Raw genomic sequence first — 288,358 nt, 5'->3', positions numbered from 1 at the left:
TGTCTCTGGACAACAGGAGTGCCATCAGCCAGGGCCCTGCTGTCACACTGCTGCCCCTGGGTGAAGCTAAGCATGGGCTTGGAGAAAACACCAGGGGTCCTTGCAATGGGGAGAAATAGCAGAAAAGTTAAGAAAGGCAGAGGAACAGCTCTCTGCACCATCCCATGTTCCTTGGCTGATAGCCACAGCCAGTGCAAGGAAGTTTAAAAACTCCTGGGTCATCCATTAATGACATTTCTTCATTAAAACAAGCATGTAAAAAATAGCATGTGAAATGTTGCTTATGTGTAAGCTTTGTTTTGTTTTTCCCCTGTCTCCTGTTACCTACCATTTTCCAGTCACACGCTGTGGGCCAGGCGTGTGTAATAACTGGGAGCTCTTTCCTCAGAAAGAAACGCTCAGTCACGGATATTTTTAAACTATGTTTTTCCCATCCTTTTGCAAGTGCTGCAACCAAATGAATGTCTTTGGTTTCCTTTGGTCTCACTTCAGTCTGAAGCATTTCTGTTGCCAGAGATCCCTTCCTACCTGCAGCTATTGACCAGTTGGTGCTGCAGAAACCCACCCCGAGCCTCCCAGACAGGACATGCCCTGTTTGCAGCCCCCAGTGTCTGAGGTGCACGCGATGGTGAACAGAAGCTGCTGCCACACGCTTCGCTCCTAAGTGTGCTCAGCAGACCTGTTGCTGTGGTAACTCCTGGAAGCCTGTAACCTCCTCTTTGCATTGCAGCAGATGGCTGAAACATCACCGAGTGGCATTTTCTGTCCCTTTTATTACTGTCCAATCTTTCCTCTAAGTGCTGTGATTTAATTTGCAGCAATTTACGCACAGATCATTCGGACACGACACACTAATACACAATATAAAGCTCTTTCGGATAATACACAGTCACTTCAATAAATTCCTCCATCACCTGCGTGACACCAGAACTGTTTTTATCTTATGCCTCGCTGTTTAAGCTGTTGCAATTTTATGAATAATGCTAAACTTGGAAAAACCCTAAGCTTGAATTTTAATACAGTTTTAACAGCAGTAACTATATAGCACATGGTTACTGTAGCACATTTCTTGCAGAGGGAAGTGAGAGCACTTTTCCAGTTCATTGCTCTGCTACAAGCATTTCTGCACAGGCAGCACAGTAACAGTGGAAGCATATATCAGGATTAAGCAGGAGCATTTAATAAAAAAAGCCGTTGTATCTCTATTTGCTGGTTCTTTGTTTTTATAACTGGCTTCTTTTCTCAGGATGACAGATTTCCTTCCACCTACCTCAACTATTTACTCTATCAAGAGTTTTAGCCTCATTGTTATAGGTGCTGTTGTAACACACTAAAAAAACCTACAGACCCACAGACTTTACAAGCCAATGACAATAAATATGTCCTGTGATACCTTTTAGAGTTATGAAAAGAAGTATGCAGCCACAGGTTACTATACATTAAAACAAGGAAGATTACAACATTTACAAAAATCAAGCAACAGACTGATGCTTTTTTTTTTTTTTTTTTTTTTTTTTTTTGTAAACCCAATCATCCAGAAAAGAAACAACCTTTTTGAATGGGTTCTAAGCTGTGTGGTTAAGTGCTAAGTCCGATAGGTTTCTGGACCGCAAGGGTTACTGCAACCTGGTGGCACGCTGGCTTCCTCTGTCCCCACGACACTGGCTAAGCAGTTGTGATCACTGATGTCACTTCTGCAATGGAAAAATGATGTACTTTCTGTGGTGCATGAGTAAGCTCAGCATCTAAGCCTGCCTTTGTGCCTACAATGACATGGTACGCACAGCTGCAGCCATTTACATAGATTTATCTTCCGTGGCATAACTGGATAAAGGAGCTTCACCCAGGGTTTCTCGTCTCTGTATCATTTGAACGTTTGCTGAGCCCAGCAGGTGGGATCTTTACTTCTTATCAGAATATTGCACTTGCCACCCTCTGTCTTTGTTACGGATGAAACTACCTTTAGTGTGGGAGAAGTATTCTCATCTCTCCACTCCAGTCCGCTGACCATATAAAACGAAATCCCAGTATTGCTGATACTTTATGCTCCTTAGATCTGTGTAACATCGTTTGAATTTACTGGCCTATGGTGTAGGTATGATCCTAGGGGCTTGCAGGGTTTTCCAATGTTACACAGGGTTGGCTTTTCTCTATTTGAGAAGATTTTTGCCCAATAACTAAATGAAAGTGGAATCCTTTAAGTTTAGTGGAATGCCTTTAACAGCTAGAGGTTTAGAATTCTGACTTAGCAGCAGGCAGGTCATTTTTTTCCTGTATAACCCAAATACATCTGATTTTTATGTGCTCTGAATCAGTGCTCCACCAGAGAGAACAAGACTAAGATGGTGGCTTGAAATGTCAGAAAGGAATACCAACAAAAGGGATTTCTTGGCTGTTAGTAGCCTTTCACAAAAATCTATCATGGTACATTTTCATATAGAACTGAAACACTTGGATGATCTTTTTTGTCGTCTGCATTAAGCCAACTTCTCTCCTTCCAAACTGCTGAGAGAACTAGTTCCACCAGTTGTACGTCTGTGTGTTCTGCTCCCTGACTTGCAGAGGAAAGTATTTTAGAAATCAGGAGTCAAATAGATTAGTGCTGAGGATTTGGGGTACTAGTTCTGCTGAATAGGCTTTGTTCTCCAACTGAGGAGGTGTTTAAAGAACAAAAATAAACTGTAACAAGCTATACATTGCTCTGTTTGGGTTTTGGTCTCTCTCTTTTCACAGATAAAACAGAACAAATGTTCTTTGAATTTCTCTTCTGTAAAGATGTATTCTGCGCTCCTTCAATATTGTACCCCATTTAATCTTTTACAAGAGAATAAACATTTGTTTTGTATACCCACAAATTCTGCTGTCGTGTTATTAAAGATGATGAGCAAATAATCAATAAATAATCATTACGGCTTTGTCCAAATTATGATAATTTTGTATTTTCTGTTTGCGCAGCAGTTCCACTCAAAGGTTTCCAAGATGCAGCTGTAACTAAATGCTCTCTGCATTTCATTTATGAGGTAATTGAATTTCCATGAGGTTACAAGTTTTATCCAAAGCCGAGCCACAAGCTCATGGCAGAACGACACACATACACCACATACTCTCCTGCCTGCCCAGGCCATGCTCTAACCGCTCATCCTTGGTGCTTTACATAGTTCGTGACAGCTTACACAGAAAGGAAGCATCAAGGACTTCTGCGTAGCCAGTATTTAATCATTCAGTAGACAGTCTAATAATTCTTAGGTAGATTATACTCAGCCATAATCATCTCTGGTGTAATTAGGAGAATAGACTTAGTCATCTAAGTGAGCATAATATGGGTAATGGAAGTGGTGTGTCGCAGGATATAATTTAAAACTCCTTTTAAACTGCACCTGTTCTTTTCATCAGCTATCTTTCTGATTCTGCAAAGCAAGCTATGACACAGTTCATCCTTCATGTAATTCCAGAGCAAGGAATTTGGGTCGTTATGTTTAACTGAAGTTGTTACAATTAAATTGGTATAAACTCCTCAGTTTTACAGTATTGATTAAAGTGATTCAAACCACCTCTCAGTCAGATATTTTAAGGAGGAGATATCCAGACTTTTTTCTATTGCACAACAACTGTAATTCTGATGGCAGAAAGCTGATAGCACAGGGAATCAAAGGTCTTGTCTAAAATACATAGTGGAAGATCTTGGAGTACCAAGGGCTCCATGAGGCTACTGATCAGCCTTTTTTTTTTTTTTTTTTTTTTTAATAAAAAGCGTTGAGCCTAAGTAATTCTAAATTAGTGCCTGTTCAGGTTACTGATATAGCCCCAAAAGGTGTAGATGTCAGAATATTTTACGTTCACTGAGATTTAAACTAGGAAAGGCAAATTAATTTTTTTGATTACCTAATGAAGTTACTACTTCTCGTCTGCATGTTTGACAGCAACAGTGTCCAAAGATGATCCATCATTTCTGAGCCCATGCAGACCCATGGATCCTCCTGTTCCTGTAGGTGATGAGATGAAATTATTTTCTCTGTAGATGGTTCCAGGGTTTTTCCTTCTAAATTCTCTTTTAATGTAAGGTCCCGTATGTAGATTCTGCCTGCCCTTTTGTCTTTCCTTTGTTAGATTATTAAACTGGATCTACTGATCTGCTGAGCAAAGTGATGATTCAAATGTCTTGATTCCTACCTGGTAGGAACGAGTGACTTGCACTAACTGAAATTCAGAGTGACCATCATCATCACTCGTGTTTTTTGTGGTGACTGACTCTGCAGACATCTTAGCTTGGCTCGGACCATGTTAATGGATCAGGCTGCTGAAGAGAAATAGGAAGACAAGCAAATGTCCTGAGAAACCCAACCGGACCACAGAGTTGTGCAGCAGGAGGGAGCCCCTGAGGACAGGGAGCTTACAGGTAATTAGTTCTGCCGGCCACAAGCACAAAAACCCATGACAGGAGGCAATAGCGTGGAGAACAAACACCTGAACATGGACATAAAGCTCTCTTATAGCTTAGCTGTGCCGAGTGGGGCTGGAGGCGACATCCGTGGAGCAAGCAGAGAGCTCCTTGAGGACAGGGACAAAAACCTGAGGGTGGTCCCTCACCCACTGGGGCCAGCAGAGCCCCCTCAGCTCCCCAAAACTCAGGGAGCGGGGCGCGGGGGCCGCTCCCTCTCCCCGGGCGCCATTTTCCGGAGCCCCCCGGCGCGGGGCCGGCTGTGAGGGGAGAGGCGGCGGCGCCGCGGCCGCTGCGGGACCGGGAGGAGCGGCTCGGGCGGCGGCTGCGCAAGACGGGGAGGGGGAGAAGGGAGCGGGGAGGGTCGAGCCTGCTCCCACCGACCGGCAGGGGCCGCCGCCGCCGCCGCCGCCGCCTCCAGGCTGAGGGGAGCGGAGCGGAGCTCGAGGTGCGTAACGGGGCCGCTACCGCCGCGGGCAGGGCGGCGGCTTCCAGCTCCCCGCGCCGCTACCGCACCGCTCGGTGAGGCGATGGGGCGATGGGGGGTGCGGGAGGTGAAGGGAGGGATGGAGGGGAAGGTGTCCGCCGCCTCGCCTCGCCTCGCCTCTCCTCTCCTCTCCTCTCAGCCCGGCGGCCGCGGGTGGCGGAGGGGAGGAGGGCGGCGATGGCCCCCGGAGGCTCCGCGCACCTGCAGCGGGGCGGGGGCTGCGCAACATGGCGGGCAACGGCGGGGGGGGGGGGGGGGAGCGGCATCTCCGGTGTCCCTCGGAGCCCCTCAGTGTCCCTCGCCCTCCCGTGCCCGTCTTCTGTCCGCTAACTGCTTTCCCTTCGGGTTTTTAGCACCCTGTCCGCCTCCCCTCCCCCTTTATTTTTGTTTTGAAGGTGCCTTTTGGTGTAGTCACCTTGAGATCTTGATGCCGTCGCGCGTGTGTGTGTGTGTGTCAGGTAGGTGCGTGGCGGGCTCCTTCACCCGAGCAGCAAAACTCAGCTCTGTATTGACGCCGCCGTCATAATCCTAAAAGATATTGGTAGCCTGCCTTAAAAAAAAGATGTTTTTACCAGTACTGATAACTAGAGAGGGGGGGGAAAAGGTCTCATTACCCCAGCATCTCGAGTAAAGAGCAGCGTTATTTGGGCCCTGAGCCGATGGGTGCTCATGTGTATAGATCTATCACTACGTACAAATTTCTTTAAACTGTGAGTGAAGCCATCCCTACCTGTAAAACGTGAAACTTTCAAGGTAACGGTCTTGGAGAAGAGGTTGTGTTGCAGTGGGTTTGGTAAATTCTGTGACGCAAGGGAGCTGGGTGTGTTAAATTTACTCAGTGGTTCAGAAAGCAAATGCATGAGCTCGTGGGAAGTGGGCTCAGTTGTAGACTGTTGGTCTAAAAGCTGGTTTGGATTTATGAATTTAAATCTAAGCATGCGACTTTGTTCATAACATGCACCCCAAACCCTCCCCCCAACCAAGCAGAAACCTCAAAACAAACCCTTAACCGTACATATTTATCTGATCTCTGTGAACACAGGACTTCTGATTTGGGATGAATCAAGGCTGAAGTTAAGCCATTCATAGCGCTATCAACTTTTGCAAGGAGTTTAGTTTCCAGAATTTATGTAGACAGTCAGAAAACACAGATGTAATATGGAGGCAAAGTGTGGTAGATGGAAATCCTTATTGTTATGAGTAGGTTTTGTGCTACCCAAAAGAGTATTTCCGATGCTTGGAATTTGAGATTTTTTATGGTGGCTTCCTTTTAATTTTTTTTTTTGGGGGGGGACGACATTTGTCACTTTTTTTCCCTGATAGAGTAGGACATGACTTGAGCTCCATTTGCTTACTCCTGCTGAGTTTGGTGTTTTTGCTAAAAGGTACTGACTTTGGCTATCTGCCCTCCCCTTCAGAAGTCATCAACTGTGTGTGCTTTACACAGCTTGCATGCAGGAAACTTGTGCTAGCTTATGCTAGGAGCTTCCAATAAGAATTTCTTTGTCCATTATGGACTTGAAGATTAGTGAAACAGGACATCGTCCCTGTAGTGCACTGGCCTTCTCTTTCTGTAAATTCGGTAGATAGGGAAATTGCATGGAATTGGCATCAGTAAGGTACCCAGGTAGCTGGTTTCTGCCACAATGTATCTTATTACATGGTACATTTACAAACTCTGTTGCTAGTCTTGCAACATTTGCTGTTGTTTTGGGTTATATTCCAAACAATGAGGAGACTTCCAGCCAGGTGCTTTGTATTTTACCCCTTGTTAATAGACCAGTGTTGCTAATTTCAAAGGACTGCCGGTCAGTGCTCATAGCCAGTTATGTGTGTAGGTGGACAGTCTTCCTGTGATGGGATCAGGACCTCACTGAACAGCAAAACTGGCTTGACCTGGCTCTTTACAAAAAGGGAAAACTACTTTGCTAATCACTGTGCAGCAGCAAAGGATGTCTCATTAAGAAGCTGTGTGCTGTACAAAGATACTGGGGATGCCAGCAGGTCCTGACCAGGGTCTCAGCCTTAGTACAGAAGCAAAGAGCTTCTGCAGGAAAACGGGTCCTTCTCCACAAAATTGAGGATGTTACAAGTAAGACCTTAGACTGCAGGCTGAATAGCAGCTACAAAAGGGATATAGTTCTGATACTGCTTGAAGACTTAATTAATTGCATTGACATCCGCTCAGTGAAAAGTTTGTATAAATAATGAATTTTCCCTGTATGCACAGCCTATGATGGAAATGGGGTTGAAATCTATTGTCTTCTGGATGAATGACCCTCATTTGTTTTTAAATAGAATGAGTTTTCATCAACATAATTTGAATTACTAGAGGCAAAAACTAACATCCTATCTTCTGAAAGATGCCTATGTTGAAAGGATGGGTGAAGGTATATTAGACAATGAAAGTAGAACCGGTTGGTCAGGGGACTTTAAACTTTCCTAACAGCTGAAATCTTATCGTTTGTGGAGAATCTAAATGCTGAAGAGTTTTGCCAGTATCTAATTCGCTAGGCAGATTTAAGAAATCTGACAGCTGTTGCCAGGACTATCTCAAATTTTCTCCACAGACAGCAAGAGAAATATTTTCAATTCCTTCCAGGCCTGTTATGCATTTGTTCAGTAAAATGACTGAAGGGGGTGTACTGTTTGGGAAAGCTTTGAATTGCAGCTAGTCTTTATGCTTGCGTAGGGAATTGCTACTTCTTGTAAGTCAAAAATAAAAGTGAAGCTACTGGAGAAAATGGCCATCCCAAATCTCTGACTAGAAATTTGAGGTTTTCCTCATATTCTCCAAAATGCAGTAGTTCGTTTTGGCGTGGTTAATGAGGCATTTTCAGTGTGTAGTTAATGTGCAAGGGGAGCTAGTGACTTTAAAGAAAAGTAGAGAAGTTGAGCTCGGCTTGCTCAGTTTCAGCTGCTGATAACTCCCCTTGGATATCTTCTGAGACAGACAGTCAAAGCTGAGCTGCATTTCTGTAGGATGTGGCACCTTTAACTGGTAAGCTGGCATCACCAGTCTTGTGTGGTGAGGAAACAGTCAAACAGTCTGACTGATAATGAAACGTCCAAACCATAGGAATGCACAGATCTGGCACAGTTTTGTGCTTTATATTCAGGAACAATCTCTGCTTTTCTAATTTCTTGACAAATGCAACCTTCCTCTCTCCTGGTAAGTCAGTCTTTAAAACTGTCCAATTTGTCAATTTAAAAAATAACCTTTCAGTGCCTCCCAAGATGGGAACAATATTATTATTGTGCCTTTCAGATTGTTGTCTTTGTTCTCTGCCTGCAGCTGAATGAATTTTGCTTTTCATTTCTGTTTCTGGAAACATTGCTTTTCTGCAGGATGCAGAGATCACATGTCGCTGCATAAGACACTAGGCTTGATTTGGAAATGGAAATACCAGCTTGTCTCCGGCACAGGAAGCGTTTTGATTTGGAGGTTAAAGTACTGGTTTGAAACCAACAGCTGAACTGTCAACAGTTCTCACAACCGAGACTGACCTTTCTCCTGCCACCCCATTAAAAGCATGGAAGAGTTAAGAGGGTATAATGTGGGGCCCATTTGATATATTCTTTCCTTCCTCATGAGAGAGTCGTCATCCAAATTTGAGGAACCTTGTGCAGGTGCTGCCTCCAAGTTTGACATTGTAAAAGTGTGCTGCGGATTAGGTGACTTGTCCTTCCTGGTAGCAATGAAAACAGATTTATTGGATTCTTTAAACATTACTGAAATAGTTCAGAAGTATTAGCACAGCTGGGCTTCTCTTCTATAAAAGCCCAAAATGCAGCGAGGAAAAGTCCTGCTTTTATACCACAGAAACAAATTGTATGCCTTTGTAAAAGGCTTAATATGCTCTCTGGAGTTTAGAAGCAGCTCAGGTCCCTTTTGCAATATATATATATAAAAAAAAAAAAAAAAAAAGTTGTAATCACCAGAAAGCAGTCAGAGCTTATCAGCAAGAGTTTAGCAGCCCTATCAGGTAAGTAGGAGCTCTAGACATAGGACTGGCTACTTCAGAGGGTTTTCTTTTGGTGTTTCCATTGTTTAGGATGTTCTCATAACCAAAAAAATCCCAGCTAATGTGCTTTCCATTTCAGAAAACCCAGCTAACCCAGCTTGTATTAAACCCAAGGGGTTTAATATGTGATTCTAGGGGTATCTTTTTTTTTGTTGTTGGGATAAAGCTGTAGGGCATTGCTAGCAGCAATTAAAAAAGCATGAGGAGGAGGAAATACCTGTTTAGTTCAGTAAGCACAAATTAAGTTTCAAGACAGACCCTTTTTTTGACCCTGCTTTATCTCCCTGATCCTTTTCATTGCCCGCTGCTTCCCATTAAGTGCTGCACTTTCATTATCAGCTATTGTCTTGTTTTCCAATTGAAAGGAAAAGCAGAGAAAAGAACTTGCTGTTGGCAAAAGCAATTTTACTGTTTTAGAAATAAGCTCCAGAATTGCTTGAACAATAACTTATTAGAAGGGCTTCAAAAACTAATAGCTCATAATATTGAGTGTTTATTTTTGGTAATTCTTTTGTAAATAAATAAGATGTAGCATCTCAAACTGTTGGCAGGCCAGTTTTCACATAGTTTGTAACTGTGAAACCGGTAATTATTTCGTACTTAATGTCTTCAGGGGTTTTTGGCAGTAAAGGAAAGTTTGGCTTGAAAAGAGTTGATACCTACTCGATATAGGAGGAAGATATTTTTCTGAGAAGTAATTTTATTGTAGCAGTCGACTTCTTGAACTTTGTAAAGATGACTTCAGTCTCAAATTGCAGCTTTCAGAGCAGCAGTGCGAGGTATGGAAGCCTTCCTTCCTCCAGTTTGGACTCCACTGGTGTGCAGGCTCATCTGAGGCATGCTGATGTGCAGCACAGGTTTACCTCTGTCTGTGTCAACGCTTGTCTGAGGTATGTGCTGAGAACAGCAGGCCTGTGTGGTGAAGAATGCCACAGTGACTATGTCCTTGTGGCTGTGACAGTGTTCTTTGAGATTATTTGCAGTCATTCCTTGTGATTTCTGAGGTTTTCAGGATTGCCTTTCCTTGGAGGAGCAAATAATCTGTGGAAAAAGAGGAGCATTCATGGGATCAACAGTAGGTAGCTTTGTAAATGAACCTGATTTATGGTGGGTTCTGTGAAGGAGGAGTGTTCTGTTCCTCCTGTGTATGAAAGATGCTTGTGTGGTATTGAGAAGGTTTTGGTGAGGTGGCAAAAATGGCAGGAGATTGCCCAACAAAGGGCCACCAAGGTGATGGAGGGGCTGGAGCTCCTCTCCTACGAGGAAAGGCTGAGAGAGCTGGGATTGCTCAGCCTGGGGAAGAGGAGGCTTGGGGAAAATCTTGCCAATGTACATAAACACCTGCAGGGAGGGTGCAAGAGTCTCAGGCTCTTCTCAGTGGTGCCCAGCACCGGGACAAGAGGCAATGGGCACAAACTGGAACACGGGGGGTTCCATCTAAACATCTCCTGTTTGGACAGGTAGCTGCTAACAAACTGCTTCAGGTACACGATCAAGGAAGATGAAGATCAGTGGTGTTCAGAACAAACTCAGGCTGTGGGTGTTTGAGAAACTGATGTCCTTGTCTGATTTAAAATTAACTAAATGAGGCTCTAGGAAACACTGCTACCCAATAAACTGAGTAGATTTACATTGTAGCAGACTGCTGGCTAGCTTCCCTGTTTGTAGATGCAATTTAAGATCCCAGCGCTAACTCTGATGATTGTAATGATCACGGTCTTTACTCTTAAGATCAGGTTTTCAGTGTAGTGTTGTAACATTCAGCTTGAGGTGTTCAAATGTTATAATGCACCACCTCCCCTCTGCCCCAAGTATACTGTGTGGTATGGAGAGCTACAGAGGAGCTTACCAATACTTTCATACCTAAAGTATTACCAAAATGGTATTTTTTTTTTTTTTCCCTGTAAGTGTTGGTATATTTAGAGGAATCAACTAAAAAATGAAGATATAAAAATGACCTCATTTTATGCTAAGGAGGACATGAGGAATCTGTATAACATTATATACCTACTTTTTTGCCTTATCTACTCCATCTGGAGGTATGTAAAAGCCTGCCTTGCATACCTTCTGATTTATTCAGTATCATAGTGCTTAAACATTCCTTCCCTTCTCTTTAAGCCCACCTGGCAATAATTCAGTATATAAGTAGTACATTTGGTAAGCAAGCAGAAGAACTGAATCTAATAAAATTAGTGCTGTATATCGCTTCAGACATCCAACAGCCTAGAAAGAAAGGTCAGTGTCTTTTAGCTGCCTCATGTATTTCAAATAAATCCTCTTAGTTTGTGTTTAGAATAAAGAAAAATTATTTCGCTTTCTGGTATCTACAATAAGCCTGTGAGTTATTCGAGATTTTGGCTGGTCCGGCAAGACGACAGAAGATAAATTTAGAGCACTGAATGTTGCTGTACCTGAATGTAGATGTGAACTCTTAGGGGGTATTGGAAAGCAGTTTCGTTGATGTTGCCAACAAAGCAAAATAAACCTGCATACTCCTAATAATTCATGCTTTGCATACATTAAAATACTATACGGTTTCATTAGTGATGGAGTTTGGGTAAAGCTCTGTATCTGCAGTTCAGTCACGATGCTTTGACTCATAAGTGGTGAGAATGGCAATTAAAGTGGGGCTTTGTCTTCATGTGTGTCCACAGGACACCCATCTACAACCGGTAGTATGCTGGACTTAGTGGCACAACGTATAAGCCTGTAGGTAGGTGTCCTCCCGCAGGTGTATTTTCATCAGCAGAAGTCATTACAATTTATTGCTGCTTGTTCCTCCTCACTGGTCAAAATTTTGCCTGCAAAAAGGGGTTTGTGAGTGTTACCTAAAGTATTTTCAACTCAGAGCTCTTCTGTAAAAATCTTGCCTAAATTAAAAGGTTGTGTGAATTCCCTACACAGTTCATCACCTCCCATTGGGTTGGCGGGGAACACCTTTAACACAATGACATCTCTTGGTGATTTTTTTTTTTTTTCAAGGCTGAGCATGTGTATAACCTGTTAGTAGTCAATAGGTGAACTCTTAAGTGTTTTCTTCACAAACAATTGCTGCTCTGTGTGTTATAGCCTTTATCCAAACTCATTCTTTCTTTGGTTTAACATTGGAAGCCCGCTGTTCTGTCTGAAAAACGTCTCAAATGGTACTTTTTTTTTTTATACATAAAAAAAAAAAAACACCAACAAACACTAAAATGCCAGGTTTGAATAGCATACAAGTTAATGATCAAAACCAGCTTTGTGCATCCCCTTCCCCCCATGCACGTAACATTCTTTCAAACAAATTAGCAGCTGTTTGGGGGAAGTTTGATTGTGTAGGTTGTTTCTAAGGAGTCCAAATGTGTGGGTATGTTTTCACTTGTTCAGGATATCAGGGAGGGAGAGGAGGAACATATTTGTTCATTTTGAACAAGGTGTACTTCTGATGCAATGATAAGGTCTGAGACATGTGTGTTGAGTGATATTTTAACAAGCACTAAACACCCCACCTTTTTCTTGTGTAGGCATGTGCCAGAAGGTTCCCTGAATGCAGAAAAAAGCCATATATAGCAATGTACACAAGACAAGCTACAGTAGTGTCATAGTCCTGAAACCATTCACATTTTTAATTAATATTTGTCATTATAAACACCTATAATGTGTGTGCTGCCAAACGAGCATTTTAAAGAACATTCACATTAACCCGCATAAACAACTAAACTGCAATCAATTAACTTTAGGTAAAACAGCAACGCAGAGAAACCACAGAGGAAATAAAATGCAGTTAGTGCTTCAGTCTCTCTGCAATGTGAGTAGATAAAATGACAGACAGGTTTTGCTATAATTGTGCTATGTCTTTGTTCTGTTTCCAGTTACATCATTGTTCTCCCTCAGGAATCCCTCAGACATGTTTTCTTTTTCCTTTTTAAAAATTTTAAACTGCATTGGAACAGTGAGAGTAATTTAAAATTCTTCTGTGTCTCTGCACTTGTCTGAGTCAGCAGAATACATCTAGGTCATATGTTCCCAAACAGCTCTGGTGCAGAATATCTTCTTTCCTTCCATGGGGACTGGGTAGATTCATTAAGATACAGTCATCTTGTCTTTCTCTCTTCGTCTTTACAAGGCCTGAGTGAGAAATGTCTGCAAGTCACAACTATTGTTTTTATTAAACCTCCTCTGTGCTGGCATCTTCTTCCACTATCACTGAATGATCAACTGACAAATAAAAGGAATGTCTTGTCTCTTGGCTGCAACAAATCATGGAAGAATGAATAATTTTCTATTATATGAAATTATGAATTGGGCAAATGCTAATTTTTACTTCTCCTTTCATTTTTTTAGGATGGCTGCAGCTCCTCCAAGTTACTGTTTTGTCGCCTTTCCCCCGTGTTCTAAAGACGGGCTGGTGGTGTTTGGGAAGAACTCTGCACGGCCTAGGGATGAAGTACAGGAGGTGGTCTACTTTGCTGCTGCAACTCATGATCCAGGAAGTAAAGTTGAGGTAAGGGTGAACATTCACACAGTGTGAAATGACTGTTACCAGAAGAAATGACTGATGCTTTTTTCCTTGCCAGTTTGTTCAATCCTTTTTCCCTTCGCTAAGCAGGGAGGAGACAAGATTTTTGAAAGTCTTGGAAGTGAAACTTGGAATGTAACTTTTTAGTTTAATTGAGGAAAAGTACACAACCTGTACTTTCTGCAGCAGACAGGCGGAACTGATCTCAGAGAGCTGCACTGTGTAGCCTACATGACAGGAGAATTGTAAGGATAAGCAGATTTGGAAGGGTAAAGAAAGAGGACAAATCAAACAAGACGGGAAGAGGGGTAAGTGTTTGGTGCAGGTGCAATGAAGAGACTGAGGCAGCAGAAGGAAAGAGAAGGATTGGAGGGGGTAGCTGCTTGAGCACAGGACCTGCATTCAACCTCTTCTCATCCCTGTGGCTGTGCAGAAGGCTGAGGACACTAGGCAGTCTGCGCCAGGCTGGTGTCTCCCCTCCCTGCCAGTCCTTTATGGATATCAGAGTTGTAAATTCCCTGAAAGAGATCCCAAGGCTAGTGCCATTTTCATCCTGCCTTCGAAGTGGGGCCACTTCCAGATTTCAGAGGACCTGGTGCTGTTCTGTTCGTCTTTGGAACAGCTAATGTTCCCCGGATTTGTTCTGCTACTAACATGTACTGCAATTTGTGCATTATTAAATGGTTTAATCTCAGATACAAAGAAAACCACCCCCCTCTACAAAAGCACCAACTGCTGTTACTGCAGTGCCGTAGAGGTAGCACTGCAGTAGACCTGTGCTAGCATACAGAACATAAGCATGACGGTAAGACAAGAAAACTTTCAGAGTAGATTTTTGAAGTTTCTCTTCAGAGAACTGGAAATAGATTAAAAAAAAAAAAAAAGTTAATGTGGAGAAAGAACTTCTAAAAGCAGCTCCGGAGTCTTTGTCACCTCAAAGGAGAATAATTTTCAAGAGCTTAATGTTAGAGTACTTGATTATTTTGGACTCTGCCCCGTATCTCATTCTTTGATGAGATCGTCATAATTTCATGTAAGATGTAATTGAGCCATATACAATGTATTAATGTATTGTGATTCCCATTAGCATCCCATGATTAACCAGTTTAATGCCTTTTGTAGTTGCCTTTTGGAAACAGGGAATACAATCGCTTTGCCTAGCACACCACATATTATAGTTATTCTGCTAAGCAGTGTCTGCAAGCCTCCTTAAATTACACAATCTTTATTTATAATGAAGTTAAAGTTTGTTGTGGAGTTAAAATGGAGTTATAATGGAGTTAAAGTTTGTTGAAGATACAATGTTAGACGGGGGACTTGAGTGGGCTAATGCCTTTTTTTTTTTTTTTTTTTTTTTAAAAAAAAGTAGAGGCTTAAGTCCTAAATAGATGGTTACTTTGGCCTCTGCAAGTCTATGCTATTATATAATTCTACATTAGCTATCCTAAAGTTTTGCAAGTACACTGATTTCCAAAAACATACAAGCTCCAGTAGCTTTGCACAGTCCTTCAGCAGTTTTCCCTCAGACAGACCTAACCATGGACTTACTTGGTAGTTTTTCTTTAAAAGTCATGATTTTTTTTTTGCACATGTATATTAAGTTAAACAAACAAGTCTAGCAACTATCAATATTGGTGAGTAATTATCTTTAGAAATTGCCTTTTATATTTTTCTGTTTTCTTTTGAGCTAGTCACTTAAGGACTTTCAAAAAGTACAATAATCCTTTTGTAGAAATTTTGAACGATCAAGCTCATCATTAAAAGTTCTACAGTCTACATTTTGGGCTGCCAGATTTGATTCTAGGTTTTGCAGCCATTTAAACTTACGGATGCTGATTAATGAGAAGATTGCAACTTCTAGTGTGGTAACTCTTCATGACAGCAGAACTGAAATAAGATCTTCAGTTTTTGCTAATTATCCAAAACATGTATTTCTCCTGTTATGGGAACATGTCTAACACACTGCTCTTGTCTCATGATAAATGCATGCTTGACTGTCTGCAGAGCTTGGGCAAAAGCTGTTAATTTCCTGTGTGCTGTTAGCTCTGCCCCTAAAAGTTGAGAAGAGCTTCACAGGACTTCATCTGCTTCATGTTTTTTAAGTAGCAACCATGGATAGAGTCTATCCACCTTTCCAGCAAACTTACTGAGCTGTCAGACATAATTAGCTAATATAGAAGGTGAAGAGGAATATCAAAGCTTCTAGATGTAGCCTCTGACATGTACAGAATTATTATTTTTTTCTTCAAAACCTTTGAAAACTGTGAACGATTCATCTACTGGTGTTTTGGTGGTGGTGGTGTTTTTGTTTTTTTTTTTTTTTTGCTACAGCTTTTCTTCTTTTATAAAATTAACTAGACAGGTTGAGGAAATTAAAGGTATGATATTTTACTAATAGAAAAATGTGATTGATTACTGCATGCTACTTTTTTTTTTTTTGACCAATAATCCTTTATGGTTCTGAATAAACTTTCCTTTTCCTCCATTCTTTTTTTTTTTTTCCCTCCAAGTGAACAGATTTCTTTCCAGTTCATACTGTACTTCTTGTACTGTTGTATTGGCTTCTTATGCTAGATATATATTCTTTAAATTCACTTGGTGATGATGGCCAACTTGCTTTACGTTATATTCTGTTCTTTGCAGGTAATGTCTATCCCTCTTTCAGTACTCTTCCAAGACTGTCAGTCATTCTGAGCTTCTTTAAAGAGCTGGTTTTGAACACACGTAGAGCATCAGTAGTTTGTAAGGCGCTCTCAGGAAGTCTGCATCCCATTTGTCCTGTGCTGCTCGTGTTTGCAGCCATGATAATGCACAGTGTATCCACACATGGCACAGTACTTCAGCCAGATTGTTGCTGTAAGGGAATGTAGCAGGCTCTGCTCTGTAGCTCTCACCCAGTGTGTGGCAGCGCCCTAAACAAGGAAAGATCAGTATTCAGTTAATACTGGGAGTTGTTTGAAATTTGGTCTTTGTGGCACAATCTACCAGACAGTAACCCGGCAGCTAACTCATCAGCATAATTCCTTTCCTGCGTGTCAGCAGGTTCCCAAGGCCCTGTACAATAGGGCTTTTCACTAAGGTCTGTTCTGTGTGTGTGTGTGTGACAACTTTCTCAAAACTTTGCTCTTGTTTTGCATTGTTACTTTGCAGTTGCAAATGCTGATCATCACTCTTGCTTGTTGTAGTGGTCAGCCTAGGAAATATGTGTGTGCAGGTGAAATGTTGCTCCCTTACACGTAAATAGGGACCTTTTTGGAATCTCTCTACTAAAAGTAAGTATTTTTTTTTTTTCTCCAGATGTGGATTTTCTCGTGTATTGGTTAGAATTTGTGTTGTGTCAGTGTTAAGATACAGGGCCCTCTGTCTTATTTTTAAGGTAGATTTTTCCTGACTAGATTTCTCTCGTTCTCTGATAATCTGTTACTTGCTATGGTTTTCTTTCTCCTGAAGAATTCTTGGGCTTTTGGGGGAGCTTTTTTTCCTTTTAGATCAACCATCCTTCATTCTAACCTGGCCCTTTATCCACGATTTGGCAATTGTCATGGTTGCTTGCTAGAGCATAGAGCTGTAAAAACTTTTCTGCCTTGATAGTGTGCAGCTTTTTATGGAGGAATGGAGTGGGGAAAGGGAAAAGAACGGTCTACAGCCAAGTCTATCGCATTGTGGAAAATGCAGTTTTCTAATGGTATTGAGTATTGGTATTGAGCACTCTTCTGGGCTTAAAGCCAGCCCTCTGTGGGGTATGAGGAATTTTGTGTTCTCTAAAACTTCATGGCACAGTTATTCCTTAAAGGATTTTTTGTTTTATTTTCTTTTTTTTTAGTAGTTTTTATTTACTTACTATTTTTAAGGATACAGTCCTTGTTCCCCTTTCTCTGAATTTTCAGAGGAGCAGTATGCTTTTGCTGTGCATTACGCTGAGTACTGCAGACATAAAAATTCACCTGAAGTTAACTGAGAGGTCTCCATTTGATGTTGCAAGATAGATACAAAACTTGGAAAGTAGATGCTGGCTGCATTAAAGTTGGCTTCGCATTACCTGGATGTATTTTACTCTGGTATTTGTAACATAATCACCAGGCATCATGCCAGTGCTGCAGTTTAGTTCTGCTATACTTTGATTCCCTCTTACGCTAGCTGTTTGGTTTGTCTGCATTATACCTGGGAGTAAGGTGTTCAGAATCTGGCAATAGAAGCCAAGCAGCGGCTGAATCTGCTGCGAACTTGCTCTTTGGGAAGCCTCCAAACCAGAAGGACAGTGCAGCACTTAAGAATCATGTCACTGCAGCTGGGAACTTGAACCTGGGCATCCTGGCTCACACCTCCATGAGTAAGTGCTGGCCAGCTGGAAACCTTAAACAAACATGGCATTGTTTGTGATAAATGATAAAACTTTTCATTTACTCTATGTAGATGCAAAAAGTTGTAGTCTAAAGGCTTACAGTTTGGAGATGGTTCAGGAAGCTGCTTTTTCTTGTTTCTCAGCTGAGCCCCAGTGTCTGTCTGTGTAAGCAGCCCATCATGACAGGCAGACAGCTTAGCTCAGCCCACCTTGTTTAAGCTAACCTTTCCAGAGGGGAGGCACTGTGCAGGCAGACATCAACTAATAAAAGAGACAAAGTGGTTGCTGCCTTCTGCAGGGTCTGTTGCTTGGCTAATGTGAGCTTTTTCTCTGTTCTGCTTCATTGCATGCAGCTGGCCTTTAAACTAATGTGCTTGACTTTGCTTTGTAGCACGACGCACAAGCCGGCAGCAGTTCAGAGGTAGAAGCCATAATCTCTTGGATGCTTCTGCCTTCTCAAAGCCTCCTTTTATTTATTTATTTATTTATTTATTGTAGGAGTGCTGTTGCTTTGCTCCCTCTTGCTACCAAAGCAAAACTGGTTAGCTTTAGCTATGCTTTTTTTTTTTTTTTTTTTTTTTTTTTTTTTTTTTTTTTTTTTTTTTAAATAACTGGAACAGAGAGGAAGAGAGGGGAGAGTGCTGGAACCATGTTTGAGAGGCAGTAAAAACCATCTGTCCTGTCTTGACTCAAAGCGTTTACAGGTGGCAAAAAAATGTACGAGTTTCAAAGTGGTCAGCCAAAGGAATCAATAGTAGGATATCAGAGAATTCCTAGGATATCTCTGTGATGGGCTTTTTGTGGCTTCATTAAAATCTGTTTTTTACCAGTTTTAAAAAATAAAATTAATAATCTTTGTCCTGATTTCAGTTTTATTTTTACTCAGAACCCAGGAGACTGCTGGATTTGTAACTTACAAAAACAAGAGATGAATTCTTGACTGCCAAATCAGCTCTGACAGCTGATGTCTCCAGAGTGCTCTGAGCCTTGGGTGCCTTGCTGCACTCAGTGGTATTTTGTATGTTTAACAACTTTTATATTTCTTTTTGTTGTGCTCATTTCCATAGCGTGGCTCAGTGCCTGAGGCTCCTTGATGGGCTCTGCAGAGTAGGTCAGAGTGTGCGTACTTCTACTCTTTGGAAGGAGAACAGTTCAACTTGTTCTAGCTTCCCTAAATCTTTTCTAGAATAAAATCTCTCATCCATAGTCTTCAAGTTTTAGTGTTTTATTTTTATTTTTTTAAGACACTGCTAGAGGTGAGAGGCATGCAGATGATGCAACTTTTACAGTTATTGGTTGTAATGAATAGAAAAAGCAAGGAACACTATGCAAATACTGAAGTCTATGTCAAGCGTATTAGTATCTTAAGAACAGTTTTTCCCTTTTATTAGAGGGAGGTAAGAGGTACTCTTCTGTGGCAGAAATTTTTGTTCTGTATGTGTACACCTAGCAAATGCTGCTGCTTTTTTTTTTTTTAACCTGGCTACAACACGAGGTTGCAACTACTAGCAGAGAGTGTTTTTGAGGATGGATAGCTGAGGATTCATCGTGCCACCTGAGAGACTTATGGTCACAGTTCTGTTCTGACAGTGCAGCTGCTAGAGCTGACTACATCAGTTGTGCCCACGCTAGATTTATCCCAGTGTACGCTGTCCCCTCCTCTCTGTGTGGGTGGGAAGGGACAGAGAATGGCAGCAAACTATGGGGGTGTCTAAGGGGTGGTGTAAAGTTCTCCGTGTGTCTTCCCTTATATGCTTACGGTGCTGCTCAGTGTGTAAGTGCAGGTGGTGGTAACAGTGTTAGCTAGCCACATTTTTTGTCTTTTGTGCTATTCCTTGCATACTTATCTTTTCAGAGGGTTGTTACTGCCACCCCTTTAGCTCTATTGAGTTTGTTCTTGTAAATAAGCAGCAAAAGAATTACGTGTAAAACACACTGCTAGGTACATCCACAGGAGCTGCTCTGAGGGGCTTTCTGGACCAACCATGTTCTAGCTTTCCAGTCCTCCTCTTTTGCTGTTTTTGCTATACCCCTCTAGGAGAGGTTGAAAAGCAGGAGAGGTGTAACTGCAACTTCTCTAGTTTCTGCAACAGCACAGAGATCGTGCTTCCTTTCAAATATGTGCCATGGTACAGCAGTGCTTGAAGCAGTTAAGCAAAGAGTTAACTCCAAGTTAGAGCCTGGATCTGATGCGGGGGTGGTGTGGGGGAGCCTTTCTGTAATTCTTAACCTAGAATCTTAGGGCCTTTCTTCAAAGATCAATCTTCTAAAGCGTTCACTCACTATTGCCTTTGTTACCCAGGGCTGAAGCCTATGTGATTTCCCTGATGCTTTGTAATGACCTGGCTGACAGGGCTAGGAATCAGGCTCCTGCAGCCCGAGTGCAGTAAAAGCTGCACAATAGTTTCTTTTCATTAATGAAAGGAGAAATCTCTTGTGCCTATGACTGTCATGTTTGCGTTTGGAATACCTCCAACATCTCTGGATGCCCTAGCTAGGGTGGGAGGCACATTTGTGCCTTGTGCTATGTTTAGAACTGCCTTGATACGATTCTTCTCCTGATACTGTGAAATAAAGGAAATGTCATTAGTATCCAGCCTGCTCAGCTCTTCTTAAAGGCGTTGGCTGCATCTCTTGCACATGAAGCCTGTTCCTTACTTCCTTATTTCCCAGTGGGAATCTCCTGTCACAGAGCACAGTGGCAGTTCTGCTGCTTTCAAGGCTGGAGCTCGAGCAGATCAGTGGAGCCTGACACCACTAACCAGCAGCCGTGGCCACCAAAAGTAGCAGTGGTACTCCCCCAATTTTTAGCATGCTCTAAGAAAATTGTTAGCATCAGGAAATCCTGAGGTTGGTTGCTTCGGGAATTTTAAAGAGCGGATTGGCAGCAGGCAGAATCACAGCAGTGCCTTATGTCTGTTTGATTTGTCATTGCCTAGTTTGGCACAGCTCGTGTTTTAACAGGCTGCTACACCACTGTGCGGAGAGATGTGCCAGATCGGTGGGGTGCAGGAGAGAGGCTAGGGAGGCTGTGGTTTGGGCTTGTTTTTTGAAATCTCTTCACCTAAGCTCCCAGTTCTGAAGATTTAGTGGCCACTGTTTTGTTTTGTTTTGTGAATAATGTTCTTTTCCCTGCTATTTTTTTTCCATGTCTGAGCTGTTAAAAGCAAACACTCTGATTTCTGTGAAACCGAATGGTTGTCGCACTGCAAATCCAGCAACCGGTTTCAGTTGACCTACCTTTGTGATTGATGTGTCTCGGATCCAGGTGGATAGCCTGGCTCCTCTGTTTCCTGCACCTTATTTCTAGCGTGAAGGTATTCCTTCATCCAGAAAATAGTTTTCTGATATTACTTTAGGAGGGAAATGGAGTTATGATGGGTGAGTTCTTAAGTGTAAAATAAACAATCTATTGTCATATTTGGAACCTATATATTTTTAAAAAATCCATAAAATTCATACTGATATTAACAAATATGAACCAAGCTCCTGCATTTATACATCTGTCCTATTGACTGCCTACTTCTCTGCTTACTGGAATAAATAACTCTAAATGGAAGGTAAAATATCATCAGGGACGTTTCATTCCTGTCCATAGCTATGGCAAAGGACAGTTGAACACGTGTCACATGAATGTTAGTTTTACAAGGCTGTCATCTACTGTCAGATTGGTATAACTCTATGACTTTTAGGTCTTCTAAGACAATTTATGTAAGGCCGTAAACATTTGTACATGTGTTGTTGTACAGAAGCTGAAAATAACATGGCCTGTGTTTGCTGGCTGTGGGGCGGGAGATGTGAAGAGTCAATATAGGAGGTGACAGCAGCATCCTGTTGGTTTGCTGTTGCATTCGCACTCAGCTGCACTCAGCCAGTTGCCTTCATTACAGACTGAGATGTTTCTAAATGAAAGAGGCGCCTGGAGAGGCCTCTGGATATTTTCTGTCCTGATTACATAGTTGCAAAGCAAAAGCACTTCTTTCTTCCAGCAGGAGCAAAGAACTTCCTCTTTCCTGTTCATTGACTGCTGCTGTTGATAATAAAATCTTTATGGCAAATAGCTTCTTTGGAAATGCTGGGCTTCGGGATGAAGCCCCAGGTAATAAGTGTTTGATGAGCAGGTATAGCTGGAATAGGATGATTTGCAAAGAAAATCTTTCATCGTTTGTTTTCATCATTTTTCCTTCTAGAAAAATCAAAGCCACAGTATGCGAAGTTGTATAATAGGACTGTTCAGCCAGAGAATGCTACGCAAGGGTGGTTTATGGAGTATTGAAGTCTCCTTCACATCGCCTCCAGGTTTTTTCTTTCTTCTCTAGAGCTAAGGTTCATGTCCTGTATGGCTCTGCAGGATGGCTCCAACGTGCTGCCCACATATGAGATGCAGGAATCCAGAACTTGAGCTGTGTGGGGGTGGAGGTCTCCCTGCCTGCAGACCTGTCTCCTGATATCTGGTCCTGTCATGTCTTCGTGTGTAATCTGGAAAGGTGCTTGGCTCAGCCCCTTTTCCTGCTGCTGCAGCTCTGTGTCTTCCTTTGCACATCCAAAAAATACTGTTGCTCTCTGCTCACTTGTGCGTGTGTGAAGTGCATTTCCAAACAGCAGTGACCTCTAGCTTTGGAAAAAAAAAAAAAAAAAGCAAAGAATGTCAAAAATTAGATTTACTTGCTGACAGCTCAAATGGAGAAGGGGGAGTTTTGATAAGAAATGACTGCTCTCTGACACAGCTTGGCTGGAAAACAAAGGGTGAACTGACCACAATGTTTTTATTACATGGATCTTAGTACCTGGCCAGTGCCAGATGTTGTTACACTTCTATAGATTATGATTCTGCATCTACAAAAACATAGTGCATTACTATATAAACAATTTGCATCCTAGCTTGATCAAACATAGGGGATTTTCTCCAAAAATACAGCAGAAAAGTCCCTGTTAGGGTCTTATTGCCTAAGCCAAAAATAAAAATTAAGTATATGGGAAAAAGGGAGCGTGTCCCTAATCTATTTTTAATTCTTAAGAATGGAAAAGTTTCCCTTTCTTTTGAGATATATATCCTTCATAAGAAATCATCCTATTATTTCACCTATAATTTTCCCGGTTATGGGGAATGCCAGCAGCTTGATTTGTTAGCACCCAATTCCTAATGAAGGCAGCAAGCTGATTGCTGGTGTCCTTGCATGGTCATAAAGTTAAAGGACTGTAAAAAAAAAGTATCGTCTTTGATCAAAAATGGTCTGTTATACATTTTAGTTGCATGCTAGACTACTGCTATTCAAGTCATTGTTCAAGATGGGAGGCCGGAGATGATTGTGCTGCGTAATCCTTAGAGGGGAAAGCCAGGTTAGAGAAAAATAGCTTCTCACTGTTAGTAATTTTGGGCAAATTCCTTTGACTTTAGGTTTTGATGTAGACACAGTATGTATTTTCATGGCAAGCAACTTCCAGTTCACAAGTTCATTCTGCTCATCCTTCTCACTTTGCTAAGTCTGGTCAAATATTCCTGCAAAATGGTACAAATTACTTCCTGCGAGGATGATGTTACGCCAGGAATGCTAGACACTAGGAGCTGTCTCATAAATATGACAGACGGCTTCAGTTTCCTCGAATGAAAAATCTGTGGTCCTTGAAGAACTTGGTGTGACCTCAGGAGTAAAAATTTAAAGCCCATTTCTTTGGCTTGATCTAATGATGGATCAAGCTCTCTTCCATGCTGCCTGGGAAAACAGTGCTTGTTTTTATGTCCTAGAGCAAGAGAAAAGTTGTTATATGTGAAAGATAATGAATGATTTCTTTCTTCCTTGCAGTTTCAATGACTTCTGTGCAGCCTTCCTCTGTATCTTTGACTTATCAGAATATATCCATAGACATCTGATTACAGTAGACCATTTAAAATAGCAGAGACATCAGTTTTAAGCAAAAACAATGCCTGCGTTTTTCTTCCTGTGACTGTTTATCCACTGAACACTTTCAAGGCTTGATCTTTTTCTACCAGCACTCTTAGACCAGAGCAGCTGCAGGGAAAGCAGCAAGGGAGAGGGGGAAGCCTTCTAGTGTACTTTGTCCAGTTGCTGTCTTTACATCATATACCTAATAAACTACAGGAGATCGTATTTAGGTGAGATGATGGTTTAATGCTGTTGTGCACAAAACATGGTCTGCTTCTCTATGGTAACAGCACAGTCCATCTAGTGCAGCTTTCCACACATTCTAGGACTTGGATTCTGCATGACTGTCTGAAACCCACAGCTAGCTATCAAAATAGTATTCTCCCAGTCTTTTGCAGTATCAAGAAGTAAAGGTTCAAACATGACAAATGCTGTTTTAAAAAAGTCTACCTCTTGAGTATAAGCAGGGGATTCTTTTTAAGGATGTGTATCCTGTCTCTGTATTAAATCTTGTGTTACTTTAGTCATAATATTAAATGAAGTGCTTGCAAATGTTTTGCTTTTTCTCTTCCTACTCTCTTCCCCAATGCAGTGCACGTATATTGAGATTGAACAGGTGCCGAAGACCCATGCTGTGGTGCTGAGCAGGCCCTCCTGGCTTTGGGGGGCAGAAATGGGAGCTAATGAGCATGGGGTCTGTGTAGCTAATGAAGCCGTTGTGACCAGAGAACCAGCTTCTGAATCGGAAGCCTTGCTCGGAATGGATCTTGTCAGGTGGGTGGCTTGCCGAACTGTGACTGTCATTTGAAGTGCCAGAGGTTTAGGTGATGATGATAACGGGTAATGGCTTTGTGGTGTTGGCGTTAGGAGATTTTAAAACAAAAGACATCAGCTGAGTTAACACTTCAAAGCACTTGGGGTCTGAAGTTGGCTACCAAGTATGTGCTACTTCATTCTAACGTGAGTTCACTAAACATACCTCATCTACCTACTCTGCTGCCCAGCAGTGGCTATTTTGACAGGATAAGGGAAACAATTACATTGTTAGTTAGAAACTGCTAACTGATTTGTAGCATCAGACTGCTGATGCACCCTTCATTCTCCCTCGCTTTAAAACAGCCTACTCTGACCTAAAAAGCTTATCCTGGGCTTGTAGCCAACTGTAGTCATAAACAAACTACTATGCGTCGCTTCAGCCCATGCATTCCAATGCAAACCATTGCCCTTATTTAAATGCTGGCAAACAAAACTCCATGGAAGTCTGTTCACTGAAGGCTGTCTGCCTGAAACACTTGTGCTGCGTTGTAAGTTTCAGCCTGCATGCTGATGCTGCAGTAAAGAGAATTTAAAGAAGGGTTAGATGGGGGAAGAAAGCTGAAAATGGAAGAACAAGAGAAAATAGCACAAGCTTATCACAAAGGAAGAGGGAAAAATGTCAATCAATTTCAGACTCAGTGGTCCTGCTGAAATTTGCCATAGGACATCTAACGAGCAGGCTGAACCACTTTCAAAAGTATTGTCATTTTTCTTGGTTTAGTGAAAGATGGGAAAGGTTCTGAAAACTGGAAAAGATTAAATGTTGTGGCTATACCTAAAAGTGTTGAAAAGAGCTGTGGTTTAGACCAGCTTAACCTCAGTTCCTGAAGGGGAAAAAAGCCACTTAAATATCAAGGAGATGACATATGTCCGATACTGACTGTTAGTCATGAAAAACCCTGTCAAACCTTTCTACTTTACCCCTGTAACGGGGTAACAAATTTTATGGATAAAGGCTAGGAAATAGATGGTTTGACTTTTAAGAGGCCATTAAAACCTCAGAAGGTATTCTCATACGTAAGCTTGGAATCATGACTTAGCTGAAATTGCTGCTAGGTGTATAGCTGCCTGAAACTGTAAATGTAAATGTTCTAACTCTAATGATGTCTCTGCAGAAATACAGTATCGGGTTCCAGCTACCATAAATCAAGAGGAATGTGAGCCAGTCGGAGAGAATGCAATGAAAATGGGAAATATGATCAGAGATCTAGAGAATCTGATCAATAGGAAGATCATGAGGGAATTGGGGTTATGTTTTTCTTTGTTATTTTTTTCTAAATTCTATGTTACTCAAGGAATCTACAGAGAAGCTGTATGTAAGAGGACTAGTGAGTTTAATTGCATCAAGGGAGACTGAACAGACTGGGGAGCTTTTTAAGAAAATGTAGGAAAGCTTTTGACGAGAGAAGGGATATGTTAGGTGATTTTCTAAGCTCCACCTTAATTTCTCTTCTTCTACCATTCTCTTGCAATTTTAACAAACCATTGTTTTAGGTGCAGAGTTCTGCTTATTTTGGTTACACTTACTGCAGTCTCAGAGTACTGTTTAATGCTAGAGTGTATATGTGATTCAGCAGCTCTAGGTTTACCCACGCTAATAAATTAGGATACATTAAAATAAGGAGAAGCAACATAAACAACCAGTGATTCTCACCTGTAGATACTCCCCTCCCTCTCTTCCTTCTTATTTGCAGAAGAAATTGTTCATAGCTTAGAAGCAGAGAGTGCTTGAGGCAAGGAGAACTAGAGATGTTGCGGACTACCATCTGTCTCGTGCTGCAGCCAGAATGGTTCTTCCTCTTGCTGCAAAGACTTGGCCAGTGGCATTTAGCTTATTTGTTTTGGATGACCTCATAGAATAAAGAGAGCCATCAAGTACAAAATCAATCATGTAGGCTGCAATGAAGCAGCTGGCACCAGCTCTGTCTCTTTTTACCCATCTGCAGAAATGGTGAGCTCTGTCACACAGGACTTATTGGAATGAAAATTAACTGGGGAGTTTACTAAGTAAGGAATGCACATGTCTGCTGGCTCAGCTTTTTTCACACCTGTGTATGTGTTGGACTTTGGCATCTATGTCAGATCTTAACCGAAGGATGAAGACTAACACAGTGTGTGCATGCATGGCTTTAAATGCTTGCAAAAGAAACTAAGAACCTTACATTTTGAAACATGTTCTTCAGAGCAGGCATAAGAGTTGTCAACCCAGGAATGTCATTCAAGTAGTAGAATCAAATTTTTCTTGAATGCTAAGGCTCCCCTAAGACTTAGCTTCTGCATTCTCTTAAAGCAATTATTCTTTTCTGTAGGAAAGACATCCTTTCTCTTTGAACTTGTATGGAATTGTCACTTTCCAATTAGGATTTAAAATCCATCCAACATTGGCAAAGGCCGAATCCATCCAACAAAGGCAAAGAGTGTTGTGAGAGCAGATGAGGTTAAATAGGCCAGAGGCATCTCGTAGTGTGCTCGTATAGTTCTGAAGTACGAATGGTTGTTTAAATTGGAAGTTGAAATTTTATCCTAAAACCTCATAGATGAAGCATTTTTTTTTTTTTTCCAAATGGAAATATGTATTCTACAAAGTTCTTAGCTTGTTTAGTAACTGGCTACTGACTTAATGACTAACAACAGTGTTACCTAGTATACTGCTGTATGTGAGGATTAAGACAGATCTCTGTGGATCTCTAGCTTGATAGCGTCACAGCACAGCATGTCAGAACATAACGGTGATTCTGAAGAAATGGATGAAGTTTGTGTGAGTGACTTGAGGGGTAGAAGTTGGTCCTACTACACACAAGCTTGTCCCTATCCCAGTTTATCTAAGTGGAAAAGGTGAAGCTAGTCACAACAGATGGAAATATTGAAAGAAAATCGGTTCCCAGTACAAATTCCGAAGAGACACACTGTAAATAGACATGTAAAATTGAAAAGCCTATGATAATTTTTTGACAGCCTTAAAATATGCTGGGGTAGGTTATTGAAGGCACCGAGACACTAGATTGTTCTAAATCACTTACATTTCCTTAATGAATAATTCAAGCTATCCAATCTGGGTGTGAAACATCCTAAAACTTCTTTATGGTGTCTCCTTGAAGGATTTTAAATTAAATTTGAAAACAAACAAACCAAACCAATCATGATACTGAGAATAAAGAAACTACAGTAGAAAATAAAAGCAGCACTGATCTGGTTCTAAAATGAATAACTTAAAGACCTCAGTGTTACATGTCTGTTTGAATCTGTTTTACCCTTTTCATGTAGACTTGGCCTAGAAAGAGGTGCAACTGCTAGAGAAGCATTGGATGTAATAGTTGCTCTGTTGGAAGAGCATGGACAAGGAGGGAATTACTATGAAGATGGGAGTTCGTGCCATGCTTTCCAAAGTGCATTTTTGATTGTGGACAGAAACGAAGCCTGGATACTGGAGACTTCTGGAAAGTACTGGGCAGCAGAAAAAATCACAGGTCAGTTCATCACACAGCAAGCCTCTTTTATAATTAGTAGCTGTAATTATAAAGAATTTTATTGGAAAAATTGGTCTCATAGTAATGTCTTCAAGTAACTTATTTACGCAAGTGTTCGATTAAACCATCAGTTTCAATCTTCTTTTATGTTTGTACTACTTCTAGCTTTTAAGTGCTTATTTGCATTGGTTAATGTAGCCAGGTTCTGTGAAGTTGAAGAGTATGTTACCTGTACACAGCGTAAGTTATATAATAATATTATGTTTAACCTTGTATCTTTAGTAAGTGTTATATTTTCCCAGATTAATTAGTTTACTGTTTGGAATATGTCAAGAATCTTTTCAGTGGAGTTAATGCATAAATTATTAGTTACAAATCTAAAATATGAAGAGGCTAGGATAAGCACTGATAGCTTTGAGAAAAGGACTTAGATGTAGGTCTTAAATTGAATGGTCTGCTCTCAGTTGCTTCACTGCACTATCCGCTCATATCCACTTTTTTTATCTAATACTGCAAAATGATAGTTTTCTGCTCTGTATTATGTAGTTTCTTTTTCTGTATGCATAAAGCCAGAGCTCCAAATATTCCTGGCTTGGTGGCTGGACTTGCTTTAAAACTTTGTGAGAACACGTGCTCTGCCTTAATATACTATGTTTATCTAAGGCATATATTTATGGTAACATGGGTTGTTGTTTTCAGTTTTGAAGGAAATTTTATTTTCATAAGAGTAGAGCTTAAACCTTGCACACGTTTGAATGAGTTAAAAGATTCAAATAGTAAGAGGATTTTTACCATCTCTGCTTTGAGATTCATTTAATTCTCTTTTTATTACTCCTTCATTGAAAGTAGGAGGTAACAGATATGGGAGGGAGGGAAGGAGGCTTAATTTTTTGAGTGTACCAAAGCAAGAGGTAACACCGGGCTGTGTAATGTTGTGTGATGGCCTGTTGTCAGTTCGTACAATCAAGTACAAATTGGCTTACCTTTGCAGGGATGATGGTTTTGCCAAGCAAAGCTTACATTTTAAGGACACCTATAAAATGGAGGAAGTCTTCTAGCACAAATGCATTCCAAACCTAAAGCAGGGGAGATTGATAATGCTGTCCTGATGAAATCCAGATTTTTGAAAACAGTCAGCTCCTGGAGTTTCTAGGGTTATGGGATGGCAGGCTTTCCTCTTCTGTTGACCTACCTGGCCACTATCTGAAGTGTTTTTTACTTAGTCTTTTTAACTGCATCAGCAATATATAACCTTCATGTGCTTCTTCTCAGCAAATAAACTGTTGACATCATCTGCAGCTTGCAGCTTTTTGAAATGATATTGTAGCTCTGTTCTCATTTCTACCAGCACTTTTCTCTTCTGGAGGCCCCTGTAAGCAACAGATTCAACTGACTGATTTCCATCTCCTGCAGCCTGCTGAGGCTGCCAGGAGGAAAGAGGATGGTGCTGTCTGTGTAAGAACTTTGCATTTCATACGTTGTTCAGGAGGTTCTGTGTTTCAACCATAAGCATGCCTCTTAAGCTTTCACATGAATGCATAAAAGTTAAAACAGGGAAACTATGTTGTTTCCCAGCAGTGTAAAGCAGTTTTTTTTTTTCCTGATTCTCATGAGAATTTTTCTTTTCCTAATATTACTGCAGTAGTTCTGTAAAGCTTCTAGTGAATGCCTATCAAGCAACTTTTTGACAGTAATTTAAGGATAAACACTTTTAAAATCAGTCCTATTAAAGGCTGAACAGAGAGTAATTCGCATGATAAACTTGTCTTTTTTTTTCAGTGGGGATCAAAACCATGCAATACTATTTCACACAAGTTTTTAAATGTAATAATTAAAGGGCTTCTAATGAGCAGTTTGGCTAGCTTGATATGAACATAAATATTCCTATCTCTCGAGTCAAGAAAATCCTCTGTAAGGTATGCTGTTTGAAAATGTGAATCAGAATAAACTGTCAGTGAGCCTGTAATGTAAATCAGAACAGAGGGACAGCAATTTTCCTTCAGACTGATGCACAGAACTTCCTACTGTAAGTTCTTCCTCATTAGTTAAGTAGCATGCATGGGACGTTAGCAGGGCAAGCTTTCGTGGAAGGCAGTATTAATAATTTTCAGAAATACTTCTTTGGCTTCTGTTTAAGAAAAACCTTGTGCCAAATTCCATAATCTGGTTTTATTTTAGTTTACAGATTTACTTTATCAGCCCTTTCCCTGGCTTCCAATGCATTTACTTTATGCTCTCTGAGGAATAGCTGCAGCAGCCACTGTTTGTTAGTCATGCTGTAGATGTATGGATATAAACACTGCAGTGTTTTTGAGAAAAGCTAATTAAAAAAAATAAAAAGCAACAAATGCTTTAATATCCTTTGAAGGTTGCTTGCACTTTCCTTTTACTTCATGCCATTTTAAAATTTAAGGTTAAAAATGAACTTCTTTAGCTTAAGTCTATCTTTTGCTGCTTACAATAAAATTGTTTTTCAATTGGGAGGCTTAAAGTGATCAGTAAGCTTTTTAAAACATTTTCCAAATTAAATTATTGGTTTTGGGGGCAAGGAGGATTCATTAATCTAAATGCAACCAGGCAGAAATATGTTTTGAAATCAAATTAAACTTCAAATCTTGTTGCGGCAGTGGAATACACCACTGGTGAATATATAAGGCTGGCATCTTCTCAGTGTTTTGTCTATCTTCTGGAATTGGGAGACCTCTTACTTCAGAATGTGCGAGGTACAGAGGAATTGTGAACCTGTAATCTTACTAAATAACACTACTGATCACATGGTAGTGTAACTACCTACATAGGGTACAGAGAACCAAGCTCTGCAACGTGAATGGTGACTGTGTATGTGTAGTTAGGTGGTTGTGTTAAATGTACATCCTAACTGATGGTTTAATTTGTTTCCTAATTGCAATTACTTTGTCCTTCTAGCTTGTCCCATAAGAACTGTATTAACACTTTCTTCTAATTTGTGGCTCTTATAATAGAGGGAGTGAAATGCATTTGCAATCAGCTTTCATTAACTACAAAAATTGATGCTGAACATCCTGAACTGAGGAATTATGTGAGAAGTCAAGGCTGGTGGAATGACGACACAGACTTCAATTTTTCTGAAGTGTTCTCTCTTGCTGATGACCATTTAGCCTGCTGTTCTGGCAGGGAGAGCCTGGAAAAGCAAGGTGGTAAGTGTGAACCATTTTTCTGCATGTGCAGCAGGATTTGTAGTCACTATTACCTCCTTTCCACCATTCTGTCCAGAACTACAAGTGGCTGGGGAGAATACCTGCTTCTACTTGAAAACCATGTGGAAAGGAAGGCCAGAACTTAAAACTGTTCCTAAACTTACCACAATTTAGGATGAAAATGTTAATGTCACTCACAAGTTTGTTTCAAATCATGATGCTAGTTAAAAAATAACTTTGCTGTTATTCTAGTGCGCATGATGTGCCACGATATTTGTTCTTTGGTGCAAGTATAATGGCCCTGCCTAATACTGTAAATGTAGGATTAAAAAAATGGCCTACTGTACAAAAGCTTGATCTCAGTGGATGTTATGTTTTGGAAGGTTTGGTTAGGCTTTTGAGGAAGGAATTCAGGTGATAGTTTAAGAAGAGAAATGCTATTCAGTTGCAAACTGAAGTCCTTTTTTCATTGTTGAGCAGAACAAAGTTACCAGAACAGACAATGTGCCAACTGCCTTCAGTCATAGGAAGGGTTTATTTCCACACCAAAATTAATGACTGTAGCTGGCTAAAATAGCTGGAATATGACAAGCCTGCAGGAGTGCTTTTCTTCATGAGAAATGGTACAAATTATCTTTATAAAAAGCCATGTACTAGAAATGTGAATTTGTTTTATTTATTAGCGTTTTCATGTATTGGCAAACATCAAGAATAGTGTAGAGATGAAATGCTTATTGCAATGTTCTTGCTAACATTATAGAATTACTTAGAGCATAGTTGGTATGTAAGAGGCAGATAAAAACGAGTGAGAAGGGCCATAAGTGAAAGGCCTTAATAAACCTGGATTTTAGCACTGGAAGGCCTGAGGATCTTGACGGACAGATGGCTATGGCTGCAAATTGCAGACCTGCTGGGTCATTCCATGTCTCCGGGTGGACTGAGGCACTCATGCATGGAAGGGTGAGGTTTAGGAAGCTGCTGTGGAAAGAAGCCCTACCTACCAGGGAATAGCACAAGGTAATGTGGAGGTGCCATGGGGAGACCGTTGTGATAAGACACGTGCAGGAAATACCATGAGAATAGGGGATTTTTGCAGATTATGGTTTGGGTAAAGATCTCAGTGTCTAGATCTGCTGCTGTAAGATGCAAGGAGTGTGAGATGATGGTTCAGAGTTTTGACTGAGAGCTGATGGAAATAGAGGAGAAGTAGAAGATCAGGGTGCTACCGTTGTGCCTGGACTTGCAGGAAAAGGGGTATTTTCTGTAAGTAGTCTGTTCGCAGTGATTGCTGAAGCAATATTACAGACATAACGGCCTTCTTCCTGAAAGATACCTTTTTAATGAGATTTCTCCCTATCTAGTAATTGTAACACCTAATTAAAGCTCCCTACTGTTCTCTTTTACTAGTAGGACTAGTAGGCAACTTCGTTCTCGTTTACGTTGTTAAAATAGAAACCGTTAACTGGAATTTGCTCATGCTAAATGTCGCTGGTCATATTATGTCAAAGCCCATTCAGGCTAAAATCCTTCCCTGGGGTTCAAGCCACCAAACACTCAGGAATTTTCTTCCCCTTCGTATAGGTGACGTTTCTGCACAAACTATGATTGATGTGCTGCGTGACAAGGATAGTGGTGTCTGTGTGGACTCTGAATCTTTCCTTACTACAGCTAGCATAGTGTCTGTTCTGCCTCAGGACCCTAGTTTTCCCTGTGTTCATTACTTCACTGGCACGCCGGACCCTTCAAGGTAAGCTACAGCACTGGGGGTCCCCTGGGTGCAGAGTAGATGGTGGGCTGAAAGATATTAAACAAGTCCTGTTATCAGAATTGGAATTGAATAAAGAAGCATCTATATGCCATCCTGTCCTGTTTCCCAGAGGCCTTCTGAGCCATACCAACAAGATTCTCAAAATAGAAAGCTGAGGGAAACCATAGGGTTGTGCTGAACCCTAGAAAAATCCTGAATTACGGTGACACAAAGGCACCTTGAGAAATAATTATTGTCACTTTTTAGTAGCTAATAGGAAGGTCCACTTTACTGCACTTCCTTTCCTATGAAATTCAACGTAGAATTAATCCCTTCATTTACAGAATAGACAAGACGTGTGTGGTCTGTTTTGTATTAAAAGAGCTCTCAATGACTGAAGCAATTTCTTTCTGCCGAAAGGGCTCTTTGCTGCCTCCTCTACAAGTCATCTTAGGTTGAGAGAGGAAGGAAAGTGTTAGAGGGGCACCAGGTCAAGAGAAGATGTGGCTATGACTGGGACACCACTGTGCCTGTCTAACAGAGAGGCTCGTTAATGCAGCTTCAGGCTAGGCAGGAAGGATGGGAAAGATGAGTACTACCATCAGTAGGTGGTGGTGTGCAGTCTGACAGGCCTGGGTCACTGAATTGCACCTGGCTGCAAGTCTGAATGGACACCACTGGGTTGAATGGCCAGATCTGGAATCTTGCCTGAATTCAGAGCTTCTAGAATAAGCACAATTTAGGGAGGACCCAGAAAGTACTGCTCCAAAGTGATTGCTTGGCAGCTGGATTCTTGCTGAGACAGTAAGTTCTTGGACCATTTCAGTCATCTCTCTTGAATAGGTGGGTATAAAATTGCAACAAATAAAGTGCCTAGTTAGCAAAGAGGGGTGTGTGCCTTGGGTAGCCTTGTATGGCATCAAAAAAAGTTAACAGAGCAGAACTACTGCAACCCTCAGTTACCCCAAATATCTTTTATTGGAGGGACAATTTCCATTTCTTTAATGATGTCTTCTCTAGTTGAAAGCATCTGAGAACATGAGGGAACTCATGGGCCAGATCATCAGAGAACTAATGAATTATCTTGTGTTTTAAACAGAATCCACCTGGGATTCACAGAAATTAAACTAAACCACTTGCAGTTATTCAGGAGATCTGCCACTTGCATTGAGGTAAAGCAGTTATGGGGAGGAGAAAATGGTGCCCTTGAACAGCTGACAGTCGTTCCTGTAGGATTGGTAGTTAGCATCAGGTGCTAGCGAGTGCTACAGAAGTCATCCAAACCCAAAGGACTTCTCACCACCTTGCATTATGCAACTCAGACACTTAGGATTAAGAAAGAAGTTTAAGTTTGCTTTCCAGAACTTTTCTTTTACTTGATACAAATCATTTGGGATAAAATGGAGCAAAGTTTCAAATTGTTTTGGTGGGATTTCTTTCCTTTTAAAAGAATGAAAGTCTGTCTGTAAAAGTAACTTTAGAGACCTTTCTTGTTTTTATTTTATACTTGTATTAAAAAAAAAAATAAAACACTATTTTAACTGCAGGTAGAGAGTCATACTAATTCGTAGTCGACAAGGCTTCATGACAGTGATGGATCGGGTAGCAGTAATGAACCCGCTGACTGTATGCAGGCAGCAGTTATTAGCATATTTTTGCAGAAGTCTTGCACTTCTGGCAGCTTCTCTGTGGAATGCAGGGTACAGGTTTGATGTGCATCTAAAAGGGAAGGCAGTTTCTCTGTGCATTTGAGAATACCTCCTCCTCTCAGATTCTCAGGAATTAAGATCCTGGGTAGTTGGTTTTATTTATTTCTCCCCTCTCTCTGGAGTTCAGATCCAAATTTAATACTGGAGTTGCTAGTGATGTGTCACAATATTAGTAGCTGTGTCTTTTTTTTTCCCACCTAACATAAAATTCTTAAGTGTTGCTGGTTGTATGCCAAATCCTCTCATACTGAGCGAGCTGTGTGATCGTCCCTGCTCCACACAAATGTGTATGTGTGATTTTAATGGAAATTATGTCTGGGGGAGAATGAGAGATGGCTAGGTGAACAGAGGAGAAAAAGCTGAAGTGAGGTCAAATGCTGAGGTATGTTCAACAAAAAATTGGAGAGGAAAATACAGTGCTAATGTAGCAGAACTGGTGTGAAGGAGACCAAAGAAATCTATAGCTAAAATGGGATAATGAAGTTTTACAATAATTGGCAAACCTACATTTCTTTTTAACGCATGGAGATTGATTTTGCTTCTGGGCAGTACCAACTCCCTAAATGAGTTTGTGGATGGTGTAGAGGGATTACCTATGCTTTCTAATATCTGTTTTAAAATAGGCTGGAGAACATTTGAATCATGTATATAAAATGTGTCTGATTACTACCAGCAGTAATTCTCATTTCTTTCAGGTCCATATTTAAACCCTTTATTTTTGTTGATGACGTAAAATTAGTACCAAAAGTCCAGTCCCCTTCTTTTGGTGATGATGATCCTGCTAAAAAGATACCTCGATTCCAGGAGAAACCTGATCGCAGGCATGAATTGTACAAGGCACACGAATGGGCCCGGTCTCTCCTTGAGAGCGATCAGGTAAGAACTGTGGAACCTGGGAATTTTATAATCTTGTAGAGAGTTCCTTAAACCTATCTGCTGATAATGGCTTCGTTTGAGATAGGGCATCACAAAGGTTTTACACTCCACTCCCATTTCTTAAAACAGTTCTGATGTGAATTTAAAATACCAGCTATCTTTGCATTGTATAATGGTGTCTGGATATATGGGGAGGAGGAAGTAAAACAGAGTATTTCAGGCAAGTTGTGGAAGACCCACATAGTCATGCTGTATGTTCCTTCACAGAGGACTTGTTTTTCTGCAGCAGGGTCAACTTTGCATATTTACATAGGTCAGGGTCTTGCTAAATCATAACAGCGTTCATTCAAACCTGTTCATTAAGGATTAAGGAAACAGGAAACATACTCTGAGAGTATGATCTTTTGTTTTTATGTAGTTTTGGCTAGATGTAGTTTAAATCTCTTGTAATGGTTCAGTTTAAGCTCTGTGGCCTCTGTGGTAATGCTGACTCGCTATTACAGCTGTCTTCCATAGCTTTCAGTTAAGTCTGCTATGTGAGATGCTGATTTAGGGAAGATCTAGAGAGGAGTATATTAGTATCCAGTGAACTCTTCCATATTAAAGCGTGGCACCAAAAATTGTGTTAAAAAGGAAATGTGCTTTCAGTGAAGTTTCATGCTATGATAACTGAATATGTGAGAGCCTAAAGCTTACCTGAGGTGCCCTGGTCTTTCTGCACAAATGGCAGTATAAATCCTGGAAGGCTCTGAACCATCACTCATTCTAAACAGCTTTTGTTTCTGGAATTCAATTTTGAAAGCTGCAGGCAAAACAAACAGCATGTCTCTATAAAATTAAGAAAACAAAGTTGGGGGGGGGGCTTGAAGTAACATCTGGATAACACAAAATGACACCTTCTTCAGGAGTGTATTTCCTGCCCATCAACATGAAGAGAAGTAAGCTAGGATGATAGATGAAGCCTTCCCTGCTCTCTGGATTCTTACTGCTGTTGTATTATGCATCATTTCAGATCTAATAATCATCTTGTAGGTGATGATCTGAGGGATACACATGTGCACACCATGATCTGTACAATCATCAGGGCTTCTAGTCATATAAGCTTCTTCTCACATAGATTTGTTCACTGGTTTGCAGGCTTAAGAATTTGCTTTACTTCTTTCTCATGTGTATAACCTTTCCCTCTGTCCATCTTTCACCTCATCTTCCTTCTATGCTTTAAACTTAGCAACTGCTTCTTGTTGTTTGTAATGCATGAAGTATCCAGCACTGTTCCTTTTAGCCTTTGACCATTCAAAAAGGTATTAACAGAAATTGTTTTTATTTAAAAAGACATTTATTTTTAAAATACTTGAAAAGCTCTTTGCAACGGAAGAGATCAGTAAATACTTTAATGAGCTGGTTTACTGGTTAATTCAGTTTGATTATTTCATACATTTAGGATAAGGGCCAGAAACTGATGAGGATTATGTTAGACCTCGAAAAACAAGGCTTAGAAGCAATGGAAGATATCCTTACTCGTACAGAGATTCTGGATCCTGCTGAAGTAGTGGATCTTTTCTATGACTGTGTTGACACAGAACTAAAGTTCTTCAAATGAAGTAAGCAAACATCTTAATTCTTTAGATGCTGAGTTTCTGGTGCCAGGTGTCAGTGAACACGTAATGTTGTATCGAATTCTGATCATCCTCTTCCTCTTTTAGACAAAGTTAAGGGTGTTCAGAATTACGTCCAAAGCCACCTCCCCACTTCAGTGCATCTGACTGAATTGCCTCAAGACCCTTTCCCCTATATTACATTGCAGACATTTATATATATTTTTTTTTTCAATTTCACTGTTGCTTGGAGTGGATTTTAAACCAATTTTATCTCGTTTCAGCTACAGTGGCTACTGTTAGCCTTTTCACAGGAAGACTGCAAAGTTCTTCAAGCCTTGAAAGAAAGTCTTCACACTTGTGAATTTGCAGGAAAAACATTTCTAGAGGAAAAAATGTTACTTGCTAGCTATATCTGGTTAACAAATTGCTTTCCTTTGTCCAATCTTGTGGCGTTCCTGTTTGTGTATGTATATAGTGAAAGGAGAAAATCACTGACTGGTCCAATTACTGTGTGCATGCTGGCTAATTTAGTACAGAATGTTTAAATATGTATGTTGGGCAACCAATTAAAGCAAAGATTAACTTCATCAGGATAACTACCATATTGTCATTGAAAGCAATCTTGTTTTTTTCCCTCTGCTGCTCAGGTCTAGGCTTGCAGCAAAGCCGACTTGCATTTTTCTCTTCTTGCTAATTCATACAAAGAATGGTAGAGTTGAAATCCCAGTTTTGAGGGGAGGCAGGAAGGTAAGTCCTGCTTCTTGACCTTGCTGTACTGGTGTATCTGGTAACAGTGGCTCAGCATCTGACATTGGGCCTGTACAAATGACCAGAATTGGGTTCCCCAGGATAATTTTTGCCTTTGCCTGCTCCCAGCTTCAGAAACTTTGTGTGTTTGTAATGTACCTGGCTACTGCCCTGGTGCCAAGTACTGCAATACAGAGCCAGGCTGAACGCCTAAGACATTTACACATAACCTATTGGCTCTAATTACACTGTTAATAAGATGCTGTATTTATATACAAACTATATGTTTATTTTCTTCCCCTCAAAATATTCTAATCAAAACCTCTCTGTTCTCCCTCTTTCTGCCTTTGTACTGAGGTACAGCTACAGGTGATCTCAGTGATGAGCATACACAGCTGATGAATCCATTAAGTACCCCTGGCTTACTGATGGGCCTGGTTAATCTTAGAAATGGGCATGTTTATGTTTCCTTCTGTAACATGCAGTTCTGCAGCATGCTTGAGGCTTAGCAGTCTTACAGACAGACCTACTTTTTGTGTATTTTCTTCTTCTAGAAGTGAGATGGGGCAAATACTTCAAGAATTAAACCAGTAACCACTGTTTCCTGTGTCATATTAAGACCGTTGATTTAACAGCAGTGACAGAAAAGTCCATATTTTTAATAATATAGAAAAATAGAGGTTAGCATATAGGGTTAAAGTTCTTCACTGTTCAGGGAAGGGGACAATGATGAACCAGACATTTGTATTAAAAAAAAACAAACACAAAAGCCCCTCAGGATGCAGAAACATCTCAGGTTGAAACTGCAATTAAGGACATTGTAATATTGACACAGTAGCTTCTGTGAATTATTTTTTAAAATTGTTCTACTCATTACCTTAGTATTGCCTTATATGACAGCTGATAGAGAAGAAAACAGTGGGCCTTTTCACTTACATAAAACAAATGTGAAGGCATTTTCTCTTATGGCCCCTGTAATTATCTTTCCATTCATGCTGTAATCCTCCCAGGCTCTATTATAGGACTGGCTCTACCTGGCCAGGTCTTTCTCCCTCATTTCAGCTCCTGGGCCTAGGTATTATAAAACTTGAGACAAGGGAAGGAGAAAATAGGCAAGTAAACCTAAAACTTGTCTCTTCCTGGATAGAGCAGAGACTGCAAGGAGCACAATTAATTTCAGTGAGTATTACAGTGGATGAAGAACATGAAAGAACAACATGCTGACAACTCAAGTAAATGGATTTCCCATGAAATCCACTTGTGGGTGCTTTGAATGAAGATATTCCTAATCAAAGTACCCTTAACACACCTGCCAAGCTGAACTTCAAAGCTGCTTCTGTCACTGGTGCTTGCTGAATGCTTTGTGTCATAAAAGGAGTAGCTGAATGTTTGTGAACAAAGGGACAATGAATAAAATACTTCTCTCAGCTAGAGGGCAGAGATTAAGATACACCATTTCACACAGCTCTTTTTGCAGCTCAGTTCTCTGGAAGTTTAGAGGTGGGAGGGAGGCAAAATAGAAAAAGACTGTGTTCCTGCTAGAACTGTAATATTTGCCCACTTGAAGAATCAGATCTGCAATTATCTTGTGGGAGTTTGTCCTTATTGGGGAGAGTTTTTACAACAGAAAAAATTGTTTTGAGCACAGTGATCCAGACAGTGTTTTTAAGAGCTGAAGCAGAAGCAAGCTACTAGGTAGTAAATTTAAAAACAAAACAAAACAAAAACAAAACACAAAAACAAAACCAGAAAACAACCAACTGTGCTACAGCAACATGCTTAGGGGCAGTCACTAGTCCTACAAGTCTGAGAAAATGAGAGCATCCTCATGGCCTGAAAGTTCCAGTGGTGTTGAGCGCAGCTGTGGGACTAGCTCATGTCATTCTCTGTACATCCAAGTACTGGGAACTTCTGAAGCTTCAATGGATCTTGAACAACAAGGATTTAATATGCATGAAATAACATTACACCAACACTTACAAATATGCACAGGCTTTGTAGTTTAATCTCTAAAAGATGTTTCTTTCTAAAACACCCTAATCAAAATAAAAACAGAAATAAATTTTGTTTTGTTAGATATCTTCTGGCATGTGGTCTGACCATTAAATAGTTTAAAAATCCTTAGAAGGTACTTATTACAGAGGTATACACAAGTTGCAGAACAGATGAGAACTAGCCATACATCAACCTTTAATAACAATATAACAAAATATTCTTTAAAGCAGTATTAAACTTTCCCACTTTTTTGAGAAGCAATATATATGCTGACCCCTGTTTATTACTGAACTCATGCATACTTATCAAGTAACTATAATACTGGTGGCAGTAAGTACTGGTCAAAGCATCACTATTTTGTTTTTCTTTTCACATGAAGAACAACAAGGTATCATAATAGGCTAGTAAAAGACTAATGGTGCTTCTTTGGAGCCTTCTAGGCAAGAGTTTCAAATGCTTCTTACCCTTACACCATCACCACACCATAAGAATGCATGTGGGGCAGGGAGTAGGAGTCTCAACATAACCAAGCTGTCGCAAGAACTAAGCAGAGCTATGCAGGGATGTAGTTACCTTTCTTTTCCTAATACTGTTGCACAAAGGCAATGCCATGAGGAAGGATCTTCACCTACCATCTATACAAAAACACTTTGACAGCTGCAGATGAGAGGAATTATGGTACTTATATAAATAAATATTACAGTAACTATAAATAGCCTGGCTGTTAGGGCGGAATAGCAGTGCAATTATTCAAGCTGCTGAACCCAATTAAACTGTAAGATGGGGAAATTACAGAATGGGTGAAGATGGAACAGACCTCAGGAGGTCATCTGGTCCACCCCCAGCCCTGCTCAAGCAAGGCCACCTTCAACAGGTTGCCCAGGCCACGTGGAGCCATTCCAATAGCTCCAAGGAGGGAGACTCCACAACCTCTCTGGGCAACCTGTGCCAGTGCTCAGTCACCTGCACAATAAAAAGGTGTTTCATTATGTTCAGTCAGAACCTCCTGTGTTCCAGGTTGTGTGCATTGCCTCTGGTCCTAGCACTGGGTACCACTGAAGAGAACCTGGCTCTGTCCTCTCTGCACCCTTCTTTCAGATATTTGTGTACAATGATGAGATCCTGGCAGAGCAGTCCCAGCTCTCTCAGCCTTTCCTCAAAGGAGAGGTGCTGCAGTCCCTTCATCATCTTACTGGCCCTTTGCTGAGCTTTCCCATCCCAGAAGCTACTGGCAACATTCTTCCTAATGCACTGAAATGTTGCATTTGTATAATTCTTCCTGGAAGCAGACATCTGATGGTCTGAACATCAGTGATCCAAACACCTCACTACAGCTTCACATTAAAAGTAGAATCTCAAGTCTCTTCCCTGGCTGGTTTACTTTTTTCAACCAACTGAACTCAAGGGAACCACCACTTTAGGGACTCCTTATTCTATATAGTGTTTTCTGGACAATGCATCCTTACTGCTGCTATGGGTGAAAAATCAAAGCTCTTCTTGCCTATTTACAATGTATGCAACTTTAAACGATCTCAAGGCCTCCTAATTGCTGGGTACAGAGAATCTGTCACACAAATGGTTAATAATATCCACTTTGCCAGCTTGAAAACATAGGACACGTGCCCATATGTATACACTTGACAGCATGTGCATTCACATCCACCATTTTTTTGCTTACAGTAGAACAACTTTGTCTTTGTCCAGTTTGGAGAAGTTGTCTTTGTCAGGTCCATAGGCACCCTACCCATCTGGGCTTCTTCAGACATGTTCGCTATCCTATAAGGATCTGTAATCAGTAGAGGTAGGCTCAAGAGCAGCCACAACCCATTATCATCTCCTTCCTCTTCATGCCTGATGAGAAGAGGATTGTGGACCTGCCTGTTCATGAAAGTGCCATTCTGCTCAATCTGAGGATAGGCAGAATACAAGAAGTGAAGAAACATAAGAAGGGACTAAAAGAGTCACATTATTTTCAGACAGTTCATTGAAAAATATCTGAATAATAACTGGAGCATTTCAAAAATACTTAAAGATGGAAGGGGAAGATGAATTACAAGTACATCATGCAAAAAAGTATTCTTTGAGGTAATAACTGTCAGCATGATAAGAATTGTTTGAACTATATAAAGAATTTAAATTTTATGCTTCTTTGCTTAAAAAATATCCACATATATACAATATTTAAAAGCCTGTGCTAACATTCTTGTGGTATGTAGGCCACGAAGTACTTCAGAAAGTATCATTTACATCTCTCTTCCAGTTTATAAAAAGTGTTAACATTGCAGCACTTGTGATTCAAATATAATCTCTGCCACTGTAATGGGACCCCTTCTGTTTTCATATCTTATCCTGATGTTCTCCATTTTTAATACCAATCCAGAAAGCATCAGAACGACTCTTCTCATCTCACGTGTGTTCTTAATGGTGGATTTTTAGAGGGATCTGCAAATATGAAGGACAGGTTCATTCAGAGGAGATAGATACATATGTTAGGAATGAATTTGTGATGTAGTTCTACGGCAGTTTAAATAACCTAACTCAGGGACGTTATGTTTATCACCTACCCTTGGCTGATGATATATATATTGCTCATGCTCTGTAACTCTTCAGTAAAAAAAGTCAGATCATATAGCAGATAATTTGGACTGACTTAAGCTGCTATGAAGTGTCATGCAAAGTACATTAGCATGGAAACAAAAATAATGACAACCTGGAGATAAATAGCCGAGCTAATAACGCATGAAACCCAGTATTTTCTAAAAAGCAGAACAGGGGCATTAGATCTTTCAGCAACTTCAACTACCAGTTTTCAAAGCTGGATAGGTGAACTCCTGCTCTTACGGAGACCTGACACCAAGATTCTAACTTAAGCTAAAAACAAAGCAAGGTTCAGTCAGTCACTACTTTCCTGCTAAGGTTCAGGTACAAAGTCTTAGTTATTCAGGTGTGTTAAAACACCTTGCAAAGGATTTAAATTGAGACAATGATGGAAGACATGATGAAGTCACCTTTCTTTTGTGATTTCACAAGTTCATAAACAGATAAAACAACTCAGTAGCAGGCTAAGTCTGTCTATGGGATCATTGATTTCAACTTCAGGGCTCCACAAATTCAACAATCTAAAGAACACAAACTGTATGTCAAGCCAAAATTTTATTTTTTGCTACTAAGACTTTGTAGTAACAAAGTGCTTTTCATTGCATCTTTGGTTTCCATTACCACTGTAACAAATCTCAGTCTATGCCTATGCTTGCAGCCCAGCTTTTCATGTTTTATTGCTGGTTTCTGTTCTTTATTTTCTCTCCTCATTTTAAATGCTATTTGATAACTATCTGACATTCTCATATTTATACACTTACCTCTAGCTATCTTGCTGGGATATATTTTCTGAAATGGCTTGAATTCCTCAGGTGGGGGGAAGTCCTCCACAGAATGGAAAGTAAATTTAGATTCAAAGTCATCTGGGAAGTTTCAGGGAAACAAGTATTAGTCGCTCTTAGAGAGAGATTAAAAAAATAAAATTGCCACAACTAATTTCAATGAAAACTGCTGACTCACTTTCCCTTGGAATTGATATCTGAGTGGCTTACTCCAGATAAACAACCTTGAGCTATCCAGCTTGTAAGCCATCCAAGTTTTCAGGCTTAATTACAAACACTGCCTGGTACTAACTGAAGTCAAGCTTCTGGCTGCTGTTCCAGTTTTCTTCATTGATGATGTTGTGGTAATAGATGTATTCCTAGGTGGTTTTCAAGCAATTTAGCAAGAATGAACGGCCAATTCATTAGACCACAGAAGTAGTTCATAGCAGACTTTGCTGTATAGAGTTGAAGCCACAAAATGTCTGTGAACTGTTTTAAAGAATAGCAGTGTAAGCACAGTACAGCAACTTTTCACAACATTAAATAATTTTGCAGGTGGGACATGCAATTTCTTGTCTATTGAATGGTTCAAAACCTTTCTGAATAAGCCTCTATGAGAGAAATCTCATTGGAGAGATTGTAAAAAAAATAAAAAAAATATTGTATTGGTCTAACTATACTACCATGTTGCCATGAGAAAGACTTGCATGAGTTTTTAATGTCTGAGACACAAAGGCTTTTGTACCAAAATCTTTAACTAAGGTTAATTTAGATGACATTACCAATGATATGCATATTTCCATTCTTAAGTGGTGGGTAGGGGTCATGAACTGCCCAGGCTGAGATTCCAGACTTGCTCGTAAGTTCAGTTGTTGGTGATCTGGCTGGTGGCTGTGGAGGAACAGCTAGCTTCCCAGCACCAGGTCCTGGAAAAGAGGAAGCAGACCAGCACATGAAGATCATCATGAATTAACAAAACTGACAGTAAGCTCTGCACAAAAGTGGAGGGACTATAAAAAGGAATGCAGTATTTGGGGCAGACATATCCGGGTATTGTAGGTGACTTCACAGCTGCAGTTTGCCAAGTCTAATCATGGATTTATAACATCGAGTTTTAAATGTAAGTCACTACTTGAGCTTTCTATTGGAGCTTCCTATTTTTAGTTCTTATAGTTCTAGGGAAAATAAGACAGTCTAAAGTATGCTTTAGTCCCATTCTAGAGGGGAAGGCCATTCTTCCACCTTCAAAGGAGCTAGAAGTTTCTTTACGAAAAATATCACTAGATGGTATCTCTAAAGCAAAATCTTTTCCTGACATTTTGGCAGCCATGCAGTGGAATTCACTTCATTCTTGTGCTTTTTACAGAGTGCCTTCAAAGTTCATATCTTCTAGGCAGATCTACCACAGGAACTGTATAAGGGGGAGGGAGCCTGAGGCCTCCAAGTTTGCTTCTCAAACTGCATCTCTCCCTAGATAACCAAAATGGAAACCTCTAAAGTTGAATCACCAGGAGAAGCAGGCATCTTGATAAAATAGTGGTTCATCAGGCAATTCTGAAGCATCATTAATCACCACCACAAAGCAGCTGATCTGCTGCATTTAGATGGCCTTTCACATGGCTGTCAAAGGGAACACCAGTAATCTTTCTCTCCACACGCGGCTGCTAAGATACAGGGTACAGAACATTCTCTCCAAACGTTCCTTATTAAGTAGCTGTCTGCATTTCTCAAACCCACACAGACCTAGACTCATTTCTTTTTTTTTTTTTTTAAATTATCCTCATTATATCAGATCTGAGGAAAGTTCCTCCTATCATCTGCTAAAGGAAACACAAGCCAACATGCCCACTTCCTGAGCAGTTGGAGAAGCCTTTGGCTTTACCACATTGATTATAGGGGGCACTCTGTTGTGGCTGTAGCTACCCCATCTTAATTTTATTATCTCCTGTAAAGTTTCCCAGCCAGTTACAGCGGAAGAGGGATGTTATGGGTGGGCTGGAGTTTGAGGAGCTGCACACCTGGCAGATGTTTCAATCATGGTGCTGTATGCTCTGCTGCCCTACCTTAGATTGATTTTGACTGAGTGGAAACAGCTGCTGAGCTCAGTCAGCATGCTGCTGGAGACACACCAGCACCAACACAAAAGCAAGAAACCCAGCAGTTCCAAGATATTCCTTCACTGATCGGCATGCTGCTTCCAAGAATCACAGATTAGACTATACGGGACGTATGTCCAGCGGTAAGAAGAGCCTGAGATCTGGCATGCCCATTACACACTGTGCTAATTACATTCTTCTCACACAGTGGACTTCATCTTCTTGCTACACGTACACTTTGTACCCCTCGAAGCTCTCCCCATCAGTGCAATTTCCCCCAGCAGCCCAAAGGAGTGGGAGGCCTCATTTCCACCACCGCTGCTCTCACCTCCGCCTCGACCTGCTCTCTTCTTCCTGGTCTCCACCACTGCCGCTGGCTGAGGAAGGGGTGGGGTGGGAGGAAGAGGGAGCGACTGAATTGCGGGCTTGTGCAAATGGGACAGCAAGTGCGGGGACTTGGGGGGCAGTGGCGGGGGCACGTCACCGCTGCTGGCAGTGCCGCTGAAGGCTGGGGCAGGCGGAAAGGAGAGCCTGTTCAAGGCAGGGGGCAGCGCGGGGAGAGGAGGAGGAGGAGGTGGTAGAGGCGGTGTGGGAGGTGGATGATCCCTTCCTTCAGATGGAGAGGGAGCAGCAGGAGGGAAATCGCTTGTCCTGGCTGGAAATCCACAGGGGGGTAGGGGAGGAGGAGGAGGAGGTGGGGGCGGGTATGAAGCGCCTCCTTGGAACTTGGGTTTGTCAGCCTGAGGAGGAGGGAGCGGGGGCAGAGGAGCCGAGCTGGGGGGTGCCCCCTTGGAAGGCCTGTCTGCCGGAGGGGGGAGAGGCGGAGGAGGAGGGAAGGTGAGGGAAGGTTTGCTGGAAGCTGGAGGTGGTGGAGGAGGAGCAGGCAGGCTGGGTCGCGCAGCGCCGGCTCGTGGGGTGCTTGGAGGCTCTGGCAGGACGGCTGCCCGTGGCCCTTCGGGTGGGCTCAGGGGGCTACTGCCCGCCTTCGCAGTGCTGTTCGGTGGGGCTACGGTCTTCGGAGCCACTGCTCGGACTCCAGGAAGCTGCCCAGGCCTCCCAGCTGAAAAAGAGATATCACACGTTATACACCAGGATTTTGTTCTGAGTCATCTGACAAAAAAAGCACAAAAAGCAACTCTTCAACTTCCCCTCCCCAGTTGTCTCTCTGAGTGATTAAACCACTTAACCCAGAACATCTCATACCAACAGGTTGTCTCTGCTGTAAGGGCCTGGGAGGTGATGTGTTCCAGTGGGCACCAGGGGCTCTGCTTAGTTAGATGACGACCTGCCAAGAGACCCTGCTCTATTTCTTGGTTGCTGCAACACACAACACTTCAAGGAGAAGTTGCTTTTCTGTGAAGCCCCGTGGTACTTCATATTGGCCTTATCTTAGTAGCACACCCACCTGGACACGAACGAGTGGTTGCTTGGAGGTGTCAAGAGGCCTACTGAGAAGGCCTCAAAGAACACGAGTGGATTGACACACATACGCTAACATCCTTACAGTTAAGGATTTAAGTTTAAGATTAAGAGGTTCACACAAGCATTATATAAATCTCAATCCCCTAGATTTTTAAATGTAGTGCCTTGAAGGCTTTCCAGAAGGCGCAGGTTCAGATGTTTTCTTTTCAACAGCAAGTGCCCAAAGACTCTTGACCTTACAGAATGTATTTGCCTAATTAAACGTCAAGGATTTTTCTGAAAGCAAGATGTCGAAAAGGTATCTTATCCTATATTCACGTATTCTGACAAGCATGGTCCTAGTTTAAGGATAACTCAAAGAAGCTACTGCAGTCTTGTGAGGAAGCCCAACCATAAGCAGTGCTGAGCACCTTCAGCTTGTCTTCCAGAAAACACAAATGCATGTAGAGCCTGGTTCTTCCTTTCCCAGCAAGAGCCTGAGCAGGCACCAGCTGCCCAACAGCCCCAGAGGTCATTGATGCCACCCAGAAAGAGTTTCCCCTCATTGAGGCCTGCATTTCTTGAAGTGAAAGCAGCAGAATGGCTCCCAGACATGCCTTGCTGGATCAGAACTGTACTTTTATACCAGAAGGCAGATGTCTTTAATATTAAACTCTATAGTAACATAACAAGCCTGTAATACCAGAGAAATACACACTAATGGAGGGAAAGAAATGTGACTTTTTTGCCATTTGTGCTGAAGTTGTTAAATGCAGTATTGAAATCTGAGCTTATTTGAGGCACAATTACAAGTTTACATTAAGCTAATATAAAAAATCTCTGTGTAAAACTGCAGAGTCCACTAAATCTCTTTCTTATCCAGTGTACAGGTATTTTATTATTTACACCTTAAGGAATAAGGTACTCGAGATCTAGAAAGATGATTTCAAGCACATTATTAATTCAGCCTTTCATGGTCAGAAGATGAATTAACGGTTCAAAAAAGAAAAAAAGTGTCACTAAAGCTATCCCCAAAGTACTTTTATTCCAAATCACAGTTCACCCCAGGTATTCTTTCATACAAACGAAGCCCTTACCTGGCAGGTCTCTCTGGCCTGCTGGTCTGAGAACGGGAAAGCCACCAGCAAATAAGCCCCCCAGAGGGGGCTGAGAACCACCTTTATTAATGGCTGGACTAGCTCCATCTCTGTTAGCTCCTTTGGGTTCTGTTACAGAAAAAAGAAAAAAAAAAGTATAGCACAAAGCCATTTCATCGTTACTCTTAGACTGCTAGGATTAGCACCAACAAACACAGCCAAGACTAGATTTTTCCTCTTTAAATTGACTCAAAGAAACTTACTGTTAGTACAGTAAATTGCCATTATTCTCTGACCAATATCTTGAAGCACAGCACCCTCTGGTGCTTTTCAATCTCAAGTCAATCATGGCACCAGCAAGAAGTTGTGTTAGACTACATTTGAAGTTATAGATTTGAAGATACTTGTTGAAAAATCTCCCTTACTGATTGCAAAGCAATGGGATGCAGTGTCCCCAGTGGAAATTTATAGGAAGACACTGAAGAAAACACCTGTCAGGAGTGATGTAGGGTTTAGTTATCATGTCAAGCTCTTTCTAACTCTATCCTTCTGTTACTTACTCTGTTTACATGTGAATCAGTTGTATATTACAAAATACACTCCTGCCTATTCACCCACTGTCCCCAAGATACTTTCTTTTAGCATATAATGCTAAGGAAGAGAAGAAAATTAAATAAAGAAAAATAAAAATCAATACCAGTGATCTGCCATTACCCAGATGTGTGGAAAAGGATTCAGGCTAGAGAAAACACTGAAAAGAAAAGGCTCTAGGAACTATTATCTTTTAAAAGTTAATCTTCTCCCTGATTTTAAATGATGATCAGACATGCATTCACAGCTAAAGGAGACTTGAGAGGGTAAACACTCCTGTCTCAAAGGAATCAAATGTATGCCTCCAGAATTTTTTGGCATATTTTGTTCTTTTTATCTATTAAAGAAAAACTCTTCTGCCAGAGCCAACAATTCCCGCTTAAACAGTTACTTTAATAAGATATTTACATGGGTTTCATCATTCAGTTTTTTTTTTTTTTTGGACACGGAATGTCTGTTAAGGTCCAGTTACAGACTTTTTATGAAGTGTTAGTAGCTGCTGATCTCAAAACAGGATGTAAGTTTAGAAAGTGAGACTCTCCCCTCTTCACATCCATATTAAGCCATATTAAGATGTTGTCCCTTGATGAACTTCAAACCTGCCCTTCCATTTGAAGGGCTTTCCAGCTGACCTCCACAACCTCTAAATAGCTCTGAGGAATGGCTTCTGTAGAGCTCACCCAGGGACCTTCCTCGGGAGCCCGTACTTACTTTCAATCTGCGGTGCACTTCGGTCATTGATTTGAGTCACTTTCCTCAAGCGAGTTCCCTGCTGGATATCAGCCAACAGTGCATTTCGTGCTTTTTGGTCTTCCTTTCGCAATTTCGGTAGTTCTGAACTTGCCTGTTGACAATATGAGCATAAGACAGCAGGTACAGATAAAAATACATGCTTAGAAAGGGCACAAACAAACTTTGGAGAGAGAATTTGAAGTTACTCATCCCTGGCAGCTGTCATTTCAAAGCTTTTGGGTTCAGTCAGCCAGAACAGCATTCAGTTGTACAGAAGACATGAAACCTGGAAGTTTAAAGATAATACAAATCTAGTACTAGGGGTGTTAACATTGTTGAAAGGAAATTAGAGGGCATGCTTAAATGGTGTGTGACCTCTTGCTAGGCCGTTTATGGTCTCTGCCCCACAAATACAACCCTGACTGTCTCTCTCCTTAGCTCTTTTCATTCTATTTACAATGCTTTATAACTAAGATTTTATTTGCCACCTTAGAACAAACATCCTTCTGTTTTACACATTTTGCCCTAGGGAAAAAACTCATTAATCGCATATTGAACTTACATTTGAATGTGAACATTAACTAATTTAGGTTTTCTCTCTGTATCAAAGAATTAAACCAGTTTGAGCAGACTGTCTTTACAACAATGCAGTTATATTTCAGTAAATTTTCTAGCCTATCCAAGGTCCATAAAAAGTCAGGTTGTAGTTTAAAGTTTTGTAATAAAAACAAAAAACAATATTTATTCTTTCTTCTTATTTCATCAAGTTTCCTGTTATAAAAAGTCAGAAGCACATTCTAGTTTAAAAAGTTTGGAAGTTTTGCTTTGTTGAAGCATATAAAAAGTGTCAGAGCTGCTATTTCCAAACCTCTCATGTGGTTAACAGAGGGGTATCTTCACATCATAGCAGCAATGTGCTGCTCCATGTTTCCACATCTACTGCAAATTCTCAGGGGTTACCAAGCTTCCTAAAGAGAATGAAATGTTTCTATAACTCCTAATTTTAGCATTATAGTCATAATAATGCAAAACAGTACTGTCATATTAAAAAAATAAATAAAAAACAGCAACTTGGTTAGAGCATTACAAAAGCAAAACAGAAGCCTGAAAAAAAAAAAAAAACAAACAACAAAAACAAAAACACAAAACTTATCCAGCTGCTTGAATTAATAAAACTTATAACTTTCTAATCCTAAATGGAAAAATTATTCTGTTATGCCATTACTTATGACTATTTTACTAGCTTAAAATCTCTCTATATTTATAGATTCGCACAGGTCCACTAGATGGCACTCCAGATTACTGCAAATGCCAGCTGCATTCCTGACACCTGATGTAAAAACTCTGAATTATACAATCTTGTGACTGATACCGTATCTATGTATTATTTAAAAATATTAGAAAAAAACACTGTTACACAGTTTCCCAAAGTGAAACAGTGCTACCTGCCCCTGTGTTTTAGGGACAGTGAGTCTCATTCCCGTTACAACCACCCTAAATGCTGCATGTATACAAAAAGCTGCGCTATACTATGTACAAGCCAGAAGCAATTTCCACTCACATTTGCTTTGACAGTACTTACTGTGAAAAATGGAAATACCATAACTGGAGCAAGGGTGCCTTCCCTTCTCATAAAAGCTTTTTACCGGTACCTTGAACTTCACGCCTCTCTACTGCAGCACAACAATTAGGATCTAGAGGGATCTGATCGAGACCTATGTTTAAAATTAGCTCCAGCAGCTGTGTTTTCGTTTCCAGGTTCAAGTGTCCGTATGCTCTGCCAGCTGTCCGCTTCATCTCCCCAGTCTACTTTTTCTGAGCAGGTAGACTGCTGGCATATGAAAAGTCTTAATATCCAAACAGCTAGTAGACTAAAACACCCTGCTTGTGGCAGCTTATATTCAACAGTGACCTGTGACTCGATACCACCTGTAGGGAGAGAAGGTTTTAATTTGTTCACCATTTCTAACACAAAAAAAGAAGAAATGCTCTAAGCTGCAGGCCCAGAAGGCAGTGTAATAAGCTGCCATTGTCTTAAGACAGATCCCCTCACTTATCCCCTCACTTCAGTACAACACCATCCATACCCCAGCTTTCTTCCTCCTCAAGAAAGAGGCAGCATCTTCCACATCCAGCCCGGTGGGCTCAGGTGATTGATTAGCTGCTGAGTAGCTCAATATGGATTCTTTTTCCATTACAAAGTCAGGACGGTCTGGGGTGTAATGTTGCCTGGCCGCACAGCAGTCAGAGCTCCTTTGGATTTGTTGCTTGCTGCCTGCACTTCCCAGGCCTGTGACAATTCCTGTCCAGAAATGTTTCACCAGGTATCTCACCCACTCATCTACTGGTGTCCTGGCCCTGCAAATTTGTAGTTTACCACGTTGCTTTTTGATACACAGTCAGGACGGGACCTTCCTTCCTCTGATCAATTAACAGTGTAGACTGAGTAATAAATTAATCAGGAATTCACACTGATGCTATGCCTGCAATCCACAGCACATGAACAGGTATTAAACGTGTATGTTGTCTATCAAGAGAAAAACAAAAAGAGAAACTCATGGGTTTTAAATCTCAACCCTGATCACATGAAATAGAAATACTGAGGTAGGAAGACAAATATATATATTTTCAGTCACTGAGGAAAAACAGCTGCAAGACAAAGGATGTAGTTCTCAGGCTGCATTTTTTCTCCTCTTGTCCGAAGGGCAGTCTCATTTATTTACAGAAACATTTCAATCTTTCAACAAAAGTCAAAAGGGAAGCAGAGGAGAATGCAAAGATCATTTATTTTATCAGATGCCAGAGCTGCCTTAGGTAACACAGACCAAAATTAAATCCCTTACTTTATTTACACAGATCAGTACAGGAATGGTGGGATTTCATTACCCTAGTAACCATTAGGTTATTCTGCTTCCATTTCAAACATCAGGAATGGCACCAACAATACGTAGTTTGAAACAGAACAGAACAAAACACACAGGTAAATAGCTAGAACATAAGAGAAATACTTCTTTTCATCTCACCAAACTCCACTACTTTTGTCTTCAGTGTCCTAAATCACACTCAGCTATGCCATTCAGTACGGCAAAGGATCAATGTTTGGGCTACATGACAGCTCTCTAAAGTACTTGTAAACAGGAAAATACCATCAAATCACAGTATTTAGAGCAATGTTCCGGGCTATAAATCAGCAGTGATAGAAATAAACACGCTGCTCCACCACAGGAGTGGCAGGGAAGATGCACACTATAGAAATGCCAATGCAGTGAGCCCCATTTCAAGGTGCATTCCTGCTGCATGTGGTATTAGCGTCACTTTCAGAAAGTCACTTTACATCTTGCAAGACGGATGGGAGCATTGACCTACCCTCTGGGCTCCTATGATACTTCAAATATTTAAGAGGTATACGTGCTCAGATAGTAAAACGGTGTAAAGGCACCAGGCATTTGAAAAGTTCATAGTAGTCTTAATTATAGGGACATGCTAATTATTACCTTTCAGATGTTAAAGAGCACCCCTGCACACAGAAAAGGGGAATTCCTCTGGACTCCAACCAGGTAGATCAGGTCATAATGGATGCCGAAATTGTCCCATAAATGGGTTATATTTATTCTGATGTTTAAATGTGTTATGTTTTTGAATTCATGAAATAATTCAGGGCATTGTAGATCTTTATAAACATGAGAGCTGAACCAAAAATGTACCTCCAACCTTCTGGACAATCCATCAGGCAGGCAGTCATGGACCCTTGTTTCAGAATAAACCCATCACCTGATGGGGAAAAAAGGATCCCATACTCCATGGGATTAGGCAGGAGCCATTAGTAAGATAAAATAAAGCACTGTTTCATCCAGAGACGCTGCATTCTCTTTCATTTCAGAAAACTTGTAAGGTTTAGCATCCATACTCCTAACATGCAATGAATCGTATCATCACAGTGGATTCCGTTTTCTGGTCACTTTTTATAAGAAATACACTAAATAGAGCTGTGTAGAAAATGGATTTGTTGGCCTGAACTAGATTTAAGAAGATTCAAAATATATTTAGCCTAATCTTAACAATATCTATTTGGTGAGATGTATAACTACAAAATTAAAAATAAATAAATCAATTTGACATGTGGTATTTTATTACAGGCAGAAAGACAGCTCTCATTTACTGACAATTTCATTTCTTCCTGTGAATCTGGTGTCAGTCCTCCTTTCTCTCTCCCATGCCCCATTTTTCCCTAGACAAAACAGGATTTGCTGCAGAGATCAAACACAGACACTGGCAGGAGGCAAACACTGTATCTTTTAGTAAACAAGGAGTTTGAGGACAGCCCTTATCAAATCCTTCCTATTATTTTCTACACTATTCTCAGTAAAACCTGCCCAGATACTGGCTGAGGCAAGGAATCTTCCTCAGTGCAGCATGCAACACCTCTGTTTTGTGTTGTACGGACAGGGACAGACATCACAGCAAGATGTGAAAAGATGAACAGAAAGCTTTAGGGTAGGGGATGGTTGATCACCAAGACACATACTCATGAAAACTTTCCTGGACCAGCCCTCAAACACACAAATAATATTTCTGTATTCACAATGACTGGCATAGACAACGTGGACTGCTCAGGAAGGGCGACAAAGGCAAAATTATCTGTGGAACACTGTCTGTACATAATGTCACGGATGGCCATGAACACTGGGAGGATAACAGCCTGTTTGGGCTTCGTTAATCACTCTGAGGAAGGACGATCAGTGTTCTCGCTGCCCATATGGCACAACAAGGCTCTCCAAGGAGGAAAGCGTAGAGGGAGATGAGATGACTGCGTTCCTATCTGGATATAAAGCTCCTGCTCGCCTGAAGGACAGCCAGGCACAGGGCAGGTGCTCACAACAGCCTCAAAGGGCAGAGACACGAAGTAAGGGGCCACTTTATGGTAGGGTGCAACATCCTGCTGGAACACCCTCCTTGGAACAGCAGTGATGAAAAAGATCAGAACAAGAATAAGGGGGACCTGCTTGTGAGCAACTTACTCTGTCTGCAGCTTCCTTCCCCTCAACCACAAGCTGCTGACCACTGAGTATTTAATAGTGTCCCACAGGAAGATCTCCGTAAGGATCAAGACTAAGGGATTTAAATGAATTCAGCTTTTAAAAGACCGTATCCTTTTCAAAAACAGAATCAAGAAAAAATATTCACTGTAAGAGGCCACAATATTAGAACAAACTGCAATCTCATAATATTCATTGAAAGAATGAGGATGTTTTGGAACAAGATGCAAAATTGAAGATGCCCAGAAACATCAGTGTGAGCCAGCATGTCTTGCGTGACATAGCACAGGATTATAAATCATCTATACTTTAGTAGCCAACCTGAAACACCAGATGAACTCGTTTCCCTCGAGATCAATCCACTATTACCAGATTTGAATTATGCCAAGAATTCACGATGTTGAATTTGTAGCAGGAGCAGTTTGCCCAGCAGGCAAGAGCACTGCTTTTTACAGAGCCTTCTCAAGCTGGCAGCTGACGTCTCCCCGGGGAACATGCTGGGAAATGCAATTGCAGCAAAACCCAGGAGCTTAGAAAAATAATAAAATAAACCCAGTTTCCAACAAGCCACAGAGATAAACATTGTCATTCTTCTGGCGTTTGCTTTAAGTGTGCGTCAGGTGTGGTTTTACTCATGCACTGTCAAGTGTTAAATAATCAAAACAAAGCCCTTCTCCAGTTTGAGGGAAAAATCCAGCAAGTCTCAACAACATAGCATATCACTTCCTTCTTGTATTTTAAGTTTTCTGAAGTGTTAGCTTATGAAGAAGCTTGCGAGATTTAGCTTGTGTTAGTTGTGGTTCATGTATTCACAACCGGGTCCTGACCTCTGATTTAAAGCCTTTCACTTATGGGGAAACCTCCCCGCGGTGCAAGACTCCACCTGTAGAGTCAATCGCAAGAGCAGAGCTGCTTCTGGTACTTGTGCTCCACAGGATGAGACTAATTATTTCTTGGCAGTCGGCCTACCTGCGTGAACACGGCTATCTCAGGGACTTCTAGCAAGCTGAGCTCCCAGCACACATAGCATGAGGGGTCACGATCCAGCCAGCGTTTCTTCTGAGGGAGCCCACACGAGGGGACCTGCCAAATAGCTTCCTGGCAGCTAATTAAGTCATTGTTTCAAGCGAATGACAGGAGCGGGCTTTCACGATTCCAGCTACACCCAGCTAAATAATCATTAGCCGTGATCTCAGCGTTCGCCGCACCGAGTTCTGCAGCCTGAAGCTGCTGGGTTGAAAAGGTCATCGAGCAGTGTGTGTACTCAGATAGGCTGTATCCACACCAGGCCTCGCTCCTCAAAGCCAAGCAAGGGAAGTGCTGTACTCAACTTGTCAAGAGGCCTGTTCCCGGCCTCATAGCTGCTGCTTAATCCTGGCATTAGCAGGCCTAAATAATGAGGTGTTTCAGTGGGAGCATGCTACCTGATTGGTGCATGCCTCTAGATGCAAATGTACCATCAGACACAAAGGCAGGGAACAAAAGATTAAAAAATAGCTTAGCAGGAGCCCCTCTCTCCTACATCTCTATTCCAGTGTTCGTTTCAATCACCACCTCACCACATACGGGCCCTCCTCGCTTCACATCGGCACCGCTCAGCCAGACAATGCAGCAGCTCGTGTACTTACAGGTTACATCGACCCTGCCAAAAACGGAGCCCTGGGCTCATTAGCAAGGGGGTACTTAAAGAATTCCCGGGTGGGCTGCTTAATTTCGGTGCGTGAATGCAAAAATGCGGCAGAATTAATGCGATGATTTATACCTGCTGAGCCACTTAGCTTTCATGTGAGTATTTAACTTGCTGACACCCACATGTGGAACACAAATTCTGGCTGTTCTTTCACTAAAATAAAAGATGCAGTAACCTAAGCCGCCAAAACGGAGGCACTGCACTGCAAAATGAAAAACTACCATAGGGGTGTTTTCCCAGCATTTCAGAAAGATCACAAGTCACATACCAGAAATACCCTTGGACTGGCTTCAAAAAATCAATTTGAATTTCACCTTCTGATTTCTATATTTTGGGGATTTAAGTTCTCAAGTTTTTCTCAGCATCAATTAAAAAACAACATGAAAATTCACGTGTGAACCTGAGGTCCCGGCATTACAATGAAGGTACCAGAGAGCACAAGGCTGAAAACACTGCAGAGGGATCTGGTGACACTACCTGTTTATGCTCTCCATCTACTACAGCAGGGTCCCCAAAATGACAAGGGTTATTATGAGTAGCAATAACAAAATATTCAGCAACATGTGCCAAGCCACAGAAATCACCATTTAATCTTATTCTGCTCTAAGAATGCTATGCCATTTATCCTACCCAATTACCTGTGTAGATGGTACTGATAGCTCAGAAATGCCTTTTAGCATCAAAGCAAAATTATGGTTGGCCCAAGATGGGAACATATTGAGAAACTAAAAATTTCTTGCAATGTCACATTCCAATGATGTAAAGAGGTCCAACACAAGTATTGCTATAAGTCTGGGTTCTATTTTAATTAAAAGGCTACAAGTCTAATATTAATCGACAGATGGAATTTAGTATATAGCCTTTGCACACAACACAGATGGACTAGTGATTTTTCAGGGCTATAATACCTTGTGAGAAGGATGGTAGATTAACCCATTAGCTCTCCACAGCTTCTAGTACCTGGGCTTGATCATTTACAGGTATTTATGCTACCTCTGTGACAATTTCCATAGTTTTAACCTTCAAATGCAGTAAAGTGATGCGCAAATCGTACAGGTGAGAAACGGACAGGCAAAGGAAGAGAAATAAATGTAAATGCTTTCCATTCCATGAAGACATGTATGACATATGGCATTATGAGAAAAAAAACAAACCTACAAAACAAAACTCACTGCTTAAATACATTAGAAGTAGTGCCTGAAAAGATCTCAAGCAAAGCATTCAAGAAAATCAGTACACATGAATATACACAGTACATGCCCCTGTACCTTTCCAGATGAAATACAAGGAGCAATGCCAACCTAGAACTTCTGTTTTCTTTATGTTTTCTCCACCTTTCATAGTCCCTACTTATCCTTTCTGTACTTGTTTACAAGTGCAGAAGGCTACAGTGGCAACACTTAGAGATGCCATAACTTATGCAATCCTACATTTTCCACTACCTGAAAATGAAGTCAAATAAATCACACAAAAACACCTTTTTTTTTTTTTTTTTTCCCCTATATAATTGCCCCTCGCTTCTTTATGAAAAGAGACTGGTGTGTGATGTGATACATAATTAAAACATTATAAATCAGTTTCCTTTATTTTGGCTGGAACAAAGCACCATCAAAAATTTCAGCTATACCTTGTGCAACCCATGGCACAGTCTGTGTGATGCCAGTCATCAGCAAGATTACCAAACCTGGGCTCCCTCTAGCTCTGCTGTTTTCACCTAGTAGCAATAAACATCATGATTTAATATCTCTTGAACTAGGGACTTCATGACAAAGTAGCAAGTATTGTCTTACTCATGGCTTGCATAAAATTTTAATAAACATGTTGATAAATATTTTCGAAATGGCACTATGCATGACTCTGCTAAGCTCTCAGAGTTCTGTTTGCACATCTAGGAGTTTGAATGAAAACTTTATTTTCATGGGAAGTGACCTTGATTTTTACAATCAATAATTAGCAAGCATGCACATACATTTATGCATACCGATACATATACATGCACATTCTCTTTCTCGTTATATTATATTTAGTAGGCCCAGATCAGAACTCTATAAGTCATCAACCAAGCTGTTTTACATACATACATTGTTTTTCTCTTTCCAAAGAACAGTAGTACTAAATGTTACAGGAGCAAAACCAACTCCTACACAATTTCAAACAAGCACTGTGGTTCTCCGAATTTCTTGGAAAGGTTGGAGTAAACAGCTCAACAAGGTTTGCACTTTGACAATTGCATAAAAGAGGAAAAAAAAGCATCCCCACAAGGAATACCATAAGCTGATATTCTCCTTAACACTGGAATCCTACCTCTAGGATGAATAGTGTAAATAATGCATTTATCGACATTATACCATATAGAATTGTTCTTCTGAAATTTTATTACAAGAATAGAAAGTATGGTCAGAATAACAAACTTGGTAAACTGACAGATGTTCATCTACAACAGAAGTTCTATTAAAAAAAAAAAAAAAAAAAAAACACAAAACAACAACTAAATGAGAATGCAGTAATCACTGAGATTAATCTACATGCCAGGTTAATGTTCAGCATTTTTTCAGCTTTCATGTTTTAATCCCTGAGGTAAGCATATTCCTTTCTTCTTCTGCACTCCTAGTTTTTAGGAGGCCATTAGGGCAAATAAACTACTGGTGCTACTTTACTGGGTTTAATCATTTGATCCATTGTGTTTTTTGGGGTTAAGTTCTAAGCTAAGGTTTTGATAACAACAATTCTAAAGAGAACAGAAGTATTTTCTTAAACTCCACAAGCATATGAATCATTAAACAAACATCTTCTCTGAATAGCACTCAACCCAGCAAGCCTGCTACACACTTCCTTCAATATTAACATTTTAATAAGTGATGACTGAACATATCTTCAGGAATTTATATGTACAGACAAAGGCAACACAGCACTGCACATAAAAAGTGAACACGGTTTATCAAAGCAAAATTTGCTCTAGATCCTCTCATGGGAGCCTTACCTGAGATTTTTTTTTTTTTTAATCAGCCTCAGTACTTTTGGAAATTTAACAACCTAAATGAACCAGAATGCTCCATACAACTAAAAGACAGAAGGAAAAAAAAGAGAAATAGACGAAGGAAAAAGGGAGAGCGAAAAAGTTCAGACTTCTGCAAGTCAGGGCCAGAAAATACATTGGGGCAGCTTTATTCTGCCTATTCATAACTCTCATCTTTATCTATGACCCCCAGAAGACATTAAGCATTTGAAGACATGCTTAATTAATCAAATTAACTGTATTGACATTTTGACTCAGCCACCTACATCTGCTATTGCAGATACTATAGCATTGAAAAAAAATCCCCTTGGTTTTCATTTAAGTATGCCCTGACAGCCAGTAGCTTTCAGCTGTTGGGCACAGGTGGCTCCTAGCATGACTTAAATACCATCTTCAAATCATTTTAGTATTGCCTTGCAACAGCTTCTGTAAGTGAGAATTCAGTACAAATACTTCAGAGTATCTGCAAATTCAAAGCTTTGAAAATTGTAGGGAAGAACCTATCTTTTCTTCTGCCTTAAAAGGGAGTTAATAGTATAAAAAAGTCAAGTGCCAACAGTACTTAGGTTTTCAGTGAAGGGCTGCAAAATCATTTGGGACCATGGCTCATTATATTCACTAAGAAAACGTGCAGAAAGAAGAATGTAATATAGTGATTATTTCTGCTAAAAATCTCTTAATAGTGAAAGCAAGAGGAAAGTACAGCTATTATCCATACAATTAGGAAAGCAAGACAAGTGTGTAGTACCCATGCAATGGTACCAAGCAAATGACAGGATTCTAAAGCCTCAGCCTACACCCGGACATTTCTCCTTTAACATAAAACAAGCAAGTAAAACTTGTGGATCAATACAGTGGTTAAACCCTAACTTTTATTTGCCAACATTTAAGTATTACTCGGGTTTAATTATGTCAATATAAAAGAATAAAAATCACAGTGCTGTTTACTTTGGAATGTTTCCAGGTGTTGCCCAAGTAAAACTTGTTTGTTTTGAAGGTTTGCTTAAAGCTATGTGCCTATGAGAATTTTTATTCCTCTTTTCCTCCAATTCTGGATTTAGCAGCTGTATCAACAGCTGGGCACTTTAGCAGCTGTAAAAGGCAGATGCCAAGTTCTAGGAAGCAGCTTCCTAGTAAAAGAAAATAGGGCCCGTAGCAAATTTTCATGGATTCCCCAATTAGAAGGGGAATCTGCAACTTAACACCAGCTAGAGATTTGACTCTTTCTTAGACTGTGCTTTTGCTGAACTCAGACTACGGATCCTCGCAAAGTTGTCCCCCTCTGATTTTGACTGGGAAAAATCCTTTCACTGTAAGAGAAAAACAGTGTTCTGTCACACAATTATACTAATTCTTAATGGTGGCTCATGTGCTCTTTTCAGTGTCAACACTTTCATCAAAAGGAAGGCTTTAATATCAGAAATTAATTATAAATGCATTTGGTTTGTGTCAATCACTGAGATGAAACTGACTGTAAATTCTGTACATCTTACCCACAGAAGATCATTTTAGTAAAAGAATGATCTAAATAAAGTATGGAAACACAGTATAAGCCTTCTTATATCAAAACTCTTTCATAGTAGTGGTTTTGGTCATCAGGAAAGAAAGGGAACAAAAAAACCCTGAACTTGTTTATACTGGTTCTTAGGAGTCCTCTCAGCTTTCCCAAGTCATTTGCAATTTGGAATATGTTAGAAGAATCTAAAAACATCTCTAGATATTTACTGAGCTAAATTTATTAGGATAAGAACACTTGCAGCTTTGTTGACTTTGATTGCATTTGTGGGCATTAAGTTGCTCACAAAAATCAGCCCACTTATTTCAGTATCTAACTATAGGTTGTGTATCAACTCTGAAGAGCTGCTAACTGAAAACACTGCTGATGGTGCCCAAAATTAAAACAGAATGACAATAGGAATCAAGCACTGCTGATTTAATTTACTGTCTCAGTCCTCCTCCTCTTCATCTCCACAATTCCTGGAGAGTTTTACAAAATTGTTCAGCCTGCAAAGCAGCAAAGAGAAACATGCAAAAAAAACCCTCCTCCTGGATGAAGATAACATAAAAACTAGTTATTAAACTAAATCAACAGACCTTCATGGGAACAAAACAGTAGAGATACCAGAGAATGAAAGGCAGAAATAAAGTTCTGAAAAAAAAAAAATCAACAACCCCCCTGTTCCCTCCCCCCCAAAAAACAAAACCAGAACAAAAACATTTTGAAGTATATTCAAAGCACGAAGAAATGCTGTTTGCTACAGGGACTAACAAACCCTGGAAATAATTACAGCAGTGACAGAAAAATAATGAAAATTAAGGAGAGATTTTATGTCTTGAACATAAACATGCCAGGTTTCACTATTTCAGAAATGGTCTAGGAATTTCAGTGCAGAACCAGAGTATGAATAACTGGTTACAGTATACAAGGAACAACTTAAACTTGTTTTATCATAGGTACAATAATTGTGAAGGTATGAAAATGTAATACCACGCAGAACATCCTCCCCTTACTGCAAACATGCTGGCAGGGTGCATGTTCTACTTCATGGCTTACAGAGTAATGATCTGTTACAAGCAGTAATTGTTCCTGCACACGTATAAAAGCATATTGTGCTGTATCCCCAGGAAGGTGGCATGTGCTAGAGAGAGAAACACCTACAGCTGAACACTGTGAGTCTTAACAGAAGCTTATGAAAGAAGATGAAGAAATTAAGACTTACCACCTGCAAGTCACCAAGACAAAAATGAGTTTCCTGTGACTGGAGAAGTATTTAGAAATGCTAAATTCTCACCACATGCACTTTAACACAGGGGTCTTCAAACTTTTCATGATCACACAGCCCTATCAGTAAAACATTTTTGAGTGTGCACCCCCAACAGACGTTTGTTTATTTATTTATAAACTACACACATGCACCTCTGAAGTTCTAATATTTTTTCCTGCATCCCACTTTGGAGACCACTACTGCAATGCACGGAAGAACAAAAGCTGGCAAAACAGGCACCCACCCCAGATATTTGCTATGAACATGCACGGCAAAATTCTGGCAGCTCTGAGCTGGCTACCATACCTAAGTTCTTGCTAATAGAAATAAAAAGTCGATCTTACCAGAGGTGGTGGTGGAGGGGGCCCTCCAGAAGGCGGTGGAGGCGGTGGAGGAGGCGGCGGTGGCGGCGGCGGCACAGGCATCCGTTAGATTTCTAGCTTCACAGTTATGAAAAATATAGCCAAAGTCTATGTCCTTGAGGGGAAGGAAGGGAGGAGAAAGAAAACTGGAAAAAAAAAAAAAGAAGAACGTGTTTATGCACTGTACGCTGAAGATCAGCCAAATTTCTAGCTCTCAGCAGACTGAAGACTTTTGCACTGCACCGCTTCCAAAACTACAGTATGAACAGCCTCATTATAGTTATCTGATGACAACACTCATCCAAAGAGCAAGCTCCCATATTTGGACAAGTGCCACGAATACCAAATGCATAGATGCCAACCTGTCCAGCTTTAATTACTGTGCCTTCTCCTAATCTCGCCCATAGCCCTGAAATGCAATTCTGCAGAGAACAAATCAGAGTCAACCAAACGTAGATACTCCTGCTGGGACAAAAGCTCTGTTGACTTTAAACCAGGGTTTTGCTGCTCGAAACACACAGCAAGGAACTTTGAAGCAAGTCCAGTGACCCTTACAATGGAAAAAAAAAAAAAAAGACATGACTAATAACACATAAAGAAATAATTATACAGTTTCATTAAATATAGTTCTATTACTAATTAGCACCATGTAAGGATCAGACAGCTCAAGTACTAAAGTCAAATGTATGGCGTTTCCTGACATTTTAAAATGTTATTTTTTAACAATTTTTTTAGAAACACTGAGTAAAAGGACAAACATCTTCCAACAGAATGGTGAAGGTGCTAATTTACAAATAGGGGCTGTGGTTATCAATATGCAAAGCTCATGCTAATGTACCTAAAACAGTACTGATAGATAAATCATTAACAAGTTGCAGAGTTTGGGTTAAGGACTAAGATTTTGGTTGACCACATTTCACTTTTGACACAAGGCTCTCATGAACTGTATTTAAGCAACATCACGGATGTTGAGCCAAACATTTCTTCCTACAACCTATTAACCTGACTGGCTTCTAGGTGACTAACTGGATGGCACTGTTTCAGGAAAGATTCAATTTTATTCTGTTTTAGCATTATTTTTAGAGTTAAGATGATTACAGAGGCTTTAAGTACCTGGACATACTTAAATATGCCTGAAAGACTTATTCAAGCTATCACATAGCAAAGACATCATTCAAGACTCCTACTGTCCACACAACACTGAAAGTTACATGATTACTAGAAGAAAATAAGTACTATTTGTAATACTTTTAAATGGTACCTGAAGAATTGATGAGATACTAACACATGCTTATTTATTTATTTATTTTTCCTTCAGTAAGAAGGGCATGGAATATTCCACAACGTCTTTGCAAGACCTGAGAGCTTAATGAACAACCTCACTGGTTCGGTTTCCTCCAGGTGAGAGCCAGGGAGCAGCACCCCATACTCCAGCAGGGGAAGGGGACTCCTTCCAGCAGCAAGCCAAAGGAAAATTTACAATGCTAGTGTGAGCTGAGGAAATGAAACAGGCAGTCAGGTTGGACTTTGATGGAAATGCATTAGCTAGCAGTTGTGTAAGCTGTAGAACATCAGTCAGGCTCAAGGAACAGGGATGGAAAAGTGTAAACAAGGATGCATGTGGCCAGGATCTGAACAGCCACAGCCAAATCCCATAAAATATGGCGGAACGGGCTTCAGAAAGGTATCTGTCAGCTGCACCTGGGGCATTACTGACTGTGCTTGTCCAACCTCTTCTCCATATCCCACTGCGAAGGAGATAGCATGATCGAGACCACCTACTCCAAGCATCCCAACTGTTGGAAAAGCCTTCTGTTAGCTGAACACGAATCTCTTACTCCCTCTGGACAAAGAAAAGAATAGGACATAGAACAGGTTGTCTCCTCTCTGTGCAGACTGTCACATATTTAAAGGCTTATGCCTCCCCCTTGAGTCATCTCTTCTCTATGCCAAATGCCCTATTTTTAAAAACCTGGATTGGTAGGCAGTGTTTTCCCAACCCCATGTCATTCCTGTGGTCCTCCTTGGCAATTCCAGCTGCCCTTCTTGAGATGAGAGAGCTCGAGATTGGGAGACACAATGATGTTAACAGGCAAGTACAGCTTTGCATTTTTACAAGATTCAAGATCTTATAAAACCATTTACGGGAGATCAATTACAAATTAAGCATGCAGAGCATCTGCAACAGTTGCTTTCACCCTCAGAGGATGCTATGCAAAGGACTAGTAAGTATATCAAAGCACTCCGGATCTGTAAGACAGGTGGTTACAGTCACTTTAATAATGCCTTAATGAAGTTTTCCAAGAAAGTCAGCATCACTGGCATCCACTATTCCGCCCTCATTGTTGTCCTGTGCAAAAAGCTATTATCAAAAGATACCTCTTTTCTTCAATTAAGTCATTCAAAAACATGGACATAAGGAGAATGAGTCTTCCCTGCTAATAATATGTTGCGGGTTATTATCTTTCCACCCTGCAATACAGGCCTTTAGTCTTCGTTAAGGATTTAGATTGGGAAATATGCTCTTAGTCAAATGAGAAAAAAAAATACAGCCCACGCTCCTGTGGCAGACCATGTGCAAGGCAGCAGGAGGCAAAGCACACTGGAGGCGAGCAGCAGTGGGAGAAAGGAAATGGGAATCAGATCTTGGTATTTAGAAGTCAGAATGTGAAACGCAATCAGATGAGTTTTCTGGCTGCCTGTCTCACCAGCCCCAGTACCAGCCCCAATCTGTACAGCCGTCTACAACCCAAAATTCAGCGCGCAGGAGGTGTTACTAGTCACCACATACCCCATTCACCTATCCTGAGTCCTCTTTTCCAGTGATATAGGAGAAGAACGCATTCTGGGGGGCTATAACCTGTGACCCTTGAATAAAATATTGGAGATGCCCTATAGCTTTCCTCCCACGCTGTTCCAGATGCTCTCCAAATGAGCTGTCCCTTCTTTCAGAAAATTCTGCATCTGTGCTTTCCTTTGCCTCTTATCACAAATTCAGTCATGATACCCTGCCCTCGTGTGCACACAAACTCACACTCTTTTTGCACCGTACTGTTACACTGTGAAGGTGAACACATCTAATACCTGCACAATGAAAAAACATTGCTATTTGTTCAAGCAGGACTTGGAAGGAGTGCTGTCATTCACACAAGCAGGTGGTGATAGTAAAGAAAAGACCACAGGTAGATAAAGGGAGGCATCTCAGAACAAATTTACATCAAAAACCCCAGGCTCTTGAAGTTCAGCCACAACCTCATGATCTTAACACGTAGGCCTGTTGTATAATTGAACCTCTTCTGCATTCCCATGCCTATCTCACTTACATGCAATTTGTCTTTGAAGGAAATTATGTAGGAGACTGCAACACTTTCCATGCATCAAAACACATTTGGAGGCCCTTATTCCCTGGTTAAAGGCTGTATTTCATTTGCCTCTTCCCCTCCCCATCAAGTTGCTAGTTAAAATATGGTTGGCAACCTCAGACAATAGCTTCAGAACATGCCTGGGTTACAGATTTGCATATTATGAGCTAAGTAAATTCTGAATTAAAAATTAAAAAATAACAGTGTAGCACGATCAGTTCTACAGTCTGTTGAGTCCAACAAGAGGGAAATGCTGCTAAGTGTCCTTACGGCACATGTGTCCTTTCTCCTCTTAACTCCATGCTGCTTCTATTTGTGTCTCTGTTTCAATAGCATTAGTTTGCATTTGTAAAACCCTGTTTTCCCTGTCAAAAAAAATAAAAAATAAAATAAAAAATAAAATAAAAATAATCAGATTAAGGTAAACATTCTGGATGAACAAATCCCCCTCCTTATTACCACATTGCTACTCAAATTGCAAGTGTTGGGAAAGCCAACTTTAAATATATTTATTTATAATCAGAAGGGTGGGGTGTGATCCATCCCTGAGGGACAGAAATAAAAAGATAAAGGTTTTGAGTTTAGAATGTTGGCAATAGGTGGAGGGGAGAAGCTGTGAGTGATGAGCCTCAGTTTTCTCCTGCCAAAAGTAATGTAAATCTTTCCTTGACTTCCACTTTGCTGAAGAGGATCAGACCCCCAAATTGCAAAATTTATTGAAAAAAAAAAAAAGGAAAATCCCCAAATATGCCTTTCTAGTCCACCTCCCTACCAAAGCAGGGTTGTAGATTATTTTAGTGCTTTCTGAAGTCTAATTTTAGGTGTCCCAAATAATGTGGCTTGTATTATTTCCCTTGGGGAGCTCTTTCACAGTCAAATAACTCTCATAGTTCCGATTGCCTGACACTCAGCCTAATTTCTCCTTCTCTTAATTTGATCCCATTTGCACTCCACTGCAGATGACTCTACCTTGTACCACACAAAATCATTTCTCCTGCCCCTCAATATAGTTTTGTGAAATATTAGAATCATTTGCTGGGACTAGTTATGTTTTTAAGCTGCTTTACTTCTCACAAGTCATCCCATCAGTCATTGAACAGTATTACTCTTCTCTGATCTATAAACACTTGTTCTTTTTTGTCCTCTTGGTAATGTTAGCACTAAAGCTGGTAATTTCAGGTGTCACAGACCATTCCCTGCTTCTACTCACAGTGCTTGCTTGAGTAGCAGCTGGGTTTAAGAACAGAAGCACAGTCCTCAACTCACAGCTCAAGCACCAAAGTTTTGAAGTCCCAAAATCTTCATCCAGCCTTTCATTTTGAAATGGCAGATTGCAGATCTTTTCCCTTCAGTAACTGCTCTCTCAGTCCTGTTAGATTCACCTGCAGACAACTCAGCATAGCTGCCTATGCTTTTATATAGATCTGGTCTCACCCTGCCCAGCTGCCAGGCATACACAAGCCCTGATCCAAAAGCTTTCCATAGGTTCAGGTTGGAAATGAGGAGACATTGGAATGGGTTGCCCAGGGAAGCGGTGGATTCACTATTACTGGATTTGAGATCGTTGGTAATTCAGCTTTAGGGAAATGTACAAATTTTTGCTTCATAAGAAGGCTGGGGTGAATATTTCACAGCTGTGCAGGAAAACTTCTCTAAAATATTGGCCTTACCTTGTAGATCAAAAACTGAAGAATAAAAGTGGACCACAAATTAACTTTTAGTCAGCTTTTATATAATCATATACATCTCCATTAATCATGCTGTTCTGAATTCTACCTTTTATTTTAACAGTCCTTATATTTCAACAGAAATCTAGAAAATTGCAAAGTTACACAAGCAGCATTAATAAGCAGCTGTTCAACTCTCGGGATCTGAAAAGCAGACAATGAGATTAATTGTGCCCACACTTGTTCCTGTCAACCATCACTGAAGAACAGCTGAAATCACTGGTACAAGCACACCACAAATGTTTTAATGCCAGTGTAACATACATAGAGGCAGAAAAGAGAAGACAGGGAGCAGAGTATATGTGTGTTAGACAGACAGATTATTTTTTTCTGCTGTCACTACCACGCAACTGGAAATGATGCAGAAAAAGAGCCTGTTTGGAATGAACCATTTTAGTTTTTAACTATCACAGAAATCAAAACATGTAATTTTTAAGCATCATATACTACACTTCCTTCTACTGTGGGAATGATTTAATGTGTTTAGAGAACAAAACAAAAAAGAATCGAAGAGCCTCTGAGTATCCTTGCAGTCTCTATCCTCTGCAAAAACAATGCTGTTCACAAAATACTTGATGGCCTCTGCTGTATTTGAGAGACTCAAGAGCAGTGGGAAAGCATGAAACTCTTACTACCTTCTTGTGTAGCTCACCAGCAATATAAAGTTTCATACACAACCCATCTTACTATATATATTTTAAGACATTCACAGGTAAACTCCCAGAACTGACTAATAAAACTAAAGTCTTTCACCATTTCCTAACAGCCTGTACCTTGGATTGTACACAATTTATGAGAAATTTCTGCTCTCAGCCCCCATTTACATCAGCGCAACTGAAAGGAGAATCTGGCTTTTCCATTTCCATTGAAATGTACAAACCACGGGGACTCTTCCTCCATTTAATATCCAATGAAACATTCTTAGGAAGCATTTGCCTACACAGGGTTTGTGCAATTGTCTCACAGCACGTTAACAGTATTCTGCATTTAAGCCAAGTAATGTAAATTCTCCTCAGCTTGGAATATTTCCACCAGGCTTGATCCAGCTGAGGGCTGCATCCCATTTCTGCCTGTAAAAAAAAGCCCACAATGCAGTGCAGCTCTTGTTCTGTCAGGAGCCTGATAACACTACAGCTAACCAGCCAAGGCTGACCTAGTGCCGATTACAGGAACTTGAAGACGCCTTGCTTCCATGTGTGCCGTGGGCAGATATCTCTGCTGGGTTCCCCATGGTGCTGAGGCTACAAATTAAAGTGCTGTGTCTTGACAAACCTTCCTTCAGAGGCAAAGCTGTGCAGATGACTTCATATTCCCTATACATGACTATTTCAGGGTGGAGCTTCCTGTGCTCTGCAGGGATCTACCATAGAGGAATAATTGCTGGAACGCTGCAGAATAAGAAAATTGTCATCCTCTCTTAAATCAGGACTAAGGGAACAGAACTACACATAAGAAGAAATATATTATGCCTACAGTATTGCTAACCTCAAGCTAAAGAATCCAAAGACAACTGAGGTAGATTGGAAGCAATTAGGATGTTTACAAAGATGCATCTTTGCAAAGGAAACAATTTTACAAAGGGTTTCCTTTAAATATACTGTATCATCCACACAAAGAGAGACAGGGCCAACTTCACAGCCATATACATAAACAATGGTGAATTTGATATACAGTCATTAGCAAAGTTAATCATTGGCCTAAGCTAAATAAAGAAAGTGTAGCTCAGCTGACGTTCAAGGTCACTGCCACAGTCTGAAGACGACCATTTGCTTTTATACTCTTCAAGTGTTTCAGTGTGGACAACACTTGAGCTCTTTCAGTAGAGGCAATCTCATGTTCCAAGTTACACTTTAAAGTTTGCAGTCTCTGCAAAGAACCAAGTAGTACGTTTTCATGTAGTTTTTAATAATAACATATATTTATTTACATTATAGTCATTCATATGCTACTGAGAGATTTTAAAAGTATACCTGTACATAGAATGATTTCCACCAAAGAAATTCCTACAGCTGTTAATCAATTCTCCTACAAGAAGAAAGCTTTTCCTTCCAATTAAGTTGCTAGCATTAAAAGGCAGTATTCGTAATCTTGCTTTTTCATATCTGTTACTCAGCTCAACAGACGTCTGTTTTTAAATGCCAATCAAGTGAAAAGAATTTGCAAAATTGGGTGCTAGAAGACTCCAAGACTCATGAAAGCCATGTCTCAAATCTTTCTAAAATTTTCACTTTCAACCACATGATGCTTCATTAAAGATCCATTAAAGATCCTTTAAACCTTCTCAACTTTCCATCTCGCAAATATGAGTTCACAGAAAACACCATGGATGACATATCAGGCCAATCTCTACAATTTCTAGTACTCACAAAGCAAGGAAAATGAGTCTGGCACTGCAACGTGAGTCATCCTTCCCTACAAGACAGTATCAATATTGTGCCTCAGGACGGGGTGGTGGTCGCCGCGTGCTGGAAGGGTAATTGGGTAATTGTCTTTCATAAGGGATGGAAAATGCGATGGTCTCACCACCTGTGGGAATAAGTTTCCAGGGAAATCAGCACCTCAAAGAGAGAACTGCAAGTTTTGCTCCAGGTTTTCAGTGAAGCTGTGATTACCTCATTCCCCTTCCAAATGTATTTCCAGTGGTAAAAATGCTTGCACTAATGTCCTGACAAGCTAAACTGCAAATTCTGAATGTGCTTACACAATCTTACTTTCCTGCTCTTATCTGTCAATCCTGTTGAAACTCCTGCTTCATTTCAATGTCATAATTGATGATTTTACCTTAGATGTTCTTTACAGCAGGGTAAGGGTTGTATACTTGCAGTTAAAAGGTATATAAACCCCTAGGTTACTAAGGGAGCCTAGCTACATTACCATAATGTTGCATTTTTAGTACTTTAAGTAATTCAGTGTTCTGAAATAAATAAAATACAAAGTGTTTTTACTGCTCCTAAGTGTCATAGGCAATAAATGTATAAAACTTACTATGTGCACACAAATGTAAATATTCTTTCTTGTACAGAAAATTATCATTTAAGTCAATAGACAAAATATCTAGCTCCATTTACATCCATTTACTCAGGACAATGGTTTCACTTTATACAAAGAATAACAGATTGCAAAGTCATTTGTAACTGGTAATTCCCTAAAAAGTCGAAGACAAAAGGTGCTTTGATCTGCTGACCCGGTTCTGAATTCACAGGAAAACAAAGTTCTCAGAGGAAGCGATCTGAGTTTTATTAAATTGGAGATTCAGACCTTCAATTTATTAAAGGACTTGAGCTGTAATTCTTTGTGCAAGTCACCATACTCAGAGTGGACAATGTGATGGATATCTACACATACACACGGAATAAGCAACCAACACCAGACATCCAAAAATAGCCAACTTCCTTTGTTGCCTGCTGAAGAAGGAAAGTAATTCAAAGGGATTAAATGACAGTAGAAGATTGTTTGAAGTGACATCATCATAGACACAAAGAAGCAAAGCGGTTTCCCACATTTTTCCTTCTCTGAACAACTAGATTAGTTAATATAGCAATAGCTTGATGCCACAATGAGCTCCCAAGACTATTTCCATTGTAGCCAGTATCTCCTCCCATCAGACCAAGCAGGGGAAAGAGGAGGACTCATTTAAACTGACTCTGGAACCAAGTTTTATGGTGGTTTTGGACTCAGCGTTCACTTCTACCAGTTTGGATTTGGTACTTTTCTTTTTTTCTGTGTTAATCTCTCTCCTTTTCTAGTGGTTTACTGGTCTCTCTGTTCCCACTCCCTTTTGTCCTTTGCTCCTTTCACCGTTCACCTCACCTGTCACCTGCTGCTGATGCCTGCAAGACAAACTGAGACTGTTCACTTCAAAGGTTGAGCTGTCAAAAGAAACCCTGCACATGGTGCACAAGTAGATAACTGCATGGTGATACCAGAGCTTCAGCACAGGTTGCCAATACTGAGAGAAATGGAAGAAATGCAGGATTAGGCTGACCTAGCTGTGAAAAGGAAATGTGATTTCCAGTCAGGAGCTATATCCTGACTAAAGTAGATAAGTTATAATGCCAGTGTACAAAGCCTCACCTGATGGTCTTGTACAAGACTGAATATTGGGAAAACAAAACAAAACAAAACAACAACAACAACAAAAGCAAAACAAACAAAAAATACAAAAACAAACAAACCAAACCAAACCAAACCAAACAAAACAAAATGAAAAGAACAGGTAAAATCCAGTCTGGGCAGAGGAAAGCAGCAAAGCAACTACAGCATACACATTCTGCTGCTGTGCTAAGCTAGCTCAGGTACCCTTGCATAGCACTGCACTATTTATCCTACTGCTAAGTCAATGTAGACTCATGATCACTTGATCCAAGAACACTTTCCACAATCTGCTTTTGCATAATTTCCTTGCTTCTTAGTCATTTCAAGGCTAAAAAAGACTTTCATTCTGCTTAAATGCCCTGTTGGGCCCCACTCCTGTCACTCACACAGTACACGACAGTCTCCACCCCCTCTGACAATTTACTAATTTAGGGACCAATCCATCTCTCATTATTTCTCATGCTAAATTTTCCATTGTTTTCAGTAGAACCGTTCCCAGTTTCTTAGGTTTAATTCTGAAAACTTAAGCAATTAGCAAGCTGACGTAGTACAAGCAAGTAACATCCCTAACGTGTGCTAAGCTATTTGGGCTTGCACAACTGATCAATCGAAGAATATTTCTGACCAAATCCTAGACAGAATTTGGCAGATACTTTTGCAGTGATTCATCCATCGCCAAGAGGAGCAAACATTCCTTCTGAAAACAAGCTGCTAAAAAAATGTGCTGTTTGCCTGGTATGCAAGCCTTGCTTGCCTTCTCTGCTCCTTTTGATTTTCTTTACATCTATTCAACTAATACAGCAGATCTATAGATTTTGGACAGATACAACGCTTTTCAAATTTCTTCTTTAGCACACGACAAAAGCGTGACTGACTTGGACAAAAGCCCCCGATCTGCCAGGGGTATTGTACACGCAGTCAGCAGCGCTGCTCTGTTACAATTTTCACTGCACAAAGCGATGCCAGCTAGGAAAGCAATAACATAATAACTTCAAACACGAGGATAAAAAGGAGGATCAAAAGGAGGACCCAAGACCTCCATTGTAAGCAGATGCCATACTCTGCTCTCCTTCTTCTTCTTTTTTTTTATTTATTTTTTGTTATTTATAATGAAGAGAGTGCATGATAGACTAACTAGTTTTCACAGGCATTTGTAAGAGCAGTATCAAAACTGAGCAAATGCTTTCATGCTGAACATTCTGTTCTTATAACCCCAGTGAATTTTATCTTGGAACCTTCAGTCCAGTTTTCCTCTGTTTTTCACTTTGTGTTATCACTTGTAGTGTAGCTATAGCATAGCTGTTTTGGTGCTCTTGTCTGCCCAGCCGGGCTACAGGACGATACCACGCTGGTCAAACAGGGGACCTGCTCTTATCAGCAGGCAGTGACGACACGGGGTCAACCCAACAAAGAATCAGGCTTCTCTTCTGTGACCTTATCCGAGAGAGAGTTATTTCTGGTAGTCCAGAGGAAATCCATCTCAGCTGTTGTCTGAATTACCAAGGCACGAAAGCATGCTTTTCACACCTTATGAAAATTCTTTAGTTGTTTCACATACTTTCAGAGCGATCCAAAGGTGTCGTATGTAATACTGAATGAAGCCACTTGAAGATTCTCAGAAGTCAACTTCAGGTAGGCACATTCAAAAGCACACAATTTGGTCTAAAGATACACTATTTCTCTCTCAGATTTTGAAGCCCTAAGGACATCTTTTCAGTTTGCAAACAGCACAATTCACACCATTGGTCATCCTGCCTACAAAGCCTCTGGATCACCTTGATGCAGAGTGACCAGAGATTAGTAAGCAAATCTGAAGTGCCAGTAAGGGTTTGCTACCATCAGCCCATTTTCAGAAAGCTTCAGTCTTTCAAAAAGAGTAACTATTTCATGGGAGAGGACAGAAAAATTGCGGAAAATCTCAAACTGTAAAGGTGTTCCAGAAACTTTACCTCAAAGCTGCATAGCGGTCACTGGTAGCTCAGTGTTAGGTGTGTACTGAAGACTTTTAGCCTGAAGGATTTATTGGATATTACATTTTACTTAGATATATTTAGATATTAATTTTACATATACTCTGTAGAAGCCAGCAATCTGTATTGTGGCACAACAGAGCCCATTATCATTTTCCCAGAGCAGTCATCTGCTTCAGCTTTTCATCGGTGGTCTGATGTATTAAACCTAAAAATGAATGTCGTAAAATACCCACATAATAATGTGTCTGATGCTCACATACATCCAGGACAACTCAACTATGCAAGTCCAAGACCAGTCTGACCTAGACCAGTCTTCTCACTTACTTTTGATAACTAAACAGAGCTCGTCCCAGTTGCTGAGCAGAGGAGAAGAAAAACTTCCACAGAAAAATCATGTATTTCTGACTAACAAAACATACAAAGTTTGATGCCAATCTTTTCACTGCTCTAGTTCACTTCACAGCTGGAATGTGTTTAAAATACTAAACATTTGATGGATATTTTAGTATCATTATCATTTATTTTATAGTTAATTTAAAATACTAAATCGTATGCTATTCAGCTTTGAAGCTTTCAACATTTATCTCTTAAAATGTGCAAATACTCTTCTATTTGTTATGACTAAGGGACTGTTTTCAGTTCAAGGTCTTCTTTTCAGATGACAATTAATTTCCCAAAATACTGACCTCATCAAACAATAAATGACCTTTTTGAAGTACAAAAAGCATCTATTAGCATATATACTGTGCTGCTAAGATGAGATATTCAGCAAGCACTGCTGACTCTTATGGTATAATTAGTGAGATGAAATACCACTATGTTTTGATTTACTGTTTAAAATTTTTCAAATACTTCCTGAAAATTCAAGTTTAATAGTCATCATACAGGGATTCCTAGCATGGCCCTTCCTGATGTATTGTGGCAACTGAAACTGAGACGCTACAGTATCTTTACACTTTCGTTTATTTATATTTCCTTTTGGAGGAGCCACTGGAGATGGAGAGAGAAAAAGAAAAAAGAAGGCAGTCACTTTGTATTATACCATATAATTTGATAAATACAGCATATGTTGCTCTTTTCAGCTCAGAATCAGAATCTCAGACGCATCTGAATCTTCTTCAGGAATAGAACCAAACTACAAATGATCTGCGCATTGCACTTAATGAATCCAGCTCTGCACCTGCCCCTACATGACCAAAGCCTGTATGCAAAGCTGATCAAACTGTTTCTACACCCTGTCTCCATACAATGCATACCCTTGATTTTTTTTTAAAAATCAAGTTTTGTACTTACATTGCAAGCTGGCACAGGCACCATACATTTGTGCAGTTTTACATACCACTTAGCATACTGGAGCCTGAATCTTTACAAGATGTTGTAGACAAAAATGTTTAGTAACAACGACACCGTAACATCAAGAGGGGCTGTATGTCTGTTGCTAAGCCCCATCCCCTTCCAGGATCTCCTACAGGAGGAATCAACTCCCACAGAATTTTTTTCTGCCTATGAGTCTAACTCACATTCTGGCATCATCTCCTAAAGCAAAACATCCAGAACACTGTCACTGAAACAAAACACACTTACACAGTCCTCTGCAGGGATCCCACACTGAGCTTCTTGTACTTTAGTTTGTACATGGAAGCTGGTAGTTGACGGCACAGCAGATTGAATCTCTCCACCTTGCACTGGGCAAAGTCCCTCACCAGCTGTGGGCGGCAGCAGTGACCGTGCCGCCCGCACATTCCAGCCGGGACACTGCTTGGGGTCACGGGGCCACGCAGCGAAGGGAACCGTCTGCATGCACACGTACCTAACAGGCAGCCCAGAGCAAACTGCCATCACAGAATTAACTTGTATTCATTTCCTTGGTCGTCTCCCCTGTGGCTTGTTTTTCAGTGCAAAGGACATGAACTGAAGGCTGTAACGATGATTACACAAACGCTCGCACATCGTAAAATAAACCTGAGTTTGTGCTGCATATAGAGGCGGAACTTAAAACACTGACTGTGTCAGGGGGAGTTCAACATTTCTAATCGTGCAGCATACGTGATCACAAATACCACTGTTACCACAATTTCAGCAACATCACACTGTCTGAAGCAGCAGAAGCACTCCAAAATTTTAGCCCCTAAATCCAGGCTGTCCTGTGACAGTTCTGTGTTGAAACCATCAACCTCTAATTGTAAACCTTGTTGTCTCTTCTTCTAAGTCATACTTTGAGACCCCTCACTTCACACCGCCCTCCCAAAGCGGCACCTGGCCTGGCTGTGTCCCTCCTTCCTCCACCTCGTCCCGGCTGGTTTGTGCTGCTCCCATCACCCCATCGCCCCGCGTTTCTGCAAACTGACCGGTGCAGGAACAACCAGATTTCACTCATGGTTTGAAGCATGCTGATTTATTATTAATAAATAATAAATAAAAGCTTCTTGGGGATGCTTCTCCAGCAACCCCCTCCCGTGACAGCTACACAGGCATCTACGCACCGCAGCGCTTATGGTTATCCAACCCTCCTTCCCTCAGCGGTCCTATTCCAGCACAACTACTTTAAAGAATAACTTTAAAGATAACAAGAAAATAAAAAGTTCTTCGCATCCGATGCTGTGCAAAAACAGCCCCTTTGGGGGAAAAAAAAAAAAAAAAAAAAAAAACACAAACAGAGCAGCACCACACCAGCCCTGCCACTAGTGCAGCCCCACTCCCTCCACAGCAATAACCGCACCCCGCAGGCGGGGGCACCCCAGCCCTCCCCGGCCCCGCAGGAGAGCTCCAAGTTTCACAGACCCCCAAACCCCCAAACCCCAAGACCCCAAAACCTCATCCCGCCGCAGCCCCCCGGTCCCCCCGGCGGCCGCCTCGCCCCGGGGCCGGCCCCCGCCGCCGGCGCCTCCCCGCCGCGCTGACACCGGGCGAGGCGGGACGGGGACACCGGGCACCCCTCGCCCCCCTCCGGGCCCACCTGCTCGGCGACCCGGTGCCGGTGCCGGTGCCGGTGCCGGTGTCGGTGTCGGTGGTGTCGGGGCCGGGGCGGCGCGGTGCGCTCCTCCCCGGGCAGAGGGCGCCAGGTAGGGCGGCCGCCCGCCTCCCCTCGGGGGAGGTGGGGGCTGGCCGGGAGGCGGGGGAAGGAGGTGTGTTTGCGTGCTTCTGGGGGGAATCTTAAATCTTGAGGGGGTAAAAAGCAGCCCGTCCCGGTCCTCGGGGGAGTAAAAATTAAAGAGTGTTTTAAAAAAGTAGGCAAAAGGAGCCAACGGCCCCGCAGCGCCGGCTGCTGCTGCCTGAGGATGGCACCAGGGTAGCAGCGTGGGTCTCGGCCACGGGTGTGTGGCCATGGACACCATCCCCGTCCCCATCCTTGAAGCATCCTGCTGTGGCATGGTGCCCTGCCGCACAAACAACACCTTGGCTTCTATTTTCAACAGCCCACGGGGAAGCCAAAGCGTTGCCCAACAGCACAGAGAAAGATGCCACTACCCTATCCCGCTACCAAAGGCCATCCGCCTGTTGAACCACGTCTGCCCTTGCAGCAAAGGCCTGTGCTCGGAGCCGGCTACGTGCCCTCGTTTCACACCCTCGCGTCCCAGATTGTGTGCTCAAAATAAAAATAAGTGAAAAATTTCGGTTTGTTCCGGATTTTTTCTTCCAGGCGGTTTCCAGATGGAAATGTTATGGTCTCATCCCAGAGAGGTCTTCCTTGTTTCTGCCGACAAGAGGGAGTTAGTTGCTGCCAAGCGGCCTCCCAGCCTGCTGGAGGAATTGGGCACCCACGTTTTGGCATGCAACAAGTGCTTCATGTTCTCTGGAAGAGAACATGAAAAAAAATGGTTTATTTTTCCTGTTCCTACAACTTTGCTGTCCAGTTCCCAAATCCTTTCACTTCCCACCTAGGTCCAAGATGTAACAACAGAGTTTGTATCATGCAACAGTGACCATCCCAGTCTGTGCAGCCGCATTCAGCTGGTACTGAGATTGTGTACAGGTCTAGTCTGAAACAGTCAACTTTACTCCCAGGACACAGTTCACATGCGTTTAATACAGTGAAGTACACAATACCTGCCACTTGGCTAGTAGGAGCTAGTTTCAGAAACCTGTGGCACATTAAACTTTATTAGAAGAGACCTGCAGGGTTGCATGCCAAGGAATTATAAAAGTCTTCTCTTTCTGTTTCATTTTGAGGTGAAAAGGGAAGAAGCACTCACTTCCTGATGCTGTAGGCACTTCTGGAGTGAACAGTGGTAGTAGAAGAGGCCAAAGTCTTCTATCCGAGATGTTTTGTGAAGGCTTATGCAGTGAAATTCAGTAGAAAACCTCTTTGTAGAAATGCAGTGAAATTCCAGTGAAATCCAATAGAAGACTCCTCCTGTTTTTAAATTGTTCAATACTAAATTATAATTATTTTCAGCAAATATATGATCATTTTTGTTTTTGTTTTTTAAAAAAACAACTTGCTACACTAAGAATATATCTTCCAATCTCCCTTATAATTCCATGGAAGAAAAAGCAAAATCTGAAAGATATTGAACAGTTTAAGATGAGATACAGAGAGTTCCAAGCAGAAGAAGAAGAACTGAATCTTCTATTTGGCATGCTGTTTCTGATTTCGATTACAAAGATTTGGGATACTTTGCTGATGTGTCTCAATGTAGGTACTTGTGAAAGAAAGCACTCACGAAAATATTTTCACATTTTTTTTTTTTCACCTGTAAAAATAGAGAGTTTTGTTGGATTTGTTATTTGGATAATTTTCCAGATTACTGGATCTTTAATTTGTTGATAAGATCCTAGCTATTAAAAGCTTTATAGTATCTCTGAAAGTGAGAGTGCTGTTCATACAGATATCCTCAATCTTGCTTCAAATTTGACCACCATATAGACCACCAGATTGCTCTGTGGCTGCAATTTAGGTCTACACAGGCCAAAAAACCTTCTGAGAACTCCAAACAAGCAGGCAGGTACCTTGCCTAAGCTGAGTTTTGTGCTGAGTTGGATCTGCTGCTAGCTGTAACCAGCCTAGGTGACCTAAAACAAACTTACATGTATTTCTCCAGCAATACTTGATCCTGAGAAGATAGGTTCATGAGAAGATCTGATATTCCAGCTCTAGCTCAATGTTTTACCACATGGGCAAGGTTTTGGGGCTGTTTTTGTTGCTGGTTGGCTGTTAGAAACTGTAAAATGAGGCTTGATGCCTTCTGTGAAACCCTCAGTTAAACCTCAGTTAAAAATGTATTTCCACATTTTCTTGGCCATAAACTTGTACATCATCTAAAAGTCAGTGGGGAAATGTATACGAAGGACATATGGTATATAGACAGAGAAAATGCAGTTTCTACTGGTCTCGTCTTTTGTTGTGTCATTTTAATTGCCTTAAGGAGCTACTACATAAATTTGTTCTTCTTTAATTAATTTAAATATTTAACTAAAGTAGTTAAAATGCAAATGTATCTGGGAGTTGCTGTACAATATTTAGTATTCCTTCAGTTTTGTTTATGTGGCTTAGTGTTGTACTTGATCACATCAATGATATGTACCAATGGTAATATTGTACCCTAAATCTAGGAAAAAATCAATACATTTGACAAATTAAAATATGTTTTAAGACATAACAAAACTACAGATAGGTGAAGGCATTTGTGTGTAATCTAAAAAATAGTTTTGCATTGAAATGCATGAAAACTGAAAGCTTCTATTGCAGAAACAAGTGTTTATTCTTTTTAGCCTGCCATTTGATTATACTTCAAAATACCTTCCAACACCTGAAAGTTGTGTTTCAGTAACAGATTGAGCCATTGTGCTTGATGACTTTATTAGCTCTGGTTCCATGATTAGAAGAGATGCTCCCTTGCGTTAACAGAGATATTCACCTGTATTTGTCTCCAAGTGTTGATCCTTTCTTTTTTATCTGTACAAATTCTGTACTTCCCATTCCATAGAGAGTTAATAATAACTCAAAACCATATTTTTGCTGTAATGCATTTTTCATACGGAATTCCTAAATGTGACTAGGTTGTTTGCTAGAGAACAATGGAACCATGTTTACAAAGGCAGTTTAGACTGCAATACTGAGGAAGTCTGTAGACAAATAATTAGCAGAGATGATTTCCCTAGAGGGGAATATTAGTGTTTACTTATTTTTTTTTTCTTTCTGTGTTTTTAATCTAAATCCTAAAGCCTTACTCCTGATCTTGTTGAACAAGCTGTTTGCTGAGTTCATTGGTAACGTTGTCTAAGTATATTCAGGCTCATAGTAAATAATTAGTACTTACTGTCAGTTGCTTCCATTAATTGTATTTCTTTAGCTTATTTCTGTTTGTGCTGTGGGGTGTCTTAAAAAGTATCTCTTAGCAATAAAGCTCTGCATTTTCTTCAGTGCTTGGTTCTGCCATTCATTTTCTGCATGACCTCTGCGAAAGTACTTAATCGTTCTTAATAGCATGAGTGGAACAAGAACTCATTCATTAATATTTGTGAGGCTGCCAGACGCTATGCTGCTGCAAGCATTTACAGTACTTTACAAAAATTATAATTGCACTACCCAGCTGGTTAATGTTTATCCAGTTATGGAGCGGTTAAACAAAAAGCAGAGAGGCCGACCTACTGTTTTCCCTCGATCAGTATTGAATTTTAAAGAAATTTTTCCATGTTAAAGCCATAGAATTAAGCAGTGGATGAAATACCATTAGCGGGCCTCTGTAGAGAATAATGAGCTGAAAGCATGCCTGGTGCTAGGCTGCAATTAGGGTGAGAAGTGAAATACGGAGAGAATCAGAATACCATTTGCAAATCTCACCTTTCAGAGCATAACCTTTTCATCCCCACCAGGGGGAGCGTACTCGAAGATAACAATTAGCAGGCACAAATACTGGGTTTGAACACGATGGTTTCCTTGTCTATTTCTTGAAATAGAAAGGTACTTTGCGATCTTTGCATGCAAGCAATTTATTTTTTATTTTTTATTTTTTTTTTCCCCCTGAAATTCCTTTTGCTTCAGCTACCACATCGTGGCAAAGAAGCAGCATGAGCGTTTTTCTATATCCTGGGCTTTGAACATATTTTGAACACTTTTTTTTTTCTTCTTTCATTTTTTTTTTTCTTTTTTTCTTAAAACACTAATGTCAAGTACAAGATTTAGCTCAGAGTTTACATAGAGCAGAATGTCAAATTGCAAAGAAAAGTCTCCTACATAATGGCATACACAGCTATTAATGTTGCACATGGAGCTTAGATATTAACATAGTTTAAATGTAGTGTGAGTATGTATCTGTTCATCCTGGGTACAGGTGCCCTGGTAGATCCTACTGCTCCTGATGGTAACTCAGACATAGCTCACTATTCTCAGCAAATTATTGTATTTTGCTTATACTCTGCCTCTGGACTGCCTTTCTTCTCTGTACAGTTCACCACCAGTAAAACCAAAACACTGTTCAACTACACAACCCTTAAAGTCATGCTGATATAGAGGCATTAGTCTACACTGAAGGAGAGTAGGTGATAGGCAGGGAGCAGATCTCACGACTTTTTTGCGTAAGCAAATTTTCATCTTCTCCATGTGGGTATCTTATTGTAAATACTTCAGTTTTTCTTTGAAATAATTGGCTCTTTTTGTCTAAAGAAAGATACAGCTTCATTTGAAACCAAGATTTAAGCATACTGTTAGTAAATACCCATCCAGTTTTTCAATACTTCGCAAGAAAATCTGAGATATTTTACAGTCTGCTGCATGAGAAAATATTCTTATAAGTCTTATTGGAAAAAATGGACCCACATATACTTACCAGTGATGCTATCAACATTTCTATAGGCGTTTAAAGGATTTTTTCACTTTGAAATGTATCATTGAAACACAGAATGGTTTGGGTTGGAAGGGACCTTAAGGATCATCCAGTTCCAATGTCCCTGCCTGTGGCAGGGACACCTCCCACCAGACCAGGTTGCCCAAAGCCCCATCCAGCCTGGCCTTGAACTCTTTGGGGAAGGGGCATCCACAGCTTCTCTGGGCAACCTGTGCCAGTGCCTCACCACCCTCTGAGTAAAGAATTTCTTCCTTATAAAAAATTTATTGGTTTAGATTCTAAGCTAAATCTACCGTCTGAATCTACACTAAGGTCTCCCTGGGCCCAGCCTGTATTTGTGCTTGGGATTTCACTGACCCTGTTGTAGGACTTTGCATTCAGCCTTGTTGAACTTCATGAGGTTCACATGGGTCCCCTTCTCAAGCCTATCCAGGTCCCTCTGGATGGCATCCCTTCCCTCCAGTGTGTTGATTGTACCAGCCCAGGGTAGCGAGCTTGCTTTGTGCCCTCCTTGCTGCCCTCAGGATCCATTTCATGGTCCCTGAAGCCAAGGCTGCCCATGAGCTCCATATTCCCCACCAGCCCCTCCTTGTTGGTGAGAACAAAGTCCATTGTAGTACCTCTCCTTGCTGCTCCTCTATCACTTGGAGAAAGAATTTGTCACCAACACATCCCAGGAACCTTCTGGATTGCTTAAGCCCTGCAGTGCTGTCCCTCCAATGGATATGGGGGTGGCTGAAGTCCCCTGTGAGGACCAGGGCTTATGAACACGAGGCTGCTTCCATCTGTCAGTAGAGGGCCTCATCTGCCTGGCCTTCCTGATCAAGCAGCCTGCAGCATATTCCTGCTATAATGTCCCCTGTCCCTGCCCTCAAGTAATCCCAACCCTAAACTCTGTCAGCTCCTCACACACCCCCAGGCAGAGCTCCAGGCCCTCCAGCTGCTCACTGACACAGAGGGTGACGCTCCCTCCTCACCTCCCCTGCCTGTCCTTCCTAAAGAGCCAACTCCTCCTTTATTGCCCATGCTACGTGGTGTAGCTGATATCTCTCCCGGCCCCTGAGAGCACTTAAAGCACTTCAGGCTCATTGTGGGGATCTGAAGAAGGGAGTGCCCTCTGCTGCACTGTATGCAGATAGGATTTTTAATCAAATTGTTGGAGGAGAAAGACTACACTTGAACAACTATCATCACATTCACTGTCAATATTCTCAGCAGCAGTTACTGATATTATCTCCCTCTGGTTTTGTCCCAAATCACATTACTATTTTCAGTCATTCATTGAGATGAAATTCAATAATAATTTATTATCATGGAGTACTTCTAAGCAAAGAGTTTCTTCTCAGAACAAATATGAAGTAAACGATACAGCTTGTGGCGTGACATTCAGATACTATTACCAGCTACCATAAGGCAGGGCTGAAGAAGATTATAATGGATAATTTCAGAGGAATGGCTGTTGAGGAGGAAATAAATAAGAATAATTGAGAGTAGAACACAGGTCTTGCAAGTGGAAAAATAGGAGTCACAAACTGTGAGCAAGAGAGAATTTTACAGCTGCAAACACAGCGCCAAGATGCTATTACAGCTGGCCTGGGCAGCTCTTTGGAAAGGTACTTCAGCAAAAGGGAATGTGTCGTGGTGAAGGGCAGGAGAAATGAGTCCACTGAGCGTCAGAGCACTGAAATGCTGTTGGGCTGGACCCTCAGATGGATAGGACATCTTTAGATATTCTTGGAAGGAACACGAGAATTTTCTCTTACATTTATGTGGTTGCTGAAGAGACCATACCAGAGGCAGCTGGGAAAAAGGTTGTTGGAAGAGGGAGGCAATTAGATAAGCAGATGGAGGGAAATAATAGCTTCTGTTGGTCATATCCACTGCTTACATTTCTTGCTCTGTAGTTGTATGCCTTTCAGACTGGACTTTCACAATACAGAGCTAGAAAAAAAATGGAAATTAGGAAATATAGCAAATATGTATGGACAAAGGTATTTCTACCTCCTACACCAATCTTGTGTTCAATTGTGCTGGACAAAGCACAGGAAGCAGGGAAATCAGTATAGAACAGTGTGCTGCATGTTTACCTTCCTCTCCCCCCCCCCCCCCCATAAAACCCTGTAGAAGTTCTTCACAAAAGGTGTTCAAGGCCTCAAATCTGTAGCAGGAACTGTGTCTATTTTACTGAAATTTTTATCTCACTACATGGAAACACATTATTTTTTTTTTCAAAACAGAACTTGACAAGGTATTGGCAATAAGCGTCAAAAGAAGAAGACTGGATTCTCCTCTTCATTCTCTTCTGTGTTTTTTTTTTTTTTTTTTTTTTTTCTTTCTCTTTTCTCTCTCTCTCTCTCTCTTTTTTTTTTTTTTTTCTTAAGATATTTTTTTTCTATTTATGGCAATCTGACACGATAATTTCTGGGAGTTGGTGGCGTTCCCATAGAAACAGCCTTGATTTGATGATATCACTGCAAGTTGCTGCAGTTATTCTGCTATGTTCTAATTAAAATAAAATCTTCCTAGATGAATTACATTTAAATTTTCAGACATTTTTCTAGGTGATTGGACACGTAAAATCTCCATTTTTCTTTTGACCATGTCTGTCTAGGAGCCAAAAGATTTGTGGTGATCAAGACGCCATTCTTTTCAAAGCAATCTTTTTGTCTCAGTTCTCCAGCGTTCATAAAACCCAAGTGGGCTTTTATAGCTAATAATAGTAGTTATAAGTGGCTCTAAGTGATTTGTGGAATAAGAGCTGGAACTATTACGTGCCACCGAGGAGCTGCTTCTTTTACTCACCGTTTAATACTTTGCAATAACAACTGTTTTTGTTTCAGAATCTCAATGCACTTTCTGTTGTTGTGACTTAGAGTGCTAATGAATTCTGTATTAAAAGCCAGATGTTGAAGTGTCTGGGATGAAATTCTCCAGAGAATGAGTTCAATTGCCATGCAGTAACTGTCCTGAAAGTGTTGTAAAGGGCACGATGTGTCAAAAACACTCTCTTTTTCATTTTGCTTGCATCCATTTTCCCTGGAGGGCATAGAAAAGGCTTAATTGCCAACTCATCTTTTTCCAGATACTGTGATGAAAATAAAATTGTGGGCTTTTTCTCATTGTGAAATGCCTGAAGTTAGAGGATGGAAGGACAAACAGAAAGTGGTATTGAAACAGATGGATTCCTCTGAGTTTGTGCAAGCTCGAGAGAGACCCACTGTGGTTTTTACTGATGCAGAAAAAGATGCCTCATCTCTGGCAAGAAAAAAATGCTGTTGTGAAATTTGCTACCATCCTGTTTAAGGAGACAAAACACAAAGCAAATAACCCAGCTCTCAGTCTAGATTTCTCCACCTGTGGCAAGCTGCCCCACAGGGCCACAACCATTAGAAAATCTCAATAAAAAGCAGCATGATTAACACCACAACTTTCATGTCTCTCTAAGAAAATTAAGATAAAAACATATTTTTCAGAGACAGTAATTTTTTAAAATGTGAAACTCCCACAGGTGGAGAACCTAAGAACAAAATTTGGGGCAATATCTTATTTTCCACTTCTCAATTACAAATTTATTTTTCCCATTAAACTTCTCCCATCGAATTCCTTTTCCCATCAAACTTGTCATCAAATTCCCTTTCATTTAGTGCTATTATTTCGCTTTGTCATTGGTTTTGATCATACAATTAGCAAGTCAAAATGCTCGTCCTCAGATAAACTCTGGTAAATAAAGGAACTTTACATGAACATGAAGTAAAGTGTGTCAAAAAGACGAATACATTCTTAGAGGATTCTGCAATAGTAGATGTGTTGGGGCTGAGCTCACCTCTTTTTTCTGAGGCTGGAGTGTTTTTTGTAGTGGGATCAGGGAAAGTTGTCTGAGAATCCTAGATGTTGCTGCATTTAAAAAAAAATAATATTAAAAAACAGGAATATTTTTTTTCCTTAGAATGTGCTGCAGTATCCAGAGCCATCCAATCATCTCATTTCATAAGCACGACACGCACTTCAACTAAAAAGCTAAATGAATAAATAAACAAAACAAGCACAGATTAAATCATTTCTAATTGAGTTTCCAAGGTTAGCAAAAACACACTGCTCAGAGGAACAGCTCAGCACTAATCTGACTAATTATGCCAGCGTTTAGTATGAGGGGGCTGCAGAACAGGAAGGTCCTCCCAAGAAGACACCCTGGTAGCCTGTGGTTTCCTTTCTCTCTAGAAACTTCTGCAGCAGGGTGGGTGCCAGGCTCTGTGGGTGCTCTGCAGAAACCCAGAGCTGCCCGTTTCACCAGCTGAAGCAGCCCTAGCACAGTGGGCCGCACAACCCTGGAGAAAAAGAGCAGCTGGTGCGTTGCTAGCCATCAGCCAACACCTCTGGTCTGCGATGGCTGCCAAGCCCATGGCCAACTGGAAAGTCATTAAGAAAACACACTTTGAGAGTTTCCAGGAAACAAGGTCACCACCTCTTCACAGGTTATGACATTTCTTCTTACCCAGCAGGCAGCTATTTTGTCTTAACAGCTAATTTCTGTCTTTTCTATTCCCTCTAGTGCTCTCCATCATGTTGAATACTGCCCTCTTCTCCAGCTGGAGGCAAGTTTTGGAGTCCCCGCTAAAAAAGAGAGGGATTTGGATGTAGAATTCACCAAAATCAGGAGTTTCACACAAAGTGGCTTCTACCACAGCTAACGCTTTTAATGTAGTCAATGCTCTGTGTTTCACAGATCTTCCTCGACACGTCTTTGAGGTCAGGTATGCTTATTTTTCATTCTGCTCTGTTACAGACTGCACACTTATTTCACTTCTTCCAAAGATTTCTGGGCTTTTAATTTGGTATTTGTAGCAAAGACAGAAAAAATTACTTTGGGGTTGACTAGAAAACTTAATTTTTTAAAATAACAGTTCACAAATACGCTCTAAACTAAACACAACTTCATTATTTTGGAGGGTGGTTCATTTCCTTGTGAGATTTAATAAAAGTAAAAACAGTTTGGAATGAAATGAGAATATTAGGCAAAGCATTGTGCTTACACCACAGTCAGCTCACGGCATCTTAGCAGTGTAAACAGAAATGAATTTTGCTATCCATAGAAGAGGATTGGGGTCTTCCTACCACAGGAGTGAGGGAGAGGAAGGACAGACCTGTGATGAAGACCTGAGAGGACAGTTCAGGACTTGCTACTGCCAGAGGAATAGGAGAGAATAATGTCCTGAAATAGCTCATTCCCTTTCCTAACCAACCATTCTGATACAGTTTTCAGTCTGGCTTTGACAAAGTGAGAAGCAAGTGCATGGATGTCTGCTGGCTGTGTAGCTCTCATAGTCCGTGCTGCTTATCATGGATCTAGAATCATAGAATCGTTTAAGTTGGAAAAGAACTTCAACATCACCAAATCCAACCATCAGCCTGACTTACTGAATCCCATCACTAAACTATGTTCCTAAGTGCCATGTCCACACATATCTTAAATACATCCAGGGATGGGGACTACCATTTCCCTGGGCAGCCTCTTGCAAAGCTTGACCACCCTGTTCATGAAGAAATTCTTCCTAAGATCCAAGCTAGACTTCCCCTGGCACAACTTGAGACCTAAGTACATATCCAGCTTTCAGTTGGGGTACAGGAAGCCTGTGTTCAGGCTTAAACTTTATTTAACTCCAGTTACTGGAGCTGGGACTGGAAGTCACAGAGGAGTGCCTTGAACAGCACTGTTGCTCATGCTCTGGCCCAAAGAACATCTGAACCGTAAGAAGGACTTGTGTGGGAAGGGCTGTGAGAAAAGTCTTGTTGCCTTGGTCTTTGGCATTAAACCTGGATGTTATTCTTCATTCCCAAAGCATGGCATTATTCTTGATTCTCACAAAAAATCCAATTTTTTCATTCTGCTTTTCCCCTCATTCACCACACAACTGAGATTTATATTGAATATATTGATATGCTTTTATGTCATCTGTTCCCACCCTTATTGAAGCATTTCCCTGCAGCAGATGCATAAATTTGAACTAAACCTTCAAAAGACAGAAGAAAGTGGTTTTCTTTTGTCTTCTGAATAAAATTATGATTTCTTTTCCTAGTTTTTAAAGTTCTGTATGTTTTTATGGAGCTCTGCCAATCTGATCCATCTATTCAGTGTCTATTTCTGCAACCTTAGGACTTACACACACGACTGAGCATAAGTTACTGCACATGAGTCAAGCCATGGCAACTGCCCTGTGTTCAGGCTTAGCCCACAGCAAATGCAATGGAATGTGAGTTATCTTAAACCTCTTTCATGATGGGCTTATCTTTCCTCTGTACTTTCCTGGGATGCTGCTGGGTATCATTATTTCTGTTGCAGTGATTTCTCTATTTCTCTATACCCCCCATCCTGTTAGTAAATAAATCACCTCCTGCTATACAGTTAAACTTTAAAATCTTTCCTTTTTTATTTTGTTTTAATTGACAGCCTCTGCAAATACCTTACCATCCTTTTATGTGGATGTCTGTTGTAAACATTATAGTCTGGTTAGAAGAAGCTTTTCAGTGCAGGAAAAAGAAAGAAGAGTGAATGCCAACCAGTCTGTACATAGAGGCAGAGGATCGCTTTCTAAATGAGCACCAGCTGTATAACAGACCTCTCATCTTACCTGAATGCTGATGTGTCAGACTGCAAAGGTTTGATAAAAATGATCGACGAAGAGGGGCGTACAATGGGGGCACCCAAGAGCAGGAGGTCACCTGATAGATGTGAGACCAAGACTCCTGCTGCTTTGGGGTGGCCTCGATGTAGCCCTTCTTTGGTTATGGGGTGGCTGTTAGAGGCACAGTCAGGGCCGCAGGCTGCGAGTCAGGTGCATTTGTATTGCAAATGTTAGAGGTGCAGGCTCCGCAGGGAGGAATAGGTTAATGTAATGCAAAAAGGGTCTGGAAAACAGCAAGTCTAATTATTACAGTTGTGCAACTGAAGTAAAGAGAGGAGTGTGACTATGAAGGGCTCGGATACCAGATGAATGAGCAGAATGTCTGTAGTCCATCCAGGTACTAAGAATGGCCTACAAAAGATACATGTAGTATCACATTTGTAGATTGGGACAAGTCCAGCTACAGCATGGAAAGATAATGGCCTGTCCTGTGTACCCACTTATTGCTAAGACCCGGAGCTTGTGTGCAACCTTACACAAGCTTAAGTGTGTTAAGTATTTTACCATTTAGAAAGCACACCATAAGGGAAAATACCCAGTAATACGACACAAGGCATAAGGAAATAAATAGATGTATACAAAAGGGACTTTCAGCTTAAGGGTTATGGGATTCAGGTAGCTGGACAGCAGGCCACTGCCTGATTGACAGTAAACCATTGCTGTTTGTTATCCTGTCTTAATAAGGTAAGCCCAGTGATAAATCTGGTGTCAAGTTGAGCTCTGTGGCAGAGCAAGGCTGTGAGTGAATTTGGTTCCTGGGAAAAAATAGGATTTGAAATCAATTTAGGAGCATCCAATTGTGGCTCAGCAGCTGCACCCTGGAGAGCCAGGCGCAGGCGGGAGGTGTGCCTTGGGGGAGCAGCCAGTGCAGAGGGCTGTGGGAGGAAATCAGGCGAGAAAGCATTGTTCTCATGGCATGAAACACGACAGGTCTGAAACAAATCACCTGGAGTGTTTTAAACCAATGTCTTCTCATCCATGTTTTTAGCCTATGGGGCCTTGGCTTATCCTGCTAACACACAGAGATGGAGCTAAAGCAATTCCAACATCCAGGCCCTCTCTACAATCCCAACTCAACCTTCTTTCCAAAAATGAGCTATATATGGAAGAAACATGGATCAGATTTTTGCATCTCAGGGTCTTCCCTGCTGTTTACTCTAGGTATATTCTTCCCTCACTGTTTGTGTAACGAAATGCAGCAGTTGTTTAGTAGCCTACTGTGAAATGAAGAATGAGACCACCTGTCAATGGCTGGTGGAGCTGGGTGCAGCAAAATCCTCCTGCCAAGTCACCAGGAGGCTGCCACATGTTCAGAAGAGGTTAGTGCAATCATGGGACACCAAAAATCTGCCCTGAATCTGCAGTCAGGTGATTACTTTCTGTAAGTGTTTTTATTTCTTTGACAGATTGTTCATTGCAGCACTGGGTCTGTGAACAGTTGGCCTGCTTGACTGCTTTGTTACTTTAACATTAATGAAATAGTATAAACACATTATAATCAAGGAATTTGCACAGATTAAATGGAAGTAATCAAACACTGCCTTAGACCCATGAGCGGATCTTTATATTCAGAGACAGTTGCCAAAATTGTGACTATTTTCATCATACTCTCCTACACAGAGAAATAAAATCTGTGCTTTACATGTAAAATTTCCATGAATGTAAATGCATATGTAAAAAGGAAAATGATTTGGTTTGACATAAATGTGGTTGTCATTACTGTAGCAGAGTATACACACACACAAACACAAGAGGATGCTGGTAAAAGAAAAAAAAATCCTCATTTTCTACTTCAGTCTCTCAACATGGCTCAAGCTGACAAAAGGATTAACAATCTAGTCACATCACAGAGGTTAGATGTCACAAATGGACACAGCTTCTATTGCAATTACCGTAGAAATAAGAATAAAGGCAAAGAGACGAAGAGATCATTTTGATAGTGTTGTTCATAGCTCTTTATTCATTGAACCACTAGAAGTCTAAGCGCACCAATTCATTGTTCAATCCCTTGGCCAAATTTCATCTGCTTGAAGTAGCCAAGTCTGGCTGAACTGAAGTGCAAAGCCCCACGCGGTATGTGCTATAGATCCCATCTGTGCTGATTCACAGAGGCATATTACAGCTTGCAGCTGCGATGTGGTAACTCTTCAGCTCATACTGCAGCAGCACATAGATCCTCAAGGTTTGTTTCCCCCGAGGTCCCTGATTCACTCTGCAGTGTATCAGTCAAGACAGAAGGCTGCACACAAGCTTCCATTGAAAAAAAAAATTAAAAAATTAAAAAAATTGCATGCAAGACCTTGATATGATTGAGGATTGGTAAGATAGCCTAGTAAATATGATTAGACAGCACCACATCCTCGACAGCCTGCATCAGCAGGTTTTGATGTCCATGTAGTGGACTGGGGCATTAACTTTGGACAGCATTTCCACTAAGCAAAACTTTACACTAATCAAGGAATCACAATTGTGTGATCAAATTGCAAGCACAATTTTTACAACAAGGTGCGCAAATCAGGCAGTTTAATCCACCAACAGCTACATGAGCAGAGGGCAGATAATACACTGAGACTGAGGTGCTTTGCATCATTGTTCCCTCCTGCTGCCCACTTTACCTCTAGATTTTGTACCACATAACCTATATCAGCAAATACAGTTAAGCCAATACGTGCTAACCATCATCTGGATAAAATAAGGTAGATCTAATGCCCTGAATTTAGAATTTCTTCCCAACCAGTGTTCATTTGCACCAAGGCTTCTGTCATAATCCAGTATAATCCTCACCAATTTGTATGACCCCATGAGTGCTGGAGTCTTACATCTCCCACACTCTTTGTGACTGCACCCTGCTCATTACACTACAAATCGTCGGCTACACCCTGTTCCTTGAAGCAACAGGAAGCGTTAAGCTCTGGCATTCCTCCCAGGCCTTAAACAAACACGTACCTGGGAACACGGTTTCATGAACATATTCCAACTATGAGTAACGTTTGTATAACTACACGCGTGATAAATCATCGGGGTATTTTAGTTTTGTCACCATAACTTCAGGACACAAAGTGTTCATGCTGTGCAACTGTGGCACTGGAGCAGCCACATCTGGGACACTGCTGTGATACCTATGCTGTGATTGCAGCTGGAGCTTGCTTTGAGATTGAACTTCCTCTGGAACTAGATGAAGTTGGACCTAAGTGTGAGATCTGTCTTCAAAGATCAAGTTTCCACTGCCATCTTAGTGTAAAATTTCCTTCAGGCCTGCTCCGGTGAGGCCTTGCAGTGGCCCTCAAGAGGAGGCCTGTTCCTATCAGCAGTGTGCTGAATGCCCTTTGCTGACACATAAACCAAAGTAGCCTGCGTTGGGACATTCACTCAAAACAGGGTTCAATACAGTTACAAGAAGCTCTTTTTTTTTCAGAGACTGAGGGAAAAACCATCTTGTGTGTGTGTGTTTCCACTTTTGCAGCTGATTGCATTGGGTGATATATGCGGTTGGTCACATCACAATGAATTACCTACAGGAACATTTCATGATGATAAGGTTCATGGTTCACTGGAGACATAAAAGACTTTCTTTGTTTAAGTGCCCAGAAAGAAGTTGCTCTTTGGCATTTTTATTTTTCTTTGAATAAATCATGTGAAACTAGAGACTTGTCCCCCACCTCGTGTGTGACATTTTAAAAAACTGGGATAAACAGGAGAGGATTAATGATTATGTAAGCACTGCATTTCACAAAGGGCAGGATCCCAACCACCCTCACTTTTGTTAGGTGGCAGATCTCAGCCTGCAGAAATTCTGGATGAAATTACTTCTCACAAAGTCCAGCGTCAGGGGAGGGATGGGCCAGGAGCTGGCCACCTCTGATGGTGTAGCTGCTCCTAAATCCAAATTTTCTGAGGACCATGTTTTCCTTAGTTATAGCTAACTTTAATGATCAGTCAATAATGTGATACCAGAGAAGGACTGGTGATTGCAGAGCCCTCCAATCATACTGAGGAACACAGAATCAAATTGATCAAAAATAAATAAATAAATAAATAAATAAATAAATAAAAAAATTAAGGATGACTTTAAAGGATTTGCTAGTGGTAACCCCAAGCATTAAGATAATCTAAAAGAGTTACAAATATCTGTCAGCTACGTAGAAGAACTAATTATACTAATTTCATGGGTGTAGTTGGAAAGAGCCATTGGAGGCCATCTGGTCCAGCCTGACTGCTCAGGAAGGGACATGTAGAGCAGTCTGTCCAGGACCACATGGGGACATCTTTTGAGTATCTGTGAGCCTCAGGACCCCACAACCTCTCTGGGCAACCTGTTCCACTGCTCAATGATCTACACAGTAAAGAAGCATTTCCTCATGTTCAGGTAGGAACTCCCATGTTTCAGTTTGTGCCTTTTGCCTCATCTTATCGCTGAGCATCACTGAAAAGAACCTGTCTCCTTCTTCTTTCAATCTTCCCTTCAGATATTTATACACAATGATGAGATTACCCCGAGTCTTCTCCGGCCTGAGTAGTCCCAGCTCTTTTGGACTTTATTCATATGCTCAGTCAACTTTGTGGCCTTTCACTGGACTCTCTCCAGTACATCCATGTCTTCTGTACTGGGCAGCCCAGAACTGGGCACAGTGCTCCAGGTGTGGCCTCACCAGTGCAGAGCAGATGGGGAGGATCACCTCCCTTGACCTGCTGGCAGCACTCTTACTAATGCCATAAAGGTTCATCTTCAACTTGGTGTCCACCAGGACCCTCTATAAGTAATCCTGTTTCCACAGCTTACTAGTAACATGAATCCACTTTAAAAATAATATTAAAAATACATTTTCCTTACTATTTGCTTTACATATATTATTATAGAGATATTTTGACTGCACAACCATTTCTAAACATTGCTACGCACACTGCTTCTGTCTATGGGAGCTGAAAAATGGCATTAATTCTCTTTTGCCACAGGGTGGCGATCTCTTAAAATTTATGAAGGCTCAAAGTTACCTTGAGCTTTTTATTTCTGTGTTAAGTAAAGGAAAACTCAGAAATAAGACTTTAATACTTCTGATAATACTTCTGGCTAAATTGAAAACAATAGCACAATTTTATAATATCAGCTATGTTAGAGGATTGCTGTGCTGCACAGTTCATTCTGATTGCACAGAAGAAGGAAAGGGCTTTCTGCATATCCAGATGTAACTTGCAGTCTTGGAGAAATGTTTAGGTGTAAATCCTCTCTGACTGACATCCATTTAGAAGTGAATCATACCTGCTTTTTGATCACTGGGTGTGATTTTGTTGACCCGGACACATTTATACACAAACAAAACTTTCCTACGTGCACCCTGGAGGGACTTTGTCATGTCAAAAAGTCCCAATGGTGCATATATTTATTATAAGGATTAAGGAAGATGTAGACACACCTAAATTAAATCAAGCTTTCTAGGTGCACAACTTCACACTAGCTAATCTGTCTTTGAATTTGTCTTCCCTTTTATAGAGTTTTGCAAATTTTATTAAAATGAAAGCAAACTGTGACTGTCTTCTCACAAAACAGTGCTGCTTCATAAAGCCAAAGCCTTTATCATTTTGGCCATACTTTCAGTACATATAATGCTGCTGTACCTGTTATTTACCCTCCCACTCTACATTCAAGAGTCACAGTGGAGTATCCAGTTAAAAGAAATGTTTCCTCACATTCTTTGATTATTGCCCAGGTTAGGAAGCCACCAGGAAGGCTTTGCCTTCTGTGATGGCATACCAAGTGCAGCTCTGCAGATGCACTCATTCCTTTATTGTGTCCTCAACTATGAAAATGGAGGAGGCAAGGTGAGCAACAAGGCAGACAAAAATAGAGGAACTGTTTAGAGAAACACAGTAATTAGGAGTTTTGATATAGAGAGTGTATGCATTGTCCATAGACATCATTTCTAAATAGGTTTATCCTAGAGCCTTAAAATGCCACTGTCAGCACAGAAGCACTGCTGAACACTCCAAGTTCTTTTAACTAACTGGACTAACAGGAGTTTCAAATAAGAATTAGGTACAGGTTAGGTACAAAATTAGCAGCCAGCCTTGCATCTATAGGCAAGAAACCTGCCATATATGAGAAGGCTTACAAAAGTGATACCTCAAGGATGTATGCATTATTGTACAGCATCTATTTGAAGAGGTTTTTGAAGTTTAAGGATAATTCTGATGAATATTAAAATAGAGTTGAAGAATACTTTTATAGTTACACTTCTGTTAAAGCTTTTAAAGACACCTCAAAATTCCCTGCAATAACCAGCTCCACATTCAACCTGCTTGGAAGTCCTGCGGGCAAAATTATTTTTAATATGACATGACCACTAGATTTTCCTAACCCAATCAGGGGCCACAAGATGTGCCCATTTCCTTCCGAGGAGAACTAAATATAGAGATATGGTTTTCAGTGAATATAATAAATAGGTTGAGCCTGGACTCTGACAAGTGCAAACAAAAGCACATGAGCAAAGGTTGGCACCACACCCAGCTACACTTGGCGCTTTTATTTTCTCTAAGTCAGCTTAGTTACAGCTGAACAGCTTGTGATATGCCTTTCTGCAGGCACAGGATGTGCTGAATAGGTTAACAGAACCAAGTGGACAAGGGTCTTTGGATCTCCACAATCTTTCTTCTGTTGCTTATCTTAATGAGATAAGAAAACAAGTGTCATATTTTATTTGGATTTTATGCAAAGCTGTTCATAGCATGAAACAATAAAAGCATTATTGTGGAAGGGGAGAAAAATCCCCTAGCACATCTACAAGGCCTGCAGCTCTCCTACTGTTTCCAAAACGTTTGTCCTTATGCACCACATTATTACAGGAGTAGTCACTACTGCCACATCTCAGACTTTCTTCTTCCTTGCTGGCTTTTGGGTTTCAGCAGGAAACTTAACCCTCTAGATTCTGTGGAAATGCATAGTCACCTTTCTGAGCAATCGTTTGGCTTGCATCCAAGGCATCCTTGCCTTTGCTTCATAAAACAGAAAGAAATTATGACCACAATAAAGTGTTCAGCTTACTAATTGCTATTTAATTGCCGCTCAGCATTTCCAATGCATTAACCAGCAATGGCAGCGTTACATAAACACTTGACAGCATGATCTGAATCTTTAGGACACAGGGAAAAGGCCCCGTGAGCATGCATGTGTGCATGCAGGTCCACGTGCGTGTCTGGAGGCAAGACAAGAAAAGGTTTCTCTTCCCCACTCTGCACATGTCGCCATGAAACATGTGGATGTCCCCACAGGAGGAATAGCCACTGATTCTCCCCTACAGACTTGATATTCCCGGAGGACATATATATGTTCTGATACCAGCTGTACAGGAGCTCTCTGACAATGGCCTTCACTTTTCAGATGAAACTCCTGTGTTTTTTTTTTGGCTTTCCCACACAGAAACACACCTCTCAAAATGCTTTGCTTCATTAGACATGCAGTCTGAGAACAAAGGCTGGAAAAAAAAAGAAAAGAAAACAACAACAAAAGCAGAGAAGAATCATTGAAAATTGCTCAATTTTCCTTGCCTGGCGAGGGTGCAAACCCTTACTGGGCACCCAGCCCCTTTGTCCCCCTCCCCTTTCAGCGTCCCCTTGATGCTGTGAGCAGTGCACACAGACAGAGCTGGGGGATATGGTTGGGACTGGGACCACGAGGCACCCTCCAGCGTGCAACCAAACCTAAGACACCATCAGGCAGGTGCAATGACTCCCCACAAACAGAGCACTGTGGTGGTTACAGTGAGCTGAGACTTGGTTTCTATGTTTCATAGCAAGGCAAATCCTAAAAGCATCCTCAGCTTTGTGCCCATGGAGCATGGCCTGCATTCTCCACACGCCCTGCTCCATGTCTGCTCAGTGACTCTGGGTTTGACTGCTGCAGTGGTACTTATCCCCCTTATCACTCAGTCTCTGAGCTTAAATGGACTGCATGTAGACATTGTGCTTCCTCAGCAGAGTTCATTCTCCGTAAGGAAGGAGCCCATATTTCTGCTGACATTGGCAGGTTAATAGATGATTCACACAATGTGAATCTTGTTTTATTGTCCTCTGCAGGCTCAAATAAAAGAAAGAACACCGATCCAGAAATCTCATCAGCATTGTCCCAGAGCAGCTGTAGAGATGCCTGCCCTGTGAGCTCTGTGCCCATGCCAGTATTCCTCACCACTCCTCCATCACCATATTCCGGCTCAAGGAGTGAGACACCAGCACGAGGACACCACAAAGATCTCAAGGAGAGCACACACTCTGAATGCACATCACATCAGCAGATGTCTCAGTGGGATGTGGGCAAGATTTTCTTTATGATAGCACTAAGGACTATGCACATTCAAATCCATTTTCTGCCACAAGCTTCCCATCTGATCTCAGTCAAATCACTTAATCTGCAAAATAGGGCATAAAGTAATTTTGTCTAGAAAGCCTTTGGGGCAGAGACTTTCATTTTAAGACATAGCTGTGTGGTATTGACTACAAAGAACTGTGGATGTTGTTTACAGTCTCCTGACATGCTTGTAACATATAATGAAATAATAATGCAATAGTCATGGGAAATCTTCTTAGTAACCCATGGATTACCTGGTTTGAAGGATTACTTCAGTTATCAAATCTGACTCCATGAATTAGGAGGTTTCCATGAACAAATTCTTGCTTGAACTACAGCCTCTTTTCTACAAGTAATTCTATTACTAGTTCAAAATTGCAATGAGTTTATAAAAATTACATCTTATTTATAATCCGAGTTTGCTGCCATCCTGTCCCAGATCTTGTTACATCTTTGTCTGCTAGATCAAGGAGCATGAGATCAAAGTTTTGTCATGCTGTGGCTCCTTTGTTAAGCTAAATAGATTGAACTCCTCTTGTCTTACACTATGAAGTATATTTTCCAGTCCTTTAATCATTCTTGTATGATCTTGTATGATCATTCTTCTCTCTAATCATTCCCAGATAAATGAACTAGATGTTATACTTAAATATTATTAGAAATGGCTACACCAGTGGAAAGATGGAGGTAATATGCCTTCTCCACTTATTCTCACACATCAAGGTTTATATTAAATCGGCCACTGCAAGCTCACAAAGAGGGCTTGCCCTTCATCCTTGGTTGCCCTACGATCTCTCTCAAAGAGTTTGTTTTCATTTGTACACATTGCTTGATGTGATCAGAAGATCCTGACTGGTCTCTATCCACGACCTGTTTTCCTTATTTTGTACCCACTACCTCCAATCTTAGAGTCAGCTGAGGATTTCAGTGATCATTAAGACTGGCAATTACTGTTTCTCCATGTCACTGATAAAAAAATGTTACATTACATGAAAATAAGAGCCAATTCATGTGAGACTTCTTGGCAATATGAGCACTCTTATTTCCCACTGACAATGATAATCTGGGCCTGTCAAGTTGTAGCTATTGAAAATGTAGCATTATTATACATTATTATTTTGCATTCTTTTGATTCTTCATCAGAAACCAACTCTTTCCTTGAGGCAGAGGTGTAGGGTGTAGCTCAGCAAAGGACAGGGCTCAAATCCTTCTGTGTAGCAGGAAGCTTGGACCACCTCCCCATCAGCAACAGTGAGGGCAGCCAGGAGAGGGCTCTTGTTGAGGTTTGCTCCCAATGGATTGCCCATCTGTACCTAGATCTCCTTGCTCTTCTCAGAGGGGTGGGCATTTCTGCAGTCTCCCTTGACAGTTTTGGCTTGTTTCTGGGCTCTCATGAATGCTGCAAACAGCTCCTCTCCCTCATATTTTGAAGTCTTCTTTGAAGGCGCTGGTATTTCAGTATTTGGACAGAACACAGATTTGCCCAGGCAATTTTCAACCTGTTCTCCTTTTCCCACAAAAAAGTGAGGAGTCTGTGAAACCTGTTTGCAAGTACACAGTGAGAGCCTCTCACCGTCGCTCTGTCGGGAGACTCAGCCATACCAGGTGAAGAGATGAACTTCCCGCAGAACCAGAGGTGGCCAGCAAACACCAGTTCTTGCTGCGTGCTCCAAAACTTCTCAGCCAAAGCCTTTCGCTGCTATTTAATCGTTGAATTTTTTATCACTAATCCTTGATCTGAGTTGGCAGACTTACTGCTGCGAGGCTGAGCTCGCTGCTGACAGATGTGAGCGTGGATATTTGCTCTGTCTGCTTGGGTTTGTGCAGCCCCAGAGTAGGCACCGTGTTCCTGCTGTGTCAAGGAAACAGCCAGGGACTGCTGCAAGGGGCCGAGCTGTGGCATTCTCTCATGTTGGTTCACCCTACTTTTATGGTTTTCCAGCTGCAGACCAAGCTACCTGAATAGCAATTCTGCTTGGTTGAGAAATGATTGGCTTCAGCTCGGGCTGAAAAAGGTAAATGTTTGTGGGTATAACATGAGAGGTGGTGGAAAAGTAAAGCACATGCACGGGGGTTAAATTTGGAATCCTCCTGCTCCAGTTTGCTCTGGACCCTGGAAAACCTGCACTGACCAGCTCTTATGGAGCATTTGTTTACTGCCTTTTTATCAGAGCAGGCTCTTCCTTTTACCATGCACTGTGCAGAAATAATCTACAGCTTCATCTTCCCCCGAGCCAGGTGGCTGCTCGCCTGAGTCATTCTGGAAGGGGCCAGGGTTTGGCATATACAGACCCTTGCAAATCTTAGTGCTGAGAAAGAGCCAAGGTCATCCCTAGTAAGAGGCTTTTCTCTGTATTACCGTACCTCCCCACAGTACATGACAGATACTGCAAAGGTGTTTACGGTCTTTGCTGATACCAAAATTATCACGGGTCCGTACGGGGCCTTTAATCATTCAGCATGTTTACCAGGACCAAGCAAATGTTTTCAGCAAGGATCAGTTTATTATAAATTTATTTCCACAGCTCCTTCTGTGCTGCCTTCTGGCCACCAGAGACAGCCAACCATTATTTCTCCCATGCTTTCCGAGCTTCTGCTCATGCATATGAAGCATCTCCCATAGATTCTCTTTGCTTATTCTCCCTCATTCTTAATGCCTGAAGGATTCAAACCTGAATGTGTGCTCCAATTGCAATCTCATCAATGCAGAACAGATTTGAAGCAGTGCTTCCCAAGCCATGCTACAGCTGATTCAACACATTTTCTGCAAAATGACAATGGCATTTTTGATATGTAAAAAATGAGCTGCAGTGTTTGGGGGACTTCAACTATCAACATGGCATTCCTGGTTGCAGGGGTCAAAATTCAGCTTCAGGAAGAAAAGGACTCAAAGGACTGGACACATAAGACATAACAATTAATTTTTGACTTTTTTATTATTATTACTTTTAATTTTGTTGTTCTGCTTTGAAAGAGAATTCCTGCTGTTTCTGCAATATACTGGAGAACAGTACATCAGATGCATTGTCAGTAAAATTATAGGGATCTTATGCTCATTAAGGATATAGACTCTTTGGTAAATTGCTGTCATTTTTCACTTTCATTGAGTTACTTCTGTGATGCTGTTTATTCAGACTGCAGCAGTTCTTGCTGTCCTAGTTGTTCTGCTGCTGCAGCCTGGCATTTGTATGCAGCACCTGCACTACTTTCCTGGTAAGCTCCATAGTAAAGTGAAATTCTTCCCAATAGCAATATTTCCACAGTTCTGGATGGCAATTTTCCTCCAAACCAGCAACTGTCCTGCTGCCTGTGTTCCTTCACCTCCTTAAGATCAACAGGCTGCTTAGGAGAGCTGGAGGGGTTAGGGAACTAGAAAGGAAATTTCAGGAATGGCAAGGGGAATTTCACACCCTCTTTCCCTCTCAAAAACAGCAGAAATTGTGTGTCTAAAATGTATATGATTTTTCAAAAAACTGTAGAAGAATTTTGTAAAGCTCAGTCATGAGCAATAGAAGCACTATTTGGCCTCTGAAATAAGTGAAAGATTTTAACCTAAGTGGTCACTTGTTACTTGCAGAAGGTTTTTAATCCTAAAGGGTGCTGTTTGTAACTCCCTGAAAAGACTGTGATTCATTTCTGAACATTCTGGCTACTCGCACGAGTAATTCCACAATTCATTTTATGGAGAACATAAAGCAGTCACACAGTGAAAGGGGAAGGATTTTAAAGAGAGATGAGTTCACATTTTGTTCTGTCTCCAAGAGAGTTTTTTTTTTTTTTTTTCTGTTACTTTTCTTCATTTAAATGTTTTTCATTTAAAATACAAGCTATTGAAACATATCTTGCTGCTCTGTGAAAAATAAACCCCACACAGTTCCAAGACATTTAAACAGACGTACCGACATGGGCTGGTCACTCGCCAATGCAAGAAGCTCCTTCTGGAGAGGAGCAGCAAAAGAGAGAAAAAGCAAGTTACAACAGGAGCTAGAGAATGCTAATTTTAGTCAGTGTAAATAGCAATAATTGGCAGGATGTGTTTCCCAGATGTGTTTAGATCTACTGGAAATCCACAACTAAGACTGTATGTCCAAAAAACAAGGTGCACTTTGATCTCGTGTGGCCCATAGTAGCACATGGGCATCACCGTGTAGCTGGGACAAGAAATGACTCAGAGAGGGAAGGAGATGGTGCCTATACCTACCCTGAAAAGGATTGTCATTCTTTTTATTTTTTTCTTTTTATTTTTTTTTCTTTTACCATCTGGTGATTCATGATTTGGGCACTCAGGTTGAAAACTGTTTTAAAGGGACTGAATTTTCATGGGGCAGCTCATCTATTCCTGAAAGCCAGAACTGACAGGAGAGAGGCAGGATTTAGTATTTCTGCCTGCTCTGCCAGTTCTCTGCCTCTCAACGTTAAGTTCAGGATTATTTTCTACTGCCTTTTAATTTCCCTTGGAAATATCCCATCCATTTACTGTGAAGCTGTGTTTCCTACCTACCCTGCAAAACTCAGCAGACCACAGGTGACACTCTGAGTCTGCACAGGAACAGCTTTATCTCTGTGTTCTCCTCCAGCTCTCCCTCTTCACTCACCCTCCTTTTACACTCAGTATTTACATTATGAAGCCATTTTGTAGGGGCACGGCCTGCTTCTGTGGAAAGTTTGGTCACATGGCATTCTTTCTTTCTTTCTTTCTTTCTTTCTTTCCTTTTTTTTTTTTTTTTTTTTTGAAAGTGCAGTGCTTCATTGTCTCCAACCCCAAAGCCTGCCTGCTAAACCTGCTCCAGTTTTTGACACTGCAGGTGAACCAAAACATGCATTTTCAGTAGCTCGTAGCAAAGTGGCGGCAGCAGCAGCCACGGTCTTTGCTCCATGGTAATTGGCAGCTTCCAGCTTCCCAAACATACCGTCCTCTCCCTACCCTTTCAAGAAGTTGGTCAATGAATAATGGCTTTGCTATGGCAGGTGTGTGAATTTAATCCCCAGGGAATATTCTGCTTAAAGGAACAATTTCAAAACTAGCTCTTACGATTTCAGGTGGTGGCACTGCCGTGAGTCACAAACTGATTGGAAATTCAGTTGCAGAGGTGGAGCTTGGAAACAGGGACAGGGTTTTAAAGAGGAAAGTTCAGCTGGACTCAGCCATGGCTACAAAACTGTCTATTTTCCTACAAAATGAAGTACTTTCTACCTGGCAGCCAGATATTCCATTAGTAAACACTTGGTATTTTCTTAATTCAAAGCACAACAAGTTAAAATAATGTCAAAATTTATTGCAGCAGAGACATGGATGGTAGAGAAAACCATATTCACAAAATCCACTTTTTCTTTGCCTGTTGCCAGGGAAAATTTCTTTAACCATTTACACTTTCAGCAGTGAAGTCTCATTCTAAACAAAAGGTAGTACAGTGTTTGCTACTTTGTAGCTCTTGGCAAATTCATGTTTATAAAGCAGCACTTTGAGTTCTTCAGATAATGAATGGTATTACATGGATGGGAAAATGTGATTGATCTTTATTTAGTTTGGATTTCTCTATAATCATAGGGAAAAAAACTTTTCTCAGGCCTCTTGAACACACAGGCTTAGAATATTAATTCATTTAGGTTTACAATATCTTGTAAACTCTTAGTTCTTTGAAGTCATGTTTTATTCTCAGAGATTCATCTAAGACTGTGAACTCTAATGTGTCTCAGCCCCACAGTTAAGTTTAAGCATATTTTATTTTTTAAGACGGTGCATATTAATTTATTGTTAAACCAGACTGATGGGTAGCAAGACCTTGATCTCAAAGTAACCATTTGACTTTCATAGAGATATAACCTCTTAAACTATCACAAGTTCTGGCGCCAAGATTCTGCCGTGACCTGTGTTATGAAAATAATATAGTCTGTGGCAATATAACTGTACTGAGTTACTACTGATAGTCTGATAGAGCGTAGATAACAAGCACATCATGTCATTATAGCTCCCCAGCAATATATTAGCAATAGTATTATAGACTGCTTGTATACTTTTTATGGGAATCCCATAAGATAGAGCATATCTTCCAGCACTGTCTGATGCATGAACTTCATTTCTGTGTATTTGCCTGTCAAGCAATCAGATTTATGGTGCCCAGCAGGGAATCAGAGCAATCACACTGGATCTGAGCAAAGGTCCATCCAGGCCAGTAGCTGGCCTCTGGTGGCAGTCAGTAACAGGCATTTAGGAAGGGAGTGTAAGAATGAAGCAAGTGCACAGTCAAATATGTACCATTTTAAAATGTATACAGTGGTTGCTGCACATCAACTTAGAGTATTGGTTTGACCACAGTTGTATGGTCCAGTGGTGCCATAATCTGAGAAGCACAATAAAGCACTCCACATGTCTGCTGATAATCGTCCGTTTTCCAGAAGTAGCAAGAAATCTAGATTTTTCTGCATATAAAAAGCTGGAAGACCTCACAGTTCGACCATGGTTGAGGTCAGCAGGAGCTACTGGTATACTCACTGAATATCAGATATCAATATTACAATCAAGAAACCTTTTCTGTCCTTAGCAGCTTTTCTCAGTGGAGAAATTAAATGTCCTTTCATGTACCCGCCAAGGATCAGGATCATCTTTAGTGCACTATTACTTAACACCCCAATAAAGGATTTGTTAACAAGCTCTGAGTCATGCTCATAAGGCATATAACAATAAAACAGAGGATGAGTGCCAGCCCTGCCCGTGGTTCGTTACGGGGCTATTTTCCCTGGCTGTACCAAACCAGGCTGCTTGCCCATCCATGAGCATACAGCGTGCATAAGTATTTACACCCCAAACTGCTTTATAATGGATGCCACTTCTGAAGACATATTGTCATGTCTTTTTCTTTGTGGGAAGGTTACCCTGCTGTGTTTTTAAAGATCCCAGAGCATGGTATGTCCTACTCCTCAGCTCCTTCAGTTTCCACTCTCCGAACCTTTTAGCCCTGGCAGCACTTGTAGTTCAAACCCATCAGCAATAACGGCAAGTGCATGAAGAAGGAGCTCTGGGTGGGGGGAAAGGGAATTTTCCCTGCAGATTTCTGGCTCCCACCTTCAGGTGCCATTTCCCAAAGCAGACTGTCAAGCGGGTATTCACTGTGTGCAGCATGTCATCACTTTCTGCAGAGCTGGCAGCGTGCGTGAATACTGTGTGGGACACATTTCCCAGATTTTCTAAGCCAGCAAAAAGCAGATCTACTTAGCAAATAAAAGTCAACTCCTCTCACATGTGAAGATGGGAAAGAGAAAAGCCTTATAGAAAATGCAGGATTTGGAGAGAATGAGAGTGAAGTACCTTTCACCCCAGCCTGACAAGCTCCATAAAGCTGAACAGAGGACAGCAGCAACCACGTGATGGGAATGAAGTTATGAGGGAAGGCGACTGAGCAGAGATTAAAAACTGTTTTGGTGCCCACTGAGATTGCTCCGGGACCAAGACAAAACAAGGCTGATATATTGAACTGGAGAGAGGACTATGTGCTACTTCTTAACACTCTCACTCCTTCACTTTGGCAAGGTGAAATGTTCATTTTAATGCCTCAAGCACTCAGACATACTTTTGCAGAAGATCAGATTAACTCTGTCTCCCTGGAATCTAACAAAATCATAGACCTGGCTTACTCATGATTTAGTTATACACAGTACTCTTAAATTTAAGCTAAATTAACTTATTCGTACAATATGCTATTAGTTGTCGATAATATGTAGGAGATAACTGTAGAAAACTTGTGAAACCTTTGGACTTTGTCAGGCTGCCAGTGTCAAGAGGAAGGCCTGCAAACAGAAAAATTGACAGCTACACTTCCGCTCCTAATGATTAAAACATTCTATCTAATGTAATTAAAAGTCTGATTAAAAACTCTTGGGATACCATCATTGTGCTTCCTTTCACAGTACCAATATATAGTTTCAGCATGTCCTTCCAAACCTTGAAGGGAAAGGGAAAGTCATAACTGATGTATCAAAGAGCAGAACCTTCAAGTGTTAAGGAAATCTTAAATCCTCTGAACAAGATCACTCATGGCAGGACTGGAATCAATAACGGTGGCTATTGTCAGTGGCCAACAAATACAGCTTGTAAAATGCCTGTTTTCAAACTGGTATTAGGATGAGAAAAAACTTCTGTGAGCAGTACATTGAGCCTGGGATTCGCAATTCATAGAAGTTAAAACCTCAGCAGCTCCTTGACCTCCTTGCTGTCAGTTGGTCGTGCAGCTATTGCAAATAGCTGCTGCTCTAGAGGAAGTTGTAGGTCCCCAAATCTTGGAAATACTCTTTCCTCTCTCCCTGTTTTTCTTCCTAAGAAGCTATTGTTCCATCTCAGAAAATTATCAATGTCAAGGAATTTTATATATATAAACAAAGAACTACAAAATGGTCAGCTTTCCACAGTCAGAGTTGTAGAGGTAATATTCCACTCTTCCCACAGATTAGACTTTTACTAAGACACACTAGATCATTTTAACATTACGCCTTAAGTGGTATAAAAATACTTCCACCAGTTGGTAAATTTAAAATCTGGAATCATTAAAAACAGTCCAGGAGTGGTAAAAGCTGTCACCTACTGCAAAAGAAAAGCCCCTGGAGCTGAAGGGGAATCTCCTTTAGGAAGGAGGCTGAGGATGCAAGCTCCTCCCAAAGGATGTGGGTGAAAAGCTGTGCACAGCAGCCCCTCCCATCAGCAGGTAGGCCATTTTCTATTGCTCTGTAATTGTGAATATTTTATTGTTTGAACATTGGACAGTTTAACTGCTATAAAACCAGAGTGTTATGTCACCCTGCGTGCATGTAGAGATGGCTTTTTTTTTTTTTTTTTGAGTATGGCAAGACATTTTAAAGATACCTTACGCTCTGCTACAGGCACAGGAGCTCCTGCCAAGCACTTGTTCACCCCTAGGCACAGAAAGCCATCCCTTCTGCTCCTGCAGCTCCCATGCAGAGGAATTCCAAAGCATTTGGCGAATATTTTCTGCGTAGAAATGAGAACATGACGTGAAAAGTACAGCCACAGTTAGATAAGAGATAGCAAAAAGACAGCTCATTGTAGCAATTGCAAAAGGTGCCTCCTGGGTCTGAACTGCAGAGAAATCAGCACTGACGAATGCAGACAAATGGGTGACATTGGGCTTTTGTGTAAAGGGTCCTTGCTCTGGTGTGGATGAAATGCATGACTTTTGGCCTGCTAGAAAAGCCCAGATTCACTAAGGACCTTTGGTGTTTGGACTCCGTTCTGGGCTGTGGACTCCTCAAAGCTCAGCTCCTGAGCTCTGGTAGAAGTCTTGATTTTTACAGGGTGACACCAAATGTTCATTTAGGCTTGTATCCCTGTCAGTAACTGATAGCAAATTCTTCTTCTGGATTATTCTTCTGAACAGGACAGACACAGGACACTTCCTCTGTTATGCTCTTCTGACAAGAGGTCAAAGCTTTTTGGATGAGAAATTCCTATCTGGAGGGTTGCATCTTTGTGTTAATAGCTCTTGATGGACTTTTCTCATTGGAATTTGCCTTATTGTTTTTGAGGCCCTTCAACAGCATCAATATACCTAGCCTGGGATATAAAGCACTTACCAAGGAAGGTGGCTACCTCAATCCAGTTTCCCTCATGCCTGAGCAGGCTCACCTTCAGGGCAGTTACCTGAGGGTGCAAATCTTCCCGGTCTGTTAGATGGGCAGGTTTCTCCAACTGCCTGATAAAGCAAAGCATCTTCATCCTCAGGCATATTTTTAATAGCCTCTGGACAGAGACACAGCAAAGATGAAGTGGTGAGGCACTGGAACAGGTTGCCCAGAGAAGCTGTGGATGCCCCATCCCTGGAGGTGTTCAAGGCCAGGTTGGATGGAGCTTTGGCCAACCTGATCTAGTGGGTGGCATCCCTGCCCATGGCAGGGGGTTGGAGTTGGATGGTCTTTAAGGTTTCTTCCAACCTGAGCCATTCTATGATTCTATGATCCCCCTCCATAAATTTAACTAGGTAATGTAGAAGCTTTATTTTACCACATTAAAATGGCTCTCCTTCAAGTTCTTACCTGAGTCCAGCCTTCAGTGAACCACACCCCTTCTCAAATCTGTTAAACCTGTCCAGATGATAACATTACTGCACAGCTCAAACGCAGATGAAAGCAGCTGGGGGAGCCGTCACAGCAAGAGGCAGCAGCGATGCTGCTCCCATAAGCCAAAGCTCAAATAGCTTTGATTTGGCAAAGAAGATTTACGAAGATGTGCTCCTCCAGCACCCCTGTGACATTAACTCCTCGGGTAGTAGCTTTTCTTTCCATTGTGCTGTTTGAGCAAGCCCTGTTTCTTCCTGAGGGCTCTAGGAGAGGTGTGACAGAATTAGTCTTCTCACGTTGAAGGCCACACGACCTGTACAGAGGCTCTCCAGCCAATGCTACAACCCCCAAGCAAGATGGGAAAGGTGACATTTTCAAAATGCTTCCTGCATGTAACAGTGCGTGTTGATTTGCACAGGTCCACGCCTAAATGCAAATCCTTCGCACATTCCTGTAGGTAACATCTTACACACTGATACCAAAGGCATGTATGGATGCCAAACATGTTCTGAAAACACCACGTTTGCTAGGGTACACTGGGCATTCATTGCGCAAAAGTGCCCAGTCTAGAGAAGTTCAATTCGTAGTTAATTCCCCCTAAATGGCTGACACTTCCTGATAGCGCTTCTAGAAATTGTTATGGAGCATGTAAATGTCAGAAAGAACCAGCAAAGCCATGGCAAGCGACCTTTTCCCCAGCCCTGGGAGCAAGCTGTGGGTATTTGGGTATTTGCAGTGACAGTTCAGACCTACAAGCGAGTTAAAATTGTTTTGCTCTTTTCTGCTCTGGATGGGCAGCTTTGGAAAGGTGTTGTATGACTGCTGCTTGACATGGGCATTTGTTGAAGCAAACTTTTTTTTTTTTTTTTTCAAAAGATCTTGAATAGCTCTTAATTAAATGGGTTTTGTATTGTGCTAGGTGAGGGTGTGCCCCATCCTGGCTGGCAAAGCTGAACAGGGAAAGGCCAAAGCAGTAACCGACACCGAAACACAGGGAGGGAGCAGGGGCTCTGCACACCTCAGGACTTAAAACCGTCCTCAAACTTTGGTCTTGTCCTCAGCACACACAAAAAGTGAGAAGGGGGATTTCAAAGGGATTTATAAAGAAGCTGTTTAGAAGTAAAAGCTGATCTAGAGGATAAGAACAAAAGAACAATGGCCACGCCGAAATGTTATACTGGTCTGAACTGGAGCCATTTCACTGAGAGATTCTGTAAGGAATAATTTTGAGTCAAGACTGGAAAAGATCAAATAGCAGCTGGAAAGCACGAATATACTGGGGAGGAGGAGAGAAAGGAGCTATATTGCTTCAGCACAAACAGCTGAAAATATAAGTAAAAAGTGCTTTTGATATTACACAGCCCTTTTTTATCATTAACTCTGTTTACCCATGTAAATAAAGCAGAAATTTACCTTTTAAAATTCTTATCTTTGTACAATTTCGATAGTTTTGTGTAACTACGCTCCTTTCTCTAAGAGGTTTCCCAGAAGTGTAGATCCACAGAGGTATCGAGACACCATTGAAGCAGGTGGAATTGGACACCTCAATGCTTTTGTCAATATGACCTTTTGGCCACGCTGGAAATCTGCAGCTAGGTGAGGGAAGATACACCCTAACACAACTACACTGGTTTAAATACACAGCTTAGGTTATAGGGAAATTATTTTTCCCATTGTGTACTGGAATGTCGATGCCACAAATACAACTTTAATTCCTTGAAACTTCTGCCTGTCTCTTCAGTTCTGTTTAACATCCCAGGCATGGTTTACAATGCACAACTTCAGCAACTGTCCTCAAGGTAGCTGCTTTGTAATGACGTGTAAGTTTATTTAAGTGTTTATTTAAACTCCCATGTGTCTGGAGGTTCCTCTGAGGGATGCAAATCTTTAGCCCATTTGAACCTCTTGCTACCACTTAACACAGCTTGGTTCTCTGAGGAAGTCTTCACAAGGTCTAATTTCTGGTCTCAGAGCAGATTCTTCATTCAGTTCACATGGTTAGTCACAAGCTTTACTTCAGCCCTATATCCTGAATTCCCTACCCTTAAAGAAGAAATGATGCATGCTTATTTTCAGGTATGTGAAAGGATCAGTTTTCAGCATTGAGCTCACATCTCCAGAACTCGCCTCAACTGCAAAGTATTGTTACTAACTTGAGGTTAGGTTTAGGCAGAGAAGGGTCACAAGAATATCTTCAGACTTTTTGTAAATGTTTTGCAGGGGACACAGGCACATTTCTATTTCGGCATAATAAGAATAAAAAACAAAACAAAACAAAAAACAACTAGAGAGGTAATACATGGTAAGCAAGTCATTAGAAAGATAACTATGGTAAATTATTATAGCAGGAAAATAAAAACGTGAACTAAGGAAGAATAACTGTGCAAAAGAATAAAAGATTGTACTTCAAATGCTGCAACTGATCATTTAAAATCTGACCTCAGCTTTTCAGAGCTTATGCGATCTCAATCGTGGTCAATGTCTGTTATTCTAATGTGATTCCCCACTTTCTCACTGCTTTCCATTTCAGAATCAATTCAGCAGATGCTAATTAACACCTGCGATGGCTAATGTATTGCCTGGAGACATATTCATATATATCACTAGCCAGTTGAGAACTGAGCCAGGAACAAACCATAGCTTTCTGACCTTGCAGGAAGAATTAAACCATCTTTAAAAGCTCAGTGTAATGTCTAGGTGTTGGCTTGTCTCTCCCTAAAAGAGAGTACCAGTGCAAAATGCTGTCCTAGTGTATTCTGTACTTGTGCTGATTTCGTAAATTCTACTTCTCTAGCTGCTTTAGGAGCAAGCAAGGACATTGCCATAGTGTTTGTATGCCAAGAAAAGAATCCCAAAAAAGAGAAACCAGAAAATATGGCTCCTGTAGGTTTTTCTCCTCCTCCTCCTCTTTGCAGTGGTCTGCAGCATTTTGAGGAAGCAATGTTGGAAAGATTCCCCTTCTACACTTATGCCATGTTGCCAGTCCTGTACCTAAGGATGCTAAACAGGCAAACCAAGACTGATTTTTGGAAACTTCTATCACTACAGATGCACATGCAGATAAATTCAACCAAGGATGTGCAGACTGTGTTTCTCAGTTAGCTGTGTTTCCAGAATCAATACCAAGGCTCAGTTCTGCTTTTGATCATAAAGCTGAGTGGGAAGGTGCCCAGAAGCACATGCAGAAATGGATCTACTATATATTTTCTTTTTCCCTTGGCTGCTGAACTGCTGCCCACTCTTCTGTCACCAAGCAGCACTTGTGGGCTCAGTTTTGTTTATCTGTTTTAGAAGTTACAGGCTGAGTATGAAACAAAGACCTGGAAAATAAAACGCACTGAAGCCAGCAGGGCAAAGAAAAAATGTAAGCCACTGAAGTACAAGGGTGCACAGTACCTCTAATTTTTCATTTCAACAGACAAACATAGGTGTGGTTCTCGTTCACAGTAACACAGAAGATCATGCATTTAACCTCCTTAGTGTAGAAGGATAATAACATCAATAACCACAATAAACAGCAATTTTGCACGAGGGGAATGGCCTGAGGCATTGCAAAGAGGCAGCAGAAGGTTCCCGGCACAGAGGCTTGCACCTGAGAATCAGTGTGTCTCCTCGCCTTCCAAAGCATACGATAGTCTGGTAACTAATACCCTGAAAAACATTCTAATTCATTTACTCATATGAAACATGACATTTAGCTCTGACGAAGATTACTCACTGGAGTAAATTTTTCATTTAAAATCAGGCCTCGCAGCTATTATAGAAAGTCGTTTGCTATCCCCCAAACACATGTTATCTGATGTTATATGGCTTTATCTAGATCAAATGAGCATTAAATCAAATTCTTAAGCTGCAGCTGCTAATCAATATGCTTTAGGTGAAGACTACATCCAAATATTTTTTCTTGGAGCTATTTGTAAATTTCAGATGTCTTTAAGGCTAAAATAGACAAACTACTTCACTACTTCTGGTATGTATTAAACAGCAACTTTATTCCTTCTGTTTTATTCTGAAAAGAAAAATCAAAGCCAGCAGGTCTTCCATCCTATTTACAATAAATTAGCAATGAAGGGGAAACGTTTGTTTTTCAAAATAGTGTAATTATATGGTCTCAAATATCATCCTATAGTTCACTCTCTCCCACCCCAGTTTTAAAAAGACACCTTAGAAAATACCAGGCTTGGGCTTTTTTTGTTTAGCCCTACCAAATATGATCCCAAAAGGCTACAAAATGAGCTTTCAGTTTGTACCCGGACTTGAAGCAGCTTTTCTCCCAATTAGGTATCAGATGTTTGTGCTAAAGTACACACGGGCTTTGAAGTGAAACATCCAGATGTACCGTCCAGGCCAAGGCTGTGAGTTCTGTCCTTCAGATCTTAGCCCTCATGTGAGGTTATTTTAACAGACAAGAGGTTTTATATCTCAAATATAATATTAATCATGGTTTACACTGCAGTGAAGACAAAACTTTTATAAATAAGTCAGTAAAGACCTCACATAGACTTCTCCATTCTTTCAGTTCAGTTTAAGTCCTTGCCTGACCTAACATCTGAGGTTGAAGCTCTTGAGGCTTTCAAAGCATTTATTCCAGCATTTAATCCAGCATTTCCAATTTAGGATCATTTTCTGCAGGTGCTGCAGCAGGCTTCCTGCTCCCTATAATCTTCGTTGAGTACCAGACTGACCAGCCTACAATAGCAAGGAATGATTCACCAGGCAGCTAGTCAAAGCTTTATTTTTAGTTTTGGCAAGAGCAAGAATAAGTAGGTATATGCTTTGCAAGTTTATTTGAAAAGTTCACTCTCATTATGAAATATTTAGTTTTGCCCCAAAACTGCAACCCTTAGCAATATTTGGAATAATATTAAGAAAATTGCACTACAACTGACATAGATTGAACCTCATCTGCTTATTTGTCTTTATTTTGTAAATATGCTAATCTTTGGTTTTAGAAACAAACAGCAGCTACTTTCTCAGTTGCCCCATTTCCTAAACCTACTTTCTGATGCATTATCTTTATAAAGAAGATGAGGAAAATACCTATGTTGAGGATGCCAGATGAAGAAAATAACTGTATGAAGAATGCCAACAGCCTTTTAATAATTCAGTGCATAGAACTGCACTATTGTTATAACTGAACAAGTATTCTCCAATAAAAAAGAAAGCTCAACCTTTCTTTACTTCAAGGATTAAAAAAATAATTCAGATGCTCCACAAAATGGACTATTTCTCTGCACCAGCTTAATTCATTTACATGTGTATACATTGCTTAAAGTTTCACCTGAGGCTCAGGCTGAGAAACAAAAGGACTATTTCTGCCAAACAAGTAGGTCGTGGCCAACGGGGCTTCTCATGCCTAGCTGGCGAACACGGGTCAGCACTGACCCAAAGATATTGCTGCATGGCCATTGCACAGAGGGCGTGGAAAGTGAGACAAGGCAGTCAGCCAGTTTTCTCATGGATCTAGTTTTTCAGTAGCTGCTATCAAATTCATTGAAGCAAGGATTTGACTGAGCAGGAAGATAGAGTTACTTCTCCTTCCCACAGCTCAAGGTCATGATAAAGATGGAGGATGCCTGCTACCAAATCATTTTATCTGTATTTATTCACTTCATATTCTGACCAAATTTCCAAGCTTTAAGTACCAATCATTAGGCTTTAAGATATGACTAATATTTAGTCACATATTAACCTGCATTGATATTGAATCTTAACAGCAACCATTGAACATCATACCAGAGTTCTCCTCAAATAATACCATAATTTGTAGATAGCTTGTGCCTAGATAAAGACTTTCAACCAGTGAACCTGGGAACCTTTTTCCAAGAGACAAACAGAGTTCACTGTAGAAACAGGTAGCTTAGAGTTACAGAGGAATGGATACACTATATTTTCACAGCAGCGTAGGGATTAAAAACTCTGGAAAACATCTGCATGAATTTTACAAAACACTGATCTGTTAACCCCCCTGGGCTAACTGATCCTGAAGTAAGTTTTTTTTATTGTCAGTCTCTCAGTTCCCAGCTTTTAAACTTTCCTTCATTTCTCTCACATCCCTTCACACGTGATGGGGCTTGTTCCACTTGCTTCTTCTTCACAGAAGGCTTTCAGGTGCCCCTTTACTGAAGAGGTTCCAGGCAAGAAAAGCGTCTCTGAGGAGAAACAGCAGTGGTCTTCAAGAGCTCCCCCACTCATTGCTCTCTGCTTTGTCAGCACGTAGTCAGGAACACAAAAGGCAGTCCAAAACCAATCAGTGCTTTGTAGCTTGACTAAATGAAAGGGAAAAGCGCAGGTCTGCACATTGGGTGGAAAAAAAAAAAAAAGAAGCTTTTACAGAAATACATTTATGATGATACAATCCCTTCGTCCTTGGATTTAGGTGTCTGAAGAAGTAGCTGAGTGAAGGATTGTTAACTAAGGCAGCTAGGTTATCTCAGTTTATTGCACAGGAGCTTTCATTACATACTATTATACACCGCGAACCACAGGACACTCGCCCTCTATCTGCTACATCATCTCGTTGACTGTCAGTGACTATTTTAACCCATGTTTTCGGTCAGAATTCATCTCTTTTTTTTCCTTTCGGGTCACTTTTTATTATGAACTGACCTTAAATAATTAATTACAGCCAAACAAAATCATAACCACATCATACTTGATACCTAGGAAATGATTTTCAGTCCCTGCCATTATGTAATATCTTGTATCACATTCAAAAAAGGCTAAAACCATTTCAACAATATCAAGTATATTGCAAATTCATTTAAAAATAAATAAGGCAGTTGTAGCTACATCTTCTACTGTCAAGAAATGTGTAATTGCTCAGTATTTTTAGCTGAGTTTGCTCTGTAAGGCACAACACCAGTGCAAATCTGGCTGATAGTTTACTGTGTCCAAAACCCCAGGAGCTGCAGGAAGGGGCAGCTAGCTGCCCAAGTTAAAGTTTGTGATCTTGCTAGCAAAAAATAAATCTTGGGAATCTTTAACCTTGCTTCAGGAGCCTTGATCATAGTAAACATTAAAGAACACTTCCAGCGGTGCCAAAGCCTGTTTCCACGTTTGGAGCACAACCCTGCCCATGCTCTCTCTCCAGAGCTGGTCTTGTCTCCCAGGAGAGTATTTGCATCTTATCACCCGTTTTCTTCATCGTTGTTTCACTACGCCAGTTATCACCAATTATACAAAAACCATGCATTCCCTGGGTACACAGCGGGAATTGTTAGACAATAACCAGCCTCTCTCTGTAACAGAACTACGGGAGATTAACCTCTGAAACACCTGCTTATCATTAAGAGAGGAAAACATGGTAGAATCCTGCCTTTTGCATATTAAAATGCAATGTGTGGCATGGGAGAACCCAGGCACCTGTGGCTCCCAGCGCCTCTCTGATGAGTCCCACAGCACAAGGAGGGCTCCTTCGCCGGCGTGCCTGCTTCCAGCAGGGCAGAAGCACGACTGCTACAGAGCTGTGGCACCGCTGGAAGGTTCTCGGCCCCGAAACGAAGTCCTTCCTTCGAAAGGCAGCGTGTGAAGAGTCTCTCGGACGGAGAGCGGGGAGAAGCTGGCCCGCAGGCGTGAGCAGGGAAGCGTTGGCTCACGGAGGGGCCCGGGGAAGGCACAGAGACCCCAGGATAGCACCTTTTGAGCCTGCCCACCACAGTACCCGCAGCGGGGCGTTCATCATCACCATGAAGACAATCACATCGTCCCTCGATGCCGAGGCTTGCTCCTCGCGGCGGTCGTGCGGCTCCTCTCGCTGTCCGGGGCCCCCCCGCAGCCTCCGCTGGGCGCCGAGGAGCCCCCGCGAGGGGGGCGAGGAGCGGGGCGAAGCGGCGGGGCGAGCCCCCCGCCGTGGCTACTGGCCCCCGGGGGCGGCGCGGCCGGGCTCGCCGCCGTTGAAGACCTGGGGGCTGTCGGCCAGCAGCGAGGTGCGAGCCTTGCGCGTCTCCTTGAAGCGCCCCGAGTGCGAGACGCGGAGGCTCCGCCGGGCTCCGCCGCCAGCCCCGGCCCCGGCCGCAGCCCCCGGGGGCTCCCCGCTGCCGAAGGGGGGCGTCGCTCCCTCCCGAGGGCCGGGGGCGGCGGAGGGAGGCTGCGGGGAGGGGGCGGCCGCCGCTTCCTTGTGCTTCTTCTTGCCGCCGGTCAGCGACTTCCACCAGTGCCCCGCCGAGCTGCCGCCCTTAGCGGCGGGGGCGGCGGCGGTGGCCGCGGCGCTGTCCGCCATCTCGGCGCTGCCTCTGCGGAGGGAGGGCGAGCGTCAGGGCGCTAAGTGGGATGCCCCAATTTTGCCTTTTCCCCTATTCCCGTCCCTTAACCCGGCCCGGACGGGGTCGGGGGTCTCCCTGCTGCCGCCCCCTCGCCCTCGCAGGGGGTCCCGGGGGGCGAGCGAGGGCGGCGACACTGACCTGCGGCAGCGCTGTGCTCGTCCCCGGGGAAGCGCGGCCGCCCCTGCCGCCGCACGCCCCTAGGGCTCCATGGCAGGCGGCTCTGCGGCGTGGCGACAGGCGGCGACAGGCGGCGGCCGGCCCGGGGCTGGCCCCGGTGGGCGGGCGGGCAGGTGTGGGAGGAGCGGCGGCACCGGCGGCCGCGCTCACCTGGACGGCTGCTGAGGCCCAGCCCGCGGGCGGGGGGCAGCCCTCGGGTTTTTAGGAAAACAAAACGCCTTTTTTTTTATTCCCGTTCAGCCGCAGAGAAGGAGTGAGATGTGCCTGCACCGCGCTGAAAGCGGCGATTTGTTTGGAGAAGCAAAACTCCTAAAATTCATGCGGTTCCTAGCACCCACCAGCTGCGCGCTCCGTTATTCGAGGCTGCCTGTGGTGGAGTTGGTGGGAGCAGAGGTGTTTCGGCCTCCTCCCCTTTGCAGTTCACCTCCTGCTGCTTGTTGCTTCCCTGAAAGCCCGTAAAGGTAAGCCTTGGGTAAGGAAGCATGCACGCACACACACTTCACAGAATCACAGAATCACAGAATTTTCTAGGTTGGAAGAGACCTCAAGGTCATCGAGTCCAACCTCCAACCTAACGCTAACAGCCCTCCACTAAACCATATCCCTAAGCTCTACATCTAAGCGTCTTTTGAAGACTTCCAGGGATGGTGACTCCTCTAAACTGTCCTGCTCGCTGATTTCAACAGCAAAAAAAATCCCTACTCTGGAAGAAACCAGTAACTTCCAGCAAGAAAAGAGAGCCTTTACATTGCCTCCAAACAAGCAAGTGACTAACATTTTCCAAGACTGCTAGCATCAAGGCATCAGGCTCTGAGACCATGGGGCTGTTTCCCCCAGTGAGTATAACCTGCTGCTGTGCTACACATTTGTGTCTACGGAGCAAGAAACAGCAGCATTTCTCCTCATCTTGTGTCCCCCAAAACTGCCTGGGCGTTTGTGGAGAAATAAGCACAAATTTAAGTCCTTGTCACAGAATATTATTGGTTAACATTCATAGCTTCCACTCTTCTTACAGGCTTATACAAAACATTTGCCAGTGTATTACTTGTTTATTTTAATTTGATTACCATAGGCCTGACCTCTTAGCTGATATAACACCAAACTTTCACCAGATCGGTGCATTTCTCTGTTCAGTCTAAGAAACTTGCAATGAAGGAAATTTGTCCCTTTTGGCACTTTCCTGAAAATAGGGTCTCCTGAAAGGAGACAGGCAGTTCGGAAAGCTTTATAAGGGATGTTGTGAGTGGGAGAGTGTATGCGGCTGCACAGGAGAACAGCAAAACCTGCTCTGCATCTGAAAGTCACTGCTATGAATCAGTCACAACACAGTTACACAAGATTGTCACTGAGGTTAATGTTTATATAAAAACAGCTCTGGCAGTGAAAAATGTATGTTCTGCCCCTTTCTTACTGCAACAGTAAACAGTTGTTGTGTTCTTTCAGTGTGCACATATTTACAGAATTGATATAAAAAGAAAGCAAAACAATCAGTTACATAGTTCTTTCAATGTGTGGAAGTTAAATACTATATTTATTTTAAGACTGCTGCACTTAAATTCTGCCCTTTCTTTGCAGAACGAGAGAATAAAATTAACGTGATTTTGTATTCCCAACTGGGTAAATGTGTGGGATTCTAGCAGACACCCCAATACATTATAAAAGGAGTCTGTCTCTTCCTTATTGTAACATGCTCCTTTTTTGCAGGATTGGATCATACTGACATCGGGTCACTTCATAACTCAGCAAGTTGTCCAAAATTCAGAACTAAGATTCTCAAGATTTAGGTTCTCAAAGACTAACTTCATTTCAAAAACTAAGAGTAAAACAAAGCATAACATAACTTTAGCCCCAGTATTAAATGCAGATACAATTATATGAAAGGGGTCCAACGATGTTTGAGCCTCCTCTAAAGAAGAACATACGGTGTTGGCACCTACAGAGGGCAGAGCTCTTCGTAAGTCCATGTTCCCAGCGACATTCAACAGCACACTTGATTCTGCAAGTTAAGACTCTAACTCTGACCTGACATACCACTGAGCAACTGGCCCTTAGAAAGAAACTTTGCAATGCTGTTGGCACAAGTGGGCCTTTCAGCATTCTGCATTAAGATCAGTTCTTGAAACTCTTAGATCACACACCCTAGATGTCATCTTAATTATAACCAAGGGTGCCATAGGTACAGGAAAAAAACACATGAACAATTGGCTCCCATCCACGTCAGACTGTCTGCTATGAAGAAGCCAGTGATAATTTCAGTTTGTTAAGCTTTAGATTTCAAAGTGCTAGCAGCATCTCAAACCTCAGTCTTTGCCTTAACTATGGTGAAGGACTCCAACCCTTTTGCAGAGAGGAACATTTTCCCTGTTGAGACCACACTGCTGCTAAATGCTGTGGGACTGCAGTATCTGATAAGAACTGCAGCATTTCATACCCAGCCTATGTCTGTACTGCCGAAAAAATAGAGCCAGGGAGTGAATTTGAACCTTGTACCTCATCAATCAGTCATATTGTCAGTGGTGACACCCTGGCATGATTTTGGCCTAATGTTATTTAATACCCACTGTTCAGGCATGGTTTGGAGGCCGTAAGAGCAAGGGATTATTCTCCTAGACAGAATGGACAGAATTACACCAGTTTGTCTCCCTCCACAGTCCTCCAGTTTTATAATAATTTATACTCTATTTATTTATTGTGTACTTTGTAAAATCTATTTATTGTAATAAAATTTATTGATATTTATTGTAACAGGTTTTGCGCCCTCAAATATTTCAATACACAACCACTCCTCATGCTATATGCATTACACCATCTTGGCCTCAGGGAATAAAAATACCAGTCTGATGGGCTGCAACATGGCCTTTGCATTGTTATGGACACTAAATCACAATGTTTTGATTCAGTGCTTCTAGAAAAAAATATTCTCAAAGGCCACAGGTGATAGCTACCAAGGGCCCTGAGAAGACCTCAGTGAAGATACTTTGGACAGGGCAAGTTGGTGCTTGGCATGGGAGAGGTCCTTGGCCCCATTTTATTGAGTGACACAGATGTAGTCTTAACTCTCCTAATCTTACTTCCAACAGTAGCCTGAACAATATTGTTACTTACACAAGCCCTAACAGTAGCTCTATGAAAGGAGCTAGTCCTGTAGAGGAATGTCAGGTGTTAACTTGCGTTAATGCTGATCATCTTTGTTCAATGGAAAGTTTGGCTTCAAGAAGAAATTTGGCTCAGAGCACAATAGATTATGAAGCTTTACCTTAACAATATCCATGCCTAAAATGAAGGGTTGAAGCTTCATCAAAAAAGACAGTAAAGCACTGGTGCCTATCAATGCAGTGTAAGAGTTACTCCACATGTATCAGCACTGACCCCAATTCTGTTCTTAGGCTTTAGATTTCCAAAGTCTAACGCTAATTCCTACCTTAATTATAACCATTAGACTCATGCCCAGAACTCCCCTCACCCTCATACCTCCCACGCCCAAACCCCCTCCCTTGTTGACCTCAGCCCTGTTCCTAATACTGAGGGCTGTGCAGCAGCCTGAGGAAAAATACAGGTTCCTGAGTATCTGGATTCTTAACCGACCCTTAACAGTTTGGTTATAAACACCAATGGACCCCAGGTTCCCTTCTGATCTTCTTGGTCAACAGCATATGGTAAATTGCCTCTTCATATGCATTGGTCATACACATACCTGCCCTATAGCAGAACAGAAAATAAGGTGTCTTCAAATTTGTGTTCTTCAGGATCTCTAGATCCAAACCCTAAAGTTAACCCTAATCCTCATTCTAACCTTCATCTTCATAGTGACAAGCGACTCATACTTTTAGGAAAGAGAACACTTTCACTCTTCTCAGCTTCAGCCTCCCCACCTCATGAGGTCCTGCAGAACCACACAGTGAATGCAGGTTCCAGCTTCCAGTGGTAAGCTTGGTTCATGACACCCCCAAGGATAACGTAAACTGAACCCTGACAGATTATAACCCTTTGCTCATTTCTATCACAGCTTATAAGGTTCAAGCCTCATCTGACACATGCTTTCTTCTTCTCTGCAGTCCAAACACCATCCTGCAATAGTCCAGGTCCTTCAGGCTTTGAACTCCCAATCCTGGCTTTAGCCATAGCATCAGCATAGTTATAACCAGAAGACCATGCCTTTAAAGAGAATGTAAGATACGGGTTCCAGTAAGACCCACCGATGTGGTAAATATGCAAGCCCTACGGCATTCAGCAACAATCAGTTTCTTAAGGTTCAGATTTCTGAATCTTAACCATGATTGTTGCTTTAATCAAGGAATGAATCTCTACGAGCTAAGGAACATAAAACGTATTGATGCTCTTACTCTTATCTCTATGAGCCCTATAGTCTCTTCATTGTCTTTAGATAGCTTTAGGGGATACGGCAATATAATTCTGCTTTGAGGATCCAGTTAGATGGCATTCTTCTCCTTGTGTAAGTGTTTGTCAATTACCTTCCTGCTCAGAGTTTTCAGTGGTTCCTGCTTATCGGTGCTGGGGTCTGTTGGCACTCAAATCTTCTTCCCCCCTTTTCTGCAGACAAAGAAGTAAGAAGGATGCCAGGCAGGTCCTTGCTGCATGTGCCTAATGAGCAGGGTTTGGGGAAATCGCAGCATGGAGGGAAAACATCAGCCTCTCCAGCTGCTGCTCCTTCGGGGAGCTTGAACTGCTGGAGAAGTGCCCACTCATGAAGACATTGGTAAGCCTTCGACCCACCACCGTCTCCTTTCCTGCCCTCTCTGACCTCTCAGCAGGGCAGCAGCTCTGTCCTGCCATGGACTTGGCTGTGTGGGCTGTGAGGGGAGTGACACTGGCAGCACTGACATGGCTGTGGGCTGTCTTCATCTTGAGGTGGGATGGAGGCAGAGGGACAGCAGCAGCCAAGATGGATTTGGAAAGTGTTCTCCCTCTGGATGTGTGAGTCCAGGTGGGGCCCTGTGCAAACACGGTTAGTCAGCTCTTGGTGCCTTGTTTGCACAGATCAGCATCGTGCAGCATGAGTTTATTGCAAAAGACACAGTGCTCCACGTGCTCTGCAAACTGCTCTCAGTACCTGTGCTCACTTTCACCTCTTTGGTGATGGGACTTCAAGTCTTCCTTCAGCCGAGCTGACTTACCACAGGCACTCCTGGCACATCTCAGGTCTTAAAAACACCAGTGATTTGCCCAATACTACACCCACATTCCCTCCCCACTCCTGTATCTTAAATTTGACAGTCACACACTGCTCAGGTCTTTCCTTAAGCACCTTGTCTCATAAGAGATCCCAAACCTGATGCAGATCTTCCCAAAACCTAAGGTCATGCATCTCTGCAGATTTGTCTCCTTCATTAATCACAAACCCTGTGTGAGCTTTCAGACTGCTAAGTGTTTAGGAAACTGCAGTCTTACCTTTTGTTTAGAAATAAAATGAACGTGATGCTGATTCACTTGTTCTGTGTCTTAAGCTATCTGCTTGCAGAGCAGTGGAGTTGAGAGCAAAGCTGTGTCCTTTCTAACTTTATTTATAAGAAGTTTTACCATAGAAACAATGTATTGCCCATAGGCTCTTTGTTTCTCTTTTTGCAAATTTGTCTTCTTCATTGGTAACCTTTGAATCCAATTGTCCAATTTCAATGATATTTGACAGTAGGAGAGAGATCATAAAGTTGCATGACAACTGGTTTCTGGGTGGAGGAGCCCCAGACAAATGAAGAAACCCTTCAGCACCTCCCCGTACAGTCTTGCCTGCCAGCTGCCTTTTCAGCACACTCATTGCTTGGAGCCAGGCTCAGCATGTGCAGCCCCTTCTCCAGCTTGGGATGCATGGGGTGTACAGCAGGGGACTCAGGGGAGGCTAAAGGATGCAGGTGGGGAAACTAAATCCTGTGGGCATAAAGGAGAGAGCATGACTGGGATGTGCAGTGTGTAGGATACAGGCTGTAAATATCAGACTATACTGTTCTCATGAGACAATTCCTTCATTGAGTTGTCCCAGCAGGTTCAGAATAGTTAAACCTGACTGCAGTGAGTCTTGCGAAGACCAAACTAGGAAGAAGAGCCTTCAGCTGCTCCACAGCACGTACGAAAGTGACTGTGTTATAAATCATTAACTCCATGCAATGTTTTACTAAGCACGGCTAAGACAATTCTGCGTTATAGGAGGTGAGCTGTCTCACCATGGTAGCTCCAAGGACTGGTTGTATCAGGGTACAGACAGCACCCATCACACCAGAAGATGGGGCTAGCAGAATGGCTTTTGGGGAGCGTGCATGGATGATGATGACTGCTGCCCCCCCCAGCAGGCCACCAAGGCCCTTCTCCAGGAGCTGGAGAACAACAAGGCTCCTGCCTAACATTCAGCTGCAGTGAAATGCAGCTATCTCACCTGCTTCCCAGGACGCACAGCTGCCTTAGGTGACATGACCTCGCAGGGAAGTTACACCAGCACAACCAGAACCTCCTGGAGCTCCTTTCAAATGACCCTGACTGCTGTCTTGTAGTGCCTGGTGTGAGATCGATATCACACTCTGATGAATGCTTTGAAGCAAAAGGAAGGAGTTGATGTAACCCAGTCAGACACAACATTTTTTCTGTGTAGTGGAGTACAGGTTTGCATTGACAGTCAGCTTTATGGAGACAACTCTGCTGGCTTTTCATTTATGGTGAGTCTGGAGCAGAGATATCAGACCTCTGAGGTGCTGCTCAGACCCAGGTACAGCTGTGGTGGCCACAGCAAGTCTGCCACAAGAGACCACGTGTGTGCAGTACAAGACAGCACTAACAGGGTATGGAGGGGACAGGATCCTTCTACCTCCGCAGCAAGCATGTACCTGAGGATGGTGGCTACGCATTAGCCAAGACACACATGGAAGCTTCATTAGGTATTTTGGTTTTGAGATGCAGAATCATATTTTTCCCCCGACTGAGCAGAAGAGAAACTGTTGCCCCTCCAAAGACACTGTGCATGGGTATTTCTAAACATACTGCTTTGAATCCCTAGGCTGGTATATGTGGCAAAGATCCCAGACTGTAAGACATGTGAAGACTACCAGTGTGCTAATGGTAGAAGGAACGGGAGAAACAGAAGCAGAATGGCTTGTGTTCCTGCAAAAATAATGTACTAAAATATATATATTTTTTGCCTTTAAAATATAACACTTAACTGAATGGACTAGAAAAAATAAATAAAATCATTGCTATTCAAATGTCTGCATTCAAGGGATCAGAAAATTGCTATGATTATATCGATTTTTGGAAAGCATAGAATTGATGGGATTGGTATTTTTGATTCTTTGCTTGCTTGAAGCTTTACACAGAGGTGGTTCAGAGTAATGATAGTAAATACATGTGCACAGAGGTTTGGTAGTATGGGCACCTGAGTACCACTGAAACTGCTGGCATTAATAAAACTACTCCAAGTTTTCCAAGTATTTTCCAGCCATGTCAGGATGATAGTTGGAGACTGATTTTCATTCAGCGGTTTGCCATATGGACAGTGACAGACACCAGAACTCCTTAACACATTTAATGGGATTTTCCTTCCATTTACACTATCATAAATTACAAAGCATATTTCACTTCACAAAATAAAACCATTTCCAGATCATTTTTATGACAGTATTAAGTAGTACGTAACCTACAACAAATAGTCCTGTACAAGTCAGGAGGATCTATAGAAGTATTGGGAACTCAGACTATTTAGCTTTTGCTCTGCAATCTGGGTTAATCTATCTAGCCCTTAGTTATTTCTCTAGAAGACAACAAATTTACAGTAATACCCTCCACTTCCGTTCATTATCATAGTTACACATATTTTTCAATTTGAATAGAAACATGTGCTCCCTGAAATAATTCAGGAAACTGAGTTACCAAGCATATGATACAAATGATCAAGATGAGGAATTATTATAGTTCTTTTGTATTGAAAATTGAGTGTGGTAGTAAAGTATGCTGATTTTCTATGCTTGCAGAAACATCTCATGCTGAGAAACAGTTTTAACATTAAGAATAAGTTGCAGTTAGACTATGAACTTTGTAGGTCAATGTTTGTGAGGGGAGAAAAATATTAAAATTTGGTAATAATTAAATTTACCAACTTCCACATTTCCTACATATTCTTTTTTTTTTTTTTTTGTCTTTTTTGTCTTTTTTGTCTTTTTTTTTTTTAACAAACCATCAGGAAACACATTCAAGAGAAATACCTACATTTTCAGCAGATTTACTGTACGTTTATAAATACAGAAACATGACAAAACATAGCTTGATTTTTACAGAAAGAAAAACAAATCCTTCATATTTAACCCAAAAAGTGCTAACTTTTCAACAAGGCCAGAAAATATCCAGTGTCCCAGCATCACTTAACTTACATATTAATGTGATCAAAAAAAAAATAATAAATCTGGCATGTGAAACTGATATTACCACCAGGACTTTCAAAAATTCTCAATACCATATTTTATATGGGAGTAGAAAAAAAAAAAAGAGAAAATACTATGTTTCAGGAAATATGAAACGGTTAGAAGTGTACTATACAATCTTAGAATGCTAGTGCCTAAATGCAAAGAAACCTAAGGAAAGTTGGAATACACACAAGATTCTCCTTTAAAACATTTGCCATGAAAGAGGTATGTCAGGATAATACTGCATTAGTGGTAATGGTTTTCAATATATCATAGCAAAAATGCAGGAAAGAATTACATGGAAAATAATCAATGCACCGCATTGATGTATAGTTTGCTAAAATAAAATGTCATTCTTTCAGCTAGGTAAAGTAAAAATATCTTTATAATATAGGTTCTGTTTCACAATTGACATATATAATTATGTCTTATGGAGAGGGAAATGTATAGCTGTATACAAGCAACACTGATTAAGTACCTTTTTGCTTCTCTAGCCATATTAAAATATGTTTTGTGTTTCTTAATAAGTTAACAATAAAATTGTTTGCAACTTCTCAAAACAAATATACATCTGAGGCAAGGCAAAAGATACAAGGTGAGAGGATTTTTTCTGACCTTCTTTTTTCCCTTCTACAAAGAGGCATATGTCTATGAGACATAGGCTTTCCCTAAACATTTTGGCATCCATCTGCAACTTTGCAGAAATTGAAGTGCAGCCAAGGAACTCTTCCTTCATTTTTTAAAAAATTAAAGAAATGTTGTTTTCCCTTCAAACTAATTATTTTTAAACAAATGGCTTTGAAGATGCACCTACGTTTGTCTAAAAGAGAACATCCTCATTTTCTATTAGAATTTGCACAATTAGCTTCTGGTACCGCATGTCATTCAGAGTAGCCAGGGTACTGTCCTCTGGAGGTCTCATTAAAGTAGGCCCAAACACTATTCCCAGGTTTTCAGCATTCATAAAATTCTCCTTTTCATGCAAAGTAACCCTAAAATAGAAGAAAATAAATAACAAGGTAAGTAGTTCACTTCCCAGAAGAAAAGTACATATTGTATCTTAACCTGCAGTCCTGATTCACATTAAGCATTGCCAGATACGGACAATTTTTGGTAACAATTTTTACTTTCACTCAGTGTAGCACCTATTTCCACAGTAACTATTTCCATTGGAAGTACAATGCAGTTATGGTGGGGCTGTGTACTCCAGTGCCTTTAAACACCCCTCCTGTAACTCTGGAGTGATTATTCTACATGGCTACCCATTAAGGTATAATAAATTAGTGGCAATTTCTTTTTTGAAAAACAGAATCCTGGTTGAAATTATGATGTATGGGCAAGTCCCCTACTCTACAGTAATTAAATTTCTCTGTCATGTTGTGCTTGGTGTGCGTCACACCAGGTATGGATGCTGACCATGAACCCAGAATTTCTTTTGATGACCAATGGCCCATTGCTCACAGACATGCTTCCAGCCTTCAGCAGCCAACCTGATCACACATTTCTGGCTTGCTGGCTATCTCAGGCCAACCAACAGATGAGTCATTTTGCTTATTCTTTATATTGAGGAGTAGGCTGAAACCTGGAGCAGTCCAGAAAGGCAGCTTGCTCTGTGTGTTTTGTTCTGTTCAGGCAGGCTCCATGCAGCTAGAAGCTGGATAGCTACAAATGCCATCCATCTTTCACAGAGACCAGAGGCACCTCTAGGAAGGAGCCCAGGCTGTTTTGTTCCCTGACATGGTTCAGGGATGTAAATTCTAGAGAAGATAGGCTCCATGTGGCTAGAGAAAACACTGGCAGCGGAGAAGTTGGCCCTTAGGCCTACTGGAAAATACAAAGTCTGCTTCCACTGGTACAAACTACTACTACTACATCAGTGTTGTCCCAGCAACCCTTTGGAATTTGAGTTTAGTCCTGAGAGGGCTCTCGCACTGCTGTTTAGAGACAGCCACGGTCTCTCATGGACCAGACACTTGATGTTACTAAGTAGAGCCCGTGTGAAGTTGGACAACTCTTCCACACATAAATCCTCTGCAAGGGTGGAGCACATTTAGTTTAGGAGCCAGCTCAGCTGAGACCGCTCTGTCCATAGCAATGCCCAGCTGGCAGCAGCTGGGCAGTGGATGCCACCAGGGGACCACAAAGAGGCTGAAACCTGATGGGACATTTAGTCTTTTCATTGTCAAGGTGCATAAAAGACCAGGCTTTGCTTCTGCTCTCACACTACCTCTCTGCAAAGAGTGGCTATGCCAAGGAAAATCACCTTTTCTTTTTTCTTTCAGGTCAGGAATCCATTAGTGCCCCTACTCACAGCTGTGTCACCACCTTGTATCATATCTAACACAGATACATTAGCTGTTGCTTTGCAAGGAGGAAAGGCAAACCAAGGCTGCCTAGCTCTAGCTGCTATTGTGCAAGTCTATATGGCCAGCACTGCTTTCTATCTGTGCCTGTACACAGCAGGGGTGTTGAACTGCTATGCAATGACACATACATCTTACTATACATCTTACTGGCACCTCTGTGCAGGTGTATGGGGCTTGTTGACAGCATAGCCTGGGGTGAGCACAGGAGGTTCAGCTTGACTGAAACTCCAGCATGGTTGGAGTTTCACCACAGGGGGGACTGCTCATTCTACTCTATTTCCTCCATTTCTGAGTAAAATATTATCAGAAAGAAAATTCCTATTTGATTGAAGAAAACAATTAATTAATTGACTGACAAATCCATTCTTCATTGCTGACATCCTCTACAGGATTTTCTTGACTATGCTAGGGTATTCTTTCAAGGGAGGAGAGAGAAAGGCAATAAACAGATACTAGGAAGGTAGTTCTACTATTTTCAAAAGCAACACAAAACATACTGAACTTTGGCTGAGCTCAATTTTGTGTCCCTTTCATTTGATAAAGGAATATGAAGTGCTTCTAACAACTCAATGCTTTTTCTTTTCCGTTAACAATGAGTGCTGGTATAGAGGCTATGGCCCTGCAGTCTTTACATAAAAGACTCCTTGACATCAGCACGTTTTCTTCATGCAGGAAGGACTCTATGGAGCTGGAGTTGGGACACTATGTCTAACCTACAGAACAGCATAACCTGAACCTAGAGGAACCTTCCCTCTTTCTCTTTGAGATCTCACTGTCAAATTGTCCATAGGAACTGGCACATGCTTGATTGCAGTGCAGATGCTGAAAGCTACAATTTGGAAAAGGAGAGCAAATGTATTGCATGGCATGCAAGTATTTCAGAGAATGGGATCAATCAGCTGTTTGATTTTTTTTTTTTTAGTCTCATCAGTAGCTCAGTTCATGAAAAAGAATGAAGGCAAGTAAATTGTCTTTTTGGCTATTAAAAATCTGCTGCCAGGACATGAAAGCACTGCTCTTGTATGTAGGTCCCTGGCTTGTCTGCACCCTCCACAGGCCTTCTTAAAAGCTAATGTGGGTTGTCTTGAATCGTCCAGGCAGATGTGCTGACAAGGTTGGGTGTTTACACATGTCATTTCTGCAAAGTCCAAAGGAGCTCCCACATACCTAGGTAATGTCTCATCAAAAGGAAGAATTACTCAGTGTAATGACCTGAGACAATTGAAAATGAAGAAAAGTCTCTGCATAATGAAAACTGAATTAAGCATGAAATGCACATCACAGGAGCCCTCTGATGCAATTTTTTTTGTGAGTTGAGGTATCTTCCTTTTCATGTTGGCATTAATACTGCAGAATAGTGCAGATAAAAAACAGAAAATTCTTACAAGGTGAGTAGTTGAACTCCTCCCTTATCCCCTTTTTTGTTGTTTCCAAATAGCACCACAAACTAACAGAAAAGGGATATCTCAGGCAATATATTCTTAAATGAAGGCATGTTTTGAGATGTCAGTCTTTACTCAGCTTCAGTTTTTAAAAAACTTACAAACAAGGCTTTCTGTGGCATGTGATGTAGAGTTAGCATGTATTTGAAAAAAAAAATTTTGCTTTAAATTAATGAGAGTGAGACATCCTATGCCTTTTCAGAGCACTTCCTAATTTTCCTAAGTATCTAGATAAAAAATCTGAAAACCTGGGAGTACATCCTCAAGTCACAAAATGAAATTTAGGGACTTTTGAAAATTTTGCATTCCTTCTGAGAAAAGAAGTTTTGGAAAATGAATGAGCCAGTGTGTGTTTAAAACCAGAAGAGAAATGAAATAACTGGAAAGTGCCTGTATTGCTTTTACTTGTAGTATAAAAATAGGCCCTTCCTGATTCTTGGTTTCATGATGATGTGAGCAAACAACTAGTACGAGACAGCTCCTTCCTTTTAGGGTTATAGTGCAGGAAGACAAAGCAGGAGGTAAGGGGAGGTAGAAGCAATGACTTGCCACAGAACATCTAACACATCTCTAAAGTACCTACCATTCCAGTATTTTTTCAGGTATTATCTGCCTCAGAGAAATGTGACAAATCTTAATTAACTCTTCAAAGGCTTGCAATAATCTGCCAGCAAAAGAATCTATGCTATATATGTGCATAGTTTATAGTCATTTATACAAATATAGCTTGTCTGTTTATTTGTAATGTTGCTGTTTTAGTGGTAGTGCCTTAATGGAAGCTTTATTAGGGTTTTCTGTAACATAGCTCTTTTAAAGCAGAAAATTGTTATGCTTTTCAAGAATTATCCTACGTGCCAATTAACTTACTTTTTGAGATGAATCATTAGGTATCTAAGTGTCTCATAGTGAGCAGCAGGAAGTAACATCAACACTTCATGTATTGCTTCTAGTCGTTCATCAGGATTGGAGATTTCTGTAAAAACACCAAACAGGATTAATGTTAATAAAGCCTTTCGTTTGTAAACAGCAGTAATTCAGGAAGATGTTATTATTATGGAGTCCTTTACAAGCCATTGACTGTGCTTGCAGGGATAAACACTAAACTCCTAAGCAAGAAGCTTATCAGCAACTTCTGCAACCTCAAAAGAATGGCTGTACAAAGGAATCAGCAAAAAAGACCACCCAGTAGTCATCTCCATGGTCTGCAGCTCTAGCTACAGGTCGGTATAGGTACAGTACCTGAGCTTTGTTAAGTACCTCTTCATACACTGCCTGGAACCGACTTTTTAATAAAATCTCATGAACGATTACTTCTGTTAGCTGGCCAAACAAGATGGGACCATGGATAAAGCATATGCTTTAGAGACTGTTCTTGTTGCACACTGGACTATGCTAAATTTGGGTAGAGAGACTAACGTGACATGGAATTACATAAACAAAGTGAGATTGCTGAACATATTTAAGTATGTAGGTATCAGTGATGTGTGAGTATTCAGTGCTTACTCAAGACTTTTTGGCAATCTCTTTAAAAATATGAGTGAGATTTACATGTGTTTTACATGAAAAAAAACAGATTCTTAAGGTGTGATCTAAGTCAGAATTATATGTCTCCCAAGACTTTTCATAAAAATAACACCAGGAGCTTGAAATTTTAGAAAAGTAAGAATCTTTATGTCCTGCTTTTAAGGGATTTTTGTATTTTGTGATTTTGTATTTGTGATTTTGCTTCCCCTAAGCATGTTTTTTGTAAGACGAGTGGCAAGCAAGATTAAGTTTTCTGACTAAGGAGAAAGCTAAGAGTGCAAGAGAGAGGTGCCTGTGGCTGCCAGGGCAGCACAAGGCTGGTGGAGCTAGAAGTGGGGGAAACCAGCATGGTGATGCAGATGTCCTGCTTATTGGTATACTGTGTGCCATTTCAAAATCACGAAGGATATTTTTTAAAGAAGAAAGTGTGCTACTTTTTAGTTACCTCAGATCTTTACTTTTTTCACTAACCAGTCAGTATTTTTATACTCTTAGGTTTATTTTTTTTACCTGCATGAAGTTCCTTCTCCATTGACAATCAGGCAAAAGTTTCATGTAAAAGAAGCACGTGTCTGAGAAGCAACATACAGAACAATGCCCTTCTTTCCAATTTGTTGTCTGTCTTTTCCTTCAATGTGAACAGCGTTATGGATGGGAAATGCGATTAAAGAACAGTACCAATTACTATGCAATACTTACTTGCTGCCTCTATGAATTTGGAATAGGTGTCATAGGTGATCACGGGAATCGGTAAGTCTCTGAAATATAGCTTCAGCGCTCCAGTAATAATGTTTATGTCTGGATAAATACTGGCAGAAATATCAGCCTTGTCACCATCTAGAAGAGGAAGAAGAAATCTTTTTGAAAACAGTCTCATTCTGACTGAAGCAAGACAAGGTTTCTAATTCAGATTTACCATGTCCAACCTGACAAGAAAAAAAACAACCTGAAAGCATTTGGAAGGCTTAAATGAGAATATATTGCTTATATTGCTACCAACTTCACAGTGGATGAATGAGAAATGGTGGTTTCCATATCATTTTCTAAATAATTTATTTGCTGACATCTTTTGGTGAGGCTGGTGGTTGCAATGACAATATCTGCAGCATAGCATCTCACATATGATGTTTAATGTTGGATAAAAAAGGCATGTTAATAATACATTTGTTGAATTTGGCCAATTTGTTAATTGTTGAAATTAAGCTATAATAGCTTATCTCGCTGTTGCATTTTGTATCCACAGAACAATGCACAGGAGTATAAATCCCTATTTTTATTTGCATTTGGGGAAACAGAGGCACGGAGAAATAACATAAATTTCCCATGTCCCCAGGAGACTAGTAGCAAAAATCAGAGCAAACATCCAAATCTTTTCAGTCTTGCACCAATCTATCTATGCTGATTACCTAGTCAGAAAGCCTTCTTATTTTCTGGATGCCTTCTAATGTCTTTGTACTTGAATTATTTATTTGTAGCAAAGATTTGAATTTAAATAGACATGCTATGGCATTTAGCTACACGATTTATTCTCAAACGTGGATTGCAATTTGTTAAATGAATATGGATAGTTGTAACGGATGAACAACTAAATAGATGAATTATGCAACTTTAATGACGTACTCCCCCCCCCCCCAATACATTGTAACAGCTACCCAAAACTCCATTATGGACCTCTTTTAATCACAAGTTTAAAATTTCCAATTGCTGCTGGTCAGCAAAATGAGCAACACATGGCTCGCAATGACTGAAATTACAAGAACTACCAGCAAGGATGAATCAATATTATTTTCAAGTTCAAATGACTATGTCTGTTCTGTACTATCTAGTACCTTAACACCCATGTGCTTCCCCACTCTGAGAAATTTGGGTATCCTTCCCTCCCTGGAGGACGTGTGTCCATTCCCTTCTCTGGGCCTCTTCCTTGGTGGTCTTAAGCAGAAAGACGGGATAGGGTGGTGGTCAAGCAGGGACTGATGCTGTCTGTATTTAATCCCTAATTTCAGCTCAGGCTACTTCGAGATAAGTTAAACCTTTTAGCCTTTCAAGTGAGGATAACAGCACTTCCCTCACAGAAGGCAGTGAAGATAAAGCCAGTAAAAACTTGGGACCACACGATGACTGGGGCCATGCAAGGTTAGGCTTGCTTGAGCAGTGGAAGTGAGTTCGCTTGTGTCTGCCAGGAGGTGCAAGAACAAGCTTGGACTGTTTACCACCGAGGCGCTGACACACTGAAAATCCATTGCCTTTCTTGTCCCACAGTAGCTGGTGCTTGTAGACATACCCTGATGTAGACAGATGAGGGGTTGTGCTTGATACACTGCTTCTAAGATGGTGATAAAGGCTTTCACAGCAGAATAAAGCAGTTTATATTGATTGTAGACATTTTATACAAACCTATGGCATTAATCTTGAAGGAACATGTCCTGTCCAATGTATGCACATAATTCTCATTAAGACTAATAGCCCTACATGTTCTCATCAAGAGGAGATTATATGCTTAAGTGTTTAAAACAAGCAGCCTTTCTTGATGCGGCTGAGCAGTCTGAATACATCCATCAGCATTTAATTTAATACAGCATCAATAACCCCTAGGAGAATGTTTACACTGCCCCAATCTTTTGTTTAATCCACACGCTTCAGGCCCGGTAGCATTAGTCCTATAAAGCTTTGTGTGGAGAGTCCTTTTTAACTGATGGACACCGAGCACTCAAAATGCTCCACTGGAAACAGATACTTTCAAGGAGATAGCAGCTGCATCTGGACAGATATAGCAAAGCAGAGGGTTGCATCTATTATCCAGGTCGCCGGTAGACTAAATGAAAGTGTTATTTATTTAGTACTTTTGCAAAGCAGCCCAGCATGCTTCCTTAAAGGGGCACTTCAGCTAGAGGTACTTCAAACCACAACATACTTCAAGCACACCTCTTATTTACCTGTTGCTCCAGGAAAAATGCGTTAATTCCTGAGTCAAAGATTTTTCTCTTCACTTCAAAGACAAACGTACATCCATTGGAAATGCACTGAAGATTTTTTTTTGAGATTTTTGCTAAGCATAACAATATGTCTGTTACAATAAACCTACACTTCTGCAGTGGGTATTTAGGGGAAGATGTATTTTCCTTTCCTTTAATAGATTTTGGATTGTCTTTCATTTTCAGCCACTGAAGGCCCGTTGGCAGGCTTATTTCTTATATTCACCAATTTCCTGGATTTGTATTTTTATTTAAAAATACTTAAAATTCAAAGCACTACAAAAAGAAAATTCATCCATTTCAGGTAAAGTCATAACACCTATTTTACAGGAGTTCATCTACACCAACACGTTGTATGAACTACATGTATTTTATATGCATTATATGCACCTTCTGCATTACCACAGTTGTCTTTTTAACTCTTCAATACAGTAAATTTCCTCAGATTGTATTTAGCACTTTCAGCATCACTGCAAAGACACTGCACATGATTGAATATATTAATACTATTTTTTTTTTTTTTTTAAAATTAAATATAGGATTACAATCATCCAGTTCATTTAAGCTTAATATACCTAATCATACCCAAAACCCATCATCCCCCTTTCCTTGTTACTTTGACTCTCAACATATTCTGCAGCATGGTGTTGAAGTCTGAACATTTCAAGACTTTTTTTTTTCTGTTCTTCTGAGGTTTCAGTTGACTTTGGATGCACAGAAATACATCATTAGTTTATTAAAGAAGGAAATGGAGTGAGTATTACATTCTCAAAGTCTCAGCTATGTCCTCTGAATACAGAACTACATTTCTAATTAAGTTTCTTTTTTTTTTTTTTGATTTGGAATTTGACAGGTTTTCAGACACAGTAGCAAAGGAGTGTGAATATGAGTTAGGATCCCTTTGAGTACTCATGTAATATTTAACAGCATAATATTTTTAGCAAGTGTATTGTACCAGCCAGTCATACAAACAAGTGGAAGGACAGAATGCATTTATGACAATGGCAGCTCTGTGGTAAAGCACACAATGAGTGTTTTATTGCTGTCAGAGTGCCACAGCTCAACAATGCTCACAGAGAGCAACTGTTGTTATACAGCACCAACATTCACAAGAATAAATCCACATTATTCCCCTCCCTCATTCTCATTATGAAAATCACTGAAATGGAACATTGTCGGTGCCTCGGAGAGCCCAACTCTCCCTTACAGCAGGGGTATTTACACCACTTTGGCTCTGTAAGGCAGCCTTTGCTTAGACAAGATAAGGACCAACTTTTCCCAGTTTTAAAAATAACTCTCACAGCTTTACAGCCAAAAATAATATTCCATGGAACGCCATTCTCTTCCTGAGACGTTAACTTTCAAGCCTGACTTTGCTCTTCTGTTCTCACTGTAATTCTTTGGAAGCAACAAGCCAGTGTTTCTTTGACAAGGCTGGAACAATCAGTCATGGGGAGGACTGACTTATGTCTATTGTGCCCCCTCAGCTGCAAATGAAATCAACAGGAGAGGTGCCCTATGGCCGAGTCAGCCCTGTGTGCCCAGTCCATACATCATCCTGTCTTCCCTACCCCATGGCTTGATGAAGAAAAGTTGTGAAAACAGAGAGCTTCACGGCATTATTTGAACTATGCATCCCACATACTCAAATAGCAGGATTTCATTTTTTTTTCTTTCAAAACCACTTATTAAGAGCTGTATTTCCAGAGACGCAATAGCATACTAGAGCATTCAAGCTGGGTGCCCAGGGAGTGGCTCAGATACGAAGGAGAGGGGGAGGTCGGTGATCACAGTGTGCCACTCTGCAACAGCAGGCACCACGCAGTGCCATCCTTCCCATAAATTGCTCAACTTCCATTTTCAAGCTAGCTAAGATGTTTAGCCCTACTTTTATTAGAAGTTTCTTTCAGAGCCTTGCTTTCCGATGGTTAGAAAGTGGCCTCTAAATTGTCAAGCTAAATTTATTCATGGCCAGTGTGTAGCCCCTAGTATCGTGCCTGGATTATCAGTTAGATTAAACTGCTTTCTTCTTTGGTTCATACCTCTGCTCTCAACTTCTGCTTTGACAGCTAGCTATTCCACGCTCTTTTAAAACACATTTACTTTCTGCTATGCAATAAGCTCCAGGACAGGATGTCTGACATAGTGACATGGCCACAGGTACAGCTGCTCCTGTTGCAACACTTATCTTAAGTGCACTTATTAAGCAGAACTGACCAGGAATTTTCCATTTCCCATTTCAGACAAAAAAAATCCTTTTTTTTTTTTTTTTTTTTTTTTTTTGCTACATGGGTGTTAATTTCTTGTAGTGAATGTGGAAACAACAGTTTTGTAAAACTCCCACAAATTTCACTTTCTGGATAGAAAATTAATTTTGAACAAAAACCTCCCAGGCACTCCTGGATGTGGGACTATCACAGCCTGCACCTGGCTCTCAGCTCCCTTCCCTCCCTGCTCTGACACATGCATAAGAGATTTGGGATATTCCATGCCCCTTGGATACTGCATTTCTCGCTGCTCTGGCTCTTAGGGTGACACAGGGGAAGAGGTGCAGAAGAAAGGCTAGGGTCTCATTCTCTCTAAACCTGGATCTGACAGGGAAAACAGCCCTGAGCTGTCAGGTTGAAAATCCTTTGCCAATTTAACTTTCTGTCAGCTGACAACACCTTCTAGCTGTGCAGCCCGCAAGTCAGTTAAAAAATCTATTTTTGTTTTCTTTTAATCCCTTTCTGAAAACAAACAAACAAACAAAAAACAACCCCAAAAATCAACAATAAAAATCCTTCTGCTTTCCATCTAATTTCAAGGAGAAAACATTATCAGAAGTGGAAGGGGAAGTTTTCAGCATCTGGTCTCAGCAACACTGTAGTCATGCATTATCATAGCAAGCATTTGTGCGCTGTTCCACTGCTTTTAGCATTATTCATGGCAACATGACAATTCTCTTCTTTCTTATCCCTCTTCCTTTGTGAGATTGTTAATAGATAATGAAGACATAGTTTTTTATTAATTTATGGCCAGTGGTCTTCTCCACAGCTTGTGTATGCAAACTCAGTTCTTGCTTTCTCTGCTTCCATGTTTATCCATACTTTTTTCCTTTGGAAATCTGATACTGCCAGTGACTTTATTCTTCCTGTTTGTAGATGCTGCCTTTTCCAGTAAATCACACTTTCTTCCTTGCTGCGGGTCAAAATCAAGTGCGGATTGCCACCAGATTATGACAGGAACATCAGCAACAATAACAGGATACTCCGTAAAACTGAGCTGACTCCCATGGTTAGAGCATTTACAAAGGAACTACATCAGCTGCAGTATGCAAGTCATCCTCAGACATAAATTTCTGTCTGCTTTCTTTAAACTCTTCCCTCCTTAACATGTACTTCTCTTCTCAAGCATCCAACACATTTTTGTATTGCTTTCTTAAAGGATGTTTGAGAATAACATGACAACAGTCACTGGAAATTCCCACTTACATAGCTGGACTTTTTGCCAGTGAAGTCTGCATGACAAACTGTCCCCAGACAAAGAAGTATTCAGGCACAGTAAGTGTGGTATGTGCCAGGCCCTGAGGTCACCCAGAGACCTTGTTGGCCCTGACCAGTCTCACCTGAAGCCTTCTCCTACGTCTCCCGCCCATCTCAGGCCCTGCCTGAGCAACAACATTCCTGTCCCCAGCTGCATCACGGCTTGTGTCTGGCCATGCACCCTGATGAATCATGGACTGACTTCCTAGCCTGTGCCTGGACCTACCATGCCACCAGGCATGTGCCCAGTGAGGTGGACGTGGGGCGAAGCCTCTCACGGGCTGTGCAGGCACAGAAATGGCAATCACATGCACAGTGGTTGGGGTGCTTTCTGCAAGGCTGCATGAGGAATGAGCGCTCAGTTGCAGTTCCTGGTTCTTAAACCCATAAATGTTATCATGTTATAAAGCACCGAGTATGCTAAAGATAGGATCAAGAACTTTCCCCGGCACTACCTAGGCTCATGCTTGAACTTGGAGCCCAGGCTGTTCTGCTGGGTTGAGCAATCATCCAATCCCCTGAGCACTTAGCCTTCTGCCTACCTTTACTTACTGACTGTTCAGTTATTCTTTCCAACTATGAAATATAATTTCTTCTTATGAAGAGTACAACAGATTAATATAAGAAATCAGAAAAGACAGGCTGCTTTCCATACTTCTGCTTTTATACGTCTCATTACCATGATACCCATATAAGTACAAAAGAACTGAAGAGTCCTAGATTTGAAAGGTTAGATAAAAATTGTACAGAATTTTAAAATGTACCTCGATCAAAGGCCATTTTCACATCTTCAATGTGCTCAGTGAAGCCTGACACTCTATAGAGGCCCTCAGATTTCAATCCTGAAACAAAAAGTTCTTGGTTAACTTTGCTTCAATAACTAACAGGTTAAAAAGCAACAGGCTCATAAGCAACAAAGCAAGAACAATGGTATGTTGGATAAATGCAGCAAACTATTGTTATAACATGAAACTCTGGAGCATTTAAGGAATATTCAAGGTAATTTTAAATTGTTTTTACAGGATTAAAGATGAGTTTATATTTTCTGATTTTGTTGCACTCAGAAAATAACAGTAGATACACAGTAGGTAATATTGGAAGAAAATATTGCCATTTGTTAATGGTGAAGTATGTGCTATTATAATGATTTACATATTTTATGTGGGTGATTTTCCTGGATTTGTCTCTAATTAATAAAGCCTTAGAGGTTGTCTTTACTATTACTAGTTGCTTAATGATAAATAGCATTGTAAATAAGAGACTGCCTTTCCCTATGAGCACATTTGTTCCCAATGTTGCTGTCAGCCTTTACTTAGATATACATGTAGCTCATACAGGTGATGGATGCTGTTCTCCATGTTGGTACATCCCTTCTGCAGTTCTTTCAGCACAAGAGACCTGCTTTATGCTCTCCCACCCTTACTCTAAGCCAACATAAAACAAAGAGCAGCCCAGCAGAGCAGGCACAGCTAACCACACAGAGTTACACTGATGTTATTTATTTTAATCCCAGAGCTTCTTATTGTGACAATGCAAAGTGCTAACCTACCTACGAGACCCGGTGTGCATTGTCTACTTAAGAATAAAATCAGCGTCTTAGTAGAAAAATTAAGCCCTACAGCAATTAGAGAGAGAAATTTAAACATGTTGAAAAAACAGAGAGTGGGCAGCAGATTTTCTCTTAATCAATAAATGTACAAGTAAGTGATTATATCTCAAATGCAATGTAGCTGACTGCTGTATCATCTCAGTAAAGCTCTTCTGTCTTAGTCCAAGCTATTGTTTGTGTTTGTCCCTGCAATGATGATATAATCCTGGTAGAGCTTTACAGAGCAGTGCAGGGGATTTACTTGTAAATCTTTGATTCATTTCAGGAGATGATGCGTGGCTTTGAAATCCCTTTGGCTACTATCAATGTGTTGCCATGCAGATTACTGTGATGCCATGAACTCAACATTATGAGATTTCTGTGCTAAACCTATGACTAACAAGGAAATTTGGCTTATTGGTCAGCACAATGCACACATTTGTTATCCAAAGCAAAAATATGTGATCATTACTGTCTGGCAGATGTGTTGGAGTAGAGATGGTACTTCTTCAATCTGGCATACCTCTCCATGTAGCAAAAGCCTGTCACAAACTGGAGTTTTGGCTGTGGCAGGCTATCTGAGCCGCAGCATCCCTCAGTCAGTAGGTGAGTGTCATGCAAACGTTCCTACCCTGGGCAGTTTGCAAAACACCACAAAACGCCACAGTCTGTGACCTTGTTTGTCTGAGTCATTTCCAGCCACTTATGTGCTCTTGCCCACAATGTCCTCAAAGGTTATTAATAATGGGCCTGATTTAAACTGATTACTCTGAAATTAGAAGTGTCTGTAGGTATGTTAAAAGAAAATAATGAAAAAAGACACTTAAACATGAACTTAAAGTTCATTTTAAAGTTCACCCCTTTCAAAAGTGTAACATAATACCTGTTTTGACATGTTTTCAGAAAGCATTTCAGTAAATTGCATTATGAAATGTCACGATTTAATTTTACTAGCTGATGCAAAGCAATGTTATCACCTATGCTAAAAAAATCCTTCTCTCATCCTGTCCACAGTGTACACAAACATAATATTCTGTTCTATCTCAACATGTAAATTCAAGTCATCTTCATTTTATCGTGCCTGCTCCGTCCTGAAGCATACAAACCTCTTGCTTCAATCTCTCGGATGCATGAATCCACCACCATTGGCCTCTGGGTATTATGGGCTTTCACCAGTGTGGTCAGATCACAGCAGTAGACTCGCTTTATCCTCTTGAGGTCGGGCTGGCAGTCATTGGGCACATACTTGGAGCACTGCTTATGGACGTTCAGCCCACAGTCTGGAAACAAAGTTGGCCAGGATCATTACTTAATGATAATGCTAAGAGCTTTTGTCTATCAATTAGGTTTCTTAGCACAAGTAAGGGGCATAACTTTCCCATCAGCTGGCAATAGAAAATATCAGATGTTTCCATGCCACCCTCTGCTGACTTTGCTGGCCTCTTGATGTACAACAGTGACAGGACTTGGTGCTGCAGAATTACCAAAGACAAGAAGGCTGAGTACAGAAATACCCTGTAAAAATCTTTTGGTGGGCAAACTGAACTCCAGCAGGGTTGCTAAAAAAGCCGTAAAAGCTCCGAGTGTTCCTCACACCCTGACCTGTTAGGGACAGCCCCTGCCAAGTCTGGGTCAGGTCGCTGCTGGACACTCGGCTCTAGGTGTTGCAGTTGAAAGTGTGGGACTTTAACTTCTTTGTGTTTCAGTTTTGCCTTTTATAAAATTAGCACATTAATGACAGTGTCCTGCTGGCCAGCTTGTGGCTTAGCTACAGACTTAAGGCACAGCACTAAAACTCTGCAGCTCTGTGGGTGAGTGTGCCTCACCTCCTGTTCTGAATCCCTGCAGTTCTGCATTTTGGCTCGTTCTGCTCATCAGTTACAGCCAAACCACCATGGTCTTGTCACTTTGCTGGTGACTAAAGTGACCCCTCTGTTTAGTCTGTGCAACAGTTTGAGCATATAAAATGCTGTGAAAGGCATGGTGTAAACGAGAGTGATTCATATTGTTCTTGGTGTCTTATTCCAGAGTCAACAACTGGTTGCACTGGTGGGTTTCCATTAACTTAAGCATCTCTGCTTGATTTCCACAAATTGAATTTTCCAAATAGGTACAAATGTTCAGACAAATGAATTTATAAGCCTCAATAAAGCAAACACCGCCACCGTGAGTTACATTATCTCACAGAAATGTGGTTCCTGTTTCAATGCTTTTGCAGTCATGCCTATCACCCAGTACCTTTTGGACTAACTCAAAATGCATAGCATCATCACTAGTGAGTTGATTACTGTTTTTTTTTGTTGATTTACTGCCCAAGCTGTTCAAAATGTAAACGTGTTCCTACTACTTGCAACACATTTTAGTATTATTCTCAATAAAATATTAATCGGTCAAAATCAGATCATCACTGCAAACATACCTACACATTTAATGTATCTGAGTTTTTGTGTCTTTCTTCATACCGTTGTTACTGCATATAATACATTATTGTGCAAAATCCAAACGAATGTGAGCAGCTGCACCCAGGACCCTCCTTGTACTGTTCTCAGTGCTGTTCTCCAGGCATGTCAAGTTAAGTCCAAACACATCTGTCTACTTAGAGTTAAATGCTGATAATTTAATGAGGGAGAGTATTATGTTTCATACTGGATAAATAACCCTTTTCATAAGTTTAATATTTTATGCATGTGAACAAACGGCTCTATGTGTTAGTGATGGTCAGTTTTTGGACACTTGTGTTTATGATCAAACAGCATGAAAAGCAAACTGCTATTCATTTTCTTTCCTTTTAAAATGCCCATTCATATTCTTTCTGTTACCATCATTCATCTACAGGCAGAAAAGATATAGCAGGCACTGAAGACACACTTACTAAAACTTAGCATTTCTGAAAGGTATTTTGACCCTTCAAGCCACTTTGTAAATTTTGTGTAACAACCACTTCCTCCAACCTTGAAAGGCAAAGGTCAAGGCAAGTTTGTTTGGTGCCAGTTTGAGTTCAGGAACACCCAGGGGTCAGAGCAGGGAGAGGTAAGGCAGAAACATATTATCGAATTGTTTGGGTTGGAAGGGACCTTAAAGATCACATTCACTTGAGATGTGGAAGGAATTGAAGGTTTGTAGAAAGAAACCCCATTTGCTATACAACAAATATAATTTAACTTGCTGAATTCAAAAGATCATGATGCAATTATTATTGCATTTTTGTGATATGATTATTTTTCATAAGAGAACAGATCTAAAATAATTTAGATGTTATTAAAATGCTAATGCAGTTATAGAGGTTTCAAAAAACAAATCCTCCTGGGAAAATGAAGGTCATGTTTTTTGCTTTCCGTTGAGGTGGGCTTTTTAAAGCTTACAGCAACACATGGTGTTTTTATAGGAAACAAGTGACAGTCTTTTTGCAGACAAGGGTACTTTTTGACAATTGGTGGCAAAAAAAAAGATAAGCTATGAAGTCTGGGTCCTGGCTGGCTCTGCCACTTTCAGTGCTTGTTTCTTAAGACATAAAAACATTCAGGTGAAAACTTAATGACACCATAAAGAACAATTCTTAATGTATGCACCAATGCACATGAATTACCAAGGCACTACTGAATGGATGTCAACTTCAGCAAAGAAGGGCTGATGGATTCATTTCCAAACCAGCCAATGTGGTAAATCACACAGGGCAAAACTTCTAAATGCGGTGTTTCAAAAGCTAGGGTTAATCTTCCAAAGCACATGTAGGCTTTCTTCCAAGTACATTTCACATATTTGTGTAAAATCAGGCTGTCTGGTATACTAAGTGGGAGAGCTGTTGTCCCATTTCTGATAGTTCAGAAGGTGAGATGCTCTTTACCCACCCTATCAAAGACATGCCTTTTCTAACAAAAGATCTGGACTGTGGATGCTACATACATATTATTTCTGTTTAAAACCTGGTGCCTGTACTAGTCTGTGCTTTGTGGGACAAAGAATATGACAGGCAATGACACTGCTGTAATTGGCAACACAGGACTTCTTGGCACATTTTGCAAAGTGACCCCTACTCCTCCCTCTCGCAGGGCATGCAGTCTGGGGTGGGGTGGGATGGATGCCTGAGCACTTCATGAAAAAGACCAGAAGTGTTTGAGGGCTACCTGAACACCTCACTCCCTGAGCGATGAGACCCCACATGAAGTTGGCACAGTATTCACACCAGTGTGGACCTCGAAACGTGTGGACCTGCAATACAAACAAAGGGGGGAAAAAAGAAATGGGGTCATTGGGAGGCAGATGGTCTGACAGATGGAACAACTAAACTGGATAAACAACAGAAGACTCAGTAGGAGTAAATCGTTAGCACACAGTGCCCACATCTTTCCCAAGTCTAGATGAAATAAACCATGGGAACAGAAATTTGCTTTGATCTCAAAGTTTATCTTTCAATAGGCTTAACATAACAGAGAACTGGGCTGCGTACGACATTAAAAACAAATAATTTTTGCTAGCTGACATTTTAGTTCTAGTAGAGGGAAAGAAACCAGGTTCACTAGTCAGAGGAGAAAAAAAGTAAAACTAATAATGAACTGTATAGTCAATGCTTCTATTTGACTAGGTCAAACCAAACAGGCACTTTTCTGAGATTCAAACATTCTTCAAGAGATTATTTGAAAGAAAGGGAAATGAAGTGACAGAAAATCCCTATAAATGTGCCCAATTTTGATTTCCCACAAAGCTGTGTACCCACAGATCTAGTGCAAAACCGATGCACTCAATTATTAAGCACACTGATGATGCCGTTACCTGTGCATCCGTGTGCAACAACACTGACCACAACTCAAGGTGACTGTTACAAACTTGCATTGGAGATGATAAGGAATGACTTGTGCACTCATTCCAGGTGGTAGTTCAGTAAAGATCTGATTTTGCCCATCTAAGTCCATTGGTAATGTAAGCAAACTATACCCTTCCCCGCTGTAGTATGTAAATTGGACTCACATAGGCAAAAGATGGGACAGGGCCCTTTCTTGGTACATTAAATGTCATTTTGCTGCAGTCTGCACATCAGTAAATAAGAAGAAATAAAGTGACCTGGATACTGAGAGAACACACTGGCTCCTAAGCCATGTTTTACACACAACTGCTGCTTCCTCAACCTCATTTACAAAGGCTACAATGGAAAAGCTTTTTGTTTAAGATGTGTGCTCTGGTAAAGTAAGCATTTCACTTTCATTGAAAAGAAGAATAAATAGTGAGGCCTATGCCTGTGTGAATGGACATGGTACGAGCCAGTTCTGGCCAGAGACTTAATTGAGGTTAGCAAAACATAAATCATGCACGCTCAGGCTGCTGATGCTTCCTTTTCCTTCTGACGTGTTGGTGTTTACCGATGGGGCAGATTGCTGACAGGCCGCTTCCGCCCTTTGGGATGGGGAAAGTTGCTCTTGACTTTACTTCGTAGAGTAAGAAATAGCTGTTGTCCTTTTCAAATAAACTCTGTAAACTTTTAAGGCAAGCGTTTAGCTCACTAATGTTTTAGCCCCATTTGGCTGCAGGATCACATGTAAACAAGTCTGTACTCTTGAGAGGGAAGATTAAGTACTGTGATTTTAGCATGGACCCCTCTTTCTCATTTAGTGATAAAAATGTGACATTTTTACTTTAAAGAGCCACAAATTACTTCTGACCAATTACCCACAGTCAATTCTTCCTTCCTTTTGATAGGTCTGAAGGGTCTCAGCTAGAAAATCTGACTGGGTCAAATTTTCTAAAATATTGTTTCACCTCTCAGTAAAATGTTTATCTCTGGGAAACAATGCCTTGCAATAGAGTTTAAGATTTATCATATATACACATACACTTCTTGCTCGTTTAATATTTTATTTTAAATGGGAATACCATAAAATTTCAGGCAAGGCAGCACTTAACACCAGCTGATGCCCTGAGTTTCAGGCGTATGTTTTGTGTGACCTTCAGTTTATACAAAACTACAGACGAAATGAATTATGCCTCCATCTTTACCATTTTTAGACTGATAACCACATAATTAGTAGGTCTGCACCTGCATTTAATTGTGGGTGAGAATTGTCTGCTATGGGAAGACAGCTATCTGCCTCTTCTGCTTTGTGGTGGTTTACAAAGGCTAACCTTGCGAGAAGTGGCTGTAAAAGCTCACTCGCTATTTTAAAAACTGCACCATTTCCATTCTGCATGAAGTACATCTCAGTTGCTAGGATATTTGGGGCCTACTTGCTCACTTTACATAAAGCTTATTTCAGCTGATCTCGCTGTAGCGTATTTAGAAAAATGGTAGCTGATTATTCCTTGATCTCTCCAGTCATTAATGGGAAATAGTCCTCAGTGCTCACTCAGAAGCACCTATCACTCCATCTGAGAAGTGCTGACCATGCACCCGGCCCTTGTTTTCTTCAGATTGGTGGTCCTCAAAGGGCTAGCTCTAATTTATGCATTCACTTTAATTTTTCACGGCTCTGCATTTTTGCTCAAATGTGAAGTTCCCAACTGAAACACCCTGAGAAGAAACTAGTCCTGCTGATTTCTGGTCAGGCCAAAACAGGGAAATACTTGCTTCCTCCAACTGAAGAAAGGAGACCTTGAGAAGTTTCTAGATGAAGGTGCAAAAATCTCCTAAGATACAAGGAACTTTTTGAAGTCTTTTATTGTCTTGTTGTTAATTTTTACCAAAATAGTGAAGGAAGTCTGCCCTTCCGAACACAACACTTGAACTCAGCTCAAAGCATACAGCACTTTCAAGTGGTAAATGGGAATTTTGCCTGCAAGACTGATCTGATCTCTGTTTTAAACAAGGAGAGGTAAGAGCAGGTCTCAGAGTTTTCAGATGGGTTTTTAGGTTTTGCTCCATCCTTTGTAATTGCATCATTACAAATCTACTGGGCTTAGATTTTTGAAAAAATGATCAAGATTTATTTATTGTCCCCATCCCGTTCTGCCCAGAGTTCTCTGTGTATATATGACATAGCTTTGGGCTCATTTTGTTATAGTCTACAAACAATTCCAACTGATAACAATAATTTACAGGGAAGTATTTATTCATATAAGCCAAATGTGGGACATTTCAGACTATACACCATACTTGTATTGTTCCATCTTTTTATTTATTTTCTTTCCACGTTGACTAACTCCTTCTAACTTCTTCACTCTGTTTCATTTCCACCTCAATGCCATTCAACAAAAAGTTGTTTCTTACATTCACCCTCTTTTCTCTGCTGGCCACCCTTGGGTTGTCAACCAGTATTCCCCTGTGTGTCAGTTACTATTGCCTTCCTCTGCTCCCACTTTCATCCTTCAGTCCTCTGGTGTCCCTGTTTCCAAATGGAAGAGCTCCCCCCATGGGCACAATCTATGTCAGTACGTCTGAGTCTGTGCCTGGAGTTTTACATGAGCTGTCTTCACAGAGGGAGAAACTAAGACCAAAGTGAAGGAGTTCCAGTGTAGTGACAAGACAAAATGATCCCTTCAGAAATATTACACAAACAAACTAAAAATCGCCTTGGGTTGAAATGCATGTTTTAATAGGAATTATATGGTGCTGCTTCTGAGATTACTTAGTTGTTTAATTGACCGTGCTTGATGACTTTTCTATTTGCGGCCAAAGAAAATGAGAGATTTCCTCAGACTTTCACCTGAGTACATGTGGATTTGTATTTTCCTGCGGACTCCTGCTGATCCAGGGCTGCTTGCAGGGAAGACAAGCTGGCTCCACTGTTATTTTTGTTCAAATACACACACAATCTTCATGATGCCTGTAAAAATGCCTCCCACAAACGCTTTTGTGTCCCAGAAGCAGTGTTTGTCTGCAGTGATTAATGCAAGGGGAAATGTATCCCAGAGCCTCCTTTCTCCCAGCAGAGCTTCTGACTTGCAAGTAATCAGCTGCCTTTACTCTCCAGTAGCAAATCCTGTTGTGGGGTTTGCCCAAGCTATTGTGGCAAACAGGAGCAATATTTGGGTAAAAGCATATTATTCGGTTATATTTGTTCACTTAAAGCAGCACCAAGGCCCTGTCACGAACTCCTAACCTAGAACAAAACAGGTTGAGCATCTCCACACTCCATGCTGCTGCCCTTGGGCACGAGCCTGACACTGTCACGAACTGGTGGGTAAAGCACAAGCCAAAGTCTGCTGGATCCAAATCCTGCCGAAATGCAAGATGACTTTGCAATTCAGCTAGGCTGAAACCCACGTAGTTACAGAAATACCTCTGTGTTTTTCTGAACAGGGCTTCAGAGATTTATTCTCCTTCCTGAATTACGGTATGTCTACACTGGCTTATGCAAAGTTGTCCCGCCAGACAGACGCCAGCTCCAAATCTAAACCCATGTGACTGTGTTGTGTGCTCAGGATGAACCTAGGTTAACAAATCAGACTCAATCTTAAATCTTTTTTTGTGTGTTTGTTTTCCCTGAAATTTGGAAGAGAGTCTGAATAAGGACGCAGGGATGCTTTGGCATAACTTGGTGCCCTCACTCTCCAAACTCCAGTGGTCCTTTTTTAAATTTCTATATTGATTTGGAAAGGCTGGAGGGAGATCCTAGTTGATCTTTTAAGAACTTTGCTGGCAGATGAACAAAAGTCTCATCAGTTTCACTACAATTGTGCCCATCTTTAAGATTTTTCAGGAAGAGAACTAAAAAGCTTCTGTTTGTTCATGAAGAACAGTCTATGACAAGATTCTGATGAACACTGTGACATGTCACCTTTGTCCCTATGAACTGAATGATACAATGCATGTCAGTATTCACCTAAAAACCCAGAAGACAACTCTTTGAATGTCTGAAAAATAGCATTCTCCTACTGAAAAATCCCAGACTGTCATAGCTTGAATGCTGTCAGAAGCCATTAAGAATTTTGCTCCAAAACCCATAAAGCCATTCTTTCTCTTTTAAATAATTTCTTAACATATTTCATAATTAATTTCAGACTGTACTAAAGATAGACTTGAATTTAGCTGTTGTTTAAATCCAAATATTCTACTCTAAGCATTCTATCCACTTTTGTTGAGCAGCTAGACATGTTTTAATATGCTCCTTTAGAAAACTAACTACATTTTCATAGTGAAGATATTTGTTCATTAAGTAAATGTTACACTTTTGACTAACCTTTCCTTATGGACAACATAGTTTTTTAATATTTCTTTCATAAGTATTTTATTTCCTTTACTAGAATAAAACGATTTTCTGCTGTCAGGCTTTTAAATAGATACATATTTTAATCATGTGATTTTCCAGTTAAAACTATGACTCTTTTGAAACAGAAAGGAACAGAGGCTGTACAACAGCTAGATTGTGCAAACGCAAAGTTAACTGGGCACATTTCCAATTATAAATCAAAGCCAAAACAAGGGGAATTTTGAAGAGGAAAGAATGCATGGGTCAAAGTGGAAAAAAGTCTCAGTCATGAGAAAATATTTTCTTGTTAAACTAAAATAGTTTTGATATTAAAATGATAATGAGGGCAAAACCCAGAAAGAATGAAAGATGTTTTAATCAAGCAAGAAAACACAGCATACTTCCCCTATATCCTTCAGTGCTGATCAGTGAGATAAATATTGATTGTTCTGCACACAGGGTCAAGGAGGAGGAATGAGAAGAGGGATGCTATTATTTGCTTTGCTCACTAATATTAAATTATTGATCTACCAACTGCAGCAGAAGCATTGTAGAGGAGAGCAATGCCTTCATGGAAGAATATATAGAAAAAACAGAAGTAAACCTTTTTTTACTAAACCACAAAATCAGTGAAATCATTTTCATCAGTGCTTCTCCTTTTTTTTCACACGCCAGAGATGAATATCAGAAAATTCTCTGCTAATGAGCTGAAATACTCTGACAGTGACCCAGATCAGCATCTTCAAGGAGTATTAAGCAAACTGAGTTTTCAAAGCTGAGATGCTTTCCTTTCTTGTCATGTTACTGCCTCTTATTCCCTCTGTATCCACCCTGATAACCATCAAATCGCAAATTGACAAGATTAGGTACGGTAACTGGCTGGCAAACTCTGGAACGAGCACTGTCCTTTTGGCAACACATTTAAGCCCAAGGTGCCTGAAAGGTCTATTTCCAAAGCTGAGTCACTTCCCTTATTCAGCATGCCAGACACAGCACTTGGAAAAAAAAACTAAAAATCTGATTTTGCATGCATAAGACAGCAATAAAATGATCCAGTTAAACATCCCTGGGCTTGTCCAGCTATTTGCTTTAGTTTGACAAGCAAGTACAAGCTTAGGTCCTATGGCTCGGGGGGGCTCTTAAGAGCATTTCTATAGCATATGGTGCTGGAACAAAAGCTAGGAGACAAAACTACCACTGCACTCTGCCGTATTGTTGGTGAGCACCAGAGCGCTCTCAACTTCTTGAAAGCAGAAAGGGTACAAAATGTTTGCTGTGGCTATGCTGGTGCTAGTGGCTTCTGATAATAGCTGGATTTTGAAAAGGGGCCTTTTTATCGAGTAAAAATGGATACACTTTAAGGTAAAGACAATTACTGCAGAGTACCTTGTTTTTTCTGAACAACAACAAAAAAGAACTGAATCTGGGCAAAAAGAACTAAAATACCAATTAAGTAGTCTAGCAAGTAGCAAAAACATTATTTGGATTAAGTATTTATGTGGAGACATATTAGGAATGCAGTCAGTGGAACTTAAAGTAGAAACAATTTTTTTTTTCAACAGTTATTCTCAGAACTAGTACGAATGGGTGCCTGCAAATCCACAGTTGCAGCAAAAAATAAAACACAAGGCATTGAAACATAACTTTTCAGCCGAAAATAATAGGAAGTCACGCTTACCTTAAAATTGTGTGCTTTTTCATAGTTGAAATGGTTGTCATTTTGAGTTAAGGCTGCTCTCCTGACCAAGGAGGTGATCTGCGAATAGGCAAAGAGTTTCAGAGGTTGCCACAGAAGTGCCCCCTTGACTCCCACCTTCACCCCCAGGGCCACAGCCAGGAGCTCTTGGCGCTTCCTTCCTCGCTTCGACTTGTGAACAACGGCACAGCTTTTCTCATTTTCCAGCCACAGATCCTCCGAGAACATCGTGCTCGGGTCCCAGATCTTTTCCCTGTCTTCCCTGGTGCCTGGCAGGCTCGCTGCCGTCAGTACAGCACAGTTTGTCCAACTGCTTCTGATGTTAGACAGCAGATTTGAAGCAGCTGCAGCCCATTCTGCCGAGACCTCTGGCATGTGACTCGAATGGGCCGGCTTGTGGGACGGAAGGAGCTTCTGCATCTGAATAAGTAACGGCCTGTGCCGTGCTATTTCTGAAGGCAGATGTGCGTCTGAAACAATAGCTCGAATTCATGCACCGAGCCCCCCCTTCCCTCCCTCCCTCCTCAGGCAGTGGGATCCAGAGAGGTGCTGCCGAAATACCGGCCGGGGGCACGGCTTTATGGCTTCACGCCCAAACGCCTTCCAAGGGGAAGATCGCTGCTGCTCTGCAGCCTGTTGGAAATGAACAAACAAACAAAAAAGCCCCGGAGAAGCCCACACAACTGAATCCGATGCTGCATCCAATTACACTCGGAGATTTATAAGCCAGCAGCCTGCATGCCAGCAGATTAAGCCCTTAAAACCATGATGATTGTTTAATCTTACGGGGCTAAAAATCTCTTCTTTCTTTCATATCCTCTACAAGGGGGAAATCCAGCACTTTGATGTCATGTTTTAAATCAGAATATTTTGTGAGAGCGTGCTTAGTAGTATGGAGCGATCTCACTGTCAGAGAAAGTTGGAAATTCAGCTGGGGGGGATACAGGCTAGGAAACCCTGAAACCTCATGCGGTGTTTAAGTGTGGACAGGCAAATTCAGGCAGCTGTAGGAAGTCCATGGACACAACCCTGTTTGCAGAACAGTACCTGCAAGGTAGAAAGAGCTGTTGTCCTTCACTCTGCTTGCATACATATATAGACTGGGGAGGGGAAGGGACTTTACAGCTCTGTGACAGCAGAGATCTGAAGCCTAACCAGCCTGTACTACAGTTTGCAGTGCTACTTTAGGCACCTTAGTTCTTTACAGGTAGGTACATCCCCTCCCCAGGACACAGAAGACATGTGACATCAAGCATCCCCTGGGCAGCAATTTCAGCCCTTCCTTTCCCTCCCTCCATCTCCTCTCTCCTGCTCCTTTAGTGAACATGCCCACCCTCCAACCATGAGAGAAGGACAACATTTAAGGGAAGATGTAATTCTCTGAGGTGTGTCTAATGTTTGATATGCTGAGGCAGAGCAAACCAGGGTTTGCCAGTGCTCCTGGGAAAACTGCTTCCCTGAGCTAGAGACACTAAAGACCACATCAACCTTTTACAGTCTGCCTCACTTCAACCTACCCAGAATACACGTGAAATTAAAGTGTTTAATTTACTCATGTTAACTTGTGAAGTTGAACTTGCGTCTTTTTTTTTTTTTTTTCTTTTTTCTTTTTTTTCAGTCTGCTTTTACCTCAGGCTGAAAAGTCGGAAGGTTCATCTAATTCACTAAAACCTCCACACTATAGATTGCCTGCTCTTAGAAAGGATGCTTTCTTGATTTGAAAGCCCATGGGGACAGATGGTCGGCTGTTGGTAACATCAGGCTGTGCAATTTCATATAGTGCCCTACTTAGGGTTTTCAAGAAGTTCTGCAACCAGCAAAATCAGATTTTCAGCTACAAAATGATGCACCTATTTCTATGTACAACATAATTCCTTTCTTTGCTGGGTAACTTAAAGCACTCCTTTTTATGAGCTATCATATTGCAAAGCTTCTGCTGCCCTATAGGCAGGATTTCCAGACAGCCTTGCTACTCCTGGAGCAGTTGCTGCTTGCCCAGCCTTTCCCCAGCACATGGCACTGTTATCTGACCACCAGCGACAAGCGGCAGTGATGTATGTATTAATATTGCTCTGCCTGGAGGAAATCCCTGCTGCTCTTCCATATGTCCTCCCGCTAGTAAGTCCTGATTTCTGCCAGCTCAGGACCTTTATCTGCTTTCTAGCAGATGAAGACAGACTATTCTCCCCCAGATCCCTTTCAGTGTACTTCCAGACATGAAGAGCTCTGGTTTGAGGGACATCCTGACAACCCCTCGTACCCAGAGGTAATGGCTTCAATAAGGGTTATCAGGAAAGAAACTTCAGAGCAGCTTGAAGTTCTCATCACACCACTGTTGCTGTTCTCAGTACCATTTTAAATGTGTTTATGTTCATCTGTAAAAAAGAAAAGCCAACTAGCTCTGAGTTTCCAGACACCTCTGGAGCTACAGCACCTAAATCCCCAAAAATATATTAGTGACTTTTGCTCTGACTTCCAGGATAACAGATCCAAAGTCACAGAGAGGTCAGTTGCCTAATGATGCTCTAATATTTGTATTTATGTCACTGGACTGATAAAAATCCCATTATATAACCAATATTTTTTACATAACATTGCAGATTGGATACTCAAGCATCAGGCTTACGATGATACGTCTTAGAATTACACTATTTTTGGAATATCAGAGTGTCATCTTAGGATCAAACACGCAGTACTGTATTTAATGGAAACTCTGACTGTTTGCATAGAAGCATTAAACTTAATTGACTTGGAGGCGGAAAACAGCCAAACTAGTTCACATGACTAAGGCAGATGAGTATTTACTGTTTATCACGTGTGATTTTTTTTATTTTTTTTTTATCCACTAGGTTACTTTATCTGCCCTGTTTGGGCCCTGTTTCGATGGTTTAATGGGATCCCTTGCAAACACAGGATGTGTACAGAAGGCCGACCATGAGTGCATCCTCTTAAGAAGCTTAGTCATACAAAGCCCGACCAGGTTGGGTGTCTAAAATGGTGCTGTGAAACTGAGATGAGCTGGAATGCAATACAACCCCTTCCTCTCTAAATCAAAATCAAACTGCAGTAACACCAAATTCTCACCAGCAACCAGTTCTAAGGCACTGATACCCTAGGCCAGCCCCAGTAACTGAACCGGTTTCTTTTATCAATTTTTTTTTCTTAATACAAAATTTACTGCACAGAACATGGTGTCAGCTCATTTAAAGAGTATCTCTTGATCAAGTTAACAAGTCAGCCTGCAGCTAAGGAAGAGAATGCCAGTGGCTAAAAATATTATTGCTGGTTGTGACCAAATGTCTGAACTAGTAAAGACTGAAAGGCAAATACAGCCTGTCTGCATTTTCAAACCAAAGGATTTCTGCGTAACATATGATTTCAGTTTGTCACTCTCTCTGTAAAACACAAGTATTATATAGCAAATTGAGCATTTACAGCAAAATAAATGTCACTGAACTAGAATAATAAAATTAAAAGTGGGGGGAGAGTGCAACTCAGCTGCTGTGACATTTCCAGCACGCCTCTGTAGAATGAGCTGAACTGTACAATTGTCTCTTCCCTAAAACACTGCCATCTTGTTTGCTAACAAAGGCCTTGGGGGCAATAAAGAATAAATTTTAGCTTTGAAAGCTTTCATTTTTGTACATGTTGCGTGATTTCAGTTTTAATCCTGTGGGCAGCACTGAGGACTGGCTGAAAGATGAGTCTCATCCTTCAGTGCGTGCGGGGGAGAAAATGGAAGCCTACTCCTCAGCAGGCCTCCCAACGCACATGGGAAAGGTGAGGTGGAGAGCCATGGTTTGTCTTCTCCGGCTGCTGCCACCCACATGCATGTGTCTGGTGGGGATGAGGCAATGACACAACTACAATGAGCAGAGGAGCAGCTTAGCACATTTTCCTGGACAAGACCAGCATCAAAAGGAAGCCTGCTGCGTGATGCGGAGTTGTGACAAACCAGTGGCTGATCCCTAACTAAATACATCTAACGCCACACATAAATACAGTCATAGGTCAAAGGGAGGTCTGTTTCCTCACAGGCACGGCACACTGAGTAATCTGCCAGACAGATTGCGCTTGCTCAATTGCAAGCACAACATGGAGATGATACATGATGCAAGAATCTTGCAGCTATTGACTTTTTCCTGGTTTTCTCCCACCAAGCTCTTCTCACGGTGCACACAGGAGGCAACTCCAAAGAAGCCAGTGAGTAATGTTGCAGTCTAAGTGCACCCTTAGCAAAACACAAGGCATAGGATGGATATGGCCATGGGGGTCGATCAGAGAAAGGCCTTTGTGTGACAGCACTGTGGCCAGCCTGTGCCGCCCTTTGCCACAGCAGCAGGAGCTGACACCAAAAGGCTTCTCTACTGTTGAAACAGTGGGAGGAAATAAGATCTCCGTGGAAGATGTATTAAACAAAAAGCAGAGCACAATGATTGCAGAGCAGCATTTGTGAACCTGCTCTTGCAAAACACACTTTCCTAAGAAATTAACCCCTCTCATGGCAAGTTTCTTGATGTGTATCAGGTGAATACAGATGACAAAAGCGTGCAGGACCGTGAAGCTCTGCAACACACACCTCACCATTAAGGAAGGAACCAGACCACACAGAAATGGGTCTGATGCTGCTCTCAGTTTTGCTTTTGAGGGGAACACAGTCCACACGCTCTCAGGAAATGAACACACACAAAATAATTGACATTAGATGTCTGCTACTTTCTGTTCCACGCAGCTGCAGCTGCAAGAGCGACAGCTTCCCCTGAACACAGGTCCATCGAGGAAGTAGTTTTACCAATAAAAACCCAAGTCTCTTGTCTCCACCACCGACTTCCTTTCATGTGAGCCACAGCTCAGTAAACTGAACTTTGTCAAGGTCTGGCCCCATTAAAAAATACAATACAAAACAAAACAACAAACAATATAGTTTTTTTTAATTATTATTTTTTAAGGGGATCAAGATATATCTATCGTTTTGCTTTTTATTCCTCAGAGTTGCAACTTTTTTTTTTTTTTTAATGACAACCAGTTCCTCTGCACATCCTAAGTTTGAAGAACTGTCAACAATGTTCTGTAGATGTTTATGGCAGCAGATTATTGATATTGGGGTACTATTCTGGATGCACTTCCATCACCACCAAATCCCACCAGGTAGCATTGTACTAACTAGGTTTATATGTGCTCCTCACCACCGAAGAGAGAAGAGACTCGTGGATAGATATTTGGAAGGTCTCTTGAGGACCTGCAAGTCCAAGCAGCCCCAAGAATCCTTGACATGAACTAAAGACAAGAAAAGAGCAATTCCCTGCTGGTGCCATTTTCTTTGGTGAGCCTAAAGTCACTATACTGGAGAGAGTGCCCCCACTGACAGCCTTTTCTTTTGAAGACAACATGGTTCAGAGCAAAGAGAAGTTGTCATTTACAAGGATTACTGCAGTAAATGCTCTGAAGTTCTGAACTGAAATCTTTACACCTCTCCTAAAATAATGTGATTGTTTATTAGCATCACAGTGACCAATTGTCATTTATATCCACCTTTTTCTGACAGGGTACTCAATCCCTTCCCCTGCAGATAAAGGAGATAAAAGACATAATTTACCTACAGCAAATGGAAATATAATCTCTCTTAAACTTCAGATCCCCCTTATAAATCCTTCTCAACCAGATTTTTCTGTACACATCATGATTATTTTTCTCAAAACAATGTAGTAAACCAGAGGTGAAATGCTGTAGATTCAGCAAGGCAACAGAGACTGTTACTAAAAATAATAGTTGATGAAAGCCTCTTATGGAGTATTAATATACTAAACTATTGTCTGTTTTGGAACAACAACTGGAGGTTACATTAAGTGGCATGCAATTACATATTCATCTCCAATTAAAAATAATGGGTGGGCTAAAACCTTTTATTGTATGCAGCCCACTGTATCACAATGTGCTAAGCTGTGCATTCCATGCCCGCCATTATACCTAATGTGTCTAAAATAGTTCTTATGTTTCTTATTTTTGTAAACTATTATAAATATGTACTGTATTTTAAGTTGATAGTAGGTATCAAGGAAGAAATAAGTCCAGAAATAAAGAAAGGATCTAGGTATAGGATGAGCTAATTCAGTTGTTCCCCCAAATAACCCTGTAGAGATTATCATGGTAACAGCAGGTCTGGCCTATTTATTGCAGCGACTTCCTTTCCTCCTACTCTCTCCTTTATCCTTTACAATCCATCTCCATACTTGTCAAGGTTATTAATGACGTTTTCCTCGCCAAGTTCATGAGCCTCTCCTCTGTGCTTAGTATTCATGACCCAAATGGTAGTAAAGGGATGAAAGGGCAGGGGGTGAAGGCTAAGTGAGGCAAATGAGAGGAGAACCAGACACCGATGCCACTGCTGTCACCACGGAGGAAGAAGAGCACCAAGGCACCCACAGTGGGGCTGGCAGGAACCACTTCATTTGCAAAGAGGGCTTTCTAAGGAAAACTGCACTGATTTTATATTTGAATTACTTCTTGTTCTCTTTGTGGATGCAACACATATGATTGACTGCAATGTATGTGAATAAGTACTGTTATCACACTTATAAATGATAAAGAGTATCTATGATAAGATCCAGTCTGTAGTCAGACCAAAATTAAACATAATATTTATCCCAATCTTTGTCAAAAATCTGCAGTGATCTTGTTATTCTATCAATAATGTTCTTCAGATAACAAAACTAACACAGTATTTTTCTAAAGAACAGACATTTAAGGATGGACTGGAGGGATGGATGGCAGGAATCTAATCTAAAACAGTTATCTGGGCTCTCTCCATAATCAAAGGAGAAAAACAGAAACCTCCAGACAATGATTCATCCTCTTCTAAGACGGACCAAGTTTCAAATGGTTGTGCTTGCAGCTCTTTTATGGATGATATAAGGAAATTAGATGACTGAGATAGAAAGACAGCTTACTTTAAGCTACCTAAAATTACATAAGATTAATCTCTCTTTGAGCTCTTTTCTATTTCTATTTTTTCTACCATCTATTCAATTTTAGAATAAATTGAATAAGGTACCCTTTTTTTATTGGCCTGAACTATATCTATGAGTAATTATAGAACAGTAACTGAACTTTGTTTTGGATATTAATACTTGCCATGCTTTAGAGATAGCTAAGACGCTCTGAATCCAGGGACTACCCAGTTTACTGTATTATTTGTTACTCAGCTACATATGTAAATTCATCTGGACTCATTGGATGAAGTTTTTTTCAGAAAGTATAACTGTAGAGGAGTTGGTACACAATTAATACAAATTTCTAATGCTGACTATACAGGTAGCCAGCATTTTAACATTTCACCCACAGAGGAAATAGCCTAGCAACATAATGAACTTAATATGATATAAAATGGCCTCTCTGAATTACGAGGGAAGTGACTCATGCTGTCTGCAAGATATGGGGCTATTAGTCAAGAGACAGATTTAAAAAAATATCGTAAACATCATAGTTTTTATCCAGACCCTCAGTGGATACTGGCTTCAGAGCATATAAGTTATACACGTATTTGACCTGTCCATATTTTTATGTTTTCACTGTGAAGCTCTTCCTTTCTGAAGAAATAGCACTTTGTTTAGGAAAGCCAGCTTGCCATCGATTAAAACAGTCATTTCCCTGCAAGGAGACTGCAGAGCTTGAACAAAAGCCAAGCATGCTGAGCTACCATAATGAAGTGGAGAAGTTAACACGTCTACTTCCCAGTCTAGATGGAAAGGAAAGCAAGAATGTCCCCCCTGAGTAAGGCAATGTATGTGAGTGTGCCGCAGTGCCCATGGAAGGACAGGAACAAGGATGGAGTTGCCGAGAGCACAGATACCCTGTCCTTGGGGCCCTGGTCTTGCTCCAGTGCAGTTGTTGAGCATAGCTGCTGATGCACTGCAGGAGCTGGTTGCCAAATCACAGGGTTAACCAAGAGCCATGCTTTGTGAGATGGTGTTAAGTCTGTTTAATGTCAGGACATTAAATGAGTGAACTTGACAGAAAATGCCAGTGCTGTATCACTACTGTCTTTTAGAGCCAGTGGGCATAAGGCCTGTATGTTTGACCATATGCCCCACCACACACCCAAACATGTAGATAGCATGATAAAAACATGCCTACCTACTCACTTTTAGGTTAATTCTCATTTCTGTGTCTCAAACAGTACTATGCCCTATAAACAGGTGCTATCCTAAAGCAATACAGTAACAAGCTATCTGCTCCAAATACATTGAAACCAAACATACGAAAATAAATAAAATTCAAAAAATAAAATACAGAAATTGCTTCTGTTTCTCACTTGGAGTTTGGATACTGTATGATGTTGTGAGTAAACTTTTTTTAGAGGGCTACCTAGCTGCATGTGCTCTGGGCTGAATCCTAAGGACCACAGTCAGAGGTTCTGTTCATATAGAGGAGCAAAACTCTAGTCCCCTGGGATCATGACAAAACAAAGAGCAAAATAGTTTTCAGGAAAGTTTCCCAGAAATCACAGAATCAGACAGAAATGGCATTTATGTTCTGAGCCACTAACCACTCGGCAGAGCCAGCTGATCTCTGGAGGGACTCAGAGCAATGCTGAGAGAGCTGCCAGAATGTAAAGTATGCTGTGGCAGTCTCAGGAGCTAGCAGCATCACCACGAGCTTTGCCCTAGCTTAAGACAGCTTAAAACAAGAGACTTTAATGCATACTGAAGAGATGTGCGTAAGTGAAATGGAACAAATAATTCGTGAATCAGTGATTTGTGAACCAGTGATCATCTTGTCTAACAAACTGGCAATCTGTAAAACATAATTGTTCCTGGAAAGTAACAGTTCGGGACTTGATCCTCGACAGTGTGATGCTCTGTTCGTTCAGAGCTCACAGGGAGATGGAGATGATAGGCAATTTGCAGGGAAGACAGTACCAATATCAACAATAAGCAGCAAACAGGATTCTTCTCTAGTTTTGACAGTTCCTGGGTGTTGTGAAGGAACTCTAAAGCTTCAGTCTCAAACTTACAAAGAGCATGACAGAGCTATAATTCTGCTCAGCAGTCACGACACTGTCAGGTAAAATATGTAGTGCAGTGAACTAGAAATGGACTAATGTGTTTTTAAATCATCACTAATATTTCTGCCCTGTTTTACTGCCATATCTTGTGACTTCTTCCTGTAATAACACATAAACTAGGCAGGCAATGTAAGGTGAAAATAATGTTTTATGCCATTTAGGACACAAAGAAGGCAATTAGCAAATAAGAGAACAGTATGTAAAGTATGTACAGAAAAAGAACCAAAAACAAACAACACAAACAAACAGAATGTAAAGTACACAATGTTGTGCTTTATGACTGCAAGCTTGTATTCCAGTATCCTTTGTGGATGGCATGAAGAAAAAAAAAAAAAAAAAAAAAAGGGGGCAATAAGAACCCACTACCCACATGAGTAAGTGGAACTGTGGCATGGAAGGAATTATTGGGTTTGGTGCTGGGCCAGCTGTGGCTAGTCTGAGCTGAGCTGTACATCCATGAATGCTTCCATGTCCCAACATGAGCTCCCCTGAGGTGGGACATATGGTATTTACAGCTTACTCGATTGTTATATATGTGCTTCTGTCCCATCAAGCTTCAAGGAATGTCACTCATGAGAGACAGGGTCAAACCCTTGACTGTCATCCCAAAACTAGTGGCATGGCTGTATAACCTTTGGTATTTTTCTGACTAATGGCTCTAAAATGCATGTTTGCTTGGAAACAGAGCAGGAATCCATGCAGAGAAAAGCAGTGTGGGGTTAAAGAAGAGACAGGAAGCTCTGCTCTCATATGTGAATTTTTACCTATTTCATTATATGCATGAAGTTTACCCTATATATTACACTCCCCCATGGTATAGGAGAAAGATTTCTAGAGCTTAAGCCTGCATTAGCTTCTCTTCTCCACTTGGACACAGCATGGAAATAAAGTTGTTGCTGTAGGAATTCATCCATTTGTTGGAAAGTTGAAAGCTGCCTGCAGGAAGGGGCAATTGCATTCTGGAGAGCAGGCAGCCTGCTTCGGCTCCTTCCAGCCCACTCTGCAGAAAAAGCAGCTCAGTGCATTACCAGCTTCTTCTTCTCCTGAATGCAGCTTCTGATCTGCACCAGGCCCTTGATCAGCTTCTCCTTTCCCACAAAGAAGCAAGGAGCTACTGTATGCTGCAGACCAGACATGAAAAAGCACGGTTCACTGGGCTTTTCTAAGGGCGTGTTATAGGATACTCAAACCACTTGAGATCCTACACTTTGAACTTGTGTAAAGTACCAGAATGTATTCGAGTTGTTTTATTTTCTCTTCGAAAGCATTGTTTCATGTCATGTTTGCCTTGCCTGTTGCTTGAAGCTGTTTTTGTTCCCACTTTTACTCTGTGGGCAAGTAGCGGTACTGCTACGTTTGAAACCACATTTGCATTCCCATGGCCATTGAAGAGAAACTCAGACAAAGACTGACCTTACTTCTCTGTTAGTGAATGAGGACATAAAGGCTGTATAATCCCAGTTTTATTTTCCTGTACAGCGCAGCATCAGGTGTCACCTGACCCTGATGTCCTTACAGCTCCCCATGACCCCCAGCCCGCTGCCCTCTGGTATGAAGTGGCAGCTTTTGTTGTTGATGGCAGGACTTGCACAGCTGCTTCCGTCATTGTTTGGAGGGGGACAGATGGCTGCTCTCAACACAAAAAGGAGATTAAAAAAGAGCGGAGGGAATGACATCACTGCCCAGCCCGGGGTTTACTCCATTGGACCCATGGGGCTACCACCAGCATAAACTCAAAGTGCAGTTGAGTCTGCCCGCTCAAAGGAAAAAGTCTGTATTTTGCAGAACAAAATGCATTTCTTTTGAAATGTGCAGTTGCCAGCACTTCTGTATTTATATCCTTTTACAGCTGTTTAATTAATCTGAATAGATACTGTCCTATCAGCAGCAGCACTTTTAAAGTTCTCAAAAAGCAAGACTGATGCTGTATTCTCTCTCTCTCTCAATGCCTGTAGCTCAACTGCAGCAACTTGGCTTACAGCTTATTTATTTTGTTTTGCTTGCGATGAGGCGTTCATAAGAAATGGTTGGGGAAACACAGAATAAATTAGCTTTGCTGTTATAAAGAATATTTTTTCTCTGTAAAGGATTTCATCCATATTTTATAGCCCCACTTAACTCAAAGGAATTAAACAGCACAAGACTGTAGTTAGTTTTGTAGTCACTTTTCTCCCATGAATGTAGCTCCAGACCTATGAAATCACTCTCACTTCTCTTCTTTCTGATCACTGGATACCAAGGGATGGCAGCTGGTGTGGTGCTCCAGGACAGACTCTCAGGAGAACACCCAAACTAGACTGCGTGTACAGTGATCTCATCCAACTAAAGTATTCTCTGCAGTTTACCTGGCTAGTATTTACCTGAAGTTATACATCACCTGATTATCTGATTACTGTTTAGATCAGGGAAATTTGGCCTCTGAATGCATGTGGTATTTGGTACCGTCATGTTTTTCTGCAGAGCACAGATTTTTGCTTTGCAACAGATGAAGTTCCTAGCAAAATAATATCAAAAAAAAAGTCCCAACATGGAAATAATAGTGTGGTCTTTCCAAAGAGTGGAAAAATCCTGAAACAAGCTAGCAGTATACATAAATTTTGATTTTATTTACTGATTTATGTAAATAAGCAATCATGGGTATGTATTATGTCCCTGGCAATCAGAGCAGGATTTCTGAATTCAGAAACAGTTACACTGTTGACCACACAGACTGGGATGAAATAATTAACCTTTCTCTGCCTCCATTTTTCCAGCTGTAAAATTGACAAAATAAAAGTCTGCCTATGGTACTTGGGCTTCTGTAAGATTTAAGCACTCATGAGCCTCTGTTAGAGTTTAGGGGGGATAGCATGACAAACAGAAGTACAATTTTACAAGGAATAGTAATACTTTGGTAACATTTGTAAAATAAAGCTCAATCAGGCAAACGCTAATGTCCATTTTGACCCACTGTGTTGTGTGTGTTATTGCACTGAAGTGGTTACACTGCACTTAGGTATGTTTCATTGAAGATGATCATCAAAGTGGCCTCACAGCTGCTATCACACTCCTTATGTTACCACCACTAAACATTACCAAAAGGATCAGAAATGATTTTTCCAATCTGCTTTATTCTACCTTCCCTATGCAACAACTGACAGACACATGTGAAGGTGAAGCCATTCCACCAAGAATAAAAAGCTCCTTCTAGGAAGGTATTGAGCATCTTCTCCACAGGGGCATTGCCAGGATCAAGCAAGCCCCCAGCACCTTCTGTCATCGAGGTCTTCTTTCCTTGAGTGACTGGGGACACCACAGACCGACTCCTGTTCATGGCTTGAGCTGAGACTGGGACCCACCACCCAGTGGTGCCCCATGGCAGCTCGTGCCCCAGCTCCTGAGCCAGGAGGATGTTTTTGCTGATAAAACGATAAGGTTCCATGGGAGACGTCACTGTCTCTGTGTGGTTTTACCCCAAGAACCAAGTTAAGCCTTTTCTTCTTGCATATAACCACACAAAATAAGGTTCAAATTATTCCCTCCGGCGCAGCTGTACAAACCAGCTCTATCTGCAAGACTTCTCGAATAAACCCACGGCTTTCAGTGGATTTGCACAGCTGTGGCCAGTGGATGGGAATGCAGAAAACCATTATGCTGATGAGACAAGAGACATAACAGACGCCATCAAACTCACTCTGATTTTCACTGTCTCAGCAATGCTGACAGTAACAACTGCACATACTGGAAGGGCCCAAACTGGTGCTGTGCTGCACATCTTCCACTGCCATTAATTCGTCTGGAGCTGAAGGCTTCCAGCACACCATGGAGTTGGGCCAGGGTTTATGACAGAACAGAGGGAGGACTCATTTGATTCATCAAATATCACCGGGTTTTATTTCACTAATCTGAGGAGAAGAACTGTGCATTAGTCAGCATGTTTGAACTTGGAGGAGGGGGGGGGGGGGAATTTTCAGGGAAACAGCATTTTGGAGAATATGTGACTCATCAGGCTGGGAACTTTGCACAGGGAAGTTCTGACCACGTTCCCTTTTTCTTTTTTTTTTTTTTTTTTTTTTTTTTTTTAACCTGTGGAAACATTGAAGTTTGAAATACCTTAGCAAGGAATCTTCTGTTTCCAGTTGGAAACGTTTTGTTAAAAACAGTTAATAACACATGAAAAACAGTTGGAACAGGTTCAGCCACTCTAACTCAAAATTTGTGCTATATTTTATCCTGTTTCCTCAGTGTTAGTTCATAAAGAGTTGAATGTTTTACATTTATCACAGTTCAGAATGAAGTAAACATAAAAACTGTAAAATTTTCCCAATGCTACTACAGCCCCCGCTACGTTGCTTTGATAAAATGTGTGTTTCAAAGGAGATTCTCTATGAGAGCAGAGTTGTATTCCCCTGGACAAGCTCACTGCAGAGACACGGGGGCTTTGCATTCTTTTTCTTTCTGTTTATCTGTTGGTCCCCAGAGCTCCATTAATCTGCAGTGACAGCTTCAGCCCCACTGAGAATGGCTCTTCTGCTACTAAAACAAAAAGCACATATCTAAATACTTTATAATTTGAAGTAGGAAAGAACCTAATTCTCACGGCTGAAGTGAGGAATAACAGAAAAATCATGTCTTCAGCAGTCTGGTGTGAATCACTGCTGTTTTCTACTTTCATTTTTGCTCTCTCAGGACTTAAAGAAAGATAGACTTAACCTCGGCAGCACAAAAAAGGAGCCATGCCACTGCCATGCCCTTGCAAAGGCTGATTCAAGAGAAGCGCCCCTGAAGGAATGCCTTGGAAAGACTCAGCTCTTTGCAAAGTATCACACTTCAGACCTGGTGGAGCGGAGAGACATGCTTAATACAGATGGCATTAATGAAGGATTTACTCAGCAAGAAGCAGACAATGCCACATTTTAAACCCCATTTTATACAAATTACTTTCCAGAGCACAAGACAAAAGCTAAAATCAGGCTTCACTGCACTGAAAGAAAACCATAGCTCCATGTGCATCATTTTGGGTAGTACATTTTCACACCACACTAATTGCTTCCATTTATACTAAGTTAATTTCCAAATTAGGAGAAAACTTTTAACTTATTTTAAAATTGTAACATAAAGAATAACTGCTCCTGGGCTCTACATTTTGAAAAACAGGCTGAGCACTGTTTGTATTGCAGATTGAGACAAAGTAAGTTAATTTATCACTTAAATGCATTTTCACTTCATTTTAAAATCATCTAATTTGCTTTAAGAGGTTTAACAAGTCAGCTTACTATTGCTGTGATACAGAGAGATTTCATTAAACGAACTGCCATCTTCTATCAGCATCATCATGATTGCATCCTGCCCTTGTTTTATTTTAATTTATAGCAATTTTTTGCAACTTGCCAACATGGACTCTTTGTAATTTAACATAATTACAAAATCGGCATAGAAAGAAATTCAGCTGCTTTTATTTTCCCCATGCTCCACATTTCATTCACACACCAGTTTCACAGCCTTCACTACTGCATGGTGAAGTGATGATACTCCACAGATCAACAGATTTGGATGCTTTCATGATGTTTAGGATGAACCCTTTCCACTAGGGGACTTTTTTCCTTCCTTACTAATCTTCTTCATTAACTTCAGCGGCGGCAATATGTTGTGATGAGAAAGATTATCTTTTCAGGTGACAGTTCACAAATTTCATAAAGCTTTGCAGGTCAGAACGCAACATCTAAAATTTGTTTGCAAACTAATAGATAAAATGTGCTTTATGATCCACTGAAGAGTCTGTTGCTCTAGCACCAGTTTTTAGTTTGCTTTTTAGGAGTACCCCTACATGCAGATAAGTAACAGCAGTGGGACAGATCAGCAATGTCTGCTTCTAAAGAAAATCACTACAGCCCCCAGTTAGACGTAGGTTTAGAAATAAATAACAATAATAAAGCCCTTACTAGATACAACCGCATGCAAATGCCAGAGAGCAGCAACACCCCTGGCTCCAGTAACAAACACCAGGCAAACACCCTGGCCTGAAGGAGCAGCTGTGATCCAGCAGACTTGCAGGCTGTTTCATCAAGTCACCCAGCTTCAGCTGCAGCTGATTGAGAGCTTCAGCCAGGCTGCTGGGAACCAGGGCTTCAGCGAAGGCAACAGAGTCCTCTTCCGAATTGCTTGGCAAGTTTAGGTAGTGAGTAAGCTGTTCATTTCCACAGATTTCATTTTCGTTTCAAGTACTACACCTCCCTGTAACTGCACTCACATGGACTCTGCAGGGCGGAGGCCGAAGGGAACATCTGTCCCAGGGAGCCCCCACAACAAAGAAGCAGCAACTGGAAATGAGCAAGTGGTGTCTCTCAGCTAATGACGTGACCACTAAAAAGTAATTATATCTGTCTTCCCAGCTGTTCATACTGATCAAGGATGGTCTCGGCAGCATGAGATACATATGTGCTCACTGACAAGGGGAAGAGTTAGGAAACATCCAGGTGCCAGCTACATAGACCCAGCCAGTAAGGGCCATGTAACCTGGCTTTGGCACATCGTATGCCAGGGAATGGGATGGTGGGAGCATCACTTCATAAAAACCATATGAGGTGCTTAAGCGCCAAATGAGGTCAAAAGGGCCTTAGAGGTCAATTCAGAATAAGGAGATTAACTTTGTAGTTTAGCACAGAACAATGTCAGGGGAAGTTAATACTACAGGTGAGAAAGAATTGTGCAGAATCTGGCAGATTTTCCACAACAGCAATGTATGAGAAAAACAACAGCTGGGCAATGAGGAAACTCTTCTGAGGAGCTGGAGCAATCTGTTTAGAGCACTCCTCCTCCACAGGTACAACGTCAAAGACAACTCACAGCTGCAGTACTTTTATTACTTACTATTGAGCAATTAAGAGTTTCCCTTGAAGAATTCAATGAAAATTCTGCCTCACCAGATTCTTCTGTAGGTGGGTACCAGCTCCAAGCAGGGATCTCTGCTGTCTCACAATGATGGCCTTTTACCCTGTGTATTATTCACCTTCTGTTTCCTGCCCTTGTGTAATTGCCTGTCTGATGCTAGAAGTGGGCCAACCATCCTACTGAATGCACTTGGGCTACTGTTTTCAATGCAGCTTTGCTTCAGCCATCCATATTATCGATATTCTAGTCATTTCCTGTTCATATTCAGCTGGGATGACTCTCATAACTGTATGCAGCATCAGATAAGAAAAAAATATTTACTAAATTAATTCCACGGGTGAAGTTTCATTTTTATTTCATAAGATGTCTTGAATCACTAATATATATTAACTCATTGCCTAGAGGAACTTTTTTTTTTTTTTTTTTTTTTTTTTAATTTAAATGAAATGTCCTCTATGGTTAGATATATTGTAGTTCATGTAGTGAACTGAATGATCAGACATTCTAGATTTGCAGAAGTACTTTCTTGTGTGCCTTAGGAATTCTGCAGTTTACAGTGATTTGTATTTGCAGGAGCCCTTTAGGATTCAAGGAGGTTTTTTTTTTTGTTTTGTTTTGTTTTTTTAAATGGTAGAGTCACAAATAAGAAGAATTTTTCTTTGGTAAGTCTGCACAGCATCGCTATTTATTGTTAATAAGAAATATTGTATTTATCATCAGAAAATCTTCAAAGTCTGCAAAGTATCAATGAGCTGCATGGCTAATTTATAAAATTCATTAACATTTTATATGGCTACTATGAGCTAAATAGCTCATAAATAAGAGAGCATTGACTTTGACATCTCATTTCCCCATGTTCATACTTTGGTGAAGACTCCCACTGACTGAACAGACTCCTTGCTTTCAGTAGTGTTTATTATTTGCATTGCAATAGTGCACAGGAGTTTGAGCCTTCGGCCAGCTCAAGACAACAGCAATGCTGTACAAACACAGAGGAAAAGATTGTTCCCTGCCCTGAAGAGCTTACAGTCTAGAAAGCTGCCCCACCTTCATAACAACTCCGTTTTCTTTCATATTTATGAAATGGAACATAATTGCAACAGAAAAAGGCATTCATTTTTAAGGCTGTGAAGCAGAATTCGCAAATAATGGAGCAAGGACCCAACAGCAAATTACCAGAGTGTTTTAAAAGTGCACTACATATAATACCCGAAGTACTAAAGCTCCTGGCTCGCCTTTGGTTAAGTGCTGAATTAGTCATTAACATGCAAACAAAGAGGAAGAGAGAAGTGGAAGCCTCCTTCCAGTTCACTAAGAACACACCTTTTACAGGTTTTTCTCCTTGCTGTCCCTCTTTTGCCCAGAATAACCAGATCCCCTGCTTCTTCAGAGAATAAATTGGCACAAGTTCAAGAGAGAAATGTGTAGTACAAAGGACAAAATTATTCAATACTTATCAGAACCTAGATCTTTCCTTGGATATTATAATGGGATTTAGATTGTTTTACAACCAGATACTCCATTTTGTAATTTCCAACAAGCCCCAGTCTGCCTGAGAACCAACCTTTGCTATAGTAAAAGTCTTACATCCATAACACATACACAACTAAAACAATTTGTACACAGAGAAAATATTTTTAGAACATCTACTGAAAAATTAAAAATATTTTAGCTCTAAACGAGCCTCTGTTAGACTTTCCATTAAAAATACATCTTTAAAATAACTTCCGAAGTTTATAAATAGACTGCAAACTAAAATGCTTGGGAGCCAAGAAATACCAAAGTTAAGAACTATCTGAAGAATTCCAGCACTGCCCTTCTGGGCACAACAAGAACCTACCTACTTACAGGCAATATATTTTGTCTAATTCTATATATATGTGTGTGTGCGTATGTGTTTGTATTTATAGAGTCTGCCATTCCATGGACATAATAGGAAAGAGGCAAATATTATGAACAAGGTGTTGTGGATTAATGTGGTGATTTATCAAACAGTGTAACTGGACTAGATGTGTTCAAAAAGCAAGGCTTTTGTTCTTTGTAAAATTTCTTGTCTTTTTCCCCAAATTTTAAAATGCAGGGGAATGGTAGGCATTTGGTGAAAGCAGTTTTCTGGGGAAAATGACAGTGTTTCAGATCTGCAGTATCTGGGGAGGATCTGCCAGCCAGCCAGGGGACTGTGTTTCGGCCTCCCAGCTCAATGGCAGACCGCCTAAGGGCCAAGGATCATTAAATTCTAATGTAATTGGCCAATTTATCAGGCAGATTATATCAAGGCTGAGGACACCCAAAAAAAATCCAAGGAAGTGCCAAAGTGTGAGTGCTGAGGACGTAGGTGTGATGTGCAAACATGTATTCAGTAAAGTTTTTTTTTTTTTTAATGAAATATTTCCAAGCCTAAATGTATATTTTCTGAAAAATAAAAAACAAAAAAACTAGGTGTTGCTGGAGAAGTTCCAAATGTCTCTAACCTGGCCTTCTGCCGAAGGAGATAGACTGTGCTTACTGGAAGAACCAGGACTAATTTAATGAGCAGTGGATCTACTTTTTCAGCAACAAAGATAAAAATAAATATTGAGCAGCTGTCTGCTTCACTATGCAGCAGCCACAGGCTTTAATCCATTTGATAGACAATAACTTTGCATGGAAACCAAAGAATAGTGGGAGTATTTCATATTTATGAATCTATTATACTCACATACTACAACATTATAGTATTTATCTTCAGTATATCTGCATATGTATATATCTTTTGATATGCTATACACATATAATATATAAGCATATAATATGCATATCAATATATAAGCATCTCTATATTTAAATTTAATTAGCTGTCTGTATTTGAAAAATGTGTTACAGGCAAAAGAAATACTTGGCATGCCAAGTGGAGCCATGCACAGTAAACACCACACTCATGTACCAGAAGTCTGTCTCTAAACCAGAGAAAATAAATTGCTTACAGGTAAAATATAATTATCAGTATGTTTCATTAGAAATATGCAAATATTTGGAATTTCAGAATCACAGTTTTGGATAGTAGAGTCCCACCCTACTGAATTTTGTAGTAGTTGATATATAGGGAATAAGTACAGTAGTTAGAAGGAGTGAGCAATTTATTATTATTTTTTTAATATGCACCTCTGTTCAGAGCATAATCAAACTAAGAAAGCTTTTATTTCAAGCAAAAAGTGCCACCTGTCCATTTTCCTGCATGCCTTTCAAATGTTATTGTTGAAAAAAGATAGTGCTAGAAAGTCTACAATTGAAATAGCTTTCTATCTGGAGCAGATGTGTACACTTACTGTCAGTGTGTGTGCTGGGTAAGTAAGAACCTGAACTATTTAGTAAGGGAAGATAAATCACCTTTCCCTAACATGATATCAGCAATTAGCAGAAGTTATGTGGGCCAACATTCCTTCCCAGCCACCAGGGACAAGATTGCAGCACCTTGCATCACTTAAGAAGACTACCCATGAATTTTTTCTTTCTCATGTAGTCTTTGATGGAGTCTTGCTTGACCACCTTCAGGATGAAGTACTTCTACGTCCTTTGTTTCAGATCAAAGTCTCCAGCAGCTCTGCATGACACAGGTTGCAGCCACCAGGTCCCTGGGATGCTGAGAGCACCCAGCATCATGCTGCAGTCCCTGGTGCTACACCTTCCTGCACTGCCCCCCACTCACTTTCTGAGTTTCTGATGCTTTGCGTAAGAAAACCACCTATAATATTCTGACCCTAGTTTTGGGCTGGAACTCTAACTGGACAGCATTCCCTTCTCCCCAGTGACTTTCCATCAGCGCTTGGAACTTGGCTTCTCCCATTTCCTTCTAACATACAAGTTTGGCAGTGTATGGGAACACCTACTTGGCTCAGTTTCTGAGATGGATATATTTTGGAGGGCAAAATGGAAGAAAAAGCACCAGGCAAGACTGATCCATTAACCTGCTCTTTTTAATTTTTATTATTATGATTTTTGTTTTTTTTTTTGGAGTACCATTCCAGCTGCAGGTCCTGCTTAAGTTCTGCTGCGGATCACCTAGTGTACTTCTGGATTTTGTAAAACAAGAGCTGTCATAGCCAGGAATGCAAGATAAATCATTACAAGTAACATATAAATAAATACAGCCTAGAGATATTCATTTTACACTTCTTCAGGCAAAGCCCTACTGATTGCAAGTTTCTAGGAAAAGAAGCTCACTTCCTTATTTGTCCTTAAAGTGCCTAGTACACATCGGTGCTTTTATGGAGAATAGATAGTAGTAAGAAGAGGAAATATTAATAGCAATCCTCAGGATATCTGTGAGATGAGCAGAGACTTGCTTCTGGGTGACAGAAAGCAAGTGACAACTGAGGGATTAAGTGTGGTCTTGGGAGAAAGCCTCTGAAGCATTTTCTGGAAAAGATGTCTGATTGATTTGCTTTGCTTTCCTTTCTGTTACAACATTGTGACTAAAAAGTTTGCTTGTACCAACCACAAGCTGGCAGACCTTACTGCCTTACCCATTGTGGTAAGAAATACTCTATTCAGCCGTGCTGTGCTCTCAGGAAGTCAAACCCTCCCTGCGCCATTTGTTTTACTTGTTTCTTCCCATGACTTTATGGAAGAAGCTGGTGGCTCTTTTTCCATTGTGCTGACTTGCACGCAGTGAACAGATGATTACTCACTGCCTATGCATGTAAATCTTTGAAATGCAAAGAAAATAAAAGAAAAGAATGTCCCAATTTACTTCTAAAGAGAAATCCCAGCATCTAGCAGAATTTTAAAACTGATTTTTCTAGGGCAATGTTTCTTTCATCTTCTGAACACTAAACGTTAAAAAAGAGAGCTCTGTCTTAATTCAGGCTGAGCTCTGACCCTTTAAGTCTTATGATGCTGTCTGTGTTTACATGAGCACAGGCTCTTTTTCTCTAATGCACATTCCTCTCAAGTTCTCCTCTGAATCCTGAATGTTAACTCCACTCCCTCACCCCCTGGCTCGCTGGGGAAGTGGGATGTGGCAGAGTCTGGATGCTGCACAACAATTTTCCCCAAATCAGAGCTAGAGGAAAGGCTGGCATTATTACCATTTCATTGACAAGAAGCTGACTCATTATATTAATCTTTTCTCCTTTTTGGTACCTAATTGGAGTGGCAGCTTGCATTTTTTAATAACATTTAATACGCCGTATTATTTTCTATACTCAGAGAACAGATCCCATTAGTTTCACCTGCATTTACTCAATGCTTGTCCAGAATCTAATTTGTGCCCTCAGTAGCAGAAGTAGCCTCATTAGTCTCTGAACATGTTTGAGCTACTTGCCAACACCAAACCAAACGAGGTCTGGGCAGGGATGTAATCCAGCCCATTGTGCAAATTTCAACCAGTTTCATCACTGCAGTGGCCTTTTTTTTTTTTTTTTTTTTTTTTTTTTCCTTTTCGTCATATGCCTTTCACTTCCATAAATAGCAAGGAAAAGATACTCAACCACAGCCACCCACTCACCCATAGACATCACTTAACAATCATCATCAAGACATTGAAATAGCAGAATAGTTAGCTATAACTGTGGCATTTGGGGAAAGGCAAAAGTCAGAAATACTTTTTTGTTTTTAAACCACTTGAATGTAATCAATGGATAACATCACATTCAATTGTGTAACCATGCTTCTTCAGCTGAGTAAAGTTTCTCTGGTACACTGAGGGAAGCTAGAGCCCCACAGAAAAGAAATGGGATCATGTAACTAAAAACTGTTCCATGGTGTAAATGTACAGCTAGGGTCGTGCTGACAATCCTCTGTTTGGCATTCCCAAATTTCCTAATGCGTAATTTTGCACTTCAGAGTGTCTTGAATGTTGTCTGTTTGTATTTTGACTCCTGAAGCTATATGAATCCCATTCCTCGGGTGTGAACCGGGGAACCCCACAATGGATCACCCGGGCTGGACCAAAGTTTACAAATCAAAGCACAAGAAGCAGGTTATGATGCTGCTTATGGGTCAGTCATGGGAAGAGCATGAGACAACTGGATTTTCATAATTATTTGCTGACAACAGGGCAATGGTGAGACTTCCCACACAGACTTTTTGAGCCCTATAATGTCACGGGTTACAAACACCACCCCTTTAGGCCCAGCTGGAGTTTGGCCTCTTCTACCTCTGGCTCCTTCAGGCTGTCTCTGTTGAAGTGAGTAATTTGTTGGAACTAACTCTCCTCCACAAGGAGCTGGCAGTTTTCATCAGAAAAAATGCTGCGTAGAAAAATTCCCAGTGAACTCAATTAGCTGGAATCTTTTAAATGCTGTCAAAAAGCCTTGTACTTTCCTTCAACTTCATCTGTGCAGTTTTCTGCAGTTGGAGAAGAAAAGCCTGAGTGACATATGATATGGAAACCTCCCAGCCAAATGGCTGAGGATGAGCAGAGCTGCAAGCTTGTGGTTTTTTTTTTTTGGCCTTTTCCAAAGGGAGAAAATCAGGCATTTATCCCTCAGTACAACTAAGACAGAAATTCACTGGGAAGAGTCTCATTAAAGAAGTGAAGGAAATTCAATTTCTCTTGGAACCAAAGCAGTCAGAAAATCGGAGAACATGCTTGAGAACTTGCCTACTTGGAGAGTTAAGCCAAACCAAATGAGAAGAGACCACTCAATATATATTTTTGCAAGATAATATTTTAGTATTGCTGAGCACACATAATCCCAAGCAAAGTCATGGAAACTAGACGGTGCAAAAGGGTTCAAAGCATATTTCCTGAATGGTACAGTGTCTACTCAAGTAAAGACACAGGACCCACCCTGGAGGTCCTAGCCAGGGCCCTAACTAGATGGTGGAAGGGTGATGCCCCTTGTTAACTGCCCGGAGCTCTTATTTTCAGTGATGATGGTAAAAATGGGCAGTTTCTCAGGCATCTCTGCTAGAGGAGGACAAGGTAAGAGATCCCCTCCATTTTATCCTATCTAGCTACAGATAAGGGCACTTTGACGCTTCCAAAACTGCTATTCTCAGGTGTTCAAGACAGCAGCAATTGCTCTCCTTACTTCAGTCCCTCTGAAAATGGAGGAGAATGCTGGTAGCTGCATGTTTCTCAAGCATGAAGAATACTTACAGAATATAAAACTTGTTTTTCCTCCATCCCCTACTAAAACACCAGCCACTTTCTGCCGGAGCAGTAGCCACCCATCTCCCAGTTTCAAACATGTAGGTCTTAGATGCTGTCAGTGAGATGCTCAACTCACCCGCAGCCACATCTTCTCCTAGCAGCCAGGAAGCAGTGGAAATTGCTGTCAGCTATAGCTATGGCATTCAGGGGAAGGCAAAATTTGGGATTTTATTTAAAAAAAAACAACAAACTACTTGAATCGAATCTGTTGGATATAATAAGCTTGCATGTTGCAATGTACCAGTGTACCTTTTTGTAAAACCCCCAGAAGCCATCTACATGGCAGTGGTGGAAAACAGCAGAACCACAGCAACCAGGCATGTTGCAGAGAGGGCATGTTTGCAAAGAGGTGGACATCTACACTTAGACTGAGGTTAAAAAAAAACATGGATGTCAGAAACTGCACCCATGGAACTTAAAAAATATATTAGTTTAAAAAAGGCAATGTTGGCTTAAAATTAGCCTGAATTCACAGAATTGCAGCATGTGCCAATTTGTCATGCTTATTCCCCTGACCAGTCTCCAGGCAAAGCTGGTGGAGGAACAGATATCTGAGTTCCATGAAATTTGGTAGCTGGATGGAGGCAAGAAATGCAGCCTGCAGTCTGAGCTCCTGAGCTCTTCTGGCTGGCCTGGCAGTGGAGTTGAGGAGCTGCAATGCTGCTGCCTCCTCGGCAGGTAGTGAAAAGGAGGTGTCAAAGGGAGAAGAGGGCAGGAGGAATGGGGTGAGGGAGGGATGTGCCAGAGATCTGGAGGGATTGCTGGGCTTATTGAAGTAAGGAGTGCAGAAAGATAGAGTAGAAATCAATAAGGAGCCAGGCATCACCATTTCCACTCTTCACAGAAAAAAAACAAACAACACAACTAACCCATGTAACTGGCCCCAAGTGCTTTGTGTCAACCAGAAGTATCTGGTCTTACAAAGATTTATTCTCTTAGGGATTCATGGATTTTAGTGCTTAGAATTTGAAGGCATTGCAAATCTTTGCTATAGGACTCCCTTTAACCCCTTTGCTGCTGGTCCTTCTTGCATCTTCTGTGCTGTGGCAGAAGGTGACTGTTTTTCTTTGTTGTGCCGATGCTCCATAGGTAGAAACCAGGGTATCTGTGTTGGGGTTTCTGAAGCATAAAGTGGGAACAAGCCAAAAGAAAGACTTTTTCTTGTCCTGGGAAGGCAAGAGGGGAAATAATGAGGAAAAATAAAGGTGGTGTAGGGTGGTTTTCAGGATGATAGCTTAATATTTTTCCTTGCATAGTTGTGTACCTGAACATACGCTTGAAAAAAATTGTTGTTTTTCTACAAAAAAAGAAAAATATTAAGGAGGTGGAATTCCTTAAAGTATATTGTAATAAGAATATATATATATATATATATATTTATATTTATATTTAACATGACCTTAAAATAATGTTTCCAAATCTAAATTTCTGTTCCTGAAAATGAATACTGCAGCTCAGTGTTACATATTAGCTGGACCCAGGCCTTTATTACATATTATGTATATTTAACCTATAGGGGGTAAGGTATGGGCATTTTGCTGTGACATTGGAAGACTTCTTTTCACTCTTTGCTTTGACTTCAGCAGATAAAAATAATTTATTTGTTCATCATTTGTAAATCCTCATAATTCACAACTTTACTTGTTTATTTAGAAACATATCTGTCTTGTTTAAGCAAAAAGAGAAGTCAACAGAACTAAGCGTGGCCAATGGGTAGATCTTTGTTTCATGTTTTTGATGTTTACTTCTTCCCTTATTGCTTCTCTGGAAGTGATGTCACTTGTCAAAGGAAATTATTAATGCTGCGTTTCTCAGTAGTAGTATTAGGAACCTAAATTTCCTGTCATATGCTACTTTTTGCAAGAGAATCTGGGTAAATATACATTTTCATTCTTGCAAAAATTGTTTCTTATTTCACCCTGGGTGCAGAACTGGGACTGCAACTGACCTTCTGCCCTTCAGGGTGGTATACAAGTGGTAGGAAAGATTTACAAATATCCAATTGGAAGAGCTATAAATAACATGGTGCTACAGCTTCTTCCTTCCCCAGGATTAGAATAGATAGAACAACATGGCAATGATCTTGATCAGTTTTGGTCATCCCATGGACGAGCAAAGGATGAGATCATACAACAGAGCTTAGTGTTGCCTCTTCCCAAGAGGCTTTAATTTCTTCTTCTATCAACAATGGCCTGCTGCTGCAGTATCCCTCTGCTGAAGGGTGGCAATAGCAGCTTCCAAGGGCACAGTGCTACTTTTCCCTTCAGGGAAAGCAGTAACTCATTGTCTCTTACCCTGAGGCAAACTGGTGGTGACTGTTCGGAGCAGCCAATGCACAGGGCTTTCTAAAGACCTGTTGTTTGCACATTCCTGTTGCTCACCAGCTTAGGAGTGGAGGCAGGCTAGTTACAAACCACTGCCTCCTACACCCCTCCTGTCTGGTGGAAGAGGAAGAGGCTGCGGTGTTGCTGGAGGAAACTGCAGTACTGGAAAACAGTGTCAAATTTTATTGCTGCTCCTCTTGAGCTAAGCTTAGCTGAGCTCCCCTTGAACCTCTCCTGAAGTGACACCACAGCACCTGGATTTTTAAAAAGTTAGTGACACAGATTTAAAATAGAGAAAAAAAGTGATTACTGGGATGGGGCATACACTTTTTTACAGAACTGCAGGGTCAAATTCAGCAGTGCTTCCTTGCTTGAAGTGCCTGCTTCAGAAGCTGTGGGATTTAACCGTGCTAACATTTTTTTTTTTTTTTTAGAGGCTCTATTTTAATACCTCTCTTATCAGCTTCTAGCTTGGATGGTCTACTTTGCCAAAACAAGTTCCCTGGACTCCTTTATTCCGTCACCACAGGTTCTCAAGCTTGATTTTGAGAGAAAAAGTAGAGTCCTGTAAAAAGCAAAAAATTAGTTTGAACAGAAGGACCCAAAGCTAAGGAAGGTAAAGCTTGAAACACCATTACTGGAAAAACACCCATGAGGGGTTAAAAAAGTCATAGGTGAGAGAGCTGCAAAGTGTTTAATTGAGAAAAGGGCACCCTGCTTAGGAAGTCTCTCCTAAATACACACTGTGAAGTCCAACTCAGAGTTGCAGAGAGAGGCAGTGGCACATATGGAACTGAGGGGTGAACTAAGAGCCCAAACCTGCTATGCTCAAACCTAGCCTTTGCCTCTACCTCACTGCTGACTGTCAATTCACTTCATAGCTCATCCTAGGCCCATGTTACTATGCTTAGATCCAAGCCATATGCTTATCTACCCATCTGAGTAGATTCATTAAAGTTATGGTATTTGAAAATTCAGACTTTGGAGACTGATGATATTTCTAGCACTATCATTTCTGTATCGAATACTAGCTATATAAATGTATTAAAAATTCTGCAATTTTTAGAACCGATACACTCAGCTATCAAGACATCATTTGTAAAAGTGCTGTTAAGGCAAAGTGTTTTGTCTTTGATATTGTAGATCAGAAGAATCTTCAAGGAAAAGGGCTTATGACTAAAAGAGTAAACATTTTAAAAATTTTTTAATGCTGTTTCTGCTGTTTCTGTCACTCATGGTTCTGTAGTTTCTTCAGAGTAGCTGTCTTTTCTGCATTTGCCACTGAGACCAATAAAAAGATGCTGATTAAAAGAAAACACATTGGAGGTCTTACTTGTCTGTTTGGGATTTATCCCAGGCTCTGTCTGTAATACCACACTGGCTGTGACCACAATGTCAAATCTGGCCTAGTCTCATCTTCCTGCACACGGATGCATGCTTGAGTACCACCCTGACCTGACAGCACCACTAGCACAAATGGGCCTTAAACTCAGCCATAGCCAGTCCTTAACATCACCTCGGCCAGACCCTCTCCTTTAAAAAAACTGACTTTTGAGGGCAGTTAGGTATACAAAATATACTGAGTCTTAGTATTATTATTGTAAATAGACCATCATGATAACATCTGTACAAAACAACCATAATTACAGGTGTGGCAGGCACACATTATTCTATGGAGAGAGAGAGAGGCATTCATGTCCTACATTCCCTGTTTGTGCATCTTTGCACATATGTACTTTCCAGCCTTTCCATCTGTGAATAAAAGCAAGATTGTACCCCCAAGTGAAGCCACTTGTGCAAAACATTGCATGTGCAGTGGAAGCTAAGATGAGGATCTGGTGGAAGCCCAGAGAAAGGATTTCACCAACCTCTGGAATATGAAGGTTAATTCAACTGGGCACGGCATCTAACCCTACGACGGTGAATGGCAGATAGGAATATCCAGTGTTTTTGGTCAGTAAATGCAGAACACAGCAGCAGCTCTCAGGTTCTCAGTACAACAGGCAATGAGACCACTGCAGAACCAACTGCTCTATGTAAAAATGGTGATACAGACCATCAGCTTATCAACACAGACTGAAGTGCAACAGAGTATGCACTACTAATGGCATGAAAACTGAGAAGGACAGAGAGCAATGACATGCCTTCCAGCAGTAAAAATAATAATAATAATAAAAAAAATACTCAGATGCTGTGTGTGACAACTATTTTCATTAGGTGCAGAGCCAAGAAAAAAAGGCATCATACTGAAAATAAAACAGGCAGTTTGAGGCTCATTATTGTGCCATTTGCCTGCACCTCTGTGTGGGCTGAGAATCCTTTCTGCCAGGTTTCTTGCTTTTTAAATATATCACAGACACACGCACAGACGAATTGTGAGGTATAGACCTGTCATGAGGCAGACTAATGTCAGCACTTCAGCCTCCTGGCTGTCAGCTCTGATTCGAAATAACCTTTTGTCTTGTTGTTCCAGCTACTAAATTACAGATCAAGCAAAAAATGTAATTATACCACAAAAGGCCACAGACAGCATCTTAAAATACACTGAACTGTAAGCCAAGCAACAACAATAATAAAAAGATAAACTAGTATTACCTGTGGTACATAGCTAATCCAAAATGTTCCACAGTCCCACACGGATTATTATAGAACTGTTTACTACTTGCCAATCTCTGCTTTGCAGGGACAACCCCCATTTGTAGTATAATTTTGATACTGAAAGTCTTGTGAAAAATACATTCCCCTGTTGCAATAAATACTCTATTATAGTGGTACTGAATTTTGTTGTATCTGTTGTTGTTGTTGTTTTGTTTTATTTTGTTTTTCCTCCCTAAAATGCAGAACTTAGTGTTGAGCACTCATATATTTTGAAGTAGTATGAGGTTGGGAATATTGTGACTTGTTTTCTATGCACAAATTTAGCTGCTGAATTTATACAGAAAGAAAAAATATCCAAAGCTTATAAGAATATACTATTCTCTCAATTAGCTCTGTTTATATTATGTTGGATTGGAAGTGCTATCAAATATTGAATAGTCTTGTTTATTAAAATCTGATTATTGGACTATTAAATATTCTGTTACTTGTCCTCGATTCTTGTACATATCTATAAAAACACAACTACTCAAAATACTAAATTATTCTTAGCAACACCTGGCAAGATAAAAATAGGTGTTGTTATTACATGCAAACCTCCACAACTGTTAACCCAATCTACATGCAATCAGAAAGGCTGCCAATGGCTGAAATACTTAGCCTCCTCTTTCTTATTAATGTCATGATTCTTATCTTTATTCAAGAATTTGAAAAAGGCAATATAACAAGAAAGCATTAACATTTCAGTCACTGTCCCTTTATTTGCATTCTTCTACCTTAAACATAATTTGCAGAAGAATCAAATTCACTACCCTCATTTGTTTGCACCAAGGAGGGTGGTTCTGAATTTGAGAAGTTACAAACACTTATTACTCCATGGATAGTTCTGGCACTGTCTGATAAGTACTCCATTCCCAAATTTTGCTCCAGGGATTCTTCTTGTGTTGCAGAAACTCTAGATACTAAATTGAACTAACTGGACTGATTTATTCCCATCAAAAAATTCTACTTAAAAGATACCGAGCAGGTAGATGTCTCAACTCCAGCAGTGCTCCACTGTGTGGTGCTTTAATCTCCCCTTTACTGTTATCTAGTGATATGCGTGTACCCAGATCTCCAGGTAACCTGGTCAGAGCAGTAGCCCATGCACTGTGAACTGTACTTTATTGATCTGGTGTGATGAACAAACAGCCCAAAAACTGCTGTACAAGCTGCCCGTGCTGTGCCGGTTCAGTAGCCTGTCCCTCCACAACCCGAAGGCAAATGTATCACATAGTACTTGTCCACATTTCTAGTTCCTCCCTCCCTCCCTTCCTTTCTTCCTTCCTTTTCCTTCCTTCCTTCCTTTCCTTCCTTTCCCTGCTTCCTCTTCCCTTTCCACTTTGCAACATAAAAATTGGTGAGGAATAGGACAAGGGGAAGTACAGAAGCTTTTGTTTTTTCTTATGAAATTTAGTGTCTATAGTTGGATGGTACAGAGCTTATACACAGCTCACATGTGGAGAATGAACAAGCCACTGAATTGAGAGCTTATTCAAAAACCACACTTGCAAAAATTCCCTACACAAAGCCTCATATGGAAGTTATACAAATCCCACATTGCACGCAACGTCCCATAAGAAGCAAGTTATATCAAATTATGACTTGACTTTATTCAGTCTGGATTCTGCCAGCCCACAAAGAAACCACTATCCAGCCTTTTCCCTTAACTTCCCAGTACTTTGAGGTCTACAAGAAACCAAGTAATGTGAACAATGTCCTTGAAGATACACTCTCTTTATTCCAATCTCTGGCAGTATACCTCATTTTCATCCCTTCTGGAAGTGCCTTGAGCTTTGCCTGTAAATTCACTTGGCCTGACATATTCGACAATGCATTATAGCCCAGATGGATTTAGGAAACTGCACTGATTGAATTAATCAAATCAAAGGGAGGGGAAGAGGGGAATTAAAGGAAATTATTTTCCCCTACTTCCTAAAAAAATATAAATTAATAACACTAATTTATTTGAGGCAGTTGGAGTTGCCCAGGCCTCTCTCTACTTGTATTTTAAAACACAGCCTTGTAAATACAGCCCAGCTGTGGTTAGGGACCTAGCCATTGTGTGCAGGGGGGCAGATGTCACTCCACAGTCCAAATGATGTGCTGGACTACTAGTATTTTCCTGCAAGCTGGGAAAATAACAGACATAGAAATCTTACAGAATATGGGTGTCAAAAGACTCTACTGAAAATGAATATATGTATAAATTCATTTCTGCAAAACAAACCTGAACAGATTCTCTTAATGCCAGAGCACAGATGCTCTGGGCACAATTTTCCATGTCCTAAGGCAAGCTACAGGACATTCAGCTTTTGCCCCACCGCATTTCTTGGCATCAAATAATGCCATAGCTACAGCCTGCTTTGTGTGGGTGAGGAGAGGACAGAAAAGGGATGGGGAATGGGACTTTTCTTTCCCTGTGAAGAGGACTGGCCTGTCTGGGGCACAGCCAATATCAGGCAGACTGACGGGAAAGGATTTGTCCCCCTAATCCTGCTCTCGTAGCAAGATCTATTTTCCAAACTTCTCAGCACTGGCAAAATGAACACACCCCAGTTCAGACCTACATATTTAGCTCCCTTCGTATACATCCCATCTTGTTTGTAAGAGCTAGGATTGAATATCTATAAATAGCTGTGCTGAATCAGAGGTCAATGCATGAGTTACAGCAGGGCAGACTGATGGAAGACAGCGTTGGTCTCAGACACCCAGCTGGTGATGGATGCAAGCTGGAGACCTACAATGCCCTTCCTTCCAGGGAAAGCTGCAACAACCTGTGCAAAAAGCACTGCAGCTAACTCCTGCACTCCTGAAGAAGTTCATCTTTACTCCAGGGCATCTGCAGCTACTCCAAAGGTTATTGCTGTATTCTTAAAATATTGAGAGGAAGAACAAAGAATTTTTAGAATAGACCTAGCAAATATGATGTTTTTCAGAGGCTAAGTGTTCTGCCCCAGCAATGGCTGTGGTACTGGGGTTTCTCAAGGATGAACTGTGTGAAAAGGCATTTCTGAGAGCTCGCTGTGTTTATTCTCCCACAGATGGAGAAGCAGCAGCATATGGAAAACTGCAGCCTGGCTGACTTAACAGGTGCCACACAGACACAGAAGAAAGGCATATGTTCTGCCTTTGACTATTTTGCCCTAACCACAGGACATTATTACCTTAAAATACCAGCTCTGAGATAAAAAGCTGTTCTCTGCCTTTACATGAGGAGAAATACTAGGTTTCCTTCATATGATTTTTAAAAACATTAATTATTCCTACATTCATCCTTTCAGACAAGTAAAATAAGTAAGTCATGCCCAAACATGTTTACATTTTAACCCATCACTATTCATACAATTTCTCTTAGACTAGAGCCTTCTATAGGACCATTGCCATGTACATCTACACCTTATCACACTACATTTAATAATCTAAGCATTGATATACAAGTGACTTTTGCAGCTAAAGAATAACTTTGAGGCAGAAGTAAGCAATTATGTCTTTGTGTCTCATTTTTAAAAAACATGCTGAATGCCTGTTTAAAAAAGGCATGTGGCAGTCATGTTCCCAGGAAACTGCACCAAGGTATTCCTCCCATCACACCAGCACAAATGGGTGTCAGCTGTGGAAGATGCTGTACTACGGTATCTGGAAACTCTTAAGTAAATATGCCACCTAGTGTTTAATTGGGACAATTTCATTCATAAATCATCAATCAATTCCTCCAAAACTGTTCCCTTCAAGTCTATGTGGTGTAGAGTTTAGCAGAGATATCTTGAGGAGTCTTCTCCCTCGCTGCCTCCCCCCTCCAAAAAAACAAAAAGTCACTGTACAGCAGTCCTGTGAAAGAAGTATTTTCATCCCCTGGGACTGTTTAACTCCTGATAGACTCTGCCAAATGGCCAAACTCAGTTCCCAGCCCATCTTGCCCTTTGGAGAAGCCTGCTCCTCAGACTGCAGTGAGCAGTGCAGGCAGCACTGGGAGCTGACCTGGGGATCTGTCCCACTGCTAAGATCCCCAAAAAGCCTGATGGATGTACAAAAAGCTGACTTGCTCCACCAGCCAAATGGCACCTGGTCCAGCACATGAGCAGAGTGAGGGAAGCAGGGCTTGCTTTCTGCATCTCCCTGCCTACAGACACTGGGTAGAATCGTTTTGAGAAGCTGAAGCACTGTTCCCAGCTAGTAGCTTGCTGGGGACAATATGTTACCACATCAATAGGTATTGTCTTAGATAGATGGATGAACCAGCAGAAATTCAAGGCTCTTGAAGTGTAACAACTACTATTTCTCTTGACATTTAGTAGATACAGAATTCCTCCTGAGGTTATGATAATGTTCTTCCTCGCCTCTAGCACCTGCTGAACAGTGGCACACGTGGCTTAAAGGCACACAACCCTCTCAACTCTTGACAGAAGAGAGGGGCTTGACAGGGGCTTGACCCCTTCTCATATGCACAAAACGTGCCAAATCATCTTCTTAAATTCTCTTGATGTTTCTGCCATGGACACTCATTATGTTTCTAGGGATTAGGTTTGTACACTGAGCAACATCACAGCTCAAACCATGCTGAGTTTTTGGTAATGTCTTGTTTACTCATTTTCCCAATCAATAAAAATCTTAAATGAAACTGCAGTCCCTGAAGTACTTCATCAGCTACCTCTCCCCAGTGTATCAAGTTGCTGCCTATCTAGACTCTGCTTGAAACTCTTCTACCTATTTTCAGTCCATGTGACCACATTCATGCACCAACCAATTTGAATTAATGTCAAGAGTATGCTTTCAAGAGACATTGTACTACTTTGCTAAAAATCCAATTATTCTGCATCTGCTGCATTCTTTTCATTCAGTACTTTTGTAAATCTATCAAAAAGGCAATCAAGTCTAACTGGCTGTATTCATTCTTTATAACCCATGCTGACGACTGTGCATAGTCTCACTGTTCTACAGGGCTGAGAATACATTACAAAAAAGAGCCCATTGTTACAATTTGTACTTTTCACACCACAGTGTCTTCTTTTCCAAATATTAACAGCTATAAAAAGCTTGGGTCCCCGACCTTTGTCATCAAGCCTCAGCTGAGAAGACTTTGAATAGCGGGTCCTTTGCTGTGCCCATTTACTAGTTGCCATCCTGCCCACGCCTGCCAAATCTGCTGCTTTCCATTGCATGGTGGCTCCCGTAAGCTCCACCAGCCCTGTGGCTGACGCTGCAGCTACCTGATAGCTGCTGGCTCAGCCCAAGGCTAACCAGGCAGATCCCCCCACTGGGTTCCCAGTATTCCCAGCTCTGGGGCAAGGGTGTGTGCTGCTAGGCTGTCTTCCTACGGTGTCAGCCCAGATGAAAGATAGGGTATCAGCTTGGCCTCTGCAACTGTCTTCACTCAAGTATGCACAGGGCTTAGTGGTGAGACCTCCTGCACCCCAGGCATAGAGGACGACACTCCTCTATGGGCCAACATAGAGGACTTGATGGCCTGGACATACACTTTGTATGCTCAGAAAGGCTAATATCTGGATGTGATGGGACAAGTGCCAAGCAGCATGTGGGGACAGAAAGCCAAAAGGCAGGCAAGACATTCCTTGGCTGAAGATCTGCAGACCATACAGGGTATGGAAGAGGAAGAGCTTAGCATATCTTGGCTAGTGTTAAGCATTTTGCTGGACATCACAATAGCAGTTACACTTAATTCCTTGCTAATGAAGTGGGAATTCAGAAGGCAAGGTGGAATATACCCTCCTCTGAGTGACACAGGGAAGAACCAAATCACTATGTTCCTTAGCTAGGTTTGTAAGAAGTGTTCATCTCGATAGGATGAATCAGAACCTAAATAACATTTTCTTTTTTTTTCATGCACAGAAACCCACAGAGAAGTAAGACTAAAAGTTACCTTAGCAGGCTTTCCTCCTACCTCAGGTATCAGTGATACCTATGCCATTTCTCAAAGATATTTTCTAATGTGTTTCTATGCCATCAGACGAGGGTGATTTTGTTATCCCCTCAGGCACTCCATGACAGCATTTCAATGTCCTTTCATTTTTTCTCCCTTACTATCTAACCTGCAATGTTCATCACTGCATTTTAGGCCTGTCATCTCTTTTCATGTCCAGCATGAACACAGAGGACAAATTTATTGTTTTCCTTCGAATTAGTCAAAAAAATAAATGACCTAAACAAACAACAATATAACTAAAATACTTATTATATATATATAATAATAATAAATATCATTCACTATTTAAACATATCCCTTTCGACACAAATTCCAAATCCTCCACTAACAGAAATAAGTATCTTTCTTACTGCTAAGAAGTTAAACTCCTGTTTTCCAAGATCAAATGTCTGCAGTTTACAGGCACCTATAAGAATTTATTGCCAATTCCTACACCCTGTTCCAAGATTCATGTGAGATAATCAAGTATGGATTTTTACTTTAAAAATTGAATTTTATTTTCCAGTGACTAGACAAATGCATTGTTTGTACTGAAAGCTCCAACCCAGTCTCTATGTAAGCTTGTTTATACTAACTTAATACCATCAAACTATTTAAAGAGTATAAAAGTCAAGACAAAAAAAACACCTCATATAAACATTTTATTTGTAATATATCAAATAAGGCATGTTTTTATGCAACAAACATCCAGCTTTATGAAAATTACTAATTAGTTCATAATAGGAAAATACCCAAGAGGAAAAGATTAATTTATGTATTCAGCAGAGCCTAGCTGCAGATACAGTACTGCACTTGAAGAAATACAGAGCCAAATAGCATTTGCTTTAGCACGACTATAAAACACTTCTGATGCGTCTAATCATTTCTGGTACTAATCTGACATTCTCATTTGAGAAAATCTATCTGCAGTTGTAGATAGAATCTACACCTGGAGTTGTAGATTCAGGCATGAAGTTTTTGCATGGTTTCCACTAGGCTACCCTTACAAAATACTGCATAAGGAAATCCTTCAGCTGTAACAAACTTCATATTCACCTTTGCTACATATACTTTGTAGTGCCCTGAACTGCTCCAAGACCCAGTGAAATGATGAGGGTCTTCCCATTAATGTCACTAGCAATTGGATCAGATCGTATCTGTCACATCATGCCATCTGTGTAAATTAGCATTGTCTAAAACTTACAAGCTCTCTTCAGGCATAATTGTATCACTGATTATGCTTAAGGCAAAAGTCATGAATCCTCAGCTGCTGGTATTAATGTAACAAATCACAGCAACCTAGAGAGACATTACCAGCTCAGAGAAGCAACGTAAGCAAACACTTTGCAATGGAATCTCTTGTTCTCTTGATTCCACCAATTTTCATTACTGTTAAAACGAGCCCAAATTATTCTTCTCAAAAAACCTTTCCTAATCAAGCAAAACATTAGGTATTAGTCTAGTTAGGTGTGCCACAAAGAAATGTTTGTTATCCTGTGCACAAATATAGATAGCCAGAGGGAAGGATTAGAAAAAGATATTTTCCATGATTGTACTTTGGTAGCTTTTATTTTTATCCCTTATATATTACCTATTTCATATTTATGATGCTTTAAAGAAAAAAAAGAAGCTGTAAAGAGGCACAATGAGACACACTGGAAAATACAAAAAGAATGCCAACATTAAAAGGCAAAAGAAAATCATTGAGCAGCTAAATTTTCCGGAAGATGGTGTTTGTCATTCCAAATATAAATCTGCTTACCGCCAGATCTACTGTATTTTTATAAACTACTCCTCACTGTAGTATAATACCAAGGAGTGTTCTTGGTTAAATCAATACTAAATGCTAACAGTTATTTAAAGAAGACAGTGGGGTATGTAGCTAAGTACTTGTGTCAGCGCATGCCACAGTTCAGTACGTACAGGGGGTATTGTGTGTACAGAATACTGCTGTTCAGGACAAGCCAGAGTGATTGATGAAAGGAATTAATTACTCCCAAAGACATTTTGACATGTAAGCTTGTTGCTTGTAGATGCAAAAATGCCACATGCCTTTTATCACTGCATGTCTTACTGGAATCTGCAGATGAAGGCCATTTTCATGTGCAGGCTTTATGGTGCTGCTTATCAGCGTGGTGCCTGAATATCTTCTGCACAAAATCAGTACTGCCATGGAGAATCCCTTGTGAACTGTGTGGATGTGCATACAGGAGTGAGACCTTAACCCCTAATAAAAGAAGGTGGTGGTGGTGGTGGGGTGTTAATGTCCCCGTAGAAGTGAGCATTTTAATTTGCTCTCACTAAGCAATGTAAAACACACCAGCTCAAATTATCAGTGCGGTTCTAGCCCAGAGCCTGCATGAACAGATGTTTCTGCTCACTATCCCCTTAACCCCCTGATCTGCTGCCAGAACATTGCTGTACCCTGCAGCCCTCACCTGAAAGGAAATGCTCAACATCTGGGTAGACATCTCAGCAGAGAGTTAAATACTAGCTAGTAACCTGTAATGGGATCATTAGAGGTTTAGAGGAGCTGCAGAATGGAAAGAATAATGAATAAATGAAAGACTTAAAAGATTTCTTTATCACTGGCTAACAGCAGCACCTGGAGAAAATTCGGGGAAGAGACAAAAGATGGAGAAGTAGGATGAGGCTGAAAGGCCTTCAAAAAGGGACGTGGTGTGAATAAAAATGTAAAAGTGCAAATACTTATAAAAACTGAACCAAACCAGATTCTCTTAAAATTGGCTATCTCCTGCGCCGTTTTGATGTAAGGAAAATTGTAGTGCCCCTAACAAAATTTAGTTTCATAACCAGATTACATCTACAATTAAAGGATGTTAGAAAACAGTCTTTCCTGGAAGTCCTGCAATTCATTCTGTGGGAAACTGTGTGTGAGCAGCATGACTAATGAGGACAGTAATACCAACTTCTACTTCTAGCAAAGTTATTCTTCCTTTTCTGTCACCTTTGCCTTAATAGCAATAGCTTTCTTATCTATTATTTGTGTGGGATTTTCTGCCGAGGAAATCTACAACCTTCCAGACTTTGTAATATGCTTATCTTTCCAGTTCCTTAGTTGTAGCCATGGTATTAACAATGGGCTTTGTCATTTGCACATAAATGCACGTAAAGTAAGGAGCTCTAGCACAACTGACTGGGAGGTCACCGTGCCAAGCAGCAATACGCAGTGGTCTGCACTGTCCTGCTGCTAAGCCAACTCTCCGCATGCACCTCTTTCTTGGTTGAGCTCAAAATGCTACATGATTCTTCCTAGGCTGTCATTGTTGCAGGCCTCTTGCTGCTCCTGGCATGCATTCACAACCAGAAAGCAGAACAGGCACTCCAGACCCAGCTCCAAGCATGCTCATATTTCATGTGCAACTGGTATGCTTGAACTGACTGAGCCAGATCCTCCTTGGAGAGAATTCGACGGGAGCTCTGCCAGGATGCAAGTGAGTGGAGACCTGGCACTGACAAAACCTTTCTTATTTTTTACTGCGTTTACCAGTAGTTTGTCCTCTCTCAGACAGGTTAAGACCAACCCTTTTGCAAATACTTGCAGCTCAACTGCTGCCAAAGTTTTTCTTGTACTCCGGTGTTCCATTCTCATCTTTCTCCCCATGCTACCATAAATATTTGAGAAGCTACAAGACAACCCAAACTGATGAAATGCTATTCTGTAACAGCAGACTGGAGAAAAAAAAAAAAAGAAAAAAAAGAGAGAGAGAAAGCCAGGATGGTTTATTTTCAACAACTGCTTTTACCTGCCTAGAACGGTCCCTAAACTCCAGCTGCATTTACTTTCATCATTTCAATTCTTTGAATATATTTTCCCAAATTTCACTTGCTGCTGTAGGATTAGAGAGAAATAATTTTTTTTTCTCCTTGCCAGAGATATAAAGACGGCTGACGCAGTAATGGCAGCAGTTTCATGATAACATGATATATGGTAGTGATAAACGCTTCAGAAATGACGTATTTTGCTGAGTGACTATGGCAATTTTTTCTCTCCTACACAAGGATTAATTGCTCGCAGCGAGTCATACTTCTACCTCCATAGCACCAGGTCCTTATCTGCCCTAAACCTTCCACTATGCGTTGGTTTTCCCCAAGTATGGCGTTCCACAAATGGAGCACGAAGCAGGGGATCACAGCCCGCCCAAGCCAAAGTCACAGCCCTAACCAGACAACAAACAGTGCTCAAATGTACATTACACAAAAATCTGTTTCCCTATCCAAAATCCCTTTTAAAGTTGGACCGTGTTAAAAGGACAATCGCCTGCACTGCTAAGGAAATATTTGCAGCATGCTCTTCTCCTGCAACACTTTATTCCCCAAAGTCTTTGTGGCTCCTTTTAGATTAAAGATCTTTTAAACAATTCAGACTAAAATGTGGAGTCTGTATCTATGAATTTAGTACCTCTTCAAAATTAGACAGAAATAACTTTTGGATGAGACATCAGCATTAGGTATCTTAAAGCAAACATTTTATTTGGCCTATTACAAAAGATGTTGGGTAAAAAAGCAGGAACAACAACAGCTTAATCCAGCCCTCATATCACACCTCCCTTTTGGAATGGGCATGACTCCACTAATTACAACCTCCAAGAAATTGTAATTATGGGAACAGACAGATACCCCAGGCAGCACCAAGACATTTCATTCAAATGCGTGCTTCCCCTGCCAGCCCGTGCCTTGGTGACAACCTTCCCCCGACCTACCCAAAGGGGAGCCGCAGCTCCGCAATGACTGAGACATTTAGTAATTTCTGCTGTCAACATGGGACACGACGGAAGGGACTGATTCCCAGCACGGTGTAACAAATCTGCTAAGGAGATGAATGCCTTCAGCTGCAGTTTCACACTCTGGAATTGGTTTCAGTATAAAACAAAATTTCACTTGTAAAAAGCCTAATCTGTAACAGAAGCACTGATGCTTAACCTCAGAGTGCTAAATTCTCTTGTTCCTTTTGAGAAATAATGCAAGTTTCTGTCCTGCGTGTAAGGCTTACCCCCCATCATTTATGAAATATTCAAAATACTCCAGGCAGCACTTTCAAATAAACCAGTTCAATTACTGAAAAATTACCTTTTACCTGTTCAAGTAGCCAGAGAAAGTACAGCTTACAAAGAATTCAATTATGTTTTCACACATGCAACAAATAAGTTACTCTGCAGAAATATGTCAGACCGAATATTCATTGAATACACATCATGAATATACATTTAATTCTAGTAGTATGAGTTTTATTGGAGTAGTTGCAGGCAAAGGCTTTGATCTAGGGGCAAAGCACACCCTTTGTTTGAAATGTACAACACATGACAACCACAAGCAAAAATCTGATACTAATACCTCTGAACTACCACTTTCTCGGTTTTATTTCTGTATGTTAGAAGACATTAAGATTTGTATGAGAACGAGAATTAGATTCCCTTTAGCTTCCTTTGTCTCTTTGAACTATTACTGACAAACACTCAGTATTTCAATGATGTATTCAATCTGAGGTTACTGTGAGGAAGAAAGGGGAATGACAGTCTCTGCATCTCTGCCTGCTCTCCAAACCTCTCCTGAGCTTCTCCTAGGAACATATAAAGCCAAAGCAAACATGGTAGGAACTGTAAAGACTTCTGTAACTTTCTTTCAGCTGCTAATCATTCACCTAAAGTAGCATTTTCTCACATTGATTTGCATGAGATGATGGAAAACTACAGGTAACAGTGAAGAAGAGCCTTGGGATTCTTAACTTATCAGTGCTGAGGCCCTAGCTGATGTGGCGTGTGAGCACACCACCTTGCCTACTTAGCCCTGCTCCTCTTGTAGCTGTGATGGCTCCTACTCCTCTTGGCAAGGAAAGTGTGTTAGAAACAGCTGCTATTTCTCCTTCTGCTGCTTTCCCTCAGTGGGAGGAAGGCAGAGACAGTTGCCAGCAATGCAATGGCTTAGCTGAAGCCAGCTATTTTTACATGAATGCAGGCTTGCAGGCTGCCACTGCTTGACTGTTCAAAAATCTAGATAAGTGCTTGTAGGATAAGGACCTGAGGCACTGCCATTTGCCCCACAAATCACCTCCGAGGTAACTAATACTTTAAACATTTTAATTTCATTCAGCTGAAGTACAGATGAAAAGACCTAATCCAACCACTAATGAGATCCAGAGCTGTATTTCCACTATAATCAACAGTGGAAGCTACATCAGGTCCAAAAGTGGTATTTTTGAGCACAGGTACCCAGAAATAGGGATGGAGCTTTCTAGTCACTGTAAACCGTTATTATTATCATTATTATTATTTTTGAGTTGTTATCAGATGAAAGTCTCACCCTGTCCTTTGTGCTGCATTTCCACTCACATGAGGAAGACTGGGTATCAAATCTGGCTGAAAATTCACCTTAAAACTCAGTTACTTCTAATCTGGAACAATTTTCTAGAGTCACCTACTGTGTAGCTGCATAAAACCCTATGTCAGCAAAAAGGAGGTGGTGAAAGAGAGAGGGAAGGGGCTCTTTCATAACAGCTAGCACATTGTTGTTTTAGAAGTGTTTTTTCAGTACTTACCCCAAACTGCCTAGCCAGAAAAACAACATCCTACTCCCAGAAAAAAAAACAAAAAACAAAAAACAAAACACACCACATAATCAGTTATGAAATACAAGCTACTAAAACTTCCCTCTGAAGTCTTTGAGAGCAATGCAGTACGTAAAAGACCATTAGTCCTCAACTGCAAAAACTGTAAATAAAACTAAGAAAATATTGAAATTTTGAATACCTTTGCTTTTGTTTTTCTTTGTTCAAAAATTTCCTGGAGAACATAGCATGACTGTCAATGATCAAAATTTTTTTATTATGCTACAGTCATTTAACAGTCAAAATTCAATTTCTTGTGCCTGTTACAGCATTAACAAACAACCAGTGTCCAAATGCAGGAGTCAACCAAACAAATTGGAAACCTTTCTCTGTGTAGCATCCAGTCCCCTAGCAAATTGCAATGCCATCAAATCTAAAACATACTGTCCATTCTCCAAAGGAGAGATGGGATGAGATTTCCCTGAGGCAGTATACCTTTCTTTAAAAATGTCATTATTAATGGAATTAATTTCTTACAGAGGATGAATAGGTTTACATGCCAGGTCAGTTACTGGAGCAATTGCTACCACTGCGAAATCCAACCCAGTATATCATCAGTCAGTGCCGATACATGAACCCAACAGATAATAACTATGCTAGAAATGTCCTAGAGTGACGAGGATACACACACAGATACATATTAAAAACAAAAAACAAAAAACTTTTTTTTTTCCTCAATATTAATATATGACAGCGAATTCCTCCCTTGATTCCCAAATACAATCCATCTCTAGTTCCCAGCTAGCTAGCCAGCACGCAGAACACCAAAATCATCAGTTATACAGGAGGAGTACATTCACAAATGTCAACTAGTTAATTCACCATGAACATCTGCCTCCAAAAAAGTTTTGTTTGAGAGTTCTTACTGCCCTGCCACATAGGCAATGAAAATATCCATGTCTTGTGGATACAAGACTATTTCTCATATGTAAAAGAACTTCTAATTTTACATCTTCAGCTGGATGTTAACTGCATGAGATTCGCAATATATCATTATATAAGTAAATCCTAGTCCATACAGAATCACAGAATCACAGAATTTTCTAGGTTGGAAGAGACCTCAAGGTCATCGAGTCCAACCTCCAACCTAACGCTAACAGCCCTCCACTAAACCATATCCCTAAGCTCTACATCTAAGCGTCTTTTGAAGACTTCCAGGGATGGTGACTCCACCACTTCCCTGGGCAGCCTGTTCCAATGCCTCACAACCCTTTCTGTAAAGAAGTTCTTCCTAACATCTAGCCTAAAACTCCCCTGGCTCAACTTAAGCCCATTCCCCCTCGTCCTGTCACCAGGCACGTGGGAGAACAGGCCAACCCCCACCTCTCTACAGCCTCCTTTAAGGTATCTGTAAAGAGCAATAAGGTCACCCCTGAGCCTCCTCTTCTCCAGGCTGAACAAGCCCAGCTCCCTCAGCCGCTCCTCGTAGGACTTGTTCTCCAGGCCCCTCACCAGCTTCGTCGCCCTTCTCTGCACCCGCTCAAGCACCTCGATGTCCTTCTTGTAGCGAGGGGCCCAAAACTGAACACAGTACTCGAGGTGCGGCCTCACCAGAGCTGAGTACAGGGGGACGATCACCTCCCTAGCCCTGCTGGTCACGCTGTTCCTAATACAAGCCAGGATGCCGTTGGCCTTCTTGGCCACCTGAGCACACTGCTGGCTCATATTCAGCCGACTGTCCACCATCACTCCCAGGTCCTTCTCTGCCTGGCAGCTTTCCAACCATTCCTCTCCCAGCCTGTAGCTCTGCTTGGGGTTATTGCGCCCCAGGTGCAGGACCCGGCACTTGGCCTTGTTAAACTTCATGCAGTTGACTTCATACAATGCTATGGAATATGAGCGCATGAGAGAAGGATATCAAAGAAAGCCCATTTCAAATGAGGAAAGTGAGAGGAGGAGGAAGACACATGACACCCCAATTTCAGACCCACAAACCAAGGCCTTGGCAGAAGAGAGGAGCTTTGCACTGTGAATGGAAAGATAACAAACTTGAGCTATGGTGAACGGTCGATGGGAACCAGGTTCATAATCAGAGACCTACTGTGGAATACGCTCGAGTATACATGGATGAAGAAATGTAACTTGTGAACAATTTCAGTTGCAGTTAGCCAGTATATATATATGCATATACATTTATATACACAATGAAAACATTTGCATTTGTTACTTGTTAGAAAGCTTTCATCATAGGCTCCAGTCAAATATTAGTTGGGAGCCAAGATCACATTAACAGGATATAAACATTTCAGTGGGATAGTAATACTTGATGACGTATATAAAAATATATATTAAATTGTCTTTAGATAAAAGACTTTCTTTTACATTTGATAGAATGACTGACTGCCAAAATGTTAAACTGAATACATACCTTTTCAACTGGGGTATTTTCTTCACTTGTTACACTTGCTTTTCTTGATTCATTTTTTGTTCTGCTCAACCTCCGGGACACTTTCTCTCTAAGCAAAGTGGCGTATCCAATGTGTTCATAGATGGGGTTGGTCGTCATTTTGGAAATATACTCTGAAGCCTTTGTTTCTATATACAATGTTATCAAGCCATCTGTTACCAGATCATGGATTGATTCAAATCTTTTCTCCCCAACGAAATGCTTCCCATCATAGAACAACCTGTAGTTTAAGGTCTGATTGCCAAATCTGCATGTACCAGAAATAAAAAAAAAAGAAAAAAAGGAGGGAGAGAAGAAAGGGAAAAGTGTGAGAAAGAATTCACTCTGGCAAAACACACAGGAGGTAATTTTGATGACGAGTGTATGTATCTACATTGCATATGGAATATGCACATGATGCAACTGCGTCATTGTGGTATCCCAACCGAAATTCACACTTGAATTTAATTACATCACATGGAGTGGGCTACAGACCTGAGGCCAATTTGTCTGCAACAAGCCATGTGACGCACACATAAATGGTTTAATCTAAATCCTAAAGGGACTACCACAGCAAATGGAAAGGCATCTTGTCACTGACATGACCTTACACCGGGATGCATAATTGTGTTAAGGGCTGTTCCATCCTGAAATGTTTCTGAGGTGCAGAAACTGGAAAATCTTAATTGCCATGGGTCATCACTCATTGAAGAGAGGTGGACACCTCTAACAAACAACTTAAAACCCCTGTGGTTTGAACCACCCTCTGACAGGAAGGCAGGGAGACTGAGCTCCTAAATCACGGGCACAATTAGATGCCTCATGTTCTGTGGGGTAATGCTAGCCCTATTTATGGTAGCCCTATTTATGGTAGGTGCAAGCTATGTTTAAAAAAAAAAAAATGGATTAAAAAGCAAAGTGATATAGTAGCACATTCTGCTACAACACCAAGGTGGAATCCTACTCCTGACTAAAGGATTTAAAGATATGACATTAGGTTGAATGGTCCTTATATTGCATCAAATGTGCATATTTCTGCATACTTTGTTGTGCATTCAAATCAAACTGTTTAAGTCTCTTACTTTTTACCCACATTTTTCATATGAATTTCCAATTTATAATCAAATTCAGTTTTTGAGTCTACAAATAATTTTCCCAATGGACTTAGAAATCATGCTGCTGTGTCAAAACAGCAGGGAGTTTGCCATAATCCCCATCCTTTTGTAGATCTTTTTATTCTTTATTTTGAAATGTCTTTGAAAAACCCTAAAAAATTACATTTGTTCTCTTTCAGCTGACGAAAGTTGCTTTTAATTTACAACACTTTGTAATTGGCATGACTCACCAGCTTTTCCAGCTCTACCATCTGCACATCGATATGAACTCTGAGGAAGATGTCAGCACCATATCACTTGGGATAACTCCCTAGAGCATCTTTGCTACTCTGGCTTACCGTCAGGAGGGTGAAAATGGAAGAGTTTTATGTTGTGCATGTCCCACAGAAAGAATAATGCTGTAAGCATTGTAACACACTGCTAAGGAGTTTGTTTTGTCAAACCCCCAGCAAGTACTGAGTGCACCCTCAGCAAGTTTGCCAATGACACACAGCTGTGTGGAGAAGTTGACATGCTGGAGGGGAGGGACACCATCCAGAGGGACCTGGACAGGCTTCAGAGGTGGGTCTTTGTGAACCTTACAAGGCTCAACAAGGCCAAGTGCAGAGTCCTGCACCTGGGTCAGGGCAATCCCAAGCACAAACAATGGCTGGGAGCAGAATGGATGGAAGCAGCCCTGAGGTGAGGTGAGCCCTGAGCAGCAGAACCTGGGGGTGTTGGTTGACGAGAAGCTCAGTACGAGCCATCAATGAGTGCTTGCAGCCCAGAAAGCCACCCATATCCTGGCTTGCATCAAAAGAAGCATGACCAGCATGGCAATGGAGGCGATTCTCCCCCTCTGCTCTGCTCTCATGAGACTCCACCTGGAATGCTTGTAGTGGGTCTGGCTGGGATGTTAACTTTCCCTGCAGCAGCCCATACAGTGCTGTAGTTCAGCTCTTGGGCCCCTGATATAAGAAGGACATGGATGAGCGAGCCCAGAGGAGGGCCACAAAGATAGATCAAGGGGCTGGAGCACCTCTCCTACAAAGACGGGCTGGAGGATTTGGGGTTGTTCAGTCTGGAGAAGAAAAGGCTCTGGGGAAACCTTCCAGTGGCATTCCAGTACCTAAGGGGGGTCTACAGGACAGCTGGGGAGGGACTCTTTGTCAAGAGGTGTAGTATTAGGATGAAGGGGAATGGCTTTAAAAAGAAGAGGGAAAATTTAGATTAGATATTAGGAAGAAATTCTTTACTCTGATGGCTGTGAGGCACCAGAACAGGGTGCCCAGAGAAGCTGTGGATGCCCCATTCTTGGAAGTGTTCAAGGCCAGGCTAGATGGGGCTTTGGGCGACCTGGTCTAGTGGTAGGTGTCTCTGTCCACGGAAGGGGGGCTGGAACTAGGTGATCCTTAAGGCCCCTTCCAAACCAAACCATTCTAGGATTCTATGATTCTAAAACATAATAGGGTATCTGGTCCTTTTCCTACTAACTCATAGCAGCTTTAAGATTGTCATGCAGACAGGCTTTGAATGGTACAGCTACACCAAGAGCAGCTGTATTTTCAAGGAAAGTCACCTGTGAAAGGCAGTGAGGTTGTAGCTTGGGATCTCCCTGAATTTTTGAGGTGAGTAGCAGTGTCCTCCACCTTTGAGCAAAAGCATCCCATGGTTCACACTGTATTTCTCCAGCAAGCCTGAATTCCACTTAGGAGAAGAAAATTCAATTCTGGTATGCTGGCTTTGACAGCTGCTCAGCTGCTGGACTTGAGGATTTTCTAGAGTCTGATTCTTTAAATATCACCTATTGTTGCTGGTGTTTGTGTAAAACACATCACAGAGTTTGGAGAATAACCTGTCTGTGTCCCCTGCCAGGACATTCCCCCTTCTGTCCTCACCTCCAGCTCATACAATTTTCAAGGAGAAGCTCCATGTTTATCTCACTGCAACACTCAACTCTAGGTAACAAAAATGTTGAAAAAGAATAGTCTGTTTCTGAAAAGGAATTTCCTAGACAAGTGCTAAAGCACAGACTGAATAATAGCAGTGCTGCGATTGTCAGACTGCTGACAAGAGGGTGCAAAACCAACCTGACACCATGAAGTGTCCAGTGGACATGGTAAACAGACATTACTCAAAAGGCACTGACACAAAACCTCCTGCATTAAATACATTTACAATTGAACTATAAACCTCTATTAAAACAGCATTTACCTGAGAGCAAGTGTATAGCAGCCGGGTTGCCGCTGGCTTTCTCTAAGAATGTATGCTCCTTCTACGCCAGCAAGTATCTCATCTGCTTGCTCCCGAGAAATGATGCCATGAAACCTAAGGAAAGACATTGCCGTGACTTTCAAAACAATTCAACCAGAAATGCATCCCCTTCTACCCAAGAAACCATTGGAAAACTGAAATCATGCAACAGGACACAACACTGTCTCACACCTTTGTGATAATTTGAACCTTAAACCGATCCCTTCTGCCAATGCAAGGACAGGGCAAGTGAAGAAGGAAGAGCAAAGAACAGTTTGGTGTCCCCCAGAGATCTTTTTCCATAAATACCCTATCTTTTCACAACTTTTCTCCTCTACTAATCTATGTGTCTCTTCCTTGTTTCCCTTCTAGAGGCTTTATGACAGAATAGAAAATTGGGCAATAATGGTATCATTTTTATTGAAAATGGAGATGACAAAATTAAAATAAGAGGTCATTCCTATTACTGGTTTGCTTTAGGTCTTATATTAACATTGCTTACCTAATTTTGTAGCTGAAACTGAGCAGAGAAATGGCAACAATTACTCAAAATTCTATTCTGTACATATTGAAGTAGAAGAAGATATAGAATATCGTTGAGAACAATTCTGTTTTCTTTATTTCAGTTCCTCATTCAGTGTTGGAAAAAAGCAAAACAGTCTTTTGCCATTGCTATTTTAAGAAAGAAAGAGGCCCTAGGATGCCCAATTAAACTTACAATAATCAATAATCTTTCCTTAAGTAGAAATGTAGGCTTTACAGCAGTTCAAGTCTTAACTTCTACACACATTTTGTTGGCTGATAATTCTCTGAGGGTCTCCTCAGAGGTTTTCAAAGTTTCTATTTTTGATGCTGTCTCTGAAAAATGGCACTAAGACATACTGGCCTTAAGCACTTTATCTTTCCTGACAATACATATGAAGTGGCATGTTTCTAATACTGCCTCTGGCATGGTAGTGAAAGAGAAGAAAAACACTCTGGATGTAAATGCAATTGTTCTGTTCTCTTAAGTTGTCTTTTCACAACTAATAAATGTTGGAAATACCAGGTTTAGGTGATCTTTCCATAGTGACTTTATACTAAAATATATGTAAACTGATTCATATTTTCTGTACTGGTAGGGACACAGTCATATTCTGCCACATCCAAATTAAAACAAGCATCCCCTAGATGAAATAATTTAATCACAGAATCACAGAATCACAGAATTTTCTAGGTTGGAAGAGACCTCAAGGTCATCGAGTCCAACCTCCAACCTAACGCTAACAGCCCTCCACTAAACCATATCCCTAAGCTCTACATCTAAGCGTCTTTTGAAGACTTCCAGGGATGGTGACTCCACCACTTCCCTGGGCAGCCTGTTCCAATAAAGCAGGTCTTTACCAGTAAACTCATGGCAATTCATATGCCTAGTTAAAAATAATGAGCACAGGCTATTTGTTGCCAGAAGCTCATTATGAAATAAAGCGGGTTTTAGGTAAGATATTAGTAAGAGAGCTCTCCTGGTGCTCAGTATAAGAAACCACTGGGACAGGATATTGAAGCACTTGCGAAATTTCTTTAACCACGTATAGTAAATATTAGGTAGTCCACGCTTTCTTGTAGATGTTTTTGGTATATTTATGCAAGGGCATAAACCAGCTGTACATTGTATGAGATCGCCTGAACTCATTCTCCTGACTCTGACAGCAGCAGACAATAAATGCTTACAGAAAGAGTGTGGGAAACAGTGAAATACTTTCACTTCTCATCCCTGTCTGTCCATCACTGCTTCAGCCAGAAGTTGTGTCTGATCAGCTGTGACCTTACCCTTCATGAATCGGAGAACCTCACTTGGAAACCCTTCAATATTGCTATGCTTTTGGCATCCACAGCATCCTGTGCAATGAGCATGAGAGGGACACCTTGAATGTCCCTCTCCTGGACATCCACTGAGGAAGGCCTGTTTATTTTCCTCATATGGCAGGTGCTGCTGCCCATCACTTTGCTCTGCCTTTCATTTCTTCTGTATGTTCTCTAAAAAGGAGGGAGGAGGAATGGGGAGAGAGGAACCAGAACAACCTGCACTACTTAAAATGCAGCCACCCCATGGATTTATACAGCAATATATATATATTTTTATTTTCTGTTTCTTTCCCTAGAAATTCCTGACTCTCTTTCCAAGCACTACTGAATACTGAGTCAATTACTTGTCAGCTGTTCTGAAATCTTCTTTCTGAGTGGCAATAACTGATGTGATCTCACAAAGGTGATTTCTTGCAATTCCTGCCAACTCTACCACTCCACAAACCTACAGCATGCCAAAAGGCTGGAAGCTGCCTCGGTAAAAGACTGTGGTAATAGTTTTAAAATCCTGCCTGAGACAGCGTGATGGGTTACTTAGCTGGGTACTTACTATCTTTGGCTCAGTTGTACTTTGGTGGCTAGATCTGAATTCCCAATTGTTTAAGATAACATTAAAAAATGAAACTACAGTAATTAGGGGCAAGCTGCTGGCTCTTGAGCTTTTTGATAGTAGGAAAGGATCATTAAACACAGATTATGTGTCTGGGATGGAAGAAAAATAGAACACAGGATCTAAGCAATTTCTCCAGCAATAAGGGGTTAAGCCTCAGCAGTAAAGGCCAAATGCCAGCTCTGCAAATGGTGTGTAACCAGGAGATCTGGGTGCCTGCTGCAGTGGCTTTTCTGTTCAGCTCTACCTGCTCAGAGCTCCTTGCCAATGCTGAATCCAGCCCCTTTTAACCTACTCATAGGCAAGAAAACTGCTGAGCACAAAGGAATTGTACTTTAGTGATTCTTTTATCTGTCTTAGAATAGAAATGTACCAACTCTCAGGGTATTTTGGACCTTGTGACTTTACCAGGGAGAATAGCATTTTGACACACAGCAGCATACATGCATACTTCCATAACCAGGTCTGGGTGTTAGGGTGGAGAAAGCACAGGAACATACTTCAAAAGGCAGGGACAGTGACAAAATGCTTCTCTCGTCCCCAGCCCAATGCAGGACCACAGGTAGATTAAAGTGACAACCAAAATAAAAGGAAAAAAACACTTTTTGTTTGTTTTTCTTCCCAAACTGTCCTAAGAGAAGCAACACAAACACGCAGCCTGCAATAGTGGCACAGTCCACTGTGATCAGAAGTACTGGACAGTAACATCCCTAAAATATTAGGCATTCACGGTATTTAGCTTTCAGCTGAAGTAAAAGGCAAAATGAGATATTTTGAAAATATTTTTTTCAGAACTCCATTGTGGTGGTGTTTTTTATTCGTGTGTTTGCTTGCTTTTAATTCTAGCACTACAACTTTCAGATACAGCTAACAGATACGTAAAAGAGAAAGATACTTACTCTCTTCCATAATACTTTGGTCTGTTTTCCACCTAAATTTTGAAAGAAAAGAAAAAATATTTTAAACACACTTGGTTTTAAATAAGAAACATAAACTGTGCTTCGTTATGAGTACTACTGCACCCATCTAAGTGTTGAAATTCTGCAGATTCAAAACTGTGACTGGAACATGACAACACAGAAAAGCAGAAAAATGAAACAAGAAGAGGTGTTTGTATTGATGTATTTCTGCAGAGAATAGCATGTATCAATGGTGAAAAAAAACTATGGAACTACACATAATTCCATAAAATTGATCAAATGGATAAAGGATAGTTTACTGTATTTTTTGCCACTCTACCATTTATGTAATAAAATAAGACTGTTTTTTTTACACATCCTTTATCTTCCTAAAAACATTTTTTGCCTATATATGGCAACCAACCAAAGATAAAAAACAAAACAAAACAAAAATTATCCAAACTATCCTTGGGAAAAACTAGGTTTTTGGATTTAGACGTAGTCTTAAATTCCTGCAAGTCTCAAGAACTTGAGGGCCTGATCCAAAGTATACCAAAGTCACTGGAAGGACTCCCAATTATTTTAAAGAGCTTGGAACCAAGTTCTAGGAATGTAATGTTTTTATACAGAAACTTGGGATGGTCTGACACTTTGATTCATTTCTCAAGCACCAATTTACTCACGCATTTTTGGTAAATTCTAAAAAAAAACAAGGTCCCCAGCTTCATAATCCCTTATTTCTTCTATAGCCTCTGTCTTCAGTTTGCCTTGATTGTTAAATTTCCTATTTGGTCTAAACAGTTGCAGCTTCTGCATACAACCAACCCATGGACAACCACACCGTGGCTTTCTGGATGAAGACTTACATTGCTGTGTTTGCTGTCATTGCCAAATAACCTTCTTGATGAACTGCATACACCGCTGAGGCGAGCTCTAACTTACTGAATGCAGCAAAGATGCTAAGTGAGGATATTTCCAAGAAATTCATAGCTCCTGGAGAGGGCTGACAGGTAAATCAAGGAGCAGGACTACAACCTGCGTCTCTGTGTCTTGGCAGAGGCCGGCGGGGAGGCCGGCAGCTGTGCAGCAGGAGGAGGAGGATGCCAGCAGGGGGCACGTCTTCCCCAGCTTTCACACAGGGGCTGGGGCACTGGTACCTTACCATGTACAGAAATCGATTCAATTAGTACGTAATTTATTGCTACGTATTAATTTTCAGATTTTAAGGGATTCAGATATATGCATTTATTCGAGTGTTGTTATAAGGAGATGATTTTTCCTCTCCAGTCTCCCTTCAGCTTAACAATAGTGTCATCTACCCAGCTGTAACTTCAGCCAGCATTGTCATGCGTAAGTGCAGCAGGACTCAATAAAAGATACATGTATATATAAAGTCTCCCAATTATTAAAATAATTTGAGTGCATACCTGAGTAAATCTGCCCACGTAAATGGGATTACTCCTTCATACGTAGTGACACACACATGAAAAGAAATTGTGGTTTCAGGACTATTTTATTACTTAGGATAAAACCAATGAATTTGAATTTTCACCACTTTATCTCGCTAGAATCATAGAATCAATAAGGACCTTTGTTCTTGTTTTGATTAAATCTCATTATTTCACTCATAAAAAACTTTAAATTGATGAAGGCCTTTTACTTCTCAATAACAAATGCATAAATGTCACTTTTTTGATTCAAACATCTATACACCTTGCACTAAATTGAAGCAGCCGCCTTTGTACCCTGCAGTCACTAAGGCTCCAATACCGTGCAAAATGAACTAAAGTCTGTACAAGATAATGAGAATCTTCAATGGAAGTCCTATGGGAGTTCAATCAAGTCCTTACTGGGCTTCTTTTCTAGCTCGGCATTTCTTTCCTAGCACAGCACTAACAATAGCAGTATCAAACGCTTGAAACTCCTGCCCAAGAATAATACCTTGATGCAAACATTTTGGCGCTCTAAGGGGCAGGAATAAAAGGAAAAAGCAAACGCAGAAGAGAAGAGAGAGCAAAATCAGAGGAATTGCCAGTTCCTACAGGTGCTGTGTTTCTGTGTGCATATACAGCAATGCAGAAATGACAGCATATGAATTCAATTTCTTTTTTTAAACTTTCCTAGCTCACTTTTCATATGAACATTGGAAATTTGAAAGGAGTGTTAAGGTTTCATGTAAAAGTCATCTGCATCACACAGAAATTATAAGAGATTAGAGAGGTCTTTGTTAAAAGTGTCACTATTTAAACCAGCCTAGTCATACTCCTGAATACTGCCATATTTTCACTAGTAAAAGAACTCAAGAAAAAAAAGCTGTTTTACCTCAGGTAGAGGATGTTGCTGATATGTTCATCCTGAGTAGCTTGACCTGACCTTATTATCTTGGACCTGTCGTCCTTATTAGACCTTTGTGACCCTCCAAAGTATATATTTAGTTGGGAACTTAATTAAAAAATGGGTATCAGAAGCTGAGTTAGGTGTACATGAGGCTGCCACATGTAATCCTCTCCATGATGGGAAAAAACGCCACTCAATGCATTGAAAATGGTGACAAGGAACAAGCAGAGGAACTTTCATTGCCACAGTAAGCCAAATAAAACCTTCACAGCACATAAGGTAAAGTGTGACTTTCATTTGGATTCGGAATCTGCTTCTTTTTAAAAATACATTTGCTTTGATTCTGTACACAGAGTAAACCCCACCACTTTCCATCTACCTCAGAAATACAAATAGATGAGTTAGCAGTACTAGCACCAACCTTCAAAATTGCCTGTAAGCACAAGTTCCCCCACAAATATAAAAAAATATGTAGTAACAGTTTAAAGCATTCTGGAAATACCTCCCTGAGGAAATAGAGGTACATTCTGAATCCCTCTCACAACTCCATTTATGCAAAAATCCAGATTTGTCTGTGCCATTTTTGTCATTTAACAAGCAACTGACTGGAATGCCCTGCACACTGTGATTTCCGTTTTTCCTGCTGTTCATGAGTTAAAAGATTTGCTTTTCTGAATATCCACACAAAGCCCATCAAATCCTATCTTCTTGCCCCCTTCATAAAACAGACCCCTTTTCTTCAACTCCTTTTTAGTACCCAGGTGTCTAAAATGGCCACAAATGTCAGTGCTTTGTTTTAGGCAAGGAAGATATTGCAGTATTTTGTGAAGTGAAGCACCAGATCTGCCAGAGCATCCAGGAAAATACATGCAAGCTATGGTGCACCTCAATTGAAAACCTCTCTTCTCTGCTCACTGCAACCTTTAGCCTGAAATAATCATTAAGCTCCTAACCAACTTCACTGCTAGGAACAAACATGAGGAAACAAAGTTACAGCAAGATAAAAGATCAAAATAACATCAGGGTCTCTAGATCAAAACTAGAATGTTGGACTGAACTTGGAAATAAACCAAAAGCCTACACAATTGATGGAGCAGAAGCTTAAAAGTATCAAAGCAGCCAGTAGTTCTGCTCTGCACTGCAGACTCTGTACAGACTTCAAGGGAAAGCCTATATATCCCAGAAGGCAAAGGTGACTGAAATTCAGCTGGGATTAGCTTTTCCTCTCCTGCTATAAATGGGCTCTCATGCATGCACACAAAGTCGGACAGATCCGATGCAGAGAATCCTTCACTGGGGACAGAACAGGAAATCCACAGGTAGACAAGTGACTGCTTCCCTGTTGCACAAGCCCAGAATAAGCAAATTTATTCTGAGGACATGTGCACTTTTTTTTTTTTTTTTTTTTTTTCCCTTTTTTAATAGATAATGAAGAACACTTTTATCACTTTTCATATAGCCTTCATAAGCTCACAATTTCTTTGATGAAAAATGACCACATTTCCCAGGTGGTTTTATACATCAGCCTGGCCAGTCTCTCTAGATATCCAGCACTGGGAGAACTGTGAGGGCTTAAATCATTTTGGATTCTTACACAGATAGATGCAACCAAAATACAAGCATAAAACAAAATTATGTAAGGCAAAAAAATGGCCTTAACTTGTGAAAACATATATTTGCCTTAAAGAGCTCTGCAGCATTCTTTTACTACTCCCATAGAGAGAGCAAATAAAATGGATTCTCTGTCTCCACTAAAAGTAAGTGGCAACTTTCAACTTAAATGTGAGTTGGCAATTTTCAGGCTTAGAAAAAGGTATTAATGCCAATCTCAAACCAAAAATGTTGCTGCAGAGCAGGCCTTTTTGGCAATTGCTCCAGAAACTCAGTGGAAAACACTCAAAATTACTATTGAAATGCATAGTTGTATGAATTATGAATTATCAGTGAATGCCAAAATTGTTTAAAACTATAGTCATATTGATCAGGAAGCATGCAGTATGGTAAAACAGCCTTAAATCATTAATTTCAGTAAGGAGTTCAGTACTCCTACAAAGCCAGCAACATTCAAAGACATCTAATCCTGAAGCATGCTCAAAGACAAATGAAGCCCAGCACAGCTCTGCCAGCTCTCTCCAAAAGCGTTTAGGAGCATGTTTGAGAGGCTCTGCACAGTCTTCCCTTGACTCCCAGCCTGCCAAACCAGCCTGCCTCTCCCCATGCCAGAAAACAGACTTACTTGTACACTTGGTCTAGTTTTACAAGTTTTTTTTTTTTTTTTTTTTTTTTTTTTTACAACATTACAGCATATTCAAGGTGTGGAATCAGTTGTACTGGGGTTTAAACACAACACTGAGAAGGAAATAAGCCTTCTTCATAAAAACACACTAGCTATCTAAGCTAATCCAATATATTACCTTTACATAATTTTGAAGTTTACTGAATTGTAGTGTCCTGGGATTTGTGGCTCCTCTTTTGGTCAGGATGGTTTCACCCTGGAGTGACATACTCCTGCTAATGTACAGATTATTGTATTAAAATCCTACACCACTCTGCAAGATAACTCATCACAAAACTACTGGGAATCATGCAGGCAGGAGGTAAGTATGCCCTAATGTGATAGATTTTCATTGCAAGCATCTACATCCAAGCCACACTGCACTGAAGATTTGAAGATGCCCTGAAGAATTCTTTCTGCTGAAGTACTATCACAGAACTAAAATAACTCTAATTTCCAAAAAAATTTAATTTCTCTTCATCTTCATTGTACAAGACATATTTCTTTATTCAGTGGCCAAAGCTGAAATACAGAAATGTTGGCATGAAAACCAAGAAATCCAAAATCCCTCTCTAGGACAGCAGTCTGTCTGTAATTCAGAAGGCCCAGCACACAATAGCATTGTAGGTCTACCTATTTCAACCACTGCTTCAATACAACCATAAGGAGAATATGAAAAGGAAAAGGAAACAATAAGGTGCATGCATAGCTTTTTGTTCATCTCCCCATTATACAGAATGAGCAGAGACATAAGATCCAAGAGTTTAAAATGTCAGTGTGGTCACTTTATTGCAGGCAGTGAGGCATTTGCCCAAAGGAAGTTCAATATAAACATTTTTCTGTTTGGAACAATGTTATTTATTTTTCAGTATTTCGAGTTAACTAGCCATAAATACCATTTTCAGCTCAGTAAAAGAGAAATAGAAGAACTGGAAGAGAATTCTTCAAAAGAAGCCCAGACTATAAAGAAAATGTAGTCTGAATTGTTCAGCTTTTGGCATAATTGCCAAATGCAAACTATTGCCTCAGAATCAATAGCAGAAAAGGATTACAAAAAATTGTAAGCACTCAATAGTAAAAACAGTACTGGAGTAGAAACTATGCTTTGTTTCATTACTCCTTTAATACATTTTTTTTTGCCTCCCCATCTTTCTAAAAAAAATCTGTTTAGATCAATTAACATATCTAACTCTCACTCCAAATAGGACAAATTATTTTACTTCAATGCCTCTTAAGCAAGTTAACTTGGGAAACATTTCTTTTTGCAAGGAAAAGTTTATCTACCCCTTTTTATTACCTTTTGCCTACTTTCTTGATACTACTTATTCAGGCTTGCTGCCATCAATGTTTTCAGAGAAAAGCAACTCTTGTCCTTGCAAAAAGCCTCACATCATACAGCCTGTTGATAATTTTGCCAGTAGAAGTAGCAGCAGTGTAACATCTGTATGCCCCAACCAAGGACAGGCAAATTATAGGCAGTTAGTATGTGCATACCTCATGAAAAGCTGGTCTTTTCCTCAAAGATTTCCAGTCAATGGCATTCAGTATGACTGATAGGACAGGCTTCATACAACTAGCCTATCCTGGCCACGTAACTTCATGAGTTTGTTCATATATTTTGACTATGTGATGAGGGAGGAACAAAGACATTCCTCAGAAAGAAATCAGCACTGCATAAGGCACCAGAGCATATTATGTCTGCACTGTCCATGTTTCAGAGGCTCTCCAGAAAGAAAAATCACATGAACAGTTTTGGAAGTCTGCAGCTTCTTTTGTCATTTAGTCACAGAGCAGTGGGGATGACAGTGTTATGGCTACTTGATGGATACACATACAGCCATATGATGGTGAGGGACTGTGTTGATGCTGAGACAAGAGAGTAGCTGGGAGCAAGATGTCAAAAGCATTCAAAATACCAGAGGGACAACAACTAGACAGGTTTCCACAGAAAAGCATCCTGGCATCATTACAAAACATAACATGAACATGAATCACTGATGCTGTCTGTTCCAAAAACCACCAAAACCGGAATGCCACTCAAAGCACTGGGATATGAAAACAAGAGTGCAGCCAACAAGATACCTTGGAGTAATCCTCTCCTTGCAATTTCCACTCAGAAAGCCTCTAACTGGAATCCTGAATGTAGTTTTGGGCACATCTCAAGGAAGACTGGAACAAATAACCATAATGAGCAGTGATTCAGCAAACGTGAAAGACATGAAAAGAGATTAGCTTAAGGAAGAGAAGACAGAGAGGGGCTGTAGTAGACAGGTATGAGAGCAGCCTTTAAGGAGAAATAAAATAATCTGCTCAGTGTATTCTTACTAGATGTGACAAGAAGTAAAGCTTCAAAAAGGATGATAGAGTCTGGATCTTAGGAAAGTGTTAAAAATAATTAAGCACTAAAAAAAGTAAGCAGAGGTGGTCATGAAATCTTCAACTGTGGAAGGCTCTAAGACGAACGTATGCAAACACCTCCTCTTGATGTTGGGATGACAACCTCTGGAGTCTCCTTGGGCCAATATATAAGATACATCTTCTTCCTCTCTGCTCTTGGGAGATCGAGATTATCAAGGAGCAAACTGAATAGGTTATATAAATCCCATATAAAACCGCAGCTATACAATGTCCATGCCCACCTCTGTGACGCCCTCAGGACAGCAGGGAGAAGGCAGTGGACTGAATGGAGTGGTGTAGAGGAGAAGGCCAAGCCTTCAGGTGATGTCACCCCTAACCTAAATAGCATAAAACAGTTTAGATCTATCAAGCACAGTGAAGGGCCAAATTGTGCTGGATATCTTCAAACGACACATTCTGCTGTAAAACTTACACAGCTGGGGAGGATACAGGACTAAAATGCTTCACTGTGAGGGAGAACACAAAAGGAATGACAGAAGTAAAGAACTCAAAAGAATGTTTTTATTAACTGCTGTTCAAAGCCACACAACTTCTCTGGTCTGATGGCTTGCTGTATCCTACAGAGAAGGTAGGGTGCATAATGATCCTTCCTTGGGAGGACAATGCATCACAAAGAAACGCAGGAGGCTCAGCAGCTCTGATTCTTTATGTGGCACTTACTGAACACTGATTTCCATTCCATCAAGGTTATTTCTATCATTTTTGAAGACAAAGAATTTAACAAGAATCGGGTTGGTTTGTTTGCTTGTGTGCAAAACTTTCAAAAGCTCTAAGGCATCTCGTATGAGGGTATTTTTAAGTCGAGTTAGTTTCCTATCTATGACCTTGAGCAAGCTCCCTCAGTCCAGTATACAATAATCAATACAGCAGACAAAACACTTTAAACTCTAGAAGGTTATAAAAATTTCCCCAACACTGACATCTGCTACAGTCAGTAAAACAGAATACATTTCTGTGTACACTCAGCTCTAACAGCGAAAATCATAATTGAACAAGAATAGAAAAAAAAGAAAAACCAAATATTTTGTGACCTAATAAAATAACGAGCTCCTGAACATGAGCTAAAATAAATTGAAATAAATCTTAATCAAGGAGGTTGATGCTAAACAGTCAGGGGAGACAGGGTCAGGTTCAAACAACTTCAATAGCAAAAGCAGGAGTCATCTATTTTGTTATGTAGTTTCCACTTACACAGTAAGGGCATCATTAAATGTAAAAAGGAAGATCAATGTTACCTTGAATGTTAGATGAAAAATTTAAATACAGTATTTAAACTATGCTCTCTTTTTCCAAGATTGATATGTTGAGTCATTTAAATGGGAGGCAAATATCCCCAACAGCAGCAGATAAATACAGCAATCCATATCAGTGCTATAAATGCTGCTTGCACTTCTGTAATCAGTGAGAAGCACTAAAACCTTCATGACACATGCCAAAACAGTCCACAGTACATCTGCACAAACACACTGTGTTATGTCACCTGCCCTAATGTATCCCCAAATGCCATGCTTTTTAACCAGTCCACTGTTAGTATTTGATGTAAAAATACGTCCCTCCTGCAAGGGGCCTAGAAAATGTAATTGCAAATTACCAAAGGAACCAATCTGCTGCAGACTGATTAAGAACTCAAGTGTGGAAAGGGGGTGTGGAAGGAAAATCAGGAAATGGGACAACAAAACTGAGAGTGGGGTAGGAAGAGAGGGCCTTGAATAAGACCCTGTTTAGCATCTTGGGGTGTGATATGTACCGCTACATCATTACACCAGAAGAACATCTATCCTTGGGGAAAGTGGAAGGATGAAAGCAAAACTCCAAGGAGAAAGAATAATATTCATTTTGTTAATCTCCTGTCATTAACTCCATGAATACTTCTGCTCTGTACTCGGGAACAGTTGATATCACTCTTAAGTCAGGCTACCTGCAAAGTCTGAACAGATATAAAGGAGCTTAGTTACTGCTAGCTATGTTTCCCAATTCTGAAAAAGGTGGAGGTCTTATTAGATCTGCCAAATACTAAGTAGGAGAGTATTTCCCAAATGATGAGCAATCAGGTAACTTACAGATGCTTTCACTTCGACAAAGCTGAATAGTTTGATAACCTTCAGATACAGTGTTCAGAAAAAACACCTCTCTCTCACACACACATTACTTAGTTGAAATACATATTATTTTGTCATGATGGCATTTCAATCAGATATGCAAGTATCTTAGAAACAAAGGATACATATAAATTTACATTGCAAACCTTCTGAATTTCCATTTTGAGCCCTGGAAATTCAGGATTCCTGGTTTGAAATCAATACAAATTTCACTATGATTATACCTAAGTATGATCATAAGTGTGTAACTGGCTGATATGATAATTCTCTGTGTATGTATATATATATATATGTGATACATATATATACATGTGTAGCAGGATAGGAAGTAAGATAAACAGATGAATACAGACACATAAATAAATTTTCTTTATTCATTCATTTGAAGAAATAAGAATTCACCAGCTGCTCAGTTTTCTGTGTCCTAATCTTGAATCTAGAAAAAGACATCAGACATCTCACAAAATATCAGTCAGAGCAGGCACAGTGAAACCCCCTTCTACATATTATTTTAACCAGACACAAGGAATACTGGCCTAAATTGGAACAGATATGTAAATCTGTACAAGCACACAGAATTTTCTCCTACACCTAGGCTTATTGATAAACTTTATCTAAGTTGAGATATGGAACAAGTTTTCATTTATTTTGATTTGAAAACTACTTAAATTTGACATTGTGCCAACTAAAAAGAACTAGATGAAAATATTAATATATATCAAAGATAGAAGGAAATAAATAAATAAAAAAGGAGAATAGCAAAATCATAAACCCAAACATGCATCACACACTGTCAAGGAGAAATGAAGAGGAGGGTCAAAATTCCCAAGGAAATGTTCAATCAAAACAAGAGGGACAATTAGAAAGATCATCAGTCCATAAAGACAGCTAGATATAGCTTTTGCTCATTAAGCAGTAGTTGCCATCTTGTCTTTCAAAAAGATGGTTTTACCTATTCTATTTCGTTATGGTCAAAAACCACATCAACTTATTCATACTGTATTTCTCTGGCAAAGAGGAACATCAGACTAATTTGCGAGTTGTAACCTAGAACATTTGTAGATCAAACCTGAAGAAATTCAATTGGAATAGACAAACCTATTCTATAGGTTTTAGCTATGTTTCAATAAAAATTAATTATCACATCTGCAGAACACTTAGAAAACTTTCCTCTGCTCAGGAGTCAGTTGACTGTTGAAGTCAAGATGATGTGCCTTCACCTGAATGTTCCACAACACTACTGCTGCTATGGGGGGAGACCTGATGTACTCTAGGAGAGAAGATGTGATGAATACAAGTGAATTTTGGGCAAGCAATAGTCTAGCCTCCCTTCTTTCTTTCATCCAATACTGCAAAACACAGGCATTCTCTGGGACAAGACCTACCATGAAGATACCATAGAAAAATGCAGTTGGGTGAAATCCCGCAATTTATACATAGTAGGAAAACCCACATGTGGTCATTCTGGAAAGACACTGGTTACAATACATTTAATGATTCTCTGGGTAATCCACCCCAGTTTAACCAAACACATTTCCTGGCCTTCAACTGTTTTCAGTCCCTTCCAGCACAGCCAGGCATTCTACTTTAACAACAGATTTCAGCTGACAAACTTTCCCCCCTAATCAATGTCTATTCAAAACTGCTCTTAAGCTCCACTTGCAACCCACAGTCTACTGCTGTGTCCTCCTTGTTAATTTTTGTTTCTGTCATAAAGATAGGATTATAAAAACACAATTAAAGCAGCAGCAATATTATAAGAATTTGAAGATATAGGCTCCATTAAGTCTTATATGTACAAACATTTTCATTAATGAAAATAGGTTTTGGAACAACTCTGCTCATTTTCATTTAATTGCTGGCTAATGGGGTCTCTTGGTGTGTCACTGTATGTGTTCTGAGGTTTCTTTCTAAGAAAAAGATAATATAATATTATGAATAATTCTAGATAAGCACTCAGGACTGACAGTAAGACACACCTTCTCATGATACTGTGGTCTTAAGCTGCCTGACTTTTTGCAGCAGAGTGATTTGAACAAGTGCCATGAAAATTCCCATTTACTCTCATTATTTACCACCAATTTTATGGCCAATTTCAATGCCTATTACAGCTCGCTAGTACTTTACTGCAGTATGGACATTGTTCTTAGAAATATGAGGGCAGAGGAAAAAAGAAAATATTCAGCTTGTAAAGATCATTAAGTGAGCAGAATAAGGGAATTCATGAAAGACTTATTGCAATAATTAAATACTTATTATCCAGTCAGATATGCTCTGCAAACATCTTACTAAGGCTTAAATTCAATAACCTTGCTCAAGCTTACCTGATTCTGGAACTGGTTGTTTAAAAGCTTTTTTTCTTATATACAATTATAAGATATTCTTGTACCTGAAAGCAGGACTTAGAAAAAGCAACTAGCATCTTTTAAAGAACTTATCAATATTGCTATTATTTAAATGATAGATAGATAAATAATTGCATTATTATCAGCTTGAATCCCATGCTTCAGAAGACTCTGAGGATAACTGTGTAAAGAACAATTTTCAGTGGTTCAATTTTGGAGATGTGTAATGATCCTGTATGTTCTCTACTAGCACAGTACAAGGTGGCAATATAATTATAAACCTGTTAGTGACCATTTCAACAGTAATGCTCTATGAAATGACACTAACTAAATACTTGTTTTGATGAATCTGGGTAATGGATATCCAAAGGGTCAAAACAGTTCTGACCCTCTGGATGGTTAGAGTGAAAGATTCTCAGCTGCACAGTCTAAAAACATCATCAGTATTTTGTTTCTTTGAATCATATAAGCAAAGAAAAATGCATTTTATTTTTATTTTCTCAAGGAAAGATTCCCCTTTTGTAACCATATTTTCTTCTAACCAAGGAACCATAATTTTGATGCTTTAAAGGCAGAGAAAATCACTTCTGCTTCTGACACAACCTATTTGGAATTCAGAACAAGGAGGAAGGCAATTAACTGGCATTTTTCTACATAATAATATAAGTTAAGGCTCTGAGGCTTTGCCTACACTAGGGAAATTCAGACAAGTTTCTCACTGTTGCTGACACTGGCTTGGCCAAAGCACTGCTAGGAACATGAAAGGTCTAAAGCACACAAACTCACTTGCCTCAAAAACTGCTGTCAACAACTAAGACACTACTACTAAACTATTTCTTAAAACTATTTTTAAAATGGTACTTCAGCATAAAAACAGGAAGTCGAACACTTGAATTATTTTCTGTGAATGCCATTTTGGTTGATCATTTCTGTAGACAAAGTCCTACACGATGCATTATAATACGGCTTCCTCATAAAATGAATCTGATTCATTGGCACCTATCATCACACTTGCATCTGCAAGCACAATATTTAAGAGCTACTTTCCACCTGAATGGTGCTTTTAAACTAAACTTTTTTTCTATTTAAAAAATAAATCATTAAAACATTGCTGGAAGGAATATGGCTACAAATGAGGATATTGGCAGAAATCCAATGTTATTGGGAAGGTAGATATTCACACTACTCATGCTGCCAGTGGTGATTAATTAAAAGCCGTTAGATACCCGAAGCCTTAACAGTTCATTCAATATGATTCCCATTGCAGGAATGACCTGCTTTTGCTGACAAGATATTTATGCAGACAGAAAAGAAAAAGAAAGTCATGATAGCAGAACTCAAAGACACACAGATATAAATGTTCATGTTTTATTTACAGTCCCACTTTTTATTCCATGTGGTTGTGTATCAGGAGGAGGTGATTTCTGTCTCCACAGTATAGTTAATCAGGAAACCCACACAAATCAGGTGGTAGAACTGCAGAGATCTGAGCCTAAAACCTTTGTGACTATGGAGCAACGGAGAGGTAACGGAGTAGCAAATGAATGCAGTCAATGTGGAAGACAGCAGTAGAAAAAATAGAGGAATGATGAAAGTGCCAAGTGATGAAAGCAAAACCAACCAACCCTTCACAAGTTTATCTCTTGGTGCTACAGATTTTTTTTCAGAAAAATGCTTGAATTTCCTTGAGAACATGCAGAATTCAGCAATTATGAATGAAAGACATCTTCCCATGAGCATGAAGGATTTAAAATAATTTGCAATTTTTACCACATTTGCCTGAAGTAATTTGAATCCTAAATTACACAAGAGAATACCCTCAAAAAAGTCCAGCTCTTATATTCACACATGGAGAGAGAAATCTTTTCACTGTCATTCACACATCCTGCTGACACCTGCTCTGCAGATGTCCTGCTCTGCAGATGTTGGATCAGCATTATGTTGCATACTAAATATCTACCATATTGCCAATTATTATATTTTCCCACTGATGACAATAAATTAAATTTTCAGATTTTCCTATGTAACTGACCAAAATCCAACATTAATAAGACACAGCCTTTAGTGAAGCAAGCCTATACATTCTTTAAAATACACTAATGTCAAACTAAAATGAAGAAAAACTACCCACCCTACAATCTGTATATTAAGGAGAAGCTGACAGTTGCTATGAGAATACAGTGCTGAATTTTCCCTCTAAAATAATCTGTGATGCTCTGTAACATGCTATGTAGCTATGTAGCTTTACTTTATATAAAGCCAATAATAAGAACCACATGGAACAATCTAAACATCATGATGCCACCCCAGCATATAAATAAATATGGAAAAATGAAGTAAATCATCAGTGCTCTAATATGATTTTTTGAGGAGCTTTGGGGCTAGAGAATCTGTTTCTATCAGTCAGGTATATGAACTCATACAGTTGATCTACACAAATATTCAAAATGCAAATAAATAGAAATCAATCAAAGATCACATTTGTGGGAATTCATACTGCTTTAGAATGAAGCTTCTTATTTTCAGTTGTTTAACTAAATTAAAACAAACAAATAAACAATCAAAACAAATCAAAATAGGACTGTCTTCAGTCTACAAAGTGAGCCACTAAAATGGCTCATTAGTCACAAACAAACCCAAATTATATGAATCAGACATCTTTTTTACTTTTTGTTATGCACTCCTTTGACAATTATTTATTCATTTGGCTAATAAAATATGATCTAAGCTTTTCTTTTGCGGAATTTTAGAAGTGTCCTGAACAGGAACTAAATAATGTATGGTCTCTAAACATCAGGAAAAGGAAGCAAAGGATAACTTCAACTGTATATAATTTTTTTTTTTTTTTTTTATCTAAGGAAACTTAGATTTCAAACTAAATTTCAATACAGTATGATGGTGAGAACTTCACAATTGCACATCTATTCCACTTATTTTTGTAGATACTCCCATTTCTAGAACAAAAATATAATTGCTGTTCTACATCAAAATCACATTCTACCTTGATCCAAATTTTCATTCATGTAGGCAAGCTAAAAATGTTTTAATTAGAGTTAGCATAACAAATTTTGGATTAAATTCATTCAGGCTAAGTCATTTGTATTAACATGAAGATGAATTGAAGTGGTAGGCAAGGTTCCTCAGCAGTCAATGCTTATCAATCAGATTCTCTGAAGACAAATTCTTCTTCAAAGTACTTCCAGTATGAAAAAAGATAAATAAGATAAACTATTATCTCACACAAAGAGAGAAACTCCTTTATGGCTGCATTGGACATAAATAAAGAATTCATCTTAATTATTTTCAGCTGTGCCACTAATAGTTTAATACCTGTTATATGATACTTATTTAGCAAAAACTTTAACACTCTCTCCTTTTGAAAATACCATGGCCATGGAGACCTACCTACCATTTGCTTTGCACGAGAATGTTGGAGAGGAAGGTCTTGTTAAAACCCTGCAGCACACATGTCCCACAGGGGTACAGTATGCTCCTTCTTTCCTATCTTTGTATTTGACAGGAGGAAAGAAGGACATGAGGGCTCCTCACCCATTCATGTGTTTTGCTTTCCCTTCTGACCATCCTGCACACATGTCTTGGGAACATCGAGAACCAACAGAGCTTGAAGACTTTTAGTCTGAGGCCAAGATCCTGTTCATCCTACTCTGAAACAACTAGTAGATGGCACTTAAGAAAAGAATGCAATGGCCTTTTAGTGAAGGTACTTGGTGGACTCAGAAAAACTGGATTCAGTTTTTGGCTTTTCAATGTCTCTGCTTCATGACCCTGGGCAACTCACTTAATCTACCCTTGCCTTGGTACAAAACCTCTTGCTCCACACAAAACTGTTCTCATTCTGCATCTGTTGGTATTTGACAGACATTTTTCTAGGGTTCTACTTCAGTGGATACACAGTATGGGAAGCAGGTCAGAGCTCAGGATTATGTTTGAGAAAAGAGCTATATATCATACCCATGATCATCAGTTTCTATCTCCTTTCACATAATCTTTTATACCTCGTGTAATCACTTCATGTGTTCAGTATTTCTATTACTAGCATTACATTTCTATCTGCACAAAATTTGCCCCTGACATTATAGAAGATAAGGCTATCACAGTTTTATTGATTGAGCAGAGAAGCCTACATATGTTTTCAATTACTATTACACAGGGTAGTTTGAGGAGCTGACATATTTAACTAAGTAGAGATGGAGAAATATAATAAAAGAAAACAGGGAGACAAGATGACCCAGCAAAATGTTTGTTCCTATGTATTTTTTAATATTCTTCAATCTTTAAAGCTTCTGCGACAGAACCAAATTCTCCAGCTATCTATTTTAACTTGAACTTAATTTTTGGCAAAATGTATTCTACAAACTGGAACTACATGAATCATGTTGAAACACATCGTGCATACTTTAATATGCAGATGCAGGAGGGAAATACACCTTCTGCTGCTCCATTTTGACAAAGAAACACAAAACTTGAGGTAGTATACAGAAGAGCACAGTAAGCAATGATTAATGAGTTTTTCACTAATGAAGGTGCTCCTAGTGGTAGAATCAGGCCTCCATGCCTAATTAGCAAATATTAAACTGCTTCAATTAATGAACTTTAAGGAAAATGATTATTTAGAATAATGGCCTAGAAAAAGTTAAAGCGAATACTACACCCAGACTGTACAAAAGATTTTCAGTAATAATATTCTGCTGACAATTCATCAGATTTAACAAGGTGCAGTGAAAGAGGAACTGACCTCCCGAGGACAGATGATTCTCTTGGGACGTGGTGCTTCTTGTTGTAACTGATACACTGTCAAAGACAAAAATGTACAGATAATTAGAAGACTGCAACATACACAAACTTTTATTCAGATGAGTCTTTTAGCCAGAGGCTGCAGAGAAAAATGCAAATGCAAAGGAAAAGACAGCAAACTGAGGTATTTAGGCTTATGTAAGTCATTTACATGAAAATTGGTTGCTGACCTGCAAACTAGTAAAACTGATTATTGTTTTAACTCTTAGAATCCTTATCTCTTTTTATGCTTTTATGCTGACTCTATACTTGGGAAAACTAGCTTGAAGTATTTGTTAGGTGTTTCTCAGGATTAAATCTCAATTTTGCATATACTGTGGTTGAAGAACAGAATGCTTGAATGCTTACTAGCAATGCATTTTTTTTCTTTTTTTTTTGGATAGGCCAAGAAAAAGTTCAGCCCATTTGAAAGACCTCACCACAATCTCATAATTTATTTCTTTTTAAAATTTGCTGGCAACTATTTATGAGCAAGCAAACATTCCTTTCAGAGCAATTACACCACATTCAAATGGCCCTGGATCAATTCTGTGAATCTTCTGAGGGCTTCAGGAGAGAGAGCTGAGGCCAGAGGTAGCCGCTGAACCCTGGCCCCCAGCTTCTTCACTTCTAGTATTTAATGAGATCCTTTCCTTCCTTTCCACTCAAAAGTCATGAGAGGGAGCTGACATACAGTGACAGTAATCAATTCCAGTGCAGACAGACTGTCTCTCCATAACTCCAGTAAAAATCCCAAAGGTTTGGATTGCCTCCCTTGAGGAAGGCCTTCTGTATGCTGTATTTGGAAAGATCATGTTGTGTCTATGACTGTTTTTTTTTTTTTTTTTTTTTAAAAAAAAAAGACCAAGTTTCTAGGACAAGGTTCTTCATAATGCTTGTGAAGCTCAGAATTATGCTTGTGAAACTCAGTCTTGAAAGTTGGTAGATTATGGGAGGAAAATAAATGTTAGTTGGTTTGATAAATGCTGGAGCCCTGTTCCAGAAAGGGAATGGAAATGCTAGATATTACTCTTCAGCACCTTCTCTTCCCTTCAGAACCTTCTCCTCAAATGGGGCTAGGAGAAGCTGCAATGAAAGCTGAGAAGCAAGGAAGTCCTCAACTTGCACCCAAGTTTCTCTTGGGAATGCAAAAGCTTTGGGGACCAGGCTAATATTAAGGTCAAAAAACCCATATCCTCTCCCTTTCCCAAGCCAATCTTTATGCCTGGTTCGTAAGAGGGACATATCAAGAGAATGCATGATAACTCATGTTCCTGTCAGTTTTAATGCATACGGATGTGTTCCAGCTCAAAATCTGTACTAAGAATTTGGATTTAACCTGCTTCACTCAGCACTGCCAGACCTACCACCACTTTTGCTCAAGATTTATGATAACTAGTGGTCTTACCTCTTTCAATTGTGTCATGGAGTAAGATCTCAAAGCCTTCCTTCCACACTTTTCTGACTGTATGAAATGTGTGTCCAAAAGAGTTGTCAAGCAAAGCATGAAAACTTTGCTTCAAAAATCAGAGACCGTTTCTTAAAACTCTATCTGTTCTGCAGCCCAGTATCAGGACTTTAAAAGGCCATTTCTGAATGTTTCAAATTCAGCATAATTTCTAATTCAGCAAGGTACTGATACTTAATGCTAAACATATTAAAGAAGAAAAGTTATTTTTTTCTTCCCTCATGCATTTCCAGTAAAGAAAAGGAACTCTATGGATTGAAAATATTGTAAGAATATGATTGCTTCCTCACCATCTAAAGTGAAAGATCTATTTCCCCCATTTATTCATTTGAATTTTAATTGAGAATTATACTTCATAAAAATCCCATTTTTCAATAATCAAAACTGTTAACTGACATAGCAAATTAAGCTAATGAAGCTGTTTCTAAAATAACCTCGATAGCTGCGGTGTAAAAGAAATTAGTCTGAAAAACACATATGATGCCTACATCTTGTGATATGTTGCATTTAAAAGAAATGAAAAAAGTAAAGAGCTCTTTGAAATGACCAAAAGGATCAGTGAGGCCGGTATCACTGCAGAAGCAAGGGTGGGGAGAAGAGTCAGCATTTCACAAAACAAAGGAGGAAATGACTAACAAGAGAGGGCATTTATATGAAAGACTTGAAAGCAAATACAGAAAACTGTATGTTGATAGGATGCAGTGGGATGAATCAGTGCAGGGATTCATGATGAATACTAGAAGGACAAATCATCTTAATAACTGTGTTTTGAATAGACTGTAGAAGGTTGTTGTCATTCTCAGAGAGGCACGAGTAATTAATCTGCACAATAATCTGAACCGAGAAAGACATTTGATTTAGAAATACATCATAGAAAAATAAAATAAGATTATTACTATACAAATAAATAATAATAATAATAATAATAATAATAATAATAATAATCTACATGCTGCCTTAAATGTGCAGGATGATAAAATGGCCTCAGGTAACAAGCATGTCTGAGCTTGTGAATGGTGGTAATCACAGAAAACATCATGAATGGGAAATGATTTCCTGGAAAAGACAAAACATTCAGATTTGGCCATATTAGCTTTGAATGGAAAGACATCAAACTGACAGCCCAGTGGAATTGCTAGAGAGAGATGCAGAACCATTAGATTGAGGGAGAGAAGTCAGATTGGGAACAGAAAGAAAGGACTGAGAACCACCACTGACATGATGGTGAGGGAAGGCAAACAGTACAGTGAGAGAGAAACAGCAGGGACAGACAGGCAGACAAGAATACCTGGAAAAGCCACCCAGCAGGGAGGTAAAAGAGCAGTGAAAACCCACATAAGTGAAGAACTAGGAAAAGACAGTATCTCACAGACTGAAGTATTATAGAGGAAAGCAAGTGTGATGCTACTGAAAGCTGTGTTCTTCTCTAGAAAGGCTCTCTCCTGTTTCTGCTACGAATGATTGCTATATGAAAGTCTGCAGATGAGTATGAATACAAGTGAAATATTATGGATAAGGTGACTTGATAAAAATGTGCCCTACAGCTAAGTTCCAATGAGCATAGACACCTCATTAAGTGACCTCATTTTCAGAAGTGCTGAACATCCTGGAGCTCTGCCTGATTTCATTAAATGTGCTGGGCGCTCACCACTTGGGCTGACGCTGCTGAGACCTCAGCTGAGTCCAGTGGATGGTCAGAAGTTCAGACAGCAGTTGACCCTTACTTACTCACTTGTTCCAATGACAACAAGCCTTAACTTTCTGCCTCATTTTCCCCTCATCAATGCTGGAAGTCTTAAAACAGAATCCAATTTATAAGGATATGGTTGACTTAAATAATACAAAGACATACTTATTTAATACAGCAGTAAGCAGCAATTGACATCTGATCCAGTCTATCTCAGCATGTAGAACTGAGAGGCAGGTTAGAGACAAACTCACTTTGGTTATAAAAAAAGATTACACTTGAATGAAATGATGCACTATTATTTTAGCCCTGAGAAAATTAACCTCATAAAAAATCAACTGCATGCAAAAAGAAAATGTATTATTACTGCTTAGAGAACAGCACCAGACCAGGATTAGCTTTTCAATCCAGCATCAGAAGCAAATGCACAGTAATAATACAGACAGAATTTTGGACCGAAATGTAGCAGTGCAATGGAAAAAACAAGCATCTTTTAAATGGCCCTTAAACAATCTTTATCTGTTTAATAATTCTAATATCTTGCCAATGTTCATAGCATCATAATCACTGAGGAGCATATAAAGGTAACAAAACTTTAATTGATTATAGAATTTCTAGAGGAATATTTCTTTGAGATGTAAAGTAACTAGTTGGAATCTCTCTCTCTCTTTCTTTTGTTCCAGCTACAGGATGAGACTTGTGTACCAGAATGAATAAGACAAATTATACAATATATTTTAGAAAGAACTGTCTAATTATGAAATCTGCTCTGTGTAGGTAACAAAGGGGTGACATGTGAAAGTCAACACTTACTCCTCTTCTGCCAGGGAAGAAGGACTATCATCACTGTCTTCATACTGTTTTTTCAATCTGCAGTGTGCCAGGAACTCAAGCTTTCTATTTTAACTCATGTGTGACTACTGCTCAATGATGCTCCAGTGGAGAGGAAAAAAATCCTATCATTGCTTACATAAAGCAGCAAAGAAATACACTGCCTTCTGCCTGAGAGTGTTTCATAGAGTTCCTTAGTTTTACATCTTTGTCCTCAAAAGCCAGGCATTTATCCATGTGCCCAGCTTGAACAATATGAACTGTCCTATTTCTGCAGAATTACTCATGTGCTTAATTAGGAACCTAAGCGCATGGCCTTCATTTCTAACAAAAGTGAGTGTCACATATTGTGCTTATTATTTGAAGAAGGAAGAAAGCAGGGGAACTTTACAAGGAGCTGAACCATGGCATCAACAGATACTCTGCACCTTACCACACTGCTTCATTCCTGAATATGGATCTGTGAAACCTATGTACCTTCTAACAGGTCTTCGTAAGCAAGTGAAGGTCTTTGACATTAGAACTACCCATCTTTTTCAAATCCAGCTGAAATAACCCTGTGAATTATGCCAAGTATAACGTGGATTCTGAAAGCTGTTCCACTTTGACCAGCATTTGCTCATGGATATGCGGGATACTGATTAATTGAATACTTTGACTGCATAAACAGGAAAATCTGCCTCTGTTGAAAAGCTGGAAGGATTGAAGCATCGATTACTATGTCAATAAAATACCACAAAGAGCACCTAAATTTATGCATCAGTTTTAAAAGAAGTCAAAACTGTATGCAAAATATCTTAAAAGTAAGTTAGCAAATGTTAAAAAAAAAAAAAAAGTTACCAGCTAAAATACATTTAAAACAGTTGTTAAATAGGCAGTAAACATAAATTGCTAATAGTAAAATACACAAACTAATTTAAAACTGTGATGAGATACAGGAGTAGATTACATCATAGATGAATGCTAGCATTACACATAATTTCTATAATTAATTTACCAGATTGTGATATTTTAGCAGGCTAAAGAAGCATATTTTACCAAACATTGCAATGAAAAACATATGTCTGTGGCTAAGCAGTCTCATCTGTAGCCTTAAACTGCTATCTGCATTTTGGAGCTGTGTAACTTTTTCCAAGGTCATTCATGTATGGGATTGAGACGTTGATGCTATGATGTTGTCACTACCACAATATTGGCATCCTACGTATATGTGAATAGAAAATTATATATTCATATTCTATCAGTTTATTTATTTATTTATTTAAGTTTCCTGGGACTATGTGTGCTCTTGGGCAAAATTAACCAAACTTTTTCACTGCATGCACTGACCTGCCTGTTACACTAGTGAGGTGACTAAGAGAAAGTAAGTAAAGGCATGTGCATGTTCCTTTTTTTTTTTTTTTTTTTTTTTTTAATGAAAACTTCCTTAAAGGAAACATCTGTTATTTCAAATCCTAGTCTCGTCAGAGTCAACAGGATATTTTCCACTAATTTTGGTTTAAGGCTGGTTAAGGCTGGTTTCTCTTCTAAAAGAACACACTCAAGTGTCTACTTTTCTCCAAGTGCTCTACAAAGTACACTGGAATTGTCCAACGAAAATCAATACATTCCTGTTTACTATATATTTAAAATACTGCATCAACAAAAATAAGTCTCTAGAAAACAGTGGTCTAATAAGTAATCAATAATTAGTTTTGTACTCAAATTTTGGATGAAAGAATCCTAGTCCATTCTGAGGCAGACTGCCATTCTCACGTAGATGTCTTTGAAGCCAGCATGGTAGTTTAATATACTTTTAAGTGAAGCCAACAAGTTTACTCAAGTCTTTAAAGTTATACATGTACACACATGTAACTACTGTGATCCTTGTCTTTTTGTACTTCCATTTTTGTGATGGTACCGTACTGAATTTGAAGTTGCCAAAATAAAAGGGTTAACTTTTGCTTGGGATAGTTCTGTATCCAAAAACAGTGGGAAAAATATTCAAAGCTACAGTTTCATTAAAGCTTCAGTAAGTGTTTAAAATACAAAGATCAAGGGTTTAAAAGGCAGTATTTTGTCTTAGATCTGTGCTATTTTGTTAGAAAATACATCTGAAACAACACCAAAAAAACAAACAAACATAAAATATGCACTTCTGCTCTGCGCTCCAAATCACTCTTCTAGAGACAGAGAGGAAGGTTTTAAGAACTGATAATGGTGTCTTCAACTTCTAAACTACCACTTCAAAAATCAGTTTATATTGCTAAGGATCAAAAATATTGTTATTTTAAAGTGAGCTGGTAACCCATATAAGAAGACAAGTATACTCAAGTCTGACCTTTAGTAAACACATGAAACATTATCCTCTACCTTTGGAGCCCTTCTTGAAAATCTCAGTGTAGGAGTGATGAAACCCAGGACTTCCACATTAGAAAACCAGAAAAATTAGCAACCCAGAAAAGCTGTGACTCTTAACACTGCTGAGTCTTGTTCTGTAGAGTCCCGGAACAGTTCAAGTTTCACTATTGTCCAATTTAGTAATTTCTACAGGCACCTAACCTAGTACATTTATGTCTTTTATTTATTTATTTATTTTTATTTTTATTTTTAACAAAAAAAGATAAAAGAAGTAACTGTGACACCATGGCAAATTACTAAGATTACTCCTATTTCTAGTATACTCACAATATGATTTCCATATTGGAGGCTGGTATTCTTCAGCATCTGAAACAGAAGTAAAAAGGGAGAAAGACATCAGTCAATTGGCCACTGGGTGAACCTGTCAGCATGCATTTTTCTGTTGAGAGCCCTCAGCTTGTCAGCAAAATTCACATTTCTTTCCCAAGAGAGATACTAGCTCATTTACAGTACAGTTTTCTGTGTGAGAGGAGAATATAAATTTCAGCCACTTGTAGATCCAATGTGTTTTTTCCAAATCATTCAAATACGTCAGGAATTAATTTCTTACCAATTTGCATAGTTTCCTGACTCACCAGTATTCTAAAATAATTAACTAGACTGGTAACTACGTTCTTTATTTACTTTATTTGGCATGATAAAGAGACAAATTGCTACTGGTTTTCAATCAGGTTTCTAACCCCACTATTAAGAATTTAGAATAATTATCAATGACCAATATAGGCCGTAGTTAAAAAGATGCACAGCTCAGATTGGACTCCAATGCACTGGTCTGACAGTTCCAACAATGAGATTCAATTACACTTCTTGAACTGTCTATAATATGTAATTTGCATATTTTTCAGAAACTGCATCAGCAATAATAATAATAAAAAAGTTAGAAAGAGACTGCAAAAACTGAAAACAGATGGTTACTGCCCTTCTCAATCGACAGGGCATAAAAAGAGTTGATATCTTCTCTTAGTGGAAGAGTTATACAACAATACTGGGTAAATGTTTGGCAGAGGGAACAGAGGTTCTGTCTAAAAGTGTAAGCTTGTAGAGCCTGAGCTAAAATAAAACCATGTTGAAAGCTCAGGGTACAGAAGGCTCTCTAGGCTGGAAAGGAGACTGGCACCACTTGAGGGCCATGCTGAGTACATGAGCCCACAAACCTCACTCCACAGGGAGCTTTCCAGCTCTCGGTAAAAAAGGCTGTTGTTACTCATCCACAAATCCCAGCAGAGGCCAAGCTTGAAGTGCAGGAGTTAACTAAGCTGCCATACATCAACCACAAAGGGTCGGGGTACCAAGAATTAGTTTGGCTCTGAACTGTCATGTTGCCAAACACTTTGAAGAGCCATTTATAGAGGGTATATCATTAATCTCCTAATACTGTGCAAGTTAATTAAGGTGTTTGGTATTTACCAAACTTCTACTTAAGTTATGCTAATGCAATTCAATTATAGTTGCATGGCTCACACTCTCTGTCTATTTATATACACACAACCACTTTAAATATATCCATGCAAAAGTTTGTTTACTAGGAACGTTAATCATTAAACTACCATCTGCCACTTTTAACTCCATTGTTTTTAAAAAAGGATAAAACCTAGCAATTATCACAGTTACTGCCTGGAATAATATGCTGCAACAATTTGCAGATATATTGATTGGGAAACCCATTCAATTTCGGTTTCAGCTGGATCCACTTCACAACTTTGGCAAAATTTAAAACGCTTCCAGACTGACAGAGTCATACAGTACTGTGGCAATCCAAGAGTAATTAGCTTGCAAGTTCATTATACAGAAGGATTATTTTAAATTATATGAAGCTATTCATGAGACCAGTGAAATTTATTCATGCAAGAGCAGGCTAATTTTTTCTCCTCTTACACTATAATGGTAATATATTACTCTTTTTTTTTTTCTATACATCTGTTGCTCTCTATATAGTTTACCATAAAACCATAATGTTGTGTATTATATTCCTTAATATTGTGTATTTTATTCCTCTGCCATACTTCTGTACTACTGCAAAGGGATTTCTGAATTTGCTTGTTAATAGTTTTTTTCCAGTAGGAGAAACATTGAAATAATGCAAATATTAGATTATCTGTACTTGTGACTTCAGAAAAGGAAATAAATGTTGGACAAACAATGAAAAAACAAGTATCAGATGTTGTTATAATCTTCCAAATTAATTATAAACAGCACAGTAAATTGAACAAGGAAAGCTGATCTACAAGTGGCCATAAAGTGCTTCATTAGCTTTAGACAGACTGATGGTGCGGAAATACTGTAGTCTAGGTGAAGAACAATCATCTGGGAGATAGTCATAAAACAAAACACTTGATAATTATGTTAGATTAGTCACAGTTATGAATCTGTTGGCCCAGGAAAGAGTGGACAGAACCATTCCTCAATAGCTAAAGTAATTCTTAAGAGCAGCACTCTCAGGAAAAACACAGGGCACTGACTCCATGTTCTCCTGCAGCATCCTTTGTGATGCCACCAGCTGATAACATCTTCTTAAAGTGCAGAGAACAAAACACTATACATGTGGTATTATTATTACTGTTTATTGTCAAGCTATTGTGCCTGATATCTGATGGCATCCATTTGCAGGGAAATTAAGAACAATTACCTTAAATACAACCTGGAAAGAGAGGTCATGTCTAAAGATCAGAGAAATGTTTAATGGAGCCCATTTATCAATGTTTTGCTCCATCTGTGGATAGAAGCCATTGAGCCCCTCTGCAAGCATGGGACATGTTTTTATTTATTTATTTATTTTTATATTATTCCTCCTTTATTCTAAGGTAGCTCTACTAATTCAATTGTACTTCACTCTCCATCACTAGGCTGAACAGCACATTCACTGAAGTTGCCATTAATAGTTTGTTTGGGTGGTTGACTCCATTAGTATATGACACCTCAGCTCCCATAGCTTTTGTCTGCAGTTCTGCACATGGTAACAATCTCTGCAAGGACCACAGACCTTGGTTTTGATCTTCTTGGCCAAGATCAGTCAATAAATGTATCTCACTCGGCACAAATTACAAGTGCTCCAAGTTTATATCTCGTTAAATTATATTCCTAATGTGAACTTTGATCACAGTGCTTAACATAACTGTGATAGGCAGAGTGTGAAAAAGGGCTTCACTGATATATTCTTAGGTGATAAGACAGGATCTCTCCTACTGCTGTTTTCTCGAGGGTTTCATGCTTTCAACAGTGACAGGTCTAAATTCAGAAAGAAAGATAGCTAAAAGCAGGGTTGCAAGCAGTCACGACAGGAGAAACCAAAAGAACAAAATTATTATTACTTCTGAAAAAAATCAAGTAAATGTCACAAGGTCAGCTATCATATGCCTGAAATTAGAGACACTTTCATAGAATCATAGACAGCTTGGGTTGGAAAGGACCTTAAAGATCATCTAGTTCCAACCTGACTGCCACAGTCACAGACACCACCCACTAGATCAGGTTGGCCAGGGCCCCATCCAACCTGGTCTTGAATACCTCCAGGGGTGGGGCATCCACAGTTTCTCTGGGCAACCTGTTCCAGTGCATCACTAAAACTACACAATACCTAGAACTTTATGTCATTTTTGTTATTTCAAGTCTTAATATAATTACTGCAGCAGAAATGGAAAGGAAAAAAAAAAAAAAAAAAGAAAACCAAGGTGTCATCACACCTCTCCTAAACTGGAAAAACTCAAACAGGCAAAAAAGGTGTGAAAGACATCCATGAAGTCTTACAGGTAATACCATTAGCTAAACACTTTGAAACATAACAGTTGAGAAGGTTATTAGGACTAAAACAAAACACTAATGGTTAAATGGTAAACAGAAAGGCAAAAGGAATGGTGAAAGCTGACACCTGTGGAATATGACAGCTACTAAAATGTTTCTCACTACATGCTAATACAGTTATATTGGACAGGAGACGATACTACCCAAAAGTGTCAAACCAAAAATAACACTGTGGAATTGGAAAGTAGGAATAAGGAAAGGCAGATTAATTCTTCACATAGTTTGCTTTACTCTTCACATTGTAAAAAGAAAATGGAAAGGCTTTTAGGAATAAATTTTATTTCATAAATCTGATGGAGCACCATAGAACTGAGTAAGTGTAAAGAGAGTACAGTTAGTGCTAAAACATTGGCAAAATTTAAGCAGTCAAATAAAAAGTAAAACTACACAAGACTTTTTTTTTTTTTTTTTTTTTTTTGAAGAAGCAAGATGGTAGAAGACTATTTCTGTAGATGATGCATGATAAGTTAATACTTTACTTAGAGCTGTTCTTAAGCAATTTCTGAGAAATGAGGCTTACAGTAATTACATAGTAAGCAAAGTTATCCATGTACTTCAAGCCTTGTTATTCTCCATTCCTGGCTCTGTACCAAAGGTGCCACCTTTCTGGAAGTAGCTGTGAAGATACTGGAAAGTCTGAATTGCTTTTTACTACTTCCTTGTACTTTATGAAGATGACAATGTAATGCCTGTAATGCCAACATTTGTGTTTTTATACTACCAACACTGGGACTGACCTAGAAAAAGTAGCTTTACTAAGACACTAATTAAGCAAAAACACCAATTCTTTTGACTACTAAAACAGATAATGCACTGGAAAGAGGAAACTGGTTTACAGAAAAGATCACAAATTACATCACACAATTCAAACATTTCTAACTTATAAGTGGAATCTCTAATTATAAGGGGAACAGTAACAAAACTCCAAACTGTAGCTATGTGCCATGCCCAGTTTAGGAATCAGTGCTTTTTGGAATCTCTATAGTACTAAAGAGTTATACAGACTGGTAGAAAAAGACAGCTATCAAAGGGTCACCATTAGTATGCTAGTGTCTTCATAGCCAGTACAAAATAGGAGTAAAACACTTTATTTATTTATTTATGGCCTTTGTCCTTAGTATAATATTAAAAAAAAAAATCTGTACTTCACCTTGGAAGCACTGTCTCAGCTTGGATTTTCTGCCATCATTGTCTGAACTTTAGACTTCCTTTCCAGTAACAACTCATTTTAAAATTATGATTTGTGTGTGCAAGAAAAGACCTGTATGTGTGAGGAAGAGCCAGTTTGGAAGGGACTGGCTTATTAGCAGTGTACAGATAAATGATTCACTAATTTTTTTCATCTTCTATTTTTATTTTCAGGACCAAAACTAAAGACTATTAGTATTTTAAAGTCTTTTGTATATTTCCCTTTAAAATATTTTGCACATTTTTACCATATACCACATTTCCATTTTGATAGCTTTGTTTCCAATACATTGTTAGCATGTTATTAAATACATTTTTATTATTTTTATATATGTAATTTTATAACAAACATGTAATTTTTGAGTAAAATGCCATGTGAAAGATGAACAGTATTTGTATTCTTAAAGACACGTGTATATTTCTTATATTTTTCTTCATACAACTAGGATTATATTATACAATTGACTAGGATAGTTGAGGTTGGAAGGGACCTCTGCAGGTCACCTTGTCCAAGCCCCCTGATCAAACAGGCCACCTAGAACTGCTTGTTCAGGACCAGATCCAGATAGCTTTTGGCTGTCTTCATGGAAGGCTCATGTTTAACTTGGTATCCATCATGACACCCAGCTCCTTTTCTTCAGAGCTGCTTTCAGCTGGCTGGTGCCCAGCATCTATGGCTGGATAGAGATTAAAGTGAAAAGAGTAGTGAAGTAGCTTCTTTGTTAAGGCCAGTTCTTCAACATGTAAAACATCACTGCATTATTTAATTTCCATTATGTGCTTAAAACTTAACAATTATCGAGGCTCATTTTCATCTTATCTGGTCCCCTAATGGCCAATATGTTGAATGGTGAATAGCTATTTTCATTTGTTTTACCCTCTTGTAAATTAATATATATGTATACACAACTATCTCACATTGCAGCAATTTTGGCTATTTTGAATAGGCACTTTTATGTTTGACAGTCATTTAGCAAATACATTTGGGTGTTATGGTTTCTTCTCTTCCACACAGGAACTGCCCTTACAAGCATGCCTGACTGCACTTTGAGAAAGAATATTCTTATTTTCTAAGTTGCAAATAATCATACTGTCAAATGAGCACCTCTCTTTGACTCCTAAAAAGTCAACGTTCCTTTGAAGAGCAAAATTAATTCTCCTGCAGTTAATAATTAGTGATGTAGCTGCTGAAACACTTCAGTGTGTCAAAAGCTTTGTTTAATGTTTCATTCAGAACACACATTTGCCTGCAGAAGCAGCCAGTAGTTGCCAGCTTTATTGCTGAACTTTCTCTTTGCCAGGACATGGACAACTAGAATATGGAAACATACTTCAACTTTTGCCTTAATGAGACACTTCAACTTCCAGTGTAAGGCTCAGCAACAGAAATGATCAAATTGTTTATTTGCAACATACTTTATAATTGGTATATTCATCCAGATTGTGGGTGCTTCCTGCTGCGCTATTCTCTTTTTAAAAAATTCAGTGATAGTGTGTAATTTAAAATGTCAAAAAATGCTCACAAAAGGGGTGGAGTTCTATCCTGCACAGCAATTAGGCTGAAACAGTAAGCTTTTAATTAGCACAATGTAAATTGACAGCTATTTTGTATCTTCTGCTTTTGCCTATCATAAACTTATTATTAGAAACCACTGCTATAAATGTAGCTCATTTAGTCCATTCTACAAATAAGAGTCTTCCTAAATTGTGCTCTCTCTTGCTTTTTGCATTGGAATTCAAAACAGTATCTCTTCACTGGTATGCAGGTGGTCAGTCCATGGAAAAATTGGTTTCATGCACATATCTGCCTTCCTAAAATGCAGGTAAAAGATCCCCCATATAGGCAAATGTAATAGTTTAGAAGAATTATCAAGTATCAAAGGAAATACTATGGTGACATAAGAGCATTGTGAGGGACCTACTCCAAAAAATCACAAAAGATATGAGTTATTTGAACCCACAACTAAACCTGTAGGAAAAAAGGCTTAAAGAGGCATTTTCTGCAATGGGTGAATAGTGTTCAGACAGCTATGATCATTCAACTGTAGCAATATTTTGTTCAATTAAAACATTTGCCTGCTTTTTAAAACATTTTAAAAACAATTTATAACATGGCATTCTGCATGTTTTAAAGAAAATCATAACTGAATGTGCCAGACAAGTCAGAAAGTTAGAATTCTATCTTTCAAAATTTCAAAATGGACAGAAGGAACATATACAGCTCCCAATAGCAATAGGAAAACTGTAAGAGAAAGGAGTATTTGTACAACTCCACTTCTAGAAGTCCTTTGAGGAGACCAGTCTTTCAGGGATACTGTGTGAGGCCCAAGAAATGCAATTAAAGACATTCTTCCAGATGACAAATCACAGAACCTAGAGGGGTCTAAATTAGCTGATGTGAATATTCTGAATGATTTAAATATTTTCTGGGAAATCTATATGACTTAATAGTATAGCACAGTATCCACACTACCTAATCTTAGGCAGGTAGGTCTGTTTTCATGCTGAATCACCTTTAATCTATTTGACTTCAGATGCCAGTTAAGAGCCTCCATGACTGAGGTGCTCTGAAGCATTTTGTTCACAGAGCAACAATTAAGAATTTCCTTGTTCAAGTCATCACAGCATTGTGTCTAAAAACTATAAAGGATGATGCTGAGAAAAAAAAGTCACAAAATATCTCCTTCATGCTTGACTGCCAAAAATCTGTTTTAGTTAATGGCTGCCATTAAATTTAATCTGGTCACTAAAAATTAAACTTGAGTGCTTGTTACCATTATTCAATTTAAAGCCAGTGTAATTAAAATGTAATAGTTATTTTCACATTTTCATGTGTTTAATCAAGAAACCAGAACTATCCACAAATTAAAATGGCACAACTGGGGCTGTGCCTGACTGAGAGACTGGTATTTCTTTGGTAGGAATAAACACATGACACAAGTTAAATCACATCACATTAGCAGAACTCGTATCTTACTTAGATATATTTTAGTGTCTAACTAATGACCAGTTAGTTCCTGGCTAAAAATCAAGACCAGATCATCAGTTGGCATATAAGAATAGCTCCACTGAAGTAGTTTTATCACTGTGCAGAATGTGGCAATGTATTTCCCGTCATTTACTTATTGCAATCTAAAAAAAAAAACAACAAATACAACAGAACCAACAACCCTCTCCCCAGCTCTCAGTCAATGATCCCTAGACTCAGCAAAGCAATCCATGCATTATATGAAAAAGCATGTGACCGAAATAACCGCAATAATGCCAAAAAATGGCATTAAAAGGGTCACTGTAATCACGGCGAGGTATTTCAATTAGAACATTTATGTTGAAATAGTGTCAGCACATTCCCTGTTCCAGAAATGCACTCATAAATTGACATGATGCCCATTTATCTGGCTTGTCAAAGGAGCCAATACATTCCCTGAAAAGTTATTAACCTTTAGCAAAATCCAAATCATTGCTTTTGGTAACTCTGTTATTTTTGACATGTGTCTTTTTATCATCTCTCTGACCAAGGGCACGAATGTTTGCTTTTGACTATTCAAGGGCACCACTGGTTCTAGCCCTGCAGTTGACAGTGGATGCTATTCAACAGCTTCCCAGCACTCATCTCTTTCCCACCTGCATTCACACCTCTCTGGATGTAGAAATACAAAAAAGTATTTTTTGTATACAGAAAAGTATTTTTAAAGACAAACACTGCAGATTCAGAAACAAGTGGAAACCTAGCAGTTCATAGTGCTCAGGAAAGCCATGTGATTTAGAGAGTTTAAGTCGGTAATGTACAAAAATCTCAAAATACATTGTACTCATCACAAGGTCTACTCAGATACCGGAAACCTTGCTGAACTGTGCAGTAGCCTACACACAGTTTCAGGCCTCAAATATCAGAGATGGGAACTACCCTGCACACTTAAGGACCTGAAGAAGAATAACAGGGTAGCAAATAGTGAGACCTTTCTTTGGCTTCCTTTATAGTTCCTGCAGCATTTGCTGCAATATTTGCTTCTATACTATATTAGAGCATGAAAAACAGGAAAAACACCACCCACCTGCAAAGCATATTAATCATTCCCACAGCTTTCTGATAAAACTCTGAACAATCACCACTCCTAGTATAAGAAGCAATGCTGTAGCTGTGTACTTTGTTACAAAAAAAAAAAATAAATCATTTTCCTTTTAATTGCATTCTTTGGTGGGTAGTTTTGTTCAAGTTTGTCAGTTACATTCATGGCCAATAGAATTATTATTCCATGTGAAATACGGGAAATTACTTTCTGGATGTTCAACTTTTTTTTTTTTTTTTTTTTAAATAGCTTTGATTAATCGATGTCAGATTTTCCTGCGGTACCCACCTTCTCTTCAAATATGTACAAACAGGCAAACACTTCACAAGACTTTCTGTAATACCGCCACCCACAATTTAACTGCTCCCCTAGTACTGCTGTTCTTACAGTTATTAATTTTGATCTGATTAATAGCGAAAGGTTTATTTCCTTTAAATTAAGTTCCATAATAATACGCTTATGTTGACAAGGTTCTTATGTCATAAAAGCTTCCCTTTTCTACTGCAATTTTAGCAATAAAACAGTTAGTACCAATATTTAAAATTGCTAGAAAACTATTTGAGACCTTTTTTTTTCCCCTCAGATGAATACGATTTATGTATTGTTTCCTAACTCAGGAGGAATTTTAATTGCTTTGTGGAAGTCTGTAATTCTTCCAGGAGCTTTTTACTACTGCCTGGCACTTTTACAATTGATAATGAGTTCTTATAGTATCATGTGGTTCCAAATACATTGTATGAAACACTATAACATTTAAAATATGCTTAGGTCTTCCATAAGTTTGATCAAACCAACCACCAGGGCAGTACAAAACACCCCAGGCATGGAGAAGAGTTTTGCTTTGCAACTTGCAACTTTGGCTGCACTTTGTCTATAGAATCACTGTGGTTAATAGTGTGTTGTACGAGGCAAACCCCTAGTTTCTATAATGTTTTAATCATCAAACCAGAACATATCCACAAGAGTGCTCAGAGGGCAGATGGGGGCCTTGGTTTTACCAGTGCCTACAGCAGCATTGAGTGGGAGGACAGAATTCAGCCACATGTGATGTACAAAGGAAAATGTGACTGCAGCCTGATTAACATCCAGATCTCCTATTCTGCAAATTTGGAAGATGCATAAAACAAAAAAATACTTCATTTAAGTATCTTAGAACACATGAAGCTTCTTTGTTTGTGATAAGTAAATTATATACATTGAAAGAAAGAATTCTCAGTATAAAAATTGATTTTATTTCTGCATCATCTGAGATAGGCTGGTTATCTTTACAAAGGAAGTAGAAACCACAATTTTTTCTCAATAACTTCTTTGGAATTGTTTTTTGCCCTTCTAGAAATCACACAAAAAAAATGTTTCTCACTCCTCTATACCCCACTTATCTTACAGATACACTCAGAGGATGGTCAAGCCAGTACTTGAAAGCTCATCCATTAGATCCATGATCCTAAAATCAAGACAGTAAGTAAAAAAATCCTCTTCCTCTAAGCTATTTTTAAAGATATGCACAGGTACCACAAACAAATCCTCTAACTTGTCCCACTAAAACAGTTTGTGTAACGTCAATTAATTATAAATAAGGTTATGGTTTTGGCACAAAAATGCATATTTTACAGCAGAGGGAAAAGAAGCAATATTAATCAAAAGCTTAGAACATATATTTTTTATAAGATTACAGTAGTTAAGCAATAACCAACATTCAATACAGTATCAGTAATCAAGAATACTTCATACCGTGATTTATACCCTCCAGATGATGAAGTTCAGAAGTCACATATTCTCATACCCCCCCCCGCCCCCTCCCCTCCTGTTTTTTTTTTTTTTCCTCTGGAACAAATTTGGTAGAGGATCTTTCTGAGCTAGCATGGCCTCTCCTTTGAACAGCAAATGAGTCAGAATTCCTTTAAACGCCCATAATTCCTTTAAATAATCACAGCCTTTTTACTCTGAAACCCAGCTAAATGTACTGCAGAATTATGGGAGATGCCATGTCCCTGTACCCCAACTTCCAGAGCATGTACAGAGGTATCAGTAGGCCACCAGATCAATAGCTATGAACACACAAAAGATGCTTTATATCAATTGCTTCCTAACCATGTAACTAAACAGAGGTTTGTTCCTCTTATAACATATTGGTCTTCATCTAGCAGAACAAGATTCAATTATTAATACTTTTATTCACATAAAACAAACATGTGTATACATGCTCAAAGACTCAAAACTGTCAGCATAGTTAGACTGGTGGTACTCAGGAGCTCAGAGAAGGAATAACAAAACAAATTCCAGTCAGCCCTTTGAAAATCTGGTAAATCTCCAAAGTAATATGATGCATTTTTTATTATTTTTTGAAGCAAATGTGAATGGTTTGTGCAGAGCAGAAACTGCAAATCTTACTAGAAGCCACCGTCCTGCAGACCTGCTCCCATTTAGGAGACAGGAAATCTGTGTGAAGGATGAGCAAGTACTCTCATCTCTGACACCTCTACAGCTACTGTGGATATGTAATCTTGTAAAGACACCAATGGATGAGAAAGATATTTTTTTAAGATTTTCCTACTTTTCCTCTATGTTTGTTATATCATACAGGAAAGCCTGTCAGAGCTTGTCAGATCATCCTAGCAGCTAAACCTCCCCAAATACAGACCTTCTTGAGAATCCAGTGGCTGAGGCTGCTGGTCATCTGCAGGTTTGCTTGGCCACACTAGAGGTTTGTAACTAATGACTGGCAGTGTGCTGCCCTACAAGCTACCCCAACGAGGTTAAGCTTTTTGCTTCATTTCATCAACATTATTTGATGCTTAGAGAGAGAGATTGAGCAACCATGTCAGCTTTGTGCACCAGGCACCATAAAAATGTTCTACAATTATAGAATATACATTTATTTTAAACATTTACTTCTTGGGCTTTTTATTTTAAAGGATAGTTAAAAATAAACCATCCTGAGAGTAGATGACAGCAGAAAATAGACCTGAATATTAAAAAGAAACACCTCTCAAAAGGCAAGTACAGTGAGACTTAAAACCAATTTGTAAGATGAAGGCTAAACAGACCACTTACTATTGCCATCTGATAGCATCATTCAATATTGCTTGAAATTCATTAATATGCTAGGTAATGTAAGTATAGTGCATGTATACAGAATTAATTCTATTAATTTCTACATTAGAAAAATCTACTGAAAGAGGAGGAGAATAATTATAAGGCAATCTTATCCATCTGTGGAAAAGGCTTAGCAAAACCCATCTAAACCTCAGAAGAATAATTATCCCATGAGACTCACACCTCCTGGGAGTGCCCATTATTGTGTTAGGAGAACATAAAACTGACAGCTATTCAGAAAGACCTCTACAGTAATTTCAGCTTAGCTTTACTGCTTATCTGCTTTGTCATCTTTTTAGAATATCTACAAGCTTCCAGCTGACTTACCAATATTATATTTTATTTTTACAAGTAAGCAGTAAATGCTTCTTTTACAGCATATAATTTGTGTAACAGATGGAATATTTGAGAAATGTTTATGCATCTTAAATAAAAGGCTGTTCAAATTTAAATGGTTTTATAGAGTAATAATATTTAATTTAGATCTGCCTAGAAACTGCTGACTGCTTAGTCAGATTAGGTGGAACTCCATATGAGACAAAAAGAAAAGCATTTTATTATCATTAAATATTCCCATTATGGTAGCATTTGGAGCCCCAAATCAGATTTGGTGTTATGTCCAACTGCTAACAAGTGCAGTCTGAAAACAAAACACAGCAGCTGATGACCTAAAAGTGCTTGTGATTATAGTGTGCGGCAAGCATCCAATAGATAAAAGGAAAAAGGATGGAAAAGCAAAAGGGTAACAGGAGGGCTATCCATGTCAAAGCAGTGCATCCTCCCCTAACTATTAAGAAAAGAGTTTCATCTGACTACAACACTGAGATAGCCAGAAAACAGAAGAAGATGGTGTTAAAACCAAAAATAAAAAATTAAGAACCATGGAACATCAAACACACACACTAGGGATAACTTCAGTTGATTTATTATTACATTAGGAAGCTTTGCGTATAAACATTAGGAAAAATGGTGGAGATTTAGTTCCTTCTGAAAGCCTGAGAAAAAACAACCTCAATACATTCATGATACATTTTTATTGAAGTGACACATCACATAAATAATACAATTATTCTGGATCAAGGTTCTGTAATAACTTATTTCTCCCGAAGAGTGAATTATTCAAAAGCAAACTGCATCTCACTGTGAGTGTATCCTTCCCTGCTTAAGGTGCACCAGAGAATAGCACCTGACTTTACCATACTTTAAAAGACGTGCCTGTACCCTCCCTATTGCTTGGCAGTCGGATTTCAGTGCATCATTTTATCTGATGCCAGTCAATTTACTCACACTGCTGCTGTGCAAAGTCTAGTTCAGAGTCCCCAAACAGTAAACATTTTCAACTGAGAAATGCTTCTTTCATTTATGTATTCTGAAAACTAATTTATTGTCTAGAAGAACTACATCTCTTCCCAGCTTCTCACTCATTAGGGTCCAAAAATCAGTCCCCACTGGAATGATCAGGCCAGAATTGAAAGCAGTCATGTATATCTGATGAGGTAGACAAGGCACACTGTTGGTGCCATTAGATAGCGAAATTCAGGAGAACGCCAAGTCCTGCCACAGTCAATTTATGATGACATAACAGTTGGCTAAAAAGAGATGTGAAATGTGGGCTTCCAGCTACAAGACCTACTGGTCTTGCGCAAAAGCACTAAGGAAAAAATCAAGACGAGGTTGTGTTTCATGATGATTAGTTGCAAAGCACACCTCCTCAAGAAATGTATTATAGGCACCTTTAATATAGCAGGAGATGTCAATGATATCTCAAATGACTCACTTGAAAATGCTCCAATGGTATTACAACAATGGAAGAGATGACTGATTAGGTGCCAAAGTGGTTTGATGCCAGCTCTGAAGAAAGCCTTTGTAGCCCTTATAACTTCTCTTAATACAGATTCAACTTTAAGTTGCAACATCCTTCAAAATCAAAGCTGTGATTTCAGAGCTCTGCCCTGACTGCTGCTGCTGCTGTACAGCAGTATTAGCCTAGCAGGCATGCTTTTTGAATATCCTAGACCAGTGTACTACATTCCCACACCACTTGTTCTGCATTCAAACCACTGTCACTATTGTCCTCTGTACAACAGCCGAAAAAAGCTCACATGCTTTACTTAAAAGGTACTGCAAAATATGTATTAGCTTAAAGATTATCAGAAAATGAATGTAAGTGGGAATAAAGCAACACAACCAGTGCTAAGGGCAAATCTTCTAGGAGGTAAAAATGAATAAAAACTACAACTGACTGATATCCCATGATACTACAATTTTGCAAAAAATTCAGCATCAGAGTGTGCCAAACTTTGGCTTGTAAAACTTATCATTGCTCCACGGATTTCAGTAGGGTGGGAGTGATTTATTGCAGCGAAAAATCTGCCCAGAATTATATATAAGCATCCTAGGCTCAGATGTCCCAGTGGTTATGGGGTTAACTTAGCAGATGGTTCTCATGTTCCTCTCAGTAAGCTCAGTATCAATGACTGGAATGTACTCTACTCCGCACTGAAGGAACAAGAACATATATTTATCAATTATAATATTTTTGTTCATGCAGGATGTAACAGTAGCCATAACTAAACACACTCTGATTTATTCCTTAAAGACCAGAACTCTTGCCACTGAAAAGGCACTTGACTTTTGCATCCCTGTCCATAACTACAGAAGCTTTCTCCTTCATCAGAATTTACATGAACTGCTGAAATAGTCAAGATTAACGTATCCCACAGAAATACAGAAGTATGCTCCTCAAACTTTCCACCAGCTGAACACAGGTTTTGCTGATCACTGAGATAAATATCTAATTTGATGAAAAAATCCTAAGTCTTTTTAAAAACTAAGCTAAAAAACACCAAAATCCCAGGCTAGAGGCAGTATGAAATGCTAATTCAAATCCTGTTTAAATCCAATTCCTTTACCCATAAACATTGTGAAGACAATCTTATTTCAGAACCGAAACCTGTATCTCTACTTATTACAAAGTAAAACACGGTATCCCTGACCAAAGACCAGTAATCAGATTTAAAAATGGATGAGTTCTAGTGGATATATCCTAATTTAGATGAAAAATTTCACTGAGGTCCATCTTTTTTTCTGAACGTGTTCATATACATTAACAAGCATATACAAATGTACAAGTCTCTTCCAAATACTCCCTGTGTTACTCTCCATCCCTGTAAGACAGAGAAGAGCAACACAATCTTTCCTTCAGCCTCTCTGGGGCAGGCAGCTTTGCATCCATCTGAGCTATCTTACCCTGAGCCCTGTGCAGTAGCAGAACCCCACTTCAAACCTGGTATTTAGATATTGAAGTAAAACGAGCAACAAATACTTGTGCTACCACAAATACTAGAGCACATTAAAGAAAAAAAAAAAAAAAAAAGCGCCATTCTACACTAGCACAAAGCAGGGGTAGGATAGAAAGAGGGAGACAGAAACGAGCAAATCCAATCTTCAGGGCAAAGTTCAGTGGAGTAAATATTTCTAATCCAACAAAAATAGCACGGTACTGTTGTGGTGCTCCATCTGGGGCACAGAAATCAATCATAGCTGCTGAGAGCATCACTGGAGAGTGATACAGGCAAGAAAACTGCTGTTGCATTATGAGTTGAAATGCGTCTCAGGAGCTTTTCTTCAATGCTTCCGAAGTGCAATGTTTGCAGCAGGCGGTGGCACCAGCAGCAGGGAGGCAGGCTTCCAGCCGGCTTCCCCCAGCCTCACAGGAGAGACATCTCTTTCGTCTCCCCTCTGCTTTCAGCCTGCAGCCCCTCCTATTCCGTGGCAGGGGAAGGCAGAAGTTGAATGGTGTGAAAGTGGAAGGAAATCAAGAAAGAACTTGAGTGGCTGTGCTTGGCCCAGAAAGCAGTGGCTCTGTACCTGCTCAAAGCACCACAGGAGGTAGAGCAGGCAAGGAAAGCAAATAAGAAAACGGCCTGCCTTGATTCCCTGCCCTCGGCATGGCTCCTGTGAGAAGAGCCTCTAGTCTTCACTCGTCGGCACCGCTCCAGCTGAGCAGAGCTGCAGCGGCAGCAGCAGAATTTGCTGGATCACGTCTCTACCTACCAGCAACCCTCCAACCAAAGGCTTTCATGTGGTCTCTGCTCTCTCGTACTACTTGTTCTAGACAAAAAAAAAAAAAAAAAAAAGAGCAGGTCAGGTCAGACAAACCTGCTGCTAAGTGTTTATCTCAGCTACTGCTTATTTATTTACTTACTTTCCGCAGTGGGACTAGGCCTTAGCGGGCACCAAGGCCTCCCAGTCTCCTTCTGTAGTTGCTTCTGCAGACTGGCCCATTCCCATGTCACTGTCTGCTGCTCAGGGCCTTACATCCTGACCACGGAGGTGGATATTTTCAACCGGCATCCTCACTACATCAAAGGGTTATTATCACCCTGAGAGCTCTTTTCATTAGCCAAACATTTCTCCCCACTCTTTTAAGCTGAAACCACCACTTCTACTTAATGGAATAGCAATTACTTGAAATAGTTGGCTTTTTGCTGCAATGCATCACTCTTTCAAAGTCTGATATGCTAATAAAAATTGTATGCTAACATAATGTATAAAATATCATCTCCGATTTTAAACTAAACCAAAATTTATTGGCTCCAACAGTGCAATGCTGATCTACCCAATGAATATTAATGTACTAACTTAGGTAGCAGAGTCTTATGCCATCGGGGAACTAAATCAGGGTGGAAGAGCACACGCAGCCAGGCACTGGGGGCAGTCTGTTTTCTGTTTCAATAGAACCTCAATTGTACTCAAACCTGAGTGCAGTTCCAGACTGAAAAGTAAACTTTAAATGATATGGTATTTTTTTTGCTAGGTGGCAGCTCTCAAACACCATAAAATATTCTTTCAAACCCCTAGTAAATGAATTAATTGGCAGTCCTGCAGACAAAAATCCCTAGTTCTTTACTTCTTCTAAGGCATCATTACCAATTATGGGATGCTGGCAGGACAAATTATGCTCTCAGTTATATCTCTACAACCCACCTCTCTCCTGCTTATGCTCTTAATCCTTACTCAGCTCCACTAAAAATGCAAATCTTTCCAATTATGACTGTAGGGATAATGGTAAAACATCACTGCAGTAAAAATGCCCCTTTACCTCAGTGGTGCTTAAAATCCAAGCCTTGCACTGGCATGGATAAACATAAATTATCTGCAATGTTTAAGTGTTTAAACCGCTATTGAGCAACCACTACTGAAAAAAACAGGCCAGCAAAGAGCACTGCTAGACGCCATAGAGTGTTACACCCATCCATTTCATCTGAAAAAGGAAGTTGATGCAATGCAAGATGACATGAGAAAGTGATGATTGATTTAGTTCCTCATGAATAACTGAGTACTCCCTAACTCCACGAAGGAACAGATAAGCACAGGAAGCAACTGAAGTACTGAGACAAAAGTTCTCAGCAAACAAAAAGAAAAAATCCAAGCAGAATGGAACAGACAAAATTATCCAGAAAAACAAAACAAACAAACAAACAAACAAAAAACAAATCTCAAACAGCTGCATACTCCAGGTGTCTCTTCTGTTTCAAGTAGTGTACTTTTTTTTTTCCTGTTCAAGTTGGAAAAGGCGATTTTTGCCTTGCCTTCTTCTAAAAGTTATTGTTATATATCCAATTCCAGCTCTATTCATTATTCATTTATGGATTTGGTATTTCACCTTGCAAACAAGCTGTTATTGAAAATCTTTTGAGAAGTGTCTCTTGTGACCTTTGGGATGTCTTCTTAAAAGAAACATAATTCTGAAATACAATTGTGCAGCAGACCTTACACATTGATGTCACACTGGGTAAACTGAATTAAGGTCAAGGTCAACTGCTCTTTTGTTACACTCTGGGAGTAGAAACTAGCCCATGGATAAAACACTCAGCTTAAATAAGAAATACAGTTAATGTAAACTATGCATATTTGTGCTACTAATGCTGCATAATGAAACAAGCAGATATGCCGAAAGTTTGACTCAAAAAGTCTTCCATAACATTTACTGACCCCATTAAAAAACTTCTAGTTACTAATAAAATGTAACCAATTTCACTTCAACTACCTATGAATGAGAGAAAGCTGAAAGTATCACCTCTAAAAAGTTGTAAAAACAAAAAGTGTCAAAACCAGAGGAAGACCAAATGTCTGTCTAAGCCCACATGCTATTTCTACTAAAAGCCAGCAATATTTGCTCAGTGAAAGAGCATGAGAGCAGGTCAGCTGAACTGGAGGAAGCTCCTTCCCAAATTACAGCACCAGAGCTGCACGCTAACCCACTCTAGCATGCTTTGGATATACACAGTCCCACAGCATACATCAGTACCCACACTGAATAACCAAAGGAAAAGTATATGGATGCATTACTTATTCTAAACTCTAAAATACAGAGTATTGCTGGCTGCAATTATTTTGTCTCTGAAGTGAAAAATACACAAACTGCAGGCAGGCTCACTTTCTGTATTTCAATTTTTATGGCACTTTAACTCAGCTGAAATCAAGAGCAGTAACTCTGTAGCATAACTGGAAAAGTATTATGTTGAACCATAGCAATTCTTTTGAACAACATGGCCACTTACACTAGTATCCTAATATAATAGATATTTTGTAACAGAGTGCCTGGTGAGATAAATTAGTCATACTGTAAATAGCCATTAGGGGTATGAAAAGTAATAGCTTCTCATGACCTACTACATGTGTACAAAAGCAGGTGACTGAAATGGTGTAAATATTAAGATGGTATCATTAACAGACACTCCTCTGCCCTGGAGGGAGAACGACAGGAACACCGCCTGAGTGCTTCCAGCTTCCGTATGCTTTAATGAACACCCAAGCTGCAGATACACATCCTCTCTAAGTAGCAGTTTGCTGGTTAAAAAGGCAAGAGAGAAGACATATACACGCATTGCTTGGACACTAGGGGTTAACATCAGGAAGGTCAAAAGCCAGCTACAGCTAAATTAGCCAGATACGTGAAGGAAAACAAGAAGGGCTCCTACAAATAATGCCAGTACAAAAGGAAGTTCAGGGAAAATGTGGGTTCACTGATGAACGGGGTAGACAGCCCACTGACAGGAAATACAGAAAAACCTGCTTCCAGACCTCTGCGTGTACCACTGTGGTTTGGGGAAAGAGATGGGCAACTGGCAGTGGGGAAGTAAATGGTTAGGGACCCACCAGCAACGCAAGGTGTATTTGTTCAAATAGCAGGGATTACATGGGGTACATTCAAGGGTGCCAAAAGAGTTGGCTGATGTGACTGTGTGGCCACTCTCTATGCAAAACTGCACGATTGGAGTAGGTTCTCAACAGCCAAAAAATATGGATATTGTGTGTAAGGCAAAGAAAGGCAAGAAGAAAACCAAGAGAACAACCGGCTGGTCAGTCTCGCCTCACTCCTTGGACAGGACAGGGAATGTGTTCCCTGGAGTTCACTTCCAGGCACATGAAGGACAAGAAGGCAATAAAAAACAGTCAACACAGACAGAGCATGCTTGATTGAGCTGATTGCTTTCTGTGACAAAATGACCTGCTCTGTGGACGAAGAGAGAAAGGTAGATGCAATATACTTTGATTTATTAAGGTTTTTGACACTGTGTCCCCCCTCATACTCACCTGGGAGCTGAAGAGGTAAAGGCTAGAAACAAACTTTTAGGTCAGTTGAAATTGGTCATACTGCCATTCCTGAAGGGTGAAAATCAATGACTTTACAACTGGTTCACAGCTGGTACTAAGCAGAGTACCTCAACATCAACAGCAGGCCGATATTGTTCAGTATCTTCATAAGCTACTTGAATGATAAGACAGACTCCTCGGCAACTTTTTTGGACAATAGGAAATTACTGTTTGACTTAATTTCTCCCTGAGAGGTTCAGTTTAGAAAGACCTTGATAAACTGAGGGTTGGGGCAACTGAAATTTCATCTAATTCATCAAGAAGTACAAGGTTTTCTGCCTGGGGCAGGCTAACTCCATACTGGTATTGACTGGTTGGGTAGCAGCCTTGCTGAAAGGTCCTGGGGGTCAGGTGGACTCCAGACTGAACATGAACTAACAACTTGAATAATGTTGATGTTGTTTTCTTCATGAATAATACAGAGGGCACATTATTTAACCACATGAGAGCTTAAGGGAGATTTGTTAGTGTGGCAAAGAGGAGGCCAAGAGGCAGTCTAACAGCAGTCTACAATTGCTTAAAGAGCAGTTGGAGTGGTGACAGAGTCAAACTCTGCTGGGTAGTGGCAGACGATGCAACAAGTGGCAATAACCACAAACCACAGCATGAATTGTTCAGACTGGACATGATTAAATAAAACTCTACAGTCAGGCAGCAGCAGAGCAGGCTGCCCAGAGAGCTGGTGCAATCCCTGTTCTTGAAGGTGTTCAAGACTGAGCTGGATAAAGCTGGATAAAACACCATGGTTCACCAGATGTGCTGCTGGCTATGGTTTTGATTCAAGACCTCCAAAGGTCCCTTCCAACCAACTTTTCTATGAAAAGATTATTGCTCAGCTTCCCTGCACAGCCCTCTTGCCAGATGTCCCAGCTCCCAGAAATGTAGCAAGTAGGGTTAATCAAAGTCATGTTTTTTAAGGCTGTGTAAAGTAACCAAGCTCATCTTGATCAGAATAAGGTCAGGAAATAACTTATACAAGCATATCTGTGGGAAAATCTGAGAGAACAGCAAGACAGCAATGATAAGCAACTGAGGATGGGCTGGGAAAAAGCTGCAATGACACATTTTGGTGTTGGCAATAGCTGCTATGTAAGTAGCTGCATGCTTCTTAGCTTCTGCCAGGATAGCTCCCTGAGCACACCAAGAACTCGGTACCTTTCTCACTTCCCAGAACTGGCTCTATGAACAATTGCAAAAAGTTTTATGTCTTGTTCTCTTTTTATCCTTATTTCCAACCACATGGGCAGGTCTAGCTCAGTGACATGGTGTTTTTTTTCAAACAGTGAAACTCGTCAGATTTGGACTTCAAAGTTTATCATGCTACATCCAAACAGAAATGCCAACCATGATGAACATAGTCTTAAAATCTCAGCCAAAAGTCTCCAATAAAAGCTTATTAGAAGCTGATTAACAAGATCCATCCAATTATCTGATTAGTCAAGATCCAATGCACACAGGTATACAGAGTGCGAAGCTAATAAAATGGTATTACGATGGTGGATGAAGAGATAAGTATAACATAAACTTTTAATTAGCTTCTGGTGGCATGGCATTGGCAGAGATACTCCACTGGGAGAAAGCCTGTAAAAAGCCACAAAGAATAAGTCAGGGCCACCACAGGATGAATTACTTGACGTATTCTTTTCAGAAAAGATAAAAATCAGGGTTGTCTTCTTCTGCATGAATCTGCCACAGAAATGATGGGCCAGACTGGCATGTAATTTATACTTAAAACAGATTATGTTAATCTGATTCAATCTCTACCACATTTAAGACATGCTTGTGCATTGTGGTATCTGGACAGAACCCAGTAGATACTGGAAAGCTGCTGAGACAAGCTGGTTTGGTCCCTCCATCAGAGCTAAGATTGTCCAAACCTTGTATAGAGGGAATGTATTGCTAGGAATTTCTCACAAGTTAACCTTCTAGAAGTTGTGGATCTAACCTTAGCTAGTCGTTTATGCTACTTTAACAGTCTACAGAGATGCTTCCCAGAGAGTCTGAGTGCTCTGTATGATGGATGGAATAAAAACCCTCTTCTGCTCCATTGCCCTCCCACCAAGACAGCTACATTTCTACACTTCTACCACAAAGAAGACACTTCAGAACAGTATAACAAGTAGTCTATCATGGTGGAGATTTTGAGAGGATTTTCGTCTTTACCTCTGCAGCACAGCAGCTGCTATGTGATTATGTGCTCGAAGAAAAGAGCAGAGAAATACCAGTTAAAAATATTGTTTAACCTGATCACTACGTTTTTCAGACTTTTGGGAGGGCAATTAATCTGAAGTTAAGAATTCCTCATCTGCAGTTATGAAGAGGTCCTGAATGTGTCTGTGCACAAAGGAGATGTACAACACATGCATGCATATGCACAGACTTCATCCAGATAACTAAGAGCTAGGCTGTACTTTCAATTGTCTAAAATTGAAATACTATTGCTGAAATGAATTAAGAGAATGCTGTTAGAGAAAAGATCTCATGGGATCAGTTTCAATCCTTGGATGAAAACACACACATCAAACTGATTTCAGCAGAGTGCAAAATTTGCCCCTCAAGAGTTTTTATTTACGTGAAGTCACCACAGGAGAATTAATTTCCAATCCACAGTATAAATTTTTGCTACAAACTTTGCTGCTGCTACATAGGCAAAGTTCCTATTGTCATTAAGGGCTCTACAAAATGTGAAGAAGCATTGTACCACTTTTTCCTGACAGGAATTTAACCTTAAAATGTTAAGTGCCTATCATAAGGAAAAACTCCCAAAGCCTCCTATAACTCAGCTCAGAAAGTAGCTGTAACTGTACTTATTTCAGCTAAGAATACTTTCAAACTTTTTAAAACAAAGGTAGGAAATGGTAACAGAATTGTAAGTAATTAAAATGATTTCTTTTGACACAGAGACAGGAAATCACTGTTTTAGTTTCTAAATCCTGAGTTTAAGAAGTTTCCTACATAAGGAACATTTGAGAGGCATTGACTTGGCTCATTCCAAAGGCATCTGCATACGTTAAACAAATGTAAAGTGAAAAGTGAAGATCTGCTTAACTGTTAGGTATTTTTTTTGCAGCAATCCCCAGGAAACTGATATTTAAACACCAGCATTAATGTGATTTACTCTCTTGCAGGCATGCAATAACAATATACACTCTTAAATTATAGGTTACAATAGCAGAACAGAGAATCTGCAGTTTAAAATTTCAGTTCTTAATGTACGTTTGTGGTTTTTGTTGTTGTTGTTTTCCTATTGCAGTTAGATTGAGAGTGTCAAATTTTTCAAAAATGAATGCAAGCCTCTCTGTCGAAGGGTGATGAAAATTCTTATGCTATTATTTAGAGACATCTTCCACATGTTCTGTTACAACCATTTAAACCACTTTAACATCACTTCAAAAGTCAAAGCTTATTTATTTGAAACCTCTCTGCAGACCACAAACATCAGTTGTGCCTTAGCTGGCAAGTAAACCTGTTTTTATCAAATATACACAGTTGTAGCTGTTGTGCAGTTATGGAAACCTGAAATGGTTGGAGCTGTTAACGTCACCGTGCATTCCGAATAATCTCCAATTGTTTAAATCACATGTAATAGTTTGTAATCTTCATTCCTTTTTTAATACATACTTATATCCTTTAAATAATATGGATTTTATTTTCCTTCTTGTAGGTCTTTTGAGGAACATCACCTGTTCAGCTTAGATCTATTGTTAGAGATGACACTGTATGAAGCTCAATACTGTCAAAAAATACTTTTAGCCTCAGGAGCACATGCATTTTCATGATCTGCTAAGTTTTTTCTTCCTCTGTAAAATACGTCTAATCTTTCCTAATGACTTCTTTGAAGGCTTTGAATGAAGCAAGGATTCACCTTCAACTTTGAATGCAAAACACTATTTCTTTTATTAGATTAGATTAGATTATCACCTTTTTTTTCTGACTCAATTTATCTATCTATATATCGATATTTATTATTTATTCTGAGTTTGTATTATTGTTTCCCTACTAATGGTTGTAATAACACAATGAAAGTTAGACATCAGAGTTTATGGAAGACACTAGGGCTCCTGAAGCAATGTTTGCCATATCTAACTTTAATAAGACATGGATGACGGATTTCCCTGTTAAGAGCGGATTCTATTTCTATATGCACACCCACATGCAAGCTCTCACCATTTTCCTAAGATTTCCAGCAAGAGACATAATAAAAAACAACATTCCTTAGTGGGAACATGCTTCAACAGAGGAAGTTCAAAAAGGTGACACTAAATGTTGGTTAGCAATACTGATTTTGCATGTTTTTTCCTCAAATGAACAGAGAACTGTGACAAAACTGAAGTTTTACTTTTTCCTCTCCTGTCATACCCATTCCATGCAGATTTTCTCATCTCAGTTCCCAGGTCTGCAAAGGGTCAGGCTACCATCACGGAGACAGCTCCAGCAGACAGTAACTGTTGTACCACCCATCAGATCCTGTAAGGGCATTATCAGATGTCATCCCTTCCCCAGACTGGGTACTTGGAGCTGGATTTGTGGCACAACCTTCATTTTAGTTTCCAAGGGGAATGCTTCAGAGAAATAAAATTCACCAGCTTGCAGCTTATCCTGCTGTGCTGGAGAGAAAAACAAAAGGAAATGCATAACTCTCTTGAAAAGCCATTCAGCTCCCAAAGCCCCTCTAATGACAGGGAAGGAAACAGAACATCATTCTCACGCCTGACCCAAACTTAGCTTTAAATGGTAGAATGGCAAAAATAAGAACAATGATGTGCTGCTTCATTTGGCACAGTAGAACAGTTGGAGAAAGGAAAAAAAAAAAAAAAAAAAAAAAAAAAAGAGAGAACATCAAATACTGGAGCACTGTACCTAATCTTGAAACAAATCCCATTATTACTGACAGTTCTTTCAGACTCATCCAGGGTTTCTTACTGTCCTTTCTATTAAATAGGACAGACTTTCATTCCTTTTTGTATAGACCAGTGTGCAAGGGGTACGGGTTAAGAGGAAGAACAGATTTCATTAAGGGATTGACAAGATACAGGGTCCAGAATGTATAAGATCATGAACTGCATCCCGAAATGAACATTTTCAGATCTGAGTACAGTTAAAATTGGGGGTACTTAGTGCTTACCAAAACTGAAGCTGTGAACAAAATACAAAACTGCTTTCAGTTACAGCACTCAGATTCTTCTGAGGAGGGTCCTAATCACCAGGTGATTTGTATGCCAAGCTACTTTCCCCTCCCAGCAGGCATCAGCTGTACTCATTGACCTTTCCTCGCAGCTCCTTTTCAAGAAAGGAAAAGGCCATACAACTAAGCCAAAAGAAACCACCAACAACATAAAGTTAAACTATATTTTCTAAATCACTCAGAAGACTGCATGGCTAACAAAGAGGCTTCTTAACTCCTAAAAATAGTAAGGGAACCTTTCATCAAGTTACACCCCAAAATCCTGCAATCCTGCCTAAACACTTCCTTTAGAAGAAAATAAGCTCTGAATAAATACTGATAATTTTAAAAGTTCTTACAGTTGTCTTAACAACCACCAATGATAATTCTATCATTGCCTAACCCTAGCATACCTTTTCAAATGTTTTTTCCTAATGCTTTTGAAAATCCCATCACCCTCCAACTTCCTCTTCTCCAACTGAGATACTGCTAAAGCAATAAGCTTATAGAAAAATGGCATCATACACTTTGCTCTGTATCCACAAGGTCAACGCCATTCATTCACTCAGGAAAAAAAAGTAGTTATTGTGAATTGCCTATAAAACAATATTTTACCCTTCCTCTCTTGGCTCTCCAGCACTGTTTGCCTACCACTGTTTTCAGTACTATGTGTATACTAATTAGTAATGCTGTTCTACAAATAAAAGTGTTGTGAGGTGATAAGAGGCTTAAAAGACAAAAAGAAATCATTATATTGAAATAAGTTTGTGACTAATTCACACCAAGAGCTTAACCATTGAAGTACTTGCACTGAAATGTGTCAGCATGTATAATAGGCATCTGAAATACATTTTCTTCTGATGTCTTTACAGCTACACTAGTGGCTTCAATCCAAGTGATCCGGGCATTTTATTAAGTTCCACAGGACACCAGGCCTGAGCCTTATAAAGTCCTATATATCACATCATTATTTTTGCTATTTGATAGAAACATACCTTTTTGAAAAGGATTCAGTGCTGAGTGGAAGAAATCAAGGCATAAGGACAGCACCAGTCACAGCACAAACTCATCCTTTGACTTTAAAATGAGTACCTTGTTCCTACTTTGACTTTATCTTGTTTCTCTTTCTATTATTCATTTTCCACTAACTGAACAAAGTCTTTAGCACACCCCATTTCCTCTCTGTGAAGGAATTTCTACACTGTAATCAAGCTCTCTCTCAAACTCATTTTTGATAAAATAAGCCTGATGAGTTCTTTACATTTATTTGTACAAAGGGCATTACTCAGGCTGTTTGGTTTGTTGTTCAGTTTTACAACTTCCTTCTCCAAGGAGATTAACGTGATGGCCACTGCAATATGCTCTCGGTTTCACTGGTGACACACACACTGCAGTCACTGGTCTGCTCTCAACCCTTAACACATGACTTAGGTCTTCTCAGAGCTCAAGGGCTCACTTTGGGGAGGCCTTTCCTGAGTTGCTTTCTCACTGTGGCCCTTCAAAAAAATACCTGCCACTGCTTTCTGAGACACCGTAACCCCATTTTGACACAGACCACCACCACCACAGGTACCCACCCTTTAAAGAAGAAACTACTTTAACCGTGTTTTTTTTTGTTTGTTTGTTTGTTTGTTTTTTGAATTGGCCCAGCTTGTCCAGAAAACTGTAAAAAAAAAAAAAAAAAAAGAAACATACAAAACCACAACCAAACAGAAAAAAAACAACTACAGCATTTAAAACCAGCAAAGAAACAAAACTATTGCCAGTGCTCCTTTTCATTCCATCTCTTTTCATCACTCTGGCTATTTGAAAGAGCAACACAAAAAAAACAGAGCTAATTAACACTCACCAAATAGCACTGCTGTCACAGAGCATAAAGCAAAACCAGGGGGAAACACATGTGCAACTGTAGTGCTCTGAAGCAACAAATACAGTCAGTACTTTACCTTTCATTATGTGTTTGCTGTGAAGTGCTGCTGCAGCTAAAAACACATTGTGCTAGACGGCTGTCGGCTGTTCAGATACATCTTAGTACCCTAAGTCACCTTGCAAATTTTGCAGCTTCTTTTGGCTGTAAAATCACAACGAAGCACCACTCCCATTACTCAGCATGGATATATTAAACACACTTTCCTAATCCAGGACGCAGCAAAGGAATCAAAGGATCATACATGTAGAATGGTTTGGGTTGGAAGGGACCTTAAAGATGATATAGTTCAACCCCACTGCCATGGGCAGGGACATCTCCCACTAGACCAGGTTGCTGAGGGTCTCATCCAACCTGGCCTTGAACACCTCCAGGGATGGGGCATCCACAGCTTCTCTGGGCAACCAGTTCCAGTGCTTCACCACCCTCTGAGCAAAGAACTTCCTCCTAACCTCTAAACTAAATCTCTCCTCTTTTAATTTAAAGCCATTCCCCTTTGTCCTATCATTATCTGCTTGAGCAAAAAGTTGCTCTCCATCTATTTTTAAGGCACCTTTAAGTACTGAAAAGCTGCCTTGAGATCTCCCTAGAGCCTTCCCTTCTTCAGGTTGAACATCCCCAGCTCTCTCAGCCTTTCTTCATAGGAGAGGCGCTCCAGCCCACTGATCAACTTCATGGCCCTCCTCTGGACCCACTCTAACAGGTCCACAGCCTTCTGCTGGGGTCCCAGGCCTGGATGCAGTCTCCAGGTAGGGCCTCATAAGGGCAGAGCAGAGGGGGACAATCACCTCCCTCAACCTGCTGGCCACTTCTCTGTTGAAGAAGTGGTAAAACTCAAATGCTCATCTGTAAATATGTAACAGATGGAACGGATAGTTCTTCAGTTTCCTCTTCAGTTGATGAGAGTTAATTGAGAGTTAGTCAAAAGCCTCTCTGCATCCTAAGGACTAGAAAAAGCCATTAAAAGCCATTGTGATCATACAGTCCAACAGAGATCGAATATGGTTTCAAGCTGCAAAATTTCCACTTAAATTCCAGCTTTGAACGCCTCAATATTGTTTTCAATTAAACAATGCCTTAAGGTTACCTTTATATTTGATCAGCTGCTTTCTCAAGATTGAAAATATAATTTGTGACTTACCAATGTGAGAAAGGCCACAGTAGAGATTTAAGAGTCTGGTTTGGTAAATTTAAGAGCAATATATACTGCATCCTGCCCTGCTGGCATTTAAGGGACCACAAGGAGAAGAGGCAGTGTTATGGTTGGGGCAAGCACAAGAGACTGCTTTGAGGCAAGAGAGCACAGAAGACCATGGGAACTGCAGCTGCAGATATTGTGGTGAAGAACGTGGTGAGGAGGCAAAGTTGTGCAGCACAGAGAGTGTGTTATAAACCCATAGGAAACTCAGTTCTGCTCATACAAAAACTTGTTCTTGATCATGGTGATTGCCCAATCAAGGAAGTATTATATTCATCCTCTCTGGTGTCAGGCCTTACTGGCATAACTGTACATCTAGCCAAAGACTTCATTCATTGTCCCTTTATTCCTGCAAACATGAATCATCTCAAGCTTTGCATATTCATGCCTAAGCCTGCAATTAACCTGCCAGCCACGTTACTCATTGTTAGAAATTGCTGTGTTCCTTTCTTATTATTTATTTATTTTTGTTCAGGCAATGAAGATACATACAGAACATATATTTAAATTCAAATGGTATTCCAAATACTCTTTAGCCTACACCTGGTAATTAAGAGTGACTCTTATCACACTCAGATACTAAGTCAACATCCTATGACAGAACATGGTATCTAAATCAGATACTATAAGACATTTAAGAATTAATTAAAACTTGGAACCAAATAAAAGGAAAAGCAACATGCAAATCATTCAACAAAAAGCTTGTGTTATAAAGAATGTGCATTTACTTAGCAAAATACATGTAAATGCTTGTGTTCAAGTATCAAGTATTAAAAATGAGGTTGTCTTTTCTCCCAGTTCTGTCTTCATCAGCACAATGTTAACTGTTCACACTTCTCAAATGCTAAGGACTTTGCACTGTGGCACAGCTGGCACTCTGGTCATGTTTTCCAAAGAGTAGATTCATAATCCTAACTTTTAATCTCTAGAAAGTTGCAACTTTTTTTCATTTCTAGAGTTTTCATCTCTAAAAAGTTGAAACCAGCTGCTCTCAGAGCTGCTCACCTAAAACCAACACATCTTATTCACCAGTTGTTAGCTATGTCACTGCTCTATCTCAATTTTTTATCTCCTTTTTGTCAAATGAAAATCTTCACATACATTCAGTTCCGTGCACTGAGGTTTTGTTACATGGTGATGTCCCTAGAAGTTCAATTGCCTACTTATTCTAAATACGCATGCAACAGGATTCCTGCAGGCCTACCAAATGCCTCATTTTGGATGCTCCACACTATCAAAGTATAGTTAATTAGTCTTCAAAATGTATTCTGTATTTGGCTTTGATTTTTTTTTCATCTTTGCATTTCAAATATTTTGAATTATTAGGGACGCTCTCCACCATTCAAGACTCTTCAAGAGAGGTGATTTGAAAGTTACTGATAAGGTAACACCTTTTTCTTACACCATCAATGAACATTTTGTCTACAACCCATCAGCTTTCTCATAAATGTGATTACTATATACAGTTGAAAGAACTTGAATGGCTGTGGTATACACAGACTAACATTATGATGTTACAGACTGAAAACAAAGAGCAGCTTCAAACAACCACGCTGCCGGAGGAAAAAAAGGCAGAGGGAGGCTCCCATCGTACCTAAGAAGCTTTGAAGCTAGTAGCATTAGAGGCAGGTCTAGACTAGCATCAAGCCCATAAAGTAAACAAAAACCATGTAGGTAAAAGTTCTGACTATCAGCCTCGATACAATTATTTCATTGTTGATATGCTCCACTGCTTTCAGAATCAAGCTTCCTATTAGAAAAGCCTCATATGTAGCACAAACCAAAAACATAGGAAGCATGACAGAAACAAATGCAATCAATAGTGCTGGGTTGGTTATTTTACAATACTGTACACTTCTGATGTTTCACAGTCGTATAGTCATGCCTTACTTCCTTGTAACAGACATCAGAAAACAAATTATAGACTTAAATGTAAATGATTATTGCACAAGGGTGTGCAACTAGAGGTCAATCCATTATAAAAAGCATTCCTCTCACTGCACAGAAAGACGGGTGTGAAATAAAAACTTCACTCCTGCAGTAACACTATGCAAAGGGGTAAACCAGAATCTGTGTGACTTAGTTTTTGTAAATTATTATAATATAGATTATCCAGATTATGCAACATTCTAGCAACATATGCAGTACAATATGTGATGAATTCTTATGAAAAATAATTCTAAACTGTCATTTTAATTTTGTATTAACAGCCTCTCCCTGCTGAAAATTTTGTTAATATTGAAGTTGATTATACCAGCCTCATTCCTTAAGGCATTTGTCTGAACTTACAGAATAAATACATGTAACATTAAAAAAAATCACTTTCCACATCATGCAAATATATGTTATTGTCTAAAACATTCAGGTCTTAATTCATTAAAAGAAAGATAGACTCTTTAACACACCCAGTTCTAACAGGTCCCAAAAGACAATTAATCTTCAGAAAGGACCTTTCTATTCTGAAATGTAAAACTCATGTCTCTTAAACTCTCTTTGCTTTGTATCTTTTGTCATTTCACAGTGTTACCCACTACCTTACCTATCACTTAAGTTCAGAAAGGTGGAGGCAATTTCTGTGTCTTCCCCTGTTCAAACAGTTTTCATGCACTGCTATTCTTCATAATCATTCTTCTAGTTCAACAGAAGATAAAAATCATTCTCCAGATCTCACCAACTTCCATCTCTGTTACTGATCTATTTGACAACTGTAGGTCTACCTAGATTATATGAGCATGGCTGCAATGGCATAAAGCTTTCTGGAGTGACCTGAGGTATCCAATGTTCAAGCAACCTCTTTCTGGACAATTATAATAACTCATCTTGGCCCTTCATCCTCTAAAAGCATTTCAACTATTGCTACGAGATGTTGACACAGGTAAACATTCTCAGAAATAATTGTATTTCTGTGAAATCTTAAATTGCCTGACAACATCAAACCAAACTAATATTTTTTCCCCCAAGACCATATTTGGAAAAATAAAATAAAGTAAAATAAAATAAATACCATCTAAATACCAACCACGTGGACTAGACAGCTTGCCTGAGCCAGCAGTTACTCCTGGAATTTAGGGAACACAGAGGCCATTTCTAAAGAGTATATTAACATACAAAAATCTCATTTTCCATGGGGGAATAATATATAACTTGTGCATGTGAACTGAAATCTCAACGTATTTAGCCGCATTCTTGAAAAACCTGCACCTTTTGGTAACTTTCCTCAGCAGAAGAATTATGACTGAAGCCACACTGTACAACGCACACCCAGATGACTTTGTTGAACAGAGAGCAAATTAAAGTAAGAAATTTCATAAAAAGGGTAATCTTTAAACACATTTACTTCTGCCAGCAAAAGTGTCCTATACTATGTAGGACACAGAATAAGAATGAAAAAGCTTTCTGAAGTGGTAAATGCTTGTTTGTGCAGTGATTACCTCATGAGCTCAAGCATTACGGGCAGCATGGCAATAAGAAAATTTGACTATAAAAGACATGTCTAGTCAAAACATTTGCCAGTCCCAGAAAGGAGAATCTATAATATCACATCTTCAAAGTTCTGTTTTTGATGTGAAACATTCAGTCATTACATGTTTAAAAACCAGGATGCAAACGAAGTTAATAAGAAGACTGCAAGTGTGCAGTGCTGAACAATCATTTCCTTTCAGTCTTTATCAACTACTTTTGTGACCTGTGTTAAGCAGGAATCAGAAGTAGGAAATATTCGTAAGAGCTGTGACATGTAGAATTCAAAGCAGATTTTTAATAATGCATATAAAAAACAATGTATTTATTTTGGATACCAGTATTTTCTAAGTTGCCCTCAATATTACTAAAAATCAATGCTTTTCTACTACCTGAGATTTCTAGATTTGGATGTTTTCTATACTTGTTGAAGTTGTTCTAAAAGTTGTGAATTTGGAGACTGACTCCTCTGGAGGTAAAAAAGATTTTGATCTGATAATTAAATTTCAGCAAACCAGACACATTTCTGAAGACTCTTTTCATTATGGAGTATTTTCTCTTTTGAAACAATCTATAGATTTACATTGCACAATTACTACTATATATACTATTACAACTATTGCATTTTCTCCTATTAAAAAAGTTGGAGACACATAAGTGAGGCATACATCGTAATCCATGTTTCAACTTCATTTTGAAAGCTTTTTTCAAGAAAACAAGATGCAGAAGAGCAAACATATTGGGAAGTGTCAAGGTATCCTACATAGCTTTTTCCTCTAAGATAAAGTGCAATTTCTGTTTTTGTTACTGTTGTTCTTAGTTCTATCTGTCATATAAGAAACTTTATAGTGTAAACCAAAAAGCTACTATCTTGTCATCAACAGTCTTGCAAAACAATGACTAATATACAGAAAACATATTTCTCCCTAGACATTCCTTTCACTGGTATCAGATGCTGCCTTCAAAATCTGTCACTAAACTCTTCTGGTGTGTTGGTGAATGCACTAAAGAAATCTAGTGGTAAATCAGCATCCAAGCACATACTCTGGTACCACTCTAATACTGCTCCTTAAGACCTAATCCTGAGATTTTATATGTATACAGCCTCATGCTGCAACACCTGTCCAGGTGAGCAATACCATTAGTGGGACTGCATATTACAAACACCATTTTCCCAGAACAACTTCTCTCATGTTCTGGATAATGTGGGGTGTGCTCTATCCCACATTACAGAGCACTCACCTTTCATTATTTATGAAAGCGGAGACATTTGGTAACTACCTCTTGCAGCATGCTCCCTAAAAATTCATAATAGTACTAAGAAGCACACAAAATGTTCAGCTAAAGCACCTGCAGATTTCAAAGGACAGCCAAAATGTAAAACGCCCATCCAACCAAACAAAAAAAGCCAGCATGGACCTCGGATGCTTTGAAGGCACATACCTGTACTTTACATATTAAAATTATAGGTTTCTTCTTTAATTTAATTTACTCATTTCTTCTACCACTCAAATGTTTAAAATATCTCTTGTTGCCCTGTTATTTTTCCTTTTTCTTTACTCTCTATATTGGCTTCTTAAAATAGTTATATCTATTCACAAGTCCTTTTTTTTTTTTTTTTTTTTTTTTTTTTTTTTCCTACCATTTTCCTGATCTTCTAACTCCATATGCTCATTGTTCACTTTTCCATACTTCTAGGTCTGTGCCAGCCTTTCCCCTTAATTTTCCCTTAATGCTGGTGAGTATATTGGCTCAGTGGTGCTCCTAGAAAGAAGCTATGAAAAATTATGAAGCGAAATTACATAAGTTTAGGCATTCCTAAAACTGCTGTGCTTGTTAAAATCTGAGTATTGCAAAGCTAAGTGTAAAAGTCCCTTATTTACATAAACGGCAGGTAAGAAGTATAAATGCTAACATGTAAAAGGTCTATCCATGAATTGAAATAGCTTACAGTATTGCTTAACAAGAGAAATTACAATCAGAACTATGAAAATGATTTGGGACCTGAAGACAGATTCAAAAAATGCAGTAAACTCCACTTGCAAAGTGGGCCACTAAGTAACTTTTCTGCATCCTCAGTATTTCTTCTGCTCATTTAATTATGTTCCAAACTCCAAATTTTGGCTTACGCATTTGCATATGCTTTGTACTTCAAAGGCTGACTTGCTTATTAGCATAGCCTAGTTCCTTTTACTTGTATAAATAACTAGGAACAGGAATCACATTGATCCAGCTGCACTTGATTTTCATTTTCTGTATTGGGAATTCTTCCGATTCAAGTTCCCCTGGACATTTTTAGTTGGTTTGGTATAATCAATTTTTGATTAAGTGCTTATACAGGAAAAAAAAATATAAAAAAAAAAAAAAGAGAGAAAGAGAGAGAGAGAGAGAGAGGGAAAAAAAAAAAAAAAAAAAGAAAAAAGTTCTGCGTTACCAGAAGGAGAAATCAGTTTTGCTAGGGAAGGTACAACTACTTCTGAACTCATTGGTATTAAAAAGTTGATGTCAAAACATAAAATAAAATACAAAGTGTTAAGTATAAAGATTAAGATAGCATTTGCTACCATTTTCTGATTTTCAATTACTCTGGGAAAAAAAAAAAGACTTCAGAGACAGAATCTTATCTAAAAAGAAATTGTTTTTGACAGAGTTAATTTTACTGACATCCTTGAAAAGTAATAGAAAGTTTACTTCACCCAGCAAGACTTCTTGCAAATATAGTAGAACTGTTAAAGTAGAATCTATGCAGTGCAGGTCATGTAAAATGCATATACAGGCTTGCTCACTTCCAACACACAGCAATACTCGGGGCACCAAGGCCCAATTTCCAGTGAGTATTATGGCCACACAAGACAGCTAGCTGAGAAGCTATTGAATAAGACCTATTAAAATGTCCAAAACACTGGGGATTTCGTAAGGATTTTTCCTCCATGTCTACTCAGTCAATAGCCAGTCTTTGCTCTCCACCGGCAAGGATCTTCCTTCTAAGAAATTGAAGATGCGTTATTTTCTGAAAGAATATTTTCTAAACGCTTTCTGATGACATCACTGATTCCTGTCATTGACCATAATAGCTCTTTAAAAGGCAGATTTATCCACCTCCATGATCAGAATACATCATGCTGCCAAGTGGGGTAGAAAAGTAAATAGAAGACTTTCTACCAGGTGGTAGGATTAAATTCATATTCTGGGGTTTTCACTTTCTTTTTCTATGACCTGCATTTACATTTACTTCAGATATCCTTCTAGAACATCTCTTCCCTCCGTTTAACCTAGGGCCCAGTCAAGGGGCTTTGCCAACATCCTTAAAGACTTTCTTGGATTCACCCATAGCTAGAGTCTCACAACAACCTTGTCTCCATCATACTCAACCAAAATAGGAAGCCCTGGACATTGAGAAGACACCTTCTGGCCTTACTCCTACAAGAGACAGAAATGGCCACCAACCTATTTTCTAAATTGTGTTAAAAAATCAGTTTCTGCATAGAGAAAGCTACTCCACATCTCAGGAAACAAACCACAGCAGTTATCTGCTGATACATTCACGTGTGAAGATTGCAGTTCTTCCTCCTCCTGGCTATAACTTAAGGTAATATTTGTTTCACTATTGGTGTTCTTAATGTTCTAAAATACTTGGTAAATGGACATAATTTCCATTTAAATAACAGGGTGAGAAGAAGCATTTAAATACAGACAGCCATTAGAACTGTCATCCAGTAAAGGCTTATTAAGAGCCATTATTCAATGACAGTTCATTGACACTGCCCTTCTTTCAAAGGAGAGCACTAAGGATGGTGGTGGACAGATGTGAACACACTTCACACATGTCAGAGGGTATGCTATCTATTAGGGCTCAGGGCTTCTTCAGCCTTGTTTTTCTGTTTATTCTCAGCTGCTGTAGCCCCAGAAAGGCCATTCAGATGAGGCTGTCCCACCCAACAAATCAGGGCACTTTCTCCTCAGAACTGCAGAACAACTGTTCGCACAGAAAGACACCTGGCAAAGTCTGTGAGTTTTAAAAAGTGTGCTTTCAACTTTCTTCTTGACAGACAACAATGCACAATTATTCATTAATTTTAATACCAAAGCAGCTACTTTGTATACACCATATTTCCCATGTCAGAGCAAGAACAAAGAAGAAGTTCTAGTTTCTTCATAGCTTCTGTGGAGTGTGCAGTCACCACGAGCATCGTTATGGAAATGAATAACACATCCTTTTGGAAATTCATTGACAAGCATCTCTTTGAACCGAACTCCAAACTCAAGATGACTAATGGCAGTATGCCCAAGATGTTGGTGTGCTAAGCCAGTAAATGAGCTTGTCATCCTTGCATTTTCTTCTGTACCATACTCCCCTGTGCCCTGGCTTAAAAGTGATTTATTACTAATCAACTTAGAAGATTTAGCAAGCAGGAAAAGGGATAAACTTCAAGCATTGAGAAATTAGCATATATGCTGCTTGAACAGCACTACCTGTTCTGTCAGTCCTGCTATAGGTTTTAACTGGGGAAAAAGCCTTGTCTGACATATGCTTGTTATTTTAATAAACAACATAACTCTTGTGTTTTGAAAGTGTAATGAAATATTACCATTCCTCAGCATTTCTAAGCCCTGGTTTAATTTGCCTTTTTTTTTTTTTTTTTTTCTCCTTACTTGAATTTTATATGTCAGATATTGCCTTCAGCATATACACATTCTTGGTGCTCTGAGAAGTGAAATGATCTCCATACATATGGGGAAAATGACACTTGAAAGACAACTAATGACTAAAGACCCTAACCCAACAACTAAGAAAAACTAATGGATATTTTTTTTTCTTTTCTTTTGTGATATACTAGTTACATTAAAGGTTGTTTTATTTTTTATTTTTTCCCAAAAATATTTCTTCTCCATGGGAGGGCAAAGCTGCTTTTAGAAACCAGAAGTCTGTTCTTCATTTGGCATTACTTATTTTGTAAACTGGCAAAAATACACTGAGGTGATGGATTGTTTATTCTTCAGCTGCTTTGCTGTGTAAAGAGACCACAATCTCAAATCACTCTTAAGATACCTGAATTATTGTCAGAATAATATTTCCTACATTGTAATTTAGTCATCACTGTCTGAGAGTAAACTTTTAATTTATTAAGTATTTGTTTTGCGAAAAGATTCACTCAATTGAAAATTCCCATCAAAAAGTTAATATGTCAAAATAAGTTACACAGAAATACTGTTACAGCTATCACATACTCATCAGAAATATCAAGAGAAAGAATGTGTTCAGCTTCATTCTGAAGTGAAAGACAGTACAAATTTTTATTATTACGATGTCAGATGCACAACTTTATTTTAATGGAGTTAAGTGGAATCAACAATAACAATAAATAAATAAATAAATTCTAGATCAAGCATTCCAGAAAACACTGCATGTTCTAAAAAGATAAAGCTACCTTCTTGTCCTCAAATAAACAATCAGAAAGTCAGAAAATATATATTTTTAATACATTTCATATATAAAAAGCAGAAAATTATATTTGTAAAGAGAGTTTTGAATTCACAGGCTACTGTGAATTTTAAGCCTTTGTCTTGGGACTATTTATATACCTGGATTAACAAAACTGAGTTTGGACTTCAAATTTCTCCTACAGTTCCACCGCTCATTTATTTCAAATAGTGATCACATCTATATGCTTCAGTAACTTTATCTTTAAAATAGGTGTATTTGTACAGACCTCACAGATTACACAATTCCATCAAAACACTATTTGTAAAATACTTTGAAAGCTTTCATTGAAACATGTGAAAAATAGAATTATCTGAAGTGATGATTTATATTGATGTTGAAATGACCCCAGGCAAATAAGAGAAATGTTTTCGGGCCAGACCACCCTTGCCAGTGCTCAGCCTAGACAGAAGGCTGTGTTCCCCCTTTGCAGGTAGATGGCTTCTCTGCTGCCACTGCTGCGTGTCCTGATCCTGGCGATCCTTCCAGTCACTGCTTCCCTTTGTAATGGGAACTTTTGGCTAAATATACACGCAGACATTTATCCACCCTTCAAACACTTCCTTTTTAGATCAGTGTTTCACTGTGCACAAGGAAACGTTTCCAGTCACATCCTGTCTCTCTGTGAACTTCACTATCCTTTACCATTTCAAGTCTCTTTTAACCTAAAATGAGATGATAGGAGCAATTTTGCTTTCAGTAATTAACAGTTTGTCCAAGATCTTATTTCTTAAAACCGAATATAAAATTAAAATTAAGACAGATTAAATCTAATAATATGCTCCACCTACATGTAGTCTTGCACACTACCTTTATGCTTTGGTTTAACCCAGCAGGCAGCTAAGCATCACACAGTTCTTGCTCACTCTCTTACCACCAGTGGAGTGGGATGGGGGAAAGAATCAGAAAAAAAGAAGGGAAAAGTCATGGGTTGAGACAAAGACAGTTTACCAGCTACTAGGAAGAAAATTAACTCTATCTCAGCTGAAACCAGGACACCTTACTTGATCTATGTTTAGGTCTGCTTGCTTTTTACATGCTTCCTCTTTCCCTAGTTAAGCCTAATCCCCACCACAAGTGTTTTCATACATTTCTGAACATTTCTTTTATTTCGTTGGTGAAGCAAGACTTCTACAACTTCGCTAGCTCCTCATCTTTGGTCCGTAGTTCATTTATCTTACTGTAGGTAATGCTTTTACCTCAAAGCTCCTGCTCCATGCTCTCTTCTAGGCTTCTTCCATAGGAGACCAACAATGTTGCACAGTGCCTCCCCATGAACCCTGGAGACCCTCCATCTTCCTACTAGATGTCCATTGTCTCTCTGACAACAAATTGCCACCTTCATGCAGGCCTGAATCTTTTTATGCTAGGTAAACGTCATTTTTGTCACATTTTATGAAAGACAGCTAAAAGCAAGGTCAGGCTGCACAGGGCATCAGGTCTGAATATGGGCGCACAAGCTCACATGGGATCTTGACACTCAGAAACAGGGTTACAAGGGCCATTGTACTCCAGAACAGCACTTGAACTTACAGCTGAAAACTGTGCTTCAAGGCTTGGAGGAAGGAAAAAGTCCAAAGAAGTAAGTTTGGGAACTGCTGACATAAAAGATGTAACAGCCTGAACAGCCACTAATAAAAGAAGGTCACGAAAACTGCAAATATCTTCACATTTTTCAAAGATATTTCTCTACAGTTGTGTTTCTAAAAATGACACACAAGGCATGAAAGAGAATTGCTCACATTACAGAATACATTGCATCATGTTAAAACAACCTCAGTGCAGTTGGAAAATTTCTTGGTGAAAAAAGTGACCCAATTATGGGAAAGAAATTTAAACACCAGCTTGCTCTGCTATGCCACTTAGTTTTTACAAAGAAGTGCAAATGCTGTTTATGCTTGTATATATCAAAGATAAATTCACAGATAAATTCAAAGAGGTGTAAATTTCATTCCCCTATAAAAACACAACTATTAAAATGTTGGCAAAGAAATTACATTTTATTCTCTTTAATTTTTAATTTTTGTGTGTTAAGATACACAGAAAATTGATCAGACCCTGTTCAGATGAAATTAAATTGTGCCCAACAGTGGTCCTGAGCCATAATCTGTTTCCAGAGAGGACTCCTTCCCATCCTATATCCTGCTGCACCCCTGCAGGCCACCAGTAACCTCAGAGCATGAGATTGGCATAGGCAGTGAATCAAAGTGCTTGAAAAACGTCACTTTTCAATCACATCTCAATCCCCTTTGCCAGAACCTCCCAGCAGCCTCAGCAGCATGGGAAAGCTCTTGTGGAGAGCTGGTTTCACACCAAATGAATCCACCGTCTGCAACAACCCTGAAGGGTTCAAATTTTCCCAAGTGCAAGCTATCCTGAACTACTCTAAAGGCATTTAATCTTGTTATTTTTTAAATTGTGGGAAAACATAGCCATTTTTTTGTGGTTCTAAGAAGGAAGAAATTGTTTTTTAATACTAGAATAATCATTTGCCAGCTAACAGGATATATCTCACTGTGAAATGTAAGGTTTGTATACTATTTTCTGATGTTTCTGTTCAATGCTCAAGCTCAGATGTGTTAAAGGTATAGATGCTCTTGGGATTGTTGCTCTTCCCTTGTATAATTTCTACTGAAGATTCAGTCAACACTTCTGAGCCAGAGACATCAGCAGAGGAGAACCTGGCTGGGATTCAGCTATGGATGATTTCTGGAGTGGAAAAGAAGTCATTATAGCAACATACAAATACTTGAGCATACAAAACACATACATTGCATAGTAGTGCCAAAAAGTAGATTTAATCCTGAAACTCTTCAGATGCCTGAGCTGAGTGATGCTGAATGCAATGGGGCCAATTAGCAAAAATACTTATGCACAAGCTTTGTATTAAGTATTAGTGTCATCCACTGAAGTTTAGGGCAAGCATGCTGCCTCAGACAAGCAAAACTTGTGTTGAATACAACAGGGGTTCTGTCTGTGTAAGGTGGAAATGAAAGGCTACCTTGAACAAAAATCCAGTATGTGAGGGTAATGTGAGGCTGAATGACTAATCTCTCTTATTCACATAAACCTTATTTTCCTGTCCAGAAAATTCCAACCCACCTTTTAAGGTGTTGTTAGTATGGTGGATATAATAAAGTTAATATTCCATCCACAAGATTTCAGGAGATGAAACATAGAGAATTTAATTCTATTACAGTTCTATCAAAAGAAGCTCCTTTCATTCAGTTAAGGATCAGAAAGAAAGCACTTCTAATCCAATGACTCTTCTGTCTAATTTTAGTAATGGAGATCTAATTTAATTTTAGACATGTAGATAAAAGGATATTCAAAAATGAGACGTATCGGTGAAGGTGTTGTTACAAGTACTGTAAACGACTGTTTTTTCTTATCTGTCTTAAAGCCCTGTGTGAAAATATCTTCACCGAAACTGGTTTCTTCAAGAGCTAGCAAATCATCTAAAAATATGGTAAAGCTCATGGAGAGAGACCTACTAATGATACACGCTCATGCTCATAATTTCAGAGAATGACAGGAGCAATTATCTCATTTATAATAAATTTTTTAAACTGATTACTTTCAAAACAAAAGAAGAGAAAAACTGCAGTGCTGTCCATGGAATGAAATCTAGTGCACATTTTTCTTTTATATGTGCCCTATATGCAAGAGAACACCTGCACCTGCTGCTGTCCGAAGTTAACAGCATTTTTTGATGCAAATTGGCTTCCCACATACACACACCAGAGAAAAAGCCTGCCAGCAGCTTGGAAGACACCACCAGTTACAGAATGACAGAACCAAGTTGCATGATTGCTTTTCTAGTCTAACAGGCAGGGCAAGTGGAGGGATTACGGTCTGGAAGATGTTCCCAACCCTCCAAATGCTCCTGGGCTTGCTGCCATGCTTGAGAGTGTGTGGCTGTCATGCTCTGAAGTATTTGGAGAAAGTAGTATATGTGTGTACTTCCATAAGCATCTGGCATCACTTACAATATGGACAGATTCCCTTCTGTCCAGCCATGTCCTACCAAAGTGGGAGGTGGAGGCTCACAAGAATTCACTTTGACTCTGGTCTCTGCACTGTGCAGACGACAGACTACTCCCGTGCCTCAATTTCCAATCCATTAGTAATATTATCAATGTTCCCAGCATGGTTATCACTCTTGTTTCTAAACCACTCATATTCATAAAACATGTAAATATACTATAAATGTACTTATTACTGTTTTCCTGAGGTAATTTATGTTAGTAACAGAAAACTTACATACAGTAACAAGTTTTCTCTTAGAAGTGGTACTCCAACATGCAATCCAAGCTGTAACACACTGCAAAGCAGACTTGAGCATGAATCAAAATTGTTGTTTAAGAAGTTTTCACATTCTTTGGAAAATCACTGAGGGGGGAAGAAAGCAACTGGTGATACAATTAATTGTTCACATGACAGATTTCAATTTTAACACTGAGGTAAAAACATCTCTTTGTATTTTTCAAATTTGCAAAATGGAAAAATGGACCTTCAGCTTCCCCTGGATGTAAATGTAGCTATAGAATGATTTTTAGCTAGCTTCAATTTACTCAGGCTTACTCTCTACAGTCAATGGTGCCTAATAAGGATGGACTAATTAGCTTAATTCCCTCTTGCTTTTATGCCTTTAAACAAACAAAAGCCCACCCTTTTTTCCTTCTTTTCGACAGCAGGGCTACGTCAGAAAAGGAAGGGAGCACTGGCAGCACAGGACCTGAGTAAGGGCAGATGAGAAAGTGGCAGATGGAAACCTAATCCCTAGCAACCTTCTCCCCCCTAGCCCTTTTCCCCTCCCCAATTTCCATCCCTCTCCTATTAAGACCTGCTGGAGCTGACAACCTGCTTCCCCCTTTTCTCCCCCTTGATGCAAGTTCAAGGACCTGGACTTCAAGAAAGAGAGACCTGAGCAAGGAAAGTGGGGGGAGATGGCAGCAGACAGAACACGTAGCTGAACACCATGATTTCAGAGAGAAGGGCAAGAGTAGAAAAGAATGACAAGAAGTGCAAAGTGAAAAGAGAAGAGCAAGGAAAGTGAGAAGAAGACAGCTGTTTAATCATTTCTAAACGGTTCAGTAATGAGACTTCTGTCAGAAGAGCTGTTGAGGGGAATGGGGGGAGCAAGAATGCACTTAACAATAAACCTGGTAAAATTATTTGGGAGCTGGAAACAACTTTGTATAGAGTTCAGAAGCAAATGTTTTGGAATAAATGATAAAGGGTAAATGGCAGGAAAATCATCTCCAGCTCTACCATTTTTTTTTATTATTATTATTTATTTCAAAACACAAAATAATAATTACTAAACTTAATGTCTTTTCATAAAACTGCAAGCAAGTTGTCAGAATCCTGAAATGTGCAACCTTGGAGAGGAAGGGGAATAATTTCTGAAACATCACCGAAAGCCAACATCTCTTCAAACAGCCCTAATTTACATAGGCATTTGTTAATGGACATAAGTAATAATAAGAGGGAATAGCCAGAATGCAAGTCCACTCCCACTCTGTGGGCCACAGATTCACTATGCTGGTGTCTGTCAATACATGGGGCCTCATTTTCATATAAAATTGGTGTCATGCTGCAAAATGTAGTCATTCACTTTGAGAACTGCAATTATTGCTTTGCTCACATGCAGCAAGGCACCATCTGGCCTGTTCATAATGCAGACACAATGCAGGAAGAGTGAGAGCTGATGGAAATGGTTTTCCAGTAATACTGAATTCCTCCATAAAAATAAAGTATCCTTGGATTTCAGTGATCACTCCCAGAATCAAGCACCTTGGAATACTCAAAAATCGTGAATGAACCCTACTATCACCGTCTGTTATGTATTAGTCAATATCTCAGGGACCTGAGGAATCCATGAATATCACAGTTTGTACCTATCTGGATGCATTTCCAAAATTTCTGGATGAATACGTGACTGGTATACCCCTAGGCACATTTAGGTTACAGGAGTATATTCACATTTTTTATTTGAAGCAACCTATAGATAATTCATACAGATAGGAAATAGTGCTAATCCATGTGGTAATAATGTTTTAATGTGATTACCATGTGGTAAATCCTTCTGGTAATAAACTACACAGTTTGTGAGTACTTTTTAGCAACTATTAGCATTTAAATATATGTGATCCAGTGCAAGTATGTCAGCTATGCCTCCATGAACAGTAGATAATAGCATTTAAAATGAAGAGCCTGGTACAGTCACTGAACGTATACTAAATTGAGCTGGTCAGACATATGGTAGTACCTCCTCTGTCTTTCCCTCCCTTCCTCTCTGGAAATATATGAGATCAACAGTGATGTGATGACATAGGCAAAGGTACACACAGTTTAGGTACAGATTTGGTGAGTTCTAGACTGGAGTTTAGGGATAGGTCAAGCAGCTGCTTTGGAAAGAAGAACAACCCAAAGTGCTAGCAAAGGTAGCAACTCCCAAAAACAACTGCCACCATATTAGCAGCAATCACAGAGAATTATTTGTTCCAAAGACTTTTTTACCTTTTTTTGTTGAAATTGGGTAAAAAGGAACTTCTCAGAGGAAAGATCAATGATTTCCCAACCAGGACCAAGAGAGATACACTGCTTGGATTTTGGATTTTTCCCAGACAAAAACACAGGGTACAAGGCTCCATCTTGGGACCAGAACTGGTTATAATGTTTAGAAAAAAGCAAGTGACAATTTACTTAACAAATTGGCACATTTTAGCATTTTCTTATAAGGAATTAAACTTGCAAATTTCAGCATAACTTTGCTGTACCCCTGAAAAACAAGACATCAAGGACTAACAAACATAGAAAGGGTGCTTTATATTGACAAATTGTGTTCAAACTCTGATTCAGATCACTTACCACAAGCCATCTGACACCATTACAAAATCACCACAGTTGTGGAAGAAATGGGTACCTACTTTTACTGAGTGACAAAACTGCGTGCCAAATCACAGGCAACACGGATGAGACCCCAGCTGGTGAAAAGCCTGAGGCTGGAGGGGATCACGTGGGGAGAAGAGAAAGGAGAGAGATCCTGTGGTTTGGATGTGCCAGCCTTCCTTTGTCCACCGAGAAAACCAGTTAATGACTATTAAATCACAATACATGCCATGGTACTCCAACAGATCTAATTTGATAGAGGAAAGAAGCCAGCATTACACTGGGAACAAGCACAACAAGTAACAGACTGGGGAAATGAATAGGAAATTTAGAAAGATAGCAGAAGCACAGTGTAAGATGTTGGATATACCAGGCTTGTCCACCTTTGTTCAGATGATGTCTTTGTTGTGAAAGTAATTTAAGGTTTTGTATAGAATACAATATACAAGGACAGAAAAATGAATTTCACACCACCCAACTGAACTGTCTTCAACTGGCAGAAATATAAAAATTAAGCTTGTACGGTTTATTTCCGTGTGAAGGGAAAACACAGAACAAATATTTACATATATTAGAATACATCGTCTAAGTTTATGAAGAGACATTGAATGCTAGTAAACTTATTTTCAGAAGTTAAGCACCTAACGATAACAAAACCACGTTTAAATGTTAAGAAAATAGTACTTCTGGAACAATGAAAATACATCTGCTAAATGTCAGTACATAACAGTGACAGGATAGAGTTGCTCACGTTTTGCAGAAAGAAGGCAGTCAGTGCAGTACGAGGGATGATTTACAAGTGGGCTCTGTTATGGCCATAAAAGGAGGAGAGGAAATCTCACAGCCAGAAATAGAACCATGGTAAATTAGCAAGGGGAAAAAACTGCTGAAGTATAAGATAAATGAAAGGGTTAGTAGAAAGATAGGCAAGCAAAAAACAAGGCCAATGGAATATTCAATTAATATGTAGGTACACAGTGCAAAAAATGCTCTGCATAAAAGATGGTGTCAGACATGAACTGACAACTACTGAGACCTGTGAAACCCAAAATAACTGTCCCAGCGCTGACCAACTTTTAGCAAGGCCAGGAGGAAGTTATTCCATCCTGCTATCTTGGTCTGCAAGTTATAGGTAACAAAACTTACCCACCTCCTAGACAAGGCCATGGAGAATCAATGAACATCCTGACAGTGCTACCAGCACTGTCTATAAAATCCTGGCTCTGCCTAAGTCAGTGGGACTTTTAATGCTGACTTCAACACAGCCAGGGTTTTATCTACAATAAGCTATAAAAATGTTGGCTATTATTATTTAAAAAGACTTTGAAGCCTTTATACTTCGTCTCAGTTACTTCCCAAATCAAATTTGCTTGGTCAGTAAGCTAGGAAACAAAGTGGGATGTGAAAATCCCACTCCATTCTTCCTGTCTTGCCTATCACTGCCTTTAGTAGAGAATTAGTATTTGACCTTAACTGACAGCTTTGCTTTCTGTGGCAACAGAGAAGTACCAGGTTCATTGTTACACAGCTAAGATGGATCTTAATGTTAGAATTCCTGCAAGTTTTGTATTAGTGCTATCTGAAAAATATAAATGAGGACTTTCAGACATAAAAATGTGGCATTTCTGTGTTGCAACTTTTCCTAGAATAGTTATTCTTAAATATCTGCCACAAAAACTTATCACAGATACATAAAGGAGACAGAACTAAAAACAAAAAGAAAAACACAAGATCAACAGGAAATATTACATGATATCATTATCCCTTATATTAGACATTTCAAAATGCAGAAGAAAATGTCAATATTAGCATTATGAATCCAAAAATAAACATTTAGAAAAGCCGAAATTACAGACAGAACACAAAATAGTTTCCTGCATTAAACACAGTGAAATAACACCCCACTGACACTATTACTGGGAAATAACTTCATGCCAACATTGTGGCAACAAAAACAAAAAACTATATAAAAAAGGACCCCCTCATCTCTCTACCTGCCAACTAATTGGCAACTAACATGCCAAATCATTTTCAGAATAAATCATACCTCTCTGAAATCTATTACATCACACTTCAAGTGTATTTGTGAAGTATTAAGTGTTCAGAAATGTATGTAAAAAGAGCAACTAGGAGCTTCCGTGTCCATGTCTGTCATTCAAATGCATGCTACATGCAAGAAGTATTTATTTTAAAATCACAGATTTACTGTGGGGGAAGGTGTTAGCCCATTCATTATCATCAGCCAACAAGTTCTGATTTCACATGTAACCATCACAATCAAACAGTTATGTAGTCCCTTCCCACACTTATATCCAGACACTACTTGCCATATTTATATTTTTACAAAACTACATTCTGTTTTTTCAAGACATTGCAGCTAAAAGCACGTCTAGACAGAATAAAGTAGATTCAACTTCCACTGCATGAATCAATGCATTCTGAACTCTTAAAATGTATGATAGACTTTGATGGTAGCACAGCTGCTCGCAAAACAGCTAGAGTTGAGATGTGATCATTCAGAAGTCAGCTTGTCATTTGGGTTGAAGGAGGAGATGGTTTGTCATTTGGGTTGAAGGAGACCATAACATATTCCCTTGGATTTGCACTGATCTCCCAGCAGTGCGTGGAAAGACATGTTTTCTGTAGTGCCATTTTTTAGAAGATGTAAACTAGCACACTGGTTTTACTTCATGACTTATTTTACAGCAGATGCAGCAATGACTCCAGTGTCATCGCCAAGCTCCTCTTGGGGCACTTACAGCCTCTTCACCTACAAATCCCCCTTGCAGCAGCAAATGCTTCCCAGATTCCCCTGCCAACCTGTTCACCTTGCTCTGTGCTGCAAGGCTGCAGCAGGAGTTAACCCTCCAAACCCTTTTTATAGTGTATTCCTTAATTTTCTGTGCCTCTCATGAGCATAAGGTATTAGTGCCATCAATCTGTGCGGTGGTGCATGACCTGGCCCTAGAACAGGCACCATCTTGGAAATGAATGGAAGGATTTAACAGCAATCTCTTTACTAAACGGATATAAAGATACAGCAATTATTGCTAGGATGGGCTCCAAGATGAAAGGGAAAAATTCTGATGAAGTCACAGGAAGACAAATTTTCTCAGTGTTCTAATTAATCAGAAAGTTCATTAATACTGATACTATTTCATCCTTAGACATGTTTCAAATTCTAATAAATACTTCCCCTCTCTCTCTCCCCCCCCCCCCCTTTTTTTTTTGAAAGTATGTAGCTAGTCAAACTGAAAGGCATCACATTCAGCCACTCAAAGAGAAACAATAAACTAGCTTTCACATCTCTGGAAAGTTGAGTTTCACTTAAGTATGTGCTCTGAAATGGCAGTTTAAGCTTTTCCCTTAGGTGAATAGGGTTTACTGCAACTTCTGAACCTGTTTCCCAATTCCATTCAACAGAGATCTGAAAGTCATTAAGTTCCTGCAGGTTTGGTGAAATCCCACAGCTTGACAGAGACTCAGCGTAGAGGGATAGACAGGGAGAACTCAAAAGCTTTGATGCTACTGATGGGTTTCAATGGGAAAATCCTACTGTTTTTTTGTTTTTGTTTTTTTTCCTATTGTATCACCCTGCAGACGAACACCCCACCTTCTCAGTAAGCACACATTTACTTGCCAGTAAGCACACGTATAACTACAGAGTAACAAAAAGACGGTGGCTTTTGGACAACCAAGAAAGCAAAAAAATATGGAAGGTACTGTAACAAGGAGCTTACAGATTTGTGAGGTAGTGGAAGAAACTAGGGAGTGTTGCAGGAAGTCATGATAGAAAGGAAAATAGGATCAAATGCATGGAAAAGGCAGATAGGAACAGTACCCGGAATGTTACAGGTAGAGCCTCATGCAGGACGTAACTGGGACCTGATGGTTTGGATATGGATAGTTCAGAGGACTCAGGATAAAGGAAAGAGGATTAAGATGCCCCTGTAGTCACAGATTTCCTTATTGTAGCCCTCCATCCCCCAGTCTGCCCACCAGACACCCCTTAATTGTTGCTAGGACTAAGTGGTTTCAATCCAAATCCAAGCCTATGCGTGTGCTATCCCAGACAGTAAATAAAGACTGTCAGAATAGCTGCATGAAGCACACAGCTGAAACAGCTAATGGAAACAAAATAATCACAGGCTTCATCCTCATTATCAAGAATATCACACAACATTTAGCCAACCAATTGAGACATGCTGTCACTTCATTTTGATGATGCAGTCAGCTCTATTCTGTTGACCCATGGACTATGCAGGGACCCGCTGATAGCAGTGATGCACTGCAAAAGCAGAAATGTCTATCCATATGGTGTTCATTGCAAGAATGAGCCTCTCTTTATGCTCCTGGTTGGATTTCTTACTTATCCTCATTATATGTTATTGAACATTTGCAGGGATCAAATATGCAGAAATACAGAGCCAATTCCATTTTGCCACTCTACACAGCTTTTTTACTCTTCCACCTAAGAGGTTCCAGAAATTTAAGTATAAAGGGCATTTACTTCCTGTTAAAAAGATATAAAAGTTTATGTTTTTCAAATACTTTTATATATTTCCAAAAAGTATAATTAGCATATGTGTAATCTCTGGAATTGCCTTTGAGGCTATTTGATGTATAACGAGTTGTTTCCCTAATCTCAATGGAACCAAAGAGTTTCATGTAAATAAAGATTTTATTTTCCTCACTTTAATCTATTATGTCACTTAAGATCATTGTGAATCTGAAAATTTAAACTTGTCAAGTTACTGACAGGTTCAAAAATGTTCATGGAGTGTGTTTAAATTAGAAGAATCCACTTCCTAAAAGGACATGACTCTGGTAATCACTCTGTTTTTGAAATTGTCTTAGTCTAAATTGTAAAATAGTTTACACATGAAAGTTAAATCAATTCTTCAGCACCTGAAAACTGCAGTTTAAAAATTCTTACTGTAAACAATAATATCCTGTAGGTGTTATTTATCTAGAATGGCTCAAAAGGACAGTTTAGATTAGAAAACAGAAAGTGAAAGGATTAGAAAACTTTGAATTCAAGGATTAATAATTAACAAGTTGCAAGTATCTGCTTTATTGAATTGGAAAGACAAATCATCAGCTGCACAGAAATTCACAGTATCTTTATAACCCAGGTAGTAGGAAATATTGAACCTGAAAATTGGTACTACTTCCAGCAGAAAAGTTTTCTTGGAATTTGTCCAAGTTAATACAAGGGGTCACACAACACTGAAGTCTCCGGTTTGCTGCTTCAAAGGAATGGGAAAAATAATATATATATATATATATATATATATATATATATAAGGCTGCATCATAAGAAAAAAAATAAAAAATAATCAAGTTCTCATTTAAACAGCGAAACAGGTCTCTAAAATGTTCATGCACAAGTGCACTTCTGCCCTTTTTTCTTCTAATTCTTTGGTGTTACAGAGGTATTGCCTTCTCTGTCTAATAAGAATGTTTCATCTAAATAACTTTATTGAATTCCAGCTCACACACCTAATAAAACAGTGTTTCAGAGAGGTGCCAATATTGTAAGCACAAACTATGTTACATTTTGCTTTTTGAAAAAGTGTTTTGTTGGCTGACAATAACATTTAAGTGTTGATGCTGATAGTGGCCTGTGAAGATGTACACCTGTGCTCTCAACTTTGGAACTTTGTGGCTTCTTATCACTTGGTGATAAGCTTTTATTGTACAAATCTTTTCATTTCATTTTTTTTTTTTTTTAATACCAAATATATGTCTTAGAAAGCTCCTGGTATAGTTTGCTGTGCTAAAATTCAGAAAAAGAAAAAAAAAAAAGTGCTCTATCAAAACCTAAGAATGCCTCAAACAATAAGGAATTAGCAAAATGCACATACAATTAATATTTATTTTTACATGAAAGCCATGGCTTGTTACACACATCAAGAGACTTTAAAGGCATTAATGAGAACATACACACAAATGTGGGCAAGAAGAGAGACTGAAAAGAAGCTTTGGACACACTTTCCCATCAGAAAATGAGCTGGTGCTGATGGAACTGGCACTTTGTAAAGCCTGAGGGTAACAGCTGTTACAAGTGAATTACATGCCATGAGAAGGAAAAAACAGGCTTAGGTACTGGAATAAGGAGTGGAGAACCCTGCCCAGCACATGCTATGAAAGGATATTTCTGCTTTTCACTATCAGCCCTGTTTATAAACCCATGCCCTCCACCAGCTCACAGGAGCAGGCAATGAGTACCACCGGAGTGGGGACTGGGTGCGGGCAGTGGGCCCTACTTGAGGTAGCAAAAAGCTGCTCAGGCTTGGCCAGGTAGGGGGAGGCATTTCTCAGGAAGGTGCACCACCAGGCTGCTCTGCCTCTGAACCTCACTCATGCCCCCAAGCCATCCCTCTTGCAACATCTAAAAATAAACTCACCTTTGGGTAAAGCTCAGTCAATGTCGGAAGAGCAAACACATACAGAAAGATTCAGAAACAGCGTGGAAAATACTGTATTGTCATAAATGGAGCTTATGTCTGAAGGTTAAGGGAAAAGTTCACTTGACTCTGTTCCTTGCCTGGAATAGGCCAGAATCAACATGACAGCTTTTGAGTACATGTATATCAACTCTACTACTAAATTTAAGCAAAATGCATCATTTTTATTTAAAGAACAAGTGTCTGCTCTTTGTTTCATTGTTTATGAAGTCTTTTACCTTCTTCAATTACAATATTTAAAAATGACTAATCCTGCTCCTCCCTCCTTTTTGACCAGACTGTCAACAATGTGTTATGATGTGATCTAGTTACCCTTTTTTTTTTTTGAGTCTCTAAAAAGATTTTTCAAAGAAAGCAAACAAATAAACAACAACAACAACAAAACATCTAAGTGTCAGGACTTTATTAAGCTTGTTTAGACCATATCAGTCCATACTTATTATGGCCCATTGATGCATACTCACCACCCACTAGCTCTACCATAGTCAGTTGTGACAAAGAGATGCCGGGGGACTGCTCCAGATACTTATAGAAATAAATGTTTGAGTACTCTGGCTCCACATTAGATTTGTAATTGTACAGGTTGTCATGCTAAACCACCTTGATCCCAATTCCAGACTGCAATAACTCACAACCGAAACCTCACTTCCCAGACTCCTTAGACACAGAAGAAGCTGGACACTCCCTAAGGCAGTGTCAGCTGAGGAAGGCGATGTTACACCTTAAGAGACACTTTTTGCTGTTTTAGAACCTGATAAAAACAAACAGAAACCAGATTTGACTGCCCAGATTCTACATTTAAAATTATTCTTCCTGTCAGGAACTATTATCTATTCCCTATCTATGATGCGCAGACACGCGTGCTTACACATTCACACATGGTTTTTACAGTTTGGACATTTTTAATGGATTTGTAACTGTAGGTAGTGTTGATACATGTACTAGGAAATTTTGACAGGACTGATAAAACCTTTGAAATCTGATTTATAAGTCACCCTGGAGGATACATTAAATCTTGCTAAAAGGAAGCTAAATGGGGAAGCTAACATAGTTAAACCCTTCCAGGCTGAATGGTAAACAGAGATACCATACTGGAGCCCAGAGCAAATATATGCCACCTATCAAAAAAAGATTTCAAAAAGTGGAAAAGGAAAACGGCAGAGCTAAACTGCAGGGTACCAGGGGTTATTGGAAGCAAGGAAACATCCTTCTGGAGGCTGGAGTCATGTCCGAATGAAGGAAGTAGAAAGACTCAACAACTATAGCAGGTTAGATGAAAAAAACAAATCAGAACAAAACAAAAACCAACAACCATAAATCCAAAGCAAACTGAAAATGCAATACAGCAAGCCAAAATACAGCCTGAGAAATGACTTGCAGAAGACATAAGAATTAACAACAACCCCTTTTTCATGTTTGAATTCATAGCCTACCACTCTGGCCAATAGATGATCAAGGCATAAAAGGAGCTCTCACAGGCCACAGCAGAAAATAATTGAGTATTTTGAGACGTGCACATAGAGAACACAGAGCCCAGGGAAGCCCCCGGAACAGAACATTTCTTTACGAGGGACTACATACATTTCACACTGAGGTTTCTGTGGAATTTACAGAACAAACACATGAAGGGTAACAACTGGTACGGATCAGATGATGTTTAGTAAAGACTTCATAAGAAACTCACGGGTGAAACAGCATTGTGACTGACTGTCTCTTAAAATCGCCTCATTATCTGAGGACAGGAAGAGGACTAACATTATGTCAGTTTTATAAAGGGCTCCACAAAAAAACTCCCAGTTACCTGACAATTGGACTTGGTAAATTGGTAGAAACTATTAAAAAGAACAATACTACCAGACACACAGATAATATATAGCCTAGTCAGCACAGCTTGTTGACTTGTGGAAGCTTGAAAATGTGGCCTAAAAATTGTTTGTTTTCAAATAATAACCCCACTACAAAAGTTTTTTTTTTCTTAGTATTTCAGAAAGCTGGTGCAGACCTGAAGGTAAGCTCCTCATTCCTTCTTAAAGTTCCCTCAAATGAGAGCTGGCATTTCCCATTACATGGACTGCAGGATCTGCTAAATCACAGGATACAGTAAACTGAGCTGACTACGGAGTCCTACCCGTAAGATCGCATTTCCTTAAGTTTGTCACAACCTGGCAGATGATCAGAAAGAAAATGCCCTTACTCATAGGTTTACGGAGGCTTGGATATACAAAAAAATTCTGAAGCCATTTCTGCTTGACATCAGACTTGTATCTGCAAGTGAAATAAATACATTCATGGTAGGGAAAAAAATCTGTTAAAATATGCAAATGCTTTCCGACTTGCATGTCGTTGATACTTTGGAAAGGTTTTGTGCGCCCACGATGTTTCTCCTTTCAAGGGTAGTAGGGGACACGTCCAAATCACTACCTCAGCAGCTGCTATTCCAAATGGTACTCAACAGACTCAGAAATGAACAGCATCAAATTCTTCAAGTATGTATCAGTGAATAAATCTGTTCTGAAACGTTTACTAGTGAAGAGTCTGATCATCAAGGATGGGGAAAATCAGTATCAGACTAAATAACTGTTGGAACACAAATGCAGGGTAGAATTGCTCTCATCACTGACGTTACTTGGAGTCACTTCACTGGTTTAAGCATATTTCTATTCTAATCCCAAACCTGAGCATAGCACATATCTACATTTGGAGGGAATGAGAAATATATACGAGAATGAGAATGAAAAATATATATGAGAAAGGAGGGAAAAGCAAAGAAATATAATTCAACTGTTGAAATATAATTCAACAAAGCATGCCCTAAACTACTTTTATGAAGGGAACCACAACATATAGGAAATTTTTGACACTGTATTTTACCAAACAAAAGGAAAAAAAGGTTCTAAATATGTCTCTTATATGGGAAAAACACCCCAAGTTACCGTCTAAAAATTGTGAATATTTATTGAAATATCTCTTATTTAAACTTCATGTTGATTTTAGTTATAGCCCCTGGTAGTAAATAAGTGTTTTCATTTTTCTGTCATTTTTGTCCCCCAGTTATGAAACAGGTGCTGTGAGGCTTAGTTAAAAATTTACAGAATGATGAAAAAAAAAAGATTAGAAAAATCCTGCTGAAAATAAGCTCTTGATTATTACATAACAGCAGTAAATCCAGTACTTCTGAAGTTAACATATTTCTTACAAACCATAGACAGTGATGGACTTTCTGTAAGACACATCACTTTCAGACTAATTTGTGTACACTTCTGTTTTCTAGACACTCTGGAAGCTTTCAATCAATATACTATTGCCAGGAGTCAGCATGCAGTTTTCTAAAGCTGCTTAAGAGGTGAAGCTGAAAGCCTTTTCCTGTAAAGGGAATGTAAACTACACTACTCAGTTACACTTACACTTACAATCATTTTATATTGATTTTTTTCATCTTTAATTTTTGAGAAGTCTGTTTTGATAAGCTTATTATGCATATTGATAAGACGGATCAATTGTTTTAAAAACTCAAACTGAACCAAACTGCCCCTCATTTTCACCATTTAGGCTACAGTACTTGCCAATAACTGTGAATAATATAAATTTTAAATTACACCCTTCAGTGAATATATTTATTACTGTCATATCTGCACAAGAGGAAGCAATTGCAAAACCAAGCGATGACACGTACTCATCAAACCAAAAGAGATCAAAGGAAGTGAAACAAATACAATACAGAGAATGCTTTCATGAGTCAAAGCCCTCTACAGCAGCTCTTTGAAGGTAATGTGCCTCCTCCTTAGTTAACAGAATTAAAGAAACGGCTGGAGGGAGTGGGGGGCATATTCTTGCTATTTTCCTAAAAATTCCTGCTGATATTTTCTTAAGCATATACATGCATTCACTCAATACATGTAATTAATAACACTGTGCCAATTTTACACCCTTTTGACTGCAGTTTACACCAACTATGCTAATGCTTCCAGCATTCTTCAAGTTACAAGACTTTGGAACCCAAATTGTTGTCTAGTCTGCATTTATACAGTCATCAACCTGTTTTCATGGAAAAGACACTGTCTGCTTATAAATACATCTCAGCACAAATAAAAATGCAGCAATTATTATATCGTGTTTTAACAACATTCAGCAATGCAGACCTCCAGCCCTGACTGTACTTTTTACATGCATGGTAGGAATTCTTCTAACTAATAACAATTTATTTTGTTTTGCAAAGTTTTACTGAAATGAATCAGCTTATCTTCATGCTGTTTTATCCTTTTATTATTTGTTTTCTTTGTTTAACCACAACACATTCAGGTCCTGTGCTAAACAACACCAAACTAAATAAAAGAAGAAAAAAAACCCTTGAAAATGGCAGATTCAGGTTTAAGTCTCTGATGACAGAAAGGCATTCTTTCTCTGAAAAGAGGGAGCAACCAGCTTTCAAGAATACATCCAGCAGAAAGGCAAAAAGAAAAAAGGGGAAGCTTAGTGTTACTTGACAAATTAGTATAATTAATGCTATATTTCTCCTCCTTTTAAGTCAATGATCTACATTACTTTAACTTAACAGAATAGTGTTCAGGGATAGCTATTCCAGAATACTTCTGTGTCTGAACACTATTTTGTCATTACAGCTCTTAAGACCATATGTTCAAATAATTTTAATGTGCAGATAAACCCATATATAAACTGTACATATCTGCCAAATTTTGTGGTTCTAGCAGAAATCACACAGTATGCATTGACTTCTTAAGTCTCCAGTGCTTAAAGTTTTACTGTTACATTAATCATTAAAAATAATACCCTTAACCCTTTGTGGTTGCACTAAAAATTTATTTTTTTTTAAGCTTTATTTTTAAAACCAGTGGTATAAAGCAATGTAATGGATTTGGGAGGAGATTTTTTTTCTTGATTGAATCAAGTAATCCATCACTTCTGAAAGGAAACAAAACAACTGTTTAGCAACATGACATAGCGTTACCCAACAGCATGCACAGAAAACACTTTCCTTTTGTGTTCATGATACTTTTTCACACTGCATGAGAAATCACAAACTGCAATACTGAAAGCCACCATGGCTATCACACCAGGAGCTGCACCAATGGAAATGTAGCTCTTGGAGTTCCACCTTAAACCTCCTATCCTTGACATCGCATTGTATCTATCATACAGGTACCTAAAATGCTACTGTTGCATAGGATGTTTCTTCAGTTTGAGGGTCAACTTTTAGTTCAATCACAGGAAGAATGGGTATTATCTAGTTTTTCCACAATCAATAAGTGATTCTTTTGGATATATCTTGGACCTCCTCTGCTTGTCTGTTCCCTCAGAAATGCTTGATATGGCTTGAACCCAATGTGGACTAATGACACAATGTTTGTTAACGCACCATCAGTGCGCCTATGGCTTCTCTCTTTAACATGCTGAGATGTACTTATCTACTACCAAAATGCCTGGACTTCCTACATTAAAACCCTATAGATTTCTTCCTTGCTCACTGCCATGGTCTGACACAGCAGCCCACTTTACAAAGAGAATCCAGGAATCTCTACTTTTCAGTCTACACAACCTAAGTCAAAATATCCCATTCTCCTATCTGCTTAATTTCAAAAAACATAACTAGTTGGACATCTATATACCTCAGTCCTTCTCCAGTTCATCAGTTTTATTTCTCAGGGGTTTGCAGGTTTAGTGCTGTTGTTAGTGTCATAACTGAAGAGGAGGAAAAAGCATTCTTGTCAATCACTATTTCCATAAGCTTAATTTGTCTCTGAGCCCCAGACACTCACCCATGAGTGCTGCAGTTTCATTCACGACACCTACTCCTATTTAAGTCATCACTCACTTTTATTCTCTGAACTTAAGCAAAATTTCCAACACATATTGATATGTCAGACTCAAATCAGCATGGTCAGAGAAAGCTTAAAATTGAAATTTGTCCTTCTGTTTTGTTTAGACATCAAAAAGTTCAATATTCTTTCAGTAAATAATTTGGTCAACATAAAACAACCTAACTGTGTGCTTCAGATTGCAAAATAAAACAAATAGCTATCACAGCATGAAGCCAAAAGCCGTCTATCATCTTGGTTTGCCTGGCAAGAGATCAGGAGTTATGGAGAGCATGCTCTCTTGAGAAACAGGTATTTATACAAATTATGTATAATTTAAGTCTTGTACATAATCCTTGGAAATTCATCATCAATGAATTGACATATTCTATATATATGATACAAATGCACCAAATATTAAATATGTTATGTACCAGTACTTGGAGGAGGGGAGGTTTCCTGTGTAGCCTATAATAATTTGCCCCATCATAGCAACAGATGCTGCTTTAACGGAAACTGCATAAAAATACTCAGAGAAGCAACCACACAATCCAGTAAGCTGCTGATTTAGTACCTTAGTGCAGTGGGAACAGAAGGTACCAAGCAGCTTGAAGGGTCAGGACTGAATACCTTGTGCTCATAAAGGGGTTTTCATTGAAAAACAAAATCATTTACAAACAATTAATTCAGCTTTATGACACTTCCATGCACTAAAGAATAATAAAAAAGTAATGGATTTTACAGAAATTTGATTGCAACATTTATTATTATTTTTTTTTTTTTGTAAAGCCCTAAATCTTGGAACCTTATATAAAAAAACTCTGCTCTAGCTCTTAGAGGTTCATTAATGCCTAGCCTTAATACATGAATCAAAGAGACTGAAATGTGATCAAACTAGAGCTGGATCAAAAATCCAGCTGGGTTGTATGTTCATAGAGCAAAGAAAAGAATGGAAAAGCTTTTCATTCTGAAGAAGAAAGAGGATTTTAGACAAATCTGATTGTTTTGACTTTGACTGATTTTTGTGCACTGAGTTAACAACGTAGCACAGAGAAGTTAGACAACTTTCTCCCTGAGTTGCCAAGGCAGAAACAGGTGAATGCTCCATGTTCCATTATTTCTATACACTGTTCTATGTAGTACACCCTTAATAAGATCTTCCCATCACAACTCTTCGCAACATAGGAGTTGTTTTTTTTTGTTGTTGCTGTTTGTTTTTCAGTTTGTTTGTTAAAACTGGAACAATGAATGTCATCACCCCATATTTCAAGCCCCAAATTTCTCCTATCCTTTAGAAGCTGTTGGCTGTAGAAAGCATGACCTAGAAGTGCTGATTCAGCAGTAACTCTACCCGCTATATTTGTAAGAACAGCAACAGCAGGTCAGATGGGTAGATTATCTCCCACAGTGACTATCAGTGGACACCTAAAGAAGAGTAAGAGGATATGGCAGGCATATAGTGTATATACTTCACCCATGCGGTTTCCCAGCCTACATACAGCTCATGGACTTTAGACAGAAATGATAAACCATTGTGCTTAACAGCACTGGATGTATGGCCTATAAAGTTATCTAAACATGCTGAAAGCCCACATCAGTCACCAGCGTCTCTACTTTTATGTGTCAAAGATTTTAATGCCTTTATGCTAGGCAGTACCCATCCCTAAACTCCCAAGTGCAAGCTAGGCTGTTTACTATTAACCTACACATGCTCACACACAATATGTAGAAACTACCTACTCTATATTCAATCTGAATTGATATCCAGCACTCCTCAGGATTCACTGTGCACATCTTTCCACAAGGTGATGCAGGACCAGCGACCCCCAATAGGCAGGGTTAAATATATTTCATTCTGAATGAGGCAGTATTTCATCCACACACAAAAATACTACTGCCTTTAACAGCAACCACGTACATTCCTTGGAAAAGTTGAAAATGGAGGATTTGCCTGGGCCTCTCATGATTTCCTCGTCCTCTCCTCATTGCTTCGGGGCACACCGATCTAGTTTATTAGGGAACTGAGGTGGATTCAGTGCAGCTTCACATAGCAGGAAAATATTACAACGTAGATTCAGTGTCTTTTGATGGAAAATTTAATGTTTAAATAGCCGGTGGATTCCTTTTGCTTTTGAATAGAGTATAGGCCCTCCAGAATTTTGCTGGTACAGAACCGTATTCTCCCAGGAACTTCTGCCTGCCTTTGTGATGGCCATTCCCAGTATGAACATCGATGACACATGCTTTTCATTTTTCTTTCTTGACATAAAATGAAGCCAAACATTTAACCAATTGATCTGCCAAGACAAATTTTTAGCAATTAAACATCTGCTCAACAAGCTGAATCTCATTTACAAACTAAGTTCTCTAACTCTAGCATCTGATTTTCTTCTTTGATGAAATAAAAAAAACGTAACACCACAAACACACTTCCAACACTAAGACACTTCATAACTTTTTTTTTTTTTTTTTTTTTTTAAGCTAAGAGCATTGTTTGAACACAAGAAGGTGAGAAGGAGAGGAATACCTTCATGACAAGCTCGTAAGAAGAAATTCAGAAATATGACTTGACACATAGGTCATAGTAGGTGACGTGTGATTTCCTGACAGTAAGAAAGGGCCCACCTACTACTTTCCATACTGTCAGTATCAACACTATAACTGAGACACCTTGTCTAGGGGGAATCAGACTGCCTGATAAAGATATCCTCAGAAGAGATGTCTTATTTACTGAACTAATTGTTTTGCGATGACCTTGATCAATAACAACAGGAGTGAAGCAAGGGACACTTGCACATTCTTCTGCATTTTAAAAGCCCCTTAATTCGTCCTTACCTCACCAAATGCATGAGACCAAGTTTCAACCCCGTCACCAGCAAACTTTAAAGCACATCAGTGTTACAAGGACATTATTGCAGCATCAGTTTTCTGGTACCAGAACTACAGTCACTCTCCAGCCCTGGGATTTGGATTATTGCTGAGTAAAACAGGGTGATGAAACTATTATTGCTGAACTGTGCATGATTCATAGTTTGTAATAACTGCCTCCAAATATAAAATTCGAATTTACATTCTCATAATCAAAGGTCAGAAAAAGACAGCAAGAATGGGTTATTATTCCTAGCAGTTAAAGCTATACGTTTACACAAGCTACTGTATGTAATTCTTAGACAAACTGTGACTACACCTGTGAAGAATGTGACATACACAGAACTACAGGTTTAAAGCTTCTTGTATAAATCCTGCTACATTTCCCTGCAACAAAAGCTTCTTCATGCAATATTAATGTGCCATTCCTTAACACACAGTTCTCCAAATATTTAATCTCTGAAGTATCTCTTCCTTTTGTAAGAGAGAAGAGCAAATGACAACAGACTGGCTCCCCAGCATGGGAATGCCTTCTGCCAGCACTCAGCCTTGCAACCGAGGCAAACCCTGCTACCCTGCTATGGCTGCCCTTTAGCCAAAGGGATGCTTTGGTTGCATATATAAAAAAAGCAACTCAACAAAAACCGTATTTCTTCACATAAAACATCAGGTTAAAAACTTACCTACGTATGATAGTAGCCAAATGATTATAATTTGAAAAGTGAAACCTTGTGAAACGCTACGGGTGCAGCTGTACAGGAGGATTGTGTGTATTGTAAAATATTCCTTCCTATCATTGCTCAGTGTTTGGCATAGCTAAGCCTTCTTAAAAACATCAAACAGAAGGCAAGGACTAGTCAATTGAACTGGTATCCAAAAAGGTCATCATAATGACAGCATGAAAGACTGTTCGTCTGATCCTACACATATGCCTCTGAAACAAGCAGATCCATAAGAGAAATAAGACTTTTGCTTCACCAAGTACAAATATAAGCTAAATTGTGAAGCAGAGAAGTATTATACCAGTTTCCATTATGTTTTATTCTCAGTAATCACAGTCTACATATTCAGTAGCTAACTGTTGGATCAATCATTACATCAGGATGGGGTACTTTGCCATTATTCCCTTTTGAATTTTCATTATTTTTAATAAGAATGGTGAGTTCTTTATAATCACCAAATACAAAAGACTTCAGCTTTAATTTAGAACAAGAACACCCTGGCCAGCAGAAGCTTGGCATAAGGAACAGGAAGAAGAAAAAAAAAAAAGCAAAAAAAAAAAAAAGCACTCATTGCCCTTTTAAAAATCAGAAGTAGCACCTTATCAACATAATGGCAGCGTTATTTAAATAGCTTTCATGTACCATTTTCACAACGCTATTTCTACTAGATCATTGAGAATAAACATCTGTTTTCATTTACTAATCTTTTTCCCCAATTAGAATCTCTCTGAATCTGTGTACAATAGTAATTTCATTTCTTCTCACTTACTAGCATCTTAATTAAAATCAGCTTGTGTTGACTTTCATTTTTATAATATATCTGCCTATTTCACATCATAGCACCTTCATGACCCCTAGAGAGTCATGAGCCTTTAATATTTTATTTTGACCTTGTTAAGTTACTAGAACCATCAAAGATTTTTCTTCTTTCCTCAGTAAGCCATTTTTTATCCTGAAATGCACAGTATGTGTGAAAATACATAGTTGAGAACTATGCTGCCTTTGAACAACATATCTCTGTTCATTTATGAAAAAAGCAATTTGTCGCTTTTCAATTTATGACAAGAATGAGTTTTCAAACCATAAACTTTGTTATTAATTTAGGATCACTGGTTAAATGATACTTAAATGCATTTTTCTGTGAGCTTCAGGACAGAAAAATATAGTTTTCAATTTTCAATTTAAAAAAAAATCACCAATAACTGGTGATTTTAAAAGAAGAATTTATAACAGTCATCTTTTATATAGATGCCACAGTTTACAAAAGCCAAAGGTTTGCAGGGAGAATAGGTATCTTAGAACAGCTAATTATTCTATACAGCCAAAAAGTAAAAATATCTAGACAAGACACACAAGCCCATCTCCAGGCCTGCAGCAGAAAGCTCACCTATGAGTTTCCAGCTCAGTCATCTGGCCTAGTGACGGGTATTACCTGGGACACACACAGCACGTGAAGAAGCCTCAGACAAGGTGGGAAGTGGAAAGGTGCACAGCTATCCTTTCAGCATCCATGGCTTCTCTGGCACCTGAAAATTTATCTTTGGAGCTCTGGGTACACCAGCATATATTTTTATATTTGCCTTTTAAAGGCAAAGATTTTGGCATAGTCTGAGTCCTGCTGGAAGAGAAAGCCTAGTGGCACACCTCCTTATAGCAGACTTGCATTTACACTTGCCTTCAGTGTGAATGTGACAGTGTGATTGTGACTCATACTTGACAAGTCCAAGCTCTCTAACCTTCCCGCCCACTACAGGGAGACTATCTGGCAGAAGGCTTTTCAAGCAGAGCTCTTTTTCAGAAGAACTCAAAGTCTTGAAGGCAGATGGGATTTCCAGCCACTTTGCTAGCTTAGGATGGCACAACAGCATGGAGCTGGAGACAACCGACACCCATGAATATGACTGCATGGAGACTGGTTGGGAAGCATGTTGGATTTTTTTGTTCCTCAGAAAACCAGAGGAGAGGTACAGAGGTGTCTTCAACCAAGACTGAATTCAAATTCCACAAAGTGGAGCCTGAAGTTCATCTATCATGAACAATCAGTATTTGGCTGCTGGGTAAACTGGAGACAGGTGGTAATGAAGGGGGAGAAGTAAAAGGTTTGACAGAAAAAGATGAGAAATTTCATAAATAAATAAGATCAAAATGAATGAGAATAAGGGTCAGCACCAAGATGGAGAACAGCAAGAAAATAGGTCTATCTTAAATTGAAAGCAGCATGAAGGAAAGCACAGAAACATGCACAGTTCTCTTTCAAGGACAGGATAGCAAGAAAAGATACCACTTATGGTTGAATCAGCACTTCAGCTAGAGAAAAGCACAAAATTTAAGGGGCTTGCAAGGCATAAAGCTAACAGATCACCTGGGCATTTGCTATAAAAGAGATTGTGGGAAAATGAAGTGGAATTCCCAATGAAAGTAATTATAATTTGAGCAGTTCATATGCTTTGCAGATTTACCCAAGGTCCAAAGAAGAATACTTAATTTAACTGCTTAGCAGATCCACCTTCTTCCCTCTGCATGGTATATCCTTCCCTCCCCCCCCCCCAACACATTTAAATGCAAGAGTTAATATCCAAAGAGCAGCATAGGTTCTGTCTCCAAAAGGAGAGAGTTATATATGGAGAAATGCAACACAAAAATCCACTGCTCTTTCCTGTAGATTTTCTTGCCACCGGCTGCTAGCTTATTGAAAAAAAAACACATCATAGATTCCAGTCAGATGGGCTCCACGACAAGTACCTAGTGCTCCTGAACTATGATTAGCCTCCTCCTCACAGCAGCTCTTGGGACCAGCACCAAAACCACTAACTCTTCTTCAGAGACAGGTTCTCAAGCTGTGAAAGTAAAGGAGCAACACATCCCTAAATACTAATACTTGCATTAACATTAGTTTATATCTCATAGGTCTCCAAGCATGTCGGCACCCCATCTGCTACAGATCCAATGAGCCACCCTGCCATGCCACTTTGTAGGTAGTGCTTACAAATGACTGCTCCAGGACAGAAGGAAATTCTGGTCTTAACACAGACACAACTTCAAGTGGTTCAAGTTCAAGTTCAAGGTCTAAATCCCACTTGCACCTTCACAGAACTGTAGGTGGGAAGGCAAAATATCTACGCCATAAAATTCTTGGCCAGCTTTCTCACATGACATATTTTTGTATTGTTTAGCATTTTGACTTGTTGAACATTCTTATTGACATGAACTGGCAGGAATCAAAACAGAAACACGACGAGGCAAATGGTCATTTGCAGAAATAAATTCCCATGTTTCAGCACCAGTGTTCATGAACTGACATTTTCCCCCCTGCCCAGGGCTTAATGGGGCTACAATATAGCTGTACTTACCAAAATAATGAATGTGTGTTTTTAAAAAAAGAAGAGTAGAGATGAACATTAAAAAACAGAGAACTATACATATTTTCAGAAAGGTATGTAAGAGATGGAAGAAATCATCCCTTTAAAAAAAAGGGAATGAAAATTCCCATCTGCCATTCAAACACTAATTCCCACTATTATCACTCAGTCAATAAACCCTTTTACTTCTTATAAGACAGATTCTAGCTAACCCTTGCCTTTCCATACAGGTAGTAGAGCCTAAATGAAATCTTAGGAAAAACCTTAGGATGCTTAGCACCACACTGTGTTCAGATTTGTTCAGATGTACCAGAATCTGTCTATCAACCAGCTCAACATGTACTCATGCATATGCCTACTAGCCTACAAGCTAGTACCCTGAGAAGTACCCAGAAGAAATTAAGGAAGACTTGATTGTTAATTATCACATTGTAGTGCTCAAAACTGAACACATATATTATAGACACTACTTTCTGGACTTCTGTTGTTACCTCAAAACAAGAACAAACCCTGGCAGTGCTCTCAAATTTGAATTATTTATATGCTCTCAAGAAGAACAGTCCTATTTATTTTCAGAATGTTTGTATATGGTTGTATCTTAAGATACATATATATGCACACATATAAATAAAAACTTTTTTTTTTTTTGAAGCTAAAAATGTATTTGCAAGTAGGAAAATAGTTCCTAGATTATTTCAAGATCTGAATTAGATAAGCAATGTTTTAATTTGGCTTCAGAAGTTCTGTAGGAGGTGGACAAACACTACACTGCTCCTAGAGATGGACAAATGATCCAGCAGCACATTATGTAGCTTGATCAAGGCCAAGCATCAAGTCAGTGGTAGAGCTGAGTACTGCAGCTTGGTGTTCTCCTATCAGCCATGAACTTTGTTTCTATTAGTAAAGTGTAGTGTAGTGTTATAACCTTCCTTCTTCTCCTAAGTAGAAATAATTATGTCATTTGGAAGTCTTCATACTGGTAAGTTAAACATATACATAAATTCTACCAAATTAAATTTAAAAGCAAGACTGTTTGGTAAGATTATGTAAAAAAGTATGCTCTAAGACTTGCTGAGTTCTGAGAACTGAAACCACAGACAGCCAAAATACAGCTGCACATAGTCAGATATGGTGTGTCTGCTAATATTGGAAACTTCAGCATGCTGCAGCAAATTTAACTTCTGATTAGTACATATAAAGAAAAAAAAAAAAAAAACACACCACAGACTGAATGCACTGGGAAGAAAAAAAAAAAAAGCACTCCAACTTTGTAAAGTCTGAAAGTGAAGGGTATTCTGTTATTTTATGAAGCACTTGACAGTATTTATTAGTTGCATTACTGTGGCATCTAAGAGCCCCAAGCGTGGGCCAAGGCTCAGCTGTTCTTGTCCTTGCAAAAAAATACAAACCAAAAGATAGACCACAAACTGCTGAAGGCTGTAGCAAAGGGCTTCATACAAAGCAGAGAGCTGTCAAGAGCCAGCCCCCCTAACTTTCAAGTATGTGCATCTGTGCAGAGCTCAGTTCCCAGGCTAGACGCTAAGCTTGGTGCTGATTCACCTAACTGCAGGTGAAGGCACCTCGAGTTAGCCAATACCAAATGCTCAGACCTATGATGTTTCTGAACTCCCACTCTTCATTTCAGATCAGGCATTTGAACCCAGACTGCAAGGGCTCAGTGTTGGATGGATCCTGGGGCCTGACTCAGTACAGCCAGAGGGGATTCAGAAGCCTGCGCTGAGCAGTGTTTCTCAGAGGCTGGCACAACGTGCCAGAAAGTCTTGGAGACTCATGGAGCACAGAAGCAAAGCACACAGGGAACAGGCTTCTGCAGCTTAATGCTTAGATCACCAAGGAGGAGAATCATGGGTTCCAATCCAGCTTTTTAGGGTTATTTCTAAGTTTTTCACATAACAGATGTAAAAATCACATACACAATCCATCAAATAAAAGTCACATTGCCTGGACGAGGACCTTAACTAGTAGGCTACTGAGTTGGGTTGACTCTTGCTTGTTTTCATTCCGGTCTTGCGACTCTTGCATCATGAATGTGAACACAACACAATTTCTCATGCCTACTTCTTTTACGTGCTTTCTGGTTAAGGCAATCAGGGCTTGCAGTGTTAGTGTTTGTTACTAAAAGGGTTGGAATAAATATGTATTTTAAGGAGCCAGTTCCTTCTTTGGATCTGGCTGTAAGTGGCACATACTGGAACAGGGACACATATAGTAAGTTGTGTAAGTCATACACCATCTTTAAAAGAAACATTTGTTCATTGCTTTTTAAATTTATTTATATTTTCTACAGTTGTATTGATAGCCAAAGGAGCTTGTCTGCTTTTCACAGCACATATTGCTATGTTTAAAAAGAGCTTTTACAAATTCTCAGTCTGGCACCTCACATAAAACACTGAGTCACAAGTCCTTTGAACCCCAAAGTTGTTCATCCCTCTATTTACTCCTTCAGCCCAATAAACGCCAGGATAACGCTGAGGATATGCTCCCTGCCAATTCCTTCGGTCTACTATCACTCACACATTAAAATAACAACTCAATGAGCTAAGAAGCAGACGGCGGTACTATTATACCAAGGCTTTCCATTTCAGACCGCCTCGCTCACAGACTCAACTTTTCTGTTTCCCGGCGTTAGGCGGGATGCCAGCCCCATGCCACCACCACCGAGCCCCAGGGCATGCAGCGCATCCTCAGCCCCCCGCACGGCCCCCGCGCGTGTAATTTATTTTATATTTTCACCCGGAGCGTTTTTAGCTAGTTACTGAGTTCGTTTTCAACCGGGAACCAGTTGCGGGTATTTTAAAGTGGTTCGAAACGCCCTGGGTGCCGCGACCCCCGGCCAGGGGCAGCCCCGGTGGCAGTGCCCTGCGAGGGGCGCGCTGTGCCCGGGGGGGGTGCAGGCGGGCGAGGCGGTCCCCGAATGTCCCCCGGCCACCCACTACCCCCCAAAACGTGCCCGTGGGAGCCGGAGGGCTCTCCCCGTGCCCTGCCGAGGGGGTGGCTGACACCCCCCTCCTTGACCCCACACAAAGGCAGGGGGGAAAGGTTGGAGGGGGTGCGAGCCGAGCCCCACCGCCCCCGCAGGGGGATCGGGGAGAACAGGGGGGGGCATCTCGGCGGAGCCCGGGGCGGGCGGGACGGCGAGCTGCGGACAGGTAAAAATGGAAGGAGGGGAGACACCGCTGGCGAAACTTACCGGAGGAAACGGACGAGCCGGACAGACTGGAGTTACTGGATGCTGCCATGGTCCCTCCTCCTCCTCCTCCTCCTCCTCCTCCTCCTCCTCCTCCTCCTCTTCCTCGCCCCTTAGCTGCGAGCCCCGCGCGGTGCCCCGCTGCCGCCCGGCCGCTGCTGCCGCCAGCCCATGGCCAAGTGCCGCCGCCCGCGCCCCGCTTCCTGCGCCGCCGGGGAGCGGCAGGCGGCGGAGCCCCGCCGGGGCGCTGCCGGCCGCGCCGCGGGGCTGGGCTGGGCGAAGCCGCTCGGAGGGGCCGGCAAAAGACCCCGCGGGGCTTCCAGCGCCCCTCTCCGCACGGGGAGCGGGGTCACCTCGCGGCGGGGACGCGAGAGCCGCCCTGCCTGCCTGCCTGCCTGCGCCTTGCCTTGCCTTGCCTCGCCTTCCCTCCTCCTCCACCTCCTCCTCCTCCCTTCCCTTCCCTTCCCGTCCCTTCCCTTCCCCGCCTCCTGGCGGGCAGCGCTGACAGCCCGCCGGGGGGGACCCGCCGCCGCTCCCCCCGCGCACACAAAGGAAGCGGCGGCGGGCAGGGGGGGTCCCGCTCCGGTGAGCCCCGGTGGCCCCACCGAGCAGCGGCCGAGCCCCAAACCTGCACGGGGCTGGTGGCCGGAGCTGATCCTACCCGGTGCCGGTGCCCGTGCCCCCGCCGGAGCCTGTTGAGCGCCTCGGCACGGCGCTGCCGCCGAGGGGGCTCTGCGCCCCCATCAGCGGGGCTGCGCACCTGGGGCAGGGCATGTGTCAGCCCTTTGTCTGCTTGCTGCTTTCCTCCTCCGCCTGGCACCTCTCACCCTCACTTTTCTTCATTTTTTTTATTTTTTTTTTTATTTTTAATTTTTATTTTTCCGCACATGGCTTCCTTTTTCTTAAAAAAGAAGCCCACACCCTCCCGCTCCCGGGCTCTCCCTGCCGCTCCCCGGCTCTCCCTGCCACTCCCGGGCTCTCCCTGAGCCCTGCAGGGGCCGCAGGTGGTGCGGGGGGGGTGTGGGGGGGGCGACCGCAGCTGGGGCCCGGCGGCTCGGGGGGCGAGGGGGGGAAAGACACCCCCCCGGGGGTGCCTGTCAGCCGTGCTGAGGGCACTGGCCTGCCTCTTAATGGGCGACTTCCTAAGAGGACGAGCCAAGAAAGCATCAGTTGAAAGCTCCTCTCTGCTGACCGCTCTTTATGTTCCCTTCGCAGCGCTTTATTGCCAGCCAAAGCTTCCATCTCATTTTATTAAATGAGGGCAAAAAGGCAGCAGGAAGGTGGTCAGCTGTCAGATGGTTGTCAAAAGCCGAGCGGCATGGCAAGTCTTGTTGGCATGTGATCTGCAAGAAGCCTCTAACCCATTTGCCTTGATGATGATTTATGAAAGCCTTCCATGTTTCATAACAGAGAGGCTATAAAATAAAGTTACTTCGGGACGAGTGAGGAATCGCATTAAAGTTTCTCCGGCAAGTCAAGCCCTATCCACCCAGCCGCACAGCTTTCCAATGATCGTGCAAACTGCGTGCCCTCGCTGTCACCCGCACCCGGCCCCTTCTCCTCCTCCTCGTGCCAAAATAAAACCCGGGCTCGCTGCACCAGCCAGCCGGGTCCCATGTCTCCTCGGGAAAAAAGGTGTCGAGACCCCCTCTAGCGGCCAGCGCACAGCCGGTGCCCGCCATCCCCGCAGCCCCGACCGGCAGCGGTGCGAGGCTCCGACCCCATCGGGAGTCCCGCATGGAGCTCGGGGGCGCGTCTGGTGCGACTTGCTTTTCCAGGCTTGCTTTTGTAATGATAGTTCACGCCATGTGAGAGGCAGAAACCTTTACAGCCAGCTTTGGCGCTAACTCTTATTAATCTGTAAATTACCGCCTGACATACAGAAAAATACTACAGGCGTGTCACTGCTTTTTGGTCCTTGGCCAAATATTTTGTGTCACGCGTTTTTAAAGATTAAATGCTGGGAAAAAAAAAAAAAAAAAAAAAAAAAAAAAAAAAAAAAAAAAAAAAAAACGAAACGAGAAAGACAGAGGGTTCTTTTGTCTTCTGGATTAGGTCATAAAAGGAGGCTGAAACCTGGGATGTAGAAAAATATTGTAGTATGCTATGCAATATGGTAAATGTCAAGACTGTAATGGTAAATTGTTCACTCATAGAGTACATCATGTTATGAAGTGGTATTCACTCATCTCTTACATGTTTATTTTTTCTGCTCCTCCTGCTGTATCTTTCTTTCTAATTTGTCTCCTCATAGTCTGTCACATGTCTTCATTTTTCTTCTTCATAATCCTGCACTCATCTGTTTCCAGAAACAGTCAGATAACTGTGTCATATGATTGGGGACATACAGTGTTGTTAACAAAACTAATAGAATCTGTGGGAAAGATACCCCAGACAAAAAGAAAGAGGGTGCTCCCTAACCTCTTAACTGGAGCATGCTAGCAAAGTAGATATTGAAGGACCTCAAGAAGTGATTTTATATTTATACATATATATATTTACTTTGAATGAATATTGCAAAAATAAATCTACCTGCATACTTGTCCAAAATTACATTCCATTTGTACCATCTGAATGTATAGTGCTTAAGACTTTGCTTATTGTTAATGTTC

General features: G+C 40.1%; 4 protein-coding genes and 1 long non-coding RNA gene across 11 annotated transcripts; 1 reads left to right on the top strand and 4 right to left on the bottom strand.

The window, feature by feature from the left end:
- The first annotated feature begins 4,775 nt into the window (after positions 1–4,775).
- On the top strand, positions 4,776–37,651 carry SCRN1 (secernin 1). Of its 3 annotated transcripts, none has more exons than XM_084507803.1 (9): positions 4,776–4,886; positions 13,274–13,433; positions 24,268–24,449; positions 27,756–27,958; positions 30,940–31,134; positions 32,716–32,881; positions 35,286–35,466; positions 36,908–37,067; positions 37,346–37,651. In XM_084507803.1, the coding sequence occupies exons 2-8, from the start codon at positions 13,275–13,277 to the stop codon at positions 37,064–37,066; spliced, it is 1,245 nt and encodes a 414-aa protein (XP_084363929.1). In that variant the 5' UTR covers positions 4,776–4,886; position 13,274; the 3' UTR covers position 37,067; positions 37,346–37,651. The 3 variants fall into 3 exon arrangements, with proteins under 3 accessions (XP_084363929.1, XP_084363928.1, XP_084363930.1); XM_084507802.1 differs by having other exon boundaries at positions 4,833–4,960; XM_084507804.1 differs by lacking the exon at positions 4,776–4,886 and adding an exon at positions 5,221–5,383.
- Positions 37,652–37,800: 149 nt separating this feature from the next.
- WIPF3 (WAS/WASL interacting protein family member 3) lies at positions 37,801–76,182 on the bottom strand. Of its 5 annotated transcripts, XM_084507801.1 has the most exons (8): positions 76,068–76,182; positions 61,937–62,100; positions 49,065–49,197; positions 47,763–47,891; positions 45,593–46,324; positions 43,951–44,094; positions 43,166–43,267; positions 37,801–42,248 (listed from the first exon to the last, which is right to left on the bottom strand). In XM_084507801.1, the coding sequence occupies exons 2-8, from the start codon at positions 62,015–62,017 to the stop codon at positions 42,208–42,210; spliced, it is 1,362 nt and encodes a 453-aa protein (XP_084363927.1). In that variant the 5' UTR covers positions 62,018–62,100; positions 76,068–76,182; the 3' UTR covers positions 37,801–42,207. The 5 variants fall into 5 exon arrangements, with proteins under 5 accessions (XP_084363927.1, XP_084363923.1, XP_084363924.1 ...); XM_084507797.1 differs by lacking the exon at positions 37,801–42,248 and having other exon boundaries at positions 42,815–43,267; XM_084507798.1 differs by lacking the exons at positions 37,801–42,248; positions 76,068–76,182 and adding an exon at positions 74,696–74,811 and having other exon boundaries at positions 42,815–43,267.
- Positions 76,183–109,951: 33,769 nt separating this feature from the next.
- On the bottom strand, positions 109,952–114,500 carry PRR15 (proline rich 15). Its single transcript, XM_084510362.1, has 2 exons — positions 114,381–114,500; positions 109,952–114,212 (listed from the first exon to the last, which is right to left on the bottom strand). The coding sequence occupies exon 2, from the start codon at positions 114,197–114,199 to the stop codon at positions 113,834–113,836; it is 366 nt and encodes a 121-aa protein (XP_084366488.1). The 5' UTR covers positions 114,200–114,212; positions 114,381–114,500; the 3' UTR covers positions 109,952–113,833.
- Positions 114,501–121,929: 7,429 nt separating this feature from the next.
- CHN2 (chimerin 2) lies at positions 121,930–285,827 on the bottom strand. Its single transcript, XM_084511120.1, has 13 exons — positions 285,750–285,827; positions 219,633–219,671; positions 212,942–212,997; positions 196,712–196,743; positions 193,319–193,432; positions 189,993–190,278; positions 147,029–147,106; positions 140,359–140,443; positions 137,341–137,514; positions 135,411–135,488; positions 128,850–128,987; positions 127,494–127,599; positions 121,930–123,810 (listed from the first exon to the last, which is right to left on the bottom strand). Exons 1-13 carry the CDS (start codon positions 285,796–285,798, stop codon positions 123,639–123,641), a joined length of 1,407 nt encoding a protein of 468 aa, XP_084367246.1. The 5' UTR covers positions 285,799–285,827; the 3' UTR covers positions 121,930–123,638.
- LOC311432680 lies at positions 171,179–172,996 on the bottom strand. Its single transcript, XR_014690240.1, has 2 exons — positions 172,894–172,996; positions 171,179–171,284 (listed from the first exon to the last, which is right to left on the bottom strand). It is a non-coding gene; the product is annotated as an uncharacterized lncRNA (long non-coding RNA).
- Positions 285,828–288,358: the final 2,531 nt, after the last annotated feature.

This window comes from Aythya ferina (genome assembly GCF_964211825.1).
Source record: "Aythya ferina genome assembly, chromosome: 2".
Taxonomy (NCBI): domain Eukaryota; kingdom Metazoa; phylum Chordata; class Aves; order Anseriformes; family Anatidae; genus Aythya; species Aythya ferina.
This window is presented reverse-complemented; position numbering and strand designations above follow the sequence as displayed.

What these genes read in the sequence shown, in the direction of transcription:
- PRR15 (XM_084510362.1), bottom strand. Translation starts at nt 114,199, where the DNA reads ATGGCGGACAGCGCCGCGGCCACCGCCGCCGCCCCCGCCGCTAAGGGC.
- SCRN1 (XM_084507803.1), top strand. Translation starts at nt 13,275, where the DNA reads ATGGCTGCAGCTCCTCCAAGTTACTGTTTTGTCGCCTTTCCCCCGTGT. An exon ending in ATCCAGGAAGTAAAGTTGAG is followed by an intron (nt 13,434 to 24,267) that starts GTAAGGGTGAAC and finishes TCCCCAATGCAG; the next exon opens with TGCACGTATATTGAGATTGA. An exon ending in CTCTCCTTGAGAGCGATCAG is followed by an intron (nt 35,467 to 36,907) that starts GTAAGAACTGTG and finishes TCATACATTTAG; the next exon opens with GATAAGGGCCAGAAACTGAT.
- WIPF3 (XM_084507797.1), bottom strand. Translation starts at nt 62,017, where the DNA reads ATGCCTGTGCCGCCGCCGCCACCGCCGCCTCCTCCACCGCCTCCACCG. An exon ending in AAGTGCACCGCAGATTGAAA is followed by an intron (nt 47,892 to 49,064) that starts GTAAGTACGGGC and finishes TTTCTGTAACAG; the next exon opens with AACCCAAAGGAGCTAACAGA. An exon ending in TGGAAATATGCATATCATTG is followed by an intron (nt 43,268 to 43,950) that starts GTAATGTCATCT and finishes GAAACTTCCCAG; the next exon opens with ATGACTTTGAATCTAAATTT.
- CHN2 (XM_084511120.1), bottom strand. Translation starts at nt 285,798, where the DNA reads ATGGCAGCATCCAGTAACTCCAGTCTGTCCGGCTCGTCCGTTTCCTCC. An exon ending in GAATCATCTGTCCTCGGGAG is followed by an intron (nt 196,744 to 212,941) that starts GTCAGTTCCTCT and finishes TTCAAAATTTAG; the next exon opens with GTGGAAAACAGACCAAAGTA. An exon ending in GAAAATGGCCTTTGATCGAG is followed by an intron (nt 128,988 to 135,410) that starts GTACATTTTAAA and finishes TTCCTCTTCTAG; the next exon opens with ATGGTGACAAGGCTGATATT.